Source organism: Eulemur rufifrons, chromosome 20 (genome assembly GCF_041146395.1).
Source record: "Eulemur rufifrons isolate Redbay chromosome 20, OSU_ERuf_1, whole genome shotgun sequence".
In the NCBI taxonomy this organism is placed as follows: Eukaryota; Metazoa; Chordata; class Mammalia; order Primates; family Lemuridae; genus Eulemur; species Eulemur rufifrons.
This window is the reverse complement of record NC_091002.1, coordinates 49,376,220-49,664,577: the sequence shown is the minus strand read 5'-3', so window position 1 is coordinate 49,664,577 and position 288,358 is coordinate 49,376,220. Positions and strand designations below refer to the sequence as shown.

The window sequence follows — 288,358 nt, the reverse complement described above, 5'->3', positions numbered from 1 at the left end:
AGAATTCACAGACCACCCCCATCAGCAGTTCTGAACAATGTTGTAAAGCAGTGTGGGCTCCAGGCAGCTCAGATAATTGGAAACCATGTTCTTCCTCCACTAAGACAGCAACCTCCCACATCCTCCGCTGTTAGACTGTGATGTTGGGCCGTGTGTTCAGCCCTGAGCAATGGGACATCTATGGCAAGGACACAGATGGCTGAGAACTGAATCCTGGAATCCATCCCGATGAACAGAAGACTGGGGACAACTGCCCTAACTTGTCCCCAGACCCACTTGGTCTCGTTCCCACAGCACCTTGGTTTCTCTGAGGACTTTGGGGAGGTTGTGGTTAGGGTGATCTACTCATCTGGGCTTGCCTGGGATGTTCCCAGGTTCAGCATCCTTAGGAACTCCACAGTCCCAGGAAAATTGGGGCCTTGGCCCCCCTATTTGTCCCCACAGTCCTCCTTGGCCAATCCCACCATATTTGTATTCGGTCCTTTAAGAATCAGTCCACAGATATTCAGCGAGCCCCTGCCAGGTGCTGTTCTAGGTGCTAAAGGTGCAGATGCAATAGACAAGCCCCGCTCATCCGGGAGACAGAAAACAGGCCACACATCGATCCATGCTGAGCGTGCTGTATAGTAATAAATGCTGGGCCTGAGATGAAATGGGGTGGGGGGAGACAAACGACCTGAAATGGCCAGTGAAGGCACCACCAGTGAGCTGCATTTAAACAGAAAGGAGAAGACAGGGCAAGTGGAGCCTCACGGACGTGTGGAGACAGAGCCCCCCCAGCACAAGGAGCAGAGGATGGAAAGGCCTGGAAGCGGCTGGTGCTTGGAGTGCGGAGAAAGAACAGACGGGACAGGCGTGTCCAGAGCAGAGCGGGCTGGGACGGGGGCGACGGAGAGGAGGGCAGAGCAGAGGAGCGTGCTATAGCCCGTTCAGGCCACTGCAACAGAACACCATGGACTGGAGGGTCTGTAAACAACAGGAATTCATTTCTCAGGACTCTGGAGGCTGCAGTCCGGCATCAGGGCTCTGGCAGACCCTGTACCTGGTGAGCCCCCGTTTCCCACTCATGGTCCTCACCTCCTCTCTGCCACCGGACATGGCAGAAGGCACAAGGGAGCTCTCTGGGACACTAATCGGTTATAAGGACACTAATCCCTAATCACCTCCCAAGGCCCCACCTCCAAATACCATAATATTGAGGGTTAGATTTCAACACAGGTGTTTAGGGGCACACAGACATTCAGAACACAGCTTAGGGCCTGACGGACAGGGGATGGGTCAAGATTTGGTTTAACTTAGTGAATTACATGTTCTTGGCAGCAGGGTGTTAAAAAAAAAAAAAGTTATTCTAAGAGATGGTAACCATCTTTTCTGAAGGAGGGATATGTCTTTGTTTAGAAAAACACCTCAAAAAGCCACATGGACAGGTGGGACCCTGAGAGTTGGTGAACGGGGATCAAGGAGTGACAAAGGTCATCAATGGCTCTGCAGTGGAAGCGAACAGAACACGGAGGTGAGAGTGACAGAGAAGAGACGAGGCTGAAGACGAAAGGGCAGAGGGTGAGGGACAGCTGCGCCACGAGGTGGGGGTCTGCAGGACTCCTGAGCCCCAGAATGTCTCGTGCTCAGTTGTCAGCTGATGCTGATGAGCTGTGACATCTCCCCCCGACTTGCTGGGCTCAGTAAACCAGAGAGGCTTCTCGTCCACTTCATCCACTGGGAGCTGGGGTCCTCCTTAGACCCGCATAGGCTCTACGGCTGCGTGACCAGCAGAATAGAGAGCAAGGGGTGCTCGTCCTGCCAGTTTCTGGGTCCAGACCCGGGGCTGAAGACACTTGCACTATCACTCTCTGCTTCTTGGACTCCTGGTCCTCAGAGCCCAGCTGCCAGGGGCCCCGGCTGACCTCCCAGCCATGAGTGAACCGGCTCGAAGATTTGTGAGCAAAATAAATCACTGTTGATGTTTTAAGGTCCTAAGTTTTGGATGATTCGTACTCAACAACAGAGAGCGAGGAGGTAAAGACGTTACATTCAAGACAGCATTGGGTGAGTCGTGCGTTGGTAACCAAGGACAGAGACTGGATTCCACACCTGGGGCTGAGGGGCACAAAACCTGACCAGCACACGCAGGGACGCTGCCATGAATTCAAAAACTGAGTGAACTGGGCAGAAGCTGGAGGCTGGAGCCAAGACCTGGCAGCCCCCTGGGAATCGGTGGAGATATTGAGAGGGCATTAGAGTTTTTAGTTCTTCTTGAGATAATTTCACCAAGAACTCAAGAGGCATGGTGACCCCATCTGACATTTAGGGTTTACATGCCCTGTTGGGCGGAACCCATCACACCAGACCACCCATGTTGGACTGTCCTCAGTCAGGTGTCCGTGCCCAACCTTACAGGTGTCCCCGCCCATGCACAAGATACCCAGCACTGTTCCCCAGACAGGCTGTCTTAGGAGAGGCTCTCTCAACGACAAGACAGTGAGTACAAGGGGCACCGCGACCATTCTGCGTGGTACAAACGCACCCGGACAGAGCGTACTGAAAACACACAGGGTCTGTGCCTCGGCCCTTGGATGAGCAGACCTGAGCATGATGGGATTTCTCCAGAGGGAAAGTTTCTACTTTTGTTGCTCAACCAGAATTCAATTGAAGAATTGCCAAGAAAGAAGACACTTACCAAGGCTAAAATGACTATTTTCACTTAGGATTTTGAGCCTTTTCATATAATTCCTAATCTTCACAATAACCCTATAATGGACCAACCTGACTTTATAAATGAATTTATAAACATTTATAAACTAACGCACAAGGAGAATGACTAAGCAGCCCAAGCCACGGAGCTTACAGTGGAAGACCCTGGATTTGAACTCGGATAGTCTGACTTCCAAGTTCTTTTGAAAGCACCACAGAGGTGCATAAATTTCTGATAGTTTTGTTAACTAACTTTCAATGCATTAGTGTCTATTTAAGTTGCAACTGTGTATATAACTGTGATAAGCTTCACAGCATATATACATTTAAACACAGCAGACTTTGCAGGGAAACATCTGGCCTTAAACAAAGTTCATTTCATTATGTAAGTAGCCATAATGCCAGCGGTCGGAGGAAAGTAAAAAGACTATCTCAGTCCACACTGATCTACAGCTCCTTTGAAATCTCGCTGTTAAATCAGAAATGTCTAAAGCCATACATGAGTTAACCAAAAGACAGACCAAGTATCTAAATACAAAGGTATTATAGCATCAGAGAGCAATGCCCATAAAGACAGATATCTGTTTGTTTATTCCTGATGCTGCAACAGTATTTATGTGTGTTTTTTATTGAAGGAGCTTTTTTCATAGATAACTCAATGCAAATTATTTGAAAGAAAATGTATTTTGTTATTACTTGGAATAAAAAAGGCAATCATGTTGGAATGAAATGCAGATAAAAAATGAGATCATATAACAAAGGATATGGAATTTGGCAATTTAAGCAGAGCTACTCAAAGGCAGGTGATTCACGAATAAGCTGAAAAAGATGGTTCAACTAATGCTTTTTAACCACCTACTATGTACTAGGAAACTGCTAAATCATCTTTCATGTTAACTTCATTTTAACTGATAATGCAATGCTATTTGTAAAAGAAAATATTCATTTTGCAGAAAAGTACCTGCAGAGGGCATTGCAGCAGGAGGAACAAAAATGTGCTAATTCCTCTGAGGCCAGGTCTCCTTTTTCCTTTCCACTTCTACCACCTAGACAGGAGAGATGCCCACTTTCTGAGCGTTCTCTGTGTTTGTGGGGGAGGGACATGTGCTAGAGTTTTGGCCAATGAGATGTTAACTGAAGTTTTCTAAGTGTTGATACTCCTGAGAGAGAAATAGCTGACACAGACTTTCTCTTGTTCTTACTGCCCTGACTGTCAATATGATGCCTGGAGCTGAGGCAGCCATTTTATTACCATGAGGAAGAGATCTGCAAAGACGTTGGCTCTAATACTGTCGATCTCCTAAACCAATGCCGAGAGCTGCCTATGTCCAGGATTTCTTGTCATTTTAGAAAAATAAACCCTATAGTTATTTAAGCCACATGGAGCAGATTCTATATTTGGTTTGTTGTTGTTGTTGTTTGTTTGTTTGTTTGTTTTAGCCAAAAACATTCTTACCCAGTGCATCCGTTGTGCTATGTGAAGGGGAAACAATGGATACTTACTCTTCTTGATATTGATAATTATAGAAATAGTAGTTTAGTGGGGTTTTTTTTTTCCACACTTAAAGGTAATTATTAATGGAAATTACAATCAGGATGCATACCTTCAAGATGACTATAAAAAATGATCAAAGACAATATAATCCATACATAAAAGAAAAAAAATTAACCATAAATACAGAACACAGAAAACAGGATGACAAAATGATCGAGTATATCATGTCCATTGTGACAAAGATGTAAATGGGTTAAACTTTCTATTAAATGACAAAATATCTCCTGCTGGTACACACATATCAACTATGAGTCTGTGAAAGGCACATCAGCATAAAGAGATAAAGAAAAGTTCACGGTAAAAGAACCATTGACAAAAGCACTTACATACCTAGAATAATGCATTTTATTAGAGGTTAAATGGGAAAATCCTATCACTATGATCCACGTGGGTGTAGGCATAGAAAGGCATCAGATGGCATTCAATATTAATTTCTGAGTAAAATCAAATTAAAAGAACATTTTCTGTCACAGTAAAGAACAACTACCTTCATGTAACACCACTGGAAGCATTTCATTAATGTCTATAAAAAGGTTAGAATCCCCACACACTTTGTATTTATCATTGTTCGATCAAAAGTAATTAAACATTCTGAAACGACGTGTTGGAAAAATAAAGACAAAGGTGATTGTGTTTCAAGCCAAAATAAAAATCTCTCCCTGGGAGACAGAAGAGCATCAGCTAAAAGCTCTTGAGGGACTGAAGACAGTTCAGCAAATGACATGTTAATAAAAACAAACCAGTGAGTTCCTTTACCCATAATAATCAGTTAGAAAACTATAACAAAGATTCCATGGGTAACAGCCACAAAAATATACTTCAGGACACTCTCAACAAGAAATGCACAGGGCTGCGAGAAAAAATATTATAAAAACTTACTGAGAGATATAAAAGAAGATGGAGAAATAGAGAGAGGCGTCGTATTCTTAAATGAGAAGGTACGAGGTAGTAAAAATATCAAACCTTTCTAAATTAAACTGTAAATTTAATACAATTCCAATGTAAATCCAACCATGAGGTTCTCTGAATATTAACAATATGATTTTAAAGTTTTCCAAAAGGAATAAATGTATAAGATCAGCGAAAGAGAGAGAGAGAGCAGGAGCGAGACGGAAGGAGGGAGGAGGGGTGAAAGGAGAGAGTGAGGGAGAGGGGGGTGGCTGCTCTCGACAAAGCTGGAGCACTGAGCTAAAATCGTCTCTTCTTGCCCAGAAAGATCACCAGGATGATATCGAAACTTAAAAACCGACCCAGGTAGAGTATGTGACAATAGTGACATTTAAAATCCAGTGGTACAGGGGGTAGACATGTCAATCAACTTGATTTAATCATTCCACATTGTATACACATATCAAAACATCACATTGTGCCCCACAAATATATATAATTATATGTTGTCAATTAAAATAATAATAATAAATTATTCTAAAAACCAGTGCTACAAAAGCACATAATTCAACAGATGTGAGATCATTTAAGAGGAAACAAAGTTGGATGTCTGCTCATGACTTGCACCAAAACAATTCCATGTGCACGAATGATCACAGAGTCAAAGGAGAAGTAACATGTTAGAGATGATATTTGCATTACACATGTATCATATTCTTAAAACATAAAAAAACTCCTACATAAGAAAATGAGAACCACCCCAAGAAAAAGATGGTTAAAAGATGTGACTACATAAGTCACCAAAGAAAATGCAAACGTTCGAAGTCAGCAGGAGTGAAGTGAATTCAGTAGCAACACATCACTACCCACACAGAAGCTTGGGGAGTATTTCGAGAGCTGTGATGGCATCTGGTGGTCGAGTAAAGGTGAAATGGGAAACACGCAGGGCTGCCAGGGCGTGCGAATTAGTTGAGACCACTGTGGAGGGTGGTTTGGTGCTAGCACACTTGCAGGAAAATATCCCGAGAAGTAATATCGGAGGAGGACAAAGTAAGGAGGAGATGTCAGAGATGTGGCAGTTACGAGGTGAACACTGAGAAAAAACTTAAGTGCCCAAGAACAGAGGAAAGATAATCCAAAATAGGGCCCCTCCGTTCTACAGAACGCTACTCGGTGTGACCAGGTGTTTTTAGAGAATAGTTAATGGCACGGGAAAACAGATGGCAAAGAAGGCTACACTGCCAGGCAGGGGCAGGACCCCGGTACGGAAGGGAGGGAGCTGGTCGGGGAGGAGAGGCTGGAGGTCAGTCCTCTTCCTCTCTTACGGGAAACGGACCGCGTCAGGACAGAACCGTTGAGTCTTGGAGCTCAAACAGAAACCTCAAGTGAAGGATTCCTTCTTCTCTTCTTAGAGATAAGGTTTTGCTTTCTTTTTTTTTTTCCAGCTTAACGACGGCAGCAACCCAGCAGGCCGACGGTGTGTTTCTGAGGCAATTCGTTTCTGGGTGGCTGTTGGCTTGTCAGATTTATTTGTAGCAGTAATTCATACCAGACAACTTACACCATGGCTGCTTCCTCCCCGGCAGTTCAGGGACATTGAGATGGATCCTCAGAGCAGCGACAGATGCTGAGGACTCTTCCTAACACAGGCAATTTGTCCTTCGTGGGGGTCCACGGAAGCCGACATCCCCCAAGCTCAGGCCACACCCACGGTGGAGGAACAGATCGCCTGGCGCTTCTCGAACTGGAGTTGGCATCACAAATCATCTGTGCAGACTAGACATTGGACACCTGCCCAAGACGTACGTGTTAATTTGCTCCGATGCGTAGACATAAGAGAGTCATGCATATGAATCTCCTACACTTTTTAATTCATGAAAATCCCAGCAACAAAGCACTTTGCCATTTTGGAACCCCTACTACATCCCCGGCGCTATACCAGGAGAGACTGACACACACAAGTCAAGAAAACTAAGACATGCTTCCCGCTCTTAGGCATCCCACAGTTTACTTGGAAAAACAAATGTATAAGGAAATAACTAGAACTCTGTGAGTACAGTGAAAAAGACGTGAAGGAGGGGCCTCGGGGATGTGGAAGGCAACGCTCAGCCCTGCCCCGGGGGATCAGTGCGGAGACAGCGACATCTGAGCTGTTGAGAGGAGTGTTCAAGGAGGCAGACGCCTTTCCCTTGAAAGGCACGGCGTGTGCAGAGAGGCAGAGGAGGACGAGCACAGAACCTGGGATCTGCAGGCTCTCTGGCCACCTGGGTCATCTCACATAGATTTTCGGTGTCCCTTGACATGACATGAAAACCCAATTTAGCACAAGGTTGGAGCTTTGAACTAAGGATTCATGGAGCCCAGAGGGTCCTGAACAGACTCCAGGGACCCTGAAGTCCCTGAAATCAGGTATAATTTCCTGGTCCACAGTTTTCATCAGATTCTTAGGGGACCATCACTCCCAAAGGCCAGGAGCCATGCACATGTGGTTAACTCTTGCTTTGCTGGGCTGTGCCTCGTGGAAGACCTTGACAAAGAGAGAGCCACGGTAGTTCCCTAGACCAGCTTACGTTTTGTGAACTTGACATCTTTGGGAATAAAAGTTACCTCTTTTCACAGATGCCATTCCATCATTCCATGCCAAGCTTAAGCTCTGGGTACTAAAAGGAAGCTCACTAAGAAGAGGTCCCATCAGTGGCTCCTCTAATGCCAGGTCCCGGGGAAGAGGCTCAGGGCAGGTGTACAGACGCAGCATCCAGGTATGAGAACCCATTTACCCTCTAAAATCGCCAGTGTCTCTGAGGCACAACCAGCTCAGATCCTCACTGCCAACAATAGCACCTCTGAGCACCTCGTCTTACAAGGTTTATTATAAGGCCTGAACGAAAATACATATATGAAAGTATTTGGGAAAGTATCAAGAGCCGCTGTGATTTCACACTATTGAGTAGCAAATGTAAACAGAGACAGGAGGCTCTGCTTGCACCTCTTGTGCAGTGCGCAACCTATACACAGCTCCTTCACCCTTTTCCTAAGGTCAAGGGCTGCCCAGGAAGTATGAAATGACAATACGGTCTTTATTTGCCCAATGTTTTATCAATGAGTATTTTCTTAATCAATACAATTAATCTTCATAGCCCCTACTGTAGACAGTGGACAGGCACTACAGCAGGATCACTAGGGTTATCCTAGTCTAGGGTTATCAAGAAAACTGGAAAATTGTACTTAGGCGCTATTTGTGGGAGGGGTAAGTTAACTGAAGGGCACTGTGAAATAAAGCCTTGAACTTCTTCAGACACATCACTCCAGCAACTGATCGTCCACCAGCCCAGGGAAACCCCAAGAGATCTTGGTACTGCTTGGCTTTGGATGCAGAAGCCAGCCCTGCTAGAAATGCTAACCCACGTCTGCAGACACAGAGTTCAATAAGCACTTTATTTATGGGGTGGGAATTCCAAACTAACAGGAACATAACATTCCAATTTGGGCCGGGGAAAATTGGTCTGTAGGGACACTTTCATGAGCAAAGTTACACAAAACGGTCACAGTACACAGACACACCAGCTGAAGATAAAATCAAAATTAAAAATTATAAACCACTTGAGGAAAAGTGGCATAGTAAGAAAGAGCTGATATACACAATGAGGAGAAGTGATCTTTCCAAGAACTTGGAGAAATGGAAGAATCCGAAAGGAATTAAAGAACTAAAATAAGCTATTATGAAAGAACAACATACTGTGAAAGAAAGGAATGGTGGGTTTAATAAAAAGAACCAAATAGAACATCTAAAAATGAAAAAATACAATCACTAATATCTAAAACGCAACAGATATTAGACATAACTGGATAGCGGAGCTGAGCAAATCACCAGCAGAGCAACAGAGAAAGTTAGAAAATGGAAAATATGACGAGAAATTAAGAGGTGTAGACGATGGAACAAGAAGGTCCAGTGTGTATTCAAAACAAGTAGAGGAGAAGATAGCAGAGACGGAAGAGCGAGGACCCAACACAGTGAAACCATTGGGAATCTTCCAAAACTGAGGATAGAAAGAAATTCTCAGTTAGAAACATCTGAGATATACCTATTCTTACATGCATCACAGTGAGATGAAGACTACAAATGACAGAGAAAAAACCTGAAAAGCAGCCAGGGGGACAAGTAATTCTCTTCAAAGGAACAATAATGAGAATAGTGAACAACTTCTCAGCAGTAATTAAGAACACATAAGAATGGAATATACCTTTATAGGCTGTGAGAAAAAAATCTAAAATTCTATATTAAAATAAACTATTGTTCAAGAGTGAAGACAAAATTAAGACATTTTCAGATAAAGATTGAAAAAATTACCACTCACAGATCCAGAGTGAAAGTATCATTAAAAGAAATTCTTGACTAATAAGACATAAGTAGCGAAGATTGAGAGTTATGAGACAGCTGTAATCAAACTATCACCAAAGATGTGGCGAATTAAATATTCATTGATTACAAAAATAATAGTCATGACTGCTACTTTAGGGAGGTTAAAAAATAAGGTAAAAGTGAAGTACTAAAAGCAATGTAGCTTTAAAAAATAGGATGGGTGATCAAATTTGATGATTTAAATGCCTTCATGGTTTTTTGGTGAGGAGAGTAAAAATGTGCATTAACTTTAGAGTTCATCAAACCAAGTGTGCATGTTGGAAACTGAGGTTGGCCATGGAAAGAATTGTGATGGAACGTGGACCTTTCACACCAATGCAGGGAAGTAAAGGGAATAAAGTTTTGTCAATTATTCAATCTGCAATAGAAGACTGAAAAGAAGAGAAAAAAATATTCTTTTAAAAGACAACAAAGGAAAAACATAAAACAACATTGTAGAACTAAACCCAAATTCATCAGCAATCACAGTAAATATAAATGAGTAAAATACTGCAGTTAGAAGACAGAAATGTTGAGATACGATTTATCCACCTGTATGCTGGCTAAAAGAGCTATAATAATACAAAAAAAGGTGAAGATGAGAAGATGAGAAGCAGAAAGATGCCAGAAACTTGACACAAGATGCAAACCAATTGGGGCAGAGCCAGAAGGAACTCACCCCACAACGTGGTCTCATCAGCAGAGCCACAGCCAGCCAGTCCTGCAAGGGAGTCCCGACATGCTCAGGCACCCAACAACGCTCTCTGAGAAGCTGAGTTTGAACGTCCCTGGTGAACTCCAGGGTCTGCTTAAAAAGGACAAATCAAGCTGGTTTCAAAACAAAGCCCACGTCACCTACACCGCAAACAGGGGAGGTCCAGCCCAGCTGCCGGTGAAGACGCATAAACCATGCCAAACATTTGCAAAAATAAAACCTCATGAAACAAGCAAACAAGATGCCAGGAAAATAAATGTCCCGATGGGGCGTGTGGTGTCTCCAGGAGAGTCTGGCGGTCGTCTGGCGGTCACAGGGTTTCCGTGGGAGCTGACAAGCCGCTCCCGCAATCCACACGGATGAACAGGTGAGGGTAACCGAGACAAGTGCGGGAAGAACGTGCAGGGGGGCCGGCCCCTCGGTCATCAGCAAGGGAGTCTGTTCAATTAAATACACACTCTCGGCCTAGGGATGGAGAGGTAGATCCCTGGAACAGGGCAGCACAGGAGGTACCTGGGACCCTGACGGGGAAGGAGGGGATGTGTTAACAGAACTGAAAACTGGCAGGGACCAGACTGTTCGGTAACGAGCTGAGACACCAAGCCAGCCCAGGGGAGACATCGAATTACGTTCCTACCTCATGCACAAACAGACCCCCGTGGATTTCAGGAGAAAAAACTAGAAGGGAAACTAGAACTTTGAGGACCAGAATAAAAATCTAGCATTTCCTGAGTGATCACCAGTTGCCAGGCTCTCTTTTGAGGACATTACATGGATTAATTCTGTTAAATCTTCAAAACAATTCAACCAAGCGGATACGATTGTTATCCCCATTTTATAAACGAGAAACCCCAGTCCAGAGAGACCTTTCCCACGTCACAGGGCCACCAGCCCTCCCGTTCACAGCAGGTAGCGATGCTATGATACACGGGAGTATCTCCGCAGCCTTGCAACAGGCGAGCTCCTAAAACACCCACAGCCCAAACCACGGAAAAGAAAGATTGATAAATCTGACTATTTTAAACATTAACATTTTTCTTTGACAAAAGACACCGTTGAATGGTAAGTTATAGTCTAAAAGAAAATATGTCTTTGCAGTGCATATAACTGGCAAGGAAATCTTATCTCTGGAATATATAGTCCTATAAAATAATAAGAGAAGTGCATTCAAACCAATAGAAATATTGGCAAGTTCATAGCAGAGGCAGTGGGAAGCGCAAGTGGGTTCCAGCTTTGCAGGGGCAGTCACCAGGCCTGGGAGGGTGACCCTCCGGGCTCGTGACAGGACAGGACCTCTCCCCGGCCCCATCAGGCCTGGGGAGATTCCGGCTCCGCCAGCATCAGTGGCTCAAAGCACAATGACTCATCCCCATCCCAGTTCTATGGTGGATACATGTGGCAGTTTGATCCCTTACGTAACACTTGATCTATTGCCTGGGGATCCACTGAGTTTAATCCACCCATTCTTCAATCAAATGTGGGTATTTTTATGTCACCCAACTAGTCCTATTTGGGTAAAGAGCCTTGTGTTGCTTCACCGTCCCCTCCTCCATGGAGGGGTGTATGGGCTAGCGGGAGGTCATGGTCCATGGCCATCTGCCCCTCAGGTCCCTGCAGTGTCTGTAGGCACCAGACCCATCTCTGTCCACTGGGCACTCTCTGGTGTGGCACTGGCTCCAGATGTCTGTGGTCCCTGCCACAGCCGCCCTTCACCCTCCTCACCAGCCCCAAAGAGGTCCTGGCCCCTGCTCTCTCAGCCTTTCTCTGCCCACCCCACCTTCAAGGCTTAGAGAAACTCTGGAACGTTCCTCAAGCCTTGTGCTGGTCACGGGGATCTGGGAGCCTCAGTTCTCTGTGGGATCAGCCAGCCCCTGAGGTCCTGGAGTTCCATACCAGAAGCAGAAAGCCAGCCTACCCTCCAGAATCCCCTTCACCCTTCCTGAGTGTGTACCTAACCCTAGTGTCCTCCCTTCCCCTCTCTCCACACCTGACCACCCCTTGCCATTCTCACCTGCCCCCCACCCCCCAGCCAGGGGCAAACATTCAAGTTCACCTTAACTCTCTGCTCAGGACCTCTGCACTGAGCTTTGTGCAAAGCACAGATCCTTTACTTTGTTTTCCTCACTCATCTAAAACCTAGTTTTTACAAACAAAACACGTCTGCCTGTTGCTTTTCTATGGGCTCACAAACCTCAAAGAGAGCACCACGCAGATTCCAAGGCGGTGGCACTGATCTCCACTCCGTCACCACATGTGGAGGTTCCAGTCGCCCCTTATCCTCGTCAGCTCATCCAGCTTGTTTGTCCTTGTCGCTGTTGGTGGAGAGGCAGGAGGATGCCACTGTGGTTTTGACATGTGTTTCCTAGATGACTAGGGTGCTTGAGCACCTTCATTCTATGTTCAATTGAGAATCGAACATCTTCTTCCATGATGTGGCTGCTCAAGTCTTTTGTTGACTTTCCCATGGGATTCTTAATCTCTTTCTCATTAATTTGCAAGAGTTTCTGTTCGGTGTCATCTCCTAAAACTGAACATGTGCGTGCCCTCTGACCACAGACCCCACTCTTGGGCATATGCCCACCAGAAACACATGCACATATTCACGAAAGACGGTACAAAAATGTTCTCGGCAGCAACTGATGATCTCCAGGCTGGAGACCGCCCCCCCACCTCGCCCCATGGCGCGTCACCAGCAGTGCGGGTAATTCAGCCGCCTATACTCACATGACCACGTGCTATGCAGTGATGAGAATGAATGAACTACAGGTGCATATAACATGGATCAATCTCACAGACATAGTGAGGGCGAAAGACGTCAGGCAATAAAATAGCACATTCTGTAGGACTCCACTGTGTAAAGTGCAACAAACCAGGCAAAACTAACCTATGATTTTGAGTCAGGATAGCGGTTAATTTGGGGTGAGGGAGAGGGCACAGGTGCCGGATGGGAGGGGAAGGAGGAAGGTGCTGCTCCTGTTCTGCTGTCTAATTTGGGTGCTGCTGACACATGGGTTGTTCACTTTGCGAAAATTCATCGAGCTGAGAACTTCTGACGTGTGCACTTTCTGTATGTGAGTGACACACTCATGAAAACTTTAAAACCGTAAAGCTGAGTGAAGACAGGCTCATCCCGGGCTGTCTTTCGGAAGGCAGACGCACAAGAGGGCAAGAGCCAGTGCCACGGGGAATAGTCAGGAGCGGCGAGAAATAGTCAGGAGCAGAAAGCCACGGGGGTGATGCATTTTGAACCATCTCCTCTACACAGGTCACCAAAGCTTCTCAACCATGGCAAGGTCATCAGCTGGGGGGCAATATCTCCTGCTCCCCCCAGGGCCATTTGACAATATTGAAGATGTCTTTGGCTGTCACCACTGGGGGTGCTGCTGGCACCTGGGGGTAGGGGTCAGGGCTGCGGGGAAGCATGTTAATTTGCACGGGACAGCCCCTGCACACGAGTCATCCTCCCACAGTCGTCGGCAGTGCTGAGGCTGGGAAAGCACCCTGCCTCACTGATGGGGAAACTGGCAAGAGATCAATGTCTGAGATCCACGGCCGAGGAGCGGCCACTGCACGCAAGCCAGGGTCCCTGACTCTCAGCCCCTGGTCTTCCTGCTGCCTTGGTTCGTGGACGGCCCCAGAACCAGGACCCAATTTTCAGATTCAAAATGTCTAAACGATGAGCTTTAAAATGCTGCAGCCCCCTCTTCCCTGGGAGGTCATGTAAAGTCAGGAAATCCCACCCAACTAACAAATCAGACAATGACACATTTTCAAGAGCAAAGAAATGCCCTGTTTTGTCGTTATTGCCTTAGATTTTATAGAGAACTTGTCAGGAAAATATGAGCAGCCAGAAAACATCCCAGAAAGCTCTCGGTGTTAACGCACCGTGCCAGGCTGACACTGGTTGAATAAAATGCTCAGGAAGTGGAACGTTTCCACTGACAGTGTAGACAGGTCCAGAGTCATTTTTCTTCATCATCTGGTTATGTTTTCCAGGGGCGACACGGGGGGGGGGGGGGGGACACCTTTCTTTGAAGCTATTTATCTTCTTTCACCTGGAAGATCATGTTTTGTAGCTGTGAAGCCTAAACATATCATTACAAAATTTCAGCAAGAAGCTCTCTGAAAACAGTAGTCGTAGTATTGGTTAGTCTGTACATTCAAATGGAGCGAAGCTTCCAATATGGACTATTTTTATCCAAGCAGTCACGGCAGATGGATTCATATGCCAGCCAGACATGTCCTGGGTTGCAATGAAGTTCCAACCTATTGTTTTCCCCAGACTTCTGCCTTCCCAGCTTGAAACATCAGCATTTAAATGTATACAGAATCCTCCCAATATTAAATGCACCAAACCCAAACTACTGGCTCGGCTTCTCGTTTGTGGGAGGCAGTGTGCTGGGCGCTGGGCTCTGGGGGAGGCAGTGAGATGCAAAGATGTGCACCTGGGCTCCCTGCCCTCTCAACCGCAAAGTCCTGGGAGTAAAAACAGACACATGGACCAACGCAACAGAATGGAGAACACAGAAATAAACACATGCATTTGCAGCAAACTGCTCTCTCACAAGGGCACCAAGAACACTCACTGTGGAAAGGACAGTCTCTTTGATACACGGTGCTGGGAAGACTGGATATCCACATGAAGAACCATGAAGCTAGATTCCTCTTCCCCACTGTATGCAAAAATCAACTCAAAATGGATTAAAGCATTAAATGTAAGACCCAGAACAATAAAACTACTAGACGAAAACATAGAATAAATGCTTCATGATGTTCGTCTGGGCAAGGAATTTTTGGATAAGATGTCAAAGCACCGAAAACAAACAAAAAAATAGGCACATGGGATTACATCAAACTGGAAGCTTCTGCACAGCAAAGAACACACTCAGCAGAGTGAAGAGACAACCCGGAGGACAGGAGAAAATATTTGCTAACTGCGCACCTGACGAGGAGTTAATGCCCAGAATACACAAGAAACTCAAACACATCAATAGCAAAAAAGGAGTCTAATTTAAAAATTGGTGAAAAAACTCTGAATAGACATTTCTCAAAAGAAGACATACGAATGGCCACCTGCTATATGAAGAAATGCTCAATGAATCATCAGGGAAATGCAAATCAAAACCACAATGAGATATCACCTCACCCCAGTTAGAATGGCTATTACCAAAAAGACAAAAAGTAACAAATGCTGGCATGGATGTGAGAAAGGGGGCCCTCGAACACTGTTGGTGGGAAAGTAAATTAGTGCAGCCACTATGGAAAACAGTATGGAGTTTCCTCAAAATACTAAATAATGGAAAGATCATATGATCCAGCAATCCCACTATGGGGTATAAATCCAAAGGAAATTAAATCAGTATGTCAGGAAGATGTCTGCACTCCCACGTTTACTGAAGCACTATTCACAGCAGCTGAGACACGAAATCAGCCAATGTGTCCATCAGCAAATGAACGGATAAAGAAAACGTGGTAATATACACAATGGAATCCTATTCAGCCACAAAAAAGAATGAAACCCTGTCATCTGCTGCAACAGGGGTGAACCTACAGGACATTATATAGGTGAAACGAGCCAGGCACAGAAAGACAAATGCCGATGACCTCACGTAAACGTGGAATATAAAGAAGTCAACGTCACGGAAGTGGAGAGTAGGATCATGGTTACGAGCTTGGGGGTGGGGTGGGGGAGTGAGATTGGTCAAGGGACACAAAGTTACAACTAAATAGGAGTAAGTTCTCGTGTTCTGTCGCACGGTGGAATGACTGTGGTTAGCAATATCGTGCTGTATGTTTCAAAACAGCTGAAAGAGGACTGTGAATGTTCTCACCACAACGAAATGAAAAACATATGAGGAGACGGTTATGCCACACACCCTGATTTAATTATTCGTATACAGGTATCTGAACATCACACTGTCCTCCGTAAGTCTTGTGTCCCTAGTGCAGTGCCTGTATCTTAGGCTCTTTCGCCCAGAAATACCAGAAAATCCAACCAACCTTAATAGAAAGGGATTTCTTTTACCTACATGACAAGAATTCTGGGACAGTGATTGCTGGAATCATTTGAAAGGTCTAATATATCAGGGCAAGGTCTCCACAATTTCCCGCAGTTTTGGCTTCATGAGCTCAAAGTGGCTGCCTCAGCTCCAGATACCACAGATGCTCAGGATGAGAAGGATACAGAAAGGAAAGCATCTAAATACCATTGGCATTCTGTATCCATGGCTTCTGCATCCCTGGATTCAACCAAGTGTATATCGAAAATATTTTTTTAAAAAATTGTGTCTATACTGAACAGGTACAGATTCTTTTTTCTTGTCATTATTACCTAAACAATACAGTATAAGAACCATTTATATAGCGTTTACATTGCATCAGGTATTAAAAGTAATCTAGAGATGATTTAAAGCACACAGGAGGATGTGCACAGGTTATATGCAAATACTGAGCCATTTTACATCAGGGGCTTGAGCCTGCACAGATTTGGGGATCTGTATGGGGTCCTGGGACCACCCCCCACGTGGACCAAAGGACAAATCCATGTCCTTCTCCCCAAAGCCAGGGTTTTCCCGGCACCTCGCAGAGCACTTGTACTTATAAATGGCCACTCCTACACGCAGAAAGCAGGTGTTTCGCTTTCTGGCCTCCGACGGGGAAAGAGAAAGGGAGAACGAGGTTAGGAGTGGACATAAGATTAGCCAACCTGAACCACCTGCCTCAGTTCCCCTTCCACAACTCAAGTCAGGTGGGCAAACAGAACGATGGCCTGCTCCGTGCTAGGGTGGTGCTGACCCAGGACCCCTGCAGGCTGTCCTTCTCGCTAGGAAGCAGGGGTTCCAGACTCCAGCGGATCCCGTACTGCACTTAGGGAGCCTCGCAGAAACACCTGCTCCCAGATCACAGCTGGAAGCTATGAGATCAGAACTCTGGAAACAGGGCCCAGGCATCTGTATTTAGATGGACTCTTCGGTCATATTTTTTAAAAAATAAAGTAAAATATGATAAAATGCAAACAATATGGAAAGTTGTCCCCCAAACCCTTATTTCCTTTCTGTGGGCTCCTTTGTAACCAATTCCCTGTGGATCCTTCCAGAAACAGTCTGCACATGCACAAGCCTGTGGGTGTGTACCTCTCCACATGGTACACCAAGGGAAGCTGCCATACTCTCACTGCACTTGGCGTCAGCACTTAATTATGTATCTAGAAAATTATCTCACATCAGCTCATGGAGATTCACTTCCTTCTTTTTCGTGGCTGCATAGCAGAGACGCTGTCTCTCGTAAACGTTCCCCAGGTAACTGAGGATCAGCCAGGTGGGACTGACGGGCCGGCCGGCTCTGTGTGAGCCGGGGATACAAGCCAGCCCTGCACGGCGCCCTCAACACACATTCCCTCGTGGAACCCTCCCCGTAACCCCAGAAGGTGGGATTATTCTTCAACCTCATTTTACAGACGAGACACTGCGGCACAAGGAGATTAAGTCACTTACCCAAAGTCACACGGCAATACTGTCGCAGACAAGGATTTCCCCCAGGAGCTTGGCCTCCAAATCACATCTTCACTGTGCTCAGTGTGGTGTGCCACCCCGCCTGGCCGTCCCAGGGTTCGCCATGGAGCTCGGCACCTGCATCTGTGTGTGCCGTGGAGAATAAGGTACCAGGAAACTGGCATGCAGGTGACAGGGCCAAGGAGAGCTGCGTGCAGCTCCATCCTTCTCTCCCTGCACCATCCACCACCTCCCTACAAAAGTTGGCAACCAGGACCCAGCTGACGGTGTGCTAACGTGCAAAATCAGCGGAGGCTTTCGCGTGGATGCTCGGGATGAGGATTCATCCAACAGCTCAGAAAGAGCAAGTCTTCCGAACCTATGAAAACGCAGCGCTTGTTTTCTCTTCCAGGGCAAAGACAGTGTGACACTCACCTCCCCATACGCCCTAGAGTCCGGTACAGGGTAGGCACTCACAGACTGTATGTGATACTGATGTAATTCCTAAAGAGGTTATGATTCCCTCAAATGCACCTCAAAACCACTGCTGCAATGATAGACTTAAGCTGCATTTGTTCTGCTCCGCAAAGCACCACACCAGGCACAGGGGCAGATGACAAGCATGTGGCCCTTGTGAGGGAGACGGATGTGCACGGCGTTAAGCACACGATGGTAGAACGCGGTAAGTACCATGGCAGACATGCAGGGGACACGTGACAGCACGGACCAGGAGGAGTCTGAGGAGCATCCATCTCCCACTGGACCCACAGGACTTCGGGTCCCCTCAAAGCCCGGGCTGGCCCGTGCTCCTCACTGGTCTGTCCCAGGGCCGGCACCTGAGCCCTGACGGAGGACAGCGGGCTGGTGACCACTTGCCGAGTGCGTGAAGGACGATGACTGGGCGGTGGTTGCCAAAGCGACTTTACGTGCCAGTTGTCATTGGATCTCCCGACCGCCCTACCCAACGTAGACACAACAGCTCTGCCCACAACCTGCGCCGCCGTCTCTGCGTCTGTGAAAGGTGGATGATCACAGTGCCTTCCTCCTGGGGTTGCTGTAAGGATTAACTGGGCTAATCCATAGCAAGTGCTTAACAGAAGGGGAGAAGTAGTGAGTATTAAGCAAATATTAGCCGTGGCTGTGTTGGTCTCCGGCACTTTACACACGAGCAAGCTGAGGCTTGAAGGGGGCCGAAGTTCCTCCACCTGTGTGTGCATTTACCCAGCTCTCGAACCTTTGTCAGCCGAGGTCCGGCCCATCCCTGCCCCCGGCAGCACGCTGCTCACACCGGCTCCCACTGGCCCCTGCGACCAGGAGAAGGCAGGCGCCACTTGTCGTCCAAGATGCTGAGCTGAGATACGCAAGACAATCTATCACCCACCATGTCCAGCGCATAGCAGGGGCTTGGTAGCCACACGCAAACTGAAGCAAAGCTCATTTCAGAAGCCACCTGGAAGATAATTTCATTTCCCTAACTGAATCCTGCTATCTTGGTATTTTAAATTCTTTCCTCTTACTCGTTCGCGAAAGTTGAGCAGGTGAAAGAATCCATTTATATAGTTAAATAAGAACTCCATTTAATCGTGCTCTCCTCTACTGATTTTAAAGGCAGATATAAAAGTTGTAGATTTCCAAAACTCAGTGCTCATTTTTGAATATTGATTATGTGCCCAGTGCTGGGAATATGCAATCTCTAAAACCCTCCGTGCTCTCGAGGACTCGCAGCAAATGACAGGGAAGGAGCGGGAACCCACTCAGAAGCTCACGGCGCAGCGATGTAAGAGCAGAGATGCCAAGGTGATGCCGTAACTGGGTGTCGTAAAGCCGCAGAGGAGAGTCTTGAAGGGTAATTAGCAGTTTGCCAGGTGCCCCGACATGGGAAAACATCTCGTGAAATAAAAGGAGCATCTCCAGAACCCAGACTCCCCAAACCACACAGCGTGCTCAAGTGACCACAGGTGGCCAGAGAGAGAAACAGGTGAACACGCCCAGTCACCCCTCCTAGGCCCTTGGCAGGCATTACTGTTCAATCACTGCTCCTGGGCCCCTGGCAGGCATTACTGATCAATCACTGCTCCTGGGCCCCTGGCAGGCATTACTGATGGATCAATCATGGCCCTTGGACCTTGGAACCCTGCTCCAGGGGCAGTGGGGCAGGGCCAAGAGACCAGGAGAGGAAGCAAAGCCAGGCCTGGGGATTAGGGTGCCAGGAGCCATGGCTGCTCTCTAGGCGGGAGCGCTTAGCTTCCTCGCTGCTTTGGACACCCTCTCTGGTACCAATGGAGAGAGCGGATGGGGAGAGGGGGGTGATGAGGGGAGGTGGAGCAGGGAGGGCAGGCAGAGAGCGGTTCCTAGGAGCTGGACACCCCAATGACAGCTGTAAGGAAGGGACACCACAGGGGCGGAGGCTGGACCAGGAGACATTTCACAGGTGCAGAGGGAAGGATCCGACCTGGGTGGGTGAAGGCAGGAGGCTCAGATGACAGGAAAGCCTGTACCCAAGACAGGGAACCTGGAGCAGGGCTTAGAACCTCTGTTTCCTGGCCTGGGTCCCAGCCTCAGAGGCTGAGCAGTGGGGCCCGGTCCGGGAACCCAGATGTGGGCGTCTGACAGGCCTGGGTGCAGACCTGCTCCCACCGATTCCCATCTGTGCTGCCCGGAGCCAGCCGCCCACATGCAGGGCACAGGAAGCAGGAGCGGGATCAGCTGTGTGTGAGCCCAGGCTTGAAGTCAGCGCCTGGCTTCAGACACTGATCTGGCTCTGTGACCCCCTCAAAGCTGTCCATAGTCCCCAGAGTGGAGCACAGGAGGGGCCATGGCTGCCAGCAGTGGATGAGAAAACCCACGGGAAGCCCCGCGGAGGGTCTGTGTCATTTCCCTGCCTTCCACTCCTCCTGCGTTGTCGCCAGCCTTCCTCCAAGGTCGAGACCTGGGTACACGGCCCAAGGCTTCCTGCTTTGCTGACCGGCCTCCCAAGCTGTGAGTTTCCTTCTGGCTGAGATTAAACACTGGCCGGTGGTCCTGTGCCTTGACCCCTTGGCTCCCAATGCCACTTAGCTCTTGAGCTCTGGCCAGGAGGGGGAATGACCTAAGGCCTTTGCTCTTTGACCCCTGCCCAGGGACCTCCAGTAGAGCCAGCTCCCCTGCAGAGCCCAGGATGGCAGCCGCTCAGCTGCTAGCAGGACGAGAGGAGCCAGGTAAAGTCTCCAAGCCCCCCACCATCATCACCACTTGGCACTGAAGGTGGTCTGCGATGGCACCTCGCAGCCCCATCAATTCTGCAAACACCCAGCTCTCCCTCCCCCAGCCTTTAACATCTGTCCCATTCTCTTATGATTTCTGTTAAAGACACACGGAGATGTCCACCGTGGTGTTTTCAGGGTCCCGGGGGCTGCTTTGCGTACGCGCACACCAGAGCTGCAGTAACAGCTGCCGGCTCTGCCTCAGCGACCAAGCCACACACAAGGAAACGTGCGAACTTTTAATAATGTCAGTAATTCACGTTTACCGCTGTGCCCACGGCAGTCTTCCCTTTTAGAGACACCTGGAAAAACGGTGGCCTGTCTGGGGAGCATTCTTGCCTGGGCTTTATTACTCCTAAATTATTCATAATCCTGCCTGGGATTCACTGGGGTCATCCCATCCCGCCACCTCTTGTGCTGAGAGGACCATGCAGGTGTCCTCCACGCCCAAAAGGATGCATGAGACGAAAACCTCTGACTGCCAAGGACGCCTGCCAGGCCCCTGCCGAGCGAGCGGGGGGCCTCCCCGATCTGAGTCAGGAACCTGCAACAGGCCTGGAGCTCTCTCGTGTGAGGATGGAAGAGGGAAGTGGCCACACACGTGGCCTACTGTGCGCTACACTTGCCTTTGCTTGTGTTTGCCACTTACGTTTAAATCCTGACTCCAAGCATGCTCTGAACTGTTCCCATCCGGGAAGACAAAGTCCAGGCAGCCCGACCACCAACAGCTCTCACTTTATTCCCCGATTTCCGCCTGGGTGGAGAGGCACCTGGTTCCTCACCAACATGAATCTGTCACCAAACACACCGAACACTCAGGGATGCAACCTAGAAGCCCCCGGAGCGGGTTCCTAAGGGACGAAGTTGTCCCTCCCAGGAGTCATACATGGCTGTCCCCATGTGCCACCCCGGGCACCAACCCTGGAAATCAAGCGCCGGTGCGCATGGGACCACAGGGGCAAAATGCCATCGGCACCATTGTCACACACATCTCCATTTTTCCATGTGCTCCCTCTGGATCAAGAGGTTTTGGGTTTTGCTTTCTCGGGAGGAAAAAGAGAATGAAAGAAAAAAAATACTAAGCTAAAACCTAAATTATTTCTTTTCTTGTCTCCTGAAATACACTCACTGGATGCACATTGTTGGAAGCTCTCAAAGACTTATTTTCAAAGGGTGAATTTCTAAAGATTTCAAAAAAGATGGTCAAATATAATCTTTTCTTTCTTCCTTCCGAGGAATCGTGGATCACAAAGTTATCTGAGTTTTACAGCCAGGAAGGTGAGGAAACGTAGATTCGGGCAGTCTCGGCATAAACATAAACATGCCCCAGCCCGCTTGTGTGTGCAGCTTAATTTCTTTTTTCTTTTTTTTTTTTTTTTTAATAATTATTAATACTCCTTTTTCCCCAGGCGCGAGGGACAGGAGAGCGAGGCAACAGCGCCATCTGTGGGAGACACTGAGCAGCGCAGGCGGGACCCAGCAACGCTGAAGCTCAGCCCAATCCAGGACTTTCAGGGTTCGGGGATCCGGTGCTGACACCCCAGCACTCACACATCCCTCCCTGGAAGAGTCGGATGCACTACTCAGTCATCTGAAGAGTAAATGGTCACGATTACATTGGAGGAAGTTTCAGCGAGATCTATCAGGTTTTCTATTGTCCATTCCCTTTAATCTAGTGATTATTCCAATGCCAGGGGTTTATCCTGTGTAAATATTAGCTCGTGTGCAGGGATGAAAGTCCGAGAGATATTCACTACAGTGTTCATTTAGCAGTGAAAGATAAGAGCAATCTAAACGTGTATCAGCAGGGACTGGTTAAATAAATCAGGGCCCTCCGTAGCAGGGAAGCCCATGCAGACTTTACCAAGAACCAGGGAGTTGAGCAAGGAAAGAAGCCACACAATATTCTACAATAAAATTTTAAATTACAAAAGCAACTTTGCCAAAGTTATGTAGAATGCTGTCTTTTTGTAAAGATATATGTTTGTATAAAGTATAGCACTTAAAACTGCACTGTTAGCATACACACACACACACACACACACACACGTGCGCGCGCGCGCAATATCTGGAAGAATATATTCTTCTTCTTCTGGAATAATATATTCCAAACAGTGACGATCTTGGGGCTGGGGGGAAAATGAGGGAATTTATTTTCTATTTTGCACATGTATGTATTATTTGAATTGTTTTGTACACATGTACTAAATCTGGATTTATCATACGTATTGCTTGAGGACATACTCAAGTAATCCTCAGAGTATCTCTGGAAGGTGAATTTTTCGAGTCCTTGCACGTCTGAAAGTGTTTCCATTTTCCTCCTGCACTTGAACGCTATTTTGGCTGAGCACAAGATTCTATGTGCAAATCAGCTTCCCTCAGAATGGCACAGAGAAGCTTCTATTGTCTCCTAACAGCTGACATTGGCAATGAGAAGTCCAAAGCCAGCCTGAAGTTTGCGCCTTCCTATGAAACCCCATTTCTCTTTCTGGGAGCTTTTGGGCACCCTTGCTCATCCTTGATTTTGTGAAATTTCAGCACAACGTGTCCGGGGCGGGGCGGGGCGGGGTGGGGCGGTCTGTCTTCATTTCTCCTGCTCCAGTGCACTGGGTCCTTTCAACATGATGATTCATGTCTTTTGGCAATGCAGCGAAATTTTCAGATTTCCTTTTTTTTTTTTTTCATTCCCTTCTCTACTTTCCCTCTTTTCTCCCCTCCCAGAATTCTTTAACCAGACGTCAATCTTGACAGTTCATCCTCTATGTCTCTTAACTTTTCTCCTATCTACCTTATACATTTTTGCTGCATTCTGAAAGAATTCCTTAAGCTTTAGCCATCTCCATTCCGCTACTCAGCCCAGGCGTTGAGCTCAATACAATATTTCCAGAATCCCATTTTTAACTTATTACCCCTCTGGTTGATGTGTGTACATCCTGGATGCCGTGCCTACAGTTGATTTTTCTCAAATGTCTGCCGACGTGTGATTATTTGCTGATCTTTATGTGTTAAACACCCTGGTTTCCTGCCTGGTCACCTCCCTGTGACTGACGGACAGGCAGGGCTGGCTGCTGAGAGTAACAGATCTAGTTTTCTGGGAGTGGGAGCCCCTGCCCATTGTCCATCTGAGGTCACCAACTCTCTGGGCTTGTGGCCTCAGAGCCCCCACTGGCCACTTTGGCCCCAGGCAAATGCTACTCCTTTTTGACACAACAGGAAAGCAGGGAAGAGCCTCCTCATCTGATTAAGACCCTTAATTGATCCCTAGAACCTCCCCCTCCACCCTCCTGGCTCTGTGACCTTTAACTCTGGACTCGTTTTTTACCTTCTCAGCTCCCTCCTCCTCCTGTGCTGGCTCTAGTTTCATTTCTCCGAAGGGCCTATTCTATTTGCTTTCTAACTTTCAAGACTTTCTGGCCCTCTGTTTTTGCTTGGTCTTGTTTGGATTATTTTTTAAAAACTATTTTGGTCTTTCCATGTGGGATGGGATTTAACAAGTAAGAAAAATAAATAAATAACATTCCAGTGGTCCAATAGCTTCCACGATGTAGGGAAGGCCAGGACCTGTATGAAGCCATCAGCACCCACTGCAGGGTGTGCGTGGGTGGGCAGCATCCCCCAGACGGAATGCAATGGCAAATACGGCCCTCCCTGTGGCGTTACTCAGCGAAATCATGCTTCTTGATATCACTGAATTTGAGGAAATGAATTACTCTAAGTAAATTGAAATGTTAAATGTCAGGCACCAACACCTTGTTTTGTATCAAATTTAGCAATAACTCTTCACTTGTCAAAAGAAAAATATACTCCAAATGGATCAATTAATATTTTTCCTCTTTTTTCTCTTCCTCTTTTCCACCAATAAATCTTAATTAGAAACATCTGGTTCCTAAGTTTATAAAACTTTACTGAATAAACAAAGTACTTAAAAACCTAAGGTTTTTTTGTTGTTTTCCTTTTTGTTTTGACTACCCAAAATATCTTCCGTGTTGAAGCTGAAAGTTGGCTTTGGCTGCCGTCCTACAGAGCTCTGCGCGGGAGGTCTTCCGGACGGCTCATTTAATCTTCTTTCACATTCAGTGTCGTTCAAATAGCACAGGGAAGCTCGCAGAGAGAAAGCACGCCTTTAATTTCACAGAATGTTTTTCCTGGGTCGTCCTGACCTAGCCTTCTTCTTCAGCATCTCTGTGCGTGGGGCGGATGTCAGCTGTTGAGATGGAAACGAAGATGCTGATGCCTTTTACTCTATCTGGTCATTTGTGCCTAATCCCAGGAGGACACCGGCAATCGTCTTGACGAGCCGTTGAAAACACAAGGTGAACGGTCCACATAGCCCTTCTAGCAAAGACGCTGAAAGCAGATCATTTCCTTGAAAGCGACCTGGATGTTAAATCGAAATGCCAGTTCCAAGGTGCTGTTCATGCCCTTGGGACCTGAGCCTGAGAGAGACACCTTCTCGGGGTGTTGTCCCGCACCGACAGCAAATCGAGTCCGTCTCCCTGTTTGCAGGCTAGGTCCCCCCGGCCGTGCTCACCGATAGACAGTGGGACCCGCTCAAACTGTGAACCAGATCCCCTCCGCGCCCCCCCAGCCCAACACCCACGGCCGCTTCCCATCCTTGCCCTTGCCCTCAGATCCAAAGTTCCCCCCAGGCTGAGGAGGCCCCCCCGAGACCTGGGCGGCTCCCCCAGCTCCCCCTCTCTGGGCTGCAGCCGAGGTGCCTTCTGCTGCCCTGGACACGCTCATGTGGGTCCTGCCAAGCCTTTGCGCGCTGTGCCTTTGGCTTGGAATACTTTTCCTCCAGCTTCACACAGCAGGTTTCTCCACTCCCAGGGGTCTACATGCCCCTGCCTCCCTTGCGGGACCCTCCCCAGCCACCTGAGGTCACAGGAAGGCCCAAGGACTCCGTCTACCTTTCCTGCTGTATGTGTCCTCACGGGACTCTCCACTCTCTGACATCACAGACGTATTGTCACGTGTTGTCTCCCACCATCGAGTGAGTTCCCTGAGAACACGCCTGTGCTGTGTTCTCACCTGCAGGTCCCGTGTCTAGGACCCAGGCTGGCAATGACCAGGGGCTCGATGAATACCAGTGAATAAGCACATTCTTCTGCAATTTTTAAGTAAATAAAAAAGGGACTCTCTCCTAACTGTTAGGCAAATGTAACTTCCAAATAACCCATTTAGCATAAAAATATGGCAAAAATATTCCTCAGAAAGTTAGACATGGAGTTAGCATATGATGCAACTATTCCCTCCCCAGGTATATAACCATAAGAATTGAGGGCAGGGACTCAAACAGACGCCTGCCCAGAATATTCACAGCTGCGCTGTGCACAGTGGTCCAAGGTGCAAAAGCCCCAAATGCCCATTAGTAGGTGAATGGATAAACAAAATTTGTATCTATGTAATGGAATATTACTCAGCCCTAAAAGTGAATGAAATTCATATATAAGCTGCAGCACAGATGAACCTCGAAGATATTAAGCCAAGTGAAATAAGACAGACACGAAAAGACAAATACTGGATGATTCCTCTTACGTGCGGCACCTAGAATGGACACAGTCACAGGGACAGAAACTAAACAGGGGTTACCAGAGGCTGCGGGGAGCGAGGAAATGGTGTTATTGTTTAGTGGGTGCAGAAGTTCTGCTTGGGGTAATGAAAACGTTCTGGAAATGGATAGTGGTTCTGCTTGCACAACACTGTGAATGTACTTAATGAAATATATATTTTATATATATTTATATATTCTCAAAAGGAAATGGTAAAGCAGTTATTCTGTTTGCCTTGATTTTATGAAATTAGGTGAATTTGTCCTGAGATTTTTTTATTAGATGAATCAGCTCGGGTAGGTCTTTTACCACCTGTTTAACTTAACATCCTAACAAAATTCCTGATTTAAGATTCTTTATTGGTTTTACAAAAATGAGCTCTGATAATCATGTGCATAAGCCAGCGACGCCTGGTTCATTATGCAAGCAAGAAAAAATACATCAGATGCTGGATTCTTGTTTTTCCCAATGTCCTTTGTGAATATGACTTAAAGTTTTTACCCATATATTACTTCTGTTCCCTCAAGATTAAAAAAAAAAATCACTTCTACAAATGTTTGTCAAAATTGGGAGCACTTTAACAAATAGCTCTCAAATATAGTACCTTCTAACATGTCATTAAATATTCTCCTTTGAATATAATTTAGACCTTTTCAGTTACATCGGGAAATTCTCTAATACATTTCCATAAATTACAATAAATAATGTCCTGTTAACTTCTGGGGGGTTTTCAGCTAACGTGTGATGTGAGTAATTCACGTTCGGCTCTCTGGTCTCCCCGGGTGTCTCCAGTTCTTGATACCAGCTGCTCATTAGGGACAGAAGCCAGCTCCACCAGGGATATTTCAAAGAATTCCAAACCTGTGTGTTTTAGTGATCATTCTGCATAGAGAGGAGGTGGGGGAGGAAGCCGTGAAAGCCTGATTTACTGTGGCTCAGGGTCTGGGTCACCTTTGTAAAACCTCCTCAGAGCAATTACAACACCATTTGCATCAATAGGTTCTCAATAAATGCCATTTGAATGAATACCCCAAGGTTTTGCAAAGGCCATTCCCCCATCACTGATGGTGGGAGAGGGATTTTGGATGGTACAAGGACACTTGTTTAATTGTCATGCATTTTTTTAAATTAATTATGACAAGTGACATTGATTTTCCACAGATGATAAGCACACAAAATGTCCTTTTAAAAGAAATATATTTAAATGTTAAAAATGTTTACATTTAAGGAAAGAAAGAAAGAATCGACTGCAGCATAGGATTTGGAAATGGTCCACAGGGCGCTACACGAATGGCTGAACTGTGGCCAACACTAAACTACAGGAGTGTTCCTCGTTTGCCATCAGCGCCTAGATGCTGGGAGGACAGGCAAGGGGGCGCTGCCCTGCAGGTGTGGGACCTGCACGGGGCCCCGTGAGGCTGGTGCTGGCGGGTTGGAAGGAGAGGTTGGAGCCAATACTCGGCACCCAAACAGGAAGGGCCCTCCTCTCCCTCCAGCCCTGCAGTCTCCTACTTGTGGCCAGGACCCGAAGAAGTGTAGCTTGCAGGGCCCCACCGCACGGCAAATCCACGTGCAGAAGGGTGGGCTGGGAGCAAAGACCATAGCCGAACACCGTGCACACTGGCTGGAGGGGCACACCCCGCTCTGAATGCAATGGCCCCACTTCTCTCCCCTGCCACCCACACCAGACCCTCACTCCCACCTAAATCCCCACTCTGTCCTTCCAGCTCTTCCATGGGCTCCTTTAGTACGTGGAGCTGGGCCCGCTAGTTCCTCCCTGCTCCAGGCTCGCTGTGTCCACGCCGTCTTGCCCACAGAACGCTGGGCTCCCTTGCCTTGGGGGCGCCTTCTTGCTCGAGGTTGCCAAGCCACCAAGCAAAGCCCCAGGCCTGGAGTAAGCCAGCCTGCACAAGCCATTGGAAGTTAACACAACGTAAACCTTCCAGACGTAGGGGCGATTTCTCCACGACAGCAGGCGTTCCAGGAGAACTCGCATCCCCGGTGTCCCACCCAGCCGCCCACCTTCCCAGCCGTCGGGACTTAGCTGAGCTACTGGTCCTTTCTGTGCCTCACTTTCCACATCTGAAAAATGAGTTTAATAATGATACCACCTCGTGTTTGTTTTTGTGAGGATTCAATGAGATAATCCAGGTGAAATATTTAGCACTGTGTTGGCTCATAGCAAGTGCTCACTAAATATCAGCCATTAGAAAAGAAATTGGAGTTTAAAAGTTTAAATCTCCCCATAACCCCTGTCTAATCATGAGAAAGAGATCACATGGGTCTCAACGGAAGGACATTCTACAAAAGCTCCGACCAGTTCTGCTCAAAACTTTCAAGGTCACCAGCAACAAGGACAGTCCAAGAAACTGTCACAGCCCGGAGGAGCCTCAGGAGACAGGATGACTAACAGTGTCCTGGACCAGAGAATTTAGGGGGAAAATAAGGAAATCTGAATAAAGTTTGGACTTTAGTTAATGATGATGTACCATTGTTGATTTATTGATCGTAGCAAATGTATCCTACTAATGTAGGTTGTTAACAGCAGGGGAAACTGGGTTTGGGGTGCCTAGGAGGTTTCTGTCCTGTCTTAGCAGTTTTTCTATAAATTTATACTGTTTTAAAATTAAAAGTTTATCAAAAAACAAAAAGAGATGGGAAAAAAAAAGTCTGCCTCCCAAAGACACATAGCTGGCATACAAGGAAGCCGTGGTTTGGACCCACCTCTTGGTGACCTGGAGCCCGTGGCCCACCCATTCCGGGCTGCATCTGGCGTCATTATTTAAGACAATTACAGGCCGGAAGAGGACAAGCTGGAGGACACAGCTCTTCCAGTGGGACTTTCAGTCTGCAGACGCATCGAAGGGGAACCACAGTGGCCGAGAGGAGCCTGCGGGCAGGAGACAGTGGCCCAGAGGTAAGGGAGAGTTCAGAGGGCAGAACCTTCTTGTCTGCAGGTCACTTAGGGAAATGCCCTCAGTGTGTCCAGAGCAACCGTGTCCTTGCTGCAGCCACCGCCCTGGCTCTGCAGAGGCTCTGGGGCAGCCAGGCTTGTCAGGACGGGCTTATCTGCCCAGAGCAACCGTGAGCGTCGGCAGCGGCTTGTGTGAGCCCGTCCCCACCTTTCTCAGGACAACCCAGGGGACCCCGGGAGCTGCCTCTACCACGGGAGCCCTCCCGCTGCCCAGCAGCGCACACAGACATGCAGAACAGGAGGGCTGGGTCCGTCTGGGCTTTCAGCCTTGGACCGTGCAGATCTTGCAGGAACTTTACCCAGTTCTTCCCTGGCTCTGCGGCACCTCCTCTCTCCAAGGAGTCAACTAGCAAAACACTTGATTTCAAACCGGTGAGGTGGACGGCAGTCAGCAGGGGCGCCTGTCTGCAGGAGTTCACAATCTTGCCACGTAGACGAGGTTTACCATCACCTGTTTTCTCGCGTCATCCTTTCATTTAATGTCTTAACAAACTTTTATCGGGCATCAACCTCAGAGGGATTCCCGCTGGGTAGACTGTGGGAAAAACTCTCAATCTTAATGTGGTGGCCCCTCTGTTCACTCTGGAAGTGCCGTCCTCATTTAGCTTTGGGACCCCAAGCTAGTCCCCACTCTCTGACCACGTGGTCAGGATGGAGCTGACCCACGCGGCATTCCTGGGAGCAGGTCCCACGTCCCAGCTCCCGTCATGGGAATGAGTGCAGAGTCGCACACTTAAACCAATGTCATCCGACAATGCCACCCTCTAAGTGTTCGCCAGGTGTGTGCTCTTTTCCTGCTGAGGCTGCCAGGACGTGAGCCTGGAGCCACCAGCGGCCACCGGCGGCCACCGGCGCCATTACCTGGAGAGAGGCTGCTGAGTATAAGGTGTCTCGGAAAGGAAACCACCATAGCCAGCCAGCGAGAGACAGAACGGGGGGTGGGAGCGGCCTCATGCTGTCTAGAGCCCTGGATCTGCTGCTCCTGCAGCCAATTAATTCCCCTCTTCCTTTTCTAGTCCGGTTTGAGCTGGATTATTTTAACCGAAGGAGTCCTGGCAAATGTGCTGTTTGAGGGTGCAGTGACCATCGCCGCCCACTTTGCAGCCTCTGGCTTGGAGCTCCTTGCACTCACCGATCCCTTCGTCCACCAAGTCTGGTGATGCGTCGGAGACCCAGTTCCTTTCTGCAAGGGAGTGAGGTCCCAGCTTTCCTGGCCTTAAGAGAACGGCAAGCTCTAGTAGGAAAATCTGCCCTAGAAAATCTTCTCTTGGCATCAACGCCCAGTTCTTTTTCTTAATGGCGTGGAAGGGGCCCAACTGGCAACTAAAACCCTGGACAAAGAGCATTTCCAAAAAATATATTCCTTGGAACAAAGGGTATATTGTCCAATAGGTTTGAGGAACACTGGGTGTCACTAAGTTGATTTTGTGCAGGGTTTCTAAGAGACCTGAATATACTAATGCATTCATCTCTAAGGGGGATCAGATGAGTTTCTGATCTGACCATGGAAAAATTATTTTTCTAACTATAGAATATTATGCAGGGCTGTGTTCTTCCAGGGGCCGATGTACTAAAAGTTCTTTTTACACGGCATTTGCTCCATACGGCGTCTGTGCCGCAGCTCGAAGGCAGTCGCCACACCCGTGTCCCCACCGGGCCTGGCTGGAATCCCGGAGGGGCGGGCTCTGTGGCAGGAGGGGCTGCTCCCCTCTCATTCCCTGTGGGAATTTTGCTTTGAGAACAACTTCCACCCAAACCAGGGTATTTTATGGTTAACAAAATCATCCTATTTTTGGTAATTTCAAAGCCTTACAAAAATTAAAGGCAGCTGCTCCCAACAAAATATCTGGGCTGCTGTCTTTGTTGGATATAAATATGCACCCGGCATTCTCTCCCCTCCAGCTCTCACACGCCTCACCTTGACACCGTGGTGTCAGGGACACGCACCTCCAGCTGACTGCTCCGCGCAAATGTCTTTTCCTGAGGACCAAAGGAATCATTTAGAAACTTCTCATTTGAAGTCCTTTGCTTTTGAAATGTCTTTGAACCTGTTTCATCTCCTTTTACCTTTCCTTTTGACAAACTGGTACTTTCTTAAACTTTCAGAGACATCCCAATTTGGGGGGGTACATTCTTGGGCAATTTTTAGGGCAATTTCTGCATAAAGGGACTTTGATACGTCCAATAAAGGCTCATTCATTTTCGTTGACTTTTCAGGGATTTTACTTGATCTGAACACAAATGATGGCATGGAAATTAAAAGTAATGGAAGGGAAGATGGATGATTCTATATTTTTTCCCCTACTTTATAAAAACAGTCAAATTTAATATGCCCAAAGTTTGATAAAAATGCTTTTATTGTTTCAATATCGCTTGTGGAAAATTGAGTTTTCCTAGAGACGGTGAGGACTCGCTGAGAGACACAGGACTTTCGTCAGACAACTCGGCAGCAGCGTGCGGACTGTTCCTTCTCTTCCGCAGCGACCACCCAAAGTGCTTCCCCCACTCTCTTTTATCCGATGTGGCGGCTGCGGACCTCGGGCTTCTTCAGGGGAGTTGTTTGGGTTGTGCGTCCCCCAACATCTACTTCCCCTATCTTTGCACACTGCCCACCTTCCTCCGGGGGCGTTACCCCTCTCTGCTGTGTACAGTCTGGGGTTGGCTGTAAATCAAGGTGCCACTGCTTGGCCAGGTGAGGGGGGTCACCGGGAAGGAACTCAAGCTGGGACAGTCTCCGTGGGCCCTCTCTCTCCTTCTCTCTCCCTTTCTCTCCCCCACTGCAGGTATTTTGACTATTAACCCAAATGACACACGATGAGGAAAAGAGCTAACCTGATTCACACCAGGAACACTGAGCTGACGTGAGCTCCTGCTACCTGGCACCCAGGGCCCAGCTCCGCCTTGACCTTGTCCATCCCCAGGCCTGGTTCTCCAGCCTCCGCACCAGGCATTCCAGCCTGTGGACCACGCTCTAATTAGATCCTCTCCTGCTTAACCAGGGTCTGTGACCTGGGCGACCTCATTGACTCCAAACTCCTTTCACCAGATCAAATGATCCCTTCCCACCTGAGAAGTGGCAGCTGGATGTCCTCCCAGACACCCAGGGCATCTTGTCTTCCTTCTCTGTACAGAGAGGCTGCTGGTGCCCCTGGAGGGATGCCCAGGCCGGCCCCCAGCCCAGGGTGGGCCAGAGGTCCTCCAGTGGAGGCCCTTTGCCGGGGAAGGATGGCACAATTCCAGGTGAGGGTGTGCGCTCTAGAGCGAGGCTGTCCAGTTTGAATCCCAACTGTGTTCCTCACCATGATGACCTGGGGCGAGTCACCTACCGACACCAGGCCTCAGCTTCCTCCTCTGTGACATGCAGCTGATGATGTGATTGTGTCATCAAGGCTTGCTTTGAGGATTAATGAGTTCACGTATGGAAAGTGCATAGGACAGTACTTGGCCCAAACATTCCCTCAAGAAGTGTTAGCTATTTTACCGTTATGTTTATTACTATTGTTATTACTATTACTAAAAAATAACACTTCGACCAGCATCGTTTAAGGACCTAATTGACTTTTGTTGGTGGGTCAGAAATCAGGCAACACCCCATCGAAAGCTTTAGCAAGGCGCTCCTGTGGGCTGAGCACTTGAGGTGGGCTTTACCAGCAGAAAAAGGCTGAAGAAATGAACAAAAAGTGTACTGACGTTACACAGTTACTTTCCTTATAAGTTTAAAACAAAGGAAACTTCCTTATCACGCTGGCTCAGGCAAACTGCGTCCCTTCTGATTGGTTGCTGTAAATCTCCTGTTTTTTTGGAAAAGTGGCCCGTTTTAAAGTTCAGTTTGACTATGCGGTCCCCGGCATGAGAGGATCGTTCTGGTTTGGTCTGTTTGCTGGGCCCAGTGCAGGAACTCTGCCTAAAACAGTGGCCGCCGGGGACCCTGCCGTCCCTCGGCCTGCACACACCCTGCTTTGGGCTGTGGCCGCTGACTCTGCAGATCGGATGCTGAGCTGCCCCCACCCAGAGCCCGTCCTCGCCAGCGACAGACTCACACAAGCCGTGAGTGTGCAGCTGGAGGGCAAGAGCCAGATGCCACCTTCCAACTAGGGTGACTCAGCTCTGGGGCTCTGAGGTCAAGAACCCAGACTCTGGGGCCAAACTGCGCTGGTTTCGAACTGCAGCCCTGCCACTCGCACACGCCGTGGAGGGAAGTGAGTGACGTCCCCTCTCTGAAGGAGCTGAAGTGGGGGATTAACACAAAATAACACACGCGGAGGCTTCCACAGGGAGCCGGGCACACAGTGAGCGTTCAGTGGCAGCAAAATGTGCTGCCATTATCATGGTGATTGGGAAATTTGCCCTGTGTGACCAAGCCACACTGTCACCACGGACTTGAGAAGCCCACTTGCATTCAGAATATGATTTGTTTGGATTTAGAATGAGAAGTAACTCATACTGAGAACAGAACACGCGAAGTTGCTAGGATTCCTGCAATAGGTCCCCGTAGACAGGGCAATACGGGATTTCACAAACAGTCGGCAAATAGCCTGAGCCTGGCACAGACACAGAAGGACTCGGAGGTTGCGGATGTTTAATGTCACCAGGCTAAGCAGAGCACGCAGCGGGCTCTGCCCCTCCAGCCAGAATGCTCCAATGGCGGAAGCTCTCTCTGCTCCTCGGAGAGGCTCTGAATGAAACTTCCAGTATTTGCCAGAGAGATTTCTCCACAGCTGAACATCCCCAGCAGAGCAAACCTTATTCAAATGGCACGGCCGCACCTTGATCATGTTAATAGGCTCACCGAGGCCCAGAAGAGCCAGACTCCTGCCTCCCCTCAGCCGGCTCTGCCTCTGCCTTCCGGGGAACCCGGCGCTGCCCCGTCCTGGGGGGCTGTTCCCGTGTTTCCACGTCTGGGGAGGAGAGAGGGGAGGCTCCGTGGCTCAGCCTCCGAGTCCTGATCCTGCCTAAACACTCAGTGCCGGGTAACCTGCATCTCTTCGTGTTCTGAAGCGTTACGTATAATCAAACTCAATTTTTAAAGAATACACGTTTCTGGCCAGGCGCAGTGGCTCATGCCTGTAATCCTAGCACTCTGGGAGGCCGAGGCGGGAGGATCGCTCAAGGTCAGGAGTTCGAGACCAGCCTGAGCAAGAGCGAGACCCCGTCTCTACTAAAAATAGAAAGACATTATATGGACACCTAAAAATCTATATAGAAAAAATTAGCCGGGCATAGTGGCGCATGCCTGTAGTCCCAGCTACTCGGGAGGCTGAGGCAGTAGGATCGCTTAAGCCGAGGAGTCTGAGGTTGCTGTGAGCTAAGCTGACGCCACGGCACTCACTCTAGCCTGGGCAACAAAGTGAGACTCTGTCTCAAAAAAAAAAAAAAAAAGAATACACGTTTCTGCGCAGAGGAACAGCACCAGCTCCCACATATAATGCCCCATGTGTGGGAGCTGCACACAATGTCCCCGAGTAAGCACCTCACTTGACCCAGAGAGTAAACCGTGTGGAATGTTACCTGTCAACAGAAAGGAGCAAACTGTGGATGCTGCAAAAACCTGGATGGATTTCAAAGGAATTATCTGAGTGAAAAGAGCCAATTCCAGTAGGTTGCGTGGCGTAGATTCTATTTATGTAAAATTCTGGAAATACAAAATTATAGGCATAAACAGCAGATTAGTGGTGGTCAGGGGTTGGTGGGGGACAGGGCGGTGTCTGTGGCATAACAGAGTGGCACGAGGGTCCCTGTGACGGATCTGCTCTCCGTCTGGACGGAGGTGACGCACACAGGAATCCACACGCGGCACAGGGTGGCCCGGAGCCAGATTCACACACGTGAAACGTAGCACCGTTTCCTCAACCCTGGCAAGGGCCGCGGTGACACTCCTGTAACGAAACACAGGTTACCAAGAGGAAAACACAACAAGTTTATTGAACCTGAGTTTTACACGCCACGGGAGGCGTCAGCAGTGAATATCCAAAGACTCAAGCAAAACTGTGTATTTTTATGCTAAGTCCAAAGAAGGAAGTAGATAGTTGTGGAAAAAAATAATTGAACAAGAAGGTTAAAATCTAATAGTAATAAACAGGGTAGGGGGTGGACTTACAAAAGGCCTCTTGGTTCAGATTCTTCTCTGTGTCTCTGTAAAACAACCCTTCCCCCTGGGTAGGGGGAGGGACACCTGGTATGTCACACCTTCCCTGGGTGGGGGGAGGGACATCTGGTATGTCACACCTTCCCCTGGGTAGGGGGAGGGACACCTGGTATGTCACACCTTCCCCTGGGTAGGGGGAGGGACATCTGGTATGTCACACCTTCCCCTGGGTAGGGGGAGGGACACCTGGTATGTCACACCTTCCCTGGGTAGGGGGAGGGACATCTGGTATGTCACACCTTCCCCTGGGTGGGGGGAGGGACACCTGGTATGTCACACCTTCCCTGGGTAGGGGGAGGGACACCTGGTATGTCACACCTTCCCCTGGGTAGGGGGAGGGACACCTGGTATGTCACACCTTCCCTGGGTAGGGGGAGGGACACCTGGTATGTCACACCTTCCCTGGGTAGGGGGAGGGACACCTGGTATGTCACACCTTCCCCTGGGTAGGGGGAGGGACACCTGATATGTCACACCTTCCCCTGGGTAGGGGGAGGGACACCTGATATGTCACACCTTCCCCTGGGTAGGGGGAGGGACACCTGGTATGTCACACCTTCCCCTGGGTAGGGGGAGGGACACCTGCCACAGAGGAACTTCAGGGGAGAAGAGAGGAGGTCAGAGATCGACCTTTTTAAGTTGTCTGTCTTGCTTTGGGGGAGAGGAATTCTAGGTTCTAAGACTGCATCAGGGGAGGAAGATGGGGCAGGAGACAAAAGGACAGGACAAGATCAGAGACCTTCTTGCCCCTGAGGCCCTCCTGTCTCCTTTAGCTCAAAAATATTCAGCACGCCAAGGTGTCACACTTGGGGGATCACATTCTGAGCCCCAGAACACACACACCCTCACATATGTATACATGGACGTGTCTGAGTGAGTCAGGACTGCTACACAAAATACCATAGGCTGGTGGCTTAAAAACAGAAATTTATTTCTCCCAGTTTTGGAGGCTGGAAGTCCTCGATCAAGGTGCCAGCATGGTGGGGTTCTGGTGAGGGCTTTCTTCCAGGTTGCAGACTACCCCTCACCTGAAGGAAAGAGAGCAAGAGAGCTCTCTGGAGTCCATTTTATTTTTTTTTCTTCTTTTCTTTTTTATTTTTTGCAGATAGAGTATTGCTGTCACCCTGGCTAGAGTGCAGTGGTATCATCACAACTCACTGCAGCCTCAAACTCCTGGGCTCAAGTGATCCTCCTGCCTCAGCCTCCCAGAGTGCTGGGATTATGGGCATGAGCCATGACTCCCAGCCTGGAGTCCCCTATTAAGGGCACTAATCCCATTCATGAGGGCTCCACCCTTATGAACTAATTACCTCTAAATGCCTCACTTCCTAATCCCATCACCTTGGGGGTTAGGATTTCAAGAGATGAATTTTGAGGGGACACAAGCATTCAGTCCACAACAGGGTACACGTTACATTGGTGGCTTATGAATAAAATTGGGTGAATGTATCAATGTCAATGCCTTTGTCTTGATGTTGTACTGTGGTTTTGCATGATGCTACTACTGGGAAAAGTTGAATGAAGGGTACACAGGATTTCTCTGTGTTATTCTTACATCCGTGTGTGAATCTGCCTTGTTGCGGGGGAGCAGCAGCACACAGTAGTGTCTACGAGCCAGAGAGCATCGGTTTGGACTTGCACACCACTGCCTGCCACCTCTGTCACCCTGGGCCTGTTACTCACCTGTGCAGAGCTGCAGACCCTCAGATAAACCATGAGGGTAACTGTAGTGCCCATCCCAAAAGGTAGCTTTATCTTCTTTAGTTTGATTTGTTTAAGTTCATTAGAGTCAGTTTTTGTTGTTTACAACAACAAATTTAAAAAATGTGACTGATACATAGGATATTAATTTATAGTAGGAAATCAGGAGACTAAGATGATATATGTTGTCATCTGGCTAACACTGTAAGGGACTAGTTTGGAGCAGGACTAATCTTTTACTAAAAACACAGAAAAACTGGATAAAATACATATACAAAAAAGCTGAATTTTACATGAGTATGTTTTATTCAAGGGTAGGGAAAGGACTACCAAACAAAGACAGAGAGCACAAGACTCTGGAGGAAAGGAAAACATATCTAGATGAAGCCAGTATTCTGCATTGCCTTTCACCTTGAGGTTTATCTAGTTTGCGAGTAACATGGGGAAAGGCTGGGAACCTGAGCAGAAAGCCGTGTGTGAAGTGGGCGCCGGGCAGAGCTGGTGGCGGAGTTAGAGGGCTGGGGGATAAAAGTCATATTTAAGGACAGCCTGGCTACCAGCACACGTGGACCCAAGACTCTAGACAGAAGACAAGGACAGCGACATGAGCCCAGCATTCTGCCCGAAGCCCCGGAGATATTCGCTAATTTGTAAATGCGGAATAGTGAAAGGCTAAGCAGAAAACTGCTCTAGATGTCAGAGGAACTAAGCATCATTTTTCGCAGTCTGACAGTGCTAAACTGTTAGAACTGGAGGTCGGCGGTGTACCTAGGCACAGGGCAGATTGGAGGAAAAAGACCCGTCTTACATAGCAGAAACCCAGTCTTAAGGTGATAAAACCAATTCTGATTGGCTTCAGTGCTCTTCCCCTAATATAGCTCCCTGATATAAGCTAAAATAAAATAAAATTCCTCCCTGAAGGAATATAACATCATATTGAAGCTCCACACCATCATTCAATCAAAAGAATTCAAAAATCAGCATGCATACTATGAAAGAAGACACAGAGAAAAAGACAATAGAAACAGATCCATAGATAATCCATACATTAGAGTCATAAGGTATGGATTTTTAAATAACTGTGATTAACATATTCAAGAAAATAAATAACAAAATGGGGGATTTTAGTGGAGAATTAGAATCCATAAAACTGAAATTGGATGTTCTAGAACTCAAAATGCAACAACTGAACTTGCATACTCAATACATGAGTGGAACGGCAGATAGACACAGCTGAGAAGAGGATTAGTGGACTGGATGATAGAATGGAACATACCCAGACCAAGTGCAAAGGGGGAAGAAAGGATAGAAAATACATACATGGTTGCAGGGTTGAGCATACATGTAACTAGAATCCCAAAAGAGCTGAAGTAATGAATGTGGGAAGAAGCCCTGTTTGATGAGGGAATGGCCAAGAATATTACAGAGCTAATATAAAATATAAAACCACACATTCAAAAGTGATATGAACCCTAAGTGGGTTAAACAAATAGAAAACCATACTTAGGGACCTCTTGATTAAATCACTGAGACTCTGGGATAAAGAGAAACACAAGCAACCAGAAAAAAATAAAACACATTATCACAAAGAAGTAACAATAAGACTGACAAGCAGGATAAAAAAAAATAAAGCCACACTTAGGTTCCTAGCACAAGGAGAAAGGCTGCCAGGGATGTAAAGGTAAGGACGACAGCCGACTTCTCGGCAGAAATGCTGGAGCCAGTAGAGAAAGAGACGACATCGTTAAAGTGGACACAGAACTAATATCCCACCTAGAATTCTATGCCCAGCAAAAATATCTCAAAAGTAAAGACAAAACAAAAACATTCCCAGACAAAAAAACAAAACAAAAAAACAAACAGCAGGCCTAACTAAAATATTAAAGATATATCTATAGGTATGATAAAAATGATCCCACATAGAAACACAGAAATGAGAAACAAAAAAGTGTATAAATATATGGGTCAATCTCAAGGATTATTGAGAGTACTGAATAATAACAATAATGCTGTCTTGTGGGGTTCGAAACAAGTATAAAAGTAAAATATACCAATTACACAAAAGATGAGAGGGGTTAAGTGGAGTGGGAGTGTTCTAAGGTCACTGAGTTATCTGGGAAATGGTAAAAGTGCTAATTATATTAGATACACTGTAATGACTCAAGGATACATGTTATAATTTCTCATTGAGCTATTAAAACAATAGCAAAAGAACGCATACCAAGCTAGAAAGGGAAGAATATAAAATAACAAAAACATCGATTCATATAAAAGAAAGCAAGAAAGGGGAGAATAGGGGACATAAAAAGGTAAAACACAGAAGGAAAGAACAAATAGTAAAATCATAGATACATACTCCAATATATTAGTACTTGCATAAAATAAAAAGGACTAAACAGTCCAATTAAAAAACAAAGAATGCCTGATTAGAGTTTTTAAAAATCTATGATGTAAAAGAGACACACTTTCCACATAAAGATGCAGACAAGTTGAGCATTCAAGCATGAAAAAAATGTACATGCACACAGTAATCAAAAGAATAATGGATTACACAGTAACAGGCAAAATCAAAGAAAGAGGCATTATTAGAAATAAAGAGGATCATCTCACAGTGGTGAAAGAATCTATCAGGAAGATGCAATGATTTAAATTTGCATGCACCTCATTAACATATATTTAAAATATATAAAGCAAAACTTGATAGGAATAAAAGAGGAAACAGAAAATCTACAATTACTATGATAAGTTTTAACATCTCTCTGAGGAAATAATAAAATGAGCAGACAAAAATGCCAGGAAGGATACAGAAGAGTCGTGTGCCCTGATTAATAATCTTGCCCTAATTTACCTGTGTAGAACACTGCACTCAACAATTGCGGAATCTGCATACTTTAAAAATATATGTAAAACATTTGACACACATGCATACACATATATGGCAACATATTGACAATGCATCAACATTTCAGGATGTGTGGTGTGCAGCTAAGTCACGCTCAGAACATTTATGGTCTTAAATGTACATGTAAGAAAGAACAAAGCTGAAAAACCGATGGTATGATCATCAATTTCAAGAAATTATATTTGAAAAACCAAAAAATTCCAAGTAGAAGGAAAGGAATATAAAGGCAAAAGCTAAATATAATCAAATAGAAAACAAATGTACAAGACATAATACCAACAAAGCCAAAGGTTAATATCTTGAGGAGACTAATAAAATTGGTAAATTCCCACCAAGATTGATCTAGAAAAACAGAGGAAACAAATTTCCAGTATCAATAATGTAAGAGATGACATCGTTAGAGAACCTGAAGATGCTACAAAAAAGGTTTTCATAGAATATTATAAATAACTTTACCCTTTAGGTATAAAAATTTACATGGAATTGATAATTTTCCAAAAAACCATGACTTTCCAAAATTGACAGAACAAGAAATAAAATGTCCAAATAGTTCATATATCTATTAAAGAAATTTTTAGGTCCAGAAAGTTTTACTGGTAAAAATCTTCCAAACAGTTAAGAAAGAAATAATGCCAATCTTACACAACCTTTTTCAGAGAATAGGAAAAGAGCATTTCCCAGCATTTTTTAATGAGGCCAGAACAACCTCAACACCAAGACCTGACAAGAACATCCGAGAGGGAAAGTGCAGACCAATTTCCCTCGTGAACGTAGAGCAAACCCCTTATCACAGTATCACCAATCTTTTCAGTGGTGCATAAGTGGAAATAAAAACATACAGTGTGGCCAAGTTGTATTTATCCTAGAAACGAAAAGTTGGTTTAACGTTTGAAAAATTCCATGTGCTTCGTCTTGCAATGACTTCTGGTACCGGCTACCCAGAGTTGGGCCAAATGCCACCAGAACAGCGTCTGCCACGAGACTTCCCCGCTGCAGGGGGTGCGTGCCAGCGTGCCAGGCCCGCCCCCACTCCCAGCCAGCTGGCTACAGATTCAGGGGGTTTCTCGGCCTCTCAGTTTTGATAATTCACTGGAGTGACTCATGGGACTCCGCAAAGTGCTATATTTACAACTGAAGTTTTGTTTTAGTGAAAGGACATAAATTAGAATCAGCTGGAAGGAGGGACGCATAGGGCAAGTCCGGCAGGGGTCCGGGTGAGGAACGTCAGGTCATCTTAATATCCATGAAGTTGGATGGTGTTACCTCCCTGCCACAATGCGTGAAGATGCTCCGGCATGTTGCAGCCGGGGACACTCACTGGAGTCTTGTGCCCAGAGTTTGGTGGGGGCTCCATCACTACTGCCTGCGTGGCTGGCCCGGAGTCTCCAGCCCCTCCTGTATTCTCTGATTCCCTCAAAGGAAGGGACCGATGTAGCGTGTCCCAAAGCCCTCATCATAAATCACATCGTTAGACCGCCCAAAGGCCCCAGCAAACAAGGACATTCCTATGGGGCACAATATTCCGGGGACCAAGAGATCACTTTCAGTAGCTGAGGACACAGATCAGACCTTTCTTTGGGCAAAGTTAATTCTTCACTACACAACCTCAGTAGCAGAATGAAGGGGAACAATTACATAATCATCTCAACATATGCTTGCTAAAATTGAAAAACATTCATTATTTTAAAAAGAAATCTTAGCCAATTGGAATAAAAGAACACTTAATCTGATAAGCAGCATCTACAAAAACTTGCACACATTACACTTAACCATGAGACGCTGGAAGCTTTCACCCAAGACGGGGAACAAGATGATGGCAGTCATTATTCAGAATCGTACTGGAGGTCCTAACCAGGGCAAAAAGCAATAAAAAATATAATAACAACAAAGAAAAAAAATAAAACTCTTGCATCTTATACTGGTATGTAGAAAATTGAAAATACTCTACACAGTACTAGAATTATGAGTGATTTTCAAAAAGTTCATGCAAATGCGTATTATGAAAAAAAGTTAGATGGATTTTTTAAAAATTTCACCAAAATTACCTCTTACTAACTCATGATAACACGTCTGAACAGGATCTAGTGTGAGGCACTACAAAGCGTAAGACGTCAGTTTGCAAAGAGCCCCTATCAGAGCAACATGAATCTGCTAAAATTGCAGCGAGAACAAACATCAGATTTATCCTGAAGTTTGGGTGGAAGAATGGTGAAATCACTGATACTTTACAGAAGTACATGGGGACAATGGCCCAAAGAAATCAGCAATTTGCAAATGGATAACTCGCTGGAGGAAGGGACGGGAGAGTGTTGAAGATGAAGCCTGCAGCACAGAGCACCCACACCAATTTGTGAGAAAAAGATTCACCTTGTTCGTGCTCTAATTGAAGAGGAGTAAAAATTACCAGCAAAACAACAGCCAAGAGCAAGACACCTCAGCTTCCCCTCACACAGTTCTGACTGACAGGTTAAAGCTGAGCAAACTTCCCGCGCGGTGGGTGCTGAAACCGTTGCACCGTGGGAGACAGAACGTGGCTTTGCCAGCATGACCCTGAAGACTAACACAATCAAAGCAACAGCCACCGAGAGGCGGACGTGGTCCCGGCGAAGCAAAAGTGACCCCGTCAGGAGCGAAGGCCACAGCAACAGTTTTGTGGGACGCTCACGGCATTTTGCTTGTTAAGTTTCCGGAGGAACGAAGAACAATAGCATCTGCCTCTTATGGGTGTTCTGAGAAGGTCAGCCGAAGCTTCAGCAGAAACACACCCAGGAAACCTTCCCCAGAGAGCCCTTCCCCACCACGGCAGTCCTCCTTCTCCTGCCTCTCACCAGACAAGGGCAATTTTGTGAGTGTTTCCGTGGAAAATCATTAGGCATCCACCTTACAGTCCTGATTTGGCTCCTTCTGACTTCTCTTGGTTTCCTAATCTTAAAAAAATCTTTAAAAGGCACCCACTGTCTTCAGTTAATGATGCAGAAAGGGCTGCATTAACGTGGCTAAGTCCCCAGGGCCCTCGGTTCTTTAGGGATGGACCAACTGGCTGGTATAACTGCTTACAAGAGTGTCTTGAATTCGACGGAGCTATGCTGAGAAATAAAGTTTACATTTTTATTTTTATCTTATTTATTTATTTATTTATTTTAGAGACGGGCTCTTGAATTCCTGAACTCAAGCGATCCTCCCATGGTGGCCTCCTGGAGTGCTAGGATTACAGGGTGAGCCACTGTGCCTGGTCTATTTTTATCTTTTATTTCCATTTTTCACAAGCTTTTTTTTTTTTTTTTTTTTTTTTTTTTGTTGTTGAGACAGAGTCTCACTTTGTTGCCCAGGCTAGAGTGAGTGCCGTGGCATCAGCTTAGCTCACAGCAACCTCAGACTCCTCGGCTTAAGCGATCCTACTGCCTCAGCCTCCCGAGTAGCTGGGACTACAGGCATGCGCCACTATGCCCGGCTAATTTTTTCTATATAGATTTTTAGTTGTCCATATAATGTCTTTCTATTTTCTTAGTAGAGACGGGGTCTCGCTCAGGCTGGTCTCGAACTCCTGACCTTGAGCAATCCACCCGCCTCGGCCTCCCAGAGTGCTAGGATTACAGGCGTGAGCCACCGCGCCCGGCCCTTCACAAGCTTTTTGACATCCACTTGTATTAAGAGAATTCAGCATCACTGTGCTACATACATATCAATATGCAGTGTTAATTGCATTTTAATGCCAATAGCAAGCAACTAGAAATTGATATGTAAAGAACTGGTAATATTTACAATATCAGTAGAAATAAATACATAATGTCTAAGTCTAACAAAAGACATGCAAGACTCCTACAGAGAAAAATGCAAAAAAACATAGACATAAAATTTAAAGAGCTAGATAAATGGGAGGATATATCATGTTCGTGGATTATAAGATTTGTTATTGGAAAGGTGTCAATTTTCCCCAAGAATCTACCTACGTATAGAGTCTATGCAATCCCATCAAAATCTTGGCAGATGTTTTTTTTAAAGAAACTGACGAGATGGTTCAAAAATTTACATAGAAAAATGAAAGGAAAGGAAGTGTCATGGTAGCTTTGGAAAGACTCACAAAGTTGGAGGTCACAGGACCAAAAGCAGTGGCTCATGGTAAAGCCACCACAGCTGACACAGTGTGGCATTGGTGGTGGCCTAGACAAGGTTTCCCAACAGACCACAGCTCTAGTGACATGTGGGGCTGGATGATTCCTGATTAGGCAGCTGTCCTGTGTCATGAGGGTCGTTTAGTAGCATCCCTGGTTTCTACCCACGAGATGCCAGGAACAGCCCCTACTCACACACTGTGACAACAAAAAAAAGTCTCCAGAAATTACAAAATGTCCCCTCGTGGGGAAAAAATTACTCCCGGTTGAGAACTACTGGAATAGACTAAGAGGGCCAATAAAATGGTAAATGAGAAGCAACTGTGTATATGGTTCCCTGATTTATGACAAAGGTACCACTGCTTCATGCTGTAGGCAGAGATCAATTCCAAGTGTCTTGTAGATCTAAATGTGAAAGGTAAAAATTAAAACAAAGTTTCTAGATGACAATATAAGAGAATATCTTTGTGGCCTCAGGGCAGACAAAGATTCCTTAAATAGCATGCGTAATAGCACACACCATAAAGGGGAAAATAGGTTATTGGATTTTATTAAAATTAAGAACTTCCGTTCAGCAAATGACACATTACGAGAGTAAAAAGGAAAACCACAACATTACAGAAGATATTTCTAATATAAATATCTGACAAGGACTGCTGTCCAGAATAGATAATTAACTCACTCGCACAATAGGGAAAAGGCAGAAAACCCAATAAAAAAAATTGGCAAAAGATTGGAGACACTTCTCAAAAGAAAATAATAACCAGGTGGTGATAAACATATGGAACAGGGCTCAGCCTCAGTCATCGGGGAAATGAAGACTAACATCACTCTATCTGATTAGCCAAATGAGATACAAATGGAAAAAAATGCCTAAATTAGAAAAGTCAGACAACACCTAGTGTTGGGAAGGATTTGGAACAACTGAAGCACTCCCATGATGCGCATGGAGTTCATACCAGTACCAGCGCTTTGGCAACGCCTGCTAAAGCTGACTGTGGACTTCCCCAAGGTCTAGGGCCATAGATGCTCTGGGTGACACACCTGGATCATCATCTAGCCTGGGGCACCAGTTCCCCAGCTTGCAAGAGTGTTGGCTGCTGAAGTCCCACAGCTTTTCCAGAGAATGTCTCTGTTGATGGGAGCCGTCTCATGCAGAAATGCCCTGCAGCGTGACGCCCACCCTCGGCGATAACTCACAGCTGGTGCCTGGCTGATTAGAAGGTACCAAAGCCTTCAAAGGGTCAACTCTTGGCCGGGCGTGGTGGCTCACGCCTGTAATCCTAGCACTCTGGGAGGCCGAGGTGGGCGGATCGTTTGAGCTCAGGAGTTCGAGACCAGCCTGAGCAAGAGCGAGACCCCATCTCTACTAAAAATAGAAAGAAATTATATGGACAGCTAAAAATATATATAGAAAAAATTAGCCGGGCATGGTGGTGCATGCCTGTAGTCCCAGCTACTCGGGAGGCTGAGACAGGAGGATTGCTTGAGCTCAGGAGTTTGAGGTTGCTGTGAGCTAGGCTGATGCCACGGCACTCACTCTAGCCTGGGCAACAGAGTGAGACTCTGTCTCAAAAAAAAAAACAAAAAACAAAAAAAAAAAAAACAAAGGGTCAACTCTTGGGGTCAGGGGCACCATTCCTCCTCCAGAGCTCCCCTTGGTTCCCGGATGCCATGGACTCTGACAACTGCACGCTGGCTTATCCTCTCCCCCTTCCCTTGCTTCCCCATAGGGTCCTCCGACGAAACCTGTTCTACAAAGCTGGCACAGTAAGACCCAGCGCAGCCTCTGTTTCCGGGGAATATGATCTGAGACACCCAGCAATGCCACTTAACAGAAATGTCTCCATGTGTCCACCAAGGTGTCGTAGCACCAGTATTTATCACAGGCATCCCGACTGCCCGTCAACAATATCACCCACAAGTCACAATTTCTTCCTTACGGAACATTGCGCTGCAATGAAAACGAATACACTACAACCACATACAACATGGTGCACCTCCCCACCACGGGGATGAGTGAAAGAAGTTGGACACAAAAGAAAGCATACTGTGTGATTCCATCGTATATAAAGTTCAACAATCAGAATTAATCCCTAATTCAAGGACTTCTGATGAGGATGCCTTCTGAGGAGGCAGTAACTTGGAGGGGCAGGAGGCTGCTTCCAAGATGCTGGTAACTTCTCTTTCTTACTTTGGGTAGATAAAGACTCATTAACTGTGAACAGTATTATTTATGTACATTTTTATATGTGTATGTTATATGGTAATAAATACATTTTTAAAGAGAGCATATTCTTATATATTCAGTAATAAAATATACAAATTTACTGCTTGAAGCAAGTGCACTGATGATTCTTTATTGGATTTCTTTCTAGTGTTTTGTTATCCCGGAGGTCTCTTTCTGCTGAAAAGGGTGTGTCTCAGCAATGTGTTCTCCACCGACGTTGGCCGCCAGCCAGTCCTGGAAGAACTGTATCCAGGTTATTCCTAAAACCCCAGACTTTCTGGGGCAGGCTTTTTCCATCTCAATCATTCACCCAGTAATTATTGAACACCCACCACTAGCCAGGCACTGTTCTAGGCTCTGTGGATGCAGCAATTAATAAGACAAGCATGAGCCCTGCTCTCAAGGGCTTAAACCTCAGTGAGGATTCACACCTGGAAATTATCACTCATCAGCTTACCTGGGAGGCTCTTGGAGCACAGCGGGAAACGTTTATTCAAGACACTTGTGATGAAATAATCTTTTGAGATAATATTAGTAACTTGCAGTAGAAAAGAAGGCAGAAGCTGCCGGAAGCCTGGGCTGTCTGATATTGTTTGCCACAGATGCCGTGCAGGCAGGCATGAGGCGTCGGCTGTGAGCACCCAAGACGGAAGAGGAGCACGGCTGCTTCTGATTTCACCAGGACCTCCAAAAATGTTTGTGCCCCCAAAGGATGGTGCAGCGAGCTGCACAATATCTGAGATTGAGTTTCCCACCAGCCTGCAGGAATATTGCCTCAGAGTCATATTTAATTCAGTCTTTTTAAAAATAAAGACATAAGACATTTCTCATATTCCTAAGTTTGTGGATTCAGATCCTCTCTCACCCTAAGGCAACAGCAGCAGCAACAGAATGAGAGAGAGAGAGAGATCATATGCTGCAGAGAGGGAAGCCGTAGCCCAGAGTGGCTGAGGCTGCAACACAGAGTGCTAAAGGACAGAATGAGGGTAACTGGCAATAAACGTGGGAACCTCATGCGCCCTACAAAGTGCTAGCTGGGTCTGATGGGAGTGTTAATAGCCAGCCCTTTTTTGACCTGTAAGAATCTCAATTTCATAAGGTTCAACCTAATATCTCTTAAGTACTAAACATGCTCTCCCGTTGGTCAGCAGAGAGCTCAGTGGGATCCCCGTTGACCAATGATCTTTGACCACATCCAAGAGTCTTCCTCCTGGTGGAGACACCTGCATCACCCGACAAAGACTGCTCCAGGGCCAACAGGATTCCCACAGACCCAACCTGCTCCCGGCGTTCCCTGCAGACACCTCCCAATAATGAATGGAGCGACTCCCTCCGAATGGGCAAATGCTGCCCAAAGACTATGAACCAAGTACAGAAGACGTCCCGTTTCATTGCAGAGGAGCGCTCTCTCAAGCATGGCTCCACCCAGGGCACCAGGACGTTTTTATGCCCAGCTTATAATGAGAGAATATTCTTCCCAGAGAGTGGAAAATGAAACCAATTTCCATCTCCCTCTTACTGAGATAAAACCAGATATATAAAACTAAAAAGCATAGTCAACCTGGGCTATTAATTAGGAAGATCTAAACAAATCTTCTGCCCTAATTCCCTTGCAGCTGAAAAGCCGAAATGTATATTCATTAAAATTAGGTTTTTAGAGTGTCCCCTGCTGTGTTGATACGAGGGACAGTTGCCAATACGGTATTTGCTCATACTTGACTAAAATCATTCTAACCGTGGCTTTTGCATATCTCCCTTAAAGAAAGCTTTAATGCTCATGCAATTCAAATCACCATTCAGCTGCTGTAATTCCAGTGACAACTGTCCCCTTCACACACACATGCACCACTAATCAAAGGCTGCAGCCCAGGCTAACGGACGGGAGATGTGCCTCAAAGTGGCAAGTTTACGGATTCTGCACAGCAAAAGATTTCAAACGGAATGCAAGAGGACCTCGTTAGCTGGGCATACAGGAACTCATCTCCAGCTACAAGGTTGTATGTGGAGGAAAGTGTTGCCCTGACATGAAAATGCCCCCCTGTAAGTGACCATCCGTGACTGTGAGATCAGCCCTGACAGATCAGTCACTGTCTCCCATCGCCCCCAGATGGGACCGTCTAGTTGCAGGAAAACAAGCTCAGGGCTCCCACTGATTCTGCATTATGGTGAGTTGGAGAATTACTTCATTATATATTACAATGTAATACTAACACAAATAAAGTGCACAATAAATGTAATGCACTTGAATCGTCCCAAAACCAGCCCCCACATCGAGCTTCATCCTCTGTGTGGGTAGGTCAGCATTTGCCGTTTTAGGGCGCTTCTTGTGTGACCTTTTTATTTTGGAAAAGAAACATGAGCTGTTACTAGGTATTGTCGGCAAGGCTGGCTTCTCCCAGGGCAACCTGCACACAGTCACGTGGAGCCCCCAGTTAATTTATGGCTCTGCTGTTGCCATCTTGGCATTCTTAGTCACTTTTGAACAAGGGACTCACCTTTTTATTTTGCCATTTTGCATTTCATCCTGCAAATTACATACCCATCCTGATTGTTGGTGATTCACATTTGAAAACATTTCCTACTGCTTCTCTTTCAATCTCATTGATTGGTTTAATCAAAGAGATAAAAAGGTGAGCTGTCGAAAATGTTTACAATTTGCACCTGTGTACCTGTGGGAATCAGAATATTCTTAATATTCTGCAACCAAAGCAAAGTGCAAAATAAATTTGACCTTGAGGCTGACATAAGATGCAAATGCTCTCTACAGCTTTTGTGGTGGGCAGGTGGTGGGTGTTGTCCTGCCCCATTTTGTACCCCTTCCCCCGGCCATTGTCCCCATTTTGGTTTGTGTGGTCCAGGCCTCCCACTCTCAGGCCTGGGATGGGGTGTGGGACAAGCCCATTGACACATCTCATTCCTGGTCATGTGATCTGGCTCAGCCCCTCCAAGAGACTCTCAGGACTTGAGTTTGCCCTTGCTTTCTTGGCTGGGTGTGAGGAGTATAGCCACCCGGCCACCATGAGCAAGAGCAGGTCAGAGAATGCAACCAACTAGTCCAGGGAGCCCTGGTGAGACTGAGTTGGTTGTTGAACTACTGAAACATCTCAATACTTGTTGGCCAATTGCATGGCCCTCAGGCCCCCCAACTGCCTCCTCTACCGGCTGGTGGCCCCAGGCCCCCCGGGACCTCTCGCATCTTCCCAGGATGCAGCAGCTGAGAGCCAGTGCTGGCGTAGCAGCGTCCTCCAGGAGCTACCCCACACTTGGGCCTGTGATCCTTCTGATTCCCTGGTGCCTGCTCATCAAATAGTTTAAAACCCTCACCTGGAGCCACAGAGAGGACTGTAGCAGGGAAATGGAGGGAGGGACGCCAGTTCCCTGGAGGGTTTGAGCCCATATCAGCTGGCCCCAATCCAGTCCTCACCCCTCACGGCATGGAGCCAGCGAATCCCTGTGCTTATGCAGTTTGGGTTGGAATTCTGGCCACTTGTAAACAAAAGAGCTGTAACTAATGCAACCTGAGTTTCAATGTTTATGTTCTTTTTCGGTTCAATTGCCTCATTGGGAAATGGCTGATTCCAGGTTGTGCGTCAAGAAATGTACAAGATGAACCTAACATCTCATCACACCAGACGCAGACACGGCCGCAGACATCGACCCGACACTGCTCCTACTGGTCGAAGATAATCACAGCCAGCGAAATGCATCAGTGACGTTTAAATCCATGAGTGTGTCACGACACTCCCCCTTTGCCTTGAAAACAAAAGGAAATGAAGAAGAGAAAAACTCACGGGTCCCCTTTGAAGAAAGCCCAGAAACTAACTTATTTTGAAAATGAGGAGATGAAGGGGAAAGATTAAGCTTTCATCCTGACCTTCCTGTACAAACTGTGCCTCAGAGTAACCGAAGACTCGAGCCGGAGTGGGTAGACACTAAGGAGGGAACCACAGAACAAGCGTGTCCTGATTCTGTCACACTTGCTGAACTAAGTTCCCAAGAATGATCAACAGCCGTTGGTCTAATCTCCCTCTCTGTTCTCTCTTTCTCTCTCTGTCCGTCACATACACACAAAAAGAATGTTGTGCACCTCTTGGTGGCACCTATGAAATAATCTTGCTAAAGTTTCTAACCTGAGTTTTATCAAGCCTCTAGTTCTGCCGGTTCACCGAGACAGAGAACAGAGAAACGTGTTTAGGTTACATAACACGCCAGGAACTCAGGCAGCAAAATGAGACTGTGGAAAAACCTACAGCACAAATAAGTCAGTAAATTATAACATGAGGGGAAATTACAGATTAAAAAAATAATAAGAAATGTATCAGCTAATTGCAATGTGTGCACCTTATGTAGGTTCTGACTGGAGCAAACTAAATTTATAAGGTCCCTGGGGGAACCTGAACACTGACGAGGCATTAGGGAAAAGTAAGGAACTATTAATTTTTTAAGGTTTGATAACACTATTGTGGCTATGTGTAAAGATAAGAATCTTTATCTCTTAGAGATACGTGTAAAACTTTACTATCTTCGTGGGGGAGTTGCCAGGAGTACGAATGACACAAGTTACCAAAGGATGGGGAATGTTGCAGCGGACAGACACGTGGGGCTGGTTATTTTACAATTTTGCATAGGTTTTTTAGAAAATTGTCTTATTAGATATATATTGTTTCAAGTATACATTGAAATTTTCAATTTGTAAGCAATAATTCTAATAAAATGCCATTTGTACTGGTTTTACATATTAATGTTCCATAAAATATTTAGCTTTTGGAAAGGAGTTCCTTTGGACCCCTCTCCACTCTAAAAGTACAACTTTATAGCATCTACCTTTTGTGATTATTCAAGGCATTGTAACATTGCAACATTTATTAAAAAAAAGAAGTAGGGTGATATAAACCTGGATCAGAGTGTCTAATTCAGTAGCCATCAGTCACAATTTGCTGTGGAGCACTTGATGTGTGGTTAGTGCAAACTGTTATGTGCTGCCATTAAAATATATGCTCTGCTGGATTTCAGAGATTTAATACAAAAAAAGGTAAATATCTCTTTAAATTTTTTTATATTGATTGCATGTTAAAGTGATAGTATTTTGGATCTATTGTGTTAATACAAATATATTATTAAAAGTAATTTCACCTTTTTCTTTTTGTGTTTTGATTGAACTATTTGAAAAATTTAAATTACGTACATGGCTCCTGATATATTTCTATAGTAGTGCTGCTTCACGTAAACAATGAGTAAAGCCAACATATAGCGAGACTGCGTGATTTGTGAGCTGAACTGGGAGGATCTTGACCATGCAGAGGGCACTTGGAGTAACTACATGGAAACACCAGGTATAAACCAGGCATGTGCTCACCTCACTAACAAACCAGTAAATTCAATTATTGAAAACATAACAGAAATAAAAGATTCCTCTTGTAATTTCAACTGCCTTTTAAGGCGCCCATGCCCGGTTGCAGGGTGCCCTTCTGCCTGCTGGGCCCTGCTGGGCGCATGGTTGGGTTGCAAAGTGGGCCTTAAGGAGAATGCAAATGCTCTCAGAGTTTGGGTTTCCAGCAAAAACCTAAGGAAGGAGCAAGAAATGTGGACTGAATCAGAGGAACTCCCTGGCGAAGGGGCGGGTGGGCAAATGGTATTTTAAAAATGGTGTTACCTGCTATTCTACGTGAACTTTTTTTCTCATTTTCTTGTTATTCCAAGGCAAGTTTTTTCCTGCTTTCTCATCATTCTCATCTCTAGTCTTAAAAAAAGGGGGGGGGGTGTCTATGTTCACATACATCGTGTGTGAATAGGATCAACCTATAACTGATGAAGAATTAAGTTTTTTCCATCTACATCAACACGGGGCAAAACCGCCACAGGCAAGGCAGCTGAGGAACCTCAGCGCAGGGTTTCACCTTCCCAGGTTGCGCTGGGAGCTGGTGTTGACCTCGCCTACGCCTACATCTCAGGGGGCTAGGAGGTCCCAGCCAGCATCAGAAACATTATAGCCAAAGTAGAGGAATAATGACAAAGTAATACCCTGAGAATTATTCAGTAGTTTCCAGCTGCGATAGCTCTTCCTTCAGAAATGCTTAAGATTGACATTTATTTTGCTCTAGAGACAACATTCCTTATAAGGGCAAAGTGAAAAGGAAAGCAACAATACCGAAAAAGAGGCAGAAAAGGAAAAGTCACAGCGTTTACTGGCATAGAGGACGCACTTTCTCTTTGCTTGTTCAAGAACAGCCAGGATACTCGGCCGACTCTGTAATGGCTGGCTGTGGACCGCGTGTTTTATCTCCTCATCACAACATCACTGCGTGCTGCTGAAAATGGCCAATTCTATAGCAGAGAATCGTGCCCAGGGGACGCATCTGCCTCGTTGCTGCTGAAAATGCTTTGGAAACAGCGCTGGGCTTCCTTGCGGACGCCTCAGACCTCTGCCCAAGAGGTGACCTGAGCTGACTCTCACAGAATGCATGGGAAGAAAGCTTCTACCTAATCTAGTCCAAATTCATGCTGCCTGATTCAAATGCTGCGCCCCTGAAGAGAGGAGTTAAACATGCTCCACCCGCTCCTGTCAACTGCCCTGGTAACCATCTGTTTAAAGCCACCTGGCCACCACCTCCATGACAGCAACCAGGGAAGGGCGGCACGTCAGGCCTGCGGAGCAATCAGGGGCGTGTTTTCATTGCGTCTCCACAACACCGGGCAGGTTGTTTTGATTATCCTCGTTTTACGCACGAGGGACGGCGGCACAGAAATCAGGTAACCAGCACGTCCAGAATGGAAGAGCTGTCAGAAAACAGGCCATGTCTGCTAACCACAAAGGGCATCTGGAAGCACAGCCTAGGCCATCTCCCAACACGCAAGCCATGTGCGTCGACTGTGAATCCATTCGAAATATTCATTCATTCACTCACTTAACCTTGGTGAGGTGCTGCCAGCCACTGGGACACAGAGATAAATAAAATCAGGTCCCTTCCTTATTGCAAGAAATTCACCATCCAGCTGAGAATCATTTTGAAATTGTTTTCTGAATATGAAGAACTTTCGTACTGGGTTTACCCATATTTGGTTTTTGTGTTTTATTTGTTTGTTTTCTCTGAGCTTGGAGGCAGAAAGACCTGCAATCAAAGTCTGTAATTTTTTCATTTTTTTTTAAATTCCTGTCTATATGTTTTGGATTCAGGACCCACTTTCCTGCAAAGTCCTCTGTTTTCATCTGTGTACTATAAATATGCAAATCCCAAACACGCAGGAAGCAAGAGCTCGGCCAAACCAGTCACTGGACATCAGTGTATTTCCTGGTTTCTAACTTTCCTGTTGGCCAGTTCCCGTTGACCAGACATTATAAAGTGGCAGCTTAGCCTAAAATTAGTTTTATTTAGTCTGTGTAATGTTTTATGTTCAATTGAATCAGTGATTTAAAGTTAGGAGACTTTATATACAAATCCAGATTTCTGGTTTCTGTTGAAAAATTGGAAACTCTAGTAACAGAACACTGGGCCACATGCCTATGTGGCCACATGGGCCAGAGCTGAATAGCAGTGGCAAGCGTTAGCGGGCGAGCTCCACCCAGGTCCCTAGTCCTCACCACTCCCTATTGTGCCCCATCATTGGGACTGTGTGTGCCAGCTGTCGACAAGCACTCACTTATACAGTTGCTTTCTCATGGTGGGAGAGTATTTCTGTACCTATGCTTTTATCCAAAGACAGAAAATAAAATTCAAACCAAAAGGGCTGTGTGATTGTTTTTATATGCAGCCTGCCTTGCCTGTCGACCTGACTGCCTGACCCCTACAGCTATGCCCTGACTCACGGTGTAGACAGATTGCGTTCCACATCAGACCAACAGAAGCATGTGCAACTCAAGTGTTTCCACGGAGCATAAAAGCACATGGCTGACACCCCCCATAACTGACATGTGTCAGTTACCTGCAGCTGAATAACAAATCCCCCAAAACTCTGTGGCTTTTCATTCTATGGGTCAGCAAGTTAAGCTGGACTCTGGTAGGTTCTACTGGCCTCACTGGGTCTGTGGCCAGCGGGTGGTCAGTGGCCTAACGTACAAGCCCAGAGGCCGGCTTTCGGCTGAGGCCCTGGAGGTGACGGGGCTCCATGTCTTCATCTTGCAGGGCCTGCTCAGGCCTGTTCTTGTGCTAGTGGGTGTGGACTTCCCATAGTGATTCGCTAGGTCTGCTGTTGCAGAATATTAATGCCACAGACTGGGTGGCTCAGACAACAGAAATTTATTTTCTCACAGTCCTGGGGGCTGGAAATCCAAGATCAAGGTGCCACCAGGGTTGGTTTCTGGTGAGGCCTCTCTTCCTGGCTTGCAGACGGCCGCCTTCTCCCTGTGTCCTCATGCGGCCTTTTCTCTGTGATGGTGTGAAGAGGACACCATTCCTATCAGATTAGAGTCCCACCCTTATGACCTCATTTCATCTTAATTACTTCTGTAAAGGCGCTGTCTCCAAATACAGTCACCTTGGGAGTCAGGGCTTCAACCTGTGAATTTCAGGAGGGTACCAGTAATCCACAAGAGTTCCCAAGAGCCACCAGAGGACAAGCCCCTGAGTCACATTTGCTATTTTATCATTGGCCAAAACAAATCCTATGGCCAACCTCTGAGTCAGTGCAGAGAGGCAGGAACAAATAGGGTTGGGGGGGCAGACAGTGACAATCTATTAATACCATGCCCTGGACCAATTTTCCTGACCTGCCATGTACTTTAAATCAATGTGCCTTCAATTGATGCCCTGAAGTTTGGGTTTACGATCAGGTAGTTCCTGAGGCTCACTGCCAACAGCCAATTCTGGTCAGCAGACAATCGGGTCCCCGTCCCCTTCCGATGACTGACAGAGGGGTGAGCACAGACCCAGTGCTGGCTGGAATGGAAATGTCTGCCAGGAGTACTTATGTGAAAGGTGTCCACACTCCCAAAAAAAGGACAGAGGAAGAGAAGGTCCCTCTTCTTCTGGACACTGTTGAGTCTGATGATGCCTGAATTAGCTTCGGCCACCTTGCCATGCCCGAAAGGATGGAGCCAACCCTTGGAGGGACAGGAGCCCAGAAAAGATGCAGATAAAGGCTACAGAGCCTGACACTCATGCCCGGATCACACTCTGCTTCTGTGCGTCTCCTTACATCGCATCATAAATGTCCTTGTTGCTTGGATTGGCCTGAGTCACTGTGTTCTGTCACTTACAGCCTAAAGCGTCCCAACCAAGGCAGTTGCCAATCAGATGTGTCCACCTGTGCAGAGCTGTGGGGAGCACACATATTTCATGGGGGGATTGGGGGGGTTCCTGGATTCCATTCTCATGTTGGTAGGGTGGACCTGGGCACTCCTGTCTCATCTTTTTCCTCTGCGAAAGTAGAAAATGTCTATTCTGTGAGCCCCAAGCACAGGTTTATGATCAGATGACATAATGCATGGGAAAACATTTCAAACTGCATAAACTGTCAAATCAACGTAAAGCAAAGAGAAAACAGCATCTTAAGGATGAAAGGATTGATAGCTAATAGCTAGAATTATGTCGTATCAACAATCCATCCATTTAGGCAAGTCAGTAAGAGGACTGTCAAACGTGTTTGCTGTTACAGAGCCCAAAATAACCATGTATTCCACAACAGACCTCCACCTATAATTAACTTTTCAATTAAATAATGACAGTGTTAACAGTGCGTGAGTGCTGAGAGTGGCCAAAGGGTGAGGACGGGGGTGGAACCAAGTCTGCATCAGTTCGGATGATTTCAGCTGCAAGGTCCCAACACTCAGCTTGCCCTGACTTAGAAAATAATGGAATTTATTGGCTCAGCTACGAGGAGTCTGGCAGTGGGGCACCCACCTGAAGACTTGGGGGGAGGTGTGATCTAGTGGCTCAGCGTTGTAGCAAAAGCCCAGCTTCCCACTGCTCTGCCCGCTGCCTTTCTCGGTACTGGCCTCGCACCCCCAAATGTCCAAGGGGTCATCGCCGGACACATCCCCGAGTAAGAGCACACGTCCAGTCATTGCACTTGGCTGTGTGAAAAGCATGGGTTTGCTCAATGAAAATGCTTAAAACATGGCCCAATTCTTACACTCCTGATTCAAGATTCCTTCATTTTTCAATATATTGAGAACTTAAAATCTGGACGGGACCCTGGGCTCCCTCAGTCGTGGGGAAGCCCTGTTTATCCTGATGCAACCGAGGAACAGTCCTGACCCCACCTGCCTGAAAACTCTCCCTGAAGACGAGGACAGCTCGTCTTCAGCTTCAGAAACACACATTTGGAAACCTGCGTTGGTGGAGCTGGGCTGAAATACCCCAGCATCAGACCCCACCCACACCACATATATACATACATATATATAAAAATCAAAATATATATGCATATAATATAGAGAGAGACATATAGAAATCTGTGCACTGGAGGTGGTAGCAACAGGGACCAACTCTAAATATCTCCCGCTAAGATCTGAGGAAGTAAATAGAAGAAGGAAAACCTTGTTTACATTAATTTACTGTCACCCACAGTGGCTGGGATGCTCCTTAGAAGCTGGCATTTATAAAAAATTTTAAATTGGCCCAGGTCTGTGAATCCTTCTAATGAGTTATTCCCCTACACTGGCCATAGATGTTAAGTCAACCAAAGGTCTTTACACCCATGTAAATATTTTTGTGCTAATTTCCATGGTGAAGGTCGACAGGAGCCTGGTGTCACATCGAAACCGTGTGTGGGGACCAGAGGAGGCTAAGCGCTAACAAGCGTGAGATACATCCCCAGGGTTTTGAACAACGGTGGTCTGGTCCTTCTCAACTCAATTGAATATGTATTCCTGAACGTAAGCCAAATACCAAATGGAAATCGTATTAGACATGCAGAAACATCAGCGAACCTCAGTCTCCAGTCAAGCAGAAAGAAACAGCAATCAATTAAATTCCCCAGCAATCAATGCGTGAGTTTATGTTGTCTGACGCCGTAGGTCCTCATGGTACACAGTGTGGGACAACACAAACTCGCCCATTTCAGAGATTAACACCTACACGCCCCTTAGCACTGAGGAACTTTGGGACAAAATCCTAAAATTGAATTTTATTTTTATTCTATCCATTCTATCAGTAGATCTAGAAATGAAACTCCATTTATTGAAAAACATAAAGTTTCTGACATTTCACTGTTTAAGGCTTTTCCCCATTTCTTTGAATTATTGTGATGTGTGACCAAAATAAGCAGATCATAACCTATTTGGCTTCAGGGTCATGTCATTCATATATTTGTTTTTGTATCCCCAATGCACAGCAAATCATCCTGCATACACTTGGTGCTCAAAGTATGTGGGCTAACGTTTGATGAGACTTTCGACCACCCACCTTTACAAACAAACACTTGACTATCTGAACCTCCTATCTCCGGGAATGACTTAGGAACTGCCTTTCCCCACGTGGCTGTGGCTGACCATGTGTTTGTATAGCACTCATTGTTTGACCAACCAGAAAGTTCTAGAAACAGCATTTTTCACATTTTCCAATAAAGCTATTCTATCATGTAACCCTTGACAATGCTAAAAGCTAGAATAAATAAGTGACTATTGTATTTCCCTTTAGGGTAGATAACCAGAGGGATTTTACTATTCCTAAAATCTCAAAGGACAACAAATTACATTTTCGTAGGACTTTTTAAATTGTCAGTCACTTGCCAGTAAATGTATCTACTGGTTATTGTCTTTCCATCCTCAGAGGGAAAGACGGGCCAGATCAAGGGTCAGACGTTCCCATCCGTGTCAAACTGCTCCTTTTTCTAGCCCTAAACACGGAACAGCAAAGCCTGTCGGCGTCCAACGTCAGCCTTGCTACTATTCCTTTAACGTGGAGATGGTCAGGCCATGAGGAATAGCGACTTATATATCAACAATTACTTAAAATCCTACAATAGACATCTGCTGTGGTTTTCTTCCTGCCCAGCACCCACTCTCCCTTTTCCAGGTTGCAAAGCCTGAGTTTCCACCAAAGAACCACTTTCCACCGTTAGGAGCATGTGGAGGGTGAACGCCCAGTGTGGACAGCACCCCTCTGACTCGGGATGTGTTCAGGGTCACAAATGTGACAGAAGCCAAGCTAACAAGAGCCTTCTTGCTCTTCTCAGTGGGGTCGCTAAACTGGTAAGATGGGGCCTGAAGCCACTGGTGACCACCTTTATCACCAAGTTGAAAGAGTCGAATGAGCTGACACAGAAGCCACCAGAGCAGGGACAGATCCCTGAAGATACCCCTTGTGCACCTGGATCACTATGCCTGTGACGCTGGCCTCTGGCTTTTCCATTACGTGAGACAACCTATGCCCTTTTAAAAGGAAAATGAACCTATTTTTTGAGATGGATTTTGGTCCCTTGTAACTAGAAGACTATTAACAAAAACATTATTTGTAGGGAAGTCCAGAGAAACATCTTTTAGGGAAAATAGATGAATTAAACTTTGTAAACAAGCTAATTAGAACAGGAATTGAGTTGAGGATATTCTAGTGCAATCCTTCTTAAAGAACTCGATTTAATCTGATGTCTCACAGTTGTAGAAACTGGGGGGAGCATTTCTGTAGTGTTGTTCTGAAGCCACCCCCACTCTGAAATGGGCCCGGTCCTATGTCACACACCTGTGCTGCATGAGCATTTATGTCCTCGTTAGCCAACAGTGTGTGAAGCCCTGGTCTTAGTGTCCATTAACACTTCCCAGCAAGGGTAGACGAAAGCACTGGGGACATTACGGTGCAATTAGTGATTGACCCAAGAAAATAGAATTATTCTTTGCTGCCTTTGTGTAACTACTCAAATACTTAATATTTCCAGTGCTTCCCAGGCTCTTTGCTCACACTGCTTCTCTATAGAACAAGTGATTGTTAGTTTCTTGCCCTAAACTTCACTTTCTACAAAAACAGAAGGATCTTTGTATTTTTTTCAGGTTTTAAGCTTCCCATTGTGGTAATATGCAGCTAATGTAATATCTACTTTTTGGCTCATCCAATGTTGGATATAAGTTGCTTGGGATCAACTTTATTTAACTCAAAGTAATTCTATTACGTTTGAATGAGTTTGGAGAAAAAAAAAAGAAAAGAAAAATATAAAATTAAGCCAGGCTGCCTTATATACCCAAGAGAATTACAAAATGAAAAACCAGAATAAATGGAGTTACGGCAAGGATCAATAAAATGGAAGACCATTTTGAGCATTGAAAATAAAAAAATCTCATTTTGAGTCTTTAAAAGGAAAGGGTCTGAGGGGCCTTAAAAATTAGTGAGAGTACAAAAGAGGCAGTTACACATTCTGGAGAGCTTGTTTTTCCTGACAATAATTAGCATGTATTCCTAAAATATAAGGATTTTTTAAAATAGCTGCAACACCATCATCACACATAGCAAATGACAATAACATCTTAATATCACCAAATACACAGTGAGTGTTAAAATGTCCCTGATTGCATGTAATTGGCTTATTCAAGTCAGGATCCAAACAAAGCCACACCCTGCACTTGCCTCCTATGTCTCTTAAATCTCATTATCTATCTACATCTTTATCTCTTTATCTACAGTTTCTTCCTTCTCTGTTTTTAACGTCTTTGCAATTTATTTGTTATGACATCATAGAGTTTCTCATAGTTTAAATTTTGCTGAGGACAACTCCATGGTATCATTTAACGTGTTTCTCTATCCCCTGACTTCAGGTTCAATATTTTGGCAAGAAAATTCCGTAAGTGGTACCATGAACTTCCATCTGGAGACACACAACGTCTGGTCGTTCCTCTTTTTCGTGACACCAGTCATCATCGAGGACGACAGTGTGTGCGATTATTGCCTTTGAAGTGGAGAACTTACGATATCCTAATTCTATCTGCCGTCACCATTGCTGAGCTGAAACTCTCCAGTGTAAACAGCAAGCTTCCCAGATAAACCATGTGGTTGCTCTGGGCACAGTTGTAAAATTAAGGCAGGAAAAATGCTGGATTCTTTTCCTTTATTTGCTGGTTTTCAAAATTGTGAGTTGGTTCCCTACCATCCCCCAGTGAGCTGCTGTTGTTGTCACTGTCACCTGTCTCACTCACAGATGTGTTGACTTGCTGCCGCCGCTGCTGTTCCATGTTTTATGTACGGACAGATTTCCACACGAGGGACGTGTCCCACTCACTGTTGTCATCCTTGCTGATGCTGAGCGTGCCACGACCAGCCACGGAGTCCTCACAGGTGGCCCAGGAGCATTTTCTCTTGTTTCCTTTGGTGGGAAAAGATGATCCAGGATCTTCTCATACATTTCCTGCCCCAGATCTGGAATTAGCCCTTTCTCCAAGGAGTTCCGGTTTGTTTGGGTGGGATGTGGCATTTAGCAATCACGGTGTAGCATGCCAGGAGCTTCCGCTGCTGCTAGTTAAGTCCTGATTTCTGGGCTTGTTAGGTTGACAGTGGTAGAAAATGTGTATTTTAAATGAAAATACATTAGGAGTCCATGGTGATATTTCCAATTCAAACTTAGGGTTGCAAGGTTTTTGTTCAAATTCTTTTATATTTTTTTCTCTTTTTCTTAACCTGAAGGTAATATTTATTGATGACATTAACATAATTTATTTGATTTCACCTATAATTTACTTAAGTAGCTTCCAAACAATAATACCAATTTCATTATTAACGAAATAATTACGGAAAATAAAATTTCTTTGATGTTCTTTTCATCCTTAACATATATTTCACTAAGACATACAGCTAAATTATTGTTTTTTATAATAACTTAAATTAATTCCTTTCTGTGTGAGTTAAACCAATAACTCAATGCATGAGTTTGTTTCATTTTGCTTTTGGATTTTGAAGAAAGGTCACATTAAAAGGAAAATCTCGGCCGGGCGTGGTGGCTCACGCCTGTAATCCTAGCACTCTGGGAGGCCGAGGCGGGTGGATTGCTCAAGGTCAGGAGTTCGAGACCAGCCTGAGCGAGACCCCATCTCTACTAAAAAAATGGAAAGACATTATATGGACAACTAAAAATCTATATAGAAAAAATTAGCCGGGCATAGTGGCGCATGCCTGTAGTCCCAGCTACTCGGGAGGCTGAGGCAGTAGGATCGCTTAAGCCGAGGAGTCTGAGGTTGCTGTGAGCTAAGCTGACGCCACGGCACTCATTCTAGCCTGGGCAACAAAGTGAGACTCTGTCTCAACAAAAAAAAAAATAAATAAATAAAAAAAAATAAAAGGAAAATCTCACCAAACTGAAGATAAAACTTATTTAACATTTTTAAATGCTTCTAGTCATTTGCATACATAGATGTTATCACAAAATATTGAATCATAGGTATAAGGCTTTATAATTGCTTTATTCACCCCAGAATGTACCATAAATCTCTTCCAGTGTCATCAAAATATTCTAAATCATTATTTTAGTATCTTCCTAGTACTCTATCATTTAGATAAGATACAGCTCTCTCAGCTAATCCTCTGTTGTCAACCACTTAGTTGTTTATAATTTTTTGTAATTTTAAACAACACTGTGATGAACATCCTTGAGATTAAATATGCTCACGCATTCCCAGATTACTGCTTTAGGGTAAATTCCCATAAATATACTTACTGAGCCAAAAAAATAAAAGAATTAAAGGATCACCTTAAGGTATTTGCCTCGTGCAGCTGAGGGCTCCCCTGATGTGTCTGGGAGTTCTCTCATCCCTGAACTTTCACCACCACTGGGCATCATAATTCATTTTGTAGTTTGTCTAATTTGAAAGGTTAATACAGCATGTGATTATTGATTATGCAGACATTTTTTAGATCACTATAGGTATTCATTTATTCACACTTTCATTCAACAAAAATGTAACTCAAGCTTTACTATTTGCCACACCCGAGCTATGTCCTTTGGACGCAGGACTGACTGACATAGACACATCCCCCCTCATGGAGCTCAGAGTCCAGAGAACAATGACATTCAAGTAGGTAAGCTATGAAAGAGAAATGCAAAGCATCAAGAAGGTGCATCATAGGGACACCAACCTAGACCAGAGGGGTCAGGGAAATGTAGGGGTTTGCACTGAGACCGAAAAGATGACTTAGCCATAACTAGGAGATGAGCAGGTGATGCAAAGGTAGAACAACCCAAAGAATGAAAACAGCATGTGCAAAGACCCTTGGGTATGACTCATATTCTTTTTACTATGCAAATGGCCCACTCATGAAGGTAGACCCAGAAATCCAGCAACTCATCTCCTGCATGTCTGTTCTATGCAGGACCCAGTTCACATGAAACACTGATGCTGTTATAAGGGATAAAAAAAGAGATGGAGCAAGACTTCAGCATCTTGTATCAGACTCGTCTCCTGTATGAACTTCCACGTCCCCATCATCCGTGCCTACATAAGCAACAAGTGCTGCTTCATCATCCCCTAACATTCTCCAAGCCAAACCACGTGACTGTGGTGATTTATAGCAGTGGTACATCCAGGACAGATTAGAAAGAGAAATCTTTATAATTATACAGACTTGCTGTTACTTAAATATTTACCAACATTAAACACCAAAGGGCTGTGCAAATGATCCAGGGATTCATATTGTTCTAAGCTAATATTCTTTGCACAATATTATGCAAATTGCATAAACTTTATTTTGTTGTTGTTGCTGCGAGCAGTGTATCCCAAGGCAGCCATTCACTAAGTTGAAGCAGATAAAGTTTTAATAATAAATAGTGATGATAAATAAGTTACAAAGTTTGTGCAATGCTAATGTACTCGCTCACCCTAGGGTAGTTTATTAGATAAACAAGCAACATTTCCTGTTTGCTTTTGCTCAAGTGGCGTCCTTTTCCTGGAAATGTTTGCACAATAAATTATTTCAACCCATTAGATGTTAACGAACAAATCATATTCACTTGAAATCTGTCGTGAATTGCTGAGAATTGAGATTTAAACACTGAAATTATACATTAATTTCACTTTACAACAACAAAGCTGGTTAAGAGAAATTAAACTTGGCTGAAATGGGAACAAAACAGTATGTCTGATGTTGAATATTTTAAGCCTGAAAAGGAGGCTGAAAATTGTTTCATTAATATTCAGAACATTGGGTGTTCATGACAACGAGAAAATGCAAATAACAACGCCACGCCCTGGGAATACCCATTAGCAGCGATGTGTCTGTGCAGTTGGTGCCTGTGCCCCGATGAAGCCAAGGCCGGCTGAGCGTGGGCCAGGGCTCCACGCACCTGTGCAGTGGTCTGGAATGGGCTGACCTCCCTCTTGGCATCCGCAGGGCAGAACTGATTCCACGCACCAGGGTGTCATCTGTCTGTGCTCATAACAACCTGCTTCCATTTAGAAGGGTGATTAGAAAATATCTTGGAAAATGCATGCCACAGCAAATAGCTGGAAACAACCTAAGTGCGCATCAGAGGGTGGAGGGCTTAGGGAAAACGCTGTCTGTCTGTACGATGAAGGCGTCCACAGCTACAGCTTCAAACCATATGGTCTGAAATTGATTTCCAAAATGTTTTTTAATTTCTAGCATGAAATTTACTGAAGAATACCATAGTTACGAAAATGCATACGGACCATATGTGATGATGAATTTTCACAGAGTTTACACAGTGGGTAGCCAACACCCATATCAGGTTGGAGAACACTGCCAGCACTCACCTAGGGTCTCCCCACACAAGTGACCCCCATCTTCCCTTCTGACATCACAGATGAGTGCTCGAGCCATCTTCTCTTTCTTTTTAGATTTTTTCAGTCAAGACGATGTCTGTGAGACTTATCCACATTGTCATTTGCAGCTGTAGTTCATTCAACATTCTCATTAATGTTCTGTTTTATAAATACACTACAATTTATTTCCTCATTTTCTTGTTGATGGATATTTGGGTCCTTTCCAGTTTTTGCTATTACAAACAGTGCTTCTTTAAACTGTCTTTTACATGTCTCTGTTGAAAGTAAAAATATGTTTTTCAAAGCAAACATAGTCCGGTACAGATCAGGATGTTATGGTGTGTTTCTTGGTACAAAAAAGATATGGTGCTATAGGTACATGCTACAAATACACACACCCGACACACTCACTAGTGATATGTGCAGAGAACATTCTGAAGTATACAAAAACATTAGCCACGTATGCCTTTAGGAAGAATGTTTAAGGTACGGGGAGTGCCTCACTTTTCATTGTTTATATGTTTGTACTATGTTAAGTTTTACAAGGGCACAGATTAAATTTTCAATATAAAGTTAGTTGATCAAATGGAGGAAAATATAATGAATTAAAAGTCATTTAGGACACGGAGGAGCTCAGATGGCCGACTAGAGACATCGCTTTTAGGATTGTCCCCCTGGAAGGTGGAATATGGCACCGAGGAGAGCAGAGAGCAGTTGCAGCTCAGGTGTGGGTCACAGGGAGAGACAACAGAGATGTCTGAAGACCCGACCGAGAAAAACTGCAAAGCTGAGAAAGAAGAAGATAGAGAAAAGAAGACAATGGTGCGGTCCAAACCCAGGATGGCTCGGAGCCCAGGGAAAGGGGAAGGGGGCTTCCCCCCCACCCCCCGGCCCACGTAGGCACCTTTGGTGAGCATTGGGACATGAAACATTTCGGAGGCACTTCCACCCTCCATGAGCCCAGGCACAGCAGCTGAATAGGAATAGTGGGGTGAACCAGAGATCCATAGGAGTTTGGGTGTTCAAAAGGGATACCATTCAGGAGAGTGCCATGAGAGTGCTGGCTATCTTATACCTAGACATGGAGAAACAACAAAAACAATGCAGGAAATGAATGAAAAATTTATTAAGGAAATAGAATTATTTAAAAAGAAACAACTTCTAGAAATGAAAAATTCATTCAAGGAAATACAAAACACAATGGAAAGCCTTAAAAAATAGGCTAGATCAGGCAGAAGAAAGAATCTCAGAGCTTGAAGACAACACCTTTGAGTTAAACAAGTTAGTCAAAGAGAAAGAACTAAGAAATAAGAAATAAGAGAAACAAAAAAACCTACAAGAAATAGGGGATATGTAAAGAGTCCCAACATAAAAATCGTAGGCATCCCTGAGAGTGAATAAGAAAATACACAAGGGGTGGAAAACCTATTTGAGCAAGTAATTGAGGGAAATTTTCCTGGCCTTGCTAAAAATCTAGATGTTCAGGTAGAAGAAGTTCAAATGGACCCCAGGAGATTTATCATGAAGAGGCAAACACCAGGACACATAGTCATCAGACCGGACAAAGTAAACATGTAAACAGAAAAGACCCCATATAGCCAAAGCAAACTTAAGCAAAAAAAAAAAAAAAATTGGGAGGCATCTCCTTACTAGACTTCAAGCTATACTACAAGGCTATAGTAACCAAAACAGCATGGTACTGGCACAAGAACAGAACATAGACCAATGGATCAGAACAGAGAACCCAGATATAAGACCATCCTCATATTGCCACCTGATCTTTGACAAAGCAGACAAAAACATACTGGGGAAAAGAATCCTTGTGCAATAAATGGTGCTGGGAAAATTGGATAGACACATGTAGAAGACTGAAACAGTATCCACACCTCTTACCACTCACAAAAATTAATTCACAATAGAAAACAGAATTAAACCTAAGGCATGAAACTATAAGAATTCTGGAAGAAGAGGTTGGAAAAATTCTTACAGACGTTGCCCTACACAAAGAATTTATCAAAAGGTAGACTAATGGCCAATAAACATATAAAAAATGCTCAATGCCTCTAATCATCAGAGAAATGTAAAGCAAAAGCCCAAGGAGATATCAGTTAAGTCCAGGGAGAGTGGCTTTTATCAAAAAGTCCCAAAACAATAGATGCTGACGTGGATGCAGAGAGAAAGGAACACTTAATACACTGTTGGTGAGACTGCAAACTAGTGCAACCTCTATGAAAGCAGTACGGAGACACCTCAAAGAACTAAAAGCAGACCTACCATTTGATCCAGCAATCCCACTACTGTGCATTTACCCAAAGGAAAAAAAGACATTTTATAAAAAAAGACACTTGCACTGGAATGTTTATAGCAGCACAATTCACAATCGCACAGATTTGGCAACAGCCCAAGTACCCATAAAATACATGAGTGGATTAAGAAAGTGTGGTTCATGTATACCATGGAGTATTACTCAGCCTTAAAAAAAAGCAGTGAACTAATACCTTTTGTAAAAACCTGGATGAAACTGGAGAACATCCTTCTAAACAAAGTATCACAAGAATGGAAAAGCAAACACCACATGTACTCATCATTAAATTGGAACTAATTGATCAACACTCCTGGGCACAGATGGCAGTAAAATTCAACGGAATTTAAGGAGGTTGCGGCGAGGAGGGGATGGGTAACATCACTCCTAACAGGTACAATGCACACTATCTGGGGGATGGGCACACTTATAACTTTGACTCACACTGTACAACAGCAATTCATGTAACAAAAGCATGTGTACCCTGTAATATTCTGAAATAAAAATAAAAAATAAAATAACAGTCATTTAGGTCCTAACTGCGCATGTGGTCATTATTACAGGATCAAAATTTTATTTTCCTTCAGCTGTGCATTAAAGTTTACCACGTGTTTTCCCAAAGTGTATCTCATGTGCTTCTCACAACAAAAGACTGAGAAAAAGTATTTGCTGACCATTTCTACGCACCAAACATGTACGTAGATTATTCATTTAATCTTCCTACTTAACCTAGGAAATGGGTGATTCTGAATAACCCCACTTCACTAACTGGAGGTCAGAGACATTGGGTGAATTGCCTGGGATCACCTGGCAAGTGACTGGTTTGGGGACCTTCAAGCAAGTGCCACGTCCACTCCTGGGTGCTCCCACACAACCTGGCCTGCACTGGTCCCCAGAGAGAGAGCTGAAGGAAGGGGAAGGAGACAGAGACCCTGAGTCTGTGTTAAACCTCAGGGCTTCCTGCCCTCTTCTCATGATGTCATGTTCCGAATGACCTCACTAAATGTCAGTTCTTCTGCAGCAGATGTGTTGAGCCGGGGTTGCTAAACGTTTTCTGCAAAAGGGCAGAATGTAAACAACATTTTTAGGATTTGTGGGGCATAGGATCTCAGTTCGACTCCTCAGCTCTGCCTCATTTTAGCATAAAGTCTAAGCCTGTGCATTGTCATAAACAATACATAAACAAATGGACATGGCTGTATGCCAATAAAACTTCATGTATGACCCTGAAACTTGAATTTTATATGACTGTCACATATCACATGCTTCTTTTTATTTTTTCAACCATTTAAAAATGTATTTGCTATTCTTTTTTTTTTTTTTTGACAGAGTCTTGCTCTGTTGCCTGGGCTAGAGTAAGTGCCATGGCGTCAGGCTAGCTCACAGCAACCTCAAACTTCTGGGCTCAAGAGATCCTCCTGCCTCAGCCTCCTGAGTAGCTGGGACTACAGGCATGTGCCACCATGCCCAGCTAATTTTTTTCTATATATATTTTTAGTTGGCCAGATCATTTCTTTCTATTTTTAGTAGAGACGGGGTCTCGCTCTTGCTCAGGCTGGTCTCGAACTCCTGACCTCGAGCAATCCACCTGCCTCGGCCTCCCAGAGTGCTAGGATTACAGGCGTGAGCCACCGAGGCTGTATTCGCTATTCTTATTCTAAGCTCACGGGCTGCACAAAAGCAGACAGTGGGCTGGCTTTGGCCCATTGGTTGCAGTTTGCCAACTTCTGCTTTAAATAGATACAAAAATAGGTTAAGATACAGCTGCTGAACAGAAACTTACCAATTTAAAGTCAAAATCCTTTCGGTTGCAAAATGGGAACCCAACTCAAACTAGCTCGGTCCAAATGGGGAATTTATGGACTCACAGCTGAGACTCCCAAGGGGTTAGTGTTCAGACACCACAGGAAATGGCAGGGTTCTCTCCCTCCCTCTCTCCCTCTCTCCATTCATTCTCTTCCTCCTCCTCCTCCTTTTCCTCCCTGTCCTCCTCCTCCTCCTTCTTCTTCTTCTTCCCTGTCCTCTTCCTCCTCCTCTTCCTCCTCTCCTTCTCCTTCTCCTCCTCCTCCTTCCCTTTCCTTTTCCTCGCCTTCCTCCCTCTCTGTCTCCTCTTGGACTCACTCCCTTTGTGTCTTTACAATGACATGTTCCTTAGTGCTTGGGACCCACTGCCTCAGTCCAAACAAAACCTTCCTCTTCGCCAGCAGGCGAAACCCCACCTGGATTATGCTGACACCAACTCTGTTCAGACGTCACCATCCCTGTGAAACATCTCCCTGGTGAGACACGGTTGCCTCTGCTTCCTCCCTCGGACACCCATTCGACAGACGCGCACCGTGCGTCTTGCTCCCTGTCAGATAACAGCACGGAAGTAGTATACAAAGATCAGTGCATGCAGACCAGCATGAAGAACCTCAGAGTCTAACCAAGGAGACAACCAGGTAAGTAGGACGGACGGGGCAGGACGCTGTGCTCAGCTTTCAATCACATCCTTTAAAGTCCTTGTCATTCTCTCACTCACTCGCCCATCTCCCCTGTGGAGCTGGCGCAGGGGCAGGCGAATGGATGACCCGTGCTCACATTTCTGGTGCCCAGGGCTCATTGACAAACTTGGTTCTTCATTGAAATATTTATTGAGACCCTACAATGTGCTAGACATGATACTGGGCACAGGAGACAGAAATGAAACAGAGCAAATGCCGTCTTTGCTTACATAAAGGGCATGGTCTAATAGTGTCTCAATTGCTTCATTTGTAAATTAGAATTATTCTGAATGCAACTGGCCAAGTGTCATAGCCTTGCTCCACTATATGCTACCAGCCTTGTAAACATCAGAAAGTGACTCGCTCCCTGTGAGTCCCTAAGCCTACAAAGCAGGCAGTAGGACAATACCTCTCTCTCGGGATTGTGACAAAGACACATTGAGATAATGCACATAAATGCAGACTTCGTGGGGAAACCATTGGAGAAACATTATATAATATTACCCTGTTCTGACCCAGGGCCTGAAAAGTAGTCGATGTTTAATAAATGGCCTTTTGAATGAATTCAATTTGTCCCTTGGAGCTTCTCAGAAAAAGTCTAATCATTCTGGCTACCTCTGTTTTCCCAATCTGTTGTCGCAGGCCTCTGAAATGCTTGTGACTCGCATACAGATTCCAGCTTCTATTTAATGTCCACATGCAAAGGGGCTCCTGCAGGGGAGGCCACGGGTTGGGACCAGCTTCCTGCTCTAAATAGTCCATGTACAGGCAGAGTTTGTCAGATTTCAGGGAGGAAAAGTTAAGATTCAACTATATGCCATTTATCAGAAACATTCTTTAAATATAGACATTCAAGTTGAAAGAAAATGTGCGGAAAAAGATATATCAGGCAAAAAATAAGCATAAGAAAAATCCCATTAATATCAGAAAAAGATATTCTAGGCAAGTAGAGAAGATGAGGAACATTTCCTAATTACTCAAGTGTTGGTTCATGAAGAAGATATAATAGTCCTGAATATTATGCAAAAACAAGAGATTGTGAAAACTTTAGTAAGAATTGACAGGGAAATGAGAGAAACAAATCACAATCTTAGTTGGAGATTTTACTACTTTTCTGGTGGTAATTACTAAAATGACTAAAGAATTAATTTATAAGGACATAAAACATTTGCTGAACACTTTCAATCAACTTGAGTATTTAAGTACACACGTAATATTCACGAAGATAGAGCAACAATAGGCCAAAAAAGCAAATCCCTATAAATTCAAAGAATTGAAACATATGGAGTATGTCCTCTGATCAAAATGGTATAAGCTAAGAAAACAATAAGACTGCTAGAAAATCCTAAAATGGTTGGAAATTAAGACAGATGCCCCTAAATAATGCATAAGTCAAAGAATAAATTATAAGGAAAAATAGAAATTAGATCAACTGAAAAATAATAAAAACAATTAAATATCAAAATTATAGGATGCTGCTAAAGTGGTGTTTAGAGATAATTTATATCTTTAAATATATGTATATACATTATATTTTTAAAGGAAAGTATAAAATTAGTGAACCAAGCTTTCAACTTGATTAGCTAGAAAAAGAACAAACTTAACCAAAGGAAGTAAAATAAAGGAAATGATTTTAAAATTCGTGGTAACCAAAAAATTAGAAAACAGAAACAATAGAGAAAATTAAAGGTAAAAGTTTAGTTCTTTGAAAAGATTAATTATACTGATAAACTTCTAACAATATTGATAATAAAAGAGACAACATAAATTATTAATATAAAGAATTTAAGAAGCAATATTACTGGAGTTCCCACAGACATTAAAAGAACAAAAAGAGGAATGACTTTTTATCAGTGAACTTGATGAGTCAGATACATTGGAAAAATTCTTTGCAAAATGCAGCCAGCAGAAATGACACAGGAATCAGTGTATCTAAATGTCCAATATACTTTAAAGAAATTGGATTCGTAATCAAAAACCCTCCAACAAAATTAGATGTAAGTCCAGATGACTTCACTATGAATGCTATCCAATGTCCAAGGAAGAAAATAATACCAAACTTATCTCTTAAAATAATATAAAAGGGGGAAAAAAAGGGGATAATAAAAGGAAGAAGGAACACTTCCCCACTTGTTTTATGAGGCCAGCGTAACCCTAGTAACAAAATGAGACAAACCAAACAAAATAATACACCAACATCCTTTATAATATAATTATAAAATATTAGCAAATCCATGATGGAGTATGGCTTAAGCCAGGAATCCTAGTGATTTCAACATTCAAAAGTCAATCAGGGTTACTCAGTACATTAACAAAATTAAGGAGAATAATCATGTGATCCTTTCGATAAATGCAGAAAAAGCATTTGACAAAATTCAAAATCCATTAGTTAAATGATTTAAAAAAAAACTTTCAGCAAAACAGGGATGAATAGTAGAGAAGTTTCAAAATCTGATAAAGGTCATTTATGAGAAGCCAAAATTTATTCCTTGCTCAATGGAGAAGGACTGCTTTCCTCCCCCTGTCAGGCACACAGCAAGTGTGCCTCCTCCCAGGAGTTCCGCTAAACACTGTACTGGAGGTCTTGGCCGTTGCAATAAGCGGAAAAAGTCATAAAGACTGGGAAAGACTTTTGAATATCTGCCCCTACTAACAGACAACATAATCATATATGTTATAAAAATCCTATGGAATCTAGAAAGAAAAACTACTTGCCCCAATAAGTGAATTTAGAAAGGTTACAGAATATAAAGTTACTCTAAAAACCTCAATTGCATTCCATATATAAGCAATAAAATCAGAAAATGAAGTCTAAAAAATGATAGCTTTACACCTGCATCCCCGAACAAATACCTAGCATAAGCTAACGAAAGCTCTGCAAGACCTCATCATGGAAAACTGTCACACAGCCACGCATCACTCAACGCTGGGGATACATCCTGAGAAATGCACACCTAGACTATGTGGTGTAGCCCGTTGCTCCTATGCTGCAAACCTGCACGGCACTTTACTGCACTGAATACTGTGGCTATGGTAACAGAACATTAAGTGTTTGTATATTTAAACATATCGAAACACAGAAAAGTACAGCGAAAATATGGAATTATAACCTTACAGGAATTATAACCTTACAGCGAAAATATGGAATTATAACCTTACAGAACTATATGCAGTTCATCATTGACTGAAATGTGATTTGACATATGACTGTACATTGCATTATAATAATAAAATTAATTTTATTTATTTACTTATTTATTTTTATTGGAGACAGAGTCTCACTCTGTCACCCCAGCTAGACTGCAGTGGCATCGTTGTAGCCCACTGCAACCTCAAAGTCCTGGGCTCAAGCGATCCTCCTGCCTCAGCCTCCCGAGTAGCTGGGACTATAGGTGCGCATCACCATGCCCAGCTAATTTTTCTATTTTTAGTAGAGATGAGGTCTCACTGGCCTCAAGAAATCCTCCCGCCTCGGCCTCCCAGAGGGCTAGGATTACAGGCATGAGCCACCTCGCCTGGCCAATAAACTTAATTTTTTTTATTTCTGCACATTATGGGGGTGCAAATGTTTAGGTTACCTATGTTGCCCTTGGCCCCCCCTCCTCCCCGAGTCAGAGCTTCAAGCATGTCCATCCCCCAGACGGTATGCATCGCACTCATTATGTATGTGTATACCCATCCCCTCCTCCCTGCTCCCATCTGCCTGACACCCGATAAATGTTATTCCTGGGCTGGGCGCGGTGGCTCACGCCTGTAATCCTAGCACTCTGGGAGGCCGAGGCGGGTGGATCGCTCGAGGTCAGGAGTTCAAGACCAGCCTGAGCAAGAGTGAGACCCCGTCTCTACTAAAAATAGAAAGAAATTATATGGACAACTAAAATATATATATACAAAAAATTAGCCGGGCATGGTGGCACATGCCTGTAGTCCCAGCTACTCGGGAGGCTGAGGCAGTAGGATCGCCTGAGCCCAGGAGTTTGAGGTTGCTGTGAGCTAGACTGACGCCACGGCACTCACTCTAGCCTGGGCAACAGAGTGAGACTCTGCCTCAAAAAAAAAAAAAAAAAAAAATGTTATTCCTATATGTGCACTTAGGTGTTGATCAGTGAAACCAATTTGATGGTAAGTACATGGGGTGCTTATTTTTCCATTCTTGGGATACTTCACTTAGTTAAAAACTAAATAAATGTCTATGGGAAGGACAATATTGTTAAAATATCTATTCTTCTCAAGTTGCTTCACAGATTAAAAACAATTCCAGTGAAAATCTTATTAGGTTTTTTTGCATAAATTGAAAAGCTGAGGCTATAATTTCTATGGAAAAGCAGGGCATCTAAAATAGCTAAAACGATCTTAAAAAATAAAAACAAAATTGAAAGACTTATACTTTCTGCTTCAAGAATTACATAATGTTATAGCAATGAAGAGGAAGTGATATTGGCATAAGAATAGAATACACATCAATGGAACAGAATAAAAGGTCCAGAAAGAGACTCAAACATTGATTTTTGAGAAAGGCATGAAGTCAATTCAATAGAGAAAAGAAGGTATTTGCAACAATTAATGCTGAAACAACCGGATAGCTGTACGGGGAGAAAATGCATGCTTGACCTCACCTTGCTCCATTCCAACATAAAAATAACAATAATAATAATAATAATAGATAATAGACCTAAATGTAAAAGCTATAACAATAAAGCTTCCAGAAGAAAATATACAATATTTTCACAAGGTTTTTTAGACAAAATGTGTAAAAAGTAAGAAAGAAATGTAAAGTTTAAATGGAATTCATCAAAACAATTTTTGCTGTTTAAAAGATACCACTTGAGAAATGAATACACAACCACAGAAAGGAAGAAAATGTTTATAATACATTTGTCTAACAAAAGACTTGTATCCAGAATGTTTACATAACTCCAAAAAACCAATAATAAAAAGACAAACACCCCAATTAAACTAGTGGAAAGAAGACTTACAGACACCTCACAAAAGAAGACATAAAAGGCTAATGAGCACACAGAAAGGCATTCAACACCATCACACACAAGGAAAAACCAGACTGAAACAAGGTACCATTCCATACCTACTAGTCTGACCAAAGCCCAAACGGCTGGCTGTACCCAATGTCGGCAGGATACGGAGCGTCTGGGACTCACAGATGTCACTGTTAGAATAGCACTTTGGAGAACTTTGGGGCAGTTTTGTATAAAGTTGAATATACGACTCCCATATAACCCAGCAATTCTACCCCCTAGATATTTACCCAAGGAAAATGGAAACACATATCCACAAAAAGACTTGTATTATATGAGAATGTTCAGAACAGCCTTTGTTATCATAGCTTATACCTGGAAACAACCCAGATTTCCAGCAACAGGTGAGTGGATGAACAAATGTAAGTACATGTATAATATAAAATGTTACTTGGCAATACAAAGGCATGAACTACTGCTAATACACAGCAACATGACTGAAGCGTGAAAAAAATCCAGCACCAAAGTCTCATACTGCGTGATTCCATTGACATGAAAGTAAGACTACAGCCGAACTAGCGTACATACAGTGACAGAATCGGAAAGTGCTTGCCTTCCAAAGCTAAGAGGACCAGCTGGACAGGGGACTAGGGACTTTTCTGGAAGTGATGGAAGTGTTCCAGGTCTTGCTTTGGGTGATGGCCACATGAGCGCATGCAATTGACAAAACTCGTCAAACTAAATGCTTAAGATCTTAAGACCTGTACACATTATTGTTTATAAAGCAATCCTTGATTATAAAAATATTTTTTAAAAATCACGTCGATCCTATAGACGCTGAATGGATAACATTTAAGAGAGGGGCTGCAGAACTAATGGGAGACGTGAGTTTAGGAGACCACTGCCATGATCCAGACTGTTCAATAACGCACGCTCTTGATGACATCCCCCTTGTTTTCCTTCTAACCCTGTGGGATGTGCTCAACTCCTTCATGGAAGCAAAGAAAAGGAAGTCAATCCTTGCTAGGAAAGCCACCCTTCAAAAGACGAGATCTGCCTTCTCCTGGTTCCTTTCCACACGATGATGCCACCAGCACAGACCACCCCAGGCTCCCTTTTGCTGCATCCCACCTTTTGGAGTGTTCATGTCAATTGAGATCATTAGAACGTACCCATTCTGCAATCCCCTCTTCATAACTGTTTCTTTTTCCAATGTCTTGCCTGAATCTGACAATCTATCATTCTCTTTCTACTAAACATAATATATTTCCCATCTCCACATCAGAGGGGCAGAGAAGACACGGTGAGGTCCCTGTCTCAAGCGGAGAGCGGATGGTGATGTGTCTGGGGAATGAACAATGGTGAGAGTGCAGCACTCAGCCAGCCGGGTCCCTTTCAACCCTAGGATCTGTAATTTTATGTCAAAATCTTGATAAATGTTAATACAGCCCAGGATATAAAAAAAAATGGGTTAATTCCTACTGAATTCAATTAGCTAAATTTAATTTTTCCCGTATGCATTTTGTTGGACCAGAGGATAGAATTTCATGCATATCTACTCTGTGCAAGAAATTCTGAAATTCTCTTTGATCCTCTGCTAATTGTGCTGCTACAACAATTAGCCGCCGCTCAGCCGCCCTACCTTTCAGGCACAACCTGATGTTGATTTTAATTACTTCACCTAAGACCAAGGCAAAATGAAATACCCACTGAGTCCTAGTCCAATTTCAGTTCATTTAATGCAAAATCTACTGCTCGCAGACTTGGACTTTGCTCTTGGAATTAAGCATCGCACATTGTGAGGTATTTAAATATTAGTTTCCTCTTCGTCAATTCTCCACTCATGACCTTTCCCAGTTAACGTTATTAATTAGCACGGTCGTCCCTGCTTTCTCTCCGTCTTTGTGGTCCCTCTGCAGAGGCCTTTCTGCAAGCCTGTCCCCTCCCAGGTGACCACACCGTCGCCAGTGGGGGTTCCCAGGACAGGACAGTTTGGTTCGGCTGAACCCCTGTTTCAATCCTCAGGACAAAGACGTCTGGAGCTATCGGCGCTGTCTTGCAAAGACAGCATTGTGGATAGCTCAGGTTTTATACCTCCCACCTTAGGTCTAGTCTCCAACACCACTTAAAGGCTTTTGTTTTTTCATCTTCTCAGGTAATTTAGACTAATGCAGATGTGGGAGGCAGGAGCCAGACTTTCTTTCGCTTTTTGTTTTGCCCACAGCCAGCTCTAATGACCACAGGTGAGGATCCTGACTGGAGTTCAATACTAATCTGGCTGAATGGAGGTCTCGAGTTGGCTTCACTTTTTAATTCAAACTCCAGTTTAAAAAAGAAAAAAGAAAGTTCAAATGGCTCGATGCGATCGAGCTGCAGCCTCCTTCAATCCCTGTCAACCAGCCGGGTCTGCCCATGCTCCGCTTTTCCTCCCGCTGGTCACCGGCACCTCATGTCAAGCCACAGCCAACCCTCAAGTTCATTTCCTGGGCAAACCATGGCTAGCAGGGAATGGGCAATGTGGAGAATTTTCAGATATGCTCTGTCTTTGGATAACTTGCAGAGTAGCTTGAAGAAAGAGAAGTAAAATCCTCTTCATTTTTTAAAGCAAAGAGAGCAAGGAACACCCAGGGGCACTGTCACTGTCCCTGCTTTGGAAATCCAAACGTCCTCCCACTTACAGTCAGAGGTGTGCTAAGGTGCCAGTGATCAGACATCGGGATCCCTGGAGAGCCCACCGGGAGCCTTGTGGTCTCTGCAACACTGTTGCTCTGGACAAGCAAGCGAAGAGGAGAAAAGGTGAGTTTTCACTCTTCACAAAGACAAGGCTGCATTTGGGCCGTGGGGGTGTGCGTGCACCCGCTGAGTGCAAACACTCAGGGAACTCGTCCGATCTCCACCTGCCTGGGCACATTGTCTTTTCAAGCCCACAGAAAGTATCTCCCCGTGATGGGGAAGAAAGTAGCCGCAACTCGCGGCGACGGTGTGGAAGCTGGGGCTGTCCGCGGTGACACACACAGCGCCCGCGTGTCTATATTCAGTCCATGAGCAGAGTGGGTGAGCAGACCAGAGCAGTCTCAGCCCCCAAACCCAGGAGGCTGCCGATTCAGAACATCTTCCCTGTGGACCTGGTCACTGGGCTAAGAGAAGGAGCCATCTGATTCAGAACTGTCCTTGAGGTCCTGAGCCTCCAGCAGCCCACGCTTGTCCTTGTCCCCGAGTCTCGGCTCCCGCCAGCCATCCTGCAAACGTGTACGTGCCTAGAAAGCATCCAGCCAAGGTAACACCACGAATGAGGCCCTGGTCCCCAGAACACCGGGTCAGCACAGAGTTGACGACTGTGGGGACCACCTGTGGAGGCTGCAGTCTAGGCAGACACCCCAACATGCTACCGTGAAGGACCACTCTCCTGTTCCCTCCATGGTGGGTGTTTTAATTTCCTGCCAGGAAACTTCCTGCCCTCATGCTCCGCCCCATGGTCCCCCCGACTCTCGCACTCTCCGTCCTTATTTGCTAAGCTCCTGCCTCGTCTGTTTCCTTCCACGCAGGCTTCCCCTTTCTGCTGCTCTGGGTCTCCTTACCTGTTTCTCCCTCCCCACCTGCTCATCCCTCGTCCTGTGTCATTTATGAAACAGATCCTCAAGGTGTGCTCTTCACACAGGGAACTGAGAGCGGGTTTCCCTTTGCTTTCAGTGCTCTGCTTCCTCCTCCGGCAGCGGGGCAGAACCCTCTGGGTGCCCACAAGGCCTGCCCTGGGCTTCACGGGGCTTCTGAATGGGTCTAGTGAGGTCGGGTGGGTAAAAGCACTTTGGATATTATCCAACCTTATGCAGACATAGGAGGTATTAATATCAAAGTCATCTAAACTGAGTTGACATCCTCAGTTATTTTTTAGGAAGTATTTGCTGGTCCCCTGTGTTCTCCCTGCAGTGCTGTCCGGGGGGCGGGAGGGGGCATCGAGGTGAATGACGGCGAAAGAGCGTTGTCCTGGCCCTGCTGAGACACACCTTCCAGAGTCTGGACAGACTGTCACCCCGGGTGGTGACAGCTGCTGTAAAGGGAGACGCAGGTGCCCTGAGGAAGAACATAACGGGGCCACCTCCTATCCGGGGCTGCGTTAGCCGGCTCAGGCTGCCACCACAAAACACCACACACTGGCGACTTAAACACCAGGAATGTGTTTCTCAGCTCTGGAGGCTAAAAGCCCAAGACCAGGTGGCAGCATGGGAGGGCTCTGGTGGGGGCTCTTGCTGGCTGGCAGACGGCCACCTTCTCAACACGTCCTCACAGCACCTGCCCTCTGTGCGTGCTCCCGGGGAGGGGAGGGAGAGAGAGAGATCAAGACATCTCCCCCAGTAACCCCCCAAATTCTACAGGACTTGGATCCCACCCTTATGACCTCTTTTAACCTTAATTACTTCCTAAAAGCCCTATCTCCAAATACAGTCACATTTGGGGGTTACTGGGTTACTTATTAAGACTTCAAAACATATGCATAGCAAAGGCAGGGTGGGGACAAAAGTTATTCCATAGCAGGTGGACAAGAAAGGACTGCGGGCAGCACAGGTGACATTTATGGTCAGACCTGGAGGGTGAGAGGGGCCCGTCACCTGCACCTCTGGGGAAGTCCCACGGCAGAAGGGAAAACAGTGGGCGGATGGATGGAGAAAACGGTGGAGAACTAAATTGTGGGGATTAGCATTCCTCAAGCCTCCTATTTTGTGTTTGTTAATTTTGAGGCTCATGTAACCCTCAAATAAATAGAATGGTTAAGCCGTTGAATAAAAGAATGGAAAAATCCAATAATAATTCAAATCAAGTCTTCCTTGCCAAAGCAGGATAATATCAGAGGTAGCAAATATGGGTTTGTACGTCTAGGGCTGCCCCACCCAGATCGCCGTCTTAACCACGTGGCAGCATAAACAAGCCGTCTGGGTGTGGGGGAAGACGGAGAGCGGGTTGGCAGGCGGGGCGCCCACCCGGCTTCACTCCGGTGAGCCCCAGAGAAGCAGGTGGGTACCTGCTCCGAGATTCCTCCGGGCACTGCGCCTCAAGGGGCTGATCTGAGGAAGTGTGTATGGGGTTTCATTACAGAACACAAGTAGTCAGAACAAATCCTTCCTGTCTGAGAACTACAGACACGCTCCATGAGCAACCCCGTGGCTAATTGTGCATCAGAAAACTCTGCTGTCGCCATCCGAGTAAGTTTCATTAATTGCAGATGCCTGAAATTGCCTCCCTTTTCTTCCTGAAATCCCCAGGTTTTTAATACTGTGTAATCCACTGTCTTTGACTTCCCACTGCAGGCAGCTGTGTAGATAAATCAATTGAAGATCTCTTCCCACAAAGGACAGGATTCAGGAGGAAGGAGAGGACGCTTCCCAAGCCCCGAGAGGAGCCTCGCCCCCTTCCTGGGAGTAGCAGGTTCAGGACAGCCCACGCCCTCTGTGCTCTCGGTATCGGGGCACCTGGACGCACTGGTGATGTGAAGTTGAATCTCGCATGTAAATCGAGTCCATCTGACTTTCATTGCTTTATTCCTCGCAACCAAACAAAACATGGATAAGCCTTAGCGGGCTGGTAAAGGCCCCCAGGCATTTTTTCAACAACCTGCGTGTAATTTGCAGCTCGCAAGCCTTGGCGAGGACAGGGCTGCTCAGGGCAAAGGCTCTGTTATGAATCCTGGGGGTGGGGTTGCCAGGAGGGAAAGGAGGAGTGGAAAAAATCTTTCTTCCATTCTTGATAATGTATCTCAATCCCAATATATTGCAAAAATACACATATTGTCTAATGTATCTGTGTTGATGTGTTTTAACACAGCATGTTGTTTACTTTCCAACGCATACATTTCTGGGAAGATGGAAACTAGAGCCTAGAAATAATTCATTTGAATAACATAAAAATATCTGGGGCTCATTTGATGACAGTGCTTCAAATATAGGACCCACTAAGAAGTGATTCCCAGCTTCCTCTGATTTTGACACCTTAATGTTATCCCAATAAATGCTATTTTGAATTAAATCTATCTCCCAACCATCATCTCATGCAAGGGAATGGGGAAGGGAATGCAACATTTCCCACAAACAAACCAAGAGTCTCTTGTTCACTTAGAAAATACTAAAAATTGGGTTTCTCTGAGCACAGAATTCATGAAAGTGGGCATTTGCCCTGTTTAGAAGACAGTTCAAGGTTTCAAGTGTGTACTTATATCGAGCTTAAACGTCATCACTCCAACTCTTCCAACAAAAAGAAGCAGGTCAAACTGAGTCTCTGACATTTCTTGAACCTCATGGAGAACTGCGTTCCCAGCGTGAAACAAAGGTCAGGGACACCGCTGTTTTAGACCAGCTTTCTGCACGAGCCCCCAGCAGACCACTCATGAGCATTAAAATGTTGAGGTCTCATATTGGAATTGTTTTATCAATCAGTTTGATCATTTTTAGTTTAGGTATTGAGCTGCATGGAGCCTCTGTGGCAGGCACAGTGCTGTGTGCCACACGGTAGGGGACTGAGAGAATAGTGCACATCCCAAGCCCCACGGAGCTGGTGCTCTGGCGAGGAGAGAGAAGGGTGTGGACAGCCTCGTGACAAAGGCTCACACATGACGTGAGGGGTGTTTAAGGGGCAGGAATGGAGTCTGTTCCAACAGGGGGAGACCAGAGAGGCTGGAGACCAGAGCAGCTACCACCGGGGGTCTCCTGGGAGACATGATGCTTCCGCCCTCTCCAGGAGGTGGGATGTTCCGCCTGCCGCCTACAGGATGGAGTGGATGTTGAAACAGGCATCAGGTCCCTTTTGCCTACTAAAGCAGTATCGCAATGTAGCTAGTGGAAACACCTAGTGCTGGCAATGCTGTAATGAAATTGGTATTCTCATGTATTTCCGGAAGCAACTGGCAAACGGGCAAAGGCAATGATAAGGTTTTGGAAACCATCAGTCGACACGCATGGAGAGCTGATGTCGATGTTTGGGCCCAGCCCTCAGCCCGTGGACATCTGTCCTACTGGACGTTGTTTTTAGCAGAAGAGGAACAGTGTTCTCCACTGGGTCCACTCCCAGGCAAACGAAAGCAATACAGATGTCAGTGGTTAGCAGCCTTTAAAATAATTTTTCTGAAGAAGTTCAGCCACCTTCAAATAAAAGTCTTAAGATCCATGAAGTGAAAAATCGTGACTCAGAATTTTACTGAGTACGACTGCAAATATTTCACAAGTAATAAACATTGGGAAAAGTACTGGAAGAAATTACAACAAAATGATAACACTTCTGTCATTAAGATGGTGCGAGTGTGGTTTTTACTCTCTGTTTTCTCTACTTTTCAAATGTTTTAAAATTTTCTTCCATATAATAGTTGCCCAGTGAAAAATATCAGAGAGAAAAAGAGGTGAGAATGGAAGATGGCCTCCCTCCGGCTGCAGGGTGTACGCAAACGGTCATGGGACTCTCTCATTGCCGACTGCGTTAGCCACTGTGTGAACTTTATTTTCCTTCTTCCTCTTCTGTTGCTGAAAACTGGTCTCCACGGAACCGAAGTCTGGGGGCACTGCTTGTCTAGAGGCCGGAAAGAAACACAGTGGCCGGGCAGGCTCCTAGAGCTAAGTCAGGCTGTTTCAGAGCCCCCAACCCAGGGGCAGCTGGGGCACCTGCGAAAGCCGCAGAGTTACGTCCCTATGCCGGGGACAAGCCTGGGAGGACGTGAACACGGGAAAGAGTCCCCAGTGGACGAGGCAGCAGCACCCGCTCCAAACCCGGAGAGAAAGAAGTTGGCACGCGAGGCTAAATCCCGACAAACGGCAATCGAGGCACTGGGTCGTGGGCAGGTGCAGCTTGTGCCACCCGTGTTTCCCTAGCTGCGTCCTGTGGAGCCCTCGGCGCCCGGCCCGCATCGGAACACCGCCCCAGCCCCGGTGTCCAGTCCAGAGAGAGAAGCGCTTTTTATCGCCTGTACGCGTGGTTGTTGCTTCCTCATATAATTTTGGTTGCACGAAGCAAAAAGATATTTGAAAACCTCTACTTAATTTTATGAATAAATATATTGTTTCTTGCTTATCTTATAACTAGTTTATATTCATTTTCCATTTATTTTAATACCTATAATAATAAAATTATAGCTTTGAGTTAAAATAGTTTTTCTCTGTTAACCATCATGATGTCATTTAAAGCTAGCTGTTCCTCACCCCAGACCGTGAGACGTCATTAGCCAGGGACGCTCTCTGCCTCTCTGCGGTGTGCCCAGAACACCCAGCACATAGTAGGTGTGAAAAGTGTATGTTTACGAGTGAATGCTGCCTCCTGGTGGCAGCGTACCCAATCTTCATGCTTAGCACTTGGGTTAGTTAATGACACTCATTGCAAATTGAATCAGAAAACCTGAGACTTGAATCTTAATGGTAGTGATCGAATTTTCCTCATTTAGCTCATTCGCGTTTCCCTACCCAGCCAGGTTGGAGACACCAGGGTTTGCTCTGCCCCACATGGCCTGCACCTGCCCTCACGGCACACAGCTGGCAGCTGCTGTGTGGCGGCAGGACCTGCCCCTAGAGTAGGGTCTCCGCTTGTCATCGTAGAGCTTCCCCCACAGAGCACTGCGTGGTCAGATCAAGGCCACAGGCCTGCAGGCTGCAGGTTCCCTGCCCCTGGCTATCCCCGGGCACTCGGCAGGCTCTGCCCCCGACCAGCTCCTCCTGCCGTTCCCTGTGTCCCTCCCTGCCCTAGCACCTGGCACCTGCAGGGACGTTGGCAACATTATTTAGTTCACTTAATCTCGGCCGGGAGGATCACTGTTAGACACAAGAGACAGCTGTTTGCTCGGGGAAAAGAGCAGTTTTAAATAATTTAAGTGAAGCAATAAAGGATATAGTTTTATCTCCTGACATGCTGCCTAATTTGCAGGTCTGTGTGACGTCACACTGGATGATAAAACCATATTACTCTGACTGGTGATATTATGCTATCTTAATTTGTATAATTATTTAAGTTTATTTGGGGGGGGGCTGCTGTTAAATATTAACATTGCATTAGGCAGAGGACATAAAAAGTGGGGAGTGAGTGTCCACACACATGGAGGACAGCACAGGGCAGTTATCGAAACAAGAACAAAGCCGACACCTGGCGTGTACATACAACTACGCCCAGGCCACACCCGCTAAAGTCACGGTTCCTCAAGGACACGGGCCGTGTCGCCTTCACAGACATGACTGTGCTCAATCAGCGTCGGCTGACTTGATTCGAAGCTGAACAAGGACAAAGAAAGGAAAAATCTAGGCTCTGAGAGAGAACGTCCGCTATTGTCCTCACTGGTTAATTTTGTACCATCCGGCAGGAAGCGGGAGCCACCACACGCAGCCACCAGGGCCAGTCTTCGGCGCAGACAGGGACGGCGTCTGCCCCCACTGTGAGCACTGGATTCCTGCCTCCCAGATCCTGCTCTTTGCTGCGGCTGTCAAAGCCCCCACGCCCAGTCCAGCCGGCATCCCCCCGCCCCGCACGGTCGCCCAGTCCAGCCGGCATCCCCCCGCCCCGCACGGTGGCCGCCCGGCCTCTGCGCCTCGGCCCTGAAGCTTCGTCCTGCCCCAACCCTGCGTCCGCCCTTTGCTCTCCCTGGAACGCGCCCCTCCAAGGTCAGCCCCTGCCTGGCTGTGACTTATCGTGCCAGCTGGGTTTCAGTGTTTCCTCTCCAGAGAGTCCTTTTCTCCGACGGCCCTCCCAGGACTGTCCTCTTTCTGGTGACCCAGGTAATTTCCTCCCATGCCTGTCCTTACTGGTCACGTCTTTATTCTCCACGGGAAGCCAAGACTGTGGCCCTGTATTTGCAGCCGCTTCCTACCTGCCAAAAACAACGCCCAGCAACCCGCAGGCAGTCAAACACCCTCCCCGAGTTGCCCAAACCAGGACATTTGATCCACTCAGTGATACTTTAGAGTGCCAGGTACAGGGGACCTAGTGGGGAACGAGGCAGGAATGTTCTCTGCCCTCAAAGAGCTCAAGGCCAACCCTACCTTTTCCTGGGTGCCCACCTGAATGCTCACGCCTGAGGCTGGGCCGGGCTCGGCTAGATGGTGAGAGCATGGCTCATTCTGCACTCAGAACTAGGTTGTCTTTCTGAATCATGTTTAAAATAAATGTTGCTATTTTGACTCATATTTTTCCATGCAATAAACGTATTAAAAATTGGAAAATAGCACTGCCTGGGGAATGGACACGCTTGAAGTTCTGACTGAGGGGGATGGGGTGGGTGCATACCTACATGATGAGTGCGATGTGCACTGTCTAGGGAATGGACACACTTGAAGCTCAGACTCGGGGGGATGGGGAGGCATGGGCAATATATATAACCTGAACTTTTGTACCCCCATAATGAGATGAAAAAAAAATAAATAAAATAAATAAAAAAAATTGGAAAATATAAGGCCAGATCCAGTGGCTCACACCTGTAATCCTAGCAATCTGGGAGGCCAAGGCAGGAGAGTCTCTTGAGTTCAGGAGTTCACGACCAGCCTGAGCAAGAGCGAGACTCCATCCTTACAAAAAATAGAAAAACTAGCTGGGTGTCATGACATGTGCCTGTGGTCCCAGCTACTTGGGTGACTGAGGCAGGAGGATCACTTGAGCCCAGGAGTTTGAGGTTGCAGTGAACTACGATGACACCACTGCACTCTTCCCAGGGCCACAGAGCAGGACTCTGTCTCAAAAAAAAAAAAAAAAAAATTGGAAAATATAGAAGATGATTACAAAATAAAAATTTCCCATAATGCAATAACTCAGGAGACATTATTTTTATGTACCTAAGTAATCATCATGGAAAATAATTACAAATACCCAAAGGGATACATTTTTTTAAAGTATATAATTATGTGAAATCTCCCACACACAGGTTAGCACAGTCAAGGTTTGGGTCTTCGCCCTGCGGATCATGCCCTGTTCTGTGCTTATTTATACCCACACAGCCTCGAGGTTTACAAATAAGTATAAACTCCTTCAGCATGCTAGTCTGAAGCCTCTCACTTTAGTAAATACAGAACCCATTTTTAGCATCCACATCCTTTTCAACTGTTCCACGATGCCACAATTGGTTTAACCCATCTTTTTGGTTTGTTCTGGACATTCTGCTCATTTCCATTTTTCCACTATTATAAATAATACTGCTAATAACCTTGTACATACATCTTTGCACACGTGTCCAATTAATTTTTAGGATAAATTTACAGAAGTTGGATTGCTGGACTAAGGGTTTTTAGTTATTTGCCGTTTTCAGGTCTTTTTTTGATTCTTGTTGCCATGTAACCTCCCAAGAAAGGCATATAAATTTATATCCCCGCTAGCCATGCTATTATTTTCTTAAGAATCTTTCATTTAAAACAATATCCAAGCAAGGAATGTAAACAATGAGGTGATGCACTAAGGTAGCAGCATATAAAATCATCATACAGTAATTGATAGCCTTCACATATATAGAGATTATTTCCTTTTATCTTTTAAAAATGTTTTACTTATTTTGTCAAAATGTTTTTAACGTAACCACAAACTTAAAACCCAAGGCAGACTAACCAAGATTCCTCTGCAGGCAGGGTCGAGCACACGGTTCTGGCAGACGTTGGGGAAGATAATAAGAGCCTACATGATCATCCATCCACCCATCCATCCAACAGGTGTCTACTAAAACACTGTCCTGCCCCAAAATCTCATTTTACAGCAGAAGTGAGTCACTGGGGCCACGTCGGAGGTTTACAAAAGCATGCAATCTTTTGGTCCTTGTTTTGTTCACTCACAATTCCCTTGAGATCCACCCAAGTTTATGTGTATCCATAACTTGTTCCTTTTAATTCCTGAGTGGTCATCCATGGTATGATGCACAACAATTTGCGTAAACTTTCACCCACTAACGCACACATGGGTTGACTCCTGTTTGAGGTTATCAGAAACAAACATCCATGTACAAGTTTTTGTGTGAACATATGGTTTTACTTCTCTGGGATAAACGCCCAAGAGCACAACTGTTGGGTTGCCTCGTACAGTAATTGCATATTTAGTTTTTTGAGAAGCTGCCAAACTGCTTTCCAAGGTGGCTGTACCATTTTATATTCCTACCAGCAACGCATGAGTGATCCAGTTTCTCTACATCCTCCCCAGCATTGGGTGTTGTCACTATTTTTTTTTTTTTAATTTTTGCCATTCTGATAGTGATATCTCACTATGATTTTAGTCTGCATTTTCGTTATGGTTAATGATGTTAAATATGTTTTTATGTGTTTATTTGCCATCTCTATCTATATCCTCTCTGGTGAAATATCTCTTCATGTCTTTTCTCTGTTTTGTACTATTTTCTAAATGGATTGTTGAGGTCTTTTTTTTTTTCTTTTTTTTTTTTCTGTTGAGTTTTGAGAATTCCTTACCTATTCTAGGTACGAATCCTTTGTGGATATACAGTTTGTAAATGCTTTCTGCCAGTCTGCAATTTCTCTTTCATTCTCTTCATACGGGCTTTCACAGAGCAGAGTGTTTTCTTTTGATGAGATCCAACGTATCCATGTTTTCTTTTATCGATTGCACTTTTGGTGCCAAGTCTAAGAACATTAGGGCGGCTGATTCCCTCTCTGCTTGAGATACCTTGACTGCACGTGACCGCTACATGGCTGGCGTGAAAGCCTGAGTTAGGAGAACTGGGCAGTTTGCAGAACGTCCTTGTCATTCTCCTAACGCCTCTCCCATGATCCGTCCCCTCCGGGAGAGGACGTTTGCATCCGGCCTGTTTCAGGGAGAGATCTGAGGTGTCTGTTCCATCAGCACAGGTCCAGGCTGCGGATGTTCTAGGTGGTGCCGGCTGGTTCTGCCACAGTTCTCTCCCCTCCAACAGCACAACAAAAGCAAACGGAGCCGGCGTGCTCCCAGAAGCTTCGGCAGATGATTTTCAGAAATGATCTCACCCTCTCTCACACCTTTCCTGGCCGCCTTCCACGTTGCGCATGAACAGAATCTGTTGATCTGTGAAGCCAACAAGCTTAGCCTCACCTGCACTGGGATTATTTTTTTCCCCCTTTTCTTCCCACCCTCGCATTTTTTTTTTTTCTTCTTTTTGCTGGAGGTGGCACAACAAGCAGAAAATATTTAGGTTGCTGAGACATCGTTCATGTTTTTAATTTGACAAGAAAACTTGTGCAATTGCATGGAACATTTATCTTATTTCTGCAAAATGTTGTTTTCCTCTATGAATAACAAGCAGGCTCTAAAGACAGTGCCCTGCCCCCACCCCTGGCAGAGAGCCCTGCCTCCACTCCACAGACCCAGCCACACCTGCAGCCACAGCCCGCCCCTCCTGCTGCCCCTAGGGAAGGCCGTCCCCTACCCCTCTGGATCACCCCTTCACCAGCACATGGCCGGCACTGTGTAAGTCCTAACCAGCAACCGATATACAGCATGTTTCCTAGGGCCAGATGCCTGTATCCAGAACACAAATGAGCAGAAAGACATGTTCAAATGGCAGGGCGAATGGGGACCATGTGACTCAAGAAACAATATAAACACACATTTAAGCAAACCAGCCACCCTGCACAATAGAAATGCGATAGAATATACACGGGACTCTACTGACTCTCCCTCGCTCTGTCTCCCACCCACGCCAGGCTTGGCACTGAGCCCACTCCAGTCCCCCACCCACTCTGTTGTCTACATCCCCCTATTCCTAGAGTTCCTGCACAAACATCAACTTCTCCAGGGAGTAATTTTCCAAATACTCCTGTTTACACGGGCCAGCCCCTCTCACACACGGCACTTTGTGACCACTTCTGTGCACACGTACGACTAGCCTCCCGGGTGATAATCCCAACGGCAGCAGTTTGGTGCAGGACCTGCGTGGGGCTGGGCGTGGTGACCGGCCATACAGACTGCTACTGGAGCAGGCAGGCATCCGCCCCACTGAACCCTGAGGCCAGGGACAGCAAGTGGCCCGGGAGTAGGAAAGAGCAGCATTGAATGTCCCAATGGAGAAGAGATGACATCTGGATAGAGAACCAGAGAAAACCCACTGGGCTTGGGTGGACCCGAGCAGAGACTGGGAGGCAGGAACCGCCAAGCAAGGGTGCGCGGATAGCAGAGGCGAAGGGGTGCGGGCACACCCATCAGCCTCCTGCCGTGCACCGAACCACCAAAACTGAAGGCTACAATCACCACCTGTGCACATACGCATGCTCATGCACTCACACTCATGTACACATGTGCATAGTCATTCACACAAGTGCACGCTCAAATGCACACATACATGCACACGCACTGAAGTGTGCACAGTGACAGGCACATTCGTACACATGCATACTCACGTAGGCACATGTATAGACATGCATGCACAAACACAGACACACACAGCTCGTGCAAGCATGCACAGACACATGCACACACACTCATGCTCACTCTCATTCATGTCCGTGCAGTCACACACAAACACACCACACACACACAGGGAGAGCTTGGCCACTTGTCTTCTGAAACTCTATTTTAGCAAATCAGTGTGCCCCATGTGTTAGACAGTAAATCCCTGAAACCAAGAAATGTCTCCTCTCTGAATATCAAACACGAGCAGAGAGCCAACTGCCCCAGGTAAGCTCAGAGCCCGCTCTCTCTGCAGGGCCTCCTCCTAATCCTGTCTCTTGGAGTCTCGGTGCACAGCCAGGGACCTGCACAGTGGCTGGGGGAACCTCTCTGGCTGTGGCTCCCCAGCCCCTCAGCAGACTGTCCCCCCAACCCCATTGCCCTGTGACACCAAGGCCACAGCTGACTGCATGGCCTCCTCCCACCTCTGAGTAACAGAGGGAGCCATGGACAAATCTCTTTGTCATTGTGTGACTGAGGGACAGAGCCCCCAGTTCATTCACGCATTTGGGGTGCATCTTCAAAATGTGTTGGGCAAGTGAGTAAGTCCCGAAAAGCTGCAACAGACCAAGAAGAAACGGGGGCTCCAAACCAATCAGCCCTCTCAGGGCTCTTCTCCGGGCTGGTTGTTGGGGTGTCTCTCTGTGTCCCAGAGGGCCCATTCGGCTGGTCACCAGTTAGTCCCATGTGCGAGAACCTCTTTCAGAAGGAAAACATGCTCACCCTCCAGGCCGAGCCCCTTTCCAGGAGCAATGCAAGCGCCATCTCGCTCACCTGCTGCAGAATTGAGAGTCTGAATGATCCATGCGCGGGGGGCGGGGGGCCCTTTGACAGGGAATGTGGGAACCGAAGCAGACAGGTTGCAGGCAGTGGGACTCGGGAGCTAATTACTTCTCACTGTCACTTAGCAATACTGTCACATTTGCTGGGGGAGGGAGGGGCCTTTTCCTGTCTTCCTCACAGAAGAGAAGGATGTAATCAAACAAAGAAGCCAGGATTCCACCAAGCATAGCAAGTGGCAAGCAGAGAAAGTGAATTATTTTATCTCAAGGAGGAAATGGTCTTGGCCCAAGTTCAAAGGCAGGGTTGGGGGACACAGAGGGTGGGGCCTTTCGAGCAAGACCCACTGGACTTTGAAACCTTTGGAGAGTCATCTCAGCCTCCGCGTGCTTGTCTGTGAACGGTGACAAGGTCTACCTCATGACAGTGGAGGACCAGGGGCAAAGGACAGGTGTGGACAGCGTCTGCACATGGCAGGGCTCCCCTCCAGGAGGTGTGGGGACAGCATAAGCTCTTAGCAGGCGTCCAGGCATCTTCTGCTCCGTTGCCTTGTCAGGACAAGATGCTGGTGTCCAGGTTGCACCCAGACCCCCTCCCATCCCTTTGTGTCTGCGCAGCCCCTGCGCTCCCCCGGCTTCTACCTGCGAGTCCCACGCTGGCCTGTCCTCACCGCCTGCTCTGTCCCACTGGCCCCGTCCCACTCCAGAAGCTCCTGGAAGCGTCCTAACTTCCCCTCTGTGCACAAAGCTGGGTTGGTCTGCACGGGCGGTCAGTGGGCGTTGGTTGCGTGATTGGACCACCCCTCTGCTCCCCAACTCCAAACATGGAGCAGGGATCAGCTCCTCTGGATAACCCCAAAGAAAGCCCCTCCAGCCAGCTTTCCAGATCTTCAGAGCACACCCTCAAGTCCAAACCGTCTCCAGCTGCAAAGGCTGAGATTAGTCCCCAGCCCTCTGCGGAGACGGCCCGACCTTCGCTCGATTCGGAATCTGCTCACCTGCCTTCCTGCTCTGACCCGACCGGGGGAAGGTACATAGGCCAGCTCTAGGCTTTTCTTTCAAACACGTTACATAGAATCTTACTTCTCCCTATCAGCTGGGCAGGGGAGGGAAGGAAAGGAGTTCTTTCTCTCTCTCTTTCTCTCTTTCCCTCTCTCAAGTGCTGTCCCAAGATTTTAGCAGGAGGGTTCCAACAGCAGTGTTCTAGAAATGACATGTGAGTTATAAAAAGAGGTTTTAGGGATTTTATGAAAGCAAAGAGACAGGGTTCAAGTTTTTTACACTCTTTTTTTCATATAGGGAATTTATAGAATATTCTCTTCTGATAACTGCTCTCAGAGATGGGACCTGTTTCCATAGCCTTGACATTGACGGTGAAGGGGTGGCTGCTTGAACCTGGATAAGAACAGCCCTGGTGTACAGCGTGGTGGCTGCAGTTAATAACAACGTACTGTGTCCTTCCAAGTTGCCAAGAGAGACCTTGAGTGTCCTCACCACAAAAAAAATGATAAGTATGTGAGGTAATGACTACGTTAATTAGCTCAATTCAGCCATTCCATAACATCATATTGTACATAAGTATAAACGATTTTTGTCAATTAAAAACAAACAAATAGATTTAAAATTTTAAAATGAAAAAGCATAGCCCTGGGACGTTCTCTGAAGCCAAGTCGGCCCACCTCCCACTTCCCGTCTGATGTCAGGGAGGGTCCAGCTCACCTGCAGCCGGATGTGTGCGGGGCCAGGCGGGGGGAGGGGTGAGCCATGTGTGAGCCTGGAACCCGGGTGGGGTGGCTTTTACAGGACTCTGCTCAGTGATGTGACTTCTTAAGCTTGGGAAGGGAGCCTGACCTCCTCCAAGAGAAGCTTAACAGCTAAAATACAAGAATACAGGTGAACACGTGCACCCAGACACAGCGCCTGGCTGAGCGCAGCCCTTGAGAAAGCTCGCGTGTGTCACACGGGGGAAGCCCTCCCTAGAGAATTCATCTAAAGCCAAAAAACGCCTCCCCCTCTCCTAGAAACCTCCTCCTTCCACTCTGGGAGTATTGAAGATAAAGCTATTTTCACGGGAGCACTGGAACAAAACGGAAAACAAATGTAACATAACTACTGACATTTTCCCAGGAGATGCCTAGTTTGAGTGTATTTCCATTTTAATGTCATTTTAAAGATCTTTATCTAAATTAGTGGCACATATTCTCTTTTTAAATACGCGTGCATCATTTAAAGTCTCTTTACGGATGAAACCCTCTCTTGTTCTTGCTGCCCGTGGTTTTGTCGTTCACGGTCTGACCATGTCTCTTCTTCCTGCCACTTACACCTCTGCCCTGCCTGCGAGGAGCAGCACCAGGACACTCCACCCAGGAACGCTGCTGCCAGGGCCCTGGACAGGTTGCTTACTTTGATTCCTTCTTTGTTCCCTTTAAAAGCATAATGTTGCTTTACAATTCACCTCCCGCCCATCAAACTTATGTTTACCTGAAGGCCTTTGAATGGATTTTTCTGGGATCAAAAGTAATTACTTTGCAAAGTTCATTTCCGACTTCAGTGTCTTCTCTGCCACTGAATAAATATTTCATAAGCATGAAACTCAAAGGCTGTTTGTTTCTCTTAGTTTTGCAAGCTATTTTTTTTTTAATTAGCTGCTGTGCCTGTATTATTTATTTTTTTCCTAGGTTTCTTCGTATCACCGTATGGAATAAGATATTGTTGAAACAAATCTAAAGAATTTTCCCACAGAATACTAAAGATGTCATTGCACAGGGGAACGAATCGGAGAGCTGGGCATTTGCATGAGATAATGCAGGCCAGTAATTTATTCAGTTTTCATCCGAAGCCCACGTAGTGAGGGCCTGCCTAGGAGAGGCGCTGGGGATGAATGTTTGTTCACATTGTTTCTGGGGACCCTGGTTGTTAGTTAACTTGGAAACTTTCGAGATCTAAAATCAAGTTTTTGGAGTGCATCATTAGAAAGACTCTCAAACTCCCTAAGACGGAAGCATATGCCACTTGCCTGCCTGACTGATGACAGGAGTATTTGCAGAGGCAGCTGATGCTTCTGCAAAATCCTGACTTCAGAAAAACAAGCCGGGGCAGCTGACTTGGAACTGACAACGACTTTGTACCCAGCTGGCAGAAAATGGTGGATTAAGTCAGAAAACCTAAGAGAGGAGGATGGCCTTGGGCAGGCTGCGTGGCCTGACACTCCTGGCTCAGGACAGATGGAGCCTGCAATGCACAGTTAGCATTTTGGCTCCCAGCAGCCCCTGCCCTTTCTGAACCACATCTGGATGTGCTTGAGGACGTCACCTCTGCCCCACCGAGCACACGGTTAGTGCAACTCAAGTGCTCTGCTCTCCCCTGAGGACCAGGCTTGTGACCCAAACAAACCTGGAGGGACTCAAGTCAGGAAAGAAATAAAAACCAAAGGACATCTGCTTGATTCCAGTGGTGATGCCCAGCAAACTCTCAGACGACATCTGCTTCAAAGGGGCTGCCCTGGTTGCTTTCTGGCTCTAGCGTCTGATCCCGCAGTATTTCTGTCCTCTCCGGGTACCCAGCAGACTCAGGGGAATCACTATGTGCTTCACACAGCAGAGCTGGTTTCTGTTGCTGGCCACCAAAGAGCTCAGATGTTTTCGGGCTTAGAAAGGTCAGCAGGGACCGGGGGTGGGGAACCAAGACGTGCGTTCGCTAACTGTCATCCGTCACCAACCTCTCCCGTGTTTACGCAGACCCACCGCCCAGACACTTCTGCAGCAGCAGCCAGCCAGGTGAGCTCTGGGTATGATTCTCTATGACCCTCCCAGAGCCCCTGGAAGGTATAAATGACTGTTCCCATGGTACCAATGGGGAAACTGAGAATCAGCAGGATTGAGGTCCTGGGACTAGTGAGTGGCGCCGACGTTTTGACCAAGGTCTGTTCAACAACAAAGCCCATTACCGTGCACCCTGCCAAGCCTCTGCAGCACTCAGGGGTAAACAAATTAATTTTTTCTTTTAAAATGGTTTACAACAATATTTTAATTAACAACACCTCGCCATTAACAGCAGTCTCTCTCTCTCTCTCTCTTTTTGTCTGCACAGACATCTTATTTGGAATCTCAGATTACGGAACAGGTAGAGGAGGAAGGCCGGGAAAGGGACAGAGCCCGGCCACTCTCCCCATCTCTGCAAAGGGGTCTCCAACCGCCCCCCCCCACCAAAACCCAGTGGTCTGACATACAGGACAAAAATAAGTGCTCTGAACAATTTGGCATTTTCATTAATTCAAATAAGACCACACTCCCTGACCTCAATCTATCTCTAATCACGGCGCCTTGGGAAGCTTAGACACCCAGCAAACTTCGCGCGACCACTCTCAGTGTTCCCTCCCGTGTCAGCTCAAATATTCCATTCCCAGCTCCTCTCTGACCCGTGTTCCTTAACTGAGAGCTGTTCATCTTCTTCATGTTTAGGAAACTGCAAACTCAGGATAAATGTGCCATCCCCTGGTGTCTCTTAAATTCCATCTGGAAGAATGCCACGGGGAAAGGGTTTAGCATATCTCCTCAGGCATTGGGAGCTCAGAATTCGCAGGGAGATTAATGCACGTGCTGCAAGTCACAGTGAGGAGAGCTATAAATAGAGGGGCCTCTTGGCTCACGGTGGAGGATCTCTGGGTGCAGCCACAATACTTCATAGCCCTGATCCCCACACAAGGGGGAGCGTGACAATGACTGCGCTCAGAGAGGGCATATTTTATGCATGAACTGGTCTCATTTCTGGAATCTGTAAGCTTTTAAGAGGCAAGAGCCATGGAATATTCCACACCTCATCCGCATTACACCTCGAGGTTCATTCGGGGCACCCGTTAGCATAGGTCAGGGGCATAAGTCCTCAGGGCTTCCGGAAGCCCACTTCCAAATGCACTGGGCAAGTTTTTCCTTAAAGGATGTACTTTCTTTTTGCAAATGAAGCTTCCAAGTTGCATCATTTTCAATAGAGAACTGAAATAGATCATCAGGGCTCATTTCTTTCTTTCCAAAACTCTGGCCGAGTAACCTATTCTCGTGCCCGCATTTCTCCAAAACACAGGGCTGGAGCCTGGCTGGCTGTTTCTCCCAACCTTCTCCAGTGATTTTGTTTAAAACAGGTCCACAACTTTCAAGGACTGGCAAGACCCTACCTCAAAGAGAAAGGACAGGGACCTCAGTGCCACCTTGGCACGCCATGGCTTCATTCAGTAAGATTGCAGTTAAATAAGCATTTTCAGCCTCTGTACTGGTGACATTTTGGACTGGATCTTTCTCTGTGACGCAGGCTGTCCTGTGCATCTTAGGATGTCGGCAGCATCCCTGGACTCCACCCACTAGGTGACATTAGCTTCCCCTCCCCACCCCCAGGTATGACAACTGAAAATGTCTCCAGACACTTCCAAATGGTGCCCAGCTGAAACCTCTGAGCTGGGTGTTTATTTAGCACGGACAGGACTGAAATGGATGTCACCTGGGCTGAGCCCACAGGCCTGACTTCCGGAGGACAAAAGCCAGCCTGGGGCTGAGGTTTCTTCCCCCCTCACTTCTGTGCCTCGCACCCAAAGCCCGGGACAGAGGCTTTCCCAGGTCTCCGTGCTGGAAAGTGCAGAATGTTTCCGAGTTGGAGAAGGGGCTGGCACCACTCACGACCCCCGGTCCTGGGAGCCCCTGCTCTCCGGTTTCTAAGCGCACAGTCAGCTGTCCCGCCAGAAATAAAAGGTTTATGTTGGGTTGTCACATGGATTCTTATGGCAATAACATTTGGAGACTTTTACTGGGACATAAAGTGTAAGCTAAAATGTCACCAGATTTTATTAGACAATCTATACTTAATTGCAAATAAGTTGATGTACTCGTAAAAGATGATGTAAGACTGCCATCTCGGCAGCCGTACGGGGGCCGCCCCGAGCACAAGGCGACGGCCAAGTGCTGATTTGTCCTCTACGCCAAAAAGCATCACTTGGTTTCTGAAGTACAAAGACGGAAGAATTATGTTGGCAGGAAGCAACATTATTACTTAATAATAATAACACAGGGAACCAGAGGTTAAAAGAGGTCGGTGCAAACCATGTTCCAAGACCATTTTCTCTGGAATAAAATTTTCATAAAGAGCTCTAAGTCTTTTTTATGGCCAGTGGAACGTCATTGGGAAATTAATGATGGATCTCAATGATAAATCTGCTTTCACATGGAGGGCTGCTTTGTCGAAAATATGCGTTTGTGCCTGTACAGCTGGGAACGAGAACGAGACAGGGAGACACCCGGAGGGACCGTTATTCCGAGCCCGGCCAGCTGTCCTGCCACCTGAGTCCACCACGTTTACTCCAAGTGAAAATATAGATCAAAAAAAATCTAATGTTTTGTGTAAGGAATGGAATTTTACTTTTTACAAAAAGATAGTATATGTTTAATATTGTGAGGATGCCATGGTTTACGTCAGAATCTTGCATTTTTAACAAATGGCTTCAGAAGATTCACCAGGATGACAAATGTGCAGAAGAATTTTGTGAATCTCTAAATGCTCATCAATTTACCATATCAGGCCGTTTTTCTTAATTATTAATTGATGAATTTTCATGCGGTGTTTGTTTTAGTTTCCCAAGGCAGCCATAACACAAAGTTACACAAACCGAGCGGCTCACACTGACAGGGATCGACTCTCTCACGGTTCCAGGGGCCGGAAGTCGGAACCCAGGGTGCTGGCAGGGCTCCCGACCCTCGTGCCTGCCGAGCTCCAGCTAACCGGGCTGGCCGTGCCCTGGCTGCTCTCTCTGCCCTGGGCCCGCCCTCTCCGGGGTGCTGTTCTGCCTCTGATGTTGCTGCCCCGCTCCTGAGGGCTTCTCTTCCTCCGGCCCTCGCACCTGCTGGAGTTCCTCAGAGGTCTGTCCTCAGCCTCTCCCCACTCCCTGAGAAGATTCTGTGGGGTGGCCATGCCTCCCCAGCGGCTACCATCCCTGTCCACATGCACGGACTGCCGGGGTTTGGACTCAGCTTCCATTCCTTCCCTGGAGCCTCCCCCGACCCGCCACCTGGGTGGGCACGCTTCCAGACACTGCCTCAACGCCCTGCACAGCCCGACAGAGGACTCCACCTGCTTTTCTGCAACCTCCTGTTGACTCCATTTCCGACCCCCAATAAGTGGAAACTATTTATTTCAAGGGCAGACATGGTTCCTGTCCCAGCACAGTGCCTGGTGCTGCTTATCATTCATCCATTCACTTATTTATTCAAAACAACACCTAGTGAGCACCCAGCCTGTGCCAGGCACTGTGTTAGGTGCTAGAGATTCACAGTGAGCACAAAGTAGCTGCTCCCTCCCCCAGCCTCACAGGTGTTGTTACATTCGGGGGGGAGGCTGGGGGGATAAACGAATAAATGTCAAAATATTTCATGTGAAGACAAGAGCTATGGAATAAGCACAAGCCAGGGTAAGGGGATGGCAGGGGCAGGGTCTCAATCTCGGCATCATTGCATGCCGACATCCTTGGCCACCTACTGAATAGGGGCATGAGACCCCCTCTCCGCAGTGCAGGTTTGGCTGTCCACATGAGCCAGGGGGAGGCTCCTGCATCCAAGGCCGCACCTGCAGCCCACCTGGTCCTCCGAAACCACAGCCCTTCCAGGTGTGAAGTCGGCCAAGAACTCCCCCAGCTCTGCAAGCAGAGAAGCAGCACCCCTGGGAAGGCCCTTCTCCCAGACTCCACAAAATTAGCACAGCAGATTCAGTCTGGAATGAGTCTGCAGCCCGTGGTGTGGGCTCCGCGCTTATAAGAAGGAAAGTTCAAGAAACAGAGCAAGAAAAAGTGCCAAAGCTCCCCTCTGCCCAGCCTCCAGGTACCATAAATCGCTTATTTTAAAAGGTCTGCTTTCAGACAGGTAAGGCATTTGGTCCTATAATCGCCATCGGCATAAATTAGTGGCTTCTTTCAACAGGGTTTATTTAGTTAGCAAGTAAATTGGGTTAGATCATCACTAAATTTTGCCATTTGGCACATATGATATTTATACACTTAATAGCTTCATTAACGAGATTTTTGGGAGTATATTACTGAGCAAGCCTATAGAACATTGGGCAATAAATTTAGAGAATGCTCCTTAGCATTCATCTAATTTGGCCATAGTTTTAATTAAGTGTTTCAGCTAATGAGTTCCATTTATGTTTAATAAAATTTGTTGTGTCAAAATAAGTTATCAAACCCCAATTTATTCAAGTTCTTCTAACTGATGGGGCTGCCCCGAGCGGAGTACAGCATGTGTCAAGGGGGGGGGGGCAATTTGCATTTAGGGGCTTTCACTGGGCTCAAGGGAGTCCCTGGTCAGAGCATTTGAAAAGGTTTCTGGCCTTACAGGATTACCCTAAAAATCATTTGCGTTGAAAAGGAAAAAAGATGTGGTTAAGTTACCCATGAGTGTTGCAGAAGGAAACAGAGTCTAGCAGCTACCAGTGAAGGCTGTTTCTGGAATGGTTACAAAGAGGCAACTGACTTCAAAGTCACAGAATTTGCCTCGGAGGATCTGGCACTGCCTCCTCCCTCTCAAATCAAGTCTTCCGACTCACCCACTCTTCCCGTACATGGGCCCAGTACAGGGAACCAGCGTGGCTCACTGAATGTGCAGACCCACGGGCCTGGGGTGCCCTGCCCACAATCCCGCCCTCATGATGGGGCAGCTCAGGTCTCAGTTGCCAGGGTGTTCAGGGCTGATGGCCACAGCCAGCACACCCTGCCATCCCATCCCTGGGGTTGCTGAAGACAGTCAAGGTCATGCCCCTTCCCCAGGGCGGCCCATAGCCAGTGACTGACTGGTGTGGGGGTGGCAGCACCTGCCCCAAGGCCAGCTCAGAGTAGCTCTGAAGAGCCTCCCTGCTCCAGGGCACAACCCCAGCCAACAGCGGAGGCCTTGGTGTGGCTCCATCGCAGCCCGAGGCCGCCCTTGCAGAATCGCACTGTCTCTGCTTCCCTGGAAGTGACTCTGAGAACGTCCCCAATCAACCCTCTCAGAGGCCACTCACAAGGAGGCCCTGTGGCCTTCAACATGTCCCAGTGCCCACGCTAGAGAGAACACTGCTCTCCAAGGCATGTACAAGGACGCTCACGACAGGAGTTTTATGAAACAGTAAAAACCGAAAATTGACCTAAAGGCCCATCAAGGCATGAAATATGGACAATTTCTACAGCACAAAGTCTCCTGCAGTTAAAAAGGACCAGGTGGGGGTGTATATTATTATAGGGATAACGTACCAATCTATGCTGAGAGGGGAAAAAAGTTGTACATAATGACACATTTTATGTCAAAACAAGACAATTGTATGTGTATTCCATGGGCATCTAGCTGTCTATCTGCAAAATATCTATATCCAAACAGACAGACAGAAAAATTCTAAAAGAAGACACAGAACTGATGACAGTGGCTACCTCAGAAGGGGTGAGGGCTGAGAATGGGTGTGGGGGACAGGCTTGATCAAAGGGACTTGGACGTCATCTGGGATGCTTCCATTTCCTTTTCCCTACAGGAGAACATATGCGTGTATTGATAGCTAAACTAAATATTAATCACTTTTTTGGAATGTGGACCTTATAATTTTCTCTAAAATGTACGGATGGGACCATTTATGAGGATGAAAAGGAAGAAAGCACATCAGAAATACTTAGATGCCATGTAAATGTCTGCTTTGCTCCTCAATTAGAGGAAAATAATGGGGCCACTTGTAAAAAGAGAGCAGATTACGAAAATATGTCTAATTCACTATGCCAAACTGTTACCAATTTACAAAAATCTTCAGAAAGCATTGCCCTAAACCTTGGGATTTTCTTATTTGCAATGTTCCACAGCACCGGTGGTTGCTAGGAGATGAATGCAGCTGGCTCTGTCAGTGCAGTTTCCTCATTCCTGTAACTGAGTTCTTCCCTTTCACAGTCACGCATGGCTTCACTACGGGATGCTGTCTGAGAAATGTGTTATTTGACGATTTCATCACCATGCAAACTTCATGGAGTGCACCTACAGAAATGTAGATGGTCCTACACACCTAGGCTATAGGGTATGAACTACCGCTCCTAAGGTACAAACCTGCACAGCATGTTACTGTACTGAAAACTGTAGGCGACTGTAACAGAATGGTAAGTATTTGTATATCCAAACATACCTAAATGTAGAAAGGTACAGCAAAAATACCGTATAAAGGATAAAAAATTGTACACCTGTATAGGACAGGTACCATGAATGGAGCCCACAGGACTGGCTGTCGCTCTGCGTGAGTCAGTGAGTGAGTGTGGCGGCCTCGGACATCACCGACCACTACTGCAGACTTTATAAACCTGTCCCCTTAGGCCACACTAAATTTACAAAAACTATTTTTATTTCTTCAATAATAAATTAACCTTAACTTACTGTAACTTGTTTACTTTATAAACTTTTTAACTTTTTTAACTTTTTGACTCTTTTGTCATAACACTTAGCTTAAAACACAAACACGTTGTACAGAGGTACACAAATAGTTTCTTTCTGTATACCCTTATTCTATACGCTTTTTTCTATTTTTGAAATGTTTTTCACTTTTTAAACTTCTTTGTTAAAAACTAAGACACAAACACACACATTAGCCTAGGCCTACACGATCATCGATATCACTGTCATCCATCTCCACATCTTGTCCCACTGGAAGGTCTTCAGGGGCAGTAACACACATGGAGCCGTCATCTCCTGTGACAATGCCTTCTCCTGGATGCCTCCTGAGGGACCTGCCTGAGAATGGTTCACAGTGCACCTTTTTTTTTAATAAGTAAAAGTATACTCTAAAATAATGATTAAAGGTACAGTAAATACATAAACCCATAACATGGTCCTTTATTATCATTATCAACTATTATGTATTAACATTATATGTGCTAGACTTTTATACAACTGGCAGTTCAGGTTTGTTCTCGCCAGCAGCACTACAAACAAGTGAAGAATGCATTGCACTATGACATTACGATGGCTACAAGGTCACCAGGTGATAGGAACTTTGCGGTTCATTATAATTTTATGGGACCACATCGTACACGCAGTCTGTTGTTGACCGAAATGCTATTATGTGGCGCACGGCTATAATTCAGTCACTTTTTAATACCAATACAATTGAGGCAACTTATATGTAAGAATATCAGCATGTCCATAAATTTGGTGCAAGGTCTAGATTAATTTTCATAGCATAAGCGAGGCAGACACCGTAAATCAGAGAGCAGCAGAGCCGAAACCCCCTTCGAGACCACCCAGCCCACCCTGCCATTTCACACAGAGGGCACAGCACGAGAGAGGGCAAGTGACAAAATTCTTCAAGGAAAAGCTCAATCAGAGTCACGTTAGGTAGCACAGGCCATCGCAGAGGACATTTGCGTTTTGCCTGCTCAGCTATATTCCCCCTTCTTCTAGAAACAGCCCCGATTTTCATCTAGCAGCCGGCTACAAGATTTGTGGGTCCTGATGCAAAATGAAAATGTCGGGCCCCGTGTGCAACAATTATTGAGAATTTGTAAGATGGTGACAGCACAGCATTAAAGCAAGAGCAGGGCCCCTCTGAGCATGGGACCACAGGCACCTGTCCAGGCCACACACCGATGAAGCTGGTCTGTCTCCCACTGTCCTCCACAAGGCGGGCATGGAGGCCATGGCCAGCCCTGGCGCTAGAACACATGACCCTGAGCTAAGCCAACCTCTTATATTGCTTTGGTCACACTGATTGGTTCAGGGATGAACATGTGACCCAAAGGCATCCAGTCAGAGTGATTCCCAGGGCTGGTGCCAGGAAAGCTGGAAAGCTATAATCCCCTCTTGTGGACCTTAAACCATGAAGCTGAGCTGCTGCTGGCAGCTTTCCTGTGACCATGAGGACAGCAGCTGCCTGACATTGAGGCAAATACACAGTAGACAGGAGAGCTGAGCTGGGAGCCAGAGAGAACCAGGCTCTGATAGTATCTTTTAAGCCCTTACAGCAAATATCCCCCTTATGTGATCCATTACATTTTTATTTATACTAATTTGAGTTAGATTTTCTGTCACTTCCATGCAAAAGCATCCTTTCTGGTAGAAGTTCTCACAGATCATTTAAATTGTACATTTTGCACAAGTTTGTGTGGATGGCAATTTGGCAATGTCAATTAATATTTAAAATGCTCGTGTCATTTGCTCATGAATTCTATTTCTAGAAAGAAATGTATTCTACAGAATCCCTCACCCAATTATGCAAGGACTTTATTTTAATGGTCTTTGCAGCATGGTTTACAACAGTGAAAAATTGAAAACAAACATAGCTCCATCAAGATAGGACTGATTAAATAAACTGTGGTCATTTAATTGTCTAGAACAACAAAGAAAAGTTAAAAAGAATGAGGCTGATAGATATTCCCATAAGGAGGTATCCATGATTTGTTGGTAAGTAAAAAAAGCAAGCTGTACAAGAATGTTATAGGTTGATCTTATTTTTGTAAAATAACTACACGATTCTAGCACATATCTACCACGGAAAAAAATGTTGCTGGAGGATTTGGGGGATTATTGGAAGGGCTTTCATTTTTATAGAATACATAAAAATTCAAATGCTGCAGAAATCTAATGAGGATGTATTGCTTTTACACTGAAAAAAAAAATGAAATGAAATTTTAAATTCCAAAGTGCACAATTTGTCTTGAGGTATTTGGCCGTAAGTAACTCTGTGACACTAGCATTAAATAAAACTCCGTCAGACCTACGCGGACTGCTCCTAACCAGCGGCTCCTCAAGCAAACTCTCCGCTGTGTGAGGGCTGGCTTCAGAATGTTCCAGAAGGTGCATGATGGCCATCGCAGGCACCACTGGATTCACTGTGGCTGATATTAACAGGCTTCGGGGGGCTGGTTTCCTATCTCAGGACTCCCTGGTGAGCTGGGTGCCACTTTCCTTGTCCATTTCACATGATCACCATAACATGTTTTGAATGTGACTTTTAATTGAAAATTGGATGTTGAAAAGACACATGGGGCAGCCGCTACCTGACTGAGATCTCAAACTGTGGTTTCTCGGTGAGGAAATAAACACGTATTGAGCAGCTATTACGTGCCAAGCTCTGAGGAGGCAACACGGAATGGGCTGGTCGTGGTCTCGCCTTCCCAGAGCCCGGCGGGGAAGATGACATGAGGAGTGTCGAGAGAAAGATGCAGAGGGTGAGGCCGTGTGTGCAGCTTCTGGAGCCAGGGAGGCTTCTAGAAGGCGTGCAGTTCCAGGAGAAGCCTGGGACAGATTAGAGTCATCAAGCATACGCTTGTGTGAAAGACCTGAACGGAAACAGGAAAGGGACTTGGAGAAACGAAAGGGAACCCGGTTTGTCTGGGGCGTGGAGAGCTAGGGACGGAGGTCTGAGCTTGGGGAAGGAGGCACACCAGGTTGGGCCTTGCTCACTCTGTTGAAATGTTGTCATTTCTCTTAAGAAAAGCTTAAAACCATGGGGAGTCTTAAGCCAGGACTTTGTGATTGCATTTGCACCACAAAGGGGGTCTTTGTTGCTGGAGGTGGGGCACAGGCTAGTCTGGGCAGACCCCTGGAAGCAGTCTGGGCAGAGGATGGAGGCTATGACTGGGGGTGCAGGGGGGCACAGGGTGGAGAACGGCCAAGAGAAGAATCGAACTGGCTCAACCAGTGGCTGGTTTGGGCTGGCAGGGGGGTCGGTGTGCGGAGCCCATCTCAGCCCAGCTCTCCTTTCACCACCATCTGCTTACAGCACCCCCATCCTTCTGCGCTGCCCACTCTGCGCCCAGGACCACGCCAGAACCTCTCATCTGCACCTCTGGGTGGTGTCAGTGGAGCTGCCTGCCTCTCTGGCTGCTGCCTGGCCCAGCCCCATGGCACCATTCACACAGGCCCTACCACGCAGTGGCCACATCCCCTGTGGCCGGTTCCCCTGCCATTGTGCAATGAGCTGGACTCATACCCAACCTCCCTGAAGAAGAGGAGCCACCCAGGGTCCCCAGCAGCAGGCACAGATGCCACCGTCAGTAAATGCCTGCCTGTTTCCATAGTTAATAACGCAGAACAATCATAGTATCAGAGCGGCCGTTGCCCAGAGCTTACTCGCTGCCAGGCCACACCCCACTTACCTCTCACCAAAGAGGGCGGCGGAGCCTGCCTCTGCGTTTTAGGGATGAGTGGACTGACACACAGACACGCAGTGGCTTGTGCAGGGTCTACTTGTAGCACTCGGCCATGCTGGGATGGAACTCGGTCCGATTGACCCAAAAGCCCCAGCTCTTACTCAGTTTGTAGAAGTGTGGGGGTGTGTGCCTGTTCCCACACTTGCAAGTTCAAGGTCACAGTTACTAGTGCTTCCTGGAATGCCCAAGCTTTCAGTTGGAAAAGTCCTGCCTCCGTCGGCACAGGGAACCCTCCCGGCTCCAGACCCCTCCGCTTCCCTGTGGACGTGGCCTCCCTGCTCCCAGCCCCGCCTTGGGCTCTGCCACCTGGATCATTCTGCCCCCCTGCCCCGCCGTCCACACCCCACAAACACCACTGCTAATTCCAAGAGTTTACTTTCAAAATAATTTCATTTGGATTTACAAGAAGGCAACAGAAGCCCTTTGATCTCAACAAGGCACGTACGGTTTCATTCCATGGTTTATGAAACAATTTTAGACTAATTATTTTTGACAACTTGCAAATGTTTGTAAACTTCTTCAAGAAGGAAATGGCACAATTATGTCTTCCTCTGACAAACAGAAAAGGAGGTTTCCTTTGTGCCAAGTGGCTGATACCTTTCCTCCTGGGAGGATTCTGGAGCCTTGCTCCTCTGAGGGGATCCTGTCTCCACTGAGAATTCATCAGATCGTCCTCCCAGCCTCTGTGAGGTCAATTTAACTAAGCAGGTGAAAAGCCGCACTGGACGGTGATTGGAACCGTTCCTGGGGTTCCGTCTTTTGTCAAGTGGGCGTGATGGCCCCAGTCAGGTGCCGGCCTTCCTCCCAGCCTGAACACCACCCCTCTGGTGGCCCTTTGTGCCGTTCCCATGTGACTCTGCCCACGACCGTACTCTGGCAGTAAACACGCCCAGCCATTACAGAGAGCTCTTCCTCAGCCCACCTTAAAGAAAATTGTCTCAGATCACAGCTATTTGCAATGAGCCGGAGCAATCCTGGGAGCTGGAGGAAGCCCCCAGATCCCGGAAATTATGAATTCAAAACTGCAGAATTCCAGTAAGGCACAGCGAGGCCCCGGGGCCCCTCCAAGGCCCGGCTGGCATTTTAACACCGTCTGATCGTTTATCGTTGTGAACTCAAGTGCGTGCACACAGGCGGGCCGCAATACTGCAAAGCCAACCGGCCCTTAATCCCTGGCTGATCCCTGGTCAACTAACATATCCTTCCTTTATTAAAAAATAAGAAGAAAAGAAAAAAGAAAGAAAAAGGTATTCCAAATCTTTTGTTGAAACCAAATTGCCTACATAAAGAAAAGACCTTTTTCTTCCCTTGAGACCAATGCCCTGACTTCTACGTTCTGGCCAAAGACGAGGGATCGCTCTGCTTCTCTCAAGTATTTTTCCGGGGCACCAACAAAGTTCTCATTATTTTCAACATAAATCTGCTTTATGATGTTTAAATGAAAAATTCCTTTTCAACCGTCTGACTCTAAGAAGAAATTCTTAACACTTACCTTTAGGAGCCAGTCACAAAAGTGGAGACGTTGACAAGCTGGCTTCTTTCTGAAAAGGTAATGAAGACAAACTTCAGATTTTTAATTTTTAAAAGGCGACCAGTAGAAGTGGAGGCAACGGGAACGTCTGACATCGCCCCGTCAGGTCCCGGGCAGGCGCGGGGAGTGGCCGGGGGTGGATTTAGAAGGGACAGTGGGAGCTTTCTCGGAGGATGCTCATGGAATCCAAGAAAACGGAATGGCTGCGTTCGTCAGGACAAGCAGGAAGCAGAGCTCTCCCACCTGGGCAGCTGGGCCCCTTGGGCCAGGCCAGGGCTTACCCCGACGGGCAGGACGGACGCAGCACGCACAGCCCCGCCCCACCCGGCCCCCGACGTGCAGAGCGACCTTGGGGCTACGGAGGGGTCCGCTAGTCTCGCTCGGGGTCAGGCGCAGCCCAACATCCGGGCCCCGGACCACCTGCCCTGCCGTGCCGTGCTCAGCACCTGCACAGGTGTTGCCTCAGCTCTTCTCTGTAAATTTGTAACTAATAAAACCATTTTAAGAAAAATACCTATGACCCCCTTTGGGAGGGCAAATGTCTACCAAACTTACCAGGTCATGTCCTCATTGACCCAGAAATGCCCACACATGTGTGGGTTCATGTACGTACAGGCTATTTCCACCAGTAGGGAATGGTTGAATGAACCACGGCCCATCCATAACATGGAATTCAATACCGCAGAAAAAAGAATGAGGAAATATACAGAGAGGGAGAGGCCCCCAGGTATATTGTTACACAGGAAAAGACACAGAACCGTGCATAAAGTGTGCTACCGTGTGTGTGAACTGTGTTGGGGGAATGTATATTCATATCAGTTGTATTTGCACAAGCTCTCTGGAAGGATGCGCAGAAGTCAGGATGGTAACAGTGTATCTGGGAGCCAGGCAGGAAGCAGGATCTTCAATGTGCACCTTGGTCTATAGACATTGGCTTTTGAGCCAGGTGAGTGTCCTATCTAGCCAAAAATAAACAAAACGATTACATATTAAAGGGAAGTGAATTGTAAAATCAAAGCACATTGAAGCTATATATCACTCCCATAAATGGAAAAGTACTACCACTTCCCTTAACTGGTGCATAACTTTAAAAATAGATCAAACACAAAAATGAGCTATTAAGCCGTGAAAAGACATGGAGGAGACTTAAACTCATTTTGCTAAGTGAAAGACACCAGTCTGGAAAGGCTGCACACAGTCTGACTCCAACTCTGTGACATCCTGGAAAAAGCAAAGCTATGGAGACGGTGGGAGGATCCGTGTTTGCCAGGGGTTGGGGGGAAGGAGGATGAGCAGGTGAAGCCTGGGGGATTTTTAGGCAAGGAAAGTGCTCTGTACGATCTCTGTGCGGTCCTGCCGTGGTGGATACAGGTCACTATGCGTTTGTCCAAACACGTGGGATGCGCAACACCAACAGTGAACCCTACCGTAGACTACAGACTCCGGCTGGCGAAGATGTGCCAATGTGGGTCATTAGTCATAACAGGTGCACCATTCTGGGGGGTGGGTGGTGGTGAGAATTTGGGAGGCTGTGCATTTGTGGGGCAGGGAGGTAAATGGGAAATTTCTGTTCTTTCCATTCAATTGTGCTGTGTACCTAAAACTGCTCTAAAAGTTAAAATCTATCTAAAGAAGAGATGAGACACCACTAACCAGTGTCCCTAACTTCTTGGCACCGTCACCTGCAGAAGTGGCTCCTCGTCTGTGTTAGAAAAGAGCATGAAAGAGACGCTCGGAACAGACAGCACCGGTGGAGACTCTGTAAAGTCACCAGAGGCCAAGAAGGAGGCGAAATGTGGCTTTCTCACCGTGGGATTCTTGTTTCATGCCATGTCTGCAAACCACTGGCCGCAAATACCACAGTTCAGGAAACGCAAGCAGTCAGTGCTGCGAGTTCCTCTCTCTTCTCTCCCCAGAGGTCAAGTTGCCTTAATGAACTGCAGCACCAACCTAGTTCGTGTGGACACTCGTCTTTCATGAACACGGTAGCAGGTGGACACGGCCCCTGAGCCGGGTAACAAGCAGCACTGTCAATGCACTGCGATCTATTAAGTGTGTCACGGTTCGCTCCTCGCTCTGCACGTCCCCAAGGTGAACAGAGGAGGTGTCAACACCGGTTTGTGACGGTGTCTCAGAGCAGTGACAGGTAAATAATTTTTTATTTTATTTATTTGTGCAGCAGTTAACAGGCCGTGTAATCAGATGCATCAATCTGATTTTCACAGACAGCTGCGCCTGAGCCTGTCCAGGCCACAGTCCTGGGGCTGATGGTGCCCCAGAGCACTGGCTGAACAACGGCTCAGAGCCCCGGGGCTCTCTGGAGCCAGAGTGTAGACTTTGGCTGTGGGGATCTCAAAGCAACTCTCAGAGAGGCCTGCGTGGGGAGCCAGGTGCAGACGCTGACTGCCCAGTGCCTTTTAGGCAGGTGACACAGCACAGGACATTTGATTAGCAGCTCTCCTTTCTCGCTTTGTTATCCACCTCAAGTTACTGTTGACAAGCAGCTCGGCGAGCACGACTTTGGAGCTGCGCATCCTACGAATGGAATCGTAAACAGGTTTTACAGCAAGGCTAGGCCAGGGGACACTCGGGTGGGAGAAACAGTTGAAGGATGAATTCTTTCTGGAAGTTTGATCTGCTAATTCTCCCCGCAGGTGGGGAAGGCAGGGTGTGCCCCGTGCCCTGTGATTCTCTGCTCCGGTGCCGTCCTGCCCTGCGCATGTCGTCAACCGCAGGCTGGCCTTTGCGTGGAGCAGGGGTGGCCGCAGGGCCTGGGCCCCTGCGAGCCCCGCACACTGTCTGGCGGGAGACAGACCATTTGTTTCCCAGCCACCTCCCAAAGCCAGGTGTGTCACTCAGACAGGACCGGGAAGGGGCACCTTCCCGCCCCTGAGCGGGGACTGCAGGCTGACAGTTATCAAAGCCGCACCTGGCGTTGTGGACACCACAGCCACACGCATTCGCCTCAGGGAAGGGGGCGAAATGTCATTCTCCGGGAGGTGATAAATACTCGGTTATAGTTTAGATTTCACTGTAATCATCACCATTGCCAGCAGCCGCTCACTTCACTCAGAACTTCTGTGCCGGAGACATACCAAGAGCTGTCATGGATTCTGTCACCTCCCCCCACACAAACCAGAGAAAGGACTTGCTCAGGGTCATGCAGAGCTGGAGTGTGAGCCCAGGTCCCCACCCCGATGCTGTTTCTCTGACTACTGAGCTGTGAACACGGTGACGCAGAGTTAGCGTTTGCACACAGGTGAAGAGACATATTAGGACTCTGAGCTGCTCATCACAAAAACTCAACTCCAGTGGGTTTGGGAAAATCAAATGGGAAAGGGAGGGACTTACTGGCTCATGCAATTGAAAAGTCCAGTCCCAGCTGGACCCCAGTGCTCACCTGAGATCCCTGGACTTGCTCCTTCTCTCGGGTCCTCCCTCCTGGAGGTGGCTTCAATCTCTTAGCAACCAGCAGGAAGCGAGCCCAGCACTTCCGGTTTGCCCTCATTGGGCCATCTTGTGTAAGGAGCCCAGCCTTACACCAATCACTGACGCCACGAGTTCAGAGGACGTGAGCTGGGTCACGTGTGCACCTGGGGACTCAGACTGGAGAAGGGCTGTTTCCCTACGACAAAACAGGCTCACCTTCCAGAAGGGGGGATGGATCCTGAGCAGAGTGAAATAACAGGTGTCTGCTGCAAAAGGCTTTGCCTGCCTATGGGGAAGGTGTGTTCCTCTCCCCCTCCAGCGTGTCTCGGGCAGGACAGTGCAGCCGGCAGTGCCCTTGCTACCTCCACCTGCCCAGCCCTCCCACCCGCCCTGCCTGCCTGCTTCCTTCATCTCCTCTGGGCCTGCAGGAAGGTAACTCCCAGAAAATGTATAAAGCTGGTGGAGTTGTCCCACGTAAGCCTGGGTGACATTCTTGCACCCATTCGCCGTAGTCATCCCTCCGCCTTCCAAGCTCGCTCTCAGGAACAGCCCCTCTGTTAGTCATTCACACCTTAGTTCAGCGTTTCCCAAACTTGCACTGTCCAGGAACCCCCCACAGACACCCTACCACATCCACGTGCCACCTGCACCACATCGTTTTCTCAGTATTTGTCTTCAAATTATCTTAATTTAAATAAAGACACGTAACAATGGAACTTGCCAAGTAGAAAGCAACAGTGAACAAACGAATACCACGAAAATGAGTGACTGCTGTCAGATTCTGCCTGGACGCCGTGGCCTGTCAAAGACTCTGGGCCCCGCATCCGCGCTCCCCGCTAAGGAAGGGAAGGCAGAGGGGCCCACTAGCCCCAACCCGAGGCTCCCTGTCACACTCCGGAACTGAACAGAACTGCTTCTGTGTGAGCCGTTACTTGATGCTGAGTCTCTGAACATCCGCCTGGCGGTAGGTGCTTGTCACTCAGGAAGCCACTGTCCTGGAAACGCCACCCAGGACCTCGGCCCTCCTCCTGGAATGAACAAGGACACTCCACAGGGGGCCATTTCTGGTCCAAGACAAAAGCTGACGTGCCACACTCTTGGAAGCAAACCCACCGATACCTGCCCTGCAGCTTGTGTGACGCGCAGATCTTGGGCCCTTCATGTGCACCGTCACGAATCCCTCCCCCCGCTCCAGACAGCACCAGCCAGGAGCACCCGTGATCAGAGACTCCAGGTGGCAAGTTGTCTCTGGGGAGCTGTCGGGCTGTAATCTCCTGCGGCTCCTCTACACTGGGACACAGTTTATGGAAGGATATGGTGACACCCGAGAAGACGAGAGGTTGCTGCTCTGTTGTCAGAGGGAAAAATGAAGAGTAAGATGCTGAGGAAACAAGGCTTCCAAGAAAAAAGAGAAAATAAGTTACGTCGTGTCCATGCAGCAGTGTTGGATGGAGCGTCCCAGGTAACAGTGGAATCCTTATCTACTCCTATTAACACGGAGAGGCCTCCGAGGCAAAGTGCAGAGAGAGCAGAGCAACCGTCTATGGTGTTAGCACATTGGGTGATATACATAGATAGATAGAGCCATAGAGATGACATAGAGACATTTATTAGGCACCAGTTGCATGCCTTAGCTGCTCATCTCACCCTCAAAACTTCCTTGAAGGGCAGGTAGTATTAGCTTCAGTATTAATTCCAGTTTATATCAGTGGGAATTTAGACTTGGTGAAGTTAAGTAAGTTGCCACAGTGACAGGGAACCCAGACAGGAGCCCTGCCCTTGTGGCACTACAGTCAGCACCCGCGATGGGGCCAGACGGTTTCCCGCAGGGGGTGTGCAGGAGAGAAAGGTTTGCAACACCAACGGACTGTCTTTAGGGAGAGGGATGGGAAAATCGGACCTCACTTTTCCCTTTTACTCTATATACCTCCGTGTCATTGCATATTTACATTGAACATGGATAAGTTTTGCCTATCTACATAGAGCATGGATAAACTGAATCAGTTTCTGGTTCCAGGTTAGATGGGAAAATCACGCTCCACTCTGTCTCTCCCACTAAATGCAGCAATGAAACCCGAACAGAATTGCATGGAACAGTGATTTGAGGGCTCTGAAAAGTGTATAGAAATAGGTAAATCAAAAAGGAGACCAGGATTTGAAGAACCACTGAACTGGTATTTGGTTTAACCACTTGTCCCTCAGAGTCCCCCAACCTGACATCGGCAGAGCCTGAGTCCTGGACGTGGCCTCAGGCCTCAGACAGAGAGAACCGGGAAAAGCCCTGAGAGTGGCTTGAGGACTGGGAAAACGAACTCCTAAGGGTCTGAGATAGTGCAGAATTCCCCAAACACACACTGCTGCTTTCTCCACCCTCTTGGCCCCCAACAATAATCAGTGGCAGCAAGAGGGGCCCATGAGAGCCGAAATTCCAGTGGGCTGAGCTGTGGTCCCAAGAGGGGGAGATGAATCCTTTTCTCCACTTTTCTGTCTGTGTCCACCAGACAGAGAGTGGGCAAAGTCACAGAAGCACATGGCAGAATAGGGTAAACAAAGCCCCTGAATTCCAGATGGAAGGTAGGAAAGAGGAGCTGCAGGGATCTGGAAACTACCAAGGAGACCACAGAGAGGAAAGAGCTTAGAAAGCAACATGTCCAGGTGTTTATGCATCCTGGGCTTAGCCTCAAGTGGCTCCTAGGAGGACCAAACCCTAATGCACATCCCAAGGAATTGGAGAACTGACCTACTGGTCACTGGCCACTGGGTATCACATAGCTGGAACAGATCTAAGTATCACATAAAGACTTTAAAAGCAGAATGACAATTGGAACTGCAGCCTGCAGGTACCTTGGAACTTGTGATCTGAACCCAACCGGTTCAACCAGTTTGTCTGCTCAAACAAAGACATCAACATTCTGCTTTAAGATTTCAACAAGTCCTAGAGTTCCATAAACATAATCATCAAAATTTCCAGGTTACAACCCAAAATGACTCAGAATACAAAGAATCTCCACTCACACAGGAGAAGATCATAACAGATGCCCATATCAAGAGGGCACAGATGTTGGAATTTTACGGCAAAAACTTTGGGGTATTTATTATTAAAAAAAATTCACAAGCATTTTAAAGTGACTGGAGAAAAAGAGAATACCAAAATATAATTAGAACATGTTAAAAAAATAAATAGAAATATTTGAGCCAAAACAAGTACAATAACTAGGGAAAAATCTCATTGGGTAGGCTCAAAAGCGGAGTAGAGATGAACTTGAAGAAAAATTCAGTGAACTTGAAAAAGAATAAACAGAAATAATTCAATCTGAACAACAGAGAGTAAAAGCAAGCTAAGAAAATGAACAGAGTCCCAGAGACCTGCAGGAGAACAGCAAGAGTTCCGACACTCATGTCATTGGATTTTCAGAACAGGAGAAAGAGTGCAGGGCTGAAAATTATGCGAGGACATAATGGCTGAAAACGTCCCAAATTTGGCAAAAGATATAAATCTACAGATTTAAGAAGCTTAGCAAATTCCAAATGGGATAAACCCAAAGAAAGCCACACCCAGACACCTTGCAGTCAAACTAGTGAAAACTAAAGTAAAAAAAAAAAACACCACCAGAAAACAAAAATCTTGAAACAGCCAGGGGGAAACATCCCATTAATACTGAACCTGCAGGGGAGCGATGGTCTCAGTGACAGCAGATTTCTCGTCGGAACACGTGGAAGCCAAGGGCGGTGGCACGCTATTGCTAAAGGCTGAAAGCAAAGGATGGTCAAACCAGAATTCTATATCCAGACAAAACAGACTTAGGAATGAAGGCAAAATCAAGATGTTTAGATGAAGGAAAACTAAGAGAATTTATTGCCAGCAGATCTGCACTTCAAGAAATGTTAAAGGAATTTGTTCAAAAAGAAGGAAAATTGAAGAATCAGGAATGAAGGAAAAGCAACAGAAATGGTAATTATCTGAGTAAGTGGAATAGACTATTCTCCTTCTGAGTTTTTGAAAATATTCTGGGTGTTGGAAAATAACAATTATAACTTCTGACGGGTTTTCAATGTATGTAGATATAATACCTGAGACAAGTCAAACATGCAGGGAGGCCGAAAGGGCCCATAGCATTTTCTATATTTCTGAAGTCATTGCTGGTTCGACATTGCTCACGGAAATCATTTAGTAAAGACCTCCTACCGCAAGCACTCTGTGTACCGTCCCAGACCCAGGCTGGCCACGTGGGACCGTGATGAGCAGTCCAGGCTGGTCTGTGAGGCTCTGAGATCTGTCTGTGACTCGATGGCCAGCTCCTACCTGAGAGGGAAATCAAGGGGCCTCCTGGCTCAGGCCCCCTGGAGGTTGGAGGAGAACAGTTTTGCTTCCCCTAAAATATCTTCCCTTAAAAGCAAAATAGGAGAATTCTGAAAGCCACAGATAAATGCAGGAGGCCTGGGGCCTTTTCATATATTTAATCTTTTTGTTTGTTTTGGAAATTACATTTTATTTCTGTAGACTATTGGTCAGAGAGCCTCCCCATCTCACACACAGATTGGTTTATGAGCAGCACATAGAGAGCTAGAAGGGAGGGAGAGAGCGAGCGAGCTCGCATGTTGGGCATCCCTTGCTGTCCCCATAAGCCAATATCACCAGCAGGCCCATCTGATCCCCGGGAGTCCAGGGACCAAAGTGCTACGCGCACAGCCAGAGCCTCCACCCCTCTCCCCTGGGGAATTTTCTCCTCGCTGAGCTAGCAGCAGCAATAAACGATCTGATTTGTGATCCATCCCTTTGCTCTTGGGACTGTAAATGCAGCTATAGTCTATGATACAAAGGGCTGGGCTGTTCCCAGCCTCTCAAGTAAGCAGCTACCCAAGGCTGTAATTTCACTTTATCTCTCTCCCATTAAAAGGCAATTGAAAGTGAACCGAGGAGAATGAGGGCTGCCTGCAACTTCTGGAACCCTTGAAGAGGGCTTGCTGAAGGGCAGCTGGTGGACTCGGGCACTGGGTGCTGAAGGAATAGAAGAAAGGATATTACCTGTCAGACAGCAAACTCTTATACTAGTGACCACAGTAAGGATAACAGTAACAATAAGCACTGCTGCTGATGGTGCACTTGGGGTGCCTGGCTCTGTGCTCGGGGCCACAGGTTCATGGTTCTGTGGATCCTGGGAAGCTGGTTTGCAGTAGAAGAATCTGAGCAAGGTGCGGTGAGAGCTCAGCTTGTAAGTCAGGGATCCAGCAGATGAATCTGGGCCTGCCAAGTCCATGCTCAGAACTGCTATGTGCTCCCACCTCCAGAGCCCCGAGGGGTTAGCAGAGCCTCGGCCTTGGATTTCCATTTTAAATGGTGTAAGTAAGTCCAGTTGAAATTGCTTTCCATCAACAAGCATTTGGTAGCCAATGAGCAACAGGGCCCAAGGTTCAGATCCCACCTCTGAATCACTCCCTCCAGGACTGCAGGTGCATCTTGGCTCCAGGAAAAGGGCTCAAGGTGCTCCTTGCTGCCGTCGCCCCAACACCGAATGACCCATGGGACCTGCCCTGCTGCTCTCCAGGGCACAGGCAGCAGTGCCTCCATCCCAGCCTCCCTTCCACATGCTGCAGCAACATGTCACACATGGACACTGCCCCAACCCGTGACCTCCCTCAGCAAGAGAGGACACCTACTTCCCCTTAGGTGGGTGGCTTCAGCCTTACTCTCCCTATAAGAGTCTGCAGGGGCTTCTCCAAGGTTCCTGGTGATTTTTGCTTTTGTCAAAGACAAACCACTAAAACCTTCCTTTTCTTGACACAGAGTCTTAGGCCTCCAAAATTTAAGTTTGGCTGCCTTCTTGGAGTGGGAGGAGGAAAAATACCAACCAAGAGGCAAAGTGCTCCCCAGCACAGAATGACTGCATCCCCACACCTCCCACAGGGAATCTCTCCAGCACACAATGACTACACCCAACACCTCCCACAGGGAATCTCTCCAACACACAATGACTGCATCCCAACACCTTGCATAAGGAATCTCACCTCCCACATGTAGACAGTTTTGTTCTGCCTGGATCTGAAGCACACTGAGGAAACGAGAATGGCTGCAACAGCTGTGTGCTGAGGGAGAATGTTTAATCCTGTATTCGTTCCATCCGAAGATGTCTTCCTGAGTACCTTCCATGTGCTGGGCACTGTGGGGGCACTGGGGACACAGCAATGGACAAGACATGTGACATCATGTGGCGTTATGGGTGCAGTGAAAGGGAATTCCAGGCTCCAGGGGCCACAGTGAGGGTATCACCAGAGCAGTCTGGCATCAGGGCTGAGAGACAGTGTGGTTTTGTGACTAAAACACAGACTGGGAAACCAAGATGCTTGCGTTTGAATCCTGGCTCTTCAACTTATTATGTAACCTTGGGGGAGTTCATTTACCTGTCAGTGCCTTGGTTTCCCCATGTGCAAACTGTAGATAATATGCTGCCTGTGTCATAGGGTTCCAGGAGGATTAAATAGGTTAATATATGTCCAGGGCTTCAGTACGTTCCTGGCACAGAGCAAAGGCTATATATAAGTATGAAATGTCTAATTTCCTTAAGTACTAAGTTTGACAGTTGATATCTCTGACATTTTCACTTTGACATTTCTTGTTTTATTTTTATTGTGAAGATACATCCTCACTCTTTCAAATGTATGTTTTTGGCTTGTGATTATCTTTCAAATTTTTTAGAGCAATTTTTGTGAAACCATGAATAATAAAAATTTGTGTTATTTTTTAACATGAGTTTCGTAGTGGAACCAATGCTGCTCAGACAGCTGGAAATATCAGTGAAGTGTTGGGGAAGGATGTGGCTAATGAACGCACAGTACGTCGATGGTTTGAGAAGTTCCATTCTGGTGATTTTAATCTTGAAAATGAGCCACATGGGTGACCTGAGACCAAAGTGGATAACGATGAGCTGAAAGCTGTAGTGGAAGCGAATCCATCTCAACCTATGCGTGAATTAGCAGCAAGTTTGGACGTTACTATTCCAAAAATATTGGACCATTTGAAACAAATGGGCAAGGTAAAGAAGCTGGATAGATGGGTTCTGTATGAATTAAATGAGCGTCAGAAGAGAAATTGTCTCAAAGCTTGCCTTTCTTTGCTGTCACGACATAAAGGCAAACCGTTTCTATACTATATTATTATGTGTTATGAAAAATGGGTTCTTTTTGACAATCACAAGTGTTTGGCACAATGGTTGGATAAAGATGAAGTGCAAAAACACAGTCCAAAACTGAATATTAATCTAAAAAAGCTAAATGGTGTCAGTTTGGTGGTCCAGTGTTGGTATTATCCACTACAGCGTCATGAAACCTGGTCAATTGATTACAGCAGATGTCTACTGTAACCAGTTGGATGAAATGATGAGGATGTGATTAAGCAGCCAAGATTGGTCACTAGAGACAGGCCAATCCTCTTGCAAGACAATGCTCGACCACATGTCACACAAACAACGCTGCTCAAACTACAGAGGCTGGACTTGGAAACTCTCTGTCATCCACTGTATTCCCCAGACCTTGTACCAACTGACTGCCACTTCTTCCAGGGTTTGGACCACTTCTTACAAGGAAAAATCTTCCATTCTCAACAAGCTGTAGAAAACGCCTTTTGCAATTTCATCTCCACTCGCTCTCTGGGCTTCTTCACTGCTGGCATAAACAAGTGACCATTAAGATGGCAAAACTGTGACAAAAGTTTAGATGCATACTTTAATTGTACTACTTCTTGTTCGAGATGTAATAAACTAAACTTTTGATTCAAAATTGGACATTTCATATTTAATGACCTAGTACCTGTTTGCTTATACCATTATTCAGGGACGTCCTCATGAAGAACTGAGAACTCAGTCCTGGCAGATAAGCAAGAGTTGGTCAGACAAGGGAGCAGGGAAGGATGTTCCTGGTGGCATGAGGCTGGGGCCAGGGACGCAGGATGCGCTGGAGGAACTGGAAGAAGACAGGGAGGTGGGGAGCAGGGTGGGAGATGGGGTTGGAGAAGTAGCTTAGAATCAGACCACAAAGGGCCTTTGGCCATGTGAGGACCTCGAACTTTGACCTCAGGAGCCTTGGAGCTTATAAGTAGGGGTTGACTAGATGTCATTCCGGCTACTACATGGAGAACAGATGAAAGGGGAGTGAATGCAGGGAGACCAGTCAGGAGGTGCTGCAGCTGCAGATGCCAGAGATGACATTGGCGTGGTACAAGGAGGTGACAGTAGAAATGGAGGGAAGTGGACAGACCTGACAGAGAGTGAGGAGGTGGAAGAGGCAGGACTTGGTGGATGACTTGGCATGTGGGCAAAAGAGAATGGAAACCAAAAGCGATGCTGGGCGCCACGCCTGCTTGGGAGACCGGGTGGGTGGTGGTGCCACTCACTGGGCTTTGCTTAAGAGAAAACCCCTTGAAGGGGACATTGTCTGTCCTGTTCTGGTCATCTGGCATCCAAAGGGAGAAACTGATCAGGTAGTTGGACATGGGGACTTTGAACTTGGAGGAGTGGTCAACGCCATGCACGAGGCGCTGGAAGTCTACGCGGAGAAGGTCCTTTACTGAGTGTGTTTGGAATCGGTTCTCCCTGCACCAGCACCTGCTGGGGGCCAAGCCCTGTGAGGGACACTCGGGTTTCAGAGATGAGTAAATGCTGTCCCTGCCTTGGGGGGTAACAATCTCATGGACCCTGCAGTCATTCTCAATCTGCCTTTATAATGCAGTGTATCTGTTCACCAGGAAAAAAAACCCAAAACCCCACGGTTCAAGCCCTGTGAGTTCGCCAGCAGAATGCTAAAGACTTTCTCGACTTCCTTATTGTGACAGACAGATTCCATTAAAGTGTCCTCAGCCCTGAAGCTCTGTGCCTCCCCCACTGCCTCCCCCAAAGAAGTAAAAGAGGATGATTATTAAAAATTACAAGTGCCACCTTCCACACTCCATCTCCCAAACTTCATTCCACAACGGCTGCTGACATCAATAATGTCGGACAGGATAATCAAGTTTGCATAATGTAACAGTTCTCCCAGGGTCCCTCTGCACAAACACCCCTCCCGGCATGCATACAGGGAACAGGCAGACCTTCCACGAGAGAGGAAAGGCCCTTAGTCTGTGAGATGCAAGAGCCCTCAGCACAGCCCTGTTCAAGGCTTCACAGGGGTCAGCCGCGGTCAGGACAGCTGACTTGAGACCCCAGTTTGACCCCTTATTATAGGAGGACCAAAGACACATCATTTAATTACCCCTTTGTTAGCAGCGGGCCTGTGGCGAAATCACTTGATCATTCTGGGCCTCAATTTTCTCTGCTTTAACGTGGAGATAACGCTGGGGTATTCCTAAAGCATCTCGATGTTGAATGTCATACATAGAAGAATAACTTAATACGACAGAGTTCAGTAACTCACTTTGTCAATTTATTAACATGCATTGTCGATTGTTTATTTCAAAAATTAGTAATATTTACTAAATAGAGCAAGAAAGAATTGCTGGCATCTGGTATGTCTTAACATGGGCTCTAGATAAAATGTTAAAAATTCAAAAATCAATGACACACTTGGGAAAATTAGGCTAAAATGAACAATAAATTAAAGCAACTTCTTGTTGCCTCTGGGCGAATTTTACCTATAAAATGTAACTATTTGCAATTCACTGCAGATAGCTGGGCTGGACTCTGCCATTTACATCCGGTTTAAAACATGGATCCTAAAATGACGGGAGATGACAACAAGACGGCATCAATGAGAAGCCGTCCTCAAACTCCGGGTTTTCCCAGCCAGGCTTTGGCGTGCTGGTGCGTTCCACCCTGCATCCCTCCTCCCTGCCGCCGGCTGTCCTCGTAGCTAATTCCCGTTCGCCCTTCAGCGGTCTTCCTCCACATCCTTCCCTCGGCAGCCTCACCTGGCCACGCCGGCTGGATCCCGCTGCCCCGCGCAGTGCAGGGCGCAGGGGCCGTTTACGTACATTCCCTAAATGAGACATCTAAGGAGATGCCGTGGTGGGAGCCGTAACAAAGCTTAGCACGGAGGGGACGGCCGAAGCTGACATTCACGGCGGAGGACCCGGAGCCCTACCCTGATGGCAAGCAGCAGAGGCAGTCCTTAGGACCCGACATTATTAAAACCCCTGTAATGTGTATTTTCCAGAGGGCCTGGGAGAGACTCCGAGGAGAAATACTTGTCAAAGCCACTGTCCGCCCCACGGTGACCAGCCATTCCCAGAGCACGTTCGGAAACAGCTGCAATGCGCCTAATGCACGCCAGGGCCCTCGTGGCCAGGTCCTCGCAGGGAGTCACACTCAGAGACACACGTTCCAAATAACTGAAATGATTAGAAATGAATTATAATCTTCTCTTGCTGCTCTCTACAAGCGTCAACGAGGATCCTCTTGAAAACCCAAAGCATCACTTCTCCAAACTCCCCTTGCTCCCCAGTTACCTCACATCCTCACCTGCCGCACCCCTAAATCAGCCTCCTGACTCCCCAGTGGCCGTCCCCTCACCCCCCTCCACACCTCGACCTGGTGCTGACTGTCCAACCGCTGCAGTATGTTCCGGTCTCCCCTGTTACCTGTGACCCAGACTCCACGTGACGAGGAGCACCTGGGTCACCCTCAGCCTGCAGGGGGGTCCTGACTTTTCACCTCTGTCTCTCACATCTAGAGGGGGTGCATGGGGCTGGCCAGCGCAAGGTCCCCGCAGCAGCTGGAGGTCCAGCGAGGAGGGCTCGGGAAGGCTCAACCGTCAGACCGTGTCTCCGTGTCTCCGGCACTCCTGCTTCCACTCCGCAGCGTCTTGCAGTGACAAAGACATGTCCTTCCTGTCATCCCCAGGTTCCCTGCCAACCCCGAGAGGTTGTTCTCTCTCTGCAACTCCCTTTTTCATTTTTATTTTAAATTTTTTCCAGATGAGGAAACTGAGTCTCAGGTAAGCAAAGTGACCAAACGAAAGTCACAGAGCCTGCAGGGGACAGAGCCGAGATGAGATGACACAACCTCTGACCCGAGTTCACAAATGCCAGCTCTCCGAATCACGTTTGCTAGAGATCAGGGGTAGCACGCTAGCCACCCGTGCGATTACAGTCACCCCACGCTGCAGAAGAGTGAACTGAGGCCTAGGCAGGACCCTTCCTGTGCCCAAGGCCTCACAATCAAGAATTGGCAGATCCCGCATCTGACACTGGGCTGAGTAGCTGCGATTCCCCTTCTCACCCACTGCGACATCCGCCCCTTCTATGCTCTTCCTGATCCCGTGGTACGAGATCAAACACACTAACGTCGCTTCACTTCTCTGTTCTCTGCTTTGGGCTAGAGCTGCTCTTAAAATATGAATGAAGTCAAAAAAGTTTGTCCTTTGCAACCCTCATCAGCACCTCCTCCCTCCGGCCGCCTGGGGACGTGGCCTCACTCCTCTCTGTGCTCGCCCCTCCCACCCCGCTTCAGGGGCCGCGCTGCCCGGACCCTCTCGGGTCGGGGGGCTCCCTGCGTCAGGCTGTAGGGTGGGACCGTGCCCTTGGGGGAGGCTGCGGGCACCTCCACCACCAACAGCACTGGGTGAAGCTCAAGACCAGGACTGTTTCCAAAGAGCTTCATTTTAATTTACTCGTATAGCCTCAGATGTGTTCTCCAGGTCTTTGGGGAGTTGTTTGTTTGGTTTTTGTTAGGGAAGAAAACCAAGCAAGATTGATTTTCTCTTGATCTCGCAGCACCAGAAATATTTAGTGAGCTTGTCCCTTGGGTCAGGCAAACCTGGGTTCCAGTCCCTGCTCCTTCCCTCACACCCCGAGGGACGCTGGGCAGCTGCTCAACCCCCTGGATTGAGTTTGGGGTCCTTGGCAGTGGAGACGGCACAGGGAGGGATACTAAAGACGGGTGAGCCTCCCCCGGGTCGCACACCCACCAACGAAGGCCAGCACACACGATCCTCCCCTGGGGGACAGACAGTGAATCAGAGGAACAGACCCTCCACGTGCCACGAGCCGTGTGCACGGCCCTCCCGCCTGTGCACACACCTGCACCTCGTGGCCATGTCCCGTCTCTAGTCCCTCCCGCCACCCGCCCCCATTCCCCATTGTACTGCAATCGCTCTGAAGTATCAAGAAAGTCGTCTTCTTTTTTTTTTTTTTTCCAATCAAAAGGGGAGGATTCTAATATCTTAAGTCTGGATGCCGCCTGGAAAGGTCACCTGGTGCACACTCTTGGCTTCAGATGGGACCACTTTTAACTAAGCCAGACCAATAGGAGCTTTTTCTACATATTTGCCTAAAAAGGACCCTCCTGTCTCTTCCTGTGGCTTGGGAAGAAGCTAATTTTAACACATCAGAAGAGATATTTAAAGGGCCAAGCAATATGCAGCCAAATGTGCCAATTATCCCTCTGAGCCGTGTGCAGGTGACCACGGTAACGAGTGGGCCGTCCAGGCCAAGCCTTCGTAGAGTCCATAAGGTCAACCTTTCTTGTTCCTGATTTTGTCAGTTGAATGTGGACGTCCCACGCATGCAGACAGAGACCTGAAGGCAGGAAAAGCCGATCGGGACAGACGTGTCAGCCTGATCTATAGATGATAATTCTGGGGAGAAGTCAGACCCTTACAGCTTCGCAGCCGAGAACCCCTCACCTGCTCAGCCTCCTGCATGGGGAGCAGCTGACAGCCTAGGCTTTTACATATTTTGTCTTATCCTCTGAATACCTCAAGACAGCTAAACCAATGAAAAGAAGAAAATAAAGAATATTGGTGCTCGCAGCCAACAGAAGAGAGATGCATTGGCCAAGGTCCAACACCTGCTTTAAAGGGAGCCAAGGGCCTCAGTGTCCCCAACAGAGCCATGAGACTTGAGGGGAGAGTGCCAGGGACGACAGAGGAGGGACAGTGTCCCTGTAGTCAGGGCCTCTGCCTGGGAGGACCCACATGAGCAGGACAGGAGCCCCCTCCAAGGCGAGGCTGATTCTGCAAGCAGCCACCCCCCACCGCTGAGGGCAGAGCCACGCCTTGGGGTGGGGTGGGCAAGGCCTTCCAAGGGCTCCACCCTTCACCCTGTTCTCGGGCAGCTCCTGGGCAGAGCATCATCCTTCAGTCACATACTAGCGGTCTGACCTTCGTCTTCACCTTGCCATCTCCCCATGGGTCTCACCTGGGGGGAATTTTGACTTCTGGGGAACATTTGGCCTTGTCTGGAGACATTTTTAGTGTCACATCTGGGGAGGGGGCTGCTACTGGCCCCTAGTGGGTGGAGGCCGGGGATGCTGCTGACACCCCGCAACACGCAGGACGGCCCGCAGGAGAGAACGATCCTGTCCAAAGTATCAGTAGCGCCGCGGCGGAGAAACCCTGACCCACAGCCTCGGGTGGCCATTCCTGAAACCATCACGCTGGCCGGGCAATGGCGCCACTTGGGGGGCCGTGCACCCCCTACCCCAGCTGCCAGCCAGCCCCCACGTCAGAGGGCAGCGAGGGGGGGAGGGCGGTCGGGATGCGGCAGCAGCCGCGAGTGGGCAGAACGGTGGGACGAGAAAGGGAGAAGGCCAGGGCTCCCGCTCCCCACTCGGCGCGAGACCACACGGGCGGCAGCAAGGACGCGGCCAAGCACAGGCAGAACAGTTGCTGTGCTCCGACGAGATGTTCTCCTGGATGCCGGCCGCGGTGATTGCGTTGTCTATTTCTGTGTGGTGTTCATCGGAAATGTCATGAAATTGGAGGAGTGTGACTTGGGCAGTGTGTGAGAGGCGGGGGCGGCGCATATATAATCAAGGCAGGCAGGTTCTCCCAGACATGCCATTGTTTGATTAAACCAAATCACCCCGGCAAGGAGCAGACAGGACTGATTAGCCTTGTTCCAGCGCCAAAGGCCAGGGAGGTGAAGGTGGAACATTCCAACAGAACAATCAAAAGCACCTCCGCCCAGGCTTAGCCACCAGGTGTCAATCCTGCCACCTAGGCCTACACCAGTTTAAATCACAGCCTGGGGGCACAGGAGCTGCAGAGGCATTTGTGTAAGGAAAAGGGAAGTGCCTTTAAGAGCAGCCTGTTAATCCACTGGCTTGCTGTGAGCCCTGAGCCCCTGCCCAGGAGGCAGCCCCCTGCGGGAGCCCCAGGACAGGCAGGCAGGGAGGGAGCTTCTGCAAGGGGGCCCAAGGCCCAGGAATTGCCTTAAAAATGCACAAGCATTTTTATTCCTCTCTGAAATATAAACTCATTTGCCTTAATAGTTTTCAAAAGCCGACGTTGCCGACTGTGGAGGAAGCCGGTGCTCCAGGGCCACATGCCAGCCTTGCCCGTGGCTGACTCTGCCTCAGCCGCTCAGCCCGGCACCCCCACCGGAGAAGCTCTGCCCTAGGGTTGCACCAAGTCACAAGGAGAAGGAGCACACAAGGACCGCTGGCCAAGGAATCCACCAACAGACAATAAACTCAGCCTCCCCTGAGACTGGAGAACCAGCACACCCACCATGCCGTGTAGACGGAAATCCGCCAGATAGAGCAGAACTGGGTCCCAGGGAACGCGTGCAGAGAAGCAGATCGCTTCAGCCCCTGGACAAGTGACAGAAGAAGGCGTGAGGCCGGGGCACAGGCTGCCATGTGCTTGGGCTGGTGCCACCAGCTGACCAGGTGAGCAACAGGACTCCAAGGAGAAGGTACAGCCTTTCATTTTCACCAAGGAGCACTGTATCCAGCCCGGCAGGGCAGGCCGGAGAGTGGCCTAGGAATCAGCATTGCAAGTCAAAGGAGCCCACAAAGGACACACACAGTGGTCCCACCGAGCACAAGGGCGTCTGCCCCAACTCTGCAACAAGGTACCATTTCCACTCCCGCCGGGGAGCAGCCAGAGCCAAGGGGGGGTCACCCCAAGGGCATTGGGTTCACCCCAGTGCAGGGGGAGCAGAGGATCTGGAGGGGGTGAGCAGAGAACCAGAGTGTCGATGATAAAGATGACGTCATACGGCATTTATTGAACACCTTCTCTGTGCCAAGCACTGTGTGATCCAACTCAAAGCACCCAGAATAACAATTGTCAGTGTCCAGCGTCTGCCTCTCATTTTAGAAAGAGGATAAACAAACAGAATTGGCAGGTACACAACAGGAGGCTTTGAAAGACGGCTCTAGTCCCTGATCGAGAAGCCAGATAGAAATTAATAAGGCTGCAGAGGACGTGGTGAGGCCATGACTGAAGTGCGGTTGATATGAGTACCCAGGTCCCGCTACGCAGCTTTACAGGACATCACTTTCTCTACAGCAGAAATTTTTTGTTTAATGAATAAAATGCTACCAAGACTTTGGAGCTGTTTCCCTTTCACCACGTATCTCCTCGCCCTCCCTCCGCAGTGAAGCCCTGCTTCTTATGGTGATGAATATTCTTCCCTTTTATATACTACTTTTGGTGATATATGTGCCCATATTATTGACACTTTGGCTCATAAAATCACATATAACATTGTTTCCTGTTTTTACACAAATTGTATCATGATGAATACGTTCTTTTCCACTTTCTTCTCACCACCCTCCGCCACATTAAGTTTTTGAGAATTTTCCAGGTTGATATGGGTAGATTTCATTTTACCATTTTACCTGCCTCAGTGTAGTCCATTGCATAAATTTTCCCCCTGCCCCCATCCATGGAAAAATTGTCTTCCATGAAACTTAGGAACTGGGCCACGCAGCAGGAGGTGAGCAGCGGGGGAGCGAGGGGAGCTTCATCGTATCTGCAGCCGCTCCCCAGTGCTCACATCACCGCCTGAGCTCCACCCACCCCATCCATGGAAAAATCGTCTTCCATGAAACCCGTCCCTGGTGCCAAAAGGGTTGGGGACCCCTGCTCCAGGGTACAGACACAGCAGTAGAGTTGCAGAATGACAGGGTATAAACGTTTTGACCCAAGTACATGGTAACAAAGGACTTTCCAAAGTTGCTAAAACAATTTACAACCCCAAAAATGGGGTGTGTGTTATTGCTTGCTAGAGTCTTATTTTCTTAAATCTTCAAGGAACTGGTTATTCCTACACCATTTAAACAATTCCAGCGCATTGAGAAAGACAAAAAGTCACGGAATGGTTCTTCAAAAGCCAGCATAACCGGATTACCAGGGCCTGACATAGATACCCACAGAAAAGGCAATTAGAGAAAGTTTATGCAGAAAGCTTTAAAAAAGCGCTAGCGACGAATACACCATTATGATGAGTGAGTGACTCGCACAATCCGAGAGCTGTTCAGTTTAGGAAACTTCGAAATATCTTCACGACATTAACAGGACAAAGGAAAAAGAAGCACGTAATCGTTTCTTTTCCTAAACATAAAATCATTTGACAAAATTTAATATCCATTTTTGATACTTGAAATGGAAATGATTGATACTTCCTGGTATGATTTTTAAAAATACACATTTCAATTCAAAAATTACCATGATATTAATTGTAAAAAATACCAGAATTGTCCCATTAGGGTCACAAAAAAAGTAAACAATGCCTTTTATCACTGACATTATATTAACACAATATTATTCTGGAAGTACTGAACAAAGCAATTAGACAAGAATATAAAAACAGTCATGAACACTGGAAAAGGCTAAACAATCATAATTTGTGGATAATAAGCTTGTATTCCTGGAAAACCCAAAAATAATAGAAAAAAATTTTTAAACAAAAATATAACAATATGATCAGTTACAAATAATATATACAATGACTATCCCATATGTAAATTATAAAAAGTTAAAAAATACATAATTTAGAAAATCATTTACCCTAAAATACCTAAAAATAAATTTAACAATAAATGTGTAGGACATGTATAAAGCCAAAAATAAGTCTGAGTAAATATCATTTTAAATATTCCAATAAATGGAGATTCATGTCTGCTTATTGGATAAGAAAACTCAATACAATAAAGATATATTTTTCCTAAATTAGTCCATAAATTCAACATATCAATGTGGCATATATTTTATCTTGAATAAAAAGAGAATGATTCCAAAATCTATCTGGAAGAATAAACATCTTATAACAGCCAGAAAAATTCTTTAAAAGAGTGGTATTGAAGAACTTGTCTTGCTAGCTATTAAAAATGTATTAGGTGGTGACAGTTCAGACAAGCAGTGTGGTTTGAGAAAGGAATCAAAAGATAGCTCAAAGGAACAGAAAATGAGATTACAGCAATAGTCCCAAGTATATGGATATTTCAGTGCCTAACACAGTGGTCATTTCTAATCGAAAATATGGACATGGAGCAGCTGAAAAGCCATTTGGAAAATACAAAACTGGAAGCAAATCCACTCCTTACTGCACAGTGAATTCCTGAAAGGACAAAGGTTTATGTGAAAAGAAAAAAAAATAAACAAACAAAAAATGCTAAAAGAAAATATGGGGCTGGGCGTGGTGGCTCACGCCTGTAATCCTAGCACTCTGGGAGGCCAAGGAAGGTGGATTGTTTAAGCTCAGGAGTTCAAGACCAGACTGAGCAAGAGTGAGACCCCCCCGTCTCTACTAAAAATAGAAGGAAATTAGCTGGACAACTAAAAATATATAGAAAAAAAATTAGCCGGGCATGGTGGCGCATGCCTGTAGTCCCAGCTACTCGGGAGGCTGAGGCAGGAGGATCGCTTGAGCCCAGGAGTTTAAGGTTGCTCTGAGCTAGGTGGACGCCACGGCACTCTAGCCCCAGCAACAGAGTGAGACTTTGTCTCAAAAAAAAAAAAAGGGAGAATGTTTATATAATCCCAGGGTGGGGTTGGTTGGACATTCTAAATGTGGGAGCCTCAGAAAACATGAAATAAGACATAAATCTAACAACACAAGAATGCACAATATCTGAATGGCTTTAAACACCCTGAATAAAACCAAAGATGAGGACAATTTCATAATCCTTATGACAAAGGCCTAATATCCACGATATACAGAGAACTCTTACAAATCAAGAAAATTAGTTAGTACATCAATAGAAAAATTTGCAAAGGATATGAACAAAAGAAGAAATGCAAAAAGCTAAGGGGTGTGTTCAAGTCACTTATCAATCAAATACATAAAAATTAATTGTAATTTTTCACCCTTCACATTGGCCAAGATTTTAAACGTAGTTGAAAAGCAGTCATGGCAAGCATTTAGGAAAACAGGCATTTTCATGCAGTCTTGCAGGGAATGAAGTTTGGAAGGCAGTTTGTTATTATTGTGTAAAAATGTAAAATGTTCATACCTTTGGACCCAAGAATGCTATTTCCAGGAATTTATTCTAAGGAGATTGTTTCAGAAGTAAAATGCATGCATAAGAAAACTTCCTGGGTTTCCACCAAGGGGTGATTGGTTAAGAAAAATTGGGTATGTGCTTACATAAATGCTCTATAGCTGTTAAACATGATGATGGTGAGATATGTTTATTGTTATCTTTGAAATTTTAGTTGAGAAAAAAGGCAGGTACCAGCATTTAATGTGATATCAAATATGTAAAATTATATATGTATATCTTACTTGTACCTATAGATGTCAGAGTGTTTTCACTCTAGCTCTTTCCTGAAACCATCGTAGCTCCCAAACATGGCGTGGCTCATTCTGTCTCATTGCTGAAAAGACCTCCTCCGAAAGCAGGCACCACGTGGACCTCTTTATTTCTTGTTAGTCATCATCAGCATCTGATGTGTGTTTCTTCATTCTCTGTTGAATTAAGTGCCACCTCTCCCATGAGCAGTGAGCCCCACGGGAGCCAGGGCTCACCTGGTCCACCTCTGAGCCTCCCCAGCCTAGCACCGACCTGGCCCAAAGTGTCTGCTTGCTGAACACACCTGTTGGATGAATCCGTGGTCTTGTTAGACTGGTGTTTTTCAGGCCACGGTCTAGGAACAACGCACACCTGTGTTATGGAATAAGGTGGGCCATGGGCAAGTAGGTTTTGAAAACCTACGATTGAACCAAGCCAAAAGGGTTTATTTGCTGCAGGACTTCCCAGAGCCTTTACTACATGGATGCACATTGTGACTGCCCGAGAGTTTCCCAGCTCTCTTGACTCTACAGGTCTCTGTGTCTTGGAGCATCTATGGAGCATCCCGTATCATGGAACAGTGTGGGATGGAGCATGTGCAAAATCCCTTCATGGATAAGCTCCCGTGGTCTACGCCAAATCCTGAGTTCAACGCAAACAGGAGGCCTTTCTGCCCTTCCTGGGAATGATTTACCACGCGAGCTGGCTTTTTCATGGGCCCGGGGATTACTGGGAGGGGTGAAGTGGGAATAATCAAACACTGGAAAAGTTCCCCAGAGGCCAGATTGTTCAACAACCTAAACCCAAACCCAGTCACGGCTACTGTCCCAGCAGAAGCGGGAGGTGCTGGGGGGCGGGAGGGGAAGGCGAGCAGGGAGAAGTGTAAGTTCAAGACCAGTGTGGGACTGGGGAGCGCAGCCCCTGGTTGGATTAATGCGTGTTTGGATGCCCTCCCACTGCGTGACCTCCCTTCCTCCTAAAATCTCTGCTCCCCTCATCTTCACAGCAGGGGAGGGGACAGTGCTGACCTCACCATGCTGTTTGAGAGGTCAGCAAGACAGCGCCCACAAAGGGCTCCGCGCCAAGCCGGAAGGTCACTCTTACCTGGTCGCTTTACTCTCCGTGATTGTGGCACGCGGCATTTCCAACGAACGCATAAGAACATGTTCGGCTGCGAAAGGGTGGGGCAGGGAGGGACGCCTGGGCCAGGTGACCGTCCGCACACACCTTTGTCCACATGCGTAATGGCCCACAGTTTTTAATGTGTAAAATATATTTTAAAAAACAAAGCTCGGGGAGCTGAAGTGACCTGCCCAAGGACACACAGAGGACTGGCAGGAAATGTGGCTTTGAACCCACTTCTCCGGTCTCCCCAGTGTGGCTGCGGCTCCATTTCTGGTAGCAGCACAGTCCCAGCCTCCTACTGTGTTTGGGACCCTCCATCCCCACAGGAGCCATTTTCTCTTCGCATGTGCACACACACATGCACACACAAGCACATGTGTGCACAAATGCCTAGCACACAGTAAGGGTTTAATAATGGCAGCACCGCCTTCACTGCGGATATAATGACACAAGGACATTCTTAAGTTTCAAATGATATCACAGACAATGCCCGTGTGTAATACGGGCCAGGAAACCAGCCTGGCCCCGCTGTAACCAGCCTCCTCTACACGACAGGGACGAGCCCAGAAAGCACCCGGGGACTCTGTGAAGAGCAAGTGACATCTAGCACTCACAGCACTCAGAATGGGCCCGACGGAGTGAGTGCTGTCGGTCATTACTGTTGTTGTTAATATTAGTCCTTTTTTCACTATTTACAAACCAAAATGCATCAGACTCTCCCCAACTCACCTTGGAGTCTGTATGTTTGCTCTTAGCAAGAAGAAATGCCTTTGCCCGCGTAGGTGGAGAACCCAGCCCTCAACTGGGCTTCCCTCCCCCGCTGGCTAAGCTGGCTCTGCCCAGGTCCACGTTCCAGGACCAAGCCCCACCCCTGCCCCGGGAAAGCCACCAGCCACTAACCGGACCACCCTGGGGACACAGCTCATGAGAAACTCCAATTCCAAAAGTGGAATCTGCTCCAAACAGAAAGGTTTTTAATATTTTTTTTAACGGAAGCTCATTAGTTTAAACACGCCCCCCCCCAAGGTGTATTTCTACGTTTCCTTGGCATTGTTTTTGAAATCAGAAAAATATAATTTTCCTTCTTGAGGACAGTCAACTTCCATGTGCGCCGACTTTCTCCAGGTAGCCCGACCTCAGCCCTGTCATTAACGTCACCGCCTTCCCAGCCTCATGACTAAACATGAGATGCACAGGCCGGAGGACGTCCCTGGGAGGAGGAGGTGACTCCCTGGGCTGGCTTCTGCCGCCCATTTCCTGGCAGCCCCAGGGGAGGGAGCATCACGGGGCACAGGAGCAGCCCTGACACCAGCCGGAGGTCGCCTGTGCCCACCCATCATTCATTTCCCACGGTGGCCCATGTCCGAGGGCCTCCCTGAGTGAGGCAGCAAGCAGCGCCTAGTAATGGCTGTGAGTCTTGTCCGCCTCCTGACATACAGACGGAGGATGCAGCACTCCAGCACCCAGGCTGGTGCTAATGTGAAAGGAAATGGACCCATCTGCCGTTCCGTGAGAACGGTACTTTCTAGAAGTACGCACGCAGGGGAAATCCAACTGGAGCTGCGTGTGTCTCCCTGACAGGACCCTCCCACACGGACCTCCGATCAGGGCCCACCCAGTGCCTCCGGCCTCCTCCATCCCCCACGACCCTCACAGAACAGCCTATGCAAAGGCCCTGTGGCACAAGGGAGTTGGAATTCTTTGAGAAACAGAAACAAGCCCATGTGGCTGCTGTTTGGTGCATGAATGGACCAAGTGAAGAGGAGGAAAGAGGCAGGGACAGATCACAAGGGCTCTGGTTTTAATTTTCACAGTGCGAGGGAGCCTTGGACGATCTTAAGCAAGGGAAAGACATGGTCTGCTTGACTTTTTAAAGGATCATCGGGCTGCTGTGTGGAGAAAAGGCTGCATAGAGGCAAACCCACAAGCAGGGATATCAGAGTGGACCCTGTGGCTGTCACCCTCGTGGCAGACAACAGTGGCTGAGGCTGTGGCAGGGGAGGAGGGAAGGAGATGAGCTTGAGAAAGCTGTCACAGTGAGTTCCTTGTGTGCCACCCCGTCTCCAGGCATTGTACCCCACCCCACACCCATGGTCCACAGCTCCATCTGCTCAGACCCTCAGTGTTAAGGGTCCTGGCCCCGCCAGCAGCAGCTAGGGCTTCTAGCCTGGAACCCCGAGATCTACCAGGTGCATCCCATCAAAGGACGCTGATGTCAGGGACTACGGAAATACTAAAGGCCAGGGAGGGCATGTCAAGAGGCAAGAAGGCTTCAGTGTCTCATGTCACAGCACATGGCAGGTGAACACATGGCTGCCCAACACGCCTTTCCAGAGACTGACCTGGACACGAGGACAGAGGCTGCAGGACCGATCGCCCAGCATGGAACTCTCTATCTGCTGTCCCTGTGTTCCCTGTTGTTTGAACGTTGGCAAGGGCCCTCTCCAATTTTCTGCATTTCCCCTTCTTTCAAGCAGATTTTCTCTGCTTGGGATATGGACTTGGCTTTATAAGAAAGTGAGTCTCAGATAAGACTTGGCTTCAGAGCTACCCTTGAAAGCTTTTCAAAATTACAGAATCCAGGTCCCCTTGCGGGGGGACGGAATCAGAATTGCTCAGGAAGGGTCCCAGGCAGCTCTTATTTCTATAAGCCCCTTAGGTGTTTCTGAAGAGCAGCCGCTTCAGCGCAGCACCGAGCGCAAGTGTGGACGAGCAGAGACGCCTTCGCTGCCTTTCCCCTGAACTGACCTCGAGGGGCTGCAGCGCAGTCCCGAGGCACGACACCCAGAATTAGCTCAGACTGCGCAGTCGGGCGCGGTCCCCGCAAGAATCCCCCTCTTCAGACACCAGCTACGAGCTCCAGGATGCCCCGGTCACCTGTGCTTCTGACCAACAGGCTAAACATCCGAGGGTTCCCACAGCGCCCCCAGGTTCCATAATCTGGCAGGACTCACGGAACTGCGACACCTCCTAGATCACAGCGTTACCATAAAGGGTAGAAATGAAGAGTCACAGAGAGCGAGGCTGGAACGGTCCCAAACATGGCGCTCCCGTGGCATCTCCCCACGATCAGGACCTGTCGCCTCCAGGCACCTTGATGTGTTCACTGACCAGGAGCTTACCTGGGCCCCTGTCCACAGTTTTTACTGGGGTTTCATTACACAGGCAAGAGTGATTAAATCACTGGCCACGTGACTGAGCTCACTCTCCAGTGCTCCTGCCCTCCCTGGAGGTCCCAATCCTGTGGGCCAAAGCCCCAACCCCCCACTCACCTGGTCAGCCTTTCTGGTATGCTCAGCTCCTGTCCCGAGCTCTCATTAGCATACACTTAGGTATGGTCTGAGAGGCCCACCATGAATAACAAAGATACTCCCCTAACTCGGGAAATTCCAAGCATTTAGCCAAAGGCTAGCCAAATCCTTTGTTACAGCAGGGAGATGCCAACAGGACTAACCTGTCACCAAGGAAAAGCCCTGTGTGGTCCCGACCTCCAGCAGAACCCGCTGAGAACCACTCATAGGCACCTGAGTCCCCTCCTCAATGCCGCCCAAGATGCCAGGAGTGAAACAAAGACAACGATGGGCGTGGCCACTTACCACAGGGCATCCTTTCCATGGAGATGGGAGGACTGGAATTGGAAGAGGATCGGGAGAACATTCTGGAAGGAGGTCTCTGAGTTTCAGGGAAATTCCCTGAGATGTGGTTCCGTGGCGATATCCCGGCTTCCTGCAGGGCCGGCTGGGCTCTAGGACTGCAGGCAGGCGTCGCTGCAGAGGCAGAGGGGGGCCCGGCCAGGTCCCCACACAGCGCAATGCCTGCGACACAGCCCATCACACCAAGGGCCACTGGTGCCGAAGCAGGTTCTGGGTATCACGTCTCCACGGCAACTCCAGGCCCGCGCTCCACCCCAGCCTCATTTCTGATCACTGTAAAGGAGCGACTGAAGGAGAGAGGGGAAAATCTGGCTTTTCACTGCAGACGACCATGATCCGGGGAATTGAATTGCTCCCACTCTGGCTGTGCTTCCCCAGTCCTGTGGGAAGAGGTAACTTCACAATAGCCCCGGAACCTGGTGGAGTTAGCGCCGCTGAAGCAAGAGTCCTGCTCCGCCACTGCAGGCGGCCAGGCCTGTGCATGTAAGACCCTTTCTGCCACCCGAGATTCACAGGACACCCTCCCCTGGGCCTTTCCCGATGCCTCCGACTTTTCCCAAAGGAGCCAGCTCCGTCCCTAGCTTCAGAGATCCATCAGCATTCGAAGCAGCGACTTTGGCCAGAAAGTGCAAGGAAAGAAGGGAATTCTCGGCGAGACTAATGGATCCAGATATAGCCCCTCCCCAGTCACTGCCACCACTTCAGAACGAATTTCCAATTGAAAACAGCCGTCGGACTACAGCTAGCTTGGTGCAGAGACGGCCGGCCGGGCCGCACTCACAGATGCCTGGGTCAGCAAATTCCAAAGCATCCACTCAGCAGTTCCAGATCCTTCCAAGAAAGTTCAGCTCTCTCTTCCCAGCCCCTGGGCCTGGAGGCTTGAGATGAGGGTGGGCGCCCCCACCCCTAGCGGATGGCAGGCCCCTCTCCCCACTCTGACTCCAGGCACCGAGTTAAGTAAATTAAATAAAACCATTTGAGTTCATTTGTGACTTGTGGGTTCTCCTGGTCAGCCTGACCTCCGTGAGCACCTACAAAATAAGATTTCTATTAGGGAAAATGACTCAGAGCTTTTAACTTTCTTCTTGCCTCCAAATGCCATGGTTTTAATTAACAGTGTCACCCAGCGGCCCTCCCTGGCAGACTGGTGCAGGCCCGGAGCAGGGCCTGTTTGCATTCACCCTGCCAGCACAGAAGATGCCTCCCAGGGCGGGGAAGCTACAAAACCAGCTTCCAGGCCACGAGCATCTCCCAGCAGAATCCTGCAGAATCGACACCAGGCCACGTTTTCAGGCAGCGCCCGTGGCAAGCCTGATGTGCTGCAGGAGAGGCTGCAGAAGCCCCGCTGCGGCTGGCTCCCAGACAGGACGGGCACCACTTTGGCACAGCAGCTCCTCCGGGCCTCCAGCACCGGCTGGAGTGCCAGCCTTGAGAAAATCAATCAGCTGTGGCTCTAATTAATTCCGAGCTCTGTGCACTCTGTGCCTGCACCGGGAGCTGGGCAGAGCTTGCATTCCGGCTCGGCGAAGTCAGCCGGTGTGATGAGCCTCCTGCTGCAGCCGGGCTGCAGAATGCCTTCCAGGGCAGGGCGGCGGTGCCCGGCAACAGGCAGGGGCCCTGCGAGAGGATTTCCATGAACAGCCATCTCACGGGCTCTGTGGGGCGTTTATTCCATCTCTGCCCACGGCAAGAGGGGGCAGGGATTCACGGAGACAAGCCCCGCCCCCCCACTCTCCGCCTGTTGAACCTCGCCCAGTCACATGGAAATCTCCCCCTCCACCAGCAATTGAGGTCACCCCTCATTATCCAAATATTACCCATTCCTGGAAACACTCCGCAGAGCAAATGTTCAGACATCAGGGCTTCATATCCATTACATTAAAGGGGAAAAATTAATAACACATTCCCAGGCCGTCCAAAAAAACCCAACCAATTTCCCAGATCTCACTGAAACGCTCTGAAACACCCATAGAGCAATATGCTAAGGGCTTTTGTGTGATGCAAGCGTTTGAAACACCTACTTGCACATTAGCCTACACCGCCTGCACTCCCGGATGGGGATGTGCACATGCAGTATTTAACTCACTGAATGGCTTCAGATTCCAACTCAGTTTTGCTTCTATACTGTAAGGGATGTGTCTAAAACATAATTGCACAAATGAAGTCACAAGGTAAAGACTGGAGCTAGGTTAGATCCAGGTTGGGAGAAGGAACAACCACAGAGTCCACAAGGCCAGGAAGGGCAGGGAGGAAAGGGGACTGCAGAGCCCGTCTGCACGAGGCTGGCGGGATCCCCGTGGTGGAGCCCAGATGCCACATTGGTGCCCCCTCCCTCCAGCTGGCACCTCCAGGCGGATCTGTTATAATGACGTTTTCATGCTGTGAGTGACCTTGGGTGAAATTTTGACACGTCATCAAGGTGGCTATCCAGATCAAGACAGTTTGGGTGGGGAGGAGATTGGTGCCAGGTGTGGTCTCCCAAAAGTCAGCTGGGCAACTCCTGTGCGGCTTCTCCCCACCCTCAGCTCCTCCTCTGCACACCTCCTGGTTCCGGCTTTCCTCCCCATCAGCTGACTTCGGGCAGTGCTGCAAGTGGAGACCACAGACCGTGGCTGCCCACGGCTGCTGGGCGGCAGGAGGAAGTAATGAAATCCCCTCTCACTTAACAGCCCAATAAGGATTTGAACCTGTGTCTGCAAGGAATTGTTAGTCTAACTGTTTTCTCAGATGTGAAGCACATGCCTGGGCTTTCAAGCACGCCCCTGGGGAGGAGCAGGACATGCCGGATGGGGAGGTCGGAGCCTCGAGCTCAGGCTGCACCTGCCCGAGCTTCCCTGCGAGGCCCCAGGAAACCGTGCAGGACCCGGAAGGGGGCCAGGTGTGCAGGCCAGAGCCAGGCAGCTGCCCACAGGAGAGCAGCGCTTGCAGGGGAAGTGATGTCAGCCAGGCGCAGTGAGGAGCCGAGGAGTCGGCTTAACGACGATTCCAGCTGCCCTGAGCAGCCTGGTCACCTGGGAGGGGGTGACAGAGCAGAGGGCCTGCAAAGCGCAGACCCCAGTCCCCCGGGCCGTGCGTGGATAGACCAACCCGTATGAAATTGCTGTCTGCCCACTGGGGCCATTCACACCCTCTCCCAAGTGGAGTCCCCCAACCCCTGACCCTGCCTACAGGGGACCAGGCCCCTGGACGCTGTCACTTCCTTTTTCCCTGTCACGTATTCTGTGCAGCCACACTGGCCTCCTTTCTAGTTCTTAAACGCGAGAAGCTCCCCCCACCTCCCCGTGTTTGCCCTGTCTGTTCCCTCTGCCTGCAGTGCCCTTCCCAGCTCCCGGTGTGCACGGCTCCTTCTGCGCAGTCGGCCTCAGCCTTCCCTGCCACCCTCCCGCCCGCCTCCCCTGGGATTTTCGTTCTTGCTCCTGGCACTGTCCCACGTCATCTGCCTAACCAGCTCCCTGTCGGTTTTCTTTCTCTCTGGCTGGAAAACGAGCTCTATGTGTTCCTGCTGCGTCCCCACAACCTGGGGACACACCCATCAAAATCACTCCTTGCAATTTTTGTCAAGAACACCCTATTTAACGCAGGGACACGCTGTCCCCAATTCCATCCCGGGGACTTGCTGCACCAGCCAGAAAGTCGGGGAGCAGAGAGAGAGACTCCCCGTCCTTCCTGCTGGAGGACCGACTAGTGCAAACAAGAAACGCAAGCCCACGGGCCCCTGTGCCGGCCACAAAGCCAGCTCTGAGTTTGTTTAGAATCCCGCTTTAGGATGAAGGACGGCTCATACGCTGGAGAGCTCTTAATGCGACCACCAAACACCACGGGATTTGCACGGGCAGCTGCCACGAGCGCGGCAGGGCACACGCGCTGTTCCTGGCCTGCTTCTGCCATCTGGTGGCCACGCGCTAGAATGCACCGAGAGGAGGGTTCACTCGGCAGCCTCCTGGGAGGCGCGAACTCACCACCTGCGTTTCTTACCCCTGGCCAGAGCTGCCCGCCCCTTCCCTGAGCAGGGCCACCGGGGAAGGATTTAATAGTGACCCCTGCGGGTGGGAAGAAGTCATTTAGTTCTGCACCTTACGACTTACCACATTTCACATGTGTTGACTTGCTTAAACCTGTGAGTAAGGCACAATTTTCATCACTATTTACAGACAAGGACGTTCAGGCAGAGAGGTTAGATTAGGTGAGGTGTCCAAAGCCACACAGCTGCAGAGCATGGAGCCAAGATTCACACCCAGGTGATAAGGGCTTGAGGGCAAATGGCCCAGGGGCCCCTCCCCTTTCCCCCCAAGGGGCCCCACCAGAGCAGGAGGGGTGCGGGGGGCGGGGAGAGAGAGAGGGAGAGAGAGAGAGAGAAAGGCACGAGGGAAGAGCAGAGCACAGAGGAAGAAGATGCCTGCAGCTTCCCACTCCGAGGACTGGAGAAGCCACTCAACCCTTCTGAGCCTCCCTCTTTCTATCTGGAAAATGGGAGCGCTGGACTGCACGATTTCAAGGTTCCACTCTCCGCACAGGATGGAGAGGCAGGGAAGCATAGTGGGTAGGGCACAGGCACGGACCTTTTTTTTTTGCCAGACAGATCTGGGTTAAAGATCAGATACTTCCATTCATTGTAAGCAACTGTTTATCTCTAAGTCTCAGCTTCCCTTCTCATGCATGTTGATAAAGACAAAATGAGGTCAAGTGTGAAAACTTCAGCTCTGTTTCTGGCTCCAAGTAAATGCTTAATTAATGTTGCCTATCATTATAACCATAGTCAAGGCTCTGAGAAGTCCTGCAGGCAAGAAACCTGCTTGGCTTTAGCTCAGCCTTTCCCAGCCTAGCAGCCCACAGAGCCACCATGGAGCCCTGCAGCTGTCACCCCAAGGAGCCCGCTCGACACGCTGGTTCGCACTTTCCCTCAGATGGGAGCAGAGTCGGGAGACGAGCCCCGGCCTCCTGCCCAGCTCCCAGCTCTGTGCTCCTGCTTCCACATCCAGGCACCCCAAAAGCAGTTCTTACAACCCATAAACAAAAGAATCAAGAGGCTCCTCCAAGGCTCCCAGACTAAATATTCCACGTTCAGTTTCCACAGTGCTGTCAGCTTTGTGGACCAAAGGCAATTAAGAGTCTGAGGCCGAGAAGGCTGTTTTTAATAATTCTGTCATTATTCTCAATTTTCAGCACCACCACACATGAAAAACCCATTTCCAATTTCTTTAAAGGTGTTAAATGGCTTTTGCACCACGTTGCAGAAGTTTGCCGTCAGCCAAACTGCTGCAAAGCGGCTCGCAGTCTGCAGGCCCCGGCTGTGATCGAGACGTGCTTTGGCCGGATCACAGTCACGGCGCTGCTGGGTGTCCCTGTCCACTGCGATTTCCCAAGACTCAGGGCCCAGCCTCTCACCCTGGCTGGTGGGCAGGCAGGATGTGAACCGGAAACCACTCTTTCCTGCTGGGTCAACACCCCAGAAATTGATGAAGAAACCTGGTGACCGAGTGCAGGCAGAAAGGAAGTGAGTCGGCATCTGAGGCGTCCCCTGCAGAGCCACACTCAGGACGGGGAGTGCCAGGGGGACAGGACGCAGAAGCAGCTGGGGGCCCGGAGGAGCATTTCATGTTCAGGGCATTGAAAGCCCTTGAAACTAGAAAGCTTTTATGAGAGGTGACAAGGCCTGGGTGGAGAAGGTGGGAGACCCCTGTCCGTAATAACAACGGTAGCTAATAGTGACAACAGGTGGCATTAATACAGCACTTACTGGATGCCCCCACTGTTGTAACCACATTACACGCAGCAGCTCCCAACTCTCATGAGGCCCCTGTGAGGTGCGCCCTATTATTGCCATCCCCAGTGACATCCTGATGTCACAAAGGGGGCAACGAAGACTCGGAGAGGCCGAGTGACTTGCCCAAAGTCTCACCTCGAAGATGCAGCCCCAGGATACAGTAGTGAGCAAGACAGGCAGGTCGGTCACAGCACTTTTGGAGGCCAAGGTGGGAGGATCACTTGAGACCAGGAGTTCAAGACCAGCCTGGGCAACATAGCAAGCCCTTGTCCCTATAAACAGTAGAAAAATTAGCAGGGCATGGTGGTGTTCACCTGTAGTCCCAGCTACTCAGGAGGCTGAGGCAGGAGGATCGCTTGAGCCCAGGAGTTTGAGGCTGCAGTGAGCTATGATGACATCACTGTACTCCAGCCAGGGTGACAGAGCAAGACCCTGCCTCGAAAACAACAAAACAAAAACAACAAAAACAAAAACAAAAACAGGCAAGTCCCTGCCCCTGAGTGGCCTACAGTCTGCTGGGGACACAGAAATTAAATACACAAGTCATGGCTGCCACTGGGAAGAGACAACATGGGGACCTGCCCCCGTGGCCGGGGCAGCATCACAGGCGAAGCAGGCCATCTCGGAAGGGTTTAAAATAGAGGCGTGTTCTCGTGCACACAGTGAGACAGCTGGAAGCACTTGTGTTTTTCACAGTGTCATACATGGCATTTGGGTCCACAACCTGCCTCAGAAGCCACTCGTGGAGGGCGGAAGACTACGAGTTGGGGCAGAAATTCCCCCAAACACTCCAGCCTTCATCTGGAGCAGCCCAGATGTTTTGTGTGCGTATGTGTTTGTGCGTGAGTTTGCGAGTGTGTGTGTCTATTTTATGCCTCATGTTTCTTTAGTTAAAGGGTCTCTCAGCTCCCTCCGACACAAATGTTGTTTCATCCTTTGGGCCATTTAGTTTGGTGACCAGCACACAATGACTAGTCAATAAACGCTCATCAAGACATGCTGATGAGACAGAGACAGAGACAGGGCAGGACGTTTGGCTGCAAACACAAGACCCGGGAGACACACCCAAACCCAGAGAGAGAGTCCGAGAGACAGCTTACTGCACAATATGACCAAAGAGACTCACCAAGCCACACATGTGCTGCTGGGATGGGGGGGAGCGAAGAAATGACCAAGCAATCCTGCAGGCTGCAGCCCATTCGGATCTGAAACACTTTTCTTAATTTTGCTGGCTATAGAGGTAATATGTCCTCAAGGCATAAAACTATAGAATATACGAAGGAATCCAGCCATCGAGCACTAACTACTATAAATATTTTACTATATTCCTTTCTTACCACTTATCTATGCTCATACAGATATTTTGTTTTTTCACAAAACTAAGAAAATGTAAAAAAATTATATTCTGATACTCCCTCAAAATGTTAGTATTTATTAAAACGATACAAGATTTTAACACTTTTAATGACAGTGTATTATTCCATTTACATGGCTGTACTGTGATGAATCCCCCATTATTAAGTTTCAGTTGCTTCCAAATTTTAATGAAAATAACTTGGGAGCAGCTCTCACTCCATCCGCGGCAGACTGGGTTGGGCAGAGCAGAGGTTTGCAGGGACATGCTGTGCCCAGGTGAACGGCACAGCCAGGCTGGCGTCCATACAAAATGATTCTTTCAACCGTGTCAACAGTGACTGTGGCTTCTCCCCCCTACCAGGGTCTGGCAGATCCGTTCCTCACCCCCCTCAGCTCTCTGCTGGGCTGATACCTCCCTACTTGTTCTTCAGGCCTCCCCTGAATTGGGGTCTTCTTTCTGCCCCTGCCACGGTTCCCTGTGGCTGCCACATCTCAGCACAGACACACTGCACGGTGTTTTGTCGACACCCATCTCCCTGGACCATAGCTCCTTAGGGGAAAGGTCTTTGTCTTCCACAGGAAAGTTCCCACTGAACACTTGAATGAAATGAACGAACGAACGAACAATCTAACAAAGACGGAGCAAGGCCCGCAGGCCAGACCCTGGAAGCACCTTCTCCTGCAGCTCCCACGTCCCAGCCCGTGTGCTGTCCCTCTGCTCCGCAGAGCAGCGAGCGCAGGAAGCAGGGCTTGTCTGTGCTGGCTCCGTGTTTGTTTACCCTCAGGATCTCAGAGTTTGCTCAATTAAGAAATGGAGTGGAAAGAAGGCGCCGTGTGTATTTGGCAGACAAAATGAAGAGAAGAGAGGGGACGTGGTCTAGGGCAGCTTTGTCCTGCTTTCAATCTTAAAGAGTAACCCGTCTCCCTACACTACATTTCCTCTTTATGATCTTGTCCATCTGTGCACGGATGACACAGTCTGATCCCTTGTGGTTCTCAATGCCAAGTGGCAACGAGTTTCCAGGTCACGTCCCTGTCCCTATTGCAACCAGAACAGCCCGTGTGAGTCCACGTGGGCATGTTTATAGTTAACTTTGTGGAGTGTTACATGAATCTATTTAATCCGCGCAACAAGCCTGGATGAGAGGAATTGTTTGTCCAAATTACACAGACGGGGAAGCTGAGACACAGAGAGGTAACATAACTTGCTCAAAGTCACACAGCCAGAAGTGGCAGAGCCTGGATTTGAACCTTGTTAGTCTAACTTCAAAACCTATACCTTTGATCACCAGCTAATCCTCAAGGGCCAACATGCTAATTTCTCAAGAAATTTTAGCACATTTCTGCCATATATAATCAGTCTGTTATTTCCAGGGAATGTAATTGTCTTGGGTTTAATTTAGTGAAACCTGTCATTGGAAAAGATACACCAAGATAATCAGTTCCTTAAACAATAGGAATAAGAATGCAATCGTACAATTTTGTTTTTAATCAGAGATTTCCTCCCTCTAGTAGAGGATATGTAGAAAATTGTGAATTCTGTGGAGAGAATGATTATATTGCAGTTTGGGGGCCGTGGTGGGCCTTGGGGTCACGGAAGGTGTGCAAGTGTGTCAGTGTCAGACCTGGATGGGGGTTCCAAGGCCACCTGGGACAGAGCATTCAGGAAACCAGACCAAGCTCTCTAAGATCCCTTCCTGCTCTAGGTGATGCCAGCAACCCAGGCTACGTGTCCTGGGGCCTGGAGCAGAGAGGACCAGGACCAGGCCCACCAACCTAGGCACTTGTTGCCCCTGTACAGGATGGTGGAAGGGCCCCCTGACACTGCGCTGGCACATAGTTGGTAATTTCTGCAGGTTTGGGGGCTAATTTTAGCCTCTCTTCTTTTGATGATAACAGCACCCTGATTTCCTTTCGGAAAATAACCCCTCCCCCATTGTGTGAGGTCCTACTGGGACCATCCAAAAAAGGAGCCCACCGTGCCCAAGGGGTGGGCATGTGACCTGAGCAGGGCCATCAGGCCCTGTTGCTCAAGGTCCCATCCTTGAGGAGAAGACCCTCAGGAGGGAAGGAAAGGGGCTGCAGTGTTCTGATGCCTTCCAGACACAGGAGCACTGGGCTCTGGTTCTTTCTAGGTCCATTTCTCCAGCGTCCACCCTGAATCTGTGCACTGCACCAAGTCCTTCCTGTAAACTCCCTTTCTGCTTCAGTTGGTTCGTCAGAGTCCTGCTGTGACCACTCGACGCCCTGATGGTGCAGATGCTCCCCAGTTGGTTGCCGAGAGGATGAACAATATCTAAGGATGGTCATGCATGTGCACTGGAGCACGCCAGGCCCCCAGGAGTCCTGCTTTTGCTTCTCTGTCAGGAGAGCTTGGGAGCATCTCTGCAGCTCACTGAGCCTCCATGTCCCCTGTGAAATGAGGACCACCACAGTTGCACAGAGCTGGGATGTGGATAGGACGAAGTGATGGATGTGAAGTGCCAAGCTTGGAACCCAGCACCTGGCATCCGACACCTGGCACACAGTAGTGATGTTCTATCCCAACAGCTCCGGGCTGGAATCCCCACTCTTGAATGTCTTCTCTGGGCAACCTTTTTGAGGCTCCTCTTCTTCAACTCTGAAATGGACATGATGGTGCCTAACTTGGGGGGTTAGGCATGGAGTAAGTGAGAAAAATGAACTCCCACGATGCTTGGGGCCCAGACCTCTGTGAGCACTGGAGACGACTTTTTGAGGTGTTCCAACAATGACATGGCGAGAAGTTACTTTCTTGTTTCTAACTGCCCTTCCATGCCTTTGGCAATGTATAAAGAGAAGGTCTCATGTCAGTGCTCCTCTGTCTTCAAGACCTTTCCAACGCTTGCTAAGTTCTCATTACGATAAAGAGTGCAGGTCTTAGCTAGGAGTCCTCGTAGGCACCACTATCAACCGTCACGCAGGTTTATGGTTTACATCATATTCGTTACAGTTTCCTCCCATTCCTAGCAAGTGCTACTAGTTTTCCATCCAGAAGAGAATTGGAAGGTTTAATTTTTAAATACAGTTACCTTAATGAAAAAAATGAGTTGATATTTTTTTCAAATGAAGTAAACAACAGTACCGGTGTTGCGCAGACATGGCAAAGAACCTGAAGGTGGGATGTGAGCTACAGAAGTTGGGGAGGCTGGAGGTAGGGGATGGAATGAACAGGAACACGTAAGTGTGCTGTAAATCAGAGCTTTTGTCATTATTACTATTATCATTAGCTCTGGTTAGCAGGCCTGGTGTGAGCAAAGGGACCAGCCCTCACTAACCCACTTCCAGCTGCCACCCTTTGGAAGAGTAATGGGCTGGGAGGGCAATGAGGATAATCACACAGGGGGATCCGTGCCACTGTGCCTGGCGATTCATCACCAGCCCTCCCTGGAGCTTCCAAACAACCCCTGCTGATGGGCATAAACAAATCCTGCAACTTGGGTCCTCCCTCCAGCCACAAAAAGTGCCCCTCATGGCTTAAACAGATGCTCCTTGGGTTTTAGACCATAGGAAACTGAATGCACTAATTCATCCCTGCTCCACTGAACATATTCCAACCCTGTCAATATCCACCACCTCCCTGCTGGCAGAGAAGACCACCCACTGCGCTGGAGACCCCAGGAGACAAATGGCATCCTTTGCCTGTGATTGCACAGTGGCCTCCTGGGGAGCCAGACCCAGACATGGGCCAGCAAGCAGGGCTCATTAACAACCCCTTCTCCAGGTGGCACTTCTCATCCGAGAGGCTCTGCCCTGGCCAGGTAAACCCTGCCGTCCTTAGCCAGGACAGCCACAAGCAGGAACTAGAGACAATGTTGAAAACACACTTGGACAGGGGATAAAAACCGGCTGGCTCTCGTGATGGTTTGTTTGCACGAGGATGAAAACAAGTGTGGCAGAAGCCAGCAATGTGAAGTGTGGCTTGGACTGGGGCTGAGGGAGAGTCGCCCCCTGGTCCACAATGTCATCATCGTGTCCACCTTTCTCCTAGTAGAGCTGTGTGCCTGTGAGTCTTGAAAGGAGCTTTTCATTATAATTTTTAAATGTCCAGGAGTCAGTATGTCAATTATCTGGTGACACCGTTGAAGAGATGAATAGACAGAAAGATAAGGAGAGAACCGGTGACCGGGTAGGTACTGGGAGAGATGGGGCTCCAGGCAGGAGAGAAGGAAGAGGGTGAGGGGGGTTGGCGGGGAGGAAGGCAGACAAAAAAGGAAAGAAGGAAAAGAGACAAATGATGTATCAGTCAGGACCCACTTAATTGGGAAGTGACAAAAACCTAAAATAAACTGGATTAAAAAGAAGTAGAGGAATACTGACTCATGGAACCGAGAAATCCAACAACTGTATGGGCTTCAGGCAAGCCGGCTATGGGGGTCTAAGCAACAGCATCTGCGCCAACGTCTCTCCGTCTCTCCACGCTGCTCCCTCTGCACCGCAGGGAGGCACGTGCGGAGCCGGCGCGGCCTCCGGCGGCGTCCACCACCAAACACGCCAGGAACCCAGAGGTAGGAGAAACCCTGCACTTACTTCCATTCCCGCAAGACGCTCACCCGCTCGCTCAGGTCATGTGCTCACTCCTGGACCAATCACGGAATCCAGGAACAATGGGCACTCTGATTGGCCAGCATGGGGCATAGGCTTAACAGTCCGGATGGAAACATGCAGCGAGGAGGAGGGAAGTTCCCAGCATGCATGGTGTTAGGCTGCAGAAAAGATAGAAAGTGGAGAGAGGGAAACTGAATCTCCCTGGACACCTGCTCTTTGGGTGCTTTGAGATGCTTTTTTCCCAACTTAATCCTCATCATAACCCTGCCATGCATGCATTTTCCTCATTTTACCGGTGAGAAAATGGGAGCAACGCCAAACTTTGCCCTCCATCGCTTTGCAGCGTGGGACATGACACTTGTGGATGATTCACGAAGCCCACACTCTGCACCGCCACCCGGGAGTGATCTGTTCCGGAGCCCGCGTGGGCTGCCGGCAGTGAGACTGCAGATCCTGCCTCGGCTGGTCAGCCAGGCGGCCAACCTGGCTGCGGTGCGGCCCAGGGCATCTCCGGGGACCTCTGTTATCAAGCGACCACCCACCTACTTACTCACTGATGGTGCAGAAGTACTTTCTCAGCCTCTGGCGTATACCAGGCATGGGAATAGGGACCGGGGACATGCAGATGAATAAGAGATAGTCCCAGCACTCAGGGAGAGACAGGCAGGCCATCAGGAAAATCCGAAACACACATTTGTAAAAATATTCTTAAGGGGTAAATGCAGAGAGGCCTTTATTGTAAGAACCCTTCAAAAATTTAGCTAATTAAGGGTGTCAAACTTTCTGCACAGCTAAGGCCTTACCACTTTAAGAATAAAAGTAGAGGTGCCCTTTGTTATAGCTTTAACCAGCTAGGGTAGAAATATTTATTAACTGTAGCACATTCCTTTTCTGACTACCTGAGTGACATCCTCTTCACACGATGTAAGCACCCTTGAGGACGTGGGTCATCATGATTGATGTGAGTGATGTAATAAGTCAAGTGGCCTCACAGGGGACTTGGCTGCTGAGGAGCAGGTTCCGGAAGCTTGGAGGAAAGGTTTCACCACCATGTGGCTAAGATTCCATAGGAGGAATTCTGCAGAGATCCTCAGCAGGGGGGAGTTTTGCCCCCAGGGGGTATTTGACAATGTCTGAAGACACTTGTGGTTATTAAAGCCAGGGGTGGAAGAGGTACTACTGGCTTCCAGGGAGTGGAGGCCAGGAATGCTGCTAAACATCCTAAAATGCACACAATGGCCGCCCCCTACAATAAAGAATTATTCAGCACCAGATGTCAATAGTGCTGAGCTTGGGACATCCTGGGCTTGATGGAAATTGGTTTGTTGACAGTCCAAAGAGATAATCCACGTGGACCATTTCCTTGGTGCATGGCACATAATGAGCTGTTAAAATGTGTTTAAAAATATTTGATGCTATCATCACCACCACCACCACCATCGTCAACATTATTATTATCAATATATTTTGCTTACAAAGAAAGACACTTCTAACCTTCAAATCCTATAGTTGCCTGTATTCTATCTCTGTGTCTCCTCAGCCATTCTGACTCACTGGTTGAGGACAACTCAGCCCACGGTAATGATGATGGCTGGGATAGACCTGCATCACCAGAGCACACAGGCCATCATTCCCGCACTGACTCCTAAGATAACTTTCAGTATACTACCCCGAGCTTCCCAGAAGCTCAAAGTGCCCACCTGTAAAATGGGCACCCAAATTGCTGTTCTTTACATGATGATGAAGTCAGGACTGAGTGCACATTAGGTTTTTTGCTATGAACTGCTTTGAGCTTCACAGAGAAAAAACAGTTTATACATTCTAAAATTGAATTCCCATATTCCTCCATGGCCCTTAGTTTCACTGCTGGACACACCACAGTCATGACCCTGATTAACCTTCAGCTATATTCCTCCCTTGCAATCCTCCGGCCCTTTGGTATCTGGGAAAATAACCCAATCTACGCCACCCCTGCCACACACATTTCCCTAGAGCATTTGGTCTCTCCAGAATATTTCCAAGGAGTCCAAGAATTCGGGGAGGAGGTCTTGTACGTCCCAGAGGTTGCCTCATTTGTCCTCCTGTTTCTGCCCACGACCCCTAACATCTTTGTCTCTACTGCGGCTGCTCCTGGTGTCCCCAAACAGGAGCACGGCTCCTCTGTTTCTTTTCCCAAGAGCCCATGCGGCGAGGTTCACACCAAGCTAGTGAGTGGGAGGGCCGTGGAGCACGACGAAGGCAGAGCAGAGCGCAGCTCACAGCAGACGTCAGACGATGCCCCCCAGCCACAGCCCAGCACGGGAGCCCGAACCCCTGGTCCCTCCAGCGCCAGCCCACCTCCCTCCCACGCCCACTCAGGGTTCTTCCCCAGTGCCCCCCACAACGCCTTAGATCTATCTTTGGGTCCTACCAGAAAGAATGGTGTTCAGGAGCCATTGCTCAGAGGACTGGGAAATGTGTGCTGCTGTTGAAGAACATTTTTACCCCAGAGAAGGAAAGTCATTTCACACTGGATCATGACGACTCACATTTACCTTATTATGCACAATAATGTGCCTTTCTTTGCCAAGATGTCCCCATTCCAGGCAGCACCCTGTAATTTATTTGCCTCTTGTGACAAATAGACCTAACGAAGTGTTTTCTTAGACAGAATGGCCATTTTGTTAGGTGATGGCTTTTCCTTGCACTTCCTAATCCAACCGCCATGTGCCACGTACAGTTTTTAAAACAGAAACTTCTCCTTTTCCTGGTACACTCTCTTTCAGAGTTGGATCGCTGTGGCTCTCCACTTCCCTGTTAGGAGCAGTTCAGATGACCTCGGGCCAACCTTCCTTCTGGGAGGCCGCCCAGGCAGCTGCTAATCCTCTTGATCTTGGCTACAAATCCGCCATCTGCTGGATAGTTCTTCTTGGTAGATATTCAGAATGTGATAAATTTTAAAACCACTTTTCTTTTGGTGTCCAATATCTTGTGAGTTTGATAGAGCCGCCTCAAGAACCAGTAGGGGCAGTTTGTTTTATTTCTCTACTGCTAGTCAAATGGGACTTTGAAATCTTTCCCCAAAGTAGAAATGAAATTCATATGCGTCGTCTGCTTTTGGCCACAGTAACGAGGCTGGGTGGCTAGGTGTGCTGTGGTTCCTTGTCCTAACACAGCAGAAGGTAACATTGGGATTAACCAGATCATCACACAGGCAGAGAAAGTGCAAAAGACACTGATGCTTAGGATTAAACACAAGAAGTCCATGCTGCCCTTGAAGAGGAGGAGTCCAGGTTGCCCCAGAGGGGAGGTCGTGTCCCGTCCCCCCTGCAAACATCAGATTCTGGATTGTGCTTTGGCAGAGTGAAGTCAGACAGACACCTGCTTCTATCCAGGCTGGAATAAGCAGTGTATTGAGGTGTTTTCGCACACTTGGTTACAAAAATTTGATGGTTTTGTTTGTTTTCCAATAGCCGCTACTAACTGCTCAAAAACCCCTTTTTCCACTAGTTACAAATCAACCAGATTTCTGAGCTCTTCAATTACTTCCAGCAATCCCAGCAACCTTACTTTGGTTCTGAAGACTCAGTCCTGTTCCTTTTAAATTTTCATTTTCTTTTTTAATTTTTTAAATTTTGTTTTCAGTTGACACATAATTGTACATACTTATGGGGTCCAGTGATGTTTCCATACATGTGTATATTGTGTAATGATAGAACCATGGTATCTAGCATGTGTATCACCTCAAACATGTATCCTTCCTTTGTGGTAAGAGCACTCAGAACCCGGTCTTCCAGTTATTTGGAAACGTACACTAAAATATCGTTTACCATAGTCACCCTCCTGTGCTATAGAACACCAGAACTTATTCTCCTATAAACTGTAATTTTGTACCCATTTGCCCATCTCTCCCCATTTCCCTACCCTCTCCAGCCTCTAGTAGCCACTGTCCTACTCTGTACTTCTATCAGCCCTTTCCTAGCTTCCACAAATGGGTGGGACCATGTGGCACTTGTCTTTCTGTGCCTGGCTTTCCGTTGAGCGGCTGCTGCTTTGCTGGGAAGGAGAGGTTTGCCATGGACATGAAGCCAGTTCAGAGGAAGGTCGCGGCAAGGCCGTATTCCACTCCCCACCACCGCCTACACGGAGGGAGGGCTTCACCTGGTTCAGCCTCCCATCAACCGTACAATCCAGAGCCTACCAGACTGTGAGCTGCTTGTACATCATGTCACCCTGCTCACACTTCTGCTCCAGCACCTGGTGCTGCCAGATGCACATAGTAGATGCTCAACACACATATGCCGAATGGATGAATGAACGAATGTGCAATTTTCACAACTGTTCATCTTGAGTTGGCCTCCTTTGCCCATCCAGACCTTCTAGGGCTCCCATGACACTTCCCAGTGTCTACTTGTGATCATTCAAAGACCACAGACCCATGTCGCCGTTATCGTCAATGCAGTTGGGTTAGAAATGTAAGCCCATGGTCCAAAGGTTGCGGCCATAGCTTTGAGAGGCAAAGAAGAAAGGTTAAAAACCAAGGTGCCCAGATTTTGGCAGGCATTAGAATCAGCTGCGAAACATGTTATTTAATAAAAATGCAGATTCTATCCAGGGGCACAGTGGCTCAGGCCTATAATCCCAGCACTTTGGGAGGCCAAGACCGGATGATTGTCTGAGGCCAGGAATTCAAGACAGACAAGCCTGGGCAACATATCCAGATCTCATCTCCACTAAAAAACTATTTATAATAATAATTAGCTGGGCATGGTGGTGTGTGCTTGTAGTCCCAGCTACTTGGGAAGCTGAGGCAGGAGAATCGCTTGAGCCCAGGAATTCGAGGTGAGCTATGATGACACCACTGCACTCCAGCCTGGGCAACAGAGCAAGACCCTGTCTCTAAAAATAAATACATAAGTAATAAATAAATAAATAATTGCTCCATCCCAGGGCCTCAGCCCGGACCTACTGCATGAGCCCCTGGAGGCGGGACCCCAGCATCTGCATTTTAATGCCCTCCCCTGGAGGTTCAGGTGCACAGGAGCTCAGGTTGCAGCCCTCATCTCCCACGTCTGTCCTGCAACCATGCTTGGTCAGCACCAGTCGGGGGGTGGGGGGGGGATTTGTGAAGTCGTCGTTTAGTTCGATACACACCAGTGGGGTGTTAACCTCGCACCAAGCACTGTGGCAAGTGCCGGGCTGCAGAGAGGATAAGACACAGAACTCGCCCCCGCAGAGCTCAGCTCCCGCCTAGCGGAGAAGGCAGACAGGCCAGGAGCGGGTGTCTCTCCCAAGGGCCCCGTCAGGCACTGTGGGGATCAGAGGTGAAAGCCGGCCAAGTGCTGGCCAGTCCCCAGCACCTGAAGGCTGGGAGAAGGAGGGAGTCAGGAAAATCCTGGAGGGACTGGGCTGTAGAATTCCAGGCAGAGTGTGGGACAGACAGGCTGGAGGGGCGCACTCGGACTCGGGCTTTCCGTGCCGAGGGCGGTAGGGACGTGCACACAACATGTGCAGTCTGTGGCTCTCAGTAAACTCTGTGCCGTGGGTGCGTCTGGCCACGCAGCAGGAATAGGGCGTGGGGCGCCCTGGGAAGGTTTGGGATGTCAGCCACTCTTTAGAACCTAGGTGACTATTGCCTATCTGAGGACAGTTTGTAATAAAATAGTCTTTACAGCTGTTGAGAGTTTGCCCTGATCCAGTCAAGCCCCAGCCTGATTTAAAATCCTTCCCTCTGGAATTACGATTCCAGGGCAGTTTATCACAGGAAAGACGGATAGTGCGAGCCGCCTTTGCTGCTGGCACTCAGACAAACGTGTCCTCTCTGCCATTCAGCAAAACTCTCCCGTGATGGCTGACTGGAGGGTACCGACCTTGAATTACTAGTTAATGGCATCTCTGCAAAGGAATGGTTTATCCGGCAAGGAAACTCTGCAAACGGACGCGGATCCTGAGAATCCCAAATGGCTGGCTGTTTCATCAGAAGCCGAAATGTGCATTATTTCTACTATCTGTCTTCTCAGTGGAAACCAAATCCAAAGCAGAGGTTGAGATTCAGTCTTGATCTCAGGTCTCTGTGCAGTCGAGATGTTAAGAAGACAGAAGCCCAAGGCACAGAAGGGTCCCCAAATGTTCTGGTTCCAGAACTCTCCAAGTTTTTCTACCTACACTTGGAGGGCTCACTCTCAGCAGACACCGCCACCTGGACCAGCCTCCCGTGGAGGTCACCTTCGGGACAGAAGCATGCCCTGGCTTCAGTGGCCCTTGCTTGGTCACCTTTCACTAGGGCCTCTCCTGAAATGCCAGCCAGGCCCACCACCTCTCACAGCTGGAGGTACAAGCCTCTGCCACCTCCTCAACCATTTGCTTGAGAGCCAATGGCATTGGCTCCAAGGGAAAGAAATGTCCTTGTTTTGTCACTTGTCACGCAGGGGACACATTCTCACTTTCTTCCTTGGGAGGGGGCCTGGTTCAGCCTCAAACCTTCTGTAGGTCAGGGAAGCAGGAATGCTGTGTCTCCCTCCACTTGTGCCCCAGCCTTGCAGGCCACAGGAGGTGCCAGGCTCCCTCTTGCCACATGGGCCCCTCTGCTGGGACACTGGTCCCCTCCAGGTCACTGTTCATACTCCCATTCTGCTTGAACATCACTTTGACTAGGTCAAACCCTCGTGGACACACTGTCCTATTACACAAACCTCTTCTGTAGCACTGAATAATGACCCATCTTTGTGGGTGTAATTATTTGATTAATTTCCACCTCTCCTCTAAAAATCTCCTTGTTTTCACTCCCTTTGACGTCCCAGGCACCGTGTTGGAGTTGTACTGAGAATGACCAGAGGTCAGAACTACCTGAGAGAGGGAGAAAACCAAGGGAAGCAGCAGGTAGACAGCAACGTGTCAGAGTCACAACCAAGGGGAGGGGACGGACTTCGGTGTTTGACCCAGCCAGCTCGCCAGTCCCCACTGCTCCTACACCATCTGCAGTGTGGACCCTGGGCAGCCCACTGTCCTCAGCTCTCTGCCACCAACTCAGGGGCCACCCAGGCAAGCGGAGCACCTCCAGCCCTCGAGGAGACACAGCAAAGTCTGCCATGAGGAGGGGGTGAGTACGGAGAGGCCAGGAGGACCAGAGCCCCCCGTGGCCTGGGGAGGGGCACAAGGCTTCCTGGGCAAGGGCCATCGATGTTGGGTAGGGGTGGGCGGCAGGACTCCAGGATGAGGAAACACACGCGCCAAGGCTGGAGCGAGGCCCGCAGAGGTGTCCGGGGAACAACCTGTAACTGAGTGTCACTAGAGCCTCAGGCAGAGCAGTGAGGCCGGCTTGGGATTTGGAGGCCATTAAATGGAAATTCCCAGGCGCTGGGGAACCACTGAAGGTTCTTGATCCAGGGAGTGTGTGATTGGGGATCTCCTGGGGATGCTTGTACCCAGCAGATCAGAGACGCTGGAAGCAGAGAGACTTGTTGTGGGCAGAGAGGAATGCGGCAGTGGGGACAAGAAGGAGCTCGGAGAGGCGGTGCGTGTTCAGCGTGACGCAGCAGCTGGAAGGCAGAGAGAGAGGGAGAGAGAGAGAGAACACGTGGGCAGAGGTGATGGTTGTCAAGGACCAGGGATGGCCGACGACACAACAACACAACTCACACGAAACACACAGCCAGGCCAGCTTGCTGTGTCCTGGGGCCAAGAGCAGGAAGCCACAGAAGTTTCTCTTCACCTCCCCTCTTCCCCATTCCGAATCCATGTCGTCGTAAAGCCACAAAGGAGAAGCCTGATATATCTGACTACAACGGTATTTTTTAAAATTTCCACATGGAAAAAGATATCAAAAAAGCAAACAACAAACTGTAAAAAATTGTAACATATAACTGACAAAGTTAATATCCTCACACATAAAGGGCCCATAAACAAATAAAAACGACCACCAATCCATCAGAAAACATGGGCAAAAAACAAAAACAGGAATTTCGCAGGAAAATAAATGGCTCATAAACATATTTTCATATGCTTTGACTCCATTTGTAATGAAAGGCATGAAAGTTAAGACTATAATCACAAACACTTTTTATATTATTTTACATAGGCTGGTGAAGACTGCAAAGTTGATGACACACGCTGGGTTGGAGCACTGACAGCTCGTGGATAGGTATTAACACTCTAAACGCATGTTCTCAGTCCTCTGGGGACTCCCGCTGGGCTTGGTCCACACAGGACGTGTGCGCATGCGCACAAAAGGTAAGCAACGCTCTTAGCAGGATTGGTTGTGGCAAAAGGCTAGAAATCGCCTGGATGTTCTCAGCAGAGAAATGCTTAAGTTATAACACAGTCGTACAAAGGAATGACCTGAAACTTCTAAAAAATTGAGGTAGCTAATTAATACGTACCTGTTGATCAGGTACAATCTCCGAGGCGGATTATTAGGTGAATAAATTAAGAAACGGTACAGTTTGCATATTTGTATTGAGATTGAAAAGTGCTATGCATCCTGTTCAGAAGACGCTACGAACCGTAACCCCCTTCGGAAGGAGGACCGAGGAACTGGGATCTGGGATGACGGGCTTTGAACGGCTCAAGCTCTGGTCACGTGCTCCATCTGGCTTCCTCTTAGTCACCGGCACCCCGCTGCTCCTGAGTCTTCCCCACCCGGCTGAGGCCACAAAGGAGAAGCCTGACAGATCTGACTACGTGGTTCTCACACAGAAGCCCCCTTCTGTCCTTTGGGGCTTTCGGTTGCCAACGACAGGGGCTGGCTGCGGAGACAGTGGAGCAGAGAGAGGCCTGAGCCACGCCTGCAAACCTGCTGAAAGTGGCATTTCATTCGAGCCCAAACGCTGGGGAAGTCCTGGCAGAAACTCCGATCTGGAAGCCTCCCAGGGGCGACCTTTGCAGCTTTGCAGCTGGCAGTCGCTCTGGAGCCCAGGCTCCCTCCAGCTCCCCCCCAACCCCCTACTCCCCGCTACTTCTGGAAAGCGACTTTCTACATGCAATCTCTAGGCCACGGGCCACGGTATTTTTAGCCACTCTCAGAGGCTGTGACTTCAAGAGCAGGGCCAGGGAACATTCCTGAACTCTGGGTCTCTGCTTTGGGCTTGGCCTGTTCCCATGGCTAATTTGGAACCTCTGCGGCCACCCTGTGGCCCTTTTCCTCGTGACCCTTCCCCCAGAGCGCAAAGCTCTTTCTGAGCTGTCCGAGAACAGAATTTGGCCCTGCAGCACCTAATAATATCTACAGCACGCTCTCTTTCCACAGTTTACGGCAGCTGGGGGACTCCATGGCCTCCGCTTGGAACGGTGGGCTTGAAGAGCACAACTTCTAGGCTGGATGCAGAGGGACACTCTCTGGCCCTGGGCCTTGCAGCGTCCGCGCTCCTGGCCTTCCCCCCTCCACCGCTGTGACAATCCTGCCCTTGCTGCATACTGCCATTTATACTGATTCACTTTCTTAACCTACGTATTGACTTTAGTTGCATCCTAAAAACTACTATATATAATATCATGCATTTGACATACTTGTTTTTTCAATGCATTAAATGAAATTCTATTACAATTTGTAGAAACGAGAAAAGAGAAAAAGAAACTCTTCTGTGCACCTTTAGTAGCAGGGAAGAAGCCAGTGGTGACAGAGTCTCGCTTGGGCAATGTGACGAACTGCAGTCCCCACAGTTTGCAGAGGAAAAGTTGTTTACGGCCAGTCCTTTGCCTATGTTGTTTCTTCTACCATGTTCACATGCACACACACACACACACACACACACCTCGTCCACTTAGATAGTTGCCACCTAGTCCAGGATGTGTCTCCAAGGCCCTCAGCCCTGACGGCAGGGTTGTGGTTTTCCACTCCATTCTCTGCTCGGCCCCAAGACGGCCCTACACTTGCGATTCCCTGCCCATCCTGCTCTGCTGGCACCTGGAAAACACGTGTTTTTGTTAAGGGATGACGAGGAACTCACGCTCTGGACTCACATGCCACCTTGTTCACTTCCCGGCCTGTGTAACCTTGAGCAAGTTACTCACTTGTCCCCAAACCTTACTTTTCTCATCTACAAAACAGGGTTGATAATCAGATGTGATAATTAAATAATGTAGGCAAAATGTTAATGTAGGCTTGGCACTCAGCAAGGGCCCTCTCAGTATTTTCTGAATGCATGAATCCGTGACTGAGCACAGCCTGTGTACAAGAATAAGATTAAGCAATAATCCAGGGCTTATTTAAGATCGACCAAAAATCTTCCTAAAAATACAAGTTCTCAGACCCCAGTCAAACTTCCTAAGTCAGGCCCAAAGTCTGTTTTTGTCTTTTTTTTTCCAGGGGGAGGTATTGAGACAGGGTCTCGCTCTGTTGCCCAGGTCAGAGTACAGTGCAACCTCAAACTCCTGGACTCAAGCGATACTCCTGCCTCAGCCTCCCAAGTAGCTGAGACTACAGGCACCACCACACCTGGTTAATTTTTCTATTGTTTGTAGAGACGGGGTCTCGCTATGTTGCCCAGTGTGGTCTCAAACTCCTGACCTCAAGCGATACTCCTGCCTTGGCCTCCCACAGTGTTAAGATTACAGGCGTGAGCCACTGGTCCCAGCCCCCAAATATCTGTATTTATAACAAGCCCTCCACATGGTTGTGTGGGAACCAAGCAGCCAAAGCCTCCTTTCTTCATGGAGATCGTGCTCGGCAGCTGAATGACCACTGTCAACCTGCGGATGGTGCCACAGACAGGAAATCCCTAGATCTGGCTATGTTACCCCACCACCCTCACAGCCTGTGCACCTCTGCTTGAAGTTATAGTGGGGCTCCCTCCGAAACCGGGGCAGTGGGGGTGGAAGACAGCACATAGAGGACATTACTAGACCTAAATAATTGTGTCTCAATCATGATTAATCTGTTCAGGACCCAAAAGTGCTGAGTTTGTTGATATTATTGTTGACGGTGGTGATGATGATGGCGATGATGGTGACGAGGACGGTGATTATCATGGTGGTGAGGATGATGGCGATAGAAGTATTTCTCAAAAAACCTGTGAGAGAGGGATATTGTTTTCCATGTTTTACAGACAAAGCCATAGGGGCTCAAAGTGTTGAATAAATTTAGCTCACCCAAGGTGAATAATGGACCCAGTTCCAAGCCCTGGCTTCCTCCCAAACCAAAGCCAACGCTCTGAACACCTGCGTCATGTGTCCTGCGTGCACATTTTTGATCCTCTATGGGACACCAGGGTTATAAACATGGTTCTCATGTTAGGGTCACATTCAAGTTCTCCATAATCCCAGCATCCAAATCCAAGTCTTGAGTTTCCTTTCTGAGTAACACGCACAACCGTGGGAATCCGCTGATGGTGGCGGGAAGCCCACACGCGTTCACCTCCCACCTGCTCCTCTCCAGCTCCCAGCCGCCCTCGCAAGTAAGCTGGGCCGTGGGACTAGTTCTGGCCGATAGAATTTAAGAGCCACTTTGCTCTGTCATCTTCTCCCTGCCACAGCACACTTGCGGCCCAGAGCGTGCACGTCTGGACTTTACCTGCATGAGAAATAAACCTTTATTGCGTTAAGAGCCTTTGTGGATTTACCTATTAAAACTAATAATTTCTCTAACACAGAGATTAATCGAAGGGTTAATTTCTCACTCCAACTTCCCCCGCCCATTGCAAAGCTTGGGCTTTATGTTACCATTTTTAAAATTATGGTTGTTGAATTATAATACTGTTAGATTATCACTTTTCTTATTATTCTTGGCCTGTTTGGCTTTAGGGGAACAGCTCAGTGTTGTTCCATATTAAAAAAACTGACTTGCAGAGGAAGCCGGTCTTCGTGCAGCGTTGCCGGGGCTGTTAAAGCTGATAGAAGCAGACAGCTGCCTGCTGGGGTCTTGATTTACAAATCACATGACAGATTAAGTCAATATCCTTCCAAAGTAGGAGGATAAAGGCTTCAAAAAACAAAACCAGAAAATGAGAAAACGAAGACAGTGGTCGCCACCTAGCTCCGCGGCAAACGCCCACAGAGCCCAAGAGCCAGGGTGGGAGTAACGTGCCCTCTCACCTTTGCCTTCTCACCTTTGTACCCTCACCCTTGCCCCTCCTGCTGGCTCTCAGCCTCTCTGTGAAGAACCTTCCTCATCTCATACAGCTGCTGAGCAAAATGCAACAGAGTAACATCAACGGCCATGGAAATTACAAACAGAATTTCATGAATATTACCCTCCTTTCATCTAAAGGACCTGGGGACATTTTTACAAATAATTTATTTAATTTTCAAGTATTAATTTGAGATGCCTGAATTCATAATGGAATCTTTTCAAGGAGGAGAAATCTACTACATGCAAAACATACAGAGACCCAAACCTTCTTTATGGTCATAAAGAATGTCCTAAAAGGGCCGTGTGGGCCACAGCCCCGTGCTCCCATTTCCCAGGCTACACTCCTGCGGTCATCTCCTCCTACACGTTCAGCTGCTGTCCTCGCCTGCCCACCGTGGCTCATCCTGTGGAGTCGGGGTGATGGCGTCCCCTGTTGAGACTGGAGTCATTTCCCACTTGAGGCTGCACAAAGCAGGTGAGAAATGCCTGAGGAGGGTTCTCTGGGAAAGCTGGACTCGCAGCTAAAACTTTTGAAGGTGTCTTTTTGATGAAAAGTCTTCTTTTCCTCTGGATAAATACCCTGTAGTGGGACTGCTGGATTGAATGGTAGGTCTACTTGTAGTTCTTTGAGGAATCTCCATACTGTTTTCCATAGAGATCGTACTAGTTTGCAGTCCCACCAACAGTGCGTAAGTGTTCCTTTCTCTCTGCATCCACGCCAGCATCTGTTGTTTTTGGACTTTTTAATAAAAGCCATTCTAACTTGGGTAGGGTGATATCTCGTTGTGGTTTTAATTTGCATTTCCCTGATGATTAGTGATGTTGACTGAGATATGTATACCATGGAGTACTACTCAGCAATAAAAAAGATGAATTAATGACTTTTGCAACAATCTGGATGGAACTAGACACCATTCTCCTAAGTGAAGTATCTCAAGAATGGAAAAACAAATGCCACAGGTACTCCCTATTAAATTGGAACTGACCGATGAGCACACATGTGCACAGAGGGCAGTAAAACTCGGTGGAAATCAACCAGGTGGGGGGGGAGGGAAGGAAAGGCAAAACCCTACCTAATGGGTACTATGAACACTATTTGGGTGACAGGCACACCTATAGCAGATACTCAAGCATTACAAAAGCGATTCATGTAACCTAAAACTTTTGTAACCACTTAATATTTAGAAATTAAAAAAAAAAAACTTTTGAAGGAACCATTCTGTTAAAGGAAAGTTTTTTCACTCAGGGCTGGTTTCTAGAAACTGAGTCAAGCACAGAATGATTACACTGGTGCAGGTAACTGTCCACGGGGAGCCGTGGCTTCACAGCTAGAGGCAGGCGTCCTCTCGCGTCTCAGCTCCCTCCCATGCTGCCCACATCTGGTGGCCCCCAGCAGTGCCACATCTTCTCCTCATGGTTGCAAGGTGGCTGCAACTGCCCCTGCTCTTACACCCTCTCAGCTTCAAATCCCACCCAAAGAGTTGAAGAGAACTCCTGGGCCTGGCTCAGTTTGGGTAACGTTTGTACTTCTCAACTAATCATAGTGGCCAGAGGGATGGGCTGTGCTAACCAGGTAAGATCTCTTAGGATCTGGCTCTGGAACCCACATGAGCAGAGGACAAAGAGATGGAGAACTGCCCAGAGGACATTCCAGGTGTTTTCCCAGAAGAAAGGTGAAGAGATGCTGGTGAAGAAACAGATACTTCAAATATCAACTGGCCAATGTGTCTCTGCGGCAGTTGACTCTGGGTCACCTTGATGTCCCTGGAATGCTGGGTCTCTAGGGGACTCGGGCGGAAAACCCACTGGTCAAAGTGAACCCCCAATTTAACAAATAGGTACTGAGGCTCAGCAGGGGCCATTCATCCAGCAGGGGGGTGACAGAGCCCCTGTCACTTGATTGTAGTGACTCTATCAAGGTGGGTGCATACGTATAAACTCATCAAATTGTTTGCATTACATATGTGCCCTTCTGTGTATTAGTTATACCACAGTAGAGCTGGAGGGCCACGGGCCCACATCCTCTGATGGGTCCGGCCTGCAGCCTTTTACCCCTGAGGTGCCCCCGGGAGCCCCCTCCTGCGCCACCCTGCTCAGCCTCAGCCTTTTCAGTCATTTCCTTCTGAAAGCTTTTCTGTCCCCCACTGCACCCTGTGCACCACAGGGACTGCTGTGTAAACGCCTTTTTTAATTTGGATTGTCTCTCATTAAATCAATAAACACGGAGCACGTCCTAAACGCCAGGCCCCGAGGATTCAGCGTAAACTGTTCCTTCCTTCAAGGGGCCCGCAGTCTCCGTGGGGAAGACAGACATTTAAAAAAATGTGGCAGATCAAAAAAAGCCAGTCTCAACTGATTACATACTGTACAATCCCATTTATACCGCATTATTTAAATGAAAAAATTTTAGAGTTGCAGGAGAGACTAGCAGGGGTCCGCAGGGGGTGGGGGAGTGGCTGGGGCAGGGGGGGCGGGGGGGGAAGCAAGTGTGGCTGGGGCAGGGCAACCCGAGGGCTCCTCGGGGTGCTGCCGCCGCTCAGGGCCTTGTTCAGGGTCCGTTTGTGGTGAACACACAAGCCTGCACAGGTGGCAAAATTGCACAGAATTTAATAAACCTGCACAAAGGAGTACAATAGACCCAAGAGCCGCGAACAAGGTAGACGGGGCGTGTCAGCGTCGGCATCCTGGAGGATGCCGTCTGGAGGGAAACCTGAGTGAGGGGCACAGAGACCTCTGTGTTGTTACAAACGCATGTGACCCTATAAGGATCTCAACTAAAACTTCACTTTACAAAGGTGGCACATCACCCACATGACATTTAAACTTAAATTATCTAAAATTAAATAAAATTAAGAACTAAGTCATCCATCTTGGTAGCCCATGGTGTTGGATAGCACAGGTTGTTCCCATCACTGCGGATGGTGATCACCCAGTGCTCGTCTACATCTCGCCAGGGGTGTGGGTGACACCGTTGAATGGATTTGTCAAAACTCATGGAATGTGCTTTGGTGAAAAGCACACGTCGGCCTGGAGTGAGTGCTCGGCAGGCTGGCCCGGGGCCGGCAGCCCAGACACACCTTCACTCCGCTGCCCAGTGTTTCCCTCTCAGCCCGCCTGACAGGCATCGAAAACAGGGATGCTCCAGGTCCAAACCTTTCACGGGTCCACCTGGGATCCGCCCTGGGCTCAGGCTGTGAGCCCCACCTCTCCTCCGCACACCTGCTCCCAGCCCAAGTGGTACCACTGAGGCCGGCCGCTCACCTGCTCACCCAGCCAGGCCCTGAATGCCTTCTGGCAGTTTCCAAAAGTCAAATCCAAGCTCCACATGACACTGTGTAACCAGGAACAACAACAAAAAGGGATAGTTGCAAGGCTATGCCACAGGGCAGTGATAGCCACTTTTGAGAAGAATTTTAGAAATACAGTCAGCAATAATGCAGCATGGCGTGAGCGTGAAACCCACTCATCACACAAACATTTGTTAGAAGATAATGGAAAAAATCCGTTCAATGAATAAATTTAACTCATCAAGGTCATTACTCTGAAGTATAACACACATTTATCTGTCAAAGGTTTTTCTAGGTATTGGCTTGTTTTTTAGGTCACGTTACTTGTGTTAATAGGTACTGAGTTTGACTACGAATGACAGGACACCGTGCCGTGCCGCAGGAAATACGAATGTGGTTACCCGGGCTCTGCCCCACCAGGGTAAGGGACTCAGGCTCCTTCTAACGCATTTTTCCACTGTGGGACGGCTCCCTTCCCACGCTGTCCTTACTGTCAGCTTTCTCATTTGCACCCGCCCTGCAGGAAGATGAAGGGGACAGAGAAAGGCAGGCCTGCTCTCCAAGGGATGCGTCTTGCAACTTGCACATTACAACCACTTCCGCTGCGGCAACGTAAACCCCACTGGCCAGAACTTAGCCTCCGGGTCACGTCTAGTTCAAGGGAGGCTGGGAAATGTAGTTTCCACTTGGGAAAGCTGTAGCCTGGCTAAATTCGGAGGTTTTATTTCTTAGGACTAAAGAAAGAAGGAATAACGGGAGGAGAGGGGACATGGCCATCTGTGCCTTTCTTCCCACACACGGAACACACTCGCCTCCTGTCCCCAAGGAAAATCCCATCCAATCATTGCATCTGGCTCAAAATGCGGGATCCCAGGTGGAACACAGTCCTCTGCAGGAGATATGAACGAGGCTGTCGGTGGTCTGACAACCTACAAACTAAATAATAAGTTATTTGTTCTTAATACACCCAACATGAGGGAGATGAGTAAGAACAAGATAGCTGCAGTAAAAACTCCCACATGGAAGCTGGAGGCTGACAAACAGTCGTCACCGCCCAGACACGCGAGCAAATCCCAGGTGGCAGGAAGAGTAGAGGCTCCCTCCGCAGCCACGCGTCACAGCCCCGACCTTGCGTTCTTGGAGGGTCTTTCCCGCTTCATCTGCGCTGCCACCCCCGACGTGGCAGCAGAAGCTGTTCCTTCCTGGGCTGCACGGCTTCTGCACTTTGCGTCTTGTTTTTTAGGTTTGGTGGTTCCAGATATTGCTTTGGGGTTAAGTAATCACAGCCTTTTGTAGACCAGGCTGTGGCTTCTTTGGCAAAACTGTTTTTCCATAAACAGAAAGATTTCAGACCTACTTGTTTCCAGTGAGCTCTGTCTGCAAAGACACAGTTTATAACACTGAAGATCCTGGCCCTTTGCTCGGGGGCCTCGGTGCTGTTCCGACTCCGCCTCTCAGCGTGACGGCGCCCACCTTGAGCCTCAGAGGCAACGGGCTTGGCTGGAAAGGCAACACCCTTAAAATGACTTTTGACACAAAGTTCCGAATGGGAGGACGGCAGCACTAGTTTTATTTTCTGCCAAGTATGCTGTTTGCAGAAAGCATTCCTGTGGCCGGTGTAGTTTGAGAGATGCAGCAGGTGCTTTTTTCAACCCTGCAAGCCTCCAAATTACCAAGCTCTCAGTCGGCTTGGATTGCAGCCTGCAGGCGGAGAGCGTCTCCATTAGCACAGCTGCCGTTCCTCCCGCTCTGCCCGGGCGCTGGCCAGCAGCAGCCGAAGTCCGTCTCTCTCTTGTACATCGCTGCGAAAAGCAGTGAGAAGCAACTAATGCTTTTCTCTATTATGAATTTCTCCTGCCATTTCCTACTTCAATGCTTGTTTAGGACACAGGCCGCTTTTCAAAAAACAACAGGAGACTTTTTTTCAAATGCTTTGTTTCTATACAACAAGGGTCGCCAGCTCTCTAGCCCACGATATTTGAGTCTCTGCCACCTGAACACATCCATTAAGCCGATGCCACATGCTTAAGTTCTGCTACCTGTAGCTCACTCCCTTTGGTTCTGTATTTTGTAAAAGATTAGATTTGGCCACATTTAATTCTCTCCTATTTTGCATCTAGAGTAAGGTCTTCCAGGGATGGAGTGGGGGGTCTATGGTGTCAGGGACCCCTGTCCCTTCTATCCTGTTGCCACACCGTGTATCAGCTCTGATGGTAACACGCAGGATGGCTGCCCCAGCTCCAGCCATCACATTCTCATGCCCAGGAGAAGAAGGGGAGGAGACAGACACATCTCCACGCTTCAAGGCGGTAACTTCCTGGACGTTGCCTCCTATTGGCCAGAATTTAGACACACGGCCTTACCTAGCTGCGACAGAGGGTGGGAAACGTCCATCACATTTGGGACCACATGTGCACAGCAAAAATTCAGGGTTCTTTCATGGAGGAAGAGGAGGTAGCACATATTGGAGCAATCGGCAGTCTCTGCAGCCTCTTTCTCACGTCCATTTCAGGACTGGTGTGTTTGTGTTGCGAAAAGTTAAAGGACTATGTTTTTATAGCTCTAGAATTCTTTATCCTCCTCCTCCTTCGTGGCAGATGTGTTTGGCCCTGGACACATGCATTTCAGAGGAGGCAAAAACTTGACAAGGTTTGCACTCTCTGCCACTTTCTGCCACACGGAAGAAGTCTCTGATGAGAGGGGAATGATCTCAGAGCTTCCTCTACCTGGCACTGTCTTGATTTCCTTGACGGCTGCCACAGGTCATCTTTGAGGGGACTTTGCTAGATCTGCTTCATGGGGACATAAAGTGAGGTCTCCCTGGTCAGTGTTTCACTCGGGAAAAGGAAAGCTTAACAACTGAGATGTCTTCTGTTTAGTAAATCATAAAAGTAAGCAAGACAAACATCTCAGATGAAAAGCTCTATAAAACCAATGAGGCTGTTACTGCACATGAAAACTGAAACTGATGAAATGCAAAGTAAATATTTAACTTCTGAGACTGAAGCGATCTTTGGATTGCTAAGTAATTTAGAGGTTAATGTTCTTAATAAAATCACATTTTCCCTGAAAATATTTACTGTTTCTGTTTTATTCCCCCTTCATTGCCATTATCAAGAACTGGCTTAATTCGTGAGTACATGTGAATTCCACTGGAGGCTAACAAGTTTCACCAAAACCTCCTGGTGCTGGCGTTTTCAGTGGAAACCTTTTTCAAGCACATATATAGGCTTGAGAAAGCACTTGTGGGGGGAACCAGCCAATATCCAGGAATGTTTCCTGCAGATGTTTGTTGGAGAAGGTGATAATATATAATATAAATTCACATCTAAAGGGACAGGCTGAAGTATCATATACTTCATGAAGATGCCAATGCAGCCATTTTTTCCACTGGATGCTATAACCCCAAAGCCTGAGGCCTATTAAAGAGGTCAAAAATCATAAAAAAAATTATTGGCTTTAAAATACAATCAGAAAACCCCCAACAAAATCAGAATTAATAAATGTCTAATTAAATAGCTACAAAATATGATATTTTGCTCTTCTCCTTAATTTTTAAATTCGGTGTTCACGAATATTTCACAAGTATTATATTACTTTTGAAAAAAATTTGTTGGAGAGTATCTCATAATGCAAGAATTCTCAAATAAGCACAATAACTGCCAAGATTTCTAGCCAGTAGTAAGTTCAATGAGTTACCCTAGCAAAAAGCAAACTTACTTAAAACCTTTCAAAATGTGCATGGCAATGTGTTTGTTTTTAATGCAGGGTGTGTTTACATCTTAGTATGTTTAACAGGATGTGGAGTTCCCAAAAATAATGCCTTGGGGAAGAGGTTAACCACACTTTTTCTGTAAAGTATGGGCCATGCAGTCTGTGTGGCAACTGCTCAGCTCTGCTGCTGGAGCACAAAAGCAGCCATAGGCAACACCTAAGCAAATGCACAAGGCTGTGTGCCAATAAAACTTTATTACAGGGACAGACGGTGGGTGAGATTTGCCCCATGGTGATAAGGAAAATATGGAAGTTATAACCAACAACTGAGGCCTGCCAACAATTCAGACTTAAAAGTACATTTTTCTAAAAAATTACTTTTATCCTGAATTACCCAGAAAAAGTCTTAGACCCTGCTCTGAATCATGCCAGTATTAGCACAGCTGTTCTGCACACTCATGTGTCAGATTCAGACACTCCACTGCTTTAGATACAGTTGTTCTTCTTCATAAGTTTTGCCCAGAGCACTAGAGATTGAATGAAGTAACTACTCAAAGTAAATATTTGCACGGCTTCTTCAGAAAGAAGCGGAAACTTTTAACTCCGAGCTAAAACTCCCCATTGATATATAACAACAGCAAACGTGTGTTTCTCTTGACTTATCCTCAGGCACGTGAGAGGACGTTCACGGAAGATAATGCTCGTTAATTATATAAAAGTTTTTAGATTTGGCTGTAGGCTTTCAGATGTCCAACATATACATTAAAGTGTCCTGGTAGCATTTTAAACTTTGCTTAGTCAGACTCACTCTCATCTATTATTTAGACAAGAAAACTATTTATGGGGTACACGTCCTACTATATAAAAATTTTAAGACTTTTATAAAAGACCATCCCTTGCAACTTACACTAGCAGTAAGTGGACACGGAAAAACCAATTAAAGTTTGTGGTTTTGTATAAGATAAAAATGTAATCAGAACATATTCATTCAAAGTCTCCTAAATTCTTTTACTTCCATAATACAAGTTAAATTATGTCAGTTCTTCCTTTTTTTTTAAAGCATGTACTGCTTATAACATTGGAAGCATAATCATTTCCCTCAAGAGAACATATTTTATCTATCTAATCCCAAAGTGAAAAAGAACCAGTATTTTTTTTTTAAAAAAAGATCACTAAAAATACTGATTATGAATATTCTAGAAAACATTTCCCTATTCACCTATTTTTTTCACTTCAACCGAAGCAGATTCATAATTGTGGAAATGTAAATAGCCTTTTAAATCCATTTTTACTTTCCCAGTGTTGCCAAAGAGCTGGGTAATCTACAGATTACATTCATTTACCCTCAGAGCTAGGCTGCTACAGGAAGCAAAGAATAATCCTACTAAATTCAAATTTGTTTAGAAAATCTGACCAATCAAGTTTTAATAAAGTATAACCTGCTGTTTTGCTTTGGTTCAAGATGGCTGGTCTGAGAATATCAAAGCATTTAAACCAATAGTTTGATTGGTTTGATCAAACCAATAGTTTGATCAAAGCATTTAAACCAATTAGTTTAAACCAATAGTTTAAACTAATAGTTTGTCCTCATCCTAGGACTGGGAAGTCATTAAAAACAAGAAGAAAGGCAGAAAAAAAAATCCCTGAACAGTGGCTAGTGACTGCCCTCCATGAATGGTTCCAGTTCTCCAAAGTAGTCATTGTTTGAGGAAGAGACGCCTCGCTCAGAATATAACTCTAGAAGCGCAGCAGCTTTCGAACCCAAGCCGTCCAGCACGTCGGGCGGCAGCTCCTGCTCCGAGATGGCGAGAGAACTGAGGGACGGGGCTCCTGCGCTCATTCCCTCCTCCAGGTAGACGCGAGGCTGGCAGCCGCTGTCATCTTCCTGCAGGTCCACACCACGGAGCTTCTGGGGAGAGGCGGGGAGAGAGGAGGTGAGTGTGGGCCTCTGACACAGCTTTCTCTGCGTGTGATCTGACGATTCTGCGTCAGTGGCGGCAGGACCCAAGGCCCCGCTGTCACAGGAGCGTCTACAGACTCAGAGACAGCAGTCAGGCTGGGGAGGAAGAGACCACCGTCCGTCTCCAGCTAATTTCTGGGAAGGGACTGTGACCGATTGGGTGGTAGCCGTCCCAGGTGGTAGGACAGGGCCCCGCCTCCTCCCCCCTCTTACAGATCCACTCTTTGGGGTCCCCCTACCCCTCATGTGCCCTGGACACATCCCAGCCTGGGACTCCCCTGGATCCTCATTTGGGACCACTGTCCCCTCTTTTCTGTGTCAACTCTGCTCGTACTTCATGGCCTCCTTCCGAGAAGGGGTGGTCACCACTCTCTGCACCGCTTCCACCCCCATCGCTCCTCAAACCACTGCTCTGGTTTCCCAGGTGAATGCTCCAGCCATGGCTTCATCTGTCCCCCAATCAGTGTCGATGTCCTGATCACCATCACCACCTAGGACACTCTCAGTGGTCACATCCAGAGCCAGAATTCCAGCTAACTGTTGGGCAGCTCCACAAGGACGTCCAGAGGGCAGAGTGCGGAGGGGGGTCCCCGGCCACCATGCAGCCTTTTCCTGCTGCCCATTGGTTGGGACCTGCACCCCGTTCACGCGCTCTACTTGGCAGGAGCTCTGTGTGTGCACATGTGACAATGGATGAGCCAGACACTGTGTCATGATCACCATGTCCTGTATGTGGCCATGTGGTCTCATGTGTGCACAACATCATCCCTGAGAATGCAGTGGACTGTCCCTACCCTACTTTGCAGATACAAATTTAAGGCCCGGAGAGAAGAGACTTCCCTGGTATTGCTCACTGATCAGGTGGCTGGTCTGGAGTCGTCCAACCTGTGCCCCAGCTCCGGTTCTGCCCCCTCCCCCACTGGCTTTACCACTTGGGGCAACATCTGTGAGCCTCCTTTTTCAGATCTGTCTACCTCCTCGGGCTGTAGTGAAGAAAGGTTCTTTCATCCAATCCTCCTTCAGTGACCGTGTGTCGTGCACCAGTAACGACACAGTCCTGCCCTCACAGAGTTTCTATCTGCTCAGGGAGAGACGCACAGACAGATCCTTCTCTGTGGCGCACTCCTTGACTTCCTCACCAGCCACCAGGGCCTGGCGAAGCATCCTGGAGCCCCACTCATGGGCGCACAGCCCCTCCCCCAGGAGCCTGGCTAGTCTGGCTCTAGGGCAGCTTCTAGTCTTGGAGAGAACATTCGCATTGTCTCACAGCAGCCACAAGGCATCACCCATTCTGCAGAACTCCGGACAGCCAGGGCTGTCACTGATGTGTAGCGCTGGAGCTCCCACCCTGGGGACTGCAATGACAAGGGGGAGCTGACCCTGGGGCGATCCTAGGTGGTGGCTCCACACCCTGACACTGTCTGGACTCTCCTCCCCAGGCCTCAGTGCCCATGGCCCTGTCTGTCCCGTCATCCGCTCTGACAGCCAGAGCCCAGGCACATCTGCAGGTTTTGCTACACCGAGGCCCAGGACCTCAAGTCAGAGGCTCTGATGAGCACCCCAGGCCACGACTGCGAGGGCTACAAAGCTGGGCCTGGACCACTGCTTTGCATCTGCCCTCGCGTACCCGGGCCCTGGGACCTAACTGCCTGCATCTGAGCCCCTAATCTAGCGCTTTCTATAGCTGTGACCTTAGGCACGTTACCTAAGGTCTTTGTTCCTGGGTTTTCTCATTTTATAAAAAGGAATGTGGCAGTACCTGCCCTGGCGGGTTGATGTGAGGACTGAGAGTTAATGTCTTCCAAGCACTCAGAACAAAGTCTGGTACGAAGTGAGTATTATACGTGTGTTTGTCAAATAAAATGTCTTGACAGACAGACAGCCACATTTACACATTCCTTCTGTGCTTATTATTTCATGGGCCTGAGGCCCAGCTTCCCCACAGCACATGCAGCTCCGTAGGCTCAGACCTCCCGTGCTGCTTCTCTGTGCATCCCTCCCCGCGTGGGGACACACAGAGCCTCCCGCATGGGGACCCGTTTTGCTCCTTCCGTAAACCTGCCCATGGGTTTGCCCAGCTCCGGCCAAGCAAACAGGGTGGCCATGTTGAGGAACCTTCCAGGATACGTCTGGCATCAAAGTCTTGCCCGATAACCCCCTTCAGCACAGTCCGACCACATCTTTCACTATTTTGCAGAAAAAGACCTTTTATTCTGCCTTGAGTTCGGTTCTGCAAAGCAGCCCTGGAAGGAGGATTCCCACGAAAGTGACTGTTATGGACTGAATTGCGACGGCCCCAAATTCATGTGTTGAAGCCCTGACCCTAATGTGATGGTGTTTGGAGACGGGGCCTGTGGGAGGCAATTAGGTTTAGATGAGGTCATGAAGGTGGGGTCCTCATGATGAGATCAGTGTCCTAACAAAGAGAGATACCAGAGAGCTCGGTCTGTCTCTCTCTGTCCCACCATGTGAGGACACAGCAAGAAGGCGGCCGTATGCAAGCCAGAGAGAGTCCTCACCCGAACCTGACCCTGATCTCAGACTTGCAGCCTCCAGAACTATGGGACAATGGATTTCTGTTTTGTAAACCACCCAGTCTATAGTATTCTGTTGTGGCAGTCTGAGCTAATACAGTGATTTAGGAGGAAGAGTCCCCAGGCCAGGCCTGGGGCACAGTGAGGACACAGAACCAGCTGCCCACACACAGGACGAGGGCCGCCCTCCCTACCTGACGCAGCATCTCTGCTATCCATCCTTCCACTGGGGCCAGGGGTCGCCTGGGCACTGCGCCACCTGGGTACACCTGCAAAGCAAACCAGTAGAACCCTAGCACCACTGAGGAGCCCTGTCCCTTCCACCACCCCCACCCGTGGGGCCTCCCAGAGGAAACGCTGAAGATATGGACTCTCTGTGCCACGAGGCCTCTCACCAGGTCAGCACAGGGGTTCACGCCAGGCTAGAGGAAGACGCATGTCAGTCTCCAGCCTGGCTCCTTCCTGAGACAGCCTCGGGGGCAGTTTTACCTGGAGCCAACTTTAAGTCCTAACCCCACGCTACACGTGGCTCCACCGTGGCCGAGAGCGCGTCCCTGGCCCTCTCTGGGCCTCTCCGGACACAGCTACTGGTGTTAGACTGTGTCTCCAGGACCTACGACTCCTCAGAGATACTTCAGCAAGAGTATCTGAATTTTATTTTAATTATTTACAAATCATTTCAATAATAATATTATTTTTATAATACAATAAAAATGGTTTACATCCTTTTGAGCCCCCCTACCCCAATATGTTAGTTGGGATGCTTTGTTAATTTGCTTTTATGAAATATGAATGAAGCTTTTTGTCCCGTGTTCGATTAATCAAAGAGAATCCTAATATTATAAATTGTGCTACTTGAAAACTATTACTATTTGGAATATGTTGTTGGTGTATATCAAAATTTTCTTGGTACTTTAAAAACCAAGTTGAAGATGTGAGACAATGAATTAGGTGCTAAGATAATAACCTTTTTTTGTTTTCATCAGAATCACAACTTTTATTGGCTATGTTGATAACAGGTATATGTTATGAATGTCAATGCAAACAAAACTGGTAGTAGGAAAAAGCCACTGTTATCTGTTTTATTGATAATAGAGCTCTTTGTAGGATCTCGTTTGAGAAGAATTCTGCTGCTAAAAATATTTCGGGGGGGGAAAATGGACTAGATGATGTCTCAGGCCTCCTTAGCTCAAAACTTGCGCACATCTGTGGAGGGCACAGCAGAAGACACGCGGCCTCTGCCCGAGCTCTCAGCAACTGAGGCACACGAGGAACTTGCCGGGGACTGAAGAACTCTTACGCCTGCAAGTCGCCAGAGAGCCGAGCCTTAGCTACTCTAATCTATTCCATGTTAGTTTGTTTGGATTTGGGGCATATTTTACACTGCACCTCTTCCCTTCCAAACTTCTGATTTTCAGGGCTTTCTGCAGCTATTAGACAGGACAATAAGGTAATTCCCTTCATGGTAACATCTACATCTATACTTACGGGAGTAGAGTATTTGATTTTCACTCCTCTTGGCTCAAAGAGCACGCCACAGCCCTTAAATTTAAGAAGGGTAAAGTATTTATCAGTTTCTTTTAAAATACCAAAGGATGCAAATACATAACTAGAAATTCTCACAATCATATTGCTTTTCATTTTTGTATCAAAGGTACAGCAGTTCTAACGAGAGCAGTGTAGATATACACAGCAGAAATCCATGAACGAGTTTTATATTAAATAGTTGCTTCGTGGAGGAGCATGAGAATATTTTTGGATTTACAACCTGTCTTGGGTCCCCAAGTGCCCAGTAAGACCTCTTTTCTGCCATGACCATGACCGCAACAGATGTGAATGGCACACGTCCATCCCTAAGACCCAGTTCCAGCTCCATAACTCTCAAGGCCCAGTGCAAGAAGAAAATATGGGGCTTCTTGTCCAAAAATTAAGAATTTCAAGATGGTAACAGTTGAACATTGAAGCAAGCACAGGCCCATCTGAGCACGGGGCCTGTGCCACAGCACGGGTCCCACATCCATGCAGCTGGCCCCACCAGGACCAGAGGGACATGTCCATCAATGCTCAAGCCCTCCCATGGCGGATTTGTGGTGTCATCTTTATGCAAAGAATAGCACATTTTTGTCTTTGTTCTGATGCAGCCTGAGCAAAGACACACATTTACAGAGATCTTAAATTCATTTTCAGAAGTTTTCCCTCATAAAAACTGAATATGATACCATGGCTCTTTGGACTATGACCTCTTTTAATTCCATGTCTGAAAAGTAAATTTTTGTTAAAATCATAGCTAGTTAAACTGGCGAAGTCCAAATAAGGTCTGTGTTGGATACCTGTATTAACAATGTTACGCCGAAGTCGGTTTTCTGGTTTTGGTAACACAGCAAGGTTATGTAAGACATTACCCTGGGGGTTGGGGAAGGGTCTACGGGAACTCTCCATGCTATGGTGCAACGTCTGTGAGTCTAAAATTACTTCAGAAAAATCATTTTACAAAGCAAAGCCATAGTTCCCAAATCTCTATGCAGAGTGGGGACTCCAGGGCTCCATGTGTCGGGGAGCGGGAAACCATGGTGGGAGTTTGGTCAGTGTCAAAGTCACATGCTCCTAACCTTGTAGATTATCTCTGGTGCCCTTGATGGACACGAGCAGGTGCATCTAATTGTGGGTACATCTAAAAGTGTCTACTTGATCAGGACTATCAAACAAAAACTCTTAATACAGAAGCCACCAATTGTCATAATATTAATAATGGATAGTTGGACAGATGGTTGATTGGAAAAGCCCCACTTCTCAGATTGTCATTGACTATGTGTTCGTTCTAACAGTATCACAGAATCTTCCAGAAGGGCCCTCTCGAGGGAACCGACTGCCAGTCACTAGTGACATGACCGCAGCAGGGAGTGACCACCTGCAACTCACCGGAGTCCCCAGAGTGGAGCGTGCTTGGTCTGACGAAGCCGCTGTCAACGGCGGCAGGTCACGGAGACCCTAGGGGAGAAGTGTGGGTTTACTGCAGAGAGACGCGTTTCCCACCAGCCGAGAAACCTTCCACACCTGGCCCTGCTCGGGGACTCACAGGCAAATGGAAGCTGGCCTGATGAGAGGGAGGGGCGTGGGAGTCGGGAAGGAAAGGTGGGGAGACGCGAGGAAAGCAGGCGGAGCGCGGTGGGCCGGTGGCAGGATGTGACATGGACATGCGGGCTCCCACGGTCTACATGAGACGCAGGTGCCGGAAGCCGAACACACACGTAGACAAGATCTAGAAGGTGACGCTCGCAAGTAAAACAGTTTAGATTCAGGGATGGGACTGTGGGCGATTTTTGCTTTGGGTTTCTATTATTTTAATAGAGACCCTTGCATAATGGAGTAAAATTTCAAAGAAAGTAAAGCAGGCAATAGACCTTGACAGTGGTTTTATTGAAGATATTTCATGCTTTGCAGCAGGTTTTAAAATATCGGTTTACCCGATAAATCATAAGTGACCACTTAGGGAAAGCGTGTGAATGGCAGTTTACTTAACCAGTCGTCATAGATGTCCTCACTATGCAGGACACTGCAGAGAGAATCAAAAGACTCGCCGAGAAGAAGAAGCTGGTGGGCCTTGGTTTCCTGCTCTGCGAGGGAGGGACGGCTGCCCGCCCCTCCACAGGTTTCTGGTGGACATTCAAGGCTCGAACCGTGCACATCGCGCCCCTCGGGGCAGCGCCTCTGGCCTCCAGCGCTCACAGGCTGGCCAAGAGCAGGACGGAGGGGCTCCCTCAGCCGGGGGATGTCTTTGTAGCAGTGAGGGACGGGCAGCCCTCCCCGGGGCAAGGGTCAGTGAGCAGAACACGCAGGGGACCCGCCCCGCTGCCACCCTGGCCTGGAGCCTGCTCGGTAACATTCTGCAGTCCTGGCTTAACTCTGTGTCCAAAGTGGGGGACGCCTACCACTTAGGAAAGGGAAGATTTAGCCAGTTGGGCAACAGGGTTTTAAATAACATTGAATTGCATGGAGAGAAGATTATTCCGTTTCTAATTCCTTCTCCACACTCTTAGGACACCCAGGAGACAGTGGCACTCCTGCTCAAGTGGCTTCCACACCTGCCTTGCTCACAGCGAGGTCCCGAGCCTTTGGCAGGCGGTGCTGTCCACCGGGAGCTATTGTGTTCGGTTTCTTTGGCGTCTGTTTTTACACTTGCCTGCTCTTTATATAAGTAAAATTTGTTATTTATATTTAAAATATAAAATTTCCTATTTAAATAAATGTACTTCATTTGGACACGAGACCATTTGAACAAAAATGGTTTATAAAACACACCAGGACAAGTGGTATCGCATATGGCAAAAAAGGCGTGAAGGTGTCACTGGGCAGACGGATCTGGAAGCACCGAGTCGCCGGCACTGCCGCAAAGAGGAAGGAGCTTTGCCGCTGAGAGGCGAAGGGGCGCCAGGACGGGGGCACCACGGGCTTTGCGGGTGGGGGCCGGGCTGGCAAGTGACCTGCAGAGGACCTCACTGGATGTGGGGGTGGGGGAGCATGCAGGGTGTTCCTTGCCATGGAAACCATCAGCAAAGTCACCTCTGCTCAAAATCAAGGAGCGAATAAGTGACATGTTACCTTAGTACCCAGCTTGGCTCCCGCCATGGCCGTGTGGGTCAGCAGAGCTGGCATCTGGCCCCTGACATCTGACTGTGTCTGCGGAACACAGGGAAAGAAATACGACAGGCTGAAATTACAGAAGGCAGAAATAAAATCAGAAAGCCAGGAACACCCCCCAAACACACTGTGTCTGTGCCACTGCAGGGAAAATCCAGACTGTGACAAACACCCATCCTATAAATCCGGACGACTTATTTGGAGAGGGAATGTTATTTCTGTTTGTCTTTGGTAACTGCTGGTTGGGAGGTTGCTTCTCATGTTCAGTGTTTCATGTAAAATGATAGTAAAAGACTCTTGTTTCAGGAGGCCTCAGAATCTAAAAGCTTGTCTTCTTCTAAAGCTCGTGCTGATGGCTCTTGGGGTCACCGCTGTTGAGAGGTGCTCTGTGCATTGTCTCATTCATTTCTCACTTGACAAACCGATTCTTGAGGGACTCAGATGGTCACAGGGGCTGGATTTGTGCTGGCCAACAGCTCACAAGCTTCCCACATCCAGGGAAGGCATCTATGCAGTCCCATAGGTCCCCTCCATCAGATGGCAGAATGTGACAATGTGGGTGGAACCAGCGGGGACATCTTCCCAAGAGCAGAGAATGTCCCTGGTGAGTGGACATGCATGCGTGGGCTGGAATATTCAGGGAAGATGTGTAGACAGGTTAGGCGTGTGTACCGTGAGGTGGCCTTACCTGCCAGTAGTTACAAAGACATAATTAGTAACACGGCCAGGGATGCCAGCACTGGCAGCCTGCGTGTATCGCATGAGCGCCCTGCCCTGTGCTCGGGACCTTACATGCGCTATTTGATTAAACTGTCCAATAAACCTCAGAGAGAGAGAACACTTTATATATGGAAGCCGAAGGTCAACTAGATTATGTAACAGATAAATCACAGATTGGGAATATAAACCCAGGTTTTCTGGATCTCAGTTCTCAGGGCCCCGAAGACACGGTGCAGGGAAGGAGATGGGCCCCGTGCTGTGAGCAGGCGACAAGGGGAGGATGTTCTGGTTCAGGGAGAGAACAGATGCCCTTGCTCTGGTGAGGCCCTTGTCCCTCTGACGCTGCTGGTCTGTGGCCAGTGCCGTCTTGTCCCCTCCAGCCTCCCGGTCTCAGCCCCACAATGCCCAAGGTCCCTTCCTCCCCACACTGCTTCTGGAGCGTCTTCCTCTGTCCCGGAGACGGCTGCCATCTGCCCACGGGAAAGGCACCCAGGACAGCCCAGTCTCTTCCATGCTGGCTGCACCTGGAGCCAGAGCTTGGGGAGGGCCACGTTGCTGCTGGTCTCCCGCAAGCTCAGCAGCTCCCGCTCCGTCTCACGAAGAAGGAGGCTGAGGCACGGCTCCAGGCCTAGGCGCCATTTCTGTTTTCCTCCAGGGTTAAGCCCCAGAGCCAGGGCCATTGCCTAAGGGAGGGATTCCATCCATCATGCAAAGACTGTTTGCCAAGGTGGTTTCCTTCTTAAAATTACACAAATAAATCGAAACTCTTAGCTGTTGCTCTCAGTGTTGGGGTGAGAGGGTTCCTTCCAGGGGCTTCAGCGACCTAGGGAGTTTGTACCATGCTTCCTGCCTTCTCGTGTCCAGCCCAGGAAGGCTCACGGAGGCCTGCACAGTGCACAGGCGTGCGCATGCGCGCGCACACACACACACACACACACACACACACACACACAGCAGGTCCGGAGCTGTGCTCTCCCTCCCGCCTTCACACCGGCAGGGAAGACAAAAGCAGGAAGAACACTAGGAGTCACGCTGGAGCGCCAGCTTCTTCAAACACTGAATACGGCTTAGAGTCTCTCTCTATTTACCTGAGCAGAACAGCGAAGTTAATTGGATGCTTTTGCCCTAAAGTGTGCTACTCTCTTCAACACATCTCCTCCTTCCAGGACAAAACCGTGGGTCGGTGGAGGTGTAAAATGGGGCAACCCGAATCCTCTGTGTGTGAAAGACCTATTTCCTTTTGACGTTTGTTTTGCTTTTATTTTTCAGATCAGCCACTCTCAGTTCCAGGTAGAGACACACAGGAGAGCTCACGGTGCTTTCAGCTCATCGCCCTCACCCCAGCCGGGGTGCTGCAAGGACGACTGAGATGGAGCCGCTCTTTCCCAGAAGCTGCAGGTTTCCAGAACCAGCGGTCACGGCCCCTTCCTCTGTGTGGGTCGGGGTGAGTGACAGGTGCTTTCCCAGCATCCTCTGTGATCCACACCTGGCTGCAGGGTTGACTTCATCATCCAGTTCACAGATGAGGGTGTGAGGTCGAATGACCTTCTCCATTTGACGAAGCCAAAAAGACGCAAAGGCAGAAACGGAACCCAAGCCTTGAACCTGCGAGACCAGTGAGCTTCCCACCATCTCTGCCGGACAAGGGTGGCGGAGGGGGTTCTGCCACGTGCTACCCCAGGCCAGGGCCAGAAGCCAGTTCAGACTCATTTAGCTGGTGAGCAGAACACAGTTCCATTTAGTGAACCTCCACCTGGCAAAAATCACTGTTCCCCTGAGCTGGGTTTCTCAACCTCAGCGCTTTTGACAGATAATTGCCAGATAATTCTCTGTGGCTGTCGTGTGTGTTGCAGGATGCTCGGCAGCCTCCCTGGCCTCAACCCACTAGAGGCCAGCAGCATCCCCAATCGTGACAATCAAAATTGTCAACAGGCATTGCCAAATACCCCTCTAGAGGGCAAAATTGCCCATGGTTGAGAACCACTGATCTGGAACAATAAATCCATTTAGTTGAGTTAGACAATTTTTGCAGGAATTTTTTTCTGACTTGTTACTCAAATATGAGTTAGAGTAAAGAAATAAGAGGGGGTGCAAGGAGTGAGACAGTGCGTGTTGTATGTCCACGTGCTATTGACTTCATTGCTGTAAGACACGCGCATTGTGTTCCGCTACCTGGGCTGAGGTGGCTTTGCTCTCGTCGTTATACACAATCAGGGTCTGGTGGCCTTTGTCACTGTCCAGAGAGCATCTGCGCCTCTTGGGTGGAAATGCAAAATAGCATCGCAGCAGTAAAAGCAGAGCCACTGTGATAAGACAAAGGGGGAATGAATTGACCAGCTTGCCCACTGCAGAGGTTTCAAGAAGATCATGTTCTGTGAATTTATAGCTTAGCCACGAATGGACAAGGCCAAACTGTGTCCTAATCATCTGTGTCACTACAGAGTTTAGCACAGTTTGAGGGCACAAGTAGGTGCTAGATAATTGTTTCAGTTGAATTAATTAATTCTACTTGGTTAGTAATATTGTATTATTTCTTGGAAAACTAGCTTCCTTATTAGTCTCACCAAGCCCCAGAGCCTAGACATGTGTATATTGCTGTCCCCAGGGTTGTTACAAACCCAGGGCCACCCTTTGGCTATGCCCATCTATGGGTTCCAGTGTTCAGATTACTGCTTAGTGAGCAGAAGTGCTTTTGCCAGCCAGTGGTCACGTCTGACCCGGGTGGCAACCTGTGATCTGAGTGTAGGAGCCCAAGTGCACCCAGAGGTCATGCTCAAAGGCCTCCCACCAATCATTTCAACAGCTGCCTCCCACCCCAGCAAACGCCATAGCCCTGGCCTGCGCCTGGGGAAAGGAGCCCCAGTCCCGGGACAGCCCCTGAAGACCCCTGACCTGCCAGAGCCGCAAGTGCCGCACAGACTGAGGACAGGGCCCCCACGAGCTCCGCTCCTGCGTGATAATGTTCCACACACGTGAACCCACTGGGGCAGGAGCAGATCCTCACGTGGACAATCTGCTTCTGGGAGAGCCCCTGTCTGTCTCCAATGACGAGCGGCACCGAGTAGTCACCAACCGGGAGGCTTCTCAACATGACAAGTTCAACTGAACGACCTGCAAAGGGAAAAGGAATTCACACAATGAACTCTTTTATTTGTTCACCTGCTCAAAACGCACTTACTAAGTGCCCTCCATGGGCCAAGGCTCTGCGCGAAGTTAGCCAACTGCAAAGTTAAAGGGACAGTCCCAAGACCACCCTCACTTCTGACACCAACTGCAAGTTCAGGGGTTCCCAGGACCACCTGCAGGTTCAAGGATTCTCTGGAAGGACGCATAGGACTCACTAAAAGCTGTAATACTGACGGTTCCAGTTTGCTACAGGGAAAGGATACGGGTGAAAATCAGGCCAGGGAAGCAGCACACAGGGCAGACTCCAGAGGAGTTCCGAACGCAGAGCTTCCCGTCACCCTCTCCCCAGGAATCCAGGACAGTGACTGTGAGTGACAGCACATATGGAATATGTGCTCCTGGGGGAGCTCACCTTAGCCTCGGGGTCTAGAGTCCTTGCCGGGGCTGGATCAGTAAACCGGGTTGGCCTCCCACTCACCCCAATTCTTCCCCAGTCTCCATGTGTCCTCTGCATTTCCCCGGGTATGGTCCAACTCGAATGTAAACGGGTCAGAGTAGGGCTCCAGGTCCGGGTCGTCTGCCTCGATGAGGAGGGGCTTGTTGCCCGCAGACTCACACACCTCCACGTCGCGAGACCCGGGCTGGAGAGTTGGGGCGTTGTCGTTGACGTCAGACAGGAAGAGCATCAGCGTCCCTGTGCCCGTCTGTGGTGGGACGCCTGGTAAAGGGAGTGAGTTCCGGGAGAACTTGTTCATCAACTGAAGAAGCATTCCTCGAGCACACAGAGCCTGGAGAGTGAGCACCCTGCATCTCTCAAGAAAGAACCGTTCCACCGGAATATTGGGACCATGTCCCTTTCAAATTCATAAGCCTTGCTGGCATGCACTTGCTTTGTTTTCCCACTTTTCTAAAAATTCAGAATATCTGGGTAAGGTAAGTTCAAACACTTGCCTCTTCAAATCATTTGTAGAATGAGGTGAATGTGACATCATTAAATAAATTAAAAGGCTGATCATGCCTGGGGTTAAGGTGGAAGGGAAGTGGGCGTGATGATAAAAGGGTGACATGAGGGGTCCTTGTGGGGATGGAAAGGTTCTGGGTCTCGGCTGCATCCGTGTCACTACCCTGGCTGTGATGCTGCACCATAGTTCTGCAAGGTGTCCCCACTGGGGACACTGGGCACAGGGCACCTGGGATCCACTATATTATTTCTTAAAACTGCTTGAGGATCTATGAGCATCTAAAAAATATTTTGTAATAAAAAATTTTGAAACCATTGATAACAGAACCATAGGACCCTAGAACGCTAACCCCACTTCCTTTCTCCTCCCATAATAGCGCTTCGGAACACGTTTCACATCATCATAACCAACATTCAACCAGTTAATTATACAAGTGGGACAACCGGTTACCTCTCACTTGGAACCTGGCTTCTAGTTCAGACTTTCCCAAATGCAATTTTAAAGTTATTTGAAATTTTTCATTTATTCCAATTTGTTTTGGTGCATTTAAAAATTCATCCTTGGGAAACTGTAGAGAAAAGTACTGAAACATTCTCATAAAACCACCCATCCTGGTTTACGACAAATTTGTCCCACACAGTCACATTTACCTGAGCCTATAAGCCACCTGAGCACAGGGAAGCCGTGCTAAATATTTATCACACATGGTTGGCTTTGGCAGAGAGCTAAAGAGTTATCTCGTGAACAGACGAAAAGGCGCGTTGGGTGTGACTGCAGCTTCCTCGCGGGCGTGATTGTCTCTCCTGAATGAACACTGCCCTCTTTTGATGGTATTCGTCCCTGGTCAACCATTTCGAGAATTATTATCAGAAATAATCCCCAGCATGGATGCAAAGTGATAACAAGGTTTCTTTTATATTTTTCTCAGTTGTGCTGAGAGACTCTCACCGGCATCATTTTCCCTCAGGAGAAAGAATGAGCACTCTCCCCCAGTGCCGGGCAAACACTCACCATTGTCGACAGCGTGAACGACGATGGCGTAAAAGCTGCCATTGACGTGAGGGGATTCTCGGTCAACTGGCTTCGTGGTGACGACGACTCCCGAGTTTTCATCTACGGCAACCCAATTTGCTGGGTCATGGACCAGTTTGTATCTGGTAGAAGGAAAACACACACAATCTTTAAAATTAAAAAGCTACATCAAAAGAAAAGTCACAATATGCCATAGAAACGCTACTATTCCTATCCCAAGTAATTTAGGAAATTCTAAGAGCAATTAACACTGCAAGAGTCTTCGTGAATTTAATGAAGGCAGGGGACGACAGTCTAAAGACTCCGTTAGTGTGTCAGATAGATACTCACTGGAATACTAAGCGTCTCCCTCCCTGTTGGGCTGGAGCTTTGTTTGCCTTGGGGAGGCATCTCGGGCTGGAGGAGAATCAGCCTTCAATGACTGCAGGTGCTATAGCAGCTTCATGCTAAAAACTAGCCTGTCCCTGCTACAGGGGACTCCACTACCCTGGAGTGTGCACTGTGTAGCAGAGCCCAGAGGATCCACGCCTGGGTAACCTGGTATCTTTTTCAGGGCTGGCCATGCTGAGCCCTCCAGGGTTTCTGGGAGTGGTCAGCATCAGATGGCGTTCGCTGGAACCTTGCCAGATTGCCACCCACAGCTGCCTGCTGAGGGACCCACGGTAGGGACCTCCTGGACTCAGGCAAGCGACAGAAAAAGTGCAGGCCCCAGAACGGGTGGAGAAGGGCAGTTTCTCCTTATGCTTCCTCTTCATCACCTGGGAAAATGCTTTCGATAAGGTCAACAACTGGCCCTCTCCTATATTTGGTGAGTCACAGATTGTAAAAGAATTGAAGCTTTTTGTGCACTGCTTCACCTCCTATGGAAGCTTCCGGAAGTTCCTCAGAAACGCTGTGGTTTGGCAAGGTTTACAAACCAGGGGAAGAAACTCAGTTCATCTGTGGATTATCTCAGGCCAGGTTCATGCATGAAAGTTAACTCCGGTCAATGCAAACGGAGCAGAACAAGACTAAACAAAACCTGCTCACCAGATCTAGTCTCCTCCCCACCACAATAGAAACTCAACCTGCACCCTGGAGAAAGCAATATCTGAGGCTAAAGCGAATGGATTGTTTAGTTCTTGACTTCAGCGCAATCCAAACATGTACTGAGACCTGCTTGTAAGCCAACCATACTCAAGAGACAGCAAGACAGCAAGGAATAAGATATGGGCTTGACATCAGTGGTTCTCAAAGGGAGGGCCCTGCTAGCATCATTAGCATCACCTGGGAGCTTATTAGAAAAGCAAATCCCAGTCCTCACATAGACCTCTAAATCAGAAATTCCAGGAGGGGGCCCAGCAACCTGCATTTTAACAAGCCCTCCAGAAATTCTGATACACGCTGTACTTTGACAACCACTGCTGAAGAGCCGCGCTAAGACAACATGCACCAGTGTGCATGGCGGGCACAGTCTGTGGGCTCTGGGTTAGCTGCTCACAGTGAGATAACAGCAAAAATTAAGAGCAAGTGTTGAGAAATTCTTACAGTTGTAGGTATTGCTGTATCCCCCTAGTAAATTTTCTAGTAATTCATTTTTATTATGTTTTGCAAAATGATCACTTCGTAATGCATTGGTAATGAAAAAAGAAATCTGGCCCTCCCCAACAGGTATCCTGAGAAGCATTGCTCTAAGGAGGAATCCCAAACTCGAGCATGGACAGGGGCCAAGCAGGTGTTAGAAATGAGTGACATTGGCAGAATGAGGACTGAGGCCAGCTGCTGAGCCTCAAGGGTGAAGGGGCATGACCCATGACCCCTGCTCTGCCCCTGTGATCATGGCCTCGTGTAATACGGACTCAAACAGGCCAAATTGTCCTGCTCCTTTGAAAACAGCCAGAAAATGCAGCTGTTACTCATAATCTCCTTCTTGTTAAATGCTGGCAACTTTATTTTTTAAAAACAATCCACTAAGCAACCCAAGGACGGATGAATAGACCAGAAAAAAATGTGGCAAATGCATGCAATGTATATATATTCAGCTCTAAAACGAAAGGAAATTCTGACACATGCTAAACATGAATGAACGTTGAGGACACTATGTCAAGTGAAATGAGCCAGACACACGAAGGCAGAGGCTGTATGACTCTGCCTGTATGAAGCCCTGAAGCCCCGAGAGCAGTCAGATTTATAGACAGAAGGTAGAATGGTGGGTACCAGGGGTGGGGGGGCGGATGGAGAGTTAGTGTTTAATGGGGACGGAGTTTCAGTTTTGCAAGAGGAACAGGGGCCTGGAGGTGGACGGTGGTGATGGCTGCACAACCATAGTGGATGTGCTTAGTGCCACTCACTTGGGTACATGCCAAAGGTGGTTAAAATAGTAGATTTTACATAACATGTATTTTACCACAATTTAAAAAAGAACCATGTGTTGCCCAGAAGCAAGAGGGCTGCCAGTTTATAACCTCTGGTAAAGAGGGAGATAGAAACATATAAGCAAATAATTTTAATCTGAAGAAGAGAGAATGAAACCGCACATGGGAAGTGCAAAGGGATGAGCAGGTGACTTCCCCTGGGGGGTTCAGAGAAAGCTGCAGCACGAAGAGGACAGTGGGCGTTCCTGGGCTCCCACTGGGCTGGTGGGCGTTTGCCTGGTGGCTTCTCAGATTTTCACAACTGAGGCTTAGTCAACCCATGAACGCGTGGGAGGAGCTAGCTGTCCCGCAGAAGTCCTCGTGGTAGCTGCTGAGTCCACGCACCCAGCTGCCTGCCTGTTCCTCTGCCCTCACCTTATCTGGCTTGCGGTCCCGTCTGGATCCACGGCACGGAAAGTTCCCAGCAGGGTTCCAGGCCTGGCACCCTCCTCTTTGCTGACCAGGAAGCTCTCGGGGTGAAAGGCCGGTGGGTCATTGGCATTGGTCACCTGCACACTCACGGTGGCGCTTGCCGCGGCCCTTCTGGGCTGCTGGAGCTCGCCCCCCTCGCAGGAGAAGAGCCGCTCCTCATTCTCCACGGTGATGACGAGGCTTCGCACGGGGTGAGATTCGTGGTCCAGAGGCTGAAGGCCAGAAGGGTTTCATTAGCACCCGCTGCTCTGCGGGCAAGAGGAAGCCCAGCACCCAGTCATCATGCAACTGAGAGCATGTGGCTTTTGCACTTCATGTATTATTTACATTGTCTTTGATAATGATCAAAAGACAGTCTTCAGCGCATTTTCAAATCATTTATGGAGTTCTTTTCTTTTTTCATTTCCTCCTCCTCTCCTGGTTGAAAAGAGCCACCATCCATCAGAGGGTCATGAAAAATGCAACAAAAACCATAACCTAATGAAACATTAATGTGACAGCCATGCTGCAAAAAGTCAGGGGAACGTAGGGAAATATAGATATTAATGATCATCGTTATTGAGGGTACAAAGTGGTCAGTGACTTAAAAGGATTGCAAGGCGGGGGATGTTTGGAAAATCCCACCCGAGGCACCTGGTGTAGTGTCTCAGAGCCTTGCTATTCACGGCGCGGTCTGTGGGCCCTCAGCATCACCTGGGGGCTTGTTAAACTGTCAGGCAGAGTCTTGGTGCCTTTTCGCAGGTGATTCACCTGCTCATTCTAGGGTCTGGCTGAGAGCTATGAGGACTAGAGGCACTGGGGTCAGACTGCCCTGGTCAAAATCTCCACTCCACCACTCTCGAGCTATGTGACTCCTTGTAAAGGGTCCAATCTCTCTGGGCTTCAGTTACCTTATCAGTAAAATGAGTTAGGAATACTGTCCTCCAGGGCCGACTTCTCCATTAGGCACAGGCAGGCACAGTGCCAGGGGCGCACCATACTTTCGGGGGCCACACAGATGTTTTCATTTCTTTTAAACTTTAAAAGTTTTGACATTTAAAACTCACAGGAAGAAAAGAAGAACTTCTAGGCTTGAAGAAAACGTTTTCAATTTTTTATCACATCAGGAAAAAATAATAATTTTAGGGCCCACATAAATCTATTACATTTTGCCTAAAACAAAACAAATGGTGAAATCTTTAGGTAACGTTGCAAAGGTGTGTTATGGCTTTACCTTGATAACATTTAAAATGCCTTCATTGGTCTCGGGGTCAGTCAAAATGGCAAAATGTCCCTCCTCGTTGCCATGTGATATGTTGAATCGTGCTCTCCAAGCTGGTGTCAATGGTGAATCTCGATCTTGAACCCGGAGACGCAACAGGCCCTGGATGACTTGACCTTCAGAAATCTGAATCTTGTACTGAAAGAGACCATCATCATGTCCATGTCATGGAGACGAAGAAATGCAATTGGGAGGGAGAGGGAGGGAGGAGGAGGGAGAGGAAGAAAATGTAGGTCCTCAGCACAACACCCTGAGGCCTGGATAGCTCTGATGCTGCTGGAATTGACATTAAGGACGTGAAATTCTGCTGCTGCAGCAGGACCATCAATAAGGAACGTCTCGTCCCTCCTACCTGTGATTTGTTGTCTACAGCTGAATAATTTTCAAAGCACTCTTAAATTCAACTCAATGCACTATTTTTCTAAGAATTTTTAAAATAATAACACATCCTACTTTACGCTCTCTAAAAATCCTAGCTCTTCTCCTAAAACAGGACACTTATGGTTACTTAGATTAAGGTGATCATTTTTCTAACACATATAGATCTTTAAAATAGCTTGTTACTCAGTGTCTTTTGGTGACAATGTATCTAGACAAGCACACCCAGATAACAGGCTCTATTTGTTTCAGCCTTAGTTTTGAGAGCTCAGCTTTTTATCAAGCCAGGGAAGGAATTTAAAACAAGGTTCAAACATAATATTATTTTGTAGTCATTATGTACTCTCCGTGAGGGGCCTTCATCTGAAAACACTTCACTTTGGTTTATACAATATTTGTAAAAAATTTTAAATGACATCTTTTAAAAATAATTGTTTGCATTATTTATTCAACAACAGCTACTATGTACCAGATTGTGTTTTAAATGCTGTGAACAAGACAGTCAATAAGCCCATCCTCAGGGAGCTGAAAATTGAGTGTGTGTGTGTGTGTGTGTGTGTGTGTGTGTAGGGGACATTTAGACAATAAATGAAACAAACTAACTAATTAAATAGAACACCATGAAGAAGAAGAAAGCACGAAGGGCTGGAGTGTGCCCCAGGAAGGGAGTGGGAGCCTTTTCACCGGGTAGTCAGGAAAGAAAGGCCTGACTGAGAGTCCAGGAGAAACGGGGAAATATAATGGATATTTACTTTTTAAAAATGCATATAGAGTAATGAAAAAATAAAAAACTGGAAGCGGATCCTGAGTATCCTTATCTCCTTACAGTCTTGCATGCCGTAAGTGGTGTGGCATTTCCCAACGGTCTTACACAGCGTGCTCAGCGCTGTCGTAAAGCCTGAGAGTCTGGAGCCTGTGACATCCTGCGTGGAGCCCCAGTGCGTCCATCGGCGAGGTGAGGAAGGCAGGGCCGAAGGCCACCTGCGCGTCATTCCCTCTAGAACCCTGAACAGTGTGAAAACCTCAGGTCCAGACCTCTCGACCGAGGGAGTTTCTGCTTCCCAGGGGACATTTGGCATCGGATGCAGACATTTTTGGTTGTCCCAACTGGGGGCTGCTGCTGGCATCTAGTAGGCAGAGGCCACAGGTGCTGCCAGCGATCCTATCACACATAGAACAGCCCCCACCCCAGGAATCATCTGGCCCAGCGTCACAAGTTGGAAACCCTGACTTCAGAGAACAAGGATTCTCTACCATCCCCGGGCCTTGGTTTTCTCATCTGTAAAACAGAAATCACTTGGCGCTCTCAACAGTTAAAGATGCACGTCAAAGTTCTTGACACAGTATCTGGCATAAAGCAGTCGCATCAGAATGTAAGCTCACGTGACTATTAGTACCTGCCTCTGTGTCGATATGGTTTGACTCATTGATTCTAGCTTAAGTCCCTTTGGAGAATTGCTTGTACCTTGGGTGACACCAAAGATAACTTAAGATCCCAGGGACCTTTGCTTTGGGACTTAGCATTGGGGGCAGCCCAGACAGCTTACATTCTCCTGGGTAAACGTAGGCACGTGGTTGTTGCCGTCTTGCACATCAATGTGAACCGTGGCCGTGGATGACAGCGATGGCTCTCCACCGTCCTGGGCTCTGATTATGAGTGTAAACTGAGCCGCCGTCTACATGGGGAGGAAAAGGGAAGTTAGGCCCTTAAAACACAGGAGAGGAAAATATTTAAAAAGAAATATCCCATGGAGCAATTGCAATAGCAAGTCTAGCCACAGAGAGTGCCCCCTCAAACACAGGATCTAAGCATGGGCTCAAAGATAGGCAGCATATTTTGTATTTTTTAAATAATAAAATCCACATAACCTCATAATCTAAACATCCTGAGAGTTTTATTTCTCCACTATTACGATCAATCCAGAAACCACTTTCTTTCAGTAATGGTGTTTGAGAAACGAGGAAATAAAGGACTTGAGAATTTGGAGTGTTTTCTTGATCCAAATCAACTGCTAACATCTGAAAAATAGGTTGACCTAGAAAGAAATTTTTTAAATTGTTACTATTGGACAAAGGCAGCCCATCAAACCAGTAAGAGGATGAATTAATTATTTATTAAATGGCATTGGGGTATACACCAGAATGAATAAAATATTTAAATATAAAATCAAGCTATAGACACACTAGACAAGATAAAGTTGAATGTTTAAATAGCCATAAGGTCAAAAATACCTTTTTAATCATGATTGCAAATGCAGAAGACTTAAACGACAACATTGATAGATCAGGTTACATTTTAAAATGTCTGCCAAAAAACTATAGACAGAATTAAAAAGGAAATGACAAAGCAGGAAGACTGATTTGAATTATATACGGCAGGCAGATATTCTCAATGTGGAATGCGGAGGTTAAAACCAAGAAGAAAAAAGACAAAGACGCTAACAGAAAAATGGACAAAAGAAAGGAAAAAGCAACTGATAAAAAAAGCTGAAGCCCATAATCGCCAAAGACAACGTGAGTGGACACACACGTTGCCGTGGAAGAGGAAATGCGGCAGTGAAATCGTGTGTGCGGTTGGAACCGTCGAGTCGACGTCTCGGAATTAGTGCGAAGTAAATAGTGCTGGGTTGGGACGTAGATTTACTCCGCCTTACATTCGTTCATTGAAACATATTTTATAAAAAACAACAAAAAGTGACAACAAAACATGCATGTTCATCAATAGAAAGAAGATAGGTCGAATACTTTAAAGCACATCCACAACATATTACGCTGCCGGATGCAGCAGGAGAATATTGAGTTACAAACAGTAAAATCGCATTTCTGAAAAAGGAAATTCATAAATATACACATAGAAAAAAGCACACCCAATATGTGTAAATATTTAATATGTGCACATACACATTTTGTGCTATAATAAAGGTGAAATGTATGCATATATAAATAATGCATTATATATTATAAATAAAGATCTGTGAATATGTACACATAACATACAGTGTGTATATATACAAACATATAAAATGCAAAGAAAAATATTGAAAGGATACAAACTAAAACATTAATGGTATTTATCTCTCATGAGTGGTATTAAAGATGCTTTGTTTTGCAGTCTTTTCATTTCCCAGATTTCTCCAAATTTTGTAAAGTGTATTTTAAAAATTAAATAATTTTTTCAATAGTAAAATAAATCCACATTCTAGTATGAGTGGTTGGGATTTAAAGACTCACATTATCTGTAACTCAGAGACTTTAGATGTTATCTTGTTGCCGTTTTACAGATGAGAAATTTGCAGAGATAATCAGGAACTCACCACCTAGCTCTTTTTCCTTCACTGTATGTGGCTTTATTTTTAGATTGGCATTTACATATCAGATCTTCCAACTGACAATGTCTACATCATTTTATCGCCAATACAAAATGAGGCTGACAGACATCAAAGTGTTTCACTCTGATGCAGGGCCTGCAACCTTTGCGATGTGAACAGTAAAAGCTCCCTGGAGACAGCAAGGATCAAGCTCCGCTGTGACACCAAAGCAGGAAGGCAAAGCAGGGACAGAAGCCCTGCAGGGCCCCCCGTCCACCCTCCACCGCACACACCTGCAGTTTGGTTCTCTTTCACGCTGACATTAAATTCCTTCTCAGGAAACTGGGGTGCGTGATCATTTACATCCTTGATTCTAATGTTGAAAATCAAGGATTTTTCCACAAATTCCCCTGTTGACTGATCCACAGCATCGAAGCTGACCTAGGAAGCAGAGAACGGCATAAATGTTGCAGAAACATTTACTCGATGACACGGATCAAATGACCGTTAGTGTGATTGTGTGTTTTGTATCTGTCTCCTCTGCTAGACTAAAAGTTCCTGAGTGCAGGAATCGGGTGGTCTCATTCACACGGTGCTGGCACAGACTAGGTGCTCAATAAATGCGTAGAACAAATCAATGCACTGACTAGAAGAAAACAATCGATCAGTTATCATTAGGTTCAAATCTCAGTTTCTCCACCTGAGTAAACCCAGGCAAGGTGCTTATGAGCTTCATTTTCTACAGCCTATCAGTACTTTCATGAGAAATGAATACACTACTAAATATTGTTGAAACATCGCAGATAGCAGACACTCTAAGGTTTGCGGGAAAGCAAACATCTACAGTAACTAGCACAGCTACTGAAGTGCTAGGTTCTGTACTTGGCTAAGAAAGGTCGATCCACCTTAAACATGCATGAAGACTTTCCTTTCAATAGATCTCAAATCAATAATTTAAGTGTCTATCTAAAGAAATTTTTAAAAGAGAGCATAGTAAGCCCAAACAGAAAGAAAGAATTATAAATATCCGTATCAGTGGAATGGAAAACAACGAAACAGTAAAGTCATGAAACCAAAAGCTGGTTCTTTGAAATCGTCAATTAAATGGATAAAGCTCCAGGAAGACTGAGGAGCCACAGGGGAGAGTGCCAATACCGAGACTGAGAGGAGGGCTGCTGCAGACTCCACACCTGCCAAAAGGATAACGAGGAAGAGTATGCCAAGCTTATGCCAATGCATTGGACAACTGAAATGAAATGGACCAAATTCTTGAGAAAGAAATACTACCAAGACTTTCTCGAGAAGAAATATCCTGAATAGTCCTATGTTTATTAAATAAATGGAATTTGTAGTTTAAAATCTTCCATGAAACAAAAACAAAAAAGCTCCAGGCCCAGATGACTTCAATGGTAAATTCTAGCAAAATAGGAAGGAAGAGGTAATACCAATTCAACACAGTCTCTTCCAGAAAATATAAAAGGAAGGAAAACTTCTCAACTTATTATATGAGACTAATGTTATCATAATACCAAGTCAGATTTTTAAAAATTACAAGAAGACTATAGAACAATATCCTTTGTAAACCTAGACTCAAAAATCCTCAACAAAATATCAGCAAATACTAACCAGCAACATATATCATGAGCAAATGGGGTTTGCCCTGAGAATGTCAGGCTGATTCCACATTTAAATCAATTTTGGCAATGCCATACGTAGAACATTAATATGTAAAAGTCAATTACATTTCTATAGACCAGCAATGGATAATTAGAAACCAAAAATTTAAAAACAGAACCATTTACAAATACAAAATGTATGCAGGATCTGTTTACTGAAAGCTGTAAAACACTGATGAAAGAAATTAAAGAAGACCTAATTGAATGCAGAGATATTCTGTGTTCATGGACTTAATGATGCAATATTGCCAAGATGGCAGTTCCTCCCAAATTGATCTGTAACATGCAAGCCCAACAAAAAGACTAGCAGAAATTTTTAAGATATCAACAAGCTGATCTGAAAATTTATATGGAAAGGCAAAGAGATTTGAATACCCAAAATAATTTTGAAAAACAAAAAGAGGACTTACACTATGTCATTTCAAGATTTATTATAAAGATACAATAATCCAGAGAGTATAGTATTGGTGAAAAGATAAATACAAACATCACTGGGACAGAATAAAGAGTGCAGAAATAAGCTCACAAAATGTAGTTTACTGATTTTTGAGAAAGGTACAAAGGCAACTCAGTGAGAAAGGACAGTCTTTCAGCAAATGGTGCTGCCACAGCTGGATGTCCAGATGCAAAAACAAAAACAAAACAAAACCCTGGATCCTGGATTTTACATCTCACACCTTGGACAAAAATTAACTCAAAATGGATCGTAGATCTAAATGTAAAACACAAAACTATGAAAATTGTAGCAAAAAAAGGAGAAAATCCCCATGATCATGTGTTAAATATGACACCAAAAACATGATCCAGAAGAAAAAATATTGATTAATTGGACTTTATCAACATTTAAAACTTTCGCTCTGTGAAAAACACTGTTAAAAGAATGAGAAGACAAAGCCACTGGCTGAGGGAAAATACTTGTGTATCACACGCTGACAAAGGATTTGTATTCAAAATTCAGTAATAAGAAAACAAACAGCACAATTTTAATATATGACAAACCCACAGCCAACATCATACTGAATGGGGAAAAATTGAAAGCCTCCCACTTAGAACTGGAACCAGACAAGGCTGCTCACTGTCCCCACTGCTATTCAACATAGTGCTGGAAGTCCTTGCGAGAGCAATCAGGCAAGAGAGCAGAATTAAGGGCGTCCAAATGGGGACAGAAGAGATCAAACTCTCATTTTTTGCTGATGATATGATATTATATCTAGAAAACCCCAAGGATTCAACCAAGAGACTCCTGGAACTGATAAAATGGGCAAAGAATTTGAACAGACACTTCTGCAAAGAAGATCTATACATGGCAAATAACGCATCATTTGTCATTAGGGAAGTCACACTTAAAGCCACAGTGAGCTACCACCACACAGCTATTAGAATGGCTAAACTAAAAACCTAACAATACCAAATGCTGCCAAAGACACAGAGCGACCGGAATTCTCACACATGTCCAGTGAGAATGCAAAATAGTTCAGCCACTCTGAAAAATAGTTCAGGAATTTCTTAGAAAGTTAAACATATACTTGTGTGATCCATCTAAGCCACTCCTACTTGCCTAAAAAAACCCAAAAACTGATGTTCACATAAAAACTGTATATTCATAGCAGTTTTGTTATGAACACCAAAACCAGAAAACAACTCAAGTGTCCTTCAGCTCGCTGTATAAAATATTACTACTCAGCAATAAAATGAAACAAATTTTAAGGGACACAACAGCATGGATGAATATCAGATCCAGACTTGAAAAGTGACATGCTGTGTGCGTCCATCTCTGTGACGTTCTAAACAAAGTAAACACGTGGGGACAGAGAAGAGATTAGTAGTTTCCAGGGGTTAAGGAGTTAGGGGACGGTATACATTTTACTGTATACATATTTTTAAAATAAAAGTAAAATACACACAAGATGTGGAAGGAGTAAACGTAGTTAAGGGTTCTAAGGTCATTGCAGTGTCCAAGAAGTTATAAAAATACTTTACATTAAATCTAATAAGGGAAGAATGAACATTGTAACTTCTCTGTGGTTTTCATTCTCCCTCTGTGGAATGAGAACAGAGAGAAAAGTTGGGAGGTAGGGCTGGATTTTTCATTATTATTTCATGGATTTTTCTATTGTTTAAAATTTCATGAGAAGCCGTCATTAATTTTACACCTGGAAAGTACGTATAAGTAACAGGCACCCTCACTCATCGCTGGTGGGAATGCAAAATGGCACAGCCACTTTGGAAGACAGTTTGGTGGTTTCTTTCAAAACTAGATATACTCTTCCCATACCATCCAGCCACGTGTTCAAAACGTGTGTGCACGCTAAAGCCTGCACACGAATGTTTATAGCGGCTTTATTGGTAATTGTCAAAATGTGGGAGCAAACAAGACGTCTTTCGGTGGGTGAAAGGATAAGCAGACCCATCCCACAGTGGGACATTGTGCAGTGATGAAAAGACGGAGGAGCCGTAAACGCACACTGCTAGGGGAGAGAAGCCAGTCTGCAAAGGCCACGCACTGTATGATTCCAGCTATGTGACATTCTGGGAAAAGCAGAACCTTGGAGAGAGTAAAAGGATCAGCGCTTGCTGGGGGCGGGGGGGTGCACAGGTGGAGCACGGGGGACTTTTAGGGCAGTGAAACTACTGTGTATGACCCTGTCATGGTCATACATGTCATTACACATGTGTCCAAACCCATAGAAAGTACAAGACCAACGGTGAATCCTCTCGGACAGGACGCGCTTTGGTCAACACTAACGCAAAATGCTGGCTCAGGGGTTGCAAGAGGCACACCCGGTCTGCAGGATCTAGCACAGACGAAGGCTGGGGCTGGGGAACGCAGGTGGACGCTCTCTACTTTCCATCCCATTTCTCTGTGAATCTAAGACTGCGCTAAAAAAATAAAGTCCATACATTTAAAAATAGTATGTCCTTATAAAACAAAAATAACTACATATTAAATAAAATATAACAAATTTAAGACATAGGAAAGGGCACAAACCCCACACTGAGGAGCGGCCCAGGCAGAGCCGCTTTGCAAGGGGTCCACGGATTCCCGAGGACCCGCTGGTGTCCAGGTAAGATCCTGCCTGGGGATGCTGGGGGACACGTGGGGCCGGGAGGACTCAGGGAGCCCCAGCCCTTAAGGCAGACGGACTCCTTTCCTCCTGCAGGAGCCCTGGAGGCGGCCCCCTTGCCGTCCAGCTCTGCACCATGGGGAGGCCACGTGGCTACTCTGCTCTCGCGTGGAGGCCAAGTAGCCCGGGTCCAAGTCCAGTTGGGGTGGAGACTGCACCGTGGGCCAGCTCTTCCCCACATCCCCTCTGGCTCCTCGGGGCCCAAAGTGGGGGCTCCCAGACAGCGCCTGTCTCGGGCCTTGAAAGCTTTCGGCGGCAGCAATCTCCCCACCTCCTTGCCTCAGGGCCCCCAGCTCCCCTCTGCTCTGCCGTGGCAGCTCGTCGGGCCTCCTTTCCCTGCAGACTTGCTGTTCCTCGTGGCCTTTCACCACTGGAGCCCACCAGGCCTCCGCGCAGGGCGCAGGGCCCAAGCCAGGTCCGGGGCAGCTCCCCTCCTCCCCCACAGTAAGAGGGAAGGAGGCTGCAGGGCTTCTGCTACTGAACTGGTCTGCTCGGGGGACTCTAACATACATTTTTAAATTTTTGTGCGAGCAAATTGGCTTTCCCACACACTGTCTCCACATTCTCCTCCATAATTTATGACTGTGCCGGCAACTCTTGGCCCTTAATCACCCTGACTTTTGGCTCCAACTCTGCACCAACTGTAATCCCTCCACTTACAAGCAAGAAGTCCATGTTTGTTTTATGTTTATTATTTTGTATTCCATTTATTACCCTAAAAGCTACATCTGAGACCTTTAGCTCCATAAGATGCCTGGGAAGCACGAGTGCTGTTTATTCTTTGGTATAAGATGCTAAGAATTTCGGGGGACTTAGAATCACAATGGAGAAAGGAAATGTCATGGGTATTTTCTGCACTTGGAAAGTGTTTTCAGCCTTTTGTTATGGCCTTAAGATTTATACCCTCGGATAAACACACCACGGTGCAGTTACATGATGAATCACCATATGGCTATTTGGAATTACATGCACAAGATCTGAAGTCTTCCACACAAATGAGCATATGGAAACAGTGCAAGTGCCAAACACAAAACACGAAATCACCTAATGCATAGGCTAGATGTAGGCAAAGATGGCTGTGTGGGGAGAAAGACAGATACATAGTTATTTCGAGGAATATAAAAGGATGAGTTTTGAGGTGTGTATTGGTATCCTATGAAAGTGAGCATATTTTGATATAAATAGATAAGATTCCCACACAGACAAAAGTCAGACTTTTTCCCTTTCCAACTCTGTCTTATATCTTACAGCAATTCTCAATTGCTTTCTTATAAGTTTCTGGAATTAATAAGGAGTTAGCCTCTCCCTTGCCACCTCCAGAACACAGGTTTTTGTCCTGGCTAGTTTTAGAGATTCCTTCAGGGTCCTCAAGAGTAAAGCAGTGCTACTATGATGTCTTTTTGCCACTACCATTAGGTTTACCTGATTTTTAACAATGCCTGTCTTGACGGACTGCCAAAACCAATGATATTAAATGTTCTCCTACAGAAGCCGATGGGCAGGCTAGGATGCTGGGTTTGTGTAGTATTCACAGGACGCTTGGCTTCTGCCACTCTTTGTGGCTGGCACCCCTTCTCATCGGACTGCTGCGTATGTTTCTAACCCGTGTGCAAACCCTGTGTGTTGGTTTCCTGTGGCTGCCATTACAAAGTACCACAAGCCGGGTGGCTTCCAACAGAAATTTGTTCTCTCACAGTCCTGAGGGCTAGAACCAAAATCAAGGTGTCAGCAGGGCTGGTTCCTTCTAAATGCTCTGAGGGGCAGTCTGTTCCATGCCCGTCTCCTGGCTTCCGTGGTTAGCGGCAAGCTCCATGTTCCTTGGCAGCATTCCCCTCTCTGCCCCCATCTGCACACGGCATTCTCCTCTGTGTCTGTCTGTGTCCAAAATTCCCTCTTCTAAAGACACCGTCACTCGGTTGTAACCCACCCTAATCCCGTATGACCTCATTTTGACTTGATTACATCTGCAAAGACCCTATATCCAAATAAGCTCACACTCACAGGTATCGTGAGTTAGGACCTGAACACATCTTTTTGGGAAACACAATTCAATCCACAAACCTTGCAGGGCAGAGACTACATTTTACTGTGCCCATTCATTGATTTATTCATTCATCCAGCATAATTAACAGAGAACCTACTACGGGAGGAGCCCTGATCTCGACTCTGGGGAAATGGCAGATCTGCCCCAGAGTTAGGAATAAGGCAGCGTCTCCTGCTCTCAGAACTTACATTCTAATGAGGGAGATTCATTATTAACAGATAATCAGACACAAAAGTGCACATTTCAGGTAATGAGAACCGGCAGGTAATGAGAACAGGGTCACGAGACAGAACTCGATGGCCAAGCTGGAAGCTCCAAACTTCCACCCCGCGTCTTCCCTCGTGGAAGTCTGAAGTCAAATGAGGGGACCAATTATCAAATAATTACGTAACTCGGTAAGAAAGGACAACTGCAGTCCATGCTTTGGGGGATCAGAATGTGGATTTGGCTTAGCCAGGAAGCTCCAAGCGTAGAACCTTGAAATCTTGACACAACAGAGCCAGTGGGGATACCGCTTGTCTCCCCTCCATGCTTTCACTTTTTGCTCTAAATGGTGCTTAGGACCCATCTGAGATGTGCCAAGCGTTTCCATCTCAACCCCATGTTTTGGAAAATGTTCTTAGAGATTTTATTTAAGCATCATCAGCTTCTAGGCACAAGGTCCCATATTAATCATTGTGAATGCCAACCCTTAATACGTCATTGAAAATGTTAAAAGGAAACAAACAACAACAGCAGCAAACAAGCCCTGAATGTTTGGTTTCATCCTTGCAGGGGTCCGTGACCATCACTAGCTCCTCCCGGCCCGACATGCAGAAGCAGCTCGTGGACTGGCAGCATCGGTATCACCTGGGACGTTGTCAGAAATGCAGAGCCTCAGGCCCCACCCCGACCTACCGAAATAGAGTCTGCATTTTACCAAGATCCTAGATGATCTCTTTGCTCATTAAAGATTTAGAAGCATTGGCTCAGGGCTCCCTAAGACTACTCTATATTCCTTCTTTCTAACAGACACTGCAAATTCTGCAGAGAAGGGAGGCAAGAGTTTATACGGATAGAGGAGACCTAGAGAGAGTCATCTCTGTCTGTCTGCCGAAGTTTGGGGAGAATATCTGCCTGGTTAAAAATTAGAGATTCAGAGCCTATCGGTGAGTTAAGAGTATATATTTTAGTGTGTATATAAATACTTTGGAGCCACTGGAGCAAGCTTCACAAATTGCTTTTCTCAAATGTCAAGCAACGTCTCACTCTGCAGAGTCAATGACAGCCAAGCAGGCCTGAGGACCAAGCCGAGTTCCCAGTAGCTCCGCCCCACGGAAGTGGAAATAGAGCAAACTCTGGCCATCTAAACACCCCCTGCAACGTCAGCTGGGTAACATGATATACCACCATGTGCTCTGGGCATTTTTTTCATTTGTAATTCCCTTTCCTAGTTTAGAACCTGAATTTCAACTTCATACTAGACCACAGTGTTGGGGTGATGAAATCCTAAGAATACCTGGTTTCACAATAAGACACTGTCAATAGGTACGCAAGTCCTCAGTCATCGCTCACTGGGCAACCCATGCGGTCTGTATATAGCTTGTCTCCATGGTTCAAATGTCATTCATAAAAATCTAAATTAGCCTATTTTATAAACATTCTGTGACTCTATCCCCAAATGCTTTCAGATATCCTGATCATGTTGGGATGCTGGTCATTAGAATAAAGGTCTATAGCAGCCCATACAGATTGCAGAAACCATCACAAAGCCAAAGTCCAGCACTCTAGAAGATTCCAAAATTAACCTGTGTCCCATGCATTCTCCTAAAGCTTGTCAGAGTGTATATCTCAATCTCCCACAACCTGGAAACTAATCAGTTTAAATAATTCTTATCAAACACAATAGTCCCACAAGAGCTTTACAATAAATCCAAGCTTAGATATTATAATACATCTAAAAGATACCATAAAAGACGGTGTTGTTTCACGATCGACAGAGCGGTGAACATATATTTTTCCATTCTTGTGATCTTCTATGGAAAACAAACCAAGCTCTGGATATTCATCCACGCCAGGTCCACTGATTAAATACATTAATGTCGTGTTTTCAGACATATTATTGAATAGCTGGAAGGAGAAAAAATGGAAAGAAAAAAAGGATGAAAACAAACCACTGTGATAACCAAGTGTCAAGGCTCAGAATCAAAGACACCTTTGAGGAATCAGAGCCAGCAACAGCACATCTGAGGATTTATATTACGCTAAGGAAATAAACAGATACGCAAAGATGTGGGAACAAAGATACTGGCTGCAGTTGGTTATAAAAAAACTGTTATATATAGCATAAGTGTCCATCAGAACAAAAAAATATCACATAATGACACTCCCTTCATATAGTATGGGATCCTCTGCAGCCTTTAAAGATTTATTTGCACTGCCACGGAAGGATGGGCAGGCCACGTCCTTAAACAAGAAAGGCAAGTGGCAGAACAATACACGTAATGTGATCTCACTTCTTCAATACAGGTTCACATTAGCAAATGTGCACAGAAATATCTGGAAGGATACATACCAGTCTGTGAATGTTGATTTTCCCTTGAGGGAAAGAGAAGTAGTGATCCTACAGCTGACACTTAGAAGAAGCTTAGAATGAGCCGGCCTACTCTATGCCTTACTTGCCTTCACCTATTATATTTAATCTTTAAAACATCACTGCAACGGAAGTACTATCACCGACCCCGTTGTGTAGATGAGACATGTTAAGGATGTCCAGCTCCCACGGTGAGGACGTGGTGCCATGGGGACAGGAGCCCACTCAGTCTCCCTGACTCTCGAGAATGTGTACTTTTAACAAGAGAGCTTTGAAAACATTCTCTAACTTTTGTGGTTTGGGTTGTTTTTTTTTTTAACAGTAGACATATACTGCTTTTCAAAAATATTACAAAAATATAAAATATATTTAACTTTTCTAAGAATCGTAGAATGTCACACCTATAGGAGAACTTAATCAGTCCATAATTCAAAGGCCCCCTGGTGCCAGGAAGCTAGCAGAAAGGAGCAATGTGGGCCAAGTGTAAAAGTTCTGGGATTCCAACATCATCATGTGTCTTCTCCAGTGAATTGAGCGGTTGATACTCAACTGCATTATCAGGGAGGCTATAGGGAGTGGTGGAGACTGTGGTATTCTGAGTAACTCAAGCCCCAGCTTATTGTTGCCACATGGGAATATGGACTCCATGTGGCCAGAACTTTCAATTTTTGAAAAGCCTCTAGAAGTGCAGAATTTTGTAATACAATCTCCCTAGTTTTAAACAATGAACTTTTTAAAAGAGACTCTGCATGGGACAAGGAAAACAGGTGGTGGGGCAAGATCTAGAAAGCGTCCTGAGTCCCAGTCCTGTGTTCCTTCCACACCACTTCAGCACCTGGACTCACGAGCACAGATCCTTGCAAGATTGACTTCTGCCCGGTGGGCACGCGGACTCAGAGGGAGTGACAGGGGTCTCTGCTCAAAAGGAGGCACCTTACCTCACCAACCAATTTGGGAAAGGGACCTGGGTCTTCCTCCTCCAGCTCCAAGGTGGTGATGATCCATCTTCTCTTGGATCGCCGTAGAGGCTGATGGCATTCTCCCTGGGAATTACAGTGACAATTATGATGAGAAAGATGGTGGTGGTGCCAGCGGCCTGCGGTTTCTGCGCCCTTACCTCACAGGTAGGCCCCATGTGGACGCTTGGAGCTCTCTCTCTCAGCCCCACAGCAGCCCCCTGAACTTAGAAATGACAAGGACCTGTCCTCTGAGCAACCATAGGGTCATTTCTGACTGTGGAGCAAGTGCCACCCAGCGATATTCTGTGGTCCATGAGATAATTTTAGGGGAAATGCAGACAGGACATTAAAGATCATCGCGACCATGTGCCATTGCCATCCTAGAGTAGACCTGGAGACAGCTGTTGAGAAAGGTCTTCCCTTTCCGTTTCTCTCTCCAGCTTCCCGAAGTCATCGATGACAAAGTTTCCCTTCAGTGCTGTAGGCCTATAATTCCTCTCTGTCTCCTAATCTCCCTTGTAACAGGGGTGGGGGTGGAGGGGGAGAAACTTAGAACTTGGGCTCAGATATTCGTCAGGCAAGAGACTCTACACAGAATTTAACAATATGGTTTTGTTTGCATTATATTATATATTCTTACAGCTGTGGTCTATTTATTACAAGTGAAGCTGGTTTCTAATCACATTAATTTTTATCTACAAAAATGTAAATTCTTTTTTAGAAAATCACTGAATGATAAAGTGAATTGACCAGAAGGATACCAAGTACATAATCATAAGGTGGCATTATGGCATGGGGACATGGCAAGAGCTCGCAGTGGTGGTGGGTGCGTGACTGCTTACCCTACACTGGAAAATGTTACAGCCAATATATTTTAATTTCACAAAGAAAATAGTGTGGTTAAACCTCCAGGCTATCTCTGGATGGTTGATTTCTGATGTTCACAGGTTATTTATATTCTAATTAGACATAAAAGCATCATCTGAAACTCGCTGGCAGTTCCTCAAGATTCTGAAAGGCCACATCTAGTTACTATTTTATTTTCTGCAAACCAAACATTGGCAGGGCACTAAAGAAAGCAACATTGCAATCCAGTCTCTAAGTGAAGTCTGGAGACTGACTGACTTTACGAAGAAAGTGACTTCCAAACCCCTCTTTTGTTTGATCAGTAAGATCATCTTTTTCTTGTTGGACACAATTAACAATGTTGACTTTAAAAATGACATTAATTAGTAGGAACACACTTTTCAGAATCTATAGAAACTGCCTGGAGTCACAAAAATCTAGAATTAGAAACAACAAAAAAAGAACTTCTGCATTTAGTTTTGATAATATAATTTCTTGTTCTTTACATGGCAATTCATGATTACTACTTCTCTAATTATAGGAGAAATATCCAAAAGAATTCTGATATATTATTACCAATGGCAGGGATGTTTAAAACCATAAAATACTGCTACTGTTATGTTAATTAACAAAGTAGGAAATAGAACTGTTTATTCAAGATGAACACAGATGTATTTATTACATATATACACATGTAAAATAGCATCAAATGCTAATTGGTGATGGGATTTAAGTGGGCCTTTTTCTTGTTTTCCCCTTATTTTTAGACATTATTTACAATAATCAATAAAATAATAGAACTTGATGCTTTGTACTTACATAATGATTTACCTTGAGAATTACTTATTTGGAAGCTATATCTCAACAACCTTCCCCCTGCACCCCAAAAATACATATTCAATAAGACTGTTGCAACAGAAAGAGGCAAGTCCTGCAATGTACGTCAGAACCGAGCACACAAAAGGGTGTGTGTGTATGTGTGCGTGCACGTGCATGGTGGGGGGGGGGGGAGAGGGAGAGAAAGGGAGGGAGAAAGAAAGTGTGCACACAGGATAAACACGATAAAGCAAATGGGGCAAGAAATAAACAAGTGATGAATTCTCATAAAGGATATTTTTAAATCCTTTGTATTTTCCTTGAAACATACACATTTTTATATCAAAATAAAAAGTTACCAAAAAATGTAGATTATTTGAGTAACAAAGATTGAGCATTCAATTTAGCACTAAGATTTTTGTCAATTAAAGTAAAAGGGAAAGTCTGTCTTTAAAAAATGAAACATTTTTAATAAAACCTTTTCTTGTTAGTCTCCCCATTTAAAAGAAAATTTGATAATAAAGTGTTTAAAGCATGCAGAGAAAATAGAGAATAAACTAGTGACATCCATCACCTTGTTCTATCAAACTTTAATATTTTACCATATTTGCTTCAGAGTGCAGAGATATATAAATTGTTACAGATAAAATCAAAGCTCCCTTGCCCCCTCCCTCATCTCATTTCTCTCTTCCTTCCTCAGAAGTAACCCTCATCCTAAATTATATTTAGCATTTCAATGCATGTTTTAAACCTTTGTGCTATATATATGTGCGTGTGTGTATGATATATATATTCATAATTCTTCAACATATAATTCTTCATGGTTCTGGTTTTAGCTTTGTAAAATAATGGTTCGCAGTAAGCATCATTCCATAACTTATTTTTTTACTTAACATTGTGCTTTAGTTGTTGTGGGTGTGTATGTTGATACCTATAGCTATAGCCCCAGTTCATTCATTTTCACTGCTGTATAGTGTTTCACTAGACAAATAGGCAACAGTATATTTATCCACGCTCCTAGTGATGGTCATTTAGCTAGGTTCTAATTTTTCGTTATTACCAAAAAAAAGGCTATGGTCATAAACATCCATGTAGACACAGAAAGTTTCTCTGTACCAGCGGTTTTCAAAGTGTGGTTAAGCAGCCGTCCGCACAACCCTATCGGCGTCCACAAGGCCAAACTCCTGCGTACCAACACTAGGGCGTTACTCTCCTATTCTACTGTGCGGCACGTGCTCTGGCGGTGCGGAACAGCAGTGGGTGAGGTTGCTGAGGCCTCAGCACAGATGGAGGCAGTGGTCACCGTGTTCTTCGCACCAAGCACTTGCGGGAAAAACAGAAAAGAAAAGAGAAAGAAAACTAGAAGAATGAAAGAATTGGCTAATTTGCTTCATGCTTGTCATCCCTTGAGAACTGACGAAGTAGTAAAAATTATTAATTTGCTAGATCGCAGCACTTGAGAGTACATCTTTTGAATGTTCTGTGTGGCTAGACGGGAGACGCTCACAAAGCGCTGCAGCTGCAGGTCAGAGCAGGACGCTGGGCCCGAGGAAAAGCACCCGTGTGCCGCTCCAGTCTCCAGCTGAACAAGCCACCTTCTCTGATGCAATGCCATTTCGCCTCAAAGCACACCTGACAAACCGATGATTCAGGCTTGGGTATTTCATGCACAGTTCCTTGATGGTGAACAAAGTGAGACTGTCACTTCAAGAAAAACAATGGACGGTATCTGTTCCCAATGATAAAATTCAAGCTTTCAAGCAAAAAGCAGAATTTTAGAAAAGTTGTGTCTACCGGTACGAGTTTGCCAGCTTCCCAGTAAATAAAGATCTTTCTCGTATCAGTGGAGGTATTAATGGAGGTGAGTTTTTATTTCATAGACTGAAATATTGATATGTCCACATTGGGAATATCTGCATAACTCAGTGAGCTGATGGCTTCCCAATGATCAGCACATCAGGTAAAAGAATCATTAAAGAGCAAGAGAGACCAATGGATTTTAATGTAAGAGAGCAGGGAAAGTTCATTAGTGTGGTTTCAGATTCCACGTTGCAAGTAACTGTTAAGACACAACTGCCTGCAGTAGCACAGGATGCCCTCAGTGACCTGTTCGAGGTGTTTCTGCCTTTCCAAACACAGACCTGTGTGAGGCCGGAACTTCTGCACATGCTTTCACCGCACAGCAGTCACAACTGCACGCAGAAGCGGAGAGGACAACCCAGCTGTCTTCTGTTAAGCTGGACATTTAAAAGATTTACGGAACTCTTTCTTGAAATGCTTGAAAATGTATAAAACAGCACCATTCTTTTCACTAAATGGAATTTTGAAAACTCTAGGATTTATACCTAGAGTTTCGCCTCTGTGGGACAGAGTGAGTGCATTGGCCTACCTAGATCCTGCCAGACCACCCTCCCTGTGGTTGCCTGGCCCCTGTCGGAATCTATCCTCATTCAGGATCACGTCACAACACAGTGACGCATTAGAAAGTGGTTTCCGCCGGGCGCGGTGGCTCACGCTTGTAATCCTAGCACTCTGGGAAGCCGAGGCGGATGGATCGTTTGAGCTCAGGAGTTCAAGACCAGCCTGACCAAGAGCGAGACCCCCATCGCTACTAAAAATAGAAAGAAATTAGCTGAACAACTAAAAATATATAGAAAAAATTAGCCAGGCATGGTGGTACATGCCTATAATCCCAGCTACTTGGGAGGCTAAGACAGAAGGATCGCTTGAGCCCAGGAGTTTGAGGTTGCTGTGAGCTAGGCTGACGCCATGGCACTCTAGCCCGGGCAACAGAGTGAGACTCTGTCTCAAAAAAAAAAAAAAAAAATGGTTTCGTGGACATGAAGAGCCATTCTTCATATGTTCATTTCTTGTGCTCAGCTGCTCTCACGGTGAGTGGGTGGGTGATATTATTGGGTTTTGTTAATGTCAAAATAATGATAATATTTGTTTCCTGCCACTGAATATATTTCTATTTACCTGAAGGAAAAGAATTTTTAAACCCTTTGAGTTCCAAAATGTCAAACTGATTTATTCAGACAATGAATGCTTCTTGATTAATGTTGGTAGTTTTAAATTAAGGGCCTACCTAGGTATATAATTTTAAACATAGAAAATTACAGTTCTTGCAAAAGAATAAAGAAATGAATTCAGTTTCTAAAACAGATGTGTTTCCAGGTGGCCGGGGTTATTAATTAGGAGTATATTGAGGGTTCGTGTCCTCTCTGGGACTCAGTTTCCCTTTCTGTAAATTGAGCGTATGAGGCAAGTTGTCTCTAAGGGCCCTTCATTTTATTGTGATAGCACATAAACGGCACAGGTGACAGTCCTGTGAGAGCCAGCCAGAGTGTTCACAAGAGGTTTGCAATGGTGAGTGTTTACACTCTGCCACCCAGACACCCGAAATCCCGCATCAGTGCGTGTCTCGTTTCTGCTCTCATACCTGCCTTAGAAATTAACATGAGACGGCTGGTCTGGGTAATGTAGGAAGACTAGAAACTGTTACATTTGCTGTAATGATTTTGTAAGTGTTTTTCTTATATTTCCCACCCACGCCAATTTTAGGCAGTTTTTCCAAAGAGGATATCATTTAAAAGATTTGCATAATGCTTTCTATAATGTGAGGGAGGCGAGAACTTTCTAGAAGCTGGTTCCTCCAGCTTCAGGGTTGCCCAAACACTTTATCAGTGGGTGCCAGGCAGGCATATTATTGTGTGGCAGACTTGTGGCACATAATCTATGTCACCCAGGCTGTGTAGCCACGGCACTTTTGGGGGAAAACTATCTGAGTAAAGTAAGGCTTTGTGTCTACGTATGGTACTGCAGAATGAAGAAGCCTACGTGGAATCCATTCTTTCTTGAAATGCTTGGAAATATTTCATGTTTGAATGCACACTTTCATTCAAGGAGAATCTGGATCCTGGCATCAGTGTTTGCATTTCCCTCGAGAGAGTCCTGTGCAGATTCTTTAAATCTCCACCCAATACCTCACATCTGAGCTCGCACGGGGCTGCCCAGGAGCTGCTGTGAGGAGGAAATGTTCTCACCTGTGCCCTCAGCCTGCTAGCTACCAGCCACACGTGGCTAACTGAGCACCGAAAATGTGGCTCGTGCTAGTGCAGAACTGAATTTTAAATTTTATTTAATTGTAATTATTTAAATTCAAAATGCCACATGTGACTAGTGGCTACAGCACTGGCCAGTGCAGATAACATGGACTAGTGGTTAGCGTGTGGATGTACGAATTTAGACAGACTGAGTTCAAAGCCTGTTCTATCCCTCACCAGCTGTGTGATGTCAGGCAGGTAATTTAACCTCTCTGAGTCCAAATGTCCTCATCTGTGCACACGCACACAAGTAAGTGCCTATGTGTGTCTGTACTTAATCCTCACAGGAGTCCAGCCGTGAAGGAGCTGTTATCCCTTTTTAACTCACAACACTCAGCACAAGTGCTGAGGAGAGTAAGGGCTGAGTAAGCATCTGCTGCCTTCCTGTTCAAGTCTCCACAAACTATTCCTGCTTGTATCCCCCACACGCACCGCAAATCCAGCATGTCCGAGACTGACAGCACGGCTTATGTTCTCACACACCTGTCCCGTCTCCAGGGCTCCACAGCTCAACAAAAGACACCTGCCCGCTCATTCCAGAGTCACCCTTGACACCTCCTCCTCTCGTCCCCACATCCAAGTTCTGTCAGTTTGACTTCCTAAGGCTCCCTCGAGTCCTCCAGCTTCTCTCTGTTTCCACCTCCCATAGCTGGAGTTTCCACCCTCTGGAGAAGCCACCTGGCTGCTCTGTCACTGTCCAACCCCATCCTCCTATTGCGGGGTGAATCCTGTCCCTAACAACATATGTGGAAGTCCTAATCTCCGGTCCCTGTGACCTTATTTGGAAATAGGACATTTGCAGATGTAATCAAGCTGAGATGAAGTCATTCTGGGCTAGGATGGGCCCTAAGCCGATGACGAGTGCCTTTGTAAGGAGAGCAGGGACACACAGACTCCAAGGCAGAAGGCCTGTGGTGACAGAGATGGTAGTGATGTGGCCGCAAGCCAAGGAAGGCCGAGGACCGCTGGCCACCAGCAGCTGGAAGAGGCAAAGAAGGATCCTGCTGAGGCTTCGAGGGAGGTGGGCCGCTGCCACCCTGATTTCAGACCTCCGGTCTCTACAGCTGTGGGAGAATACATTTCTCATATTTTAAGCCACCTGTTTGTAGCACTTTGTTTTGGCAGTCTAGGGACACTGACACCCTTTCCTAACACAGTCTCTACACAGAAGCGTGGTGATCTTTTAAAAGTGTAGATTTCACTCTGCTGTAGCATCAAACCCCACTGGGTTCCCCCTGCTTAGGACCAAGTCCAGACTGCTCCGTCCCCTCTGGACCCTCTCAGCTTTGCCCATGACCACACTGTCCCACCAGCTCTGTCGGTCTTGGATGAAGGGCTGAAAGAATGACTTGGGTAAGGCATAAATGCCAATGATTTTTTTAGAGAGAACTTGATTCAGAATTTCCAAGATAAAAACACCACCAGCAACAGAAAAACACACTAGGTTTTCCTCCTTGTCCAATTTCATTGTCTTAAAACCTCCCTCCTCTCTGGTCTCTAAGCTGCCACAGCCCAAAGCTGAGGGTTCATGGGCTCTCGGGACAGGAAATGACCCAGAGGAGAAGTAAGACTCCTCACTGGGGCTTGTCATTACTTGTCACTGAATCTGTAAACCTGCAGAACAGAGTCTTGACTTTGTCGCTGGGCAAGGGCGTGGGGATTTCAGAGGAAAACTGTGACATTACAGTGCTCCAGCACGGCAGGTACCAGTTTTTAAACGTGGAGATCGGGGTTGGGGGTGGGGGGCACGGTAGGTACTTCTTATGGACGTCAGAGATGGTTATAAACCAATGTGGGGGGAAGGAAAGGCGTGGAAAGGAATAAGTTGCTTATAGCCAACTTGGCAAATAACTGAGGACTTGCTGGGTATTAAGCTCTGTGCCCAGCTAAAGGTCTGGGATTCTGACCTTTAACTAACACCTATTGAATCGTGCTTTCTTTATCTGTCTTGCTTCCCTGGAATCTGCTAATATATAAAACAGCTGCCATCAAACACTGGCGTTTGGTCAGAGTACAATCTCTACTGCCCGCCCCCACCCAACACACCCTCAGAGATCGATTAACTTGCAGGGCGCTGCACTAATTAATACGACAGAGGAGGGGAACACCGTTCTCTTTCCTGGTGAGACTAGCTGCAGGGAGGGAAGGTGAGGACAGGATTTGATCTGCAAATATTCAAAATCCATGCTAGCATGCGCTATTAAACAGGGTTCCAGGAAGTATTGGAGATAAAATTAAAAACGTGTTGAGAAAAGTAGAACACTCACAACTCTTGATATGGCAAAATGTGGCCAAGAAAATTCTCCAAACTCCAAGCAACTGAGACCGACTTTCAGAAAGAGGATTCCGTGAGAGTGAGTGCATTTTAATTCAGGGTTTTCGCTTCTGTTCTGTTTACTGCTGTGTCCCCTGTGCCTACTAAGGTGCACAGCAGGTGTCCAGAAAACAGCTGTAGTGTGAGCTCAGAACGAATGGGCGGAGCCAACCACTTTCACCACGATCAGGAAACAAAGACACAGACGTAAGAGCCCACGGGCCTACCCGTTAGTGGCCGTGCCGTCAACCTCAGCAACACACACAGAGTCTCACTGTGGGAAAATGACGTTTGTTTTGGGAACAGGACATTGCAATGGGAATACGCATGTCTTCGTAAACTATTGTATATTCAGGGAGATAAAGGAAGACAAAGGTTTTTAAAGGAAAAAAAATTAGGATTACATAATTGTTTTGAAATTATTATCCTTGGCTACAAAAATCAATGACAAGGGTAGTGCCAGTTTAAGGCTGGACAGGCAGCAGCTGGGCAGATGTCCTCACAGAAGTATTTTTGTGTAAGATTTTGGGGGCCTTTGTGTGAGGTTGTGGTTTTTGTAGTCTTTTGTGACAGTTTTTGTTATCGGGAATACAAACGTGAGAACCCTCTCTTATAGCCTTCCCTGGCTCTATTCGTCAGGATTTTTTCTTCTGTTTTGTTTTTTAACATAAGCAACCCCATTTTGATTCTGACAACTTTCACACTGCCAAGCCCTTTTATGCATTTCTTCATTCATTCTCACAACCACTGGGTTAGCTAAATTCAATTATTAGCTCCATTTTCGGTGAAGAAAATGAGGTTTAACAAGGTTATGTGAAAAAGGACACCCACGCGGCGCCCAGAGCAGTTCAGTCTCAGCCTGTGGGGGCAGCACCAGCGCTGAGAGTCTTTGGAGCTCCCAGGTGAGTCGACTTGAGCCAAGATGAGGCCCAAACTCAAGTGAGCCCAGGTGCCCAGCAGGACGTGGAGGAGCCTGAGTTGGGAAGCTAAGTGACCCAATCCAGACCCCACAACCTTTACCCCCGAACACTGCGCGGCCTCCTCCCACGCCCGGCTGGAATTAAAAGGAAGAAATGATTCTCTCTCCCTACCTGCAGAAAGCAAATTGAGCAGATCATAACCAACAAGCATATGCAACATTAACTCTGTCCACTTTAAGTACAAACAGAACAGGCCCATACTTTTCTTTTTGGGGGGAGCTGTCAGTTTGTGTCTGAACTTGTGACTGTTACAAAGCATGAATGGAAGCATAGGATACATACTAGTTGCTACCTTACTACGTACGTTTTAAGGCTCTTCATAGTGTCAGTGCCCTGTAGCCAAAGACCAGGGGCATGAACGTGCCTTGAGTTGAACAAGTTGGGTTTATTACTCTTTGTAGTGGGGGAGGATGTACACCATAGGGCACTGTGGGTGTCTCAGGACGACTATGTTAGAAAAGATGTATTATAGGATTTGGCAAGCCCATATTTTTCTAATCCTGATTCCACTGTTTTTGTTTGTATTCCCATTTGAGCAGTGGTAATTGCTGGTGGTGGTGGCCGGGGGAGGGTAGATAGAGCCCTCCCATCCCCATCAGGTTACTCAAATTGTCTTTGATGTAGACACCTGAGATTTTCTCAATCTCCGTAAAGTGTGAACAGAAGTATCATTAGAAAACGTGTGTGTTGATGTAATCTAAACAAAAGTCATGTGTGCTATACAAGCCAGTTTTAAGACAAGTCCCCTTAGTCTGTCCCCACTATTCCCCCAAATGCATTGTGATCCTTAATCCCCTTTTATATAAGTTGGGAGCCCCCACTGCCTACACTCCATACCAAAGATGGCCAGCCCGGCTCCCAGCTCCACATCCGCCCTTCCTGCGTGAGTCTCAGCCAGGCCACACGCAGTCCCCCCTCCTTCCCTTCTCCTGGAGGGAGCTGCGCCCCACTCCTCCCTCCCGGCTCACCTGCAGCAGGCCCAGCAGCACAGGCAGCAGCAGCAGCAGCGACAGGTGCCCCGTGCAGTTCATGCCCACCGAGGGCTGCCCAGATGCACCCAGAGCCTGCAGGTGATGGCCAAGCCGGAGACAGACACCCTCTCCCCTGCCAGGGGCTTCTCCTCCAGTGGTTCTCAGGTCACTGTGGCCCAGACACCTTCATCCAACTTGCTCCTCCCTCTTCCCCAGTACCCTTGAGTTTATCAGAGTGGGCCGGGCTGACTTACAGGCTTTGACATCCTTTGTGACAAGTGGAGTTCCTAGGAAGGGAGGGGTGGGGAATAAAGCTGCCATGGTCACGCACACACAGAGAAAGCTGGCTGGGGTCCCACCTTGGGAAGAACAGCTCAGCTGGGGGAATATAAAACCAGCGCTTATGGGAAAGTGGTGTGTTATTAATATTCTTTATTTCCTTGTTGGTTTTTAGTTTCCAAATAGAACGCCCAATAAACTCTTTCTAGAGCAGGATATTTTAATGATTATTTCCTATAACCCGTATCCTCTCAAAACAACAAAACTAGAAAATGACTGCAAGAAAGAATCACTTTATTAAGGGGTGGCGGAAAGGATATGGAAAAGAGAAAAGAACAAAAAATTACTTTCCAAAACACTAAAAATCTTTATTCCAACCATGTCTCAGGACTCTGGGGCTTACAGACTATTTCTACTAAAACCTCTTGTAAGCTTAGATGAATCTGTCTTTTTGAGTTTGGAATTAGGAGGGAGCAGAGCGGGGAAAGCGCCTCCCTGGGGACAGGGTGTTGGTGGCACCCTGGGAGTCTGCATTAGAATTCTGAACAAATGCACAAGCTGGGATTCCAGCACACCAATGCTTAAGGTTGCACTGAGCAAGTTTTAAAACACACTGTGTTACATTTAACCCTGACTGCCTTAAGCTGTTACCTTGTTATCACATTACCTTGGTTGAAATAGTAAACAGTTCTTTAAGAGATGAAATAGAAGGTCAACTTTCTCAGCTTTCTGTGCATTCAGAGCTCTGTGAGATGCTGCTGAATATTTTCATTTGAATAGTTTATTATTTTTATGAAAATTGATAGCTTATTGAAAAGAGCAATAAATATAATTTTAAGGTCTCTAGATATTTCCTTCACATAAAGACAAAAGAAGTACTTTGTGCTTATTTTCAAAGTGGATAGTTCTATAATGGTAGCCTTCTGAAAACTTACGTTAGAATCACTAATTCAGAATTCGTAAGTCGGGTGGACTAAACCATGTTAAATGTTTGTGGGAACATGCAGGTTTGGCATGTCCTGATGCCAGAATCATGCTAGGGATTAAACAGTGGGTGGGAAGAGCCAGGTGCCCATGGCAAAGGACTCACGTCGGCGGGGCTGAGGGATGCCAGGGGAGGGTTCCACCTTCGCATTTGTTTTAAGTGGAAAGAAATGGGGAACTCGATATAACGAGAGCACCCTTTATAAAAATTAATAAAGGTCCACAAGGCGGGAAAGGTGGTGGGGGCCTGAACTCCGCAAAGGTGCAGGCACAGGTAAAATAGGAATATTTACATGCCAGTCATTATCCCCTAGTTACTTCCCTAGAATTGCTACTCAGAAGTCATGTCCCTGATGGTCATAAAGATTCTTAACTTTCTCAATTACTCCCATAGATAACATCACCGTTATCTAGTTTTTGGGACATCTTCCAGGCCTGTCTGCCAGGGCATCGCTGACCCACCGGACCAGTGGTCCACACCAAGGAACTGACCCGACTGGTCTTTTGACACTTGTCCAGGAACTGACTCAGCACAAGAAGACAATTTCTACACCCTGTGACTCCACCCGAAGCCCAGCCAATCAGCAGAACCAGTTGCCCGCCCTCTGCCTGCTAAACTAACTTCAAAATCCCTTTCTCCCGAAGTCTTGGGGAGACGGTTCCTCGCATGGAACCTGCAATGTTAAACCCTTTCTCTGCGGTAACGCCTGCTGTCTCGGTGTGTCAGCAGCCGGCAGTGAACCTGGTAAGGTTGCAACAGCAACAGAAACAACCAAATTTTCAACATTCTTCAGCATTTAAAATAACTGAGCAAAATGCCAGTTCCCCACAAACCATCCTTCTCGGTTAGGCGGTGGGTCCTCGAACTCAGCTGGCGATGCTGGGCTTCACCTGCAGCAGGAATGAGGTGAGTCTGAGCTAGGAGACGTGGAGGCTCCCTTTGTGTTCTGAGCATCTGCGGTCCTGGTGACAATAGTCTAGTGCTCCTCTCTGCATCCTTGGGAGTACAGTAATATTTTACAGCCACACGGTGGCAGCTCCAGCTCCCTGTAAGCTGACGAATGAAGAGACGTGATCACTTGTGAGATAAAAGTTATTTGAGGATTAAAAGGAAGGTATGAGCTGCAATGAACCACCTAGGGTCAACATTCTCACCTGGGTGTTGAGGGGGGCCCCCCACCCACCTCAAATGTTCAGTACTTTTTTTATAGTTATGAACACATCAGGACAGACCAGATTTCAGGAAAGGTTGCTGCTGACATTTTAAGCTGGGCTGCCTTTTACTAACTGAAGTGCCTGGGGTGAAAATGTGCCCACGATGTAACTGCAGGATTGGAACCACAGGGCCGAGGACTCAGACGAGGAAAGGGCAAAATGGCCAGTGTTTAGATACGCACTGAGTCAAGGCCTCCCTATGTTCACTCACATGAAATTTATATTCAAGTCACATAATTCTGAATTCAAGATCCCGTTTCTTCCTAGAAAAAGAAAAGCTCAATTTCTCACAACAGTCTAGGGAAGAGTTTAAAAAAAAAAGGGAGAGTTCTGCTTCCAGTGACGGTGGAGCAGCTCCCAGGGGCCCAGTCCTGCCAAACACAGCAACTATGAACCAGATATAAAAACAGCTCCCTGGAGTGGGGGCGCTGGAGGGTGACCAAGGGCAGGTGGAAGCCGGAGGGAGTCGGACGCCTGGAGGAGGCAGCCACTCAAGCTGCGGGGCGGACGGTCGCGGACAGAGCGGGTGGAGCGAGACGGTAACCGCAGTCTCAAGAGTGGCCTCTGCAGCTCCTTCAACTTTTCTGGATGTTTGAAACTTTTTATAATAAAATGTTGGGAAAAAAATCAGAACAGTGACTTCGACTCCATCAGGGAAAAGTCCAAGTTACTATTAAGTGTAGCTTTACCCAATACATAATATTGTGTACCTGGTTATACCCCAATTCTTTGCAACGTGTGTAAGAGCTCAAGTTCATTAGACTTCATGTTAGAATAAAATAATCCACCCTTTCTAATTCCTGATTTATTTTCAATGACTAAGAAACTTTTTTCTTTTTTCTTTTGATTGCTTTAGTAGTCACATAGGTTGATCAGAAAGTGTAGTTCCTAATGTTTTAGTATGTTGAGTCAGCCACCGAGAGCTGGACAGGAAATTTCCTTTGAGAGATTTTCTTCTCTTGCCCCAATTTTGTCAACTAACATGTAGTTGCAGATGAGCAATTAGGGAAAAAACAAACACGGCAGATACAATAGATGGAAGTCTTTTTCACCTTTTGCGAGTATATTCTGATACTAACAATACTGATAGTAAACTCGACAGGCCCTTTCTCCAGGCAGTTATGTACATAAATTGTTTCTGCTTCTTCATGGCAGGAGAAGGAAAGGGAGGTGGGAGATTTAAGAGGCTGTTCAGTTTATCTTCCCACATTAAAGCCATCCTGTTGAGGTAAAAATATAGACGTTTAAAAATCAGAACATCCTTGATTAAACTCATCAGGCTATTTCAAGACTACATAAGCTCTGTGAATAAAAAGGCATTTCATTCCAATATGTAGAAAACTGAAAACACCACAGGAAAAAAGGAAGGCCCTCCTTTTTGTTCTCCCTTTATTAAGGCAGTTACCTCAAGAGATGCGTGTAGAGGAAAAGCTTGGTAACAGTTAGTGAAGACCCTTCTAAACCTGGCCGAAGTGAAGAAGCGGCTGCAAGGACAGGGGAAGGCAGAGTGAGTGTTCCTTCCTGGAGTTTAAAAATAGAGGAGAGGCCGGGCGTGGTGGCTCACGCCTGTAATCCTAGCACTCTGGGAGGCCGAGGTGGGCGGATCGTTTGAGCTCAGGAGTTCGAGACCAGCCTGAGCAAGAGCGAGACCCCATCTCTACTAAAAATAGAAAGAAATTATATGGACAGCTAAAAATATATATAGAAAAAATGAGCCGGGCATGGTGGTGCATGCCTGTAGTCCCAGCTACTCGGGAGGCTGAGACAGGAGGATCGCTTGAGCCTAGGAGTTTGAGGTTGCTGTGAGCTAGGCTGACGCCACGGCACTCACTCTAGCCTGGGCAACAGAGTGAGACTCTGTCTCAAAAAAAAAAAAAAAAAAAAAAAAAAATAGAGGAGGAAGGGCCAGGCACAGTGGCTAACGCCTGTGACCCCAGCACTCTGGGAGGCCGAGGTGAAAGGATCGCTTGTGCCCAGGAGTTTGAGATCAGCCTGGGCAACATAGCAAGATCCCATCTCTACAAATAATTTAAAAATTGGCTGAGTGTGGTGCTGCGTGCCTGTAGTGAGGTAGGAATATCTCTTGAGCCCAGGAATTCGAGGCTGCAATGAGCTATGAATATGTCCACGGCACTCCAGCCTGGGCAACAGAGTGAGATCCGCCCTCTAAGTGATAAATAAATAAAAATAAAAATAGAAGCGTATGAGTATGTGGTCTAAGAGACCTCAGCCCCTCAGCACTCACTGGTAGATTATCAGATCAGAGGCCAGAAATCATTCGCTTTTGTGATCTATTCCTGAGTCAAACAGCCAGCCAAGTGCTAGGCTGTAAAGAAAACAGCATAGACAAGCAAAGGCTTGATTACCTGCCGGCCATTAAAGCACCACAAAAGCAGGGAACTCAACTCCAATGTGCAGAACTTTTCAAGCACCAGGAGAGCAGGTTTCTCAAACTTTAATGTGCAGAGGATCTTGTTAAAAAACCGAGTCTGGCTCAGTAGGTCTGACGAGGGGTTTACAATTTGAGTAGCAAGGCGTAAAATTGTGCTAGTTTAATGTAACCTAACGTTAAATATGCATTATTAGTTTTCTTTTAAGCACTTAAGCTAGGACCATTTTAATTATATTCATGACTCCCACTTTTACATTCCATATATATTTTCCAGTGTTATTACAGCTAATTCCTTAAATACTAAATTGCCAAGGACAGACATATTCAAATTGTATTTTAGGAAACAGGGATCTCTATGAAGATTTTTATAAAGTAATGACTTACGTTACTTCCTTGAGCATTATTCTATGCTAGACAGTGTTTTATGACACGAGAATAGTCAATGAATCAAAGAGACTCCTCCACAGACCTTAACTAAATAAAAGATACCATTTAATTCTCTGAGGGCAGAGTGAAGGTAAATTAAGAACACGGTTTGGGTCTGAAAAACAATCCTTTTCTCTCCCATTTCTTTCTGATTCCAGTAAACACCTTTTTACTTGATTTGAAGGCGCTCACAGGCAAAGTCACTGCCATCTGAAGGAGTTTAGTCACCACCTGGTGGATAATAAAATAGCAACATCCAAAAATAATCCACCATTTCTTGTACCAAAAAAAACCAATTTAAAACCTGCAGCATGGTTAATTTTCAAACCATACTAAAAAATTATTTTTTAAATCCCTACACATTATTGGACTCAAATTTGGTGGACTCAAAAGGATGCACCTCGTTGTCAGAAGGAAGTTTCGGAAGAGACGCAAAGGGCCTTTCCGAGTCTGCAGCGGGAGCTGTTCAGAACCAGCATGTCCTAACCAGGTCATTTCCCTGAAAGAGACAGTGCTCGTTTCCGGCTGCCAACGTCACAGCGCAAGCTCATCATACCACGTTACTTTAATTTTATGCTCCCCGGGTACTCCTCGACACATTTTGGGGGGTAATCGAGGGAACAGGGACTCAGGAAATCTACAGTAATGTTCTCAGATGCATCTGGAAAGGTTAAACTGTGCTTTGGCTGTGGATGTCGCTTAGCATTAAAACAGGAGTTGGCACAGAATTTCAACCCGAGCCATTCTTTGAAACAACCAGAGAGAAAATAAACTTTGAAGGAGAACTGCAAAAAAAGCCAAACAAAATAATGCCAGAAAAATTCAGACAATATTTCTCTGTTTAATTGATCTCGAGGAAGGAGAAATCCAAGTTCACAATAATTTACATGGATTCTGTCTTAGTACGCACAAAACCAAACATACAATCATTTTAACAGCAAGTAACAAACATGTTGAATATCTTCAGGCCATTTTGAATAGTGTCCTGTACATGTACCTAATAATAAATACTGCTTCTGAATTATTTTGAGATATAGTACCACCAAGAGTTTTATATTTTTATGTAACTACTTAAGTAAATGAACATAAAGGAAAGAGGAAATACAGAATATTTTGTATCTGTAATGTAGGAATTCTTATTCCTAATAGGCCCCAAAACCACTACAAACCATCCTCCTGTTAGCCCTTAGCTACTGCAAGACCTGTGATATCCTCCACCCCGTTGTTTTTGTCACAGGCCACCAATTCTGCCACATTCAACCTTAGTTACAAACCTTCAGCCTGTTTAGTCATTTAAAGAGTTGGGAAAGAGCCTAAACCTAAACAATCATAGCAGATTCTGGTATATTATTATAGTTCATTTCTGTGCTTTTGTTTTACAACTTTTTCTACTAAATAAGTCTAAGTCTAAAATACTTTTTCTTTCATATATATATATATTTTATCTTGGATCATTTTAATTGGTTTAACTACAGGGCATATGTAAACAACTCCCCAGAAATGAGAGGCACTTCTCGGAAATGCAATGACTCGTCATTAGACTGCAGGACACTATGGTTTTGACTTGATGAACTGAACAGTTCATGATTCAACTTTCCAGTATTGTTGGCTTGAAAACGGCAATATCCTTATCCGCAGCATTTAGGCTTGAAAATGGCAATATTGTTATCCGCAGCATTTAGTGCATTAAGATGCGTTAGATATGTGTCAGAAATCTTAACACTAAAATTGTGCTTACGTTAATCCTGTAATAAACCTAACGTTAAAAAACTTAACATTATTCCTTAGGAGCTCTTATCCAATCACAATAATACTGGTTGAAATTGATAACCAACCTGAGGCAAAAAAGTAAACAAGCAAAGTCACTTTTTCAAGCTTTTTAAACGGAACACATGAAGTTAATGACTATTTCCCAGATTATGCAACTTCAGTGAAAAGTTCTGGGAACAAATGCATGAGGCATTACCGCCAAATTTCTTAATCCTGATGGTCTTCAGCTGAGACGCACGCAAGGCGAGGCAAAGGAAACCTCTTCGCCCCTAACCATGCAAGGTCCCTAGAGCACTCGCGTGGACACATTGCAGGGAAAGGCAGCAACTCGGCGTAAACCCGTCAGTATTAACATAAGGGGTGTGTGCATATAATATCATGCTTATGGACATTAGCCATGAAACTTCATAAAGAGCTGCAAAAATAATCCAGCAGAGAAAGACTCTTAAGTGAGGTGCCAGCCATAGATGACGGAGCAATCTGTGCTCACAGGAACACGGCAGGCAAGGGACACAGCGGGTACCACCCAGGAACCACATGAAAATTAAGACTAGTGCTATATTTTCCAAATACAAAATATAGACTGAGTATGAAAGTTAAGAGTACATTTGAGGACTATGGAAGTAATGCTTACTATATGCACATCTTTTGCTCATATAAAAAGAAACAGGGTCTTAGCATAAGAGCATGCTTTCTCTAGGAGTATGATAAAGAATGAAAGAGGGAATCTCTGTACAAATTTGAAAATAAAGTCTTGAAAGAAAAAGGCTACCATAAAAATATTTATATTTTTTATGTTGTTGTTTGGTATGACTAAAACCAGATTTTAAAAGATCTTAAAATTTAGCCTTTGCACATTGTTTTAATTATAAATACATGTCATCTTTATGCTGGTGTCTGATGACGTTGACTGCTGTATGAAAAGTTTGCAAGCTAATCTTCAAATGAGAAATACCAAGTTTTTCATTTGCCTGAAAGGTGAAAAAAACAGAAAAACAATGTATGTCAAAAACAAATACAATTTTTTAAAGGAATCAAATCAACTGGAGTCATTAAAACACCCTGCATATCAAGAAATAGTCAACGAAAGGCTTGAAAGATATTCACACATACAAACAAGAAAGCTCACAGCACAACTACAGAAACAAGTAAATGGCATTAAACTGCAGTTAAATAAAAAGTCTTTAGCAGAGCCAGGAAGCCTTGAGACCAGATAAGGACATTCAGAATACATTTGGCAACTTTATTCATATTCCACTTCCCCTCCATCTTTAAATGTGTCCTCTCCCAGCCCGATCCCCAGAAAAGATTAGAAAACCCTGCTCTTGCAAACTAAAACATACCATTATTTTTGACTAAGGACAACAGGATCTAGGTCTCAATCAGTAACTTAATAATTATTACATTCAAGTTGGTTCCATGTGTTTCAATCCTATGATAGGCCCTTCATTTACAGATTCTAAAAGGCGATTTTCCTCTGCCACCTCTCACATGCCAGCAACTCTAGGGAGACAAATACTTTATTCTTAGCCTCACCAAACCGCAATAGTCATGCTTAAACCCATTGACTTTCCAAACGGAAAAGTCTGCAAATTATCGTAACCTCAGTTTGGAGAAACTGGAAATGGATTCACCACCACCTCTAAACTTAAAGTGCCCTTTAAAAAAAACTCATGTCAGAGAAAATGTATTAAAGTACTAGATTCCATTGTCTCTAAAGAGCAAGCAGCTCAGTGAAAAATGACTGCTCAAAATAGAAACTCACACACTCCCTAACTTGAGCTGGAACTGAAGCTTCTCTTAAGGGTAAAATGAACAGAAATTCTGCTTGAATGGTCTCTGAAAAAGCAGGGGAGGCAGTGCTGAGAAGGGTCCTATTTTAAACGTTTAGGATTCCATAACATTTAAAACAGTATGGGGCAGGGCATGGTGGCTCATACCTGTAATCCTAGCACTCTGGGAGGCCGAGGCTGAAGGCTCACTTGAGCTCAGTAATTCAAGACCAGCCTGGGCAAAAGCAAGATCCGGTCTCTACTAAAATAGAAAAATTATCTGGGTGTGGTGGCGCCTGCCTATAGTCCCAGCTACTCTGTAGTCCCAGCTACTTGGGAGGCTGAGGCAGGAGGATTGCTTTGAGCCCCAGAGTTTGAGGTGGCAGTGAGTTATGATGATGCCACTGCACTCTAGCCTGGGCAGCAAAAGTGGGACTCTGTCTCAAAAAATAAAAAATAATAAAAAAAACCAGCATGCAATATTTTATACATTTATGTGCAAATGAAATGGGGAGCTAAACATCACCATCAGTTCTGCACAGGCAAGCTTCTTTGACTCTTCCCCTGGAGAGTTGCCATTTTATTCCTTTATATGGCACATGCTTTGGTTATTTTTTATCTAAAGGGCTCTCATTTGCTTAAGACTGTTAACACAAACAAAGGCTTATTGAAAGACACCTCTCTTTGAAAATAATCTACTGGGGGTGAAAATGGGGGTAGACAAAAGAGCCAATCAATAACTTAAATGTCAGTCATCATAAAATTTCTTAAAATTCACAGTATCATAACTTCTGGAAGAACTCCACTACGTATCTGCAGGTCTTTGCAATTTATCATTTCAGGTATCATTTTAATTTGTATGTGTTTTGCTTTACTCCATTTGTTTTGAGTTTTTTCTCACTGGATATACTGGCTGGCTTTACTCCATTTGTTTTGAGTTTTTTCTCACTGGATACACTGGCTGGCTTCACTCCATTTGTTTTGAGTTTTTTCTCACTGGATATACTGGCTGGCTTCACTCCATTTGTTTTGAGTTTTTTCTCACTGGATACACTGGCACGACCACAGCTATTTGCATTTCCCTTTTTCTTAAGATTTGCATGTGCTTGTGTTCTAGTGGCCTTGCAGGAGTCCGCTGAGTCCAGAATCACGGCTGATTGTCTGGGAATTCGAATGTTACCATTGGCTTCCACCTTAGAGCTGTCACTGCAGGACAAATCCCAACGTGGCAGCTTTGTACTCTTACTTGATTTTTTTTTCTTCTCTTCTGTCCTCATTTCCAGAGTTTGCTTCTGAGAACATAACCTGCTACTACCCCGTATATCACTGGGTTTGGGGGAAGCCTCAAACGTGTAGTAGGACGGACGGACTTCATGGTGAACATCTTTCTTTCGTGAAGGGCCTGACTTTGAAGCCCCTTCCTGGTGAGGTAGTGGCTTGGACAGAGCACTAGCAATCAGCTTACTCCTCCCAGGGCTCTTCAGAGCCCCTGAAGTCCCTGGGGTAGCGGGGGGCCTTGCTTTGGCCCCCTTCCCTTTTTCACACTGTATAGTTTGGATCTGCAGCCACTCGAGCTGGATAAGCCTGTCGATATACTTCCCGAGCAGTCCTCCGGCTCGTGGCACGGCTTCGCTTTTACACTCTGCGTTCAAAAGCAGGGCCATATCCCGTAGGTCCCAGGAGCTAAAAGGGGGTGGGAGGAAATCAGGGTAATAGTATCCGGGTCTGGCAGGGCCCTGGCCGGGGTGAAGATCGAAGTACACTGGATCAATTTCTTCAGCTCGAAGATTCAGATCTGGAGGCGTGAGGGGAGAAGGGGGGATGGGAACTCTCTCCGAGTCAGAGAGATCACTCGCGCTGTCTTCATCAGCATCTTCTTTGATGATTTTCATTGACTGAAAGTCAAGAAATAATCTGTTTCCTGAGGCCCCCTGACACGTGGGTCCAAGCAGATCCCTCTTGGGTTTTCCTTCTGGGGAAACGCTTTCTTTAAACTTATCCTCAGCTGGAGGGGAGGCACCCACGAGGCTACTTCTCAGCCGGGAAGAAACATGACGTCCTTCGGGCTGACTCTGTCTTTTTCCTGCAGAACTTTCTGGATGCTGTACTTTATTCCAAGATAGGCCAGCATTCATACTGCTGTGAAAAATAAAACTGCAATTCTTACTACCTATGAGAAAAAATGGTCTGGCTATAATTAAACAAATGAGAAGAATCCACTACTTATACTTTTTTTGTTCAGCTATTAGGAGGCATTAGAAAACTTAAGGCCTCCAAAGTCTTTACAGAAGAAATAGTTTTACAGAACATTTTTCCATGTAATACTCTATTTAAGAAACATTATATAATAACACATGTGAATGTATGGATTTCATTTTATATCAAACATTAACATTTAAAAAAACATTAATAACATTTATCAAAGTGCTTGTTTTATAGTTTTAGACCAATTGTGTGTACTTTGAAAAACATAAGTTTTAAAAAAAATCTATCATAGAACTTTTGGTCTGTTCTGTTAATGATCAACAGTATTTAACAACATTTAGAAGTAAAATCCACAGCTTTCTTTCATATGCCTATTTTAAATTCGATATAAATATGACATAAAATGCAAGTTTTACAAGAGTTTAATCACTGATCAGTGGTGATTCTGAGCCAAGAAAAATCTTAATATGTAAAAGTGCAGCATATACACCCTATACCTTAAACAAAAAGTTTATTAAAATGTTTTCAAACAGGAAACACACTTGGGAAAATTGTATTAAAAGGACAGACATAAAATCGTATGATGAAAACACAGAGTTAAGGCTATCTTGTGAGTGGCAGGGAAAGGGAAATAACACTGTGAGCATTACCACTACAGCAACTGATTCTTTCTGGGGTGATTTATTCTGAGGCAGAATCTCACATCAGAGTTGAAAATATCTTCTTTTCAATTATTTACCAAGAACATAGCATTTGACTAATATCCATACTGCATCTCTGTAATATAAGTCAGACGGGATGAACAGAAATGGGTGGTAAACGTGCTTTCTGGGAACCTCAGAGGTTCATTTTGCCCAGTGGTTTTAACCAAACTAAACAATTATTCAAAAACATATTAATTAATAAATAAGGAGAATGTTATAACATTGCCAAAAGTACATGTGCTTGACAAATGCTGAATGAGTGAATGAAAAAATGAAGGAACGGCCATTACTCAGGATTCATAACTAACGCTGCTAGAACTTTTGTTTTCTCCTAGCTATCAGTGTGTATCCATAGAGTTATTATCAGCATCCTCTTATATCACAGGAAACTAACAGAAAGGTAAATAAGGGACTTGCCCAAAATTATAGGTTCTGCTAACACTGCCAGAATTATGAACTCTGGAGTCCTTACCAATTAATAATGCTTGAAATCACTTTACATTCATTTTTGCCAGATAAAAAATATAAATGTATATTTCTTATCCACAGACTTTTTTAAAGTCCACATATTCAATCTAGAGAACTGAGACAATGTGCCTTTTGCAAGATAAAACAATTATACTAAAACTATTTACCTGCTTTTCTGATGAGATTCATTCACCCTATTCCTTTTCTTGAAAAAATCACACGGCTGATCATCATCTAGGGTTTGATGGACTGTCTAAAAAACAGGCATGCAGTAATAAATACTGTGAACACACACACACTAAACAAACAAACAAAACCAGAACAAATCTAACATTTTTCTTCTAAGTTTACATCACCTTTTCTATAGTGCTGAAAATACTCTTGCTCAATCTGTTGGAAGATGATGACAGCTGGGGAGGTGACTTCTTTATTCCTCTTATATTTGGAAAGGACTCTTCACCACCGGAACTAGAAGCAACAGAGTGCTGTCAGTATTGATTGCAGATGGTCCTACCATCATTTTTTTTAAAGTGAAAACCAACACAATACTGTTTGCACAGCATTGAAATATTGGGGCTATGACCATAGAGCAGTTTGTACTCTGAGTTGTGAAACACTGGGGGAGGGAGATATTATCTTACGTTGACAGTTTAGTCTTTTCTGCTTATTTGTTTACCATAGTAGCTATTAGGTAACAGGATCATACTACTATAAATACTGTGAATGGATTCTACCCCTCTCTCTCCCTATACAACACACACGTATAATCTCCTTGGAAATATGCTGAGGAAATTTGGGAGGCCACATAAGGTCAAGTGTTAGTCCAAAGCTCCCATGTTCAATCAACAAATAATTACAAAAGTACCTAGGAAATGGCAGGGATTATGCACCTGTCCCGGTTTTCATGGAGCTGAAACTGCAGGGGGGGAAGAAAGGGTTTCCATATACGCATACATATTACATGCTATATAATGTTTGTGAATACGTATTTTGAATACATATCACATACTCTATAATGTTTGGGAAGCGTTGCTGACCCAGACCACAAGTCACTGTTACTCCCTCTTATTTAGAGTGGCCTATTAAAAGAGCACTGATGAGAAACTGAATACTACTCTCTGCTGCAACTTCCCCTGCCTCTGTAAGACAGAAGAGGTGGGATTATAGAAGATTTTAATTTTCTTTCTGAAACTTCCTTGTATTTTTTCCACAACGATCACGTAAGCCTTTCGTTGGTTTATATAGGATGGTAATAAAATCACACGGGGAGGGGCCTCATAATTAATAAATTATAATCAACAGGCTTGACTCACTTTAGATGTGGAAAATGTTCTTTATCAGAGTAATGTTCTTTCATTAGTCTGGTTTTCTTTCGTCTTTGTCCTGCTGGACAGCAGAAAGAAAACTTCGATGGAATGCCTGGCCCCAAACTGCTCCCTAGAAAACGCGCCTGCATCGTTACACCTGACACCCTTACAGCAAAGGCCTGTGCAGAGTTGCTGGGTGAGAGAAACGAACGCCGGCAGGGCCCTGAGGATGCACAAAACAAGCTCCCAGGATCCCTGGTTCCGGCTCGCACGGAAGTAAAGCTAAAAATCAGAGATTCAGTCTAGAAAAATGCTCCCCAAGCGCCAGAGGCCGATTAGGGCAGCTGCAAGATCCATCCCAGGGCATTGACTCCTGCTGCCCGCCTTTCTATTGGCACCGCGCCGGGGCGGGCCGAGGCCGCGCGGCCCCCACCCTCCCGGGAACCCGCGGCCTGTCGCTGTCGAGCCCCGTGGGTGCCGCATGGACATGACCCCTCCCCGCGCAGCGAGGCCCCCCCGCCGGGCTGGGTCCCCCGGTGCAGTGCTCGTGTCCGAAAAGGTGGCCCGCTTGCACGCTGAAAATCACCGGGGACCGGCCCCTGGAGAGGCCGGGTTTGTCCCTCCACCCCTCATTAGCCATAAAGCCAAAGACACGCAGCATGCATCCTCCTCGTCCTGCCCTGCGCAGACACTACCTACGGTCGATGGGCGCAGCGTCCACGCAGATGCAGGAAGCAATTGATCAGACCCGTTCCGCGGCCGCAGCGGACACGTGACGGGGCCTCCGGGAGCCCAGACTGCGGCGCGCTGCGGCAGGGGCGGGAGGCGGCGGCGCCAAGCTCCGGCTGCGCTGGGGCCGCGGGTGGCGTCACCAGGGGCGGGGCGAGGCACTCCGGGAAGTGGCGCCCGGTGCAGCGGCAGCCGGGCAAGTTACGCGGCCGACGAGGAAGGTGGGAGGGGCCGCCCGGAACGCGGCCTTCTGGTAAGAACCTCGGAGGAAGGAAAAAAAAAAAAAAAAAAAAAGAGGCGCCACCCTGCGCTTTCCGGACGGCCTCGGGGAGCTTCCGCGAGAGAAAGAAGTCGCCCCTTTAGAAGCAAGCTCTTTTTAGGCTGCAAGAACCGGACGGCATAGGCCAGGACTCCAGGGGCAGGGTGGCGGGCGAGGGGCGAGCGCAGCGGGCTCCGGGGGTGCCCAGCAGGTCGCAGACGCCGCGGGGACTCAGCGGCTTCTGAGCACGGCTGGAACAGGTAGGAGGCTGCCCCTCGGTTCTGCCTCCCTGTCTTCCGACGGCTGCTGGGCCATGTCAAGGGGCCCAGGCTCCGCGATCACGCCCGCCCGGGGGTCCCGGAAGCCGGCTCCCCGGAGCTGCAGCTGTCTCTCGGACCTGGACGGCGGCGCAGCCCTGGAACCTCGGCCCTGTCGGCCCCCGGGGAGCCCGGGCTGTGCGCCGCGGCCCGTGCGGGCGCCGTCGGGCTGCGATCCCCACCTGCGGCCCATCATCCTGCGGCGGGCGCGCTCGCTGCCCTGCTCCCCCGAGCGCCGCCAGAAGGCAGCCGGCGCGCCAGGCGCAGCGTGTCGGCCCGGCTGCAGCCGGCAGCATCGCGTGCGCTTCGCCGACGCGCTGGGCCTGGAGCTGGCGCAGGTCAAGGTGTTCAACGCGGGAGACGATCCGTCGGTGCCGCTGCACGTGCTGTCGCGGCTCGCCATCAACTCGGACCTGTGCTGCAGCAGCCAGGACCTGGAGTTCACCCTGCAGTGCCTGGTACCCGATTTCCCGCCGCCCATCGAGGCCGCAGACTTTGAGGAGCGCCTGCGGCGGCAGCTTGTGTGCCTGGAGCGTGTCACTTGCTCGGATCTGGGTATCAGCGGTACCGTGCGCGTGAGCAACGTGGCCTTCGAGAAGCAGGTGGCCGTGCGTTACACCTTCTCTGGCTGGCGCAGTGCCCACGAAGCGGTGGCACGTTGGCGTGGGCCTGCGGGTGCCGAGGGCACGGAGGACGTTTTCGCTTTCGGCTTCCCGGTGCCGCCCTTCTTGCTGGAGCTCGGCTCACGCGTGCACTTTGCGCTGCGCTACCGAGTGGCTGGTGCTGAGTACTGGGACAACAACGACAGCCGCGACTACAGCCTCACGTGTCGTAGCCACGCACTGCATATGCCACGCGGAGAGTGCGAAGAGAGCTGGATCCACTTCATCTGAGCTGCGCTGGGGGCCAGGAACCTGAAGCCTCCGCATCTAAGCCGCACCTGCTGTCATTTCTGTGGTGGGCTCTCACATCTAGGGGGTTGTTCTCTCCGCCCCCCACCGCCCCCCAAGTCGTCTGACTTCGATTCCTGCTGCTAGGTCTCACTGCAATGGCCCGTCTTGTCTTATACTTGAAATGTCTGTATCACTTGGTCTAAAAGGTAGCCTCAGGTGGCCAGCAGGTGAAGTTGAATTGTGTAATGTGTTGCGAGAGGGTGGTGGGTGGGTAGGTGCATGGGAGTGTTGGCCCCTCCGAGGGGGGCCCAGGCAGGGTTTTGTTTTGTTTAAAAGGTCTGAGTCTGCTAGGAAGGCCTTTTGCATGTATCCTGAATGTGCTTCTCTAAACGTAGCTGTTATTTATTATTGTGCTGCCGGGACCTTTCGCCCATAGTGGATGCCGCCACAGGAGCATTCTAGACTTAATAAGCTTACAAAAAGGTCAATTCTGTTGTGTGTTTGTGCTCTATGTAAACAGAACGTGCAGTGTGATCCCCACCGTGGCCCCTCCTGGCAGTCCTGCCCCAGGACAAGGAAAACCTGAGACCACGTTTGCTTGCCAATGTCTGTAGCCTTCTAACACTGGAAACTATTAATAGGCAAGAAATTTATGTCTCATCAGTCATCACACAACCATTCTTGGGCATTGAGGCTGTCCTGGTTAGGCTGTGTCTCCTACATCAACAGCTGAGGAGAAAAAAAGCTTCAAACTTTTAAACTAACAAAACAATCCTTTCTCTGCAGTCACTCTTCTGATTTCATGTATTTCTCTTGTACATGTTTGAGAATTACGTATCTACATATTATCAGACCATTCTGTTTAGGTTTGAAACTACCTAAACATTTAAAGAAATCTTGCCTTATTTCAATTTTCAGGTGACTATTGGATTTCAGGCAACAGTACCCTTTGCAATTACCTTTTTGATGATTATGGTGACTCTTTTTATTTCTTCCTAAACATCAGAAAATTCCAGCATTCATTTTTTTCGGAGTCCAGTTACCAAGTGGAACTAGAAGGTGTTTTCAGCAATAGCCAGAGCACTGGAGGAAAAATAATTCACAAATATTTATACTTTTAAATTGTTTTAAATTGCATTTATGTGTCATGTTTTATCAATTACCTGCCAACTTTGTTCTTTGTGCCTTCAGATAGGAGAGTTTCTACCATTTTCTGGATTTGTTGCCCAGTTTTAAAATACTAAATGCTTTTATTATTTTTTTAAACCTCCAATTAGTTGTGACCACCGTCCTCTGCAGAGTGCTGAAGTTCCTTAAAACTCCCATTGAGGAGCTGATGGGATCTTTTGGTGCTGAGAAGTGGTCTCTCTGACAACAGGTGCTAGAACTGAGGTGTGAAAAACGCAGCCAAAATGGACAAGATCTCCAATTTGTGAAGTCTCTTTATGCTACACTTGAAACTAGTGTGATCAATTTTGTGATATCTGTCACCAGTGAACGATATTTAAAGGATGCATTTTGCCTTTTAACTCATTTGTTATTGATAATTGCAACCTTTGTGTTTTTAAAATTCCAAGAACAGGGATGGGTTTCTTTTGATCTAAGAACACTGAATTTTGATCTAAAATGCTGTGATTAAATTGCACAAGCTCTGGCTTATTAGCACTGTGCACTGCATTGACATGCAGGGGAGAGAGAAGCCTGGTTGCATTTCCTGCTATTTAACAAACTGTCCAAATAGGTCAGCAAGCCTGTGCGGGCCTTGGCTGCTAGGCCCTTGGCCCCGCCCAGAGTTCATGACAGTTGTCCAGAATATTCAGGTATGAGAGCTGCCAAATGTATTGTTTAAAGGCGTGTAGAGAATCTTATAATCTATGTGAAAGTCACTTGCCAAAAAGGTCATGAAATACAAAGTTATGAAATGTCATATCTTCAATATTGAGAGAACTTCAAGGTGCCTTTTTAAAAATATCAACATTTTGAAATTTAAAAGCTTAAATATACTTGCCTAGTTGATAAAGAAGCTGGAGAACAGCTTGAGAACTTTCAGAACCTAAAACACAGTTATATTGCTTAGATGTTAAAATTTTATAGTGGATTGTGCAATTGCTCGGTTGTTTACCCAAAAAAATGTATCTTAATGTCATCTAAAATGATCTTACGCAAGCCTAAGTATTAAAGTATATGTGAAAAAATGGCTGTGGGCTCTTCTATTAAGCTGGACTATGTTGTTTTTTTCTTGTGGTCTAATTACAGAAGACAAAGCTTTAGAAACTTCTTGATTATTTAAATCATTTCATACATAATTTATCCCTTCTAAAAACATTAATATCGGGCCTTGGCAAGAAAAATAAATTTTACAGTTGTGCCTCAGCTTCAGTAGCAGAGTTGTGTATGTCTTTGAGAAATGGAAAGAACAATCCTATGTACCAGGTCAGCATTACATGTGATAAAAGCTCTAGGGGAACACAGAGGATGTGATAATTACTGTACCTCTCTCATAGCGCTTGTGTATGGAGTCATTAGTGGGTGTCTGCCTTCCCCCTTGGTTTGTGACCCTCACCTTGAACATAGAGGCAAGGAAACTAGCACTTACTGTATCCTCCCTTATTTGGCCACAGTGCTAGGTGCTTTATGTATTGGATTTCATTTAATTCTGAAAATTACGCCACCTGGTAGGCAATATCTCCATTTTCTTAGCTGAAGAGAATGAAACTCAGATTTAAGTATAGTCATGGGCCATGTAACGACATTTCAGTCAATAATGGACTATATATACATTGGTGGTTCCATACAATTATAATACCATATTTTTATTGGACCTTTTGTATGTTTAGATACACAAATGCTTAACCACTGTGTTATAATTGCCTACAGTATTTAGTACAGTAACCTACTGTACAAATTTGTAGCCTAGGAACAATAGGCCATACCATACAGCCCAGGTGTATAGTAGGCTACACAATCTAGGTTTGTGTAAGTACACTCTGTGATGTTTGCACAGTGATGAAATTGCCTGACAACACATTTCTCAATGTATCTATCCCCTGTCATTAAGGGACACATGATTGTAATTCACCTAAAGTCCCACAGCTAGTAAGTAGCAAACTGAGCATTCAAATATACACCAAAGTTCACGCTCTCTCTGCCTGTGACATGGCATATATTAATACAATGTTCCCAGTAAGTGCTTGCTAAATTTAATTGAAAGCCAAATTTTGATTGTGATTGATAAGGTTTTTCATCAAACACTACAATGTAAAGCCCTTAAAAGACTATTCAAATAAGATTAAAGTGAGTAATATACTTTCTTCCTCCATGTTGTAGTTTATTGATGTTTACTAAACAATTCCTAGGTGTTCTGAACACATGAAACAATAAAAAGGGCTCTAACAGCTTTCTCTTTAGTAAAAAGTGGCAAGGTGAAAAATCACTACTGTTAATTTTTGAAGTTCATTACTAAAATTTCTGTGCACTCAACTCCATCATGAAGGATCTTAAATCTATTAGAGGAAAACTACCTGTGAAAATAGTTATGCAAAATTGTTAGGTCATGAGGTTGACACACTCTACAGTCATCTTACATTTTGTATTATACATTATTAACACGTGTGAATAATTCAAAAGCAAATTCAAAAACAATGAAAACTTTTGAGTATATAAAATTCCCCCGAATCCCTGTACATTAGGTTGCACCTGTAATTTGAAAGCTCTGAATTAAGCAATTAAGAACTCAAAATTAAGTTCAATGAAGTCGTTAGAGAATTGTCAAGAAGTCTGTAATGCTGGCTAAGCAGAATATTAAACACACTTTTGTGAGTTTGTATTATTCTACGTGATTTCATCTGCCTCGGTGCTCAGCTGAGGTTTTAATTCTACTCCCTCGTGTTAATTTTTCCAATTGCTTTCCACTGCACATTTAAATTATAACCCAGTATTTTTAAACAGGTGGTGCCTTTTAGGAAGTGCAGGTGATACTAAAATATTTTAAATTTTGATTTGGCCACATCTGTAAAAAGTTTAACTCTACATATCCTTAGCTACAGCAATTCCACTTTCAGAAATTTACTCAAACAAATGTTGGATAACCCCAAAGTTGTTTACTGCAGTATTACTTGTAATATAAGTTAAAAGCGGGGGGCGGGGGGAAGCTCATGATTGCCGGTCAACAGGCAACAGGGGATGGCGATTCCCGGCTAATGCCGGCCCAGGAGTGAGTAATGAGGGAGCTGTTAAGAAGGGCAGCCCCGGCCCGGCCCACGCAGCACGTCCCAGCGCGGGAAGCGCGTCCCGGTGCAGAAAGCGGGTCCCGTCCGCACGGGCCCAGCGCGCCGCTCTCCAGCTGCGGGGGCCTGTCGCCATCCCTGCCCATTTCCGGGTAGCTCGAGGTCTCTGCACCGCAGGCAACCCTGGCTTGGATGGACGCCGATACTTTAGGTGGAAACACGGGAGAGCGCCCAGGAGTACGATGTTGACGCTTCCCCGCCCGCCCCACAGGCGCCTCCGGGGGCAGCCAGGCCGCGACCGCGAACCTGTCTGGAGACCCCGGCGCGCCAGTCCCTGGGCGGCCCCGGGGTCACCGCAGCCCGCGGGAGCCGGAGGCCTGGGGGCGATTCTGCCGGCGCCTTCACCTGGGAGCGCGGCGGAGACGGCCTACCCCCGGGAGCCGCGGGCGGGGCCTCTGCCTCCGGCGACCAGGGCACCCGGACGGGCACAAGGGGCGGGGCCTGGCTGGCGCTGACGCTGATTGGACGCACCACCGACTAGACGCAGCGCCAATTGGACAGGCCCTTCCCGCCTTCCGTTGGCCACCCGAGACGCCGCGGCGGTCCCTGAGGTGAGGAGACGCGACGGCCAGCGGCTGCTGTGGAGATTCTCGAGGACTCGATGCAGGAGCCCCTCTCTGGCCAGCAGGTTGAGCCCAGCGCCCGGGTGGGCCTCCCTGAGGGCAGGGCGCGGAGGGAGGGTGCGGCTTCTGCGGGCGGGCGGGCGGCTTCCGACGGTTGAGGCGGAGCAGTTGTGGAAATGGCCGGCGGGTCGGGTAGCGGTTCCGCGGCCCTCGGGCCGAGCGGGAGTCGCGCGGGAGTCGCCGGGGCTGGCCGTGCGGAGTTCGTGGGCGGGCTCCGGTGGGGCGCGGCGCGACGCCTTCCCTCGGCATCTGTGCGGGCCCGGGGTGGCCTGCGCCGCCCCGCGTGTCGGAGGCTCCACTGTGTCACCGCTGGTTTCGGAGCGGACGGGGCGCGACGCGCGGCGGCCGTTGGAAAGCTGGGGGGAGGGCGCGGGGGAGGGTCTCCTGTGTGTTGTTAGGGAGTCGCGGGGTCGAGCGCAGGGCGGGGCCCCTGCTGCCTGCGGAGAGGCCTGGGGAGGCCCCCGGGGACCCTGCCTCGGGGTGCCTGTGAGTGTTTTCCTGCTGAGGGTGGGGACAGTCGTATCAGGTGTGGTGCGACTTTGTTCCGCAGGGTTTATCCCCGTGGTTGTTGGTTGGCTTTGGCAACAGTGTTAAGTACCTGAGAGATGTAGCGGGGTCTCGCCTGGCCCGCGTTGGTTCCGCTTGGGGAAGGGCGGAGCCCGGGAGTGGCTCCCCTCCTCCCTCTCCTCTCCCTCCTCCCTCTCCTCTCCCTCCTCCCTCTCCTCTCCCTCCTCCCTCTCCTCTCCCTCCTCCCCCTCCTCCCCCTCGCCTCCCCCTCCTCTCCCTCGCCTCCCCCTCCTCCCTCCCAGAAAGAAGGAAAAAGACTTAAATTTCTTCACCATTCTGGTGTTTGCTTGCCATCTAACTGCCATTGTAGTATCCACAGCATGCTCATATAGTTTATGTCTGGGCCCATATATGTAAATTAAACAACAACGAATTGCAAAATTTTCCTGAACCACCATATGCTACTGTTGCAAATACCATGCACGAATTTGCTAGTATTTCCAGAGTCACAAACTGGAATACAAAGAGGAGCAAGAAAATGGACATTTGGCACTGTTAGGAAGTAATACTTTGTTATGCAAGAATCAACTACATTTTTGTTCTGCCAGAGAAGGAGTTTGTCAGTTAATGTTTTTTTCTTCTACCTAAGCACTTACATTGCTCAAATGCTACCTTCGTTCTGAAGCAGAGACTAAAATATTAGCTTTAGCACAACCTGCAGCCTTCTCTGTGTTCATTTATGGCTTTCCACTCTCTCCCTGACTCTTTTAAACTTTCGTTATGGAAGATATCAGACATATGCAAAAGTAAACAGAATCGTGTCATTAATTGCAGTCCCCTTTTTTCAAAGGCACAGGCAAAGGATGTGTTTCTCTGGGTCCTGAAGGGTGTAAGTTGGAGAGTGAATGAATATGTTGTTGGTCATAGGACTTGCTGAGCTAGAGCTTAGTATTGGATTCTGAGTGAATAGAAATAGCTGTGTGCTCTTTAAGAGAGAAAGAGAGATTGCACTATATAGGGCCCATGGCAGGGGTCCCTTTTGTCCTGTCCTAAGGGTGGTGGCGATTGAAGGGATATATGTGAATGTATTTGGAACCTTGGGCAGTAGAACTGGATTAATTTGATCCATCGTATTCTCAGTATGGTATAATGTAATTGGTCCAGGGACCATGCTTTATTACACTCCTCCAATTTTTTTTTTTTCTTCTTTTGGTCAATTTTATTCCTTATCCCTAGGCTTTTTCTCCTACTTGTGCAAATCATCCATGTTCATAGGTCCAATATGTGTATCCTCTTAAAATACCATGTATTCTTACACAGACACAGGTATACACACATTCATAACAGTATATATTCTTTTATTGTATATATTTTAAATTTTACAAAAGTCATTTCCATATGCTTCATTCCGCAACTTTTTTGGCTCTGTATTGTTTGAGATATACCATATTCTGAGATAAAGATCTTGTTCATTACATTCAGCTACTGTATTCAACTGTATCACTATGTTTCATTTCATGGTTATCCATCTCCTCCCCCACAACATTGACATACAGGCAGTTTCAATTTCTTGATATTAGTAACAAAGCTGCAATATATTTTTATACTCCCTTTGTATTTTTGAGTTTATGTAAATTAGAAGTAAAACTATTGTGTAATATGGTATACACATTTAAATTTTTACCCAATGCTATCACTCTTTTTCAAAGTTCAGTTATTTATGTCCTACCAGAAGTTACCAAACATTCAGACACATGGTTGCTTTCAGAATGTTTGGTACTTCATACCAAAAAGGACAGTCAAAATACACACATTCAACAAAGTGAAATAAGCATATAGGATTTTTGAGGATAACTATAGCAATGATAGGCATTTTCTTGCCAAAAATAATGTTAATCCCTTAGGTGTTAATGGCAGGGAAAATTAAATGACCTTTATGTTTCCCCTGGTCAGAAACACACTAAATAGGATTGTTTGAAGTAACTCATCTATTTGTGGCCCTGTATTCATGAGCATGAAATCTGTTTTTGAACCTTGAGAATATTTTCTATTAAGCCATATTGCAATTTGTGGTGGTCGTTTGTATTTGCATCTCGTGGTCTTTAGAGACCCAAAGCATTTTGGGAAAGTGATGGCCTCCCCTTGATTTGGGCATTCAGCCAGAAACTGGGGGTTCTTTCTTTCCTGAACACCTTCCTGGACGTATGAAATGTACGTAGGTGATCTTTTTCTTGCTCCTTTCTTGGTATATTTTGATTCTGTTCTTTGTTGATGTATTTGCATATTCTTCCCTTCTTGAATATTTTAATAGCCTCAATTTAATTGACACATTAATTCAAGAGTATTTTTCTTCTTGTTCCCAAAGATGGAACAAGTATAGCAGGAATCACTGGTGAGGGAGACCCAGGTTTGTGTTCTTTCAGTAACTAGCTTCATGACCTTTTGGCAGGACTTTTGACGTTAAGTAATCTTATTAAAAAAAAAAAAAAAAAAAGGGCTTGAATAAGTGATCTTCAAGCTTTTCTCTAGAAACTTCATCAACTAGACTCAAATGTGTAATTTGATACTCAGGAAAAGAAAATGTCCACTGAGAAACTTAAACAATATTTATTGCCTTTGGTATAAACAATAGTGCTTATTTATGTGCTAAGATCTTTAAACTATAAATGCATGAACAGATCGTAAGACACAGAAAATGTTTTCTTTTATAGGTGTTTGTTTTGTCCTGCTGTTTTTAAATGCACTCAAAATGCCAATAAGACCAGATCTTCAGGTAGGTAGTCCTAGCCCGAAAGAATTTTAATTCCTAAAATCATTTTTTGTTTACTTGTAGGTATTCAGTTCTATCCATGCTTTTTATGAAATGGTCACGAGTAGAGTAATTTAAATAAGAGTCTTTTCATTTATTCAACAGATACATTTTAAAAGCTATAAGAATATTTGTGAAGTATTAAAGATGCTGGTTGTTTACATATATTTTCCATTGAAAAGAATTATGAACTAAATAATGTATAGCTTAAACTTGGATATTTGTCAAGTTTTTAAATTTTTAAGATATTTGCATTTGGGCAAAGTGTAAATTTTAATAATCTCTTTAGCATGTATGCAATTCACTACCATGTCTGCTTGATGATCAGATTATAGTATGAAAATTCCTTATTAATGAAGTTGTACTTTAGTAGCAGGGATGGCAAATTTTGTAAAGATTATAAATATAAGGTTAATGCTTAAGTTATATTGGTTGGTCTAGTTTCAAACAGATACTTTTGTCTGTCTTTATACATTTTTCTTTACAATTTAAATGGAAGAGGTTACTAGTCAGATACTCCGGGTTTTTACTCATGGTATTAAGTATTAGTTACTGTAAAGTTTATTTTACTTGTTTCATCAAGTTTTTGTTGAGTTCAATATAATGATGACTTTAGCAATAAAAGGTATGAATTGGAAATACTAGTAAATTTTTTTCCCTACTTAGAGTCTTCATATTGATATTATCAAAGAGGCCTAACACATTGACTACCACACTAGAAAAAAATTTTTTTCCTTGGGGCCATGGTGTTTTGTTAAAACAAAATGATCCTTAATAATTTGTTGTTTTTATTGTTTTCTGTGCATGAGTCATATGCAATGCAATCTACATTTTTAGAATTAAATTGTCAATATTAATTGTAGCAATAAGAACATGAACAAGGAAGATTTTCACAAACCAACTACAGGGTTTTGCTTCACAAGGCTCCGGCTCAAAACTAGCTTGAGTTAAATACAACTCACATGGTAGTTAATGCGTTAATCTCTAACTCAGTTACTCCAAATTTAATAATGGGCAGGGATTTTTAAGTAAGTGAATTGATATTTTATGAACTCATTTGAGAGTTTTCATGTGAAAACCATTTTCAAATTACTAGATTGCATAAGATGATTAATTCTGGTTTTGATTCAATATATGTGCCATTAACTATATTTCTCTAGCAGTTGGAAAAATGCCTCGATGATGCTTTAAGAAAAAATGATTTTAAACCTTTGAGAACACTTTTACAAATTGCTGTTTGTGAAGATGTGAAGATTAAATGCAGCAAACAGTTTTTCTACAAGTTGGATGACCTTATATGCAGGGTAAATATTTTTGCTGATTGGCTATTAAAATTATTACATTGAACTCTATTTTTCTAGGAAAAAGTACTCCATCAGAAAAAAAATAAATAGAAAGGCTTGGGCAAGCTAATTTATAATTTTACCTGTATGTAATTCATTCTTATTTCACCATTTGCTTAATTTTTTTTTTTTGTTTGAGGAGTCTGAACATATTAGAATGTTGTTTCCCAAATATAATGTGCAAAAAGTTGGTTTACATAGGATTACCATTGCCTAAACTGGGAAAAAATAGTTTATCTGTTTGAAGTTTAAACAACTTGATCTATATTTTTTAAAAAACCTAGCAATGACATTCTTCACAGAAATATAAAAAATAATATTAAAATTTATATGGAACCAGAAAAGACCCAGAATAGCCAAAAGCCATCCTGAGCAAAAAAAAAAAAAAAAAAAAACAAAAAAAACAAAACAAAACAACAAAACTGGAGAAATTACATCACCTGACTTCAAATTATACTACAGAGCCATACTAATCAAAACAGTGTGGTACTAGTATAAATCCAGACAATATAGACCAATGGAACAGAATAGAGAACCCAGAAGTAAATCCACACAACTATAATGAACTTATCTTCAACAAAGGGGCCAAGAACATACAGTGGGGAAAGTACAGTCTCTTCAGTAAATTGAGCTGGAAAAACTGGGTATCCACATGCAGAAGAATGAAACTAGACCCTTATCTCTCACCATATGCACAAATCAAATCAAAATGCATTAAAGACTTAAATCTAAGATCTGGAACTATGAAACCACTAAAAGAAAACATTGAAGCATTTCAGGACATTAGTCTGGGCAATGATTTCTTGAGTAATACCCCCAAAGCACAGACGACCAAAGCAAAATTGGACAAATGGGATCACAGCAAGCTAAAAAGCTTCTGCACAGCAAAGGAAACAATCAACAATAGAAGAGACAACCCAAGAAGGACAGAAATATTTGCACACTACCTATCTGATGAAGGACTAATAACTAGAATACATAAGGGGCTCCAACTACTCAATAGGAAGAAATACTCTAAATAAAAATAGGCAAAGGATCTGAATAATCCTTTCCCAAAAGAAGACATACAAATGGCCAACAGGTATATGAAAGATGCTCAACGTCATTAGTCATCAGAAATGCAAATGAAAACTACAATGAGATATCATCTCACCCCAGTTAAAATGGCTTTTATGAAAAAGACAGCAGTAATGAATGCTGATGAGGATGTGGAGAAAGGGGAATGCTAGTACACTGTTGGTGGGAATGTAAATTAGTGCAGCCACTATGGAGAACAGGATGGAGGTTTCTCAAAAACTGAAAATAGAACTACCATATGACCTAGCAATCTTGCTGCTAGGTATATATCCAAAGGAGGGGAAAGCAGTATATCAAAAAGATACCTGAAGTCCCATGTTTATTATAGCACTATTCACAGTAGCCAAGATTTGGAATCCACCTGTCCAACAGATGAATGGATAAAGAAATTGTGGTACATGTGCGCAATGAAGTATAATATAGCCACAAAAAGAATGAAACTCTGCCATTTGCAACAACATAGACGTAACTGGAGAACATTATGTTAAGTAAGACAAACACAGGCAAATCTCACATTTTCTCATGCATATGTGGGAGCTAAATATTAAAAACAATTGATCTTATGGAGACAATAGAATGATGGTTACCAGAGGCTGGGAAGCGTAGCAGGAAGGTGGGATAAAGTGGGGATGGTTAATGGGGAAAAATATAGTTAAATAGACTGAAAATATTTGATAGCACAAAATAGACTATAATCAATAATAAGTTAGGGTATACTTTAATTAAAAGAGTGGAATAGGGATGTTTCTAACACAAAGGAATGATAAATGTCTGAGGCGATGGATACCCTAATTACCCTGATTTGATTAATTCACATTATATGCCTGTATCAAAACATCACATGTGCCCTATAAAGATACACAACTATTATGTACCCATAATAATTAAACAAAACAAACAAAAACCCTATCAGCATATTCTTGATGTTACATAGACAATGCTAGATGCTCTCAAACAAAAAATCTACCAAAACCTTGGATTTGATTTATCATATCTAGGGCATTTTCATACATGAGAAAAGGTGATTATTGATAATCTCCATATTTGAGGTTTATTATGAATCTAAGATTGTTTAAAAATTTTTTGGATCTATTAAATACATGGAGCTTTTTAGAATGGAAGGTAACTGATTCGTTGCATCATAGTATAAGTTTTCTTAAATTTATACAGATATTAATTTTTGTCCTGAGTTTTCCTTCATTGGCTGGGTGGCATTGGGGAGGTTGCTCTTTTGAACTACACTTTCATCCTTTGCAATTTGGAGATGATGGGTAATGGCTACCTTTCAGGATTTGTGAAGATTAGAAATACGTATACCTAGCCCAATGCCTATTTCATAGTATTTTGTGTTTGCAAAATTTTAAATATATACTTTTCATTTCAGGAACTTAATAAAAAGAATATCCAAACTGTTTCAACCATTTTGGTTTCTGTTGGAAGATGTGGCAAAAATATCAGGGTATCGGGGCAAGCTGGACTTTTAACTATGATAAAACAAGGACTAGTCCAAAAGATAAGTATAGAATATGTTACATATTCAGGTGAAGGAAACATGATAAAATATACTTTCTAATAAAATAAGAAATGGGGCCGGGCACGGTGGCTCACGCCTGTAATCCTAGCACTCTGGGAGGCCGAGGTGGGCGGATCGTTTGAGCTCAGGAGTTCGAGACCAGCCTGAGCAAGAGCGAGACCCCATCTCTACTAAAAAAAATAGAAAGAAATGATATGGACAGCTAAAAATATATATTAAAAAAATTAGCTGGGCATGGTGGTGCATGCCTGTAGTCCCAGCTACTCAGGAGGCTGAGACAGGAGGATCGCTTGAGCTCAAAAGTTTGAGGTTGCTGTGAGCGAGGCTGACGCCACGGCACTCACTCTAGCCTGGGCAACAGAGTGAGACTCTGTCTCCAAAAAAAAAAAAAAAAAAAAAAAGAAATGGTCTAAACTGCTAAAAAATAAATTTGGGAACTTTATATAAAAACTTTGAAAAGAAAATTTGTTATAATTTGTGGTGTATTTTACAAATATAAAGGTCACAAGAAAACTCTTTACACAGGCATCTTGATAATCATGTGAGTTTAATGTCATTAGGTTCCCTAGAGGTTTTACTTGATTTATTTTCTCTTTAACTCTTCCTAATTACTATCTAACTTTGTTTTTGTATTTATTATCTGTGTCCCATGCTGGACTGTAGGATATTCATTTTTGTCTGTTTTGTTCGCTGCTGTATAACCAGCACCTAGATCAGTACCTGGGATGTAGTATGTACTCAATGTCTGAATTGATTAAGATAAAATAATACTATAACTTTTCAAATAATAATGATACACAAATATTGTAAATTGTGGTGGTAATTTATTTTCATCTATTGTCATAAATGTACCTGAATTAGGCATTTGAAGGGGGAAATAGGTTCTTACCTAGAATTAAGGTTAACTTCATCTATTCCCATCTTAAACATTGGGAAAATATAATGAGTTAACAACAATGAAAAAACAAAAGGAAGGAAGATGTTTAAAAGCATATAGTTATTTTGATACAATACTGGAATTTTTATTTTTCATGTTTCTTTATTCTTAGGTTTAATGTTGATATAAAGATAGATAAATAAATTATGAAAATGGAATAAAAGTAACTAATGTTAATTCCTTTTTTATACATGGTTGCCTGGTTTGAAAAATCCAAGGAGATTATTCTAAGTCGAAGAAATTCAAAAGATGAAGCTGTTATAAATATGATAGAAGACTTATTCGATCTTTTGATGGTAAAAATCTCATTGATTAGCTGATGTCATAAAGCATGTGTTTATTTAGAAAACAATTTGTGTTCTCTATTCCCCGAGTGTAAAAGTGACTAACAGATTGATTAGTGAGTCTGTTCAGATGGTATAAAATATTTATCCTGGTTAATATAATTAAATGGTTAGTTAATAGAGAATAAATAATTATGCTATGAGTTAAAATGTAATCTATCATTTTATTTTATTTTTTTATTATTTATTTCAGTTTATTATGGGGGTACAAAAGTTCAGGTTATATATTGCCCATGTCCCGCCCACTGTCATTTTAATACTGTTTGTAATGGTTTATAATAGAAGATAATAAAGTATAAATTAAAGTGTGTTATTTACTTTTTTTCAGGTCATACATGATGTCAATGATGAAGGTATAATACAAATTTTATATGTTGGAACAATAAATTGCTCTTAGAGTTTTAGTACAATTTTGCAATTCCTATAGTATTGTCCTAATATTAGGAACTCTATCTAATTTAAGGATCAATAAACTTTTTCTGTAAAGGGCTGACAGTAAATATTTTAGACTTTGTACTATAAGAGAAAAATAATTGAGAATATTAATTTGTAGGGACTTACATAAAAAGAAAGAAAACACATTTCTACAAAAGTTTTGTTGATGCAATTGAAATATAATAATTGAGGTGTGGGGTGCGATGGCTCATGCCTGTAATCCTAGCACTCTGGGAGGCTGAGGTGGGAGGATCCCTCGAGGTCACAAGTTCGAGACCATCCTGAGCAAGAGCGAGACCCCGTCTCTACTAAAAATAGAAAGAAATGATCTGGACAGCTAAAAATATATATAGAAAAAAATTAGCTGGGCATGGTGGCGCATGCCTGTAGTCCCAGCTACTTGGGAGGCTGAGGCAGAAGGATTGCTTAAGCCCAGGAGTTTGAGGTTGCTGTGAGCTTGGCGCCATGCCACGGCACTAGCCTGGGCAATAGAGTGAGATTCTATCTCAAAAAAAAAAAAAAGAAAAGAAAAAAATACAATAATTGAGTACAAATTTTTGAAATACAGATCTAATGAGGAAAATAGTATTCCTTTTGAGAAGATAACATTTCACATAGAGTTCAAAGTTAGTGTTCCCTGTTTTCAAAGTTGATTGCATGTGTTCATTTGTTAATGCTTATTTGTAATGAGATTTTATGTATATTACATTAGAAAATGTCTTGGTATGCAGATAATGTCAAATACTGCTGTCAGTTCATGAGCATGATTTTAATTGAGCATGTTCATCACTTGGGATGCCTTAATAGTATTATGTTAACATTTGCCTTTTAGAATGTCATTGCATTGCAGATTAATCACTTTCAATTGAAAGTTATGTAGAAGCTCCTGAATTGCATGATCAAATGGATTTTGAAATATGGAAATTTCCTTTGCATTTACATCAAGGTCCAAAAATATAGACATACAAAAACAGTCAATTAGTTGGATTTAGTTTGTGGGCCATAGATTGCCAACCCTTGATCTAATAGAATAAAATTTTCAGTGGAAAACTGAAAATACAGAACATGTTACTAATCCTTTCACTTGTGGCTGGCAAGTGATTTGTGCCAAGCGATCAGATTCAAGTTCTTTTATCTCTATGTTGGTTGGAAGAAAACTTACCTAGGACTGGTAATTGAGGCTGGTGAATTGTTTGTAAATAAAACTGTGTGCTTCCTTCAAAGCCAAAATGTTTTTAAAAGAATTGTCATTGATTTAAATAATGGCTAATGCTACCTTTTCATTGATTTTTTTATTTTATTTTTTGCAATTAACATAATAATTTAGTCTAAATTCTTAAGTTTTTAGGGAGAAAACAGTCCTAAAGTACCAGCAATTGTAAAGTGATTCAACTGATTTTTTTTTTTTAAAGTAATCATTGTATCTTTCCATCTGAGTTTTTTTTCCTTTCAATGTAGTCACTTTGGAATGTTGTATATCTGCTGTTGCAGTATTTCTATTTAAAGTTATATTTAAAACTTGTACTATGAAATGGCATGTAGCAAATTCCTACGAATATATTTAGCATTTATAAAGCCTCATATTTTGAAAATGGGTTAATTTAAAAGTAGCTCAAATCATCTAGAGCTTCACAAGATCAAGATATGTTAATGGTCTTTATGGGTCTGTAACAATTTTTGAGGTATGACTTAAAATTAGGCCAGTTTTTGTAAAAGTCTCAAAATAGAAATTTCCACTTTTGAGCTGTATTTACTTCATCTAAAAAACAAAACTTCTTTATTTATGTGAAATAAGCTGGATCTGGAATTATTCCCTTGACAGCATTAAGATCAGTCACATCTGTTGAGTGTGTTTTTTTGTTTTTTCAAGGCCACATAGCTAGTTAATGACAGAACTAGTATTTAATTTTCATGTTTCCTCATGCCCAGGCCAGAGGGAGGGTCTTCTTCTGAAATGCACTAGTGTATCCTTTTCATTAACTTATATAAGAAAAGACTGACATTTAAAAGGATTTAAAATGAACATTTATCAATAATTTAACACTTTTATTCAGGCAGAAAACAAGTAGTGGAAAGTTTCATACCTCGCATTTGTGCCCTGGTTATTGACTCAAGAGTGAATATTTGTATTCAGCAAGAGGTAAAGTCATTTGCTTGATTATCTTTTAAAACCTAAAAATGAGAAAGTGAAGAAAGTTTGATAGCAATTTCTCAAATAGAAAAATAATTTTATCTTGGACTAAATTACTTATCTTGGATTATATTTCTGTTGTCTTAACAATTCATTGTCTGACATAATGAACATATTTCCTAAATATTTATTGAAATTTTATGACCATATGGGTTTATATAGATATATAATTGAATGAAAATAAATTATACTATCCATATATTAGTGATTAAGTATTTAAATGCTAAAAATAATCTGTATTAGTGTATGTGTTTACATGTATATACTGTAATAGCAAAAATTAGGTATCATTTTTTGGCTTCCTTACATCTTACAATAGAATAATAATAAACATGTCATATTAAAAAAAATGTATAAATACTTTAAGTATAGGAATCATGTTACATTCTACTTTTGATATTCTGTGGTTTATGTTGTTTTTATTCACTATTTTATACTTTATATTCTTTCCTCCACTCCATTCCTGAAATAAAATGCAGTGACTAAGAAAATATTGGCCTTCTAACTTTACGTACCTAGAATATTTCTGTAAATACTTCATTTTGGCTGAATGTAAAGTTAATGCATTATCTCTTTTTCTTTTCTAGACTCTAAAAAAAATGAATGCTATGCTGGACAAAATGCCTCAAGATGCCAGGAAAATTCTCTGTAACCAAGAAATGTTAATTCTCATGTAATAATTTGTACTATATTTCTTTTATTAGTTCAAGTCAAGAATTTAAAGAATGTCTTATAAGGCAACAGGAGTTTGCATTAATGATTGAAGATGGTAAACTGTTGTAGTTTTTTTAATATAATTTAATATATGTATGTAATTTCTGCAGTAGTCAGAGATAGTAGCCAATTGTAAATTTTAGTGAGGATTTTTTTCTCCCAAACATAAGGACTTTCTATTTCATTGATATTAGTCCAGTATAAAATCTGTTATTTTAATTCACAGGAGTAGTATGGGAGAAAGGATTTTAGATGCTGGAGGTAAGTATGTCTTTCCAAAATTTGAAATTATTCCAAATGTATAAATAATCTTGACTAGTATATAATATCCTTTTAATCAAAGTGATATTTTCACTGTAATGTAAGATGATGTGAGGGAATTATAAACTATGTACAATCAAGCAATTTTAAAATTACTTAAAAATTTAAAAATACCATTGGGACAAATTTAATAAATTTATCATGACAATAGGAGTTAGATAAACATAATTTGTGATTAATGGTAGATTTATGAATAATAACTCAATTTTCCAAAAGATCTGAATTACTTGTGCTAAGAAATTTCTCGAATGGTATTTTATGAGATTAGGAGGTCTAATATTCTTGGGATTGATAGACTTGTTTTTAAACAATGTATTTACTAAAAGGACTTGAAATTTCTGTTTCCTATGAACAAATTTTGATGATGTGATTTACATATAGAATAAACCATGGTTTATAATACTCTGGGATGACTATAAATACCATGTTGCACAAAAGGAAAACAAAGATTCTGTGATTTACAAACTACTGTATAAGTTATTTTGCATTTTATAACTCCAATGATAATGAAATGGCAGTGTCTTTGAATATTTAAAAGTTTTGTTTAATTTTTTTTTATAATTTCACTTTTTTCTTCTATTAGTAAACTTGTTATGTGGCTGCCTTAATTCCTGTAATGAGATATTTCTAATCCATATGAAGAAAATAGCAAAAGATTAATAAATTACACTAATATTTTTCTTATTCTGATGCCTTATAAAACATATGAACTTTTATGAACTTATTTTTCATAATTTCAAATCAAACATTAACAATTTTTTTTATAGATTATGACTTACAGGTAGGCATCGTAGAAGCTTTATGTAGAATGACCACAGAAAAACAAAGACAAGAACTGGCATGTCAGTGGTTTTCAATGGATTTTATTGCTAATGCATTTAAAGGAATTAAAGACTCTGAATTTGAAACAGTAAGTAATATAAAAATAACAAATTGGTTAACTTTAAAAAAAATTGTGATTTTAAGAAGTCTTTTCTCTCTTTTTAAAAACAGGATTGCAGGTTATTTCTCAACCTTGTAAATGGTATGCTTGGAGACAAGAGAAGGTAAGCTTAATGCAGTATACAACCATTTACTGACAAAGAAATTGAGCTCAAGAGGGAGCACCCAATGTTGGGTCTTTGTAAATTTAACTTTATTACGTTGGAGTGTAAAATGTGCATGGATATTTACTTTAAAACAATGTCATACATAACATCATTTAGTAAATTACTGCACTGGTGTCTGAAATAATCTTTCACTGGCCTTGTTTTGCTTTGTACTTTTTAGAGGAAAAAGTTCATTTTTATTTAATTCATATTAATAACTTTATGCAAAATTGATTTTCTGTATTTCTCAGTTGCATATACATTGTTAGTGTTTGAGGAGAAATAAAAATCTAGACACATATATTACTTGAATTGCCTCCTTCATACACATACTGAAATGAAAATATATAACAAGTCATCTTTCTTTGTAATTAACATACTATAAGTATGATCTTTCTGAATAAAGGATACATAATATAAATTTTTATCAGTTTTTTAACACATTGTCCCACAAAAGAAATAGAAAATTTTCCTTGGGGCCACAGTGTTTTATTATGAAAATAGAATAAAAACTTTGAGTGTAATTTAAAGGTAAACATAAATGGAAAAGTGAAATTAATTGACTTCTATTTATTTAATCCATGTTTTTAGAATTAAATTGTCAATATTGTAACAATAAGAACATCAACAAGATGAGTTTATATGTGCTTCACGCAGCCCGGGGGTCAAAACTAGAGTGAGTGAAATGCAACTGTCATGGCAGTTAATGTATTAAATGACATAACAACAGAGTATTTGCAATGCTTGTCACCTTATAGATGTTCATAACACATTTATTGGATGAATGAGTTCACATTTACTTACTAAGGAAATGAAAGATAGGGTGAGGATTAAGTGCAGGGAGTCATAGTGCCTGGGTTTGAATGATAGGTTCCCTTCTTCCTGTTCTAACATCGAGCAAATTATTTAACCTTACATGCCCCAGTTTCCTTAGATGTTCAGTAACAGTACCAACCTCACAGGTTTGGTGTAAAGATTAAATGAGATCATAGTATTCTAAGTATTCAAAACAGTATCTGACCAAGAAAGCATTCTATGAATTTAGCTGTTTCTATTAACAGAATTATTCACTTACCATCTCCTTTTCCTACCTAAGTACTACAGGAACTTCAGTTGTATTAATAGTATAAACTCAGTTAGGAATCTCTGCTCATATTTGACAGCACACAAAAAAATTTGGTGCATCTTAGTCAAAATAGTAGGTTGAGTAGTATCCTTAAAGTAATAGGCTTTTCTCTATATAAACAAATTTCCATTAAACACTTATTTTAAAGAAGTATGAAAGATTGTAATATTTTATTCAAACTTTTATTACCATTACCTGATTTCCTTTTGATTCTAGGCATAATTTCTATGGCTGGACAAGATTATGCTGTGAAGGCTTATTAATTTTTTCTCAAACTACTTTATTTCAGGGTCTTTACATTTCCTTGTTTATCAGCATTTCTTGATAAATATGAGGTAAGTTTTAAATTTAGCACGTTATTTTAGTTATTGGATGGATTTTAATGCAAGGATTAAGTAAATTAATGAGTTAAAAATTGTGATAAGAACGTTAAAAATAGCCATGAATAGATCACAAATACAGCTGCCTCTGGTGTGCTGTATCTGACAGTGACACCAGGAGAAATTTTATGAAACTGCCTATCCATACATAGCTAAGAATAACTGAAGTATAAAGGCTGTGGTTATCCAAATTTTGTCCAGTTTCCTTAATCGATCCCCTTATTAATTATTTATAAATATGTTCAAACTTACATTTTTATTTATTATCACTTGGAATATTTGTGATTTCTTGTAGTTAGCCAATTTTGTGTAAAATATTAAAGTAGCATTTCTTTTGATTGTTTCTAAATTTATCTAAATGTTATACTTGTCTGTTCTTCCCTCATCTTCTAGCTATAATTTTTCCTTTAAAAAAGATTTAGCCACAGATGTAACTTAATTTTCTGTTACTTTTCAAAGCATTAGTATATATTAGTTTTATGTTTATTTTATTAGCTGCAAATACCATCAGATGAAAAACTTGAGGAATTTTGGATTGATTTTAATCTTGGAAGCCAGACTCTATCATTCTACATTGCTGGAGATAATGATGTAAGCTTTATTCCCTCAGTATTAATCTATGTGTATATGTATATATAAAATTTTTAAATTCACTTTAAGAATGTGGATTTCTTTGTATATTTTTTTCTAGCCATTCTTTTAATAGATTTCAGTGTTCTAGTAGTTTTAATTAGCATGGTAACCTAAGTTAATTAGAAATGAAAATTATTTCTGATGTTTAATTATAACAAAACAATGCTAAATTTTAATACTAATTTTTTAACATAAACTTTTCATAAATAAATTACTTGTTAATTAATGGCAGATAAAATTATATATTCACATGAAGAAAATGAATTGACTTTAGAAAAGGCAATAATTAATTCACATCATGAGCCACTCTTTAAAGATAACATTAACAGATAATGACAAATAGTCTTAACTATAATGAAATAAGATTGTCACAACATGTGGGTTACTGTTGAAGCTGGGTAAGAGTTTGCTATACTATGATTTCTACTTTAATCTGTTTGAAAATTTCCATTATGTGTATATACTATTAAAAAGGAAGGCAGTGAACCCAGATGCCTCAGTATATGAGGAAGAGTCATTTTGAAGTTGATAGATTGTAACAATCGCTAGAGGTGAAGTATGACAGCTGGCATATTCCTCAAGGGAAAAAGTTTTTTACACACAGAAATATGAGCTGCTCAAAGCTTTGGGGAAAGCTTTTTAGGGTCCCATTTTTTAGGAATGGTATCTAGTTTCTACTATAACTTCATAAATTCAATACCATTTTATTCAGTTATACAACTTTTTAATGAAAGTACTTAGAAGGGAAACATTTTAGGTTATTATTCATGTGCATTCAATGCTTGATAAAAGGACAATCTATGAGTATTGTGGTTACAGGACATGGAATAGGTACTAGTGGGAATTGAGGAATGAGTAGGATTTCATAAAATATTTCAAAGGAAAAACAAGGATTTGGTAACATTTTCAAAAAGGATATCTTCTAATAAATATTAATGGATAGTCATTCTTGTTTTGGCTAAGAATAGGAAACTGTCAACACCATCATTTCCTTCGAAGAGTAAATAAGTAGATTAAATGTGACATGTATAATATGTAGTTTATGGAGCAAGTGTTATATAAATTGGTTACTTAGTGATATTTGGTTTAAATAAACCTTTATAGTTTGAATAACATAAAAATTGGTGCTAAAAGAGGCTTTAAATCATGAATAAATTATTATTTATTTATGGCCAAAACCTGTTTTTAAATTTAAGGATCATCAGTGGGAAGCAGTTACTGTGCCTGAGGAAAAAGTACAAATATACAGCATTGAAGGTATTAAACTTGTTTTTTTATAATTGTCTTCTTGATTGTTATGTGAAATAGAAGTTGTATCCTCTCTGGGATAACAAAATGGACTAGTGAAGGAAAAATCAACATTTTCAGATGTTCACTTAATAAATGCATCAAATTCCTTGACCCTGAGTTTCCCCCTGAAATTTCCCAGCTCTCTCCCATACTTATTTCCTTCCCTATCTAGTCTAGAACCCATGATCAATGAGTTTGACCACTCTCTGGGCAATATGTTCAAGGCTCTTGCCCTTCCATCCCATTTGTTTAAATCCAAACATCTGTTTTCTCCACTCCTATAACTGGAATTGCATAACAATGTTGGACAAAATCATATAAGTTAGCAGACCGGAACTGTAAGCAAAATCAGATATTAAGACATATTTTAATCATCTCAATAGACATGTCATATATTTCATTATGGTGTTTATTTGCATTTTCCTAATGACAGGTGATATTGAGCACTTTTTCACATGCTTATTGGCCATTTTTATATTTTCCTTTGTACAGTATTTGTTTAAATATTTTTGTCCATTTTTTTATTGGATAGTCTTTCTTTTCAGTTTTAGGAGTGCATACGTATCCTGGTTACCAATCTTTTGACAGATAGATACGTGTTCTGTATTTTCTCCCAGTCTGTATTTTGCTTATTTTCTTAATGGTGTCTTTGGTGAGAAGAAATTTTAAAATTTGAAATCTACTTTAATAATTTTTATGGTTATTGCTCTCTGTGACCTAAGAACTTTTTGCCTCCTCCTAAGTCACAAAGATGTTCTTTTATTTTTTTATAAAAACTTTATAATTTTAGCTTTTATGCTTATAATTATCCATATCAAACTAATATTTGATTTTGGTGTGATACAGGGATTAGAGGTTCATTTTATATGCAGACATGCAGTTATTTAAGGATTATTGCTGAAAAGGCGTTCATTTCTCAACCGTATTTCTTTGGTTCCTTTGTTGAAAATTGTATAACTCTGTAAGAGCAGGTCTATTTCTTGGTTCCCTAATTGACTCATTGATCTACTTACCATTTTTATTCCAGTACCACACTGTTTTGATTATTGTAAACTTATGATTAGTCTTGAAGTTGGCTAGTATAAGTCTTCCAACATTGTGAGTTCTTTAAGATTGTTTTGGATATTCTAGGCCTTTTGAACTTTCATATAAATTTTAGAATTGGTTTGTCAATTGCTTCAAAAAGCCTGTTGGAATTATGATTGAGATTGTAGATCTGAATGGGGAGAAGTAACATGTTAGCAATAGTAACTATTTCAGTCTATAAACCTGGTGTCTGTCTCCATTTGTTTAGGCCTTTGATTTCTCTCAATGTTTTGTAGGTCATGGTTCCCTGTTTGCTGCTGTTTCTTGTGGATGTACATCTATGTCTTTATATTGAAGGATTATTTATTCCAGTCTTCTCTGTCTGGCTTGCTTTGGTTTTTACTGGATATGTTTGCTTAGAGATTATTTGTAATTTACCTGTATTGCACATCTTTTGATGAATTTATCTCCAAGTATTTAGTCTTTATGAGTGTAAATAGAATTGGTATTTAACTTTATTTCCAAATATTGTCTACTGGTGTGTATAAAATACAACTGATTTTTTTTTTTTGCGTATTTTCCTTGTATCTTACACCCTTGCCAAGTATACTGTTCAGTTTTAATAGTTGTAGTGTGGATTCCTGAGGGTATTCTGGGCAATCATTCACGTGATCTTCAAACAGAGATATAGTTTTACTTTTTCCTTTCTGATCCTTATGCACTCCGTCTCTCCTTTTCTTCCTTCCTCCCTTCCTTTTTTTACTTTATTGCAGTGGATAGAACCTCCAATACAAAATTGAATAGAAGTAATAAAAGTAGACATCTTTGCCTACTTTCTGCCTTGGCTTATGGAAAAACATTCATAATTTTACCATAAGCATGATGTTAGCTGAAGGTTTTTTATAGTTAATCAGGTTGAGGAAATTGATGAGTCTTCACCTTTATTTATATATATATATGTATACACACGCATATATACACAGACACAGACACATACATGAAACCATCATGGCTATCAAGTTAATAAACGTATCTATCACCCCAAAAAGTTCTTTATGCTCCTTTTAATCTATCCCTTCTGCTATTCCACCTACTCTACCCCCAGGCAATCACTGATGTTTTCTTTACCATGGATATATTTACATTTTCTAGAATTGATATAAATGGAATCATATAGTATATAGTTTTGGTTAGGCTACTTTCTTTTAGAACACTTTTTTTTTTTAGATTTAACCATCTTGCATGCATTAATAGTTTATTCTTTTTATTTCTGGGTGGTATTCTATTGTATGAATATCCTTCAATTTATTTACCCATTCACCTGTTGATGGGCATTTGGAATGTTCCCAGTTTTTAGCTGTTATAAAACTGTAAATATTCATGTATAGCTACTTACCTGTGTGAATATATGCTTTTATTTCTCTTGGGTAAATACTGAGGTCTGCAGTGGTTGGGTCAGACCATGGTATATATTTACCTTCGGAAGAAACTTCTAAAATGTTGTCTAAAGTAATTTTACTATTGTACATTTTCACTATCAGTGTTTAAGAGTTTCAGTTGTTCTACATTCTTGCCATGGTCAGTCCTACCTTCTTGCTGTATTGCACTAGCTAGAACCTTCAGTTATAATGTTAATAGTAATTATGACAGCAGAATTTTTGCCTACTCCCTGATGTTGGGGGGGGCATTCATTTTTCTCACCATGAAATATTTCATAGTGACAGTTTTTCATATATTCTCTCTAGCTTTTAAATTTTTTATAACAGATTTCATGGAATTATTGACTAAAATAATTCATTTCCCCCTACTTTGTTCTTATTTTCTTTAGCATGTTATGGTTATTTTAAAGCCTACTTCATGTTTACTAATCATAATATCTGAATCATCTGTAGGTGTTATTCTAAGGTCTGTTTTCCTCTCTTGGTCAGTAATATATTGTCTCTCTGCATGTCGAGTAATTTTATGATAGACAATCCATATAAAGAACTATAGAGGCTTCCAGATGGTCTTCCACCAGAGGATGTTTCTTCTTTCTGTCTTCTTAGACAGAAAGGATAAAGAACTGATCATTTAAATGCAATCATGGATGCTGATTCATGTTTAGTTCTAGTTTTAGTAGACTTTCTGTCTTGGTTTCCTCTGTTCCTCAGGTGTGATCATTCCAGTCTGTTATGAACCTGTTAGGTTTCTGTCTTCTGATCCCAAGAGGCTGTGAAAGATACAGTTCTGCCTTTTACAGGATTCCAGCCCAGCTCTCCAGCCTCTCACTCCACTCAGCCCAAACTCTGGCAGATGTTTGGAGGGGAAAACTGAGTATATGCCTGAGGCTGGTATGCCTGTCAGACTAAGCCCTTGAGACTATTAGAGAGTTAACTCTGCCTTTTAGAAGCTTTAATGCAGCTCCTTGTGCTGCCCAAGAAAGCAGAGAAAATGAGTCATGCCTTTAAAGCCTCTAAGTTTCATATTTGTTTCTTCAGGCCCTATTGATCACTCAATACTTGCTGGTTTGTCTTTATTCCAGCAGATATTCTCTTCCTAAGCCTACACCCAAAATTGGCAAATGCCCCTAGAGAAAAAAAGGCCAGAGATGTTGTTACTTCCACAGCTCTCTGACACCTTTAAACATATGATTTTTTAATTCTGATTTTTTTCTGTTTCTTTCTTTTCTTTTTTTAAGCAGGATATTGGCCTGCCACAATATACTACATTTTACCCAGAAGTGGAAGTCTCCAACTTCCAACTTTGGAGTCTCTCTCACTGCTACTTGGCATTTATTCCATGTCCATGGTCACTTCCCCTATCCAGTTCTCTAACAGCAGCTATTTTAAATTTTTATAACCATCCTTAAGAGCCTTGCTTTTTTCTTTCACTGTGATAATTCAGAAAAACATGATTTTTTCAGGTGAGAATGCCTATTAATTTTGGACCTTCAGATCCTCCATCTCCAAACATTTTTGCATCTGTATCCTCATTTATCTCTCCTTGTAAATGGAAGAGATGTCTTCTCTTGTTGAAGGCTAATTTATGAGTTCTTCATTCAAATTCTCTAGGTCTTTGTTCCATCAATTCATGTTTCTTTTGTCTTCTTCCTCTCTCTCAATAGCTCTTTTCTCTAAGCAGATAAATGGGCTCAAATTGTCTACATCTTAAAACCAAAAGCCTACTTGGATCCTATGTCTTCCTTTAGCTATCTTTTTTCTTTCATAGACAGTTTGAAGGAACAGTTTTTACTAATCCTTTTCTCCTATTCATTCTTGTTCTTATTACGTTGTGTTTTATATCCTTACTCCACTGAAATTTGAGATATCAAGATAACAATTAACTCTTTTATAATAAACAATTAAAATCAGTGCACTCACTTCAGTCCTTATATTGACCCTTGTCCCACATTTGTCACTGTTGACCACACTTTATTTTTTTAATTCATTAAAAAAAAAATTTCTCAGCTTAGCCCTAGATGCAAGTGTGAATAACGCCATTCCACTTGGATATTTTCACAAATATCTAAAACCCATATCTGAAACCATACCTTAAAGAGAGCACCTCCTCTATTTCTATCTTGACAAATGGGATAATAATCTGTCAGGTTCCCAAAATATAGAAGCCATTCCTGCCTTTTTTCTCTCCCCTAATTAATCACTTTCCATGTTCATTCATTTCTGCCCCTTAATATCTTGTAAATCTCTTTTCTCTCCCTTTGTTTTATGTTTCCTTAACTTGAAGTGATTCATGTTAATCATTGCCATCACTTCCTGATAAAGTTGTCTTTTGCATCTCACTAAATCTAGGTTCATTTAATTGGATGAAAAGTTATTTTCATATATTTAATGATACAACTTAAAGCTTAGTTTTCCAGATACATTTGCCAATATGTAACTCATTTTATGAGGATGCTTTTATAAAAATTTAAGTTCTTTAAGTATGGATTAAAAGGTTTTTTTAAATGGTTTTATATAAGAAAGCATATAATAGCTACATAAGTATAGTATACTGGAATCCCATGGAAGTATCTAGATACGGTATAAAATCTTGATATGTTGATATCCATAAGCACTTGGATATTATAGCAAGCAACAAAACAGGAGGTTTTTTGGTATCTCAGTAATATTGCTAACTAATTAAAAAGCAAAGGAAGCCATGATATAGTCCAGGCAGTCAGCAAATACCAGAAACTTCAACAAAGCAATCAATAAGATATAACAAATATTAACAGATTTATATGTGGATATTCACAACATATGTAGACAAAGTTTTGTACAGATAGGCACAAAGCATTCAGCAAAATAATAAATTTAAAGTAACTCTAATACTATGTACATACAAGCAGCGAAAGCAAACATTGCATTTAATATAAGTTCACAGCAGGCTGCAAGAATAAAAATCAAATGTGTATCAGAGGGATATACCAATCAGCAAAAATATCCATGAAGATTATAAATGTTTTAGTCTTCATCATTATAACAGGAAACATTACCATCTTTAAAGCCACCTAAATTTTCATCTCTGAAACCTGAAAACTTATTACTGTTGAATTCACATGACTTTTTTTTAACTGCTATCACTCTTTGAGTTTGAAACTGTGTCACCACTACCTTCAAGCAATGAATAATTCTTGATACCTTCAAAGGGCATTGCTGTGGAATTTTCATGACCCTATACTTAACAAAAGCAAATAAAACATTTTCTTTTGGGCAAGCCTCAGAAGAATCAGAACACTTTATAACCTCTAGGGACATTTGTCCCTTAGGGCAGATGCAGAGATAAATTTGCCTATCCTATGTGGTCTTTCTCCTTCAGGATGTTTTCCTCTGGCCCAAAAGTATACACTGGGGGCAAGTGTGGAGTCATCTCAGCCAACAACAGGAGCCCCTCCAGAGAGGCAAGACAGGAGTATGGTGGCTCTTGGTGCTGGGGCTTTAGTCTGTAATACAGGCACACTAATTGGTGCCCGGGAATTTTCTGGTAACTTTTTAGAGGGACAGAGTGAATGCCTCTTTTACGTTGGCACTTATCATATTTTCTTTTTACTGGATTGATAAATTCATCAAGGATAAGGACTAAATCTCACCTCACAATTTCCTGATGCTTATTTTTTAGCAAATATTATTATTTACTTTAAACATATTTATAACATTTGTGGATTTAGTATAAATGTTTGAATGGGATGCCTATGCCCAGAAATAAAGTAATTGAATGGAATTAAAGTTATTGTTTTTGTTTGCCTTTTTAAAATGAAGATAACAGTTTTCTCATATGTTCAAGGAATATTTTATTAAGAATCTATTAGGGTCTAGAACCTATTTGAGGTTCTATCTTATTAGTTATGGCATTAACCTGTAATTTATAGGTCAGGACACTGAAATTCTAACAGGTAAATTGACTTGATTTGTTTACATAGGTAGTTAGTTCCAGAATTGAATAATTTAAACACTTTTCAATTCTTAGAGTTTGAATTTTAATTCTAATTTTAATTAATATGCTGCTGCATGCTTTTTGTATTTATAGTATACTTATTGAGTGGTATCATAGAAATTGATATGAACTAATAGAGTGATTTGTTTGTATACAGTGAGAGAATCAAAGAAGCTGCTGACCATAATTATGAAAAATATTGTAAAAATTAGTAAAAAAGAAGGAAAAGAATTGTTTTTATATTTTGATGCATCATTAGAAATCACTAATGTGACTCAAAAAATTTTTGGTGCAAATAAATACAGGGTAAGTTTTTTAAACTCAAATTTTTAATATGTATTTACTATTTCCAGAAGCTCTCTGTTAGGGGTTATAGGCTTCGTTGCTTTTTTTATTCCATTTTAGAATTCTTAAAATGACACATAGATGTTATTTCTTTAAATTTGTGCTGTGGAATAGCTATCAGCTTGTTAGCCGTATTCTTTGAGATACCTGTTAGAAAGTATTTCAGATGACAAAATTAGCAGCAGCTGCTCAAAACATTTAATGAATTCCTGCCAGCTGTTTAAAAAGTAAATTGAGAAAAAGCACTATTTTAAGATATTAAACATTGTGAGAATTACACAAATGATACTTCAGAAGAAGTAAATAGGCATAGGCAAAATGAATTATAGAAGTTGAAGAAAGAGAATGTTCATTAAGAGTCAGATTTGAAAGTAAGGCAGCATTGTGGAGATGGGGCTTAAAATGGCCTTTGGGTTGAAGATAGGATTTAGATAAGATGCTTTCCAGGATTGTGAAAGACATTGTAAGCCAGATATTTAACTGAAAATCTAAGGTAATAATTTTTGTGCCATTTTGGGGAGATACTCTATTGACAAGTTTGAATAGTGCAAAAGATTTATATTAAAGAATATGAGAGAATGTATTTGTGAAGAACCTTTGTACAGGGAACAAAGTGACAAGCTACAGAGATTGTGGTTAGTGGGGAGTAATTGAAGTGTTCTGAGAAAGTATTTATGTATGTGAAGTAAGGATTTGGGATAATTTGGCAATTTCAGAAGAAAACAGGAAAAAATTGCATTAAGTGGAAACAAACTGGTATTGGGAAAACTGGACAGAAAATGACATCCCTTTGAATTAACTTAATTTTAGGAATTTACCGGAAAACAAAGTATTTCAGTTGCCAAAACGTCTGTGCATATACTTTTTGATGCAAGTGGATCACAGGTATGTCTCTGACTTACTTGATTTTCATCATTTGGCTAAGTTTAACTGTAAATAAAAGACCAGTAATAAAGTTGATGAGGGTGAATTATATAGAAAACAAATGGTCTCAATATAAACAGTGCCCCCATAAAATATATATGACTTTTAAACATGTTATTAATGATAATTTTAGTATAGAGAGTTATTAATATCAGTTTGGTAACTTAAAAATTAAAGTATGTGTCCATCCTTTCACTAATGTCAAAGCCTATTTTATGTCTATTAACATTTGAAAAAGTGGATACTTTTTGTTGGGTCATTTTGTAAAGTTATAACAGTACATGGGTAGAAGAGGGAAAGAGTTGACCTTTGTAAATGTGAGATAAGTAGGAGTTTTATTATGACATCCAGTGATTTCGGAGAACTTCTATTTTTTGCAGTTTTTTTGTTTTTTCTTTTTGTAAAAATCATATTTATTCGTTTATTTAGGAGATGAGGTCTTGCTCTGTTGCCCAGGGTGGGGTGCAGTAACGTGATCATAGCAAAGGTATATGTTCTAATGTTCCACAGCAGAGTAGGGTGACTGTAGTTAACAGTCTGTTATATATTTCAAAGTATCCAGAAGAGAAGACTTGAATTATTTCCAACACAAGAGATGATAAAGTCTCAATGTGATGGATACTCCAAATATCCTGAATTTATAATTGCACATTCTATGCATATAACAAAATATCATGTGTATTCCATAAATATGTAAAATATTATGCATAAATAAATAAATGAAGAATGTCTCCAGAGGATTTGGACCAGAAGCTGGTGTTTTAATTTTGAAATGAATGCTATTAACCAGAAGATGTTTAAGATATTTGAAATGTGTAGCCGGGCATTTTGGTGGGTATTTCACATAATAAGAGTTCTTTTAGCTTTTTGCGGTGATACAGTTTTTCTGTATGGGCTATTGCAAAGAGAGAAATATTACTGTTCCATCAAAGACACCCATTGTACAAGAATCCTTTGGTTTAAGGCAATAATTTTAATTAGCACAAACTCATGCAAATATTTGTTTCATATAAATGACTTCTTGAATAGCCATTAAGGAAGTAATAATATTCTCAGTTACCCATATCTATTTTTTGCAGTTTTAAGTACTTCTTTTTCACATTTTCCAACAGATTCTAGTGCCAGAAAGTCAAATCTCACCAGTCGAAGAGGAACTTGTTAGTTTAAAAGAAAATTCTAACCCCGAAAAGGAATTTGCTAACCCTCCAAAATATATCAAAAACTGTAATAAAGGGGATGGAAAAAATTGTCAGCATGAGGTAAAGTGGCATCAAAATAGTTGCACATAAAAGTATGGATCAAATCATTGCTATATATAAGTACAGAAAGAAGCAACTAGAATTTATATATTAATGGCCTTGATGAATTACATTTTGGAGTTTTGCCCCACCTTTTAGAAATACAAACAAAAGGTGGTGTCTTAGCAAATTGTCTATATGGGTAGGGGTTAGGACAAATAAACTATACTTTGTATTTGTAAATTACAAGTTAGAGATACATAAGAAAACTTTTTTTGCATTTATCTTCTCTGTTCTGTCTTTGCATTTTGCTATAATGTCTAATACAAATTTATAATCTGTTTATTTGCACGAGGAAAGAAAGAAAAATACTAAGTTTTTTTTTCTTTTTCTTCCTCCACTGAAGGATGTCCTCTAGGCCACATCCAGTAGAACGATTTCTCAGCCTTTTTTTTTTTTTTTTCCATACCTTGCTGTGACACTTGACATTGTTCATAGTCCTCTTTCTTAAGGTCCTCTCCTTCAATTTCTGTTTTGATCATCCTAATTCTCTTCCTACTTCTATTACTACATCAAAGATACTTTCTCTCCCCATCTCCTTGTTAGGTTTACTCTAAACCCAAAAGCCCGATACCCAGCCTTCTGAATATCTTGTTGCCTCCCTTTTAGGGAGCTGCTTTTATGTACATAATTTGAGCTCTTAAAATGCACCAGACTTCTCTTCAAAGTTCTATAGTGGCAACTCTACCTTCTAATATTTCCTCTTGGGTGTTTCCTCAAGGCCTTTCCTGAAGTCTAAGCTCAAACACTTTATCTTTTGCCTCAAATCTGCATTTGTCTCTATACTTAAGTAATACTACCGATATTTTTTTCTAGCAGTATCATTGATTCCAGCCTCTTTTCCCACAATTCTAAAACCAAGATGCTAGTGACTATCCTTTCATAGTATCTCTAACATTCTTTTTTTTCTTTCTTCTTCTACCATTACTTATTTCAACAGACCTGGGTTAATTCAGTAGCCTCCTCATTGATCTTTCACATCATTGTTTCATCCTGTGAGCTACCCCTTATGGTATACCAGTGATTTTTCTTAAATATAAGTATCCTGATGGCATTCTTCCGATTAAAAAGTTTCATGATCTCTGTGTTCATCTTGCTGACTCAATAAATTTCGACTTAGTTCTGAGACTTTCTATAACTTTACCCTTTCTATTAAAACTGTAGTTATATACTCTATTAAGGTCATTTGCCTCACTGTCTTTTTGTAAGCCTTGCTTATTCTTGCCTCTAGGTCTTCATTTACCTTGTTTGTTCCTTTTTTTTTTTTACCTTTGCTCACTAAAGCATATTTACATTTGTAATTCTTGCTTCATTTTTACTTTTTTCCTGGAGTTTTTCTTGATTATTTCAGTTTTTGCTAATATCTCACCTTTAGATAACTATAACTCTCACAGGCTATTCCATATTTTTGGCATATTTATGTTACTGTTTTTTTCTTCAGTCTTGTGTCCTCAAAATAAAAATGTCATCTTTTATTTCCCCTAGATAATTAGATCACAAAATCTATCTTTGGTGTCTTTATATCAGAATCATGTTGGGTGTTTATTAAAAATGCAGATTCTTAGATCCCACCTAAAACCTATTGAATCATAAACTCTGGGAAAGGTCTTAAGCACACCAAAGTTTGAAAAACAGTGAAGTATTTTTAAATACCTACTATGTTTTCAGTAAGGATGAACTGTTTGAGGCATTTATATGAATAAGTAGCTTTTCAGATCCTATTCACTATACTACCACTAGAAACTAATTTCCTTAAGAAGAATCTGCTGGTTCAGAAGCTTGTTTTCTGGTTAATCTTAGAATTCCCTTTTCTTCTATTCTCCCTACCCTTCCCCCACAGCCCATATACATACCTACTCACAACTCCATTTTTCCTCCTAATTTAGGGGCAGGTGTCTTTAAAAACGGCTCTCCAATGCTTATATACAGTATGTCACTATCTATTCCTTTCTGTGGCACTTTCTGAAACTCCTATCTCCTTTAGCTGCTGCCTCTGTTATCTACTTCTGTCACCCTCATGAATCACTGTAGGATGATGTGGGAAAATACAGACCTTATTGGAACCACTAGCCTATGTGCTAGTGAATCTCTGAATTCCTGTAACTACTTTACTCCAGTTTAGTTTTCACAGGTTATTAATGAACTTTTCAAAAATGTGAGACAATTTTGAAGAATGCTTAACATTATGAAAACATTCAAAATAATTTTACATAAATATGTATTCAAATGTCACTCTTATAAAATAGAATAGGAAATTGCAAGCTATGATTAACTAGATAAACTCAATATGGATAAAATATTTTCAGCTAGCATACAAAGGTACTGTACTTCATAAGTCTGGATATTCTATAGTTTTTTAAAATATTTCTTGTTTTAGGTACTTATTCAATATCAAATATGAGGATAAAATCTTTCAAGTCAGCCTAAAACACAGAATTTTCTGGATATTGTTGTTAATTAAAAACCCTATATCTTTTCCATGTAGCCAAGGCAAAATGTTATGTGTAAAACTGTAGGATATTTAACTTCAAAAAGAATGTGTGTTTACTGTGGTTTTTCTCATCATGGTTTAAGGTAATTACTCCTAGCAAAAGAAAAATGTCTGAAGCATCAATGATTCTTACTGGTGCACAAAGATACACTGAGAGAAGTCCACTACTTTTAACCAACAGAAGTAAGTTTTATAATCTTAAAAGATTTCTAACAAGTATTATGTTGTAAATGAGGCATTTTAATTCAGGAAAATTCTGGAAATAATTTACATAGAGGATAAATTGGGGCTATAAATTGTATTAAAATATGAACCATTAATATATTCTAATGGGAAGAAAAGTATAATGGGTATTGATATATAAACAATGTTCAAAATATTAAGCATTAATAATGTATCATACTTTAAGCAGGAGGCAGCATAACATACTGGTTAAATATCAAATTAATCAGGCTGTTTACTTCCCCACTCCTGGGTTTGTACTTTGTACAGATTATCCTCCAGCTAAGTTTAAAACCAAATTTCTTTTCTATAAAGTGGAAAAAAGTATCAACCTCATCAAGTTGTTTAAAGGATTAAATAAAAATTATTCATTCAATAAGGAATCTTGTCAAATATTTAGATAGTGCCTGGTACATACTAAGAGCTAAATAAAAATTTAAAAATGCAAAATCTAATACTCTATACTAGTTGCTTTAAATAAAGTCTTATTTAGTCTTTATGAAAATTTAATATTTACCTTCTGTTCCAAAAACCCAGTTGCCTACTAAGCTCCTCAAACTTAATAGGTACAAAATTGAATTCACCTTTCCACCCTTGCTGCCAATTTTTTCTCCACTTTTTTTTTTTTTTTTTTTTTTTTTTTAAATAAGACAGAGGCTCTGTCACCCGAGGCTAGAGTGCAGTGGTGTCATCACAGCTCACTGCAGCCTCCAACTCCTGGGCTCAAGCCATCTTTCTGCCCCAGCCTCCTGAGTAGCTGGGACTATAGGCATGTGCCACCATGCCTGGCTAATTTTTTCTTCCATTTTTTTATCTTAGTAAATGGCATCTATACTCACTTATTTATCTAAATCAGAAACCTGGGAACCATCTTAGAACCTCCCTTTCTTACTTTCTTCATATGAAAAGTACCTCAATAATAGCCATAATTAAAAAAAAAAATCTTTTTCATATGTTTGTTAGCCATTTTTATATCTTCTTTTGAAAAATTTCTATTCATGTCCTTTGCCCACTTTTTGATAGGGTTGTTCGATTTTTTCTTACTAATTTTCCTGAGTTCTAAATAGATTCTTGTTATCAGTCCTTTATCTGATGTGTAGTATGCGAAAATTTTTTCCCATTCTGTAGGTTGTCTATTTACTCTTGTGACTGTTTCTTTGGCTGTGCAGAAGCTTTTTAATTTGATCAGGTCCCATTTATTTATTTTTGTTGCTGCTGTGATTGCCTTAGGGGTCTTCCTCATAAATTCTTTGCCTAGGCCAATGTCTGTAAGAGTCTTACCTACATTTTCTTCTAGAATTCTAATAGTTTCTGACCTAAGGTTTAAGTCTGTTAACCACCGTGATTTGATTTTTGTGAGGGGTGAGAGCTGTGTGTCCTGTTTTAGTCTTCTACATATGGATATCCAGTTTTCCCAGCACCATTTATTAAATAAGGAATCTTTTCCCCAGAGTATGTTTTTTTCTGCTTTGTCAAAGATTAGATGGCTATATGAGGATGGTTTTATATTTGGATTTTCTGTTCTGTTCCACTGGTCTGTGTCTTGGCACTTGTGCCAGTACCAGGCTGTTTTTAGAACCACAGCCTTGTAGTAAAGTTTGAAGTCTGGCAAATTAATACCTCCCATTTTGTTTTTGTTGTTTAATATTGCTTTTGCTAAACGGGGTCTTCTCTGATTCCATACAAAGCGTAAAATTATTTTTTCTATGTCTGTGAAAAAAGATGTTGGTAGTTTAATAGGGATTGCATTGAATCTGTAGATAACTTTGGGCAGTATAGACATTTTAACAATGTTGATTCTACCGATCCATGAGCATGGTATGGTTTTCCACCTATTTACATGTTCTGCGATTTCCTTCCTCAGAGTTTCATAGTTCTCCCTATAGAGGTCCTTTACTTCCTTAGTTAGATATATTCCTAGATATTTTATTTTCTTTGTTGCTATTTTGAAGGGTATTGATACCTACTTGATGAGTGCGATGCGCACTGCCTGGGGAATGGACATGTTTGAAGTTCTCTCGGGGGGGGGGGGGGGGGGGGGGGATGGGGTGGGGGGAGGGGAGGAGTGCACACCTACATGATGAGAGTGATGTGCACTGTCTAGGAAATGGACACAACTAAAGCTCAGACTCGGGGGGATGGGGAGGCATGGGCAATGTATATAGCCTGATCTTTTGTACCCCCTTGATGAGCTGAAAAACAAACAAAATAAAAAAAAAAAAAAAAAAAAAAAATCTATTCTTTGTCCTTTTTTTAAGCAACACCACGAAAAGGAAGAAATAAACCACCACTGCAAATGATGAGTTCTGCAGAAAAATCTGCTGTTTCTAAAACATTGGAAAATGAAGTGAATAATGCTGTATCGCTTATATCTAGACCATCTGAAGGAAGGAGAAGAGATAACAGAGACAAAGTAACTTTACTTTGAAAGTATTTATTAATAATTTTTTTAAATTATTGTAGAAATACATATATCGAGGTAACTTCTTTTGCAAGCAGTAAGTGTCTCACTTTGTTTAAAGCATTACTTTTTTTTCTAGGTATCATTTATTGTCCTTGAAAGTAGGGTCCTTTTTGGCATATGACTCATTTACTGTGCTTACAATAAAACTTATGAATATTCATTTTCCGTAACTCTAATTTACACATTTGGTAGGAGAAATGGACTTGCCACAATTCTTTAGGTTATTATACAAATTAGTGACTGCTATGGCAAAGGCTCTGGTATAGAAATGTGAAATACAGGTGGACTCTGTCCTTAAAGTATCTCAAAGTCTAGCATGGGAATTAGACAAATTAGTTAAGATAATTACAATATAGTATAAGTGTTCTCAGATATACTTATAGAATACAAATAGGAACCCAGTCATAGCTGGACAAGGAGGGAAAAGATCAAGAGATGTTTTTTAAGGAGATATAGGGAGTTGATTTTTGAAAGGTTGATAAAGGTTAGTCAAGTGGATGTTGAGGAAAAGGGCCTTCATTCCAGATGGTTGAAGGGACCGAGCTGGGACTGGATAAGAGAAACTATCTTGGAGAAACAGGAAGTGATCAGGGATACAGATAAGTTTCTAGATGAGGAACACTTAATAGCTTTTTTCTCTGGAGTGTGATGTTTCTCATGAGGATCTGTTGAAATCGAGGGCTTCATGGACATGTTAAAGATTTGGAATAGCTACTGAGAAGTAATGGAGAGACCTAAGAATAAGTATAAATGTTAGACCATGCTGAGGACCCAGTTAAAATTTGAGACTGAATTTTTTGTCATTAGTTCATAATTATGTGCAATTTTCTCAAAGCTTAGTAACTTTGGCATTAGAGTAAAAAAAAAAAAGAGCAGATGGTAGACTCTTTTTCAATTTAAATGAGTATGTGGCAGAAAGATAGAGTATGAGAGTTGAAGATACTAGGAAAAAAATACTCAATGGTTCAAGTTGTCTAGCTAAGTGTTTCTTAATAAGAACACTGTTTTTCAGATGTGCGGCATGGTTCTAAATGTTATAGGATAATAAACATTCTACCTAGGACTGTGCTTACCTATTGTCAGGAGAACCCCTCCATCATTGTGACAACCCAAAACACCTGCATATTTCCTCCCAGTTTGGAGAACCACTGGCTAGATTAAGAAAGACAGCCAGGCCGGTCGCAGTGGCTCACGCCTGTAATCCTAGCACTCTGGGAGGCCGAGGTGGGCGGATCGTTTGAGCTCAGGAGTTCGAGAACAGCCTGAGCAAGAGCGAGACCCCATCTCTACTAAAAATAGAAAGAAATTATATAGATAGCTAAAAATATATATAGAAAAAATTAGCCGGGCATGGTGGCACATGCCTGTAGTCCCAGCTACTCGGGAGGCTGAGGCAGGAGGATCACTTGAGCCCAGGAGTTTGAGGTTGCTGTGAGCTAGGCTGACGCCACGGCACTCACTCTAGCCTGGGCAACAGAGTGAGATTCTGTCTCAAAAAAAAAAAAAAAAAGAAAGACAGCCAGGATATTTTAGATTAGAAGGTATATTTTTATGATAGTGATGGCAGATTTTTATTTGATCTAGGTTAAGTATCTGTGGCAATGGAAAAATGGAAGCTTACTGCAGGCAAGAAGTTACCTCGGCAATAGTTAAAACTTGAAAAATAATACTTCGTAATTTCCAACTCTCCTGTATAGTTTAATGAAATGACAGATGCAGGCTATGTGATCAACAGCAGTAGGAGATGTGCCACGGATGTTCTAGAAATCATCAGTAACTGATGAAAATTGTGTTATGCTGGCTATGGATGGGATCAGAGCTTATGGACTCTTGCCTCCTTGTCTGCAGTGAAAGTTACATTCTTGTGTTTTAGGATAAGCAGTATTCTAAAATGGGCATAACATTTATGAAATAGATATAAATATTGTTAACTTTTCATAGCAAAGCAAATTTATTTTAAAAGATTCAGACCTTAATACTCTGACTTTTAAAAGTTGTTTTCATAGAATGCCTTAATTCAAGTTTACATGAACATGTTTTCTGTTTATAGCATATCAAAATTGCTACAGTTGTAGAAAAGACAGAAAATAAGAACATTGAATTCCTAAACCAAAATTGTAGTAAGTACCTTTTGATAATTGTAGTCACTTAAAAAAAATATATGCTTCTCTTTAACCCCACTGGCTTTTGTTGATTTGAAAAAGATTTATAAAGAATGTGTTTGACTTTGTGCAAGGAATTTTTGAGATTGCAAGGAAATATATTAATATAATCTCTATTCCCAAGAAGTTTGGGTCTGGGAGAGAGGAGGCATCCCAATATGTAAATCTTCATAGAATTCTATACTAACTCCCATTGTACCCTGCCAAATGCATGACAAAATGAAAATGTGATAATTTTTATTTTATTTAGATGAACTCCAGGATATTGTATCTGATTCACAGGCAGTGGAAAAAATAGATAAACCTGTGTAAGTAGGAGAAAATCTATCAAATCATTTAACATATATTAATATTATTAGATATAACAGATTTGAAGGAAAAGGACTTTATATTATTAAAATGTAGTATTAGTTAGAGCATTAATCATCTCTCAAGTATTATGACAGTGACATGGGGAACAATCTATACATTTTTTTCCATGTCAACCAACCTAATTCTTTTCAAGGTGAGAGACTTAAAATGAATGAGATTTTTTTAAATAATAAAGTATGAATGTGAAGAAATTTAACTTAGTTTAAGTGCATAGTAGAACATGTGAAATATGTAAGACATGTTTAGGGTAGATATCAAAGTAGTAGCAATGATGGAATCTTTCCTAATATTCTTTAATGTGATCAATTATATAATTTTAATTTTTGTAATGACATGAAAATATTTCTATATTTGACACATTGCTTTCAGCAAACATTGATTAAATTAAAAATCAAGGTCTTAGAGTCATAGGCAAATGTTTTGTAATATATTAAGCAAATGAAATCATTTTCTAGATTACCTGGTGTTTTAGAAAACATCTGTGGAAATAAAATGCACTCCAACTGGGCATGTTGGACACCTGTAAAAAATATTGAACTGTCTAATAACCAAAGAGCAAGTACTTCATCAGGAGAGACATTTAATCAAGGTGAAACATACAGTTTTATTTGTATGTAATAGTTTAGGGGAATATTAATTTCCTCAAATGTCTAATAAGCATTTTTCATTTCAACAAATTTTACATGTAAATTTATTTAATAAGCATTCATTTCTTCTCATTTTCCCACTAGATATTGTTATCAACAAAAAACTTACTAAACAAAAATCATCCTCTTCGATATCCGATAATTCTGAAGAAACAGAGAAAGTGAAATATAAGAAAGAAATAATGGACTATAATAAAATAAACAAAGCAGAAGCAGAAGTTTGCAAAAGAAACAGTCAGCAACAAAATCATCTTAAATATCTGGAGGAGAAAAATACTGAAAATACCAAGCAGAATGATTGGCATATTGAATCTGAAACTACTTATAAATCAGTTCTCCTAAATAAGACAGTTGAAGAATCACTGATATATAGGAAGAAATATATATTGTCAAAAGATACGAATACTGCTATTTGTGATAAAAGCTCTTCTCCTAGAAAAAATGAGAAAAGTCATAGAAAATCAGGGAAAGAATTGACTTCTGAACTGAATTCTTGGGATATGAAACAAAAAAAAGTGGTGAGCTTTCAGTGTGTTTTGATTTCTGCCTAACACAAAGTGAAAGAAGTTTGATTGCAGCAAATTTTAACATGTTAATTCCTTGTTCTTTAATTCAAAGCCTAGACTCTGAGAGTGAGTTCCTCCTCCCACACCTCGCCCTAGTCCCAGCCCTGATAGAACAGTAGCAGGCACATATCATGTAAATATGTATAGAAAGAATGAACCTTGCAGTTCCTATCTATTCTATTTGGGTTCCTCTGACTCTGTTGTTTTTAACATGCGTATAGAACTGTTTGTACCTCTCTAATTTTTGCCTTTCTTTTTTATAAATGGTTATTTTTATATGTTTTGCCTCTGTGACTGTAACCAATTGCAGAGTAAGAACTATGTTTTATTCAGCATTTGTTTTCCTGCATGGCCTAGCACAGCTTTACATACAGTAGCATCTCAAACATTTCTTGGATGAATGGATTTAACCTTGATAAGGTTTGGCAAGAAAGGGTATAAATAGCTTGGAAGTGACTATCTTGCTGTAACTTGATCATCCTTATTGGAGCCCCCACTTCTTCAGATTAATCATCTCTGTAGAACATCTCTATTTTTGGCTACTTGGCACCGTACTTGCACTGAAGAAAATTTTACTTTTGTAACAGTTACCATAAATCTTTTGTCATTGCTGTCATGTAGATTAAGAAAAAAGTTTTAATCAGAATATATTTCCACTGTCAATAATGCAATATACTTTTTTCTTTCTAAAATCTAGGTTTCATAGGCTTTTACTTTTATCTTGCACAGTATTGTACCTGAGTAATTAAATTTGTGTAAAATGTTCATACATTGGGGCATTTCAGTATGCAAATGATACTTAAGAGATAATTTCTAGTTATTGTATATAATTAGACATTATTTCATTTGTCTTGGCCAATTTCCTTTGTATTTTTTAACCTGCAACTCACCTTTTATGCCTAATTTGGCCGTTTTCTTCTATAACCATATCCTTTTGGGTCCTTTTTTTTCCTTGGTTCCTTAGTATGTTGTTATTTTCTCTTTCTAGTCTTGACTGCTATTTAATTCCCTCAGTCCCAAGGGAAGTGAGGTTCTTTTTGTCCAAACATAGATCTGTTCTTCAATTTTAATTTTAAACTGTTTTCTATGGAATTCAGAATCATTTCACAGAATTTCCCTGAGCTAGTTATTGCTTTATACTGGGAATACAGGCACCTAGTCATCTCTTCTCAGCTGTACTCTGATTTTTAAAAAATCAACTTCTTGTTTTTAGAAGTTCTCTTGTTGTTCATAGGGTCACTCCGTGTATCCTTATGTTTCCTAACAATTGCATACATCACTCTTCTCTAAAGTAGTCATATGTCTGGTACTGGTTTTCTATTTATTGGATCAGCCCAGAGAAATAGAGCCTATGTAGTTCAATGGTACAGATTTTCCAAGATGGTTCCAATTATACTGGAAGTCCTAAAGTCATACACTATTTTTTAGAGGAGGTTCATTTTTGCTGCATTTTTATTGAGTCAAGTAAACCCTGTCTTTACTTTGATAATCTCAAGAAAGGACAGTAAATAATACTACCTACTATATATAAAAACATATGGACTCAAAAATAGTTAAAATAGCAAATTTTATGCTGTGCATATTTTACTACAATTTAAAAAACCTATATGCCTGATACCCAGAGAAAAAGTAAGTATAAAATCAGGAGGCCTCATATCTTTAAGAGTATTGTTGGAGTTTTTAAAACTAAATGATCTAAAATTATGCTCAGAATAATTCTTTATAGTCCTATTTTTAAAAATTTAACAGACTGTTTTTTTTTTTTTTTTTAGAGAAGTTTCAGGTTCACAAAAAATGAGTGGAAAGTACAGAGACTTCTCATATGCCGCATTACCCTATTAACAACTTGCATTGTGTGATACAATTGTTAGAATTGATGAGCTGTTACTGATATATTATGATTTTAAAAAGTCCACAGTTTACCTTAGGGCTCACTCTTTGTACATTCTGTGTGATTTGACAAATATGTGAAGTGACATATCTATTACAGCATTATACAGAATAATTTCACTGCCCTAAAATATCCCTGTGCTCCACCTATTTATTCTTTTGATTAGGAATGCATTACATCTAGAGATTAAGTTGGGAAGAACTGATATCTTGACAATATTGAGCTTTCTATCCATATATGTGGAATGTTTCTCCATTTATTTAGATCTTTGATTACTTTCATCAGAGTTATGTAGTTTTTCTCATGCATATGTTTCATTTGATGTATACCATAGCTACGTATTTCACTTTGGGGAGTGCTAGTAAAAATTATATTGTGTCTTTAATTTCAAATTCTATTTTCTCATTTCTGGTTTATAAGAAAGTGATTGAATTTTCTATATTAATGTTGTGTATTGCAACTCTGGTATAATTGCTTATTAGTTGCAGCCATATTTATTTTTGTTTTTGGGATTTTCTACATGGACAATGAGGTTATCTGTAAACAAAGACAGTTTTATTTTTTCCTTCCCAATATGTATACCTATTATTTCCTTTTCTTGTTGAAATGTTGAAAAGGAATGGTAAGAGGGGCTATTCTTGCTTTGTTTCTGATTTTAGCAGGAAAAGATCTAGTTTTTCACTATTAAATGTGTTGTTAGCTGTAATTGGTTTTGTAGATGTTCTTTATCAAGTTGAGGAAATGTCCCTTAGAGTATTTGTCATGAATGAATGTTGGATTTTGTCCTGTTTTTTGTGCATCTATTGATAAGATTTTTCTTCTTTAGCTTATTGATGTGATGGATTACATTAATTGATTTTCAGATATTGAATCAGCCTTGCATACCTGGAATACATTCCACTTGGTCATAGTGCATAATTCTTTTTATACATTGTTGGGTTCAATTTGATAATATTTTGCTGAGAATTTTTACATCTGTGTTTATGAGAGATATTGATCTGTAAATTTTCTTTTTTGTAATGTGTTTGGTTTTGGTATTAAGGTGATTCTGGCCTCATAGAATGAGTTAAGAAGCATTTCCTCCACTTCCATTTTCCAGATGATTGAGGAGAATTTGTGTAATTTCTTCCTCAAATGTTTGATAGAATTCACCAGTGAACTCATCTGAGCCTGGTGTTTTGTTTTGGAAGGGTATTAAATACTGATTCAATTTTTAATAGATACAGGCCTATTCAGATGATCTATTTCTCTTTGCATGAGTTTTGGTAGATTGTATCTTTCAAAGAATTGGTCCATTTCATTTTGGTTATCAGATTTATAGACATGGAGTTCATAATATTTCCTTATTGTCATTTTAATGTTCATGTGATCAGTAGTGATCATTCTTTCATTTCTGTTATCAGTAATTTCTTCCTTTTTTCTTTTTTTATCTTTCTCAGAAATTTTAAATTTCTCTTTTCACTCTCTCCTTAGTTAACCTGGCTAAAAATTTATCAGTCTTTTCAAAAACTGACTTACTTTTTATTCAGTTTTTTATTTTTATGGGAAGAAACTTTAAAAAATTTCTACAGACCATTCTGCACAGTTCTATAAGTTAAAAGATTTATCCTGAGTAGTTTTAATCCCTAACAAAACCCAAACTTATTAAATGTAGGCTGGTGCAAAAGTAATTGTGGTTTCTGGTGTGAATTTTAAATCATTATAACTAGGCTCAAACACATTTTTATTAATCAAAATAGGAACCATTACAGTCAACACATTTTTGCCAATGAGAACTAAGTTTATTCCTGTAGCGTAAAAATCCGTGCTTCAGAACTTGCATTTTCTGCATCCTACTGGTTGTGGAAGTGTTTGTTTTCCCTGCAAAAAGTTGTTGAAATGCTTGAAGAAGTGGGAGTCGGTTGGCGAGAGGTTAGGTGAACATGGCGGATGAGGCAAAACTCCGTAGCCCAATTCATTCAACTTTTGAAGCATTGGTTGTGCGGTCAGGTGTTGTCTTGGAGAAGAATTGGGCCCTTTGTGTTGACCAATGCCGGCTGCAGGTGTTGCAGTTTTCAGCGCATCTCATTGATTTGCTGAGCATACTTCTCAGATGTAATGGTTTTGCCAGGATTCAGAAAGCTGTAGTGGATCATACTGGCAGCAGACCAGCAAACAGTGACCATGACCTTTTTTTGGTGCAAGTTTGCCTTTGGGAAGTGCTTTGGAGCAGCTTCTCGGTCCAGCCACTGAGCTGGTCATTGCCAGTTGTCATATAGAATCCACTTTTCCTCGCACATCACAATCCGATCAAAAAATGGTTTGTTGTAGTTGCGTACAGTAAGAAAAGATGACACTTCAAAACAATGATTTTTTTTATTTTTGGTCAGTTCATGAGGCACCGACTTACCAAGCTTTTCATCTTTCCAATTTGGTTCAAATGCCAAATGACCATAGAATGGTCAATCTTGAATTCTTTGGCAACTTCTTGTGTAGTTTGTAAGAGGATCAGCTTCGATGATTGCTCTTAATTGGTCATTGTTGACTTCCAAAGGCCAGCCACTGCACTCCTCAACTTCAGTTTCCTTTGCAAAACTTCTTGAACCACTACTGCACTGTATGTTCGTTTGCAGTTCCTGGCCAAATGCATTGTTGATGTTACAAGTTATCTCCTCTGCTTTACGAACTCATTTTGAACTCAAATAAGAAAATAAATCGAATTTGCTTTTTGTCTAACATCATTGCCAAGGTCTAAAATAAATATAAAATAAACAGCAAGTAATAAGTCATTTGGCAAAAAAAATATAGCGAGAAATTGTGCATTAAAATGATGCGTAACATAACCACATTTATTTAAAAATGTATTCCAATATCAAACTGCAAATTTCAACAATGCTAAAACCACAGTTACTTTTGCACTAACCTAATAATTTCTGACCCTTTTATTTTTCTTTGCAGGTATAAATAGAACCATATTTTTCTTAAATTATTTTTTCAGCCTTTATTTTCCTTTGAAGGTTAACTGGTAGAGTTTTAAAGTAATTGATAAATTGTTTCAGAGAGAAAAGTCAAAAGGGAAAGGATTTACTGATGCAGCAGAATCCTTGATAAGCCAAATTAATAAGAGATACAAACCAAAAGGTGACATAAAGTCTACAAGAAAATTAAAGGAGTCTTTGATTGACAGGTATGTTTTTAAATTTTATACATGTATATTTTTCTGACAGATACAACTAAATTTTACACAGCTTAAAAAAGATTAGTTTTAAACATAGGTTCAAATAATGTAATTTTTCAGTAGAAAACATATGGTTATTTATTTTATAAATAGCTGTTTATACAAGAAGGAAACTAAATTTGAAATTTGTCATTCTAGTGTGTAGTTACATTTTATAAAGTATCAAAATATATCAACACAACATACCATTTCAGAAATAAATCTTTACGATATAGACATTTTAGAATAGTATTTATTAAATCTAGTAATGAGTGAAACTAAATATATTTAAATACATTGCTTAATGAAATATGAAATTTAAATAAGCTGAAATTATTTTTATAGTAAATATGTTCTGTCTTTCTGAAGGTTCTTACTATAAAATGTCCATTTATAGTCTGTCAGGTTGTTAATTTGAGTTTAATTCTGGCCTTATTATATGCCATGAAGAAAATGACTTTAATGGAAGAACCATTCATTTTAAATTGGTACTTCCTGCTGCATTAATGTTTCTAGGCACTATTTACTATGAAGTTGCAAAAATATTGGACTGCTGACTAGTGCTGTCACATTTTAGTTATTTATAGAATATTAAATATAGATTTAGTGACCTAAATCTTATGTAAGTTTTACCTTATATAAAATGGCTTTTATGAAAAATATTCTGATACTTAATTGCTTTTTTACAGTGGTTTTTTAAACAAATCTGATGTTCAACTCAGTAAGGTAGGTATTATTTATTTAACTTCACTAAACCTATAGTCAAACTTGATATTTGACTATAAACACAAAATAGCATAGTAGTAAGGTGGAATTAGATTTAATATTTTCAGAATATTGCTAAATGGATTATCATTGCTAGTGGCAAGAATTCAAAATAGCCCTCTAACCTTGTTTGTAAGCAAAAAAATCCTTCTTTTACACATATGAGCCCAATAATTTTACATTTTGGTGCAGTTTTAAATTTTGGTTCAGTATAACCTTGTTACCATGCTTTTGTTCTAGCTGATCTCATCTCTCCTGACAATTAGATCCTTCTGAAGTCCCAACTTTGTTAAAAACATTTACTATTCATCCAGGCTTAAAATACATATCAATTATCTTTGATTTTTTTCTTCACAGTTACTTTCTGTGTCCACTTAATATTTCAAGTTTTGAGGTTCACCCTCCATAAGTTCCTCCTGAACCTTCTCTCTCCTGTCTGTGCCAACTCCTATTAGCCTAGTTTCAATTCTAATTTCTAATCTCTGGATTGTATTAATAACAGTTGCCTTTATGTAATTCTCTTTGCCTCTAGTATTTCTCTGTGCTAATCCATTCATTGCATTCAATACCAGCTTTTGTTTTCTTTTGTTTTTGTTTTCTTTTTAAAGCACACAGCTTCAACCATGTCATTAATTGTTGAGAAACCTTCTTTGGTCCCTCCTATTGAATTAAGTGGAGAGACATTGACTGACTGGCTCAGGCCCTTTAAAATATTGTCATTTCACAGTATTAGTTTTCCAGACATGTCTTGTTTAATTGAAACATGACTTGAGGTTCTTTGAACTGTCTTTTCTAAGTATTCGTTTATTTTCTTTTTCTTCCTGCTTTGGAAAGAACTTCAAACTGATTCAGCAGGCTCTCCCAACTACTTTTCTGATTTTTCAAAATATTCCTCCTTGCAAATCTTGCTTTGGAGTCTACCTTGTTTCCAAGGTGCCTACCTCAAAAAACTCAATTGGCAAGAATTCCAAATCTGCACAATAGTTTTTTTTTTTTTTGTTTTGTTTTTTGGTATCTTTTGCAGGGGTTCCCCCCACACAATTACTTAGAGTGTAACTATTTTGAATCATCTTTGCATGTTCTATAACACCTTTGCTTACTTTTGCATATCCTCTTTAACATCTTTGCTCATTTTTATATATTTTGTAACACTTAATACCCTCTGACACACAGAATATGGTGAACATATCTAAACACTGGTAAAAATTGTATTGGAAAGGGTAAGTCAGATAAGTGATCAGAGGGATAAGATGAGAGAAACTTTTTGGAGTAATGCAGACAATTCTCTATAAAATAGTCAAAAGAAATAATCAAATGGAAGATGAATCAAAAATTAAAATGAGACTTTTTGATAAAGGCCATTCTTACTGGAGTTAAGTGATATCTCATTGTGGTTTTGATTTGCATTTCCCTGATTAGAGATGTTGAGCATTTTTTCATACTTGTTGGCCATTCTTCTGTCTTCTTTTGAAAAATTTCTATTCATGTCCTTTGCCCACTTTTTGATAGGGTTGTTTGATTTTTTTTTTTTCTTGCTGATTCTCCTGAGTTCTAAATAGATTCTAGTTACCAGTCCTTTATCGGATGTGTAGCATGCAAAATTTTTTTCCCATTCTGTAAGTTGTTTGCTCTCGTGACGGTTTCTTTGGCTGTGCAGATGCTTTTTAATTTAGTCAGGTCCCAACAATAAATGTTGGCGTGGAATGTGGAGAGACAGAAACAGTCATACACTGCTGGTGGGACTGCAAACTAGCACAACCTCTGTGGAAAGCAATATGGAGATACCTTAAACAGATACAAGTAGACATACCATTTGATCCAGCAATCCCATTATTGGGCATCTACCCAAAAGAACAAAAAACATCCTATAACAAAGACATCTGCACCCGAATGTTTATAGCAGCACAATTCACAATTGCAAAGATGTGGAAACAACCCAAGTGCCCATCAATACATGAATGGATTAATAAAATGTGGTATATGTATACCATGGCGTACCACTCAGCTGTAAGAAATAATGGGGATAATATAGCACCTCTTACATTTTCCTGGATAGAGCTGGAACCTGTTCTAAGTGAAGTGTCCCAAGAATGGAAAAATAAGCACCACATGTACTCACCATCAGATTGGTTTCACTGATCATTACCTAAGAGCACATTTAGGAATAACATTAATTGGGTGTCGGGCAGATGTGGGGTGGGGGATGGGTGTATACATACATAATGAGTGCAATGCACACCGTCTAGGGGATGGACACGCTTGAAGCTGACTTGGGGATGGGGGTAAGGGCAATATACGTAACCTAAACTTTTGTACCCTCATAATATGCTGAAATAAGAAAAATTAAAATGAATATTTTAGGTTTTAATATTTCTAACTTTAATATTGTTAGTCTTCTAATTATTTCTGATCAGTAACCAATTATTTAGTGATGTTATTTGTGTATTTAATAATAAATTTCTTTAATAAAACATTACAATTATAAAATTCTGTTTAACTTCTTTGTGATCTGTTTGAATATATTTTGAGCTGTAGGTTATATTAATCTTACACATATTTTTCCCTAACAATACTAGTTAACTGATACCTTTTGACCCTTTCACATGAGATTTTAAATAAAGCTTAGCCTCTCTCAAATTTTTCTGTATAAGAGTTTAAGGGAAATGGGAGTCTGAAACAAAGTAGAAGTATGCTTATTTTGTGATTCTGCATCACTAAAATTTATCTTATGGAATATTAGTAAGGTCATTATTTATATACAACAATGTCAGTAAAAAGGTTATAAGGATTTCATATTTTATATTAGAATTATAATACTTTCTTTTTAGTATTTGTCTTCAATATTTTTAAAAGTACAGATGTTTAATATTGTATATAAAGTATATAACATGATATGGTGAAATGATTATAGTCAAGCAAATTAATATATCCATCATCTCACATAGTTAACCTTTTTGTGTGTTTGTGGCAAGAACACCTAAAATCTACTGTTAGCAAATATCCCAAAGTATAATATTAATTTTAGACCTCATGTTCTACATTAGATCTCTAGACTTACACATCTCACATCCAGCAACTTTGTGTCTTTTGACCTACATCTCCCCATTTCCTTCTTGCTTCCTTGCTCTGATAACCAATTTTATTCTCTATCTCTATAGATTTGACTTTTTTTTTTTACTTCCACATGTGAGAGTATGTGGTATTTTTCTTTCTGTGTCTGGCTATTTCACTTAGCATAATGTTCTCTAGGTTCATCCATGTTGTGGAAATGGCAGGATCTCCTATTTTTAAGGCTGAATAATACTCTGTTGTATATATGTATATACCACAATGTCCTTATCCATTCATCTGTTGACGAATACTTAGGTTGTTTCCATGTCTTGGTTATTGTGAATGCTGCAATGAATATAGGAGTGCAGATATCTTTAGGAGGTGGCGATTTCTTTTCTTTAGGGTATATTTTCATTCAATTTACATTAAAGAAAATATTACAAATGCCAGATTTATGTCAGTGGAAACACAACTGGAAAATATATGAAAATGTAATTTACATGTTACTTGTTTGCCACATACAGTAATATGCAAGTTTTAATGGCTTTATGTAAACCTCTTTCGTATTTAGGAAAAGGTTCAGAAAAAAAGCTATAGAAAACTGAAGACTACTTTTGTTAATGTTACTTCTGAATGCCCATCGTAAGTAATTTTTCATATTTTCTTCATATTCGAATAGACTAAATGCTTTTACTATACAATGAAGTTAATATTTCTCTTTATTTTCACAGGAATGATGTTTACAATTTTAGTTTGAATGGAGCTGATGAACCTATTATAAAACTTGGAGTAAGCTAGAAATCATTGGTTATTTTATATTTAGTTACTAGTTATATTTACTATGCAGTTACTAGAGTGTATGTTTTTTGATGTGCATCCTCTTATATACTTTAAAATTTTAAATATGTAATAATTGGGTATTTAAACTTTTTCCAATCTTTAGGATTAATGGAGATAGAAACAAATAATTTAGGGGGGGTAGAAGGACTTAACTGCTCTATCAAGAAAATCATTTTTCTTAGTTATGCAACAAATTTAAAACAAATACTCTTTTTTAGTATAATTTTTATTAGCTTTCTTCCTAAATAAAAATTTTATAGGAAACTTAATTTTATTGTCAAATCTTATTATTCTGTGAAGTGACAGAAACTAGATTTTATGTTTCTTTTTTTGTTTATTTTGACACTAAGAATTCTTTTTTTAAATGTTTATTCACAATATAGATCCAAGAATTTCAAACCACAACTAGAGAAGCCTGCGTCGATAATTCAACAAAATTGTAGGTGTTTTTATAATTATAGATAGGTCAGATTAAAATATACTTATCTCCATCTTTGTTTTTCTGTTAAATATCTCTTCCCAGTCTTTCTGAGAGTTTTTAACATATGAGAAGAGTGAATAAAAATGCTACTATCATGATTACTCCCATTATGATTCTGTTACTTCAGAATTTACTTTTAAAATTAATATGCAGATTATCCACACTTCTAATATTAGTTGTGTATCTTAGATCATAAAGCTTAAAAGACTTAATAGTTCTTTAATCCAACCTCACTATTTTATTACTAAGGTCAGAGAGAGTAAGTGGCTTGGCTAATATTTCACTAATATAGCTAATTAGTGAAAGAGTTAAGGTTGAAAACTTAGGTCTCATTGTCCAGTGCATGCTAGCTTAAAACAAATATTAAGGGTATTTTAAAATTAATACATATTTTTGTTTAAGGGTGAGTTTAAGGAATCATGATGAACTTGAACCTTCTCCCAAAACAAAAGATAAAAGAGTAAGTGATAATATCTTATGTCTATTAAAAACAGTATTTCTTTTAATAAGTTTTTTTAGGATAGGTAGCTGTTCTTTATTTTTTGTTAATTATTTTTTAATTTCAGCATATTACGGGGGTACAAATATTTAGGTGACATATATTGCCTTTGCCCCACCTGAGTCAGAGCTTCAAGTGTGTCCATCCCCCAGATGGTGTGCACTGCACCAATTAGGTGTGAATATACCCATCCCCTCCTCCTCCCTCCCACCTGCCTGACACACGGTGAATGTTACTACTGTATGTGCACATAAGTGTTGATCAGTTAATACCAATTTGATGGTGAGTACATGTGGTGCTTGTTTTTCTATTCTTGGGATGTTTCACTTAGTAGAAGTTTTTAATGTCAAATATTATCAAAGAACTAAAAAAGAATAACATTTTGATTTTTTTATTCCTCTGAGATTATCCATGTTCCCATTATGAATTTTTTTTATGATCTTTGAGCTATTTGTAACCATCTAAAAATAGATATGACAACTTTATTTTCTTTGATAGTATTAGGTTATACCTCTATGGAAGTAAGTCGTTTTGATTTAAATTTTAATTAAGAACACCAACACCAAAATACATATCTCATTATCTGATCTGGATTTCTGAGTGACTTTCTTGGATAGCTCCTTAACATCATTAGATTAGTATATTAAAAAATGAGAAGTTTGTTTTCCTGGTTTTTTGGGCTTAACTTGCATGACACTGAATGAGATGTATTTCTTCATCTATTTCAAAAATCTTTTTTTTTCCTAGATTATAACAAATCATGAAAAGAAAAATCTCTTTAGTGATACCGAAACAGAATACAGATGTGATGACAGCAAGACTGATATTAGCTGGCTAAGAGAACCAAAATCAAAACCACAGCTAATAGACTATAGCAGAAATAAAAATGTGAAGAAACATAAAAGTGGGAAATCAAGTAAGAAATTACTTTTAAGAGAAATGTTGCAAATGATTTTATCATTTCAATTATATAAAATGCTTTATTGGTTGGTAAGTGTGTTTTTGTTTGTAGACTCTATATACCCTTATGGATAGGACAAAACATTACATTGGTTATGATTTTTGTTTTATTATTTGGGTAATATGGTTACATTTAAATTACTTTTCTTTTTTAATAGGTCCTTAGGGACACAAAATATGATTTATCATAATCCTTGGCTCATGACATAATCTCACCATATGTCTACTTACAGCCCACTATTCAGTTATTTAGCCAGTTATTGTGAATAATGCACTAAATACTTACGAACCCCAAACCGTTAAAACCAAAGCTTGGACCTTAACACTAACCTATATCAATTTACATTTATTTACATTTATTAATATATGTTTTCACTTCTTAACATCCTATCTCCCTGCTACACCCAATACACATACTTTTTAAGAATTTATATAGATGTAATATATCAAAAGAAAAACAATTTTCTTGCAGAATTTTTTTTTTTTTTTGCCTAAGTCTTCCACACAGTATTTTCCCAGTTTGTGGTCCTCCTTTCTCTTTGTGACAGTGAATCTCTTGAAGTAGTTGGATAAGAGTTTGAGGTGTAAGTTTTGTCTAAAGATAATCATTTTCATAGCTGAACATCAATTTCAGTGTTTGATAAAACACAAAGATTTTAATATATTCTGTTTTCAAAAGAGGATTTAAGATAAATTCTATGCTTTTTAATTAAATTTATATTTATTTCAAGGGAATCAGCTTTTTTTATTTCAGGATAAAAATAACAGTAGTGACCTGTGCGTGTGTTGGTGGGTGGGTAGTAGTAGTAATGGTTTAAAAAGAAGTAAAAATAGAGAAATGGAAGTGAATTTTTCAATGTGTTTAGAAATGAGGCTGAATTGTCAAAATAGGGGAGAGGTCAACCAGATACATGATGAAGAAAAGCAGGATTTTCATATATAAAAGGGACAGAAATATGAAATAGCATCATATATTCAGGGAATGCCATATTGGAGTAGCTGGAAGGGAACATAGATCATGTTTGTGGGAAAGTAGTGAAAAGTGAGGTTGGATCTGGTCATAGAATCTGGACCTGGAAGCAATTTATTACAATCCAAGGGGAAACTCAATAAGATTCACATGCCCTCGGGTAGCTTACAGTCCAGTGGTAAGATGTGCAAATAAACACATTTGTATAATAGCATAAAGTAGAAGACTAGAGATCTTAGGGAGACATTAGAGGTTAGAATACTGTAATTAATAAATACTTATAAAATTAAATTTCTGTATGAATTATTTTGTTTGAATGGCTGAATGACTACAAGTTAATATATAGGAGCTGACTTATTGCCAGGATTAGAGTACCTTTCTTCCAAAAAAGTTTTGCTTCCTTGGCTTGGATAATCTTATTTCTTGAGCTTCAAAGACTATTTAGAAAGATGACATTGTACTTGGAAGGCAAAAAAGGGAAGTGAGACTAAAGCTACTATCAATAATATGGATAAATCTTAGAAACATAACAATGTATAGAAAATAATAGAATATTACATAGGATGTGATATCTCATAAAGCTAATTATTTAGAGGTACGTATTAATATCTGCAATACTTTTTTTTTTTAAGCAAGTGAATGAGAAATGCAGACCAGGATAGTGATTACCTTTTAGCAGAGGATATAGGGAGGATGGTATAAGAGAACATACATAAGTAGATTCAGCATTATTCATAATCTTCTTACATTGAGTAGTCAATTCATGGGTGTTTATAACTTGTTACATGTTCTCTTATATACATTTAAAAAGTTTTATAATACAAAATAAAGGAGGGGAAGGGAAATTGGCAATTCATATCATACCAAAAAGTAAAAGTAACCAATTATTGAAATTGAAATTTTTGAATAAATTTAAAGATTTTTTTTTTTTTTTTAAATCAATGGTGTGGTACAGTCAGACTACTACAAAACTCTGGGGAAGGGAAAGCTTCCAAAGCAGCTTTTTGTGAGGCCAGATTCTTCAGCAGAAGAACTGAGATTAGGTTGTGGGAGGGGCTTTAAGCCACATGGAGGAAGATTCTTTTAATGCTAACAAAGTACTTTTATTTTTTTAAAAAAAGATGTACTCTTATTGTTTTTATTATTTTTAATTTATATATGCAGAAATGTTCTAATAAATTTAATACCAATTCTTATCTATTTGAGAGTATAACCTTATTTTTCTGAATTGCAGCACCATCTTCGGAAAAGAGACAGCCAAGATCTAAAATGGTAAACCAGGAAGTTTGTGTTCAAACATCCCTTTAAAATTATTTTTTCTTGTCATATAAAAATAATTCATCATTTCATAATTTTATCCTTATCAGTTTTCCATAATTGTTCCTGCCTTTGCACATACTTCTCCTGTCTTCTGTTTTTTTAATCACATTCGTCATGTTTTAAGTCTACTTTATTCTGTGATTTTTAAGTATTTTTGATCTTTTACTTTAGCTAAATAATCTATATCGGGCCTTTCAGGGATTTAATGGTAGGGATAAAAAAGGTGGTAAAGAAGATAGTTGTAATGAGAAGATAAAATCCAGTCATTTAAAACATATTAATCAGGAATTATTTTATCCTACAAATATTTTATGTATGTCTTGTCACAGAGCCAATCTTATAGCAAACAGCTTTTATGTCTTGTATCTCAAATACTGATCTAACAATATTCAGGCATTTTTCTCTCAAAGACACCCAATAAAAACATCACCAAAAAGGTCGACAAAACAGTTCCAGATGCGAGAACTAGACTTCCACGAAGAGCAACAAAAACCAAAAAAAATTATAAAGATCTCTCAAATTCAGAATCGGAGAGTGAACAAGATTTTTCACATTCATTTAAAGATAAATCGCTAGTAAAGGTAAATAGATAAAATTCAGATTAATGTTTTCTAAAAGCATCTTAAAATACTAAATGTTTTTGTAAAAATGTCTTATTTGTCACTTCTTGTTAAGATGTGAAAACTTATTCTAAAAATTGATCCTTAAGAATTATAATACTACATTTTGTAATAAGTTGGCGTTAGCGTTTGTTACAAAACAGATGTCTGACTCCAGTAAAATTATAACTTTAAGATAGTATCTTTGAAATAGAGAAGTACTTGATCTTTACAAAATTATGCTTCAATACCCTGTTGAGATGCTGTGATTTTCTCTTGAATGAAAAAAAAATTTTGGTGTCTGAAATTCTTCCCATACCCTGCCTCACTTGTGCCTATCCCTGACTTATGTTGCATAATGTTCAGACACATTGCCAGCCACCTGTGTTGTAGCCTTAACTGCTTGTTAAGCTTTTTTAACAATCACACAAGAAAATAGTGCTTACAATGTGCTAATGTACCAGCTGTTATATTTTAAGCACTTTATATATTTAACTTCGCAAAATCTCATAAGTACTATAGGTAATTACTATAGGCTATTACTGTCATCCTGTTTTACAAATGAGAAAATTGAGGCTCAGAGAAAAAGAATTTGTCCAAGTTCACACAGCTAGGAAGCGGTAGAACTAGGATTTGAAACTAGAGAGTCTTGCACTGAAGATAGGTTTCTGATCACTACACTATGCTGATTTTAGTTCACTAAACCTCCATCTCCCTTTGTTTATAACCCTGTTATCTCTTACCTAGAAGACTTTAAGGAATTGAAAACTTATCTCCACATTTTCTAGCACGTCTTTCTTTGATTTACCATACATACAGTCAGATAAGTCTTCCCAAACCACCTCTCATCCCATCACTCTTCAAAATAACAACCCTGAAAATATCCCCGTTGTCAGACATTAAAAGCATCAAAATATTTTCCATTTTTATGTCCACTCTTCCCCAGTGTACTGAGAATTGTGATAGTCAAATAGTATAACTTGTGACTCCCAAATAGGACTTGTGTTTCTCAACTCCCTTTGTTCTTGTCAAGTCTTCCTTATTCCCAATATGTCTTCCCCTCACTACCTTCTTTCACAGACTCTCAGTATCTTGAGTGTCATGAAATCTAGGAATTCTTCCTAGTTTCCCTAAACTGGCTATAATCTTCTTCTTTAAACTCTTATATCATTTTATTTGTATCTCTTTTATATTTTCATGTGAATTTGTCTTACGCCTTCTAGTATATTAGAAAGTCTTTCACTGCTCATGTCTAGTCCTTGTTATGCCTGTATGTAATAATATATTTAATAAATATTTGAATATAATTTAGTTAGATTGTTGTATGTGTCCAAGTGTAAATACTTGCATTTGAGTATAATTTGAAAGTTGTTAATACATTTAGGAGGAGAATATCCATTCCAGAACCAAAACCATAAAACTTCCAAAGAAAAAACAGAAAGTCTTCCCGGCCAAAACACAAAAAGAACTACCAGAAGAATGGAAAAACTCATCTCTAGTAAAAGATACTATGCAAGATAATCACCTTGATTTATCTCCTCTATCTGGAAGTCCATCATCTATAGACGTAATGAGATGTCAGTATCATTTCATTTTTCCTTTACTTGAATATTCAATGACTTTCTACTATAACTATGTGAAAATACAATCTGAAGACTAATCATGAGGGGTGAATTTAAGATTATAGGTAGCTGATTAATTAAGGTTAGTAACTTTGTTTTTGCTAATTTGGGAACAATGTCACTAGGGTACTGAAGTTTTTCATGTTAGTTACAGATCAGATAATATGGAAAATATTTAATCTGTATTCACAAATTATGTAAAAGCTCAGATAAGTGCTTAATTTTAAATACGTGCTTTTAGTTCAAAGTATATTTAATAACAGAATTATGGGGATTTCTATTTTTTCCTATTTACATTTCATTGACAAAGTCCAAGGAATATCATGATTCTGAAATAATTGAGATTTTGCTTTCATTTTAAAACAATTGGTAAGGAAAAATTCATATTCTTTGGAGCTCTGGCATGTGTATGCCTTTCTAGTATAGAAATTACAAGAGTAAGTTTGCACTTTTTATATCATTTTCAGTTCCTTATAAGGATATTTTAAAGCATTTCTAAATGTTAATTTTTTCAGTTAAAATTCAAGACAAATCAGTTAACATACTTCCTCTAAAATAGCTATTGTGTTCTTTTAGTTTCATAATGCTCAGGACCACTGTCACTTCAGATAAGCACATACTCAGAAGACAGATGTACATGCCCTGATTTGATCTGAAAACTGAGTTCATTTATATTCATATTAAGACTTACTTCAGCAATGAATTTACTCTTTTTTAAATGAAGAATTTAGACCAGATGATTTCCCAAGCCTTTTCCAATCATTAAATTCTGTAACTTTAATATATAACACTATTGGCTATGATGTCAAAATAGTCAAGGTAATACTTAAGTTGATGATTGTATTTTAGATCATACTGTAGATATTGTTTGAAATGTTTTGAAAGTTCTTATGGCTACAAATACATTTTAAATTCAGCCATTATTTTTCAAAGCCATATTTTAAACATAATTTGGTCTTAATTTATTGAAAGTTTGTCCTTTTCAAATACAGCTAAGGTTTGAGGATTTGATAAATTATTATATTCTTAGAATTTAATCATGCTATTTCTAAACCAGACATCAGTGATAACACCTGTCATCTGTTTTTGTTTTTTTTTTTTTGTGTGTGTGTGTGTGTTGGGGGGCAATGTAGGTATAGAGAAAATAACAGAAAAGGATTTTACTCAGGATTATGACTGTACAACAAAATCTATATCACCTTATCTAAAAACTTCATCACCTGAATCCTTAAACAGTAACAGTGGAGTTGGAGGTCCAATAAAGTCACCCCAAAACAATGATAAAAACTTACCATGTGCAAGTGAACATCGCTCACCAATTTCACAACCACTTGTTCTGGTAAGAATGTATATATATTTTTTCCTTTATCAGATATATCTGAAGGTGGTAAATCGTTTCCCTATGATCTTAATGAAATATACATTGCTTGTCTACTTAAGATTTTGGGTTTGGTTTAGAGATTGCAGGAAGGAGAAACCTAATGACAAGTAAGATACAATTCCCACCCTCAATGAGCCTAACAGACTTACATGTAGCTGTACTGGAGGAAGAATATGTGGCATGAGAGTATAGTAGTCCTCCCCTTATCTGTGGTCACTTTCTAAGGTTTCAGTTACCCACAGTCTCCTGCAGTCTGGGTGGGAATATTAAGTGGAAAATTCCAAAAATAATTCATAAGTTTTAGATTACATGCTGTTGAAAGGTGACATGAAATCTCATGCCATCAGCTCCATTCCACTTGGGACACGAATCATCTCTTTGTCCAGCATATCCATGCTATAGATGCTACCTGCCTGTTAGTTACATAGCAGCTGTCTTGGTTGTCAGACCATCGAGGTATCACAGTGCTTGTGTTTAAGTCACCCTTATTTTACTCAATAAGGGTCCCAAAGTGAAAGAGTAGTGTTTCTGGCAATTTGGATATGCCAGAGAGAAGCTGTGTAAAGTACTTCCTTTAAGTGAAAAGTTGGAAGTTCTCTACCTAATAAAGAAAAAAAATGGAATGCTGAGGTTGCTAAGATCTATGGTAAGAATGAATCTTCTATGAAATTGTGAAGAAGGGAAAAAATTTATGCATGGTATATGTAGGGTTTGGTACTATCTTGGTTTCAGGGGAGCCTGCTGTATTTTATTAAGAAGAAATGGTACATACAACTCGATACACAAAAGAGGAAGATTAATATATTTAATTTTTATACTCATACAATTTACCTGTTTTAAACTTCCTTATAAAAATATAAAACAAAATACAACAATTACACTGTTTTCAGCCAACTTCTGTCAATTTACCTTGTCAACTTATAATTTTAGCAACTAAAGGTTATTAAAGGTGACTTGGAATTATGGTGAAATCTGAAAAAAGTACCTATGTTGTAGGATTCAGTCTATTCAAATCTAGAAAATATTATGTAGTTTTGATGTGTAGACAAATCTAGTAGTTCCTCTTAGGAAGTGATCATTCCTATCACAGAACTCCTATTTGCACTCTGTATGGTAGAGCCCCCCTTATCCTTGAGGGAGATGTTCCAAGACCCCCAGTGGATGTCTAAAACCAAGGATAGTACTGAAACATAAGTACAGAGTGTCCCCAAAGTCTCCATACATAGGGAATATGGGAAATTGTAGCTAAATGTACCTTTATTTACAAAATATTCATTAAAAAAATTATAACATTTTTCCTTTCTATGGAGACTTTGGAGACACCCTATACTATGTTTTTTCCTTATACATACATACCTGTGATAAAGTTTAATTTATAAATTAGGCATAGTAAGAGATTAATGACATGTTAACAATAAAACAGAACAACTGTAACAATATACTACAGCATCACTACTCTTGTTCTTTGGGGCCATTATTAAGTAAAATAAGGGCTACTTGAACACAAGCACTGTGATACCTCAACAGTCAATCTGATCACCAAGAAGGCTACTAAGTGACTAATGGGCAAGTAACATATACAGTGTGGATATGCTGGGCAAAGGGATGACTCACATTCTGGGTTGAACAGAGTGGGATGGTGAGGGATTTCATCACACTACTCAGAATGACACACAATTTAAAACTTAAGAATTGTTAATTTCTAGAATTTTCTATTGAGTATTTTTGGGATGTAGTCAACTGTAGATAACTGAAACCTTGGAAAGTCAAACTGCAGAAGTGGGGGGGGGGACTACTGTATGTCAAACAGATAAAAGTGGAACTACACTGTTTAAAGCAGAAACAGGAGGTCTGAACCCTAACCTGTCTAGCCTTCCTCCCGGTACCTTTGTAAGACTCTTGAATTTCTACAGACCACAATTTGAAAACCAGTTTGACACTAGACTATCATCCTTTCGTCCACTGTCAATACCATTGGCCCTCTGTATCTGTGGGTTCTGAATACATGGATTCAACCAATTATGGGTAAAAATTTTTTTTTAAAAAACTGTGTCTATATTGAACATGTACAGACTTTTTTCTTGTTATTCCCTAAACAATATAGTAGAGCAACCATTTGCAAAGTATTTACATTGTATTAGGTATTATAAGTAATCTAGAGATGATTAATTTAGGAGGATATGCAGAGGTTATTTGCAAATATGTCATTTTATATCAGGGACTTGAGCACCTACTGATTTTGTTATTCAAGGGAGGGTCTTAGAACCAAACCAAACCCCTGTGGATACTGAGGGGGATGACCGTATTGCTCTGTCACCTTTAGTTTCCCTGTATCCTTAAATGCCTTCAGTATCCCACTTTGCTAATCTCCAAACCTAGGTAATCCCCACCCACCTTTGATGCTAGTCTGTGCTAGATGAAATTTTAATTTAATAATCACGTATTTATCAGCTGGCCACTCACATGAAACTTTTTTTTTCCCCCATTTACTGTTTTTCCCTCTTAATGAAAAAAGTCTTAAAATTTGCTTTGTAAAGTAGTTGTACCAGCTTACACTCTCAACAGTGCTATGTGATAGTGCCCATTTCTCCGCAGGTTTAACTTACTGGGTGTTATCAGATGTTTTTGTTTTTGCCAGTCTGGTTAAGTGTAAAGTTCTATCTTAAATTTGTATTTTCCTGACTAACTGCATCAAATGGGTATTTTCATATGTTTTTTCACTATTTTGTGAATTGCCTTTTTGTTTTCTCATTTTTAAATAGCATTGATTTTTTTCTTATAAATATGTATGAGTTCTTAATATATTCTGGTTATTCTTTGGTTGTGTACAATACAAACGTTCTTTTTCTAGTATGTATCTTGTCCTTTCATTTAGTTAATTCCAAAACTTCCATGTGACAAAAGATATGATATAAAATTTACCAATCTTTTGGATTAAGAAATCCTTCCCTAAGCAATTGTTCTAAAAATATCTTCCCTTCACGTATAGATGTTACTTTTGATTTCAACTTTTAGGTTTTTAGTCTCTCTGGGCTTTTGTTTTTCTTTTTCTTTCTTTCTTTTTTTTTTTTTTTTGGCATATGGATAGCAAATTAGTGCAACATCATGAGTAGTCAATTTTACTGTTTATCTCTATGCTAATGCCACATTGCTTCAATTAATGTAGTTTTACACTTTCAGGATGTTTTGCACACCCCCATTCTTCAAAATTCTTTGGCCCTTTACTCATCCATATAAATTTTAGCATAGTTTATCTGAGGAAAAATTGCCATTTCTCAATATTAATACTGATCTTTTTCATCCACACATTTCTCTCTCTACTTTTTGGTCTTATTTCCGATAAAGTTGTGTCAAATCCTCCACAAAAGAAATTATGCTTCTTATTAGATTACCTCTTGAATATCATACTCGTTTTTTTGTTTGCTCTATATGAAAAAACAAACAAAACACCTTTTTTTTAAAGATTATACTTTGAGATATTTAATTTTTATTTTTTATAGAAAACTATCACCCAGCAACTTTGCTGAATTCTATCATAATTAACTATCATTCATGATAACTGGAACAAAAAATTCAAAAATTCTTTGTTTTTGTTAAGGTGACTTTGACCTCTAGAACATAGAAGCTGCACCAGCAGGCATCTTTATCCATAGTTTTTGGTAGCTACTTGTCCTTAAATTAATGTTCTGCTTGCAAAGGGCCTTTTTTCCTTTTAATTATGAATGACTGTTGAATTTCAGCAGTGAATTAATTATTCCCTAAAAATTTAAATAGTTTTGGCTTAATGTTTCTTATTTTTTTAACTATTTTAATTTTTTCTTAAAAATTTAATAAAATTGGCTTTAAATAATTTTCTAACTTCCTTTGGGTTTCTGTATGTCCTATTCATTCATAGCCCAGCCATACTCCAACTAAGAATAATACCGTTGTGAATAGAAAAAATATAAAATCTGTGGTACTTACACAGGAAGCACAAAATTGTAACAGCTATTCAGATGTAAGCAGTTACAGTTCAGAAAAATGGTTTCTGGAAGTTGAATCTCCAAATATCAATGAAAATCATATACAAAGCAAAAGAGAGGTAAGTATGATACTGTAACTTTCAAATATTCTTTAAACTAAGATGGTTTATAATTTGATCTTTCTGGTTTCATGAATATATATAGGAATTTCATTGAGCTTCTAGGCACTATAAAAAGTCCATCAGTCCAACAATAAATATATTTTAACCTGTTAAATATATTATAGAAGATCACAATGGAATTTTACAGCTTGGAGTGGGCTACGATTTGAGCTAGACCTAAGTGGATGGATGGGTATCTACAGATTAAGTGAAGAGAGAACCATAACTTAAGTAAAGGTTACTAAGAAAAAAAAAATCCCTGTGTATCCAAACTGTAGAACATGAGGTTAGATGTAAAAGATATAGCTTGAAAGAAGAGTTTAGTTTTCTGCAGCTCCCTATTGCAAGAAATTAAAATCCTAATAAGGAAGAATTGAAATTTAGGAATAGTCAAAAAAAAAAAGGCAACAAAACTATTACTTAAAGGATTTTTAAAATTTTTATTTCAGAATATTACAGGAGTATACAAACATTGGTTCCATAAATTGCTTTTGTACCATTTGAGTCAAAGTTATAAGTATGCCCGTCACCCAGGTAGTGTGCATTGTACCCATCAGGTGTGGATTTCCCCATCCCCTCCTTTCTCCTCCCACCCACTAGATTTCTGATGAGTGTTATTTCCATATGTGCATATAAGTGTTGAATGATTAGCTATAACTCACACTGGTGAGTACGTGTGGTGTTTGTTTTTCCATTCTTGTGATACTTCACTTAGAAGAACGGTCTCCAGTTCCACCCAGGTTAATATGAGAGATATTAGTTCACCATTTTTTTTATATTGAGGTCAACATGGAATCTAGATTAATAATACATGGTAGTATTAGAGATGAAAAGGAAGGGATAGAAACTGGAGTCTGAAAAAAAGAATTGATAGCAATCTAAATTTACTGGCCTCAGGATTTGAGAAAGATGGTCAAAGGTGAATCCAAAAATACTTACAGTATTTTTTTTCTCATTTCTAATATGTATTTTAGGAAAGCCATTCAGCATCTCCATTATCCGTGTGTAGTGAAGGAAGAGAGAATACATGGTTTGACATGCCGTGTAACACTACTCATGTACCAGGTTTGAAGCCATAGCTTTGCTTTTTAAAAAAGTTACTAGTTACTGAAATAGTACTATGACATTTCATCTAAAGGAATTATATATTGTAAGTCATACCATTATTTTAGTTAGTGTCAAAAAGAAAAGTAAACTAGGTAGAATTTAATGCACAATTGCCTAGTACATAGTGCAAACCATGGAAAAAACCTTTTTTAAAATAAAAGCAAGAAAATATTAGGTATTTTACTCAAAATTGTAGCACTATTGATTTTCTTTAACTGTCCTTAAGGCCTTACTCGACATCTTAGTCGCAAACGAAGGTACACAGAAGATAATCTAAGTAATTCTGATGAAGTAGAAATGGAAGAGAAAGAAGAAAGGAGAGCAAACTTTCTTCCAAAAAAAATGTGTAAGACTGAAGATGCAGATCATCACATAAACAAAAGTAGGTAGATCAAAAGCCTATGTCAAAAGGCAATTATTTGGAAGGTAGCATCTTAGATTTTGAATGACTCCATCCACAAAACAAAATTCTTTGTAAAGACAACCTCAGATAAGTCCCAAACAGACGATGCTTTATCAGAAAGTTCACTTTATATGAATAATGTTGTAGTAAGCATCTTCTATATTCATAGATCTTCCTCATCATTCTGTCACTTAGTACCACATTTAAGTTATACTAAGAATATGAATTTACTGATGTGTTATTGTGTCACTAAATACTTGTCTTAATAATGTAGAAGTAGTTGAAAGCAGGTAAATCCAAAAATGCTTCAGTTTAAAGTTGTCATTTCTGCCTTAATAGATATGCCAAAAAGTTTTTTAATAAATGGAATAATTTAATTTTTAAATTAAAACAACATGAGGTTTGCCTTTAATTTCATGATCCTTAGATTACACATAGAATCTGAAAATAAGATTTTTGTTTTCAGCCTAATGACAAGGCTAAATTTGTAATAATGCATATTTTAACTATAGCTGATTATCTTCATTTTTTTAGCATCTGAAAGTATATCTCCATTATCAACAAATGACTTTTCTATTCATGGGGAGAACTGGGACAGTGAATTTTCAGGTGTAGGTATGATTTATGAGAAGCTCAATTCAGAATTTAGGAAGAAGATTCATGTGAGTTATCATTCTTTAAATTATGATTTATACCCAATAATAATATGCCACAGTTTCTACTAGAGTATTGGATTGTTTGATCCTTTGGCAATAAAACACCCATTCATGAACCCAACTTTCCTCATATGTGAAAGATTGGAATTATTGTTAGGTAAATAGTGGTATCTCATGAGCCGAGTTTGTCTTCTAAAGTCTGTACATTATCCATTATTTCTTCTTTTGCCAATTAGTTCTTTCTCTTCTGTCTTACTTTCTTCAATTTAATGTTTTTGCTTTTCTATCATTTTCTGAACAATTTTCTTTTCAGGTCTCATCCTTTTTAGACATTTTCTTATCTCACAGAGGTTACCATTAGTGAGGGTGGTGTAATACATTAATAGTATAAAGGATGAGCAACTGCAGTCAGTGAAATCCTGTATCACTTTGCTCTACTAATAGTACTCTGTACTTATGTATTCTTAGTTTGAGGCTCCAGTGAGATGATGAATGCAAAAATGCTTTTAAAAACAATCTTTAGTTATTAGGAATATATTTTTTCTACCCAACTCTCTTGTGTATTTGGAATAGACAGTTATTTTATGCCCTTTTTTGAATAAAAGATATTTTTCAGCACAGGTTATTAGCCCCATTTCTTGCTTGCCTTATCTGAAACTATTTAAAGTTCTATATGTTTATTTTGACTTTATTTGCTCAAGGTCAAATTAATCTAAATAGAGAACCCTGTCTATATTTTCTGTTATGCATCTGTGGCTAGATGTAAATATGTGTTTGTGAAAAATGGTTAAAAATAATAATTCTGAGTGTGACTTTTATTTTGTGCCCTTAAAGAGCATTTATAATCACTAGCATTTTTGTAAATACTGTAGAGTGTGGTATTCTTATGAGAACAATTAATTAGCAATTAATTACTAATTGGATTAGATACTGCTCTGACTTAGCTTATTTATTAACACTTCAGGGTTTTCTTGGAGACAGGGTCTTGCTCTGTGGCCCAGGCTAGAGTGCAGCGGTGTCATCCACTGCAACCTCCAACTCCTGGGCTCAAGCAATCCTCCGGAGTAGCTGGGACTACAGGCATATACCACCACACCCAGCTAATTTTTCTGTTTTTTGTAGAGACAGGATCTCGCTATGTTGCTCAGGCTGATCTCGAACTCTTGGCCTCAAGTGATCCTACCACCTCAGCCTCCCAAAGTGCTAGGATTACAGGTGTGAGCCACTGAGCCCAGCTCAGTTTAAGTAACTGAGTTTTAAATTTTTCACTTTTCCAAGTTCTTCTTAGTCATTTATATTTCATGGACTTTTCTCTTAACCTAATTTTGGCTAGGTTACTATTTGGTAAAGATGTTTTAAGTTAAAAATGAATATTTTTCAGATTCGACATAAGATGATGGATTATTTTACTAAGCAGTCTTGGAAAACAGCCCAACAACATCTGAATACAATAAAACGTCAAATTCAGGAATATAGGTTTGTAAAAAAAAGATTGTTCTGAAAACTTCTGAATGCCATATATTCATATATTCTGAATGCTATATTTTTAAAATCTTTTTGTTTCTTTAATAGGATTAAAAAACTTGATAAATTCCAATTCACCATCATAGAAGAGCTGGAGAATTTTGAAAAGGATTCACAGTCTTTAAAAGATTTGGAAAAGGAATTTGTGGTTCGTACTTCGAAGAATTTAAAAATAATTTTAAAACTTTGCTTTTAAAGAGCTACCCTTAGAAAAATTTTCAATTACATTCTGCTTTGAGAGCACATTCTAAAGCTTTTTGTTCTTTAGGACATTATTTAGTACCATGAAGTACTACTCAGCTATAAGAAACAATGGTGACATAGCACCTCTTGTATTTTCCTGGATAGAGCTGGAACCCATTCTATCTTAGCTTTTTTATTCAGCTTCATATAAACACACTTAAATTACAAACTTAAGTTTATGATGAATATCTTTGATAAAAAGAGAAATCCTGAAAGATTTTACTTTCATTTTTTAATCTGAAAGAGTACATGACATTTGAAATATTCTTAGCATATAACCAAATTGTTTATTTAAATTTGGAATAATAGAAATACAGTAATTCTGCTATTGGGTCTTAATTTTTAATCATATTAAAGTTTAATTGGTTTTTGTATCTTAAAATTTAGGATTTTTGGGAAAAGATATTTCAGAAGTTTAAGGCATATCAAAAAAGTGAACAGCAGAGGTTAGTATGAGATTCTTAATGACTAGAACTTGATTTTTAAATTAAGTTCATATTTGAAAAATTAAAATTATACTATATTATAGCAATTTGAATTCCTAATAAACAACAAAGGTAACTTTCATTATTTCACTTGTGTTAGGCTTCATCTTTTGAAAACTTCATTGGATAAAAATGTCTTCTGTAACACTGATTATGAAGAAACCATTTTTACATCTGAGGTATAAATTTCATGGTTTTTATATATAATCTTTAATATTGGTTAGTCTACCTTTTTGCTGTGAAAAATCAATGGTAAATTTCATGGGGGAAATATATTTATTTACAGATGTGTATGATGAAAGAAAACATGAAAGTGCTTCAAGACAAGCTTCTTAAGGAAATGGTAAATCAGCTAATCTAGTTTTTCTTCTTTTTTGGTTAGGAGAAGGCAGTTTTAGCCCAGTTACTTCTAGTTCTTTAAATTAAATAATGGGAGCATATTTATAGTACAGGAATAAGGTAATTTAAATAATGAAGCCCTCCTAAAGAAAATCAATTTGCAAATCGAGAAGTTAGCTGAAAGAATGATTTTTTTGTACTGTTTCTAAACACTGTGAACTACCCCAGACCTCTGTCCTGCCTTCTGAAGGAGAAGTATATCGTATGACAGACCTGCCCAGAAAAGCTGTGAACGTGGAGAGTTACTGTCCACTTGGACAAGAAGGCTTCATTTACTTAGATCTGGGGATAAATGATTTGACTTCCCAAAGGCCTAGTAGACCTGCATTCTAGAAGAAAAAGTAGACCTGGAAGAGACTAAAGGCACTGCTCTAAGTAAACATGTCTTTGGTGTTTTCTTAAGGATGGAAGGCATTTTTTTTTTAGTACACTGGTCTCTAGATACAGGGTATATTAATTAATGTACTTACAAAGTTTTAATACAAACTTGATATGCTAACATAGATAGTAGGGGATCAGGAGGTTTTGGCTAAGCAAAAAGCAAATAAGAAGCTACCTAACTAGGTTGCTTCTTGTTGAAATTTTTTCTAAACTATTTTTAATTTTACTTCCTTTAAATTTAAATTTCATTGATTTGGAGATTAGGTAAAATGAGCACTGATTCATGGTATCTTTATGAAAGAGGTTGTTTAATAACACTTTGATTTTTTTTCTATTCTGTTTGATGGTTTTACAGTGATAATGTGAACTCTAAGCATGATTTTTTTTTTCTTGGTCATAGCAAGAAGAGGAGCTTCTTAATGTACGCAGAGGACTGATGTCATTATTCATGGGTCATGAAAGAAATGTTAATATGTGAAATACAGTTGTTATCAACATATCTAATTCTGTTTTGTGTATAACAGAAAATAGAGTAGTCCTACGAAGAGAAAAATACACGTCTTCTAATGGATGAGAAAGCACTACTATAACATGACTCCAAACCCAAAGACTTCTGTCTATTATAATACTATTTTTATTTCAGACAGAGAAAGTTTTATAAAACCAAACAGTAAAAGGAATTGCCTTATTTTTGTAGTAATATTTACATTAGGCAAATATTACTGAGTTAACTATGCTAACAAAACTCATGCATACTATTTAAAATGTATCTTAAAATACAGTTTATTTGAAATGTTTAC

General features: G+C 43.7%; 4 protein-coding genes and 1 long non-coding RNA gene across 5 annotated transcripts; 3 read left to right on the top strand and 2 right to left on the bottom strand.

Moving 5' to 3' along the window:
- Positions 1-19,960: 19,960 nt before the first annotated feature.
- On the top strand, positions 19,961-22,911 carry LOC138400963 (uncharacterized). The gene is made up of 3 exons (XR_011236400.1): positions 19,961-20,011; positions 20,858-20,935; positions 22,390-22,911. It is a non-coding gene; the product is annotated as an uncharacterized lncRNA (long non-coding RNA).
- A 140,965-nt stretch (positions 22,912-163,876) lies between these two features.
- Positions 163,877-205,641, bottom strand: CDH26 (cadherin 26). The gene is made up of 19 exons (XM_069495789.1): positions 205,630-205,641; positions 205,373-205,468; positions 196,485-196,596; positions 195,322-195,422; positions 193,759-193,920; positions 185,260-185,407; positions 183,528-183,694; positions 183,206-183,334; positions 181,233-181,418; positions 179,963-180,231; positions 177,174-177,316; positions 175,679-175,918; positions 174,967-175,185; positions 174,247-174,377; positions 171,316-171,393; positions 169,636-169,704; positions 168,205-168,258; positions 166,911-166,985; positions 163,877-164,131 (listed from the first exon to the last, which is right to left on the bottom strand). The coding sequence occupies exons 1-19, from the start codon at positions 205,639-205,641 to the stop codon at positions 163,877-163,879; spliced, it is 2,646 nt and encodes an 881-aa protein (XP_069351890.1).
- A 9,417-nt stretch (positions 205,642-215,058) lies between these two features.
- On the bottom strand, positions 215,059-217,795 carry FAM217B (family with sequence similarity 217 member B). Its single transcript, XM_069496331.1, has 3 exons — positions 217,758-217,795; positions 215,268-216,352; positions 215,059-215,126 (listed from the first exon to the last, which is right to left on the bottom strand). Exons 2-3 carry the CDS (start codon positions 216,346-216,348, stop codon positions 215,059-215,061), a joined length of 1,149 nt encoding a protein of 382 aa, XP_069352432.1. The 5' UTR covers positions 216,349-216,352; positions 217,758-217,795.
- A 2,400-nt stretch (positions 217,796-220,195) lies between these two features.
- PPP1R3D (protein phosphatase 1 regulatory subunit 3D) lies at positions 220,196-221,095 on the top strand. Its single transcript, XM_069496276.1, has one exon. It carries the CDS (start codon positions 220,199-220,201, stop codon positions 221,093-221,095), a length of 897 nt encoding a protein of 298 aa, XP_069352377.1. The 5' UTR covers positions 220,196-220,198.
- Positions 221,096-229,220: 8,125 nt separating this feature from the next.
- Positions 229,221-288,116, top strand: SYCP2 (synaptonemal complex protein 2). The gene is made up of 43 exons (XM_069495973.1): positions 229,221-229,284; positions 230,481-230,624; positions 233,125-233,253; positions 234,403-234,507; positions 234,884-234,908; positions 237,045-237,130; positions 237,769-237,854; positions 238,122-238,156; positions 238,984-239,126; positions 239,210-239,262; positions 240,720-240,765; positions 241,306-241,401; positions 242,640-242,700; positions 249,329-249,477; positions 250,327-250,401; positions 251,553-251,699; positions 254,313-254,412; positions 256,710-256,864; positions 258,966-259,035; positions 259,328-259,385; positions 259,905-260,038; positions 260,181-260,614; positions 265,592-265,719; positions 266,439-266,475; positions 270,137-270,207; positions 270,297-270,354; positions 270,789-270,844; positions 271,289-271,346; positions 272,133-272,301; positions 274,550-274,587; positions 275,046-275,216; positions 276,619-276,811; positions 277,990-278,195; positions 282,133-282,318; positions 283,335-283,425; positions 283,694-283,849; positions 284,405-284,532; positions 285,908-286,002; positions 286,099-286,198; positions 286,681-286,739; positions 286,879-286,957; positions 287,065-287,121; positions 287,959-288,116. The coding sequence occupies exons 1-43, from the start codon at positions 229,261-229,263 to the stop codon at positions 288,034-288,036; spliced, it is 4,569 nt and encodes a 1,522-aa protein (XP_069352074.1). The 5' UTR covers positions 229,221-229,260; the 3' UTR covers positions 288,037-288,116.
- The last annotated feature ends 242 nt before the right edge of the window (positions 288,117-288,358 follow it).

Bases quoted from the DNA above. Each gene is read 5' to 3' on its own strand.
- CDH26 (XM_069495789.1), bottom strand. The intron at 169,705-171,315 runs GTAACATGTCAC...CTTCTCCCCTAG, and splicing joins GAGCCAAGCTGGGTACTAAG to GGTCTCCGTGACCTGCCGCC. The intron at 168,259-169,635 runs GTGAGTTGCAGG...CTTAAATTTAAG, and splicing joins GCTCCACTCTGGGGACTCCG to GGCTGTGGCGTGCTCTTTGA.
- FAM217B (XM_069496331.1), bottom strand. From the start codon at position 216,348: ATGAATGCTGGCCTATCTTGGAATAAAGTACAGCATCCAGAAAGTTCT. The intron at 215,127-215,267 runs GTGTATCCAGTG...GAGTAAAGCCAG, and splicing joins AAATAGCTGTGGTCGTGCCA to CCAGTATATCCAGTGAGAAA.
- PPP1R3D (XM_069496276.1), top strand. From the start codon at position 220,199: ATGTCAAGGGGCCCAGGCTCCGCGATCACGCCCGCCCGGGGGTCCCGG.
- SYCP2 (XM_069495973.1), top strand. From the start codon at position 229,261: ATGCCAATAAGACCAGATCTTCAG. The intron at 233,254-234,402 runs ATAAGTATAGAA...CCTTTTTTATAC, and splicing joins AACAAGGACTAGTCCAAAAG to ATGGTTGCCTGGTTTGAAAA. The intron at 242,701-249,328 runs GTATTAAACTTG...GTTTGTATACAG, and splicing joins ACAAATATACAGCATTGAAG to TGAGAGAATCAAAGAAGCTG.